This window comes from Amphibalanus amphitrite, unplaced genomic scaffold (genome assembly GCF_019059575.1).
Source record: "Amphibalanus amphitrite isolate SeventyFive unplaced genomic scaffold, NRLGWU_Aamphi_draft 000320F_arrow, whole genome shotgun sequence".
NCBI classification, from domain to species: Eukaryota; Metazoa; Arthropoda; class Thecostraca; order Balanomorpha; family Balanidae; genus Amphibalanus; species Amphibalanus amphitrite.
The window spans coordinates 3,921-247,427 of NW_024881815.1; the positions used below are offsets into that span (position 1 = coordinate 3,921).

Consider the following 243,507-nt stretch of genomic DNA (forward strand, 5'->3'; position numbering starts at 1 on the left):
CCGCCTCTGACAGCTTCGTAACATGCTACGAAGGCACCAAAACTACTTCGTAAAGGTTCAAATGGTTGCTAAATTCGAATTCAGCTCCAAAAACTAGCCTAGAAACATGTACAGCTCGAAAGAGTGAACCGAGGTCACCAAAGGTCAATGACCTGACCTGACCTTCAGGTGACCTTGACATCCGCCCAAATGCATGGGAGCAACATCAAATCTCATGTTTGAGCCATATGCGGCGGAACGGGGAGGACACCAGGGCACCGTGCCCCCCTTTGATTTGGGAGTTTTAACATTAGCCCTATGGGCGTTGCATGGAAAGAATGGGACCAAAAGTCGGCAGTGCCCCCCTTAATTGAAGGTGTTCCGCCACTACTGGTTTGAGCGTTTGAAACCACGAGAAGCTTGCAAACGCGCGGCTAATGCGAGCCGACATACGCCGAATCGCGATTCCGGCCAAACATGGCCTCGAGAAGTAGGTCACAGGTCAAAGGTCACTTGGGTCAGGGTCATGAAATTTTCAGAGTAGGTGTAAAGTTGGTCAACTCGAGGGTAATGAAAGTTTCGTCGCCATCGGCCGCTTTTTGCGCGAGTTATTCGCGGAAAAACCATGGGGGTCCATCCGAACCCCCCCCCCCCCTACACATGCGAGGGTTAACATGAGAATGTGTGTTGTTATACAAGATTCGGCTGGAATGAAAGGCCAGATACGAGTACATCATTTTCAGGTCTCTATCTCCGGCGAATTCCGAGCGCAATTGCGAAAAAATCGTCAGTGGGAGGCACCAACTTCTCATTCACCCGGGAGAGCTGATAAGTCACCTTATGCTTAGGTCCTGGACCTCATTTAGAAAGGTGATATACGGAGAACAGCTGCTTTTCCTTTAGGATAAACTGGGCTATTACAAATAGTTTCCACTTTCCACTTTCCAATCGCATATACAACTAATGCATGTGCTTCAAATAAGCATTTCGGAATGGGAGACAAGGTAGACTGAATCCAACTCCCAAATCTAGTGTCAATCGCAATCGAAATTCGTCAAAAGCCCATACATTAAAAAAATAATTGTATTCCTTTAGTGTTTCGGGACACAACAAGTGGACGAGTCACATGACACACATTGCACGGGACAAACACATATAGAGACGTGGACGAACACATATAGCAGGCTATGATGGCGTTTTAGTGTTCCACACAGTGGCCACAGCCACAGCGCCGGTCAAAATCTGATGAGAGACTACTGTAGATGAATGATTTTCACAAATTTACTCATGATCGTCAACACCACCGATGTGCTCGCGAGTGTGGCTGAAGTCGGGGATGTGGTCACCCTCCGGGTGGAAGCCGTTCTCGTCGGCCGTCCAGTTCACAGTGTAGGTGACGCCCTCCCATTCGTACGAGTAGGTGCCGCTCCTGACGTAGTTACCAGACTCGGGAATGTTGCCGGGGTACGAGATGCCGTCTTCGTCAGACTTGATGCCGTTGGTAGTTTCGTACCTGTAGTGTTGAAAAGGGAGTTAGTCGCAATTGATTTCCGACGTGCCTTAAAACATCTCGGAGAAGAATCGACATTAGCCGTTTTCACGACGGCCATCTGGTGCACATTTGGTGCACATTTGGTGCAGATTAGGTGCAGATTTGGTCAAATTAGGTTCAGTGTGTCTCTTAGTAGCTATCATCTAGGGTTGCACTTTTTGCTTATATGCCTGCTTTGTCATATTATCAGAGAGCATCATCGATTAAAATACTGAAATAAATTCATAGAATAAAGATATTTGCTTTAAAAGCGATTAGGTGCATATTTGGTCAAATTAGGTGCACTCGCCGGATAACCCGTCGTGAAAACGGCTATTCTCTACCGAAATCACATTTCATGTTGAAAACACGGACTCATGATGCATGCATTCATCGCCGGAGAAAAACTACTAAAACGACAATGCATTGTTTTGTTGCCATGAAAACGTATTGCTTACGCAATTCGCATTTCACGTGTCTGTCAAGATGTTGGGAAACGAAAAAAAAAACTGTAACATTTGGAGTAGTAAACGAAAGACACACCAGCATACCTAATTATAAATGAGATAAAACCGACACACTCGTTACAGGCTCACTCACAAATCACAGCTCATCGGCCATTTCTCTTACTTGGCAGCATAGGATCCGTCCTCCTCAATGCCGTACTGGAAGTTGGCGATCCGTGCACTCTGGTCGGCCGCGGCCACAGCCACCAGGCAGAGGAGGAGAATCTGGAAATGACAGCGAAATATTGTGCTTCAATACAGGTAGCAGCATGAGAGTTATTGCCAGCTTTTATGACTTAGGATAACATGTCAGTTAGCAAATTTAAGTAGTCGGTAAGCCGTATTATTGACGGTTAATGAAGGCTGAGAAATTTCATATTGCTTTTCTTAAATGAACTACGAAATTGCCTGTTTTGCAGCAATGTGATGGTCAAGAAAACCAGCTAGCTACAGTGGCCATATCCAGAGAAGAAACCATCACAATTGAAAAGCCTGGCTACAACCTTTGCTGGCGGTTGCAACTATTGGCTTTGAGGCGCATTGCACAAGGTCCATAACTTGTGACCAACTCCAACTACCGATTCTCACTCAGCACTACACTGATAAGCACTGCTGAAGCTGCGCACGTGAACACTGCGGTCCATGTGTTCCACACCACGACAATCTTCACTGGTGATAAGAATATATTCCCTCTGCCCGCCGCAGTTCACAAGGTGGTATGAGAGCTTCTTCCAGAGTAACTTACGGTCTTCATTGTTGAGCTTTTGGTGATCGACTGATGCCTATTGCTGCGATCATACCCCCTTATATACGTCACCAACTGACAGCTATTCAATCAGAAATTTAATCCTGCATTTTTTCGCGACTCTGGTGGGAAGCAGCCTTGCGATTTGTCACGCAGAGTGGCGCGCTTGACGCCAGTAAACGTCACTCTTCCATTGGCTTAGCCAGCAGCTCCCGGCTGCCTTGGGACCATTCACCATCGGAAAATGAGATTTGCCGCTACATTTGGACAAAAATGTGATAAAGCTCTCAGTGATTGTATGTCGCTTTGCCGCTTACATCCATTTGACAAGCACGTTGTGGTTATTCAGATAGGATTTTCTGGGAAACATTAAAGCAGATCTTAAAACGTATCGAAGGTCATACTTTTTCACAACCTTCTGATGTGCCTAATTAGCCAGGCTGAATCGAGGATGCCACCAGCAACGTTTACCGTTAAAGTATTCTTAGGTTAGCAGTTGACTGAAAAAAAAACTAAAATCTGTTGTTTTTTTACGCACGCGTATATGAAGACAGCGGCCATATGCTGTCAGCTCATCCTCCCTAAAACAATGCAAGCTGACGGGACAAAAAGCTCATTGTCGTTCCAGAGTCTGAAGCCCTACTGTTTTGCTGAGCGTCCTACAATGTCGTTTTGTGCTCCACTCATCATGTTTGCTCACGGCCATGTGACGATTTCGATTTTCCTTCCATGAGTCCCCAGTGTCTCCTCCGATGGAGTCTTCCACGGAAGACATCGTAATCAAGCTTGTTATGTGCGTTTCAAAATCAAATGTGTAAGGCCTTTAGCAAATGTGTCAGCATACATTGCTGCTGAATGCTGACCAGACTATGTCACCTTTTAATTTCGTCGTACATTTGACTCGTTTTTAATAGAATATCAACTCCCTACTGGGGCACATTGACTTCCAAAGGCATAGTTCCTTTCAATGTTTACTGATATGATACTGGGAGCTATGACAGATGGTATATCTGAAAGTCAGTTGACAATTTCTGGTTTGGGTTTGGGGAAATCCAACAAATGAATGAACATATTTGCCTTGGAGTTTTATACAAATCCATGTAGGTACTCATGGAGATAGATGATACGACTATTTTGATTGGAGCACCGTGCTAACCACAGCTCTGGCACGGCACTTTGACCTGACCGGTTTCGACCCGACCATTACAGTCGTATTTGACGGTACTCGCAAGATGTTTTAAGTTTTATGTCAAGTATATCGTTATCGTTTATTGACATGCAGATTGGATCACAAAAAGTATTCCACGCAAGCTCTTCATTTACTTTTGCTGTTATTTGTGTTAACTGTAGGATATGTGATGTGATATTTATTTGAGATATGATAATCCCCCTGTCGGAGGTGGCACTGTTAAGCCTCTCATTAGCGCCCAACGCCGGTGTCGCTGCCTCCCATCCCACCCAGCTGTGCTGAGCTGTGGTTTGGCTGACTGGGGGCCACCTGCCACCGCCAGAGTCGTAAGCCGCTGATGACCTCATATTGTGTCACCGTGGTCCGGTAGCTCAACAGCTTGTTAATTACTACCCATTTGTCGGAAACGAAGGCCGTACTGACCCTTTGCACGAGTAACGAATAAATGTCGATTTTTTAAAGCTTTTTTCACTTGTCTGGAGACTGGATATTTTGCTATGAATGGGTTAAATTGTAGCAGTTTTAATCCCGTTGAACGCAAGTACTTAACGGAGAAATTAATCTTTTTTCCTTTTCTCTCTCTGATTAACCACTGATATTGTACGAAACCGATAGACACAGTGAACACTTGCCATTTACTTCATAGTGGTAGGATCAAGGATGCATGATATTCTACTCGTTAGCCGGCTGAAACAGACTCTTCCCGCAGTCAGGAAATCGCATGCGAGAGCCTATTCAAATGCATTAAATCACGCTCGCATCATTCGTACGCACCTCCGGCATACGATTGATGCGGGCGGGATTCTAATGTATTTGAATAGGCTCTTGCATGCGATTTCCTGACTGCGGAAAGAATCTGTTTCAGCCTTTAGTGTTTCTGATCTCGATGCTTTTCAACCGGTCATCATTAATGTGCTTTCAATCATTCCCAATTAAAACACGGACACTATTTGGTGATCATATATGTAACTTGGCATCGAAACAGCATTTGAACATAGGACAAACATATCAATATCACAATCAGGACAACACATATTTCCCCGTTGACATCGGTAAATACTGACTGGACCGTTCCGGTACACTTAATATCGTATGCCACATATTTGCGTGGCCCAAAGAACAGCGGTGGGCACGCACTATTCCACATATTCACTTTTCTACATCTTGAACCTCTCCAATATGCTCCCGGGTGTGACTGAAGTCGGGGAGATGATCTCCGACAGGATGGAAGCCGTTCTCGTCGGCCGTCCAGGTGACCGTGTAGGTGACGCCCTCCCATTCGTACGAGTACGAGCCGCTCCTCACGTAGTTGCCAGACTCGGGGACATTGCCAGGGTAGGAGGTTCCCTCTTCTGATGACTTAATGCCATTGGTTGTCTCGAACCTGAAAATCAAGGAAAGCAACTAAACTGATAGAATAACACTTAAATTCATTTTTGACTATACCACACAAGCTAGGGAAAATCACATCACTGGGAAAGTCACTTTTGCTCTTTCAATATCACTGTGCAGTGGCGCATTTTACGTGAGATGTGGCACTGAGGAGTTGATCGATGTCTTACGTTGATGCGTAGGCGCCGTCCTCCTCAATGCCGTACTGATAGTTGGCGATCCGAGCCAGCCTGTCGGCCGCTGCCGTAGCCACCAGACAGAGGAGCACAAACTGTGGGATAGACACACTAATTCAGTCACAGAAAGGACACAGGAGCACAGACTGTGTGGGAGCAGACACACTAACTCAGCCACAGAAAGGACACAGGAGCACAGACTGTGTGGGAGCAGACACACTAACTCAGCCACAGACACCATAAAGGAGCACAAACTTTCGGAGTAGACACACTAACTCAGCCACCAGAGGAACACGAACTGTAGGAGTAGACGCACTAACTCAGCCGTGGAGACAGTGAAACACGAACTGTGGGAATAGGCACACTAACTCAGCCACAGCCACCAGATAGAGGAGCACAACACTAACTCAGCCACAGAGACACAGGAGCACAAACTGTGTGAGAGTAGAGTTAGAAACTCAGTTACAGCCACGAGACGCAGGAATACCAGTTGTGGGAGGAAGTAGGTCGTTTTTCCTCTTCAGTTACTAGATACGTCTGATACGCTTTAGTCACTAGATACGCTCGTATGGGAGCGCATTTTGACGCATTTTGACAGAACGCGAACTGGGTGATCTGACCGGGTCAAATCCGGTAGGTCACAGTGACGTGACCGAGTTGTGGTTGTGGGCGCGGGCTTATCTTTTGGAGCGATTAAGTGAAGCGTGCTCGCATTTTCCATGTCGGTGATGTAAGTGAAAAATTAGTTTCATATGACTACAGACTGGTTAACACCAATCTCAGTAATCCGAGGATTCGAGCAGGCGCACTACTAGACCAATGGATGCTGAGTAGCACTGTCAGAAGTACCCTCTAAGCTCCTAAAACTTCCATCGCAACTATTCTCGTTTTATCGAATCTTACTATCGCTAAAACAAACATGGCCTATTGAGCGGCCGCGCCTCCCAGCACGGAGTATCCGTTCTATAACACGAGCGCCAGCTGCGGTATCTGCACCCGGCCGGCCGCGCGCTCCCCGGGCTGTTTGTGCCGACCCGTCACCCGCGCCACGGCTGCCGGCGGCTCCCGCTCCGCCGTTTTTGCGCCGCCGCCGGCCCGCAGTCGCACACTCACAGTCTTCATTGTTGGCCGGTGGTGGATTCACTGATGCATCTGGCCCCGTACACACACGCTTAAATACCCCTCACGCACTGTTGCCCGCGGGCTAGAGGCGCGCTGCGCTGCGCCGTCGCCCACAGTTCAGCAGGGCGGGCACCTGCACGACAGGTCAGCATGCTGAGCCGGTGTACCGACATGCCGGACGCACCTGCAGAGGGCCGCATGCTCGCCCGGAGTTTACGGCGATGAATGAGCGGTATTTCGGCGCGGCCGTAATGAGACGTAATCTTTGTTTGTTGTTCGATGCGCCGGAGCGACCACTGCGTGAAGCGATTGGTGAGTCAGAGGCACCTCAGTAGAGATTAATTGGTGACGAAGGAGACGTCAGATGGCGATCTGTCAATGCGAGGCGTGGGGTGGGCTGCCTGTAGGATGCGGTAGGCTGGTTACGGAGGACGTGGTCATGGTCTGGTTACGAGGATATGGTGGTCTGGTACGGAGGACATGGCGGTCTGGTACGGAGGACATGGCGGTCTGGTAACGGAGGTCATGCTGGCCTGGTTACGGAGGACATGGTGGTCTGGTTGCGAAGGACGTGTTCACATAGTCGGCTGGTTATACGGAGAACATCTTTGCCTCATTGTGTTTGAACATTATTTATGCCTCAAAGAAGAGTGCTGCGTTATTCTTTGTACCTATAGCATATCACTGAAATGATTTCTTAACGCGAAGTACTACTTCCACTCTCCTTACCGTTCATTCTCGGTCACCCTGTGTCTGACCAAATAACCGATATCTAACATGTAAAAATGCCATGTTTGCTGATAAAACGTGTTTGTTCAAAGCTGCCGGGATCTCCTTCTTCTTAGTTTCTTTGAACATGTCCGTTTGACCATATCGCGGTGTGGCTTAGTCCGTTCGCGATATCATGTAGTCCGGTATATAAACCAGATATTTTGGAGAAACGGTATCAGTTGAGAAACGGATCCACCCCCGGCCTCGCCATGAAGACAGTAAGTTCCACGACGCGATGGGGCAGAACGAGTGACAATTCTGGTAGCGATAGACGCGAATATTTGTGTGACTGTGTACAATGTACATCTCTAGTGTTTTAAGGACTTACCAGCCGAGGAATTAGGCTATAATGATTTCAAAATTCTTGATTAAAACACTGAAGCATTGAACTGGAAAACCGTAGACATGGTAACATTATGCCCATATTCACGGCCATTCCCACGTTGTACAGCAAGTTCCAGTAAAAACATAATAATAGTCATAAGGGAAGTTTGAACATTGTTGTTTGGCGTTTAAGTATTGAGAATCTGTGTCGTGCAGGTCATCCTCCTGTGCCTTGTTGCTATGGCCGTGGCCGACAAAGGAGCTAAAATCGCTAACTACCAGTACAACATTGAAGAAGATGGATCGTATGATGCCAGGTACGTTGGCCAAGATAACTGGAATTTCCGTAACATTTCATGTAGTAATATTATAGAAAATAATGAGTTATGTCGTATTAATGTCATAGCGAAATGCCATTTAGCTTATTAACATTTACCTATTTAACATTTACCGGGTAAATATTAAATAGGTAAACCTTTCAAAATTTTGGGAAAGTAGAATTTTTTCAGTCTTTTTCCCACGACACTCTTCGCGTAAACAGCATTATGCCGTGTTCTGGTTGTCAAATAATCGACATAAGTATTATATCGTCTGTTAAAATCCACAGGTACAGAACCACCAACGGTATCCGAGCTCAGGAGGACGGCATCTCTTACCCAGGCAGTCTGCCCGACACTGGCAACTACGCGAGGAGCGGCTCCTACTCGTACGATTGGGAGGGCGTCACTTACACGGTCACCTGGACGGCCGACGAGAACGGCTACCACCCCGAGGGAGCTCATCTGCCCGACTTCAGTTTCACAAGGGAGCACATCGGCGAAATAGCTGAGCTCCTGTAAATATCGCATCTTCGCGCCGTTCCAACGAATGTCTTCAAGTGATGCCGTGCCAACGGAAGAACGCTACTGAACCGGCTGTGGCCGGATCACCGTGGTCCGTGATCCTCTAACTGTGACGCTCAGCTGATAAACGTTTGTCATGTGGCGCGTTTCCCGGTTTCTTCGTTGATTTGTCCTTCGATTTGTCCGTGGTCTGAGAGTTTCTTCGTGCAATGTTTTGTCCTGTCCTACGTCTAATGTTTGTGTGATCTGTTTGTCTGTAATAATATTCGTACACGAAGTATGCATTTTTGAAGGATTTTTTTTTTTTTCGAATAAACATGAAAACTCGCAAAGCCGTTAGCTTATTTTCTTTGTAACTACTGAGTTACTAATGACACATCTCAAATCAACATAGCAAATCAAATTCACAACGAAGAATTTATTTTGAACCTAGAAGTTAAACTCATTGGCATTAAGGTAAACTCGTCACCTCAAGCTCAACTTTCTGCGAAGATCAACACTCATTAAAAAAAATAACAAGCCCGAACTTACAATATCAATTTGAGCAATAACCTAATCTTTAAAGAGCAATTTATCGCAACTATTCTTTCGGAAACGAAATCCTTTTTTAGATTAACTACATGGTGCTAATGAAGTATCGAAGAAGTAGCTGGTTACCGAAGACGCAGCCGTTAGACGTTGTTTGTTCAGAATACCCGATTTATCTACATATGTATATTTTGTGATTTGTTTAGTGGCTCGTTTTGTAAGAAATCCAGGGCAGTTGTTGGTGCCAGAGAGTATATGTGGTTATCTACCATCAAATAATCAAGCTGCACACTTGAGACCCTAATTCGAAGAAATGTTTTCCTTCCCGTCTTTGAAGGGTGTGAAAAAACACAAACTCCAGATCATAACCTAAACATTCCAGTTGGAAACACATGGAAAGTGTATTTTTGTAAAACAATGATATGAAGACGTGGGACAAGTATGACACTGATAACGATGGATACTCATTCAGCACAGGGACAACATTGACCGGACAACGGACATGAGCAGACAGTGATAGCAGAGTAGAGACAGGCCTTACAAGTGGTCCTGGATTTCACCAATATGCTCGCGGGTGTGACTGAAGTCGGGCAGATGATCGCCAACAGGGTGATAACCGTTCTCGTCGGCCGTCCAGGTGACCGTGTAGGTGACGCCCTCCCATTCGTACGAGTACGAGCCGCTCCTCACGTAGTTGCCAGACTCGGGGATGTTGCCGGGGTAGGAGATGCCGTCTTCCTGAGCTTCGATGCCATTCGTAGTCCTATACCTGTGTGCAGAGAAGACGTTTATTGTATAAAAATGACTTGCCACTTGAGATTTAATGTAGTTATTATAACCTTCTTTTTTGTAGATGTGAAATGACTGCACTATCATAACAATCAAAACAGCAACAGAGGGACACAAAAGCCATCGAGAACTGCCATTCCGTCGTCTTAGTAAGCAGATTCATGAAGCAGAATTAACCTCAAAACATGCCAAACAGTTCACCGAGAGAACCGATTCCGGCCCGGTAAATGAAAAAGTGATCTTCACGCGTCTTTACCTGGCGTCGTAGGATCCATCCTCTGCGATGGCGTACTGGTAGTTGGCAATTCTGGCCGATTGGTCCGCCACCGTCACACTCACCAGACACAGGAACAGAATCTGTCACAGGAAGATTGTTGAAAATAACTCAGTGTGGTTAGGCTAGAGCATAGCAATTGATATCAAACTGAATGACTTCAAATGAATAGCCTCAGCACCTAATTAGTTGATAGAAGAGGATTGTGCGTTTACTTTGAGCAAATATAACGAAAAATCGTTGTCAGGAACCATCATGTGAACAATACGTGGACTTGAATCGACAAACGAGCTATTTTCTTTAAAAAAGTTGAAGAAGAAAGGTCTTCTCAGGAGGGAGACATTTTTCTATATCTCGCTTTACACCCTTTACTATAAGGTGAAGCTGGGTCAGAAACATATAAACACTATCCACAGACAACCGATGTCTCGGCGGCGACTCACGGTCTTCATGGCGGCTTGGAGCGGGTGTGGGATCCGCGACACTGGCTTCTGTGTGCACTGGTACGTATTTGACACCTCGCTGGGCCTTATATACCCCCAAAACGCACGCGCTGACCACACTGGATTACAGGCCCGAGAATCACATGGGACCGTTTAGCGATCGCTTCAGATTCGCACAGCAGCACATGTCGAACATGAGTTTTGTGTCCTTTTTGCGGTCGCGCAGGAATCGGCGTTGCGCTCTCCGACGTGCTAGCAGCTGGAGCGATTGGAGTCACAGTCAGCATTATTACGGTCAATGGTATGATATTTACGCGTTTCGCCTTATGTTTTGTTCTGTCAGTCACAAACACTTCTTTTCGATGAATGCCATCGGCTTGCTTTCTCTGATATATAAGTACCCATCTTGTCGGGGCTAAGTAATTTATCTAACACCAGAAAGCTCTGAGTCTATAATTTTCTATCTGCTCTGTATCAGTTATTGTTTATCTACATAGAGTTGTGCATCTGACACTAACTTGTGCTTCTTATCGCTCATATCTCATATCATATTCTCAGCTAAAAAATGATGCATGGATGGATGAATAAACATCAATGTACAGCTCTTCTAAACGTTATTTCTGATATAGGTATATTCAGATAACTGTAGTCGACGTCACATAGTGTATTCCTTACTGACAGATCAAGCACGTAAACATTGAGCTAACTTTACATTAACGAGTAAGACGAAGACACAGGTCTCAGGTAGCTAATAGGCATATACAGATATTAATTCCAACAATGCAATCAACTGGCGTCTATTCGTGATCCTCCACGTCTCCGATATGTTCACGGGTGTGGCTGAAGTCGGGCAGGTGGTCACCCTCCGGGTGGAAGCCGTTCTCGTCGGCCGTCCAGGTGACCGTGTAGGTGACGCCCTCCCATTCGTACGAGTACGAGCCGCTCCTCACGTAGTTGCCAGACTCGGGGATGTTGCCGGGGTAGGAGATGCCGTCCTCCTGGGCCCTGATGCCGTTGGTTGTCTCGTACCTGTGTTTTAAGCATTCGTTTTATCAATATCTAAGTGAATTATCGGGCTATTTTTAGGTTATCATATGGTGTTCGGACTGCTCGGTTCGGAGCTAGATTGGTGAAACAAAGCTCATCAAGTTAAGGATAAATTCTAAAATTCTAGTCTGACTTCAAATGAAGAGTTTTGAATAGTATCGTAGTTATCTTGCAGTGCGATTTATAGAGTGCTTGGCTTTGCTCAGAAGACAAAAAGAGCGTATGTCAAGATTTCTGCGGCATCCTACAGCCCAAGATGGATCATGCTAGAATCCTGAGTCTCTTGGCGCTTTCTCTTACAATGGTGCTTTCTCGGCACCTTTTTAACACCAGCGCGTGCCGGCGCATATAAACTTACTGTGCTGCGTACGAGCCGTCCTCTTCAATTCCGGACTGATAATTCACAATCCTGGCATTTTGATCGGCCGCAGACAGGGCAAAGGCAACCAGACACAGAAAAACGACCTGGCGAGTGAGGGAGGTTAGCTTTACCTTGCATAAGTGGGACTAGGAGCTGTTAGTGGGTAGGTACGCGTCACACGGAACTGACACAGTGTGCTGATGCACTTGTTTGGGATTTAGCCATTTGTTTGATTTTCCGTTTGTAAGGGAATAATCGCACCGTCAACAACCATTCTCCGTTAAACCCGAATAGACTATTGATCGGTATTTCACTACATTCTTACCACAATACGAGCATGATCACACTAATCTTCAGGGTTGGCTCAAATGCCAATCACTCACAAATGCACTCTTTTCTAACGCATCTTATGCGGTACCTACAAACACGCGCACCCGAAGCAGGTAAGCTCTGTGCTTCAGTCTGTGGCAGTGGGACGGCTTAATATTTGAACTTTGGAGGACTTACGGTCTTCATGATGGTGTTCGTTGCTGATCGGTAAACGCACTGACTCTGGAACGCGGGCCAATACTCGCTTTTATACACGTGCACAGCTATTGTTGTCAGAAAGGCTGATCAGTGCATTCTTTGCTGAGTGTTCAGATTTCGCACGGATTAGGTTCGCACTTGGTTTTGCATATACATAAAAGTAATCTAGCCATTTGCCAATGATTCATCAATGGCGTGCTGTGCATAATTGATCAGGATTGGCTTGATAGTTTCATTTCTAAACATAGAAAAGCAATCAAAGTGTCCGGTTCGAGCCGCTGATTTTAAAGAGATCAGGGGTATCGTGCAATGGGTCTTTATTTGTTTTGCTTTGCACGAATATTTGTAGATGCCTGTTATTGCCGGCTGCTGACCTTCACTGGGTGTCCTAAACATTTCCTAAAAAAAACACTTAACGAAACGTTTCAGTTTCCCGCATGATGTATAACGAAAAGGTGTGTGTGAGCTTATGGTCGAAACGGCTTACATTTGCCAATAGATAAATATTTACGCGCGTAAACATATTTATTGCCATTTCACCCAAAATAACAGTTGCAACACAGGACCACTGCACAACATTTGAAAAGATGATGAACACATAATTAAATGAATCACAAACATTGATATGAGCATTGAGCATGGCCAATCTCATCGCCCATACTCGGCGGCTATTCAAGGAGCACTACTATCGCAGTATCTAAGGAGGAGATTAGACAGTTTCAGACACAAGAGTCTTCGGCAGTCAATATGATTCGTGATAACCTATACAAAAGTCTCTACAGTCCGCTACTCGTCTACAGATGATCCTCCACTCCACCGATGTGCTCGCGGGTGTGGCTGAAGTCGGGCAGGTGGTCACCCTCCGGGTGGAAGCCGTTCTCGTCGGCCGTCCAGGTGACCGTGTAGGTGACTCCCTCCCATTCGTACGAGTACGAGCCGCTCCTCACGTAGTTGCCAGCTTCAGGGACATTTCCAGGGTAAGAAATGCCGTCCTCCTGGGCCTTGATGCCATTTGTGGTTTCAAATCTGGAAAAAAGTTGGCGCTGAATGTTTCATATATATTTTGTGTAACAAATTTACAAATCTTGTACCATTTGTACCTCTCTCGGAAGCTCATTTTATGTTTGTATCTGCACCTCCTTGAAAAAGTGCAAATATTATTTACGCTACCACCTACCATTAGCTTCACAAGGCGTCTGCTCTGCACTGTTCGATATTGCAGGTAGCGGTATAATTCATAAACCGGTACTTCATATAATAAGCCCAAGAAACTTGAGCTGCTCAGAAAAATGGGTGCACCATTTCCGTAATTTGCATTGTTCATAATAATTTATCACTGGTCCGTGCGTGTAAGAATGTTTGACTGGAACTGGTACTTACTGTGCTGCGTACGAGCCGTCCTCTTCAATTCCGGACTGGTAATTCACAATCCTGGCGCTTTGGTCGGCCGCGGACAGGGCAACAAGACACAGGAAGATAATCTGAAATCGAATGTGTTTTGTAATACCTTAGAAGACGAAATAGTGTAAAATAAATAGGGTAACTCCGGCGAAACGGTTACATGATAACGTACACAAAAAAAATACCCAAGAAAGGTGCCACAACAAACGATGGAGCTTCACCAGCAGTTAATCAGTCATCCGCTAAATCGAGCTCACATATATATTTAGGCAATAACCATCTTTAAAGTTAATCAGTTAAATTTCATGCAGAATATATTCCATCAAAGTCACTACCAGCTGTTCTGGGCTCCGATATCATGTACAGCTAATGCTCCTCATTGGGCAACTCACGGCCTTCATGATGAGATGGATAGGTGGTCCGATACACTGGTGAACTGATACCAATCCTCGATAGCCGAGATCCTTTTATACCTGCCCTTCTCCCGACCAGCGCTGCATTCTTGGTCAATGCAATCATTCCGACACAGATTACCCTCATCAGTTCGATCAACGAACTCAACTAGTTTCTCCCCAGTGCAGCTGCTCTCTCTCTGCATAGCCAAACCATTGGGCACCGCGGTTTGCAGAATTAATAGTACCACAGGGAGCGGGGCACATTCGGAGAATGCGTCTGGCTTAAAGTATTAGTGGCGAAAGAACAAATATCGATTATTTATCGTCAGGACCCATATTATGTAATTTTAACATGTCTGAGTGACCTTGGCTGGGCTACATAACTATGGTTTCAATGAAGAATGATGACGCTGTGCTGTTTTGTTTATAAATGGGTCACAGATCTTCGCTCAATCTCTTTTTTATTCACTGCTCAGTAATTTTATCTGCTCACTCATGCCCTTCCATCGCTACAGGTGATATAAATTTTCGTATTTACAATGTTGGGCGGTGTTCGCTCGATAATCGCATTTAAAACGCGCCAATAAACGTCTAAGAGTTAAATATAATCAGGGAGCTTGTTTTGATCTTAGCTGGATGACGAACTCACTCTCGTGCTGTACCTGCAATTTTTTCACACTGCAATTGGGATGAATTTCATCCCGCCTATAAATAATACGAGAATGAATGAATGAATGAATGAATGAATGATTGAATGAATGAATGAATGAATGAATGAATGAATGAATGAACGGATGAATGAATGAATGGATGAATGTATGCATGAATGAATGAATGAATGAATGAATGAATGAATGAATGAATGAATGAATGAATGAATGAATGAATGAATGAATGAATGAATGAATGAATGAATGAATGAATGAACGAACGAACGAACGAACGAACGAACGAACGAGCGAACAAATTCGAACGAACGAACGAACGAACGAACGAACGAACGAACGAACGAACGAACGAACAAACGAACAAACAAACAAACAAACAAACAAACAAACAAACAAACAAACAAACAAACAAACAAACAAACAAACAAACAAACAAACAAACAAACAAACAAACAAACAAACAAACAAACAAACAAACAAACAAACAAACAAACAAACAAACAAACAAACAAACAAACAAACAAACAAACAAACAAACAAACAAACAAACAAACAAACAAACAAACAAACAAACAAACAAACAAACAAACAAACAAACAAACAAACAAACAAACAAACAAACAAACAAACAAACAAACAAACAAACAAACAAACAAACAAACGAACGAACGAACGAACGAACGAACGAACGAACGAACGAACGAACGAACGAACGAACGAACGAACGAACGAACGAACGAACGAACGAACGAACGAACGAACGAACGAACGAACGAACGAACGAACGAACGAACGAACGAACGAACGAACGAACGAACGAACGAACGAACGAACGAACGAACGAACGAACGAACGAACGAACGAACGAACGAACGAACGAACGAACGAACGAACGAACGAACGAACGAACGAACGAACGAACGAACGAACGAACGAACGAACGAACGAACGAACGAACGAACGAACGAACGAACGAACGAACGAACGAACGAACGAACGAACGAACGAACGAACGAACGAACGAACGAACGAACGAACGAACGAACGAACGAACGAACGAACGAACGAACGAACGAACGAACGAACGAACGAACGAACGAACGAACGAACGAACGAACGAACGAACGAACGAACGAACGAACGAACGAACGAACGAACGAACGAACGAACGAACGAACGAACGAACGAACGAACGAACGAACGAACGAACGAACGAACGAACGAACGAACGAACGAACGAACGAACGAACGAACGAACGAACGAACGAACGAACGAACGAACGAACGAACGAACGAACGAACGAACGAACGAACGAACGAACGAACGAACGAATGAATGGATGAATGAATGAACAACCAAAGAAATAGAGCAAAACGACGAACGAACGATCGCACGACACACGGGCGCACCAACAGACAGGCGGACGGACGGACTGGCGGAGAAACGGACGAATGAACGAATGAGCGAACAAATGAATGAAAACGGTTGCTAACATTTACTTCTACCCTTCTGATTTATGACCGAAAGGTATACAGGTATAAATAAAGGTATACTGAGGTCTATGCCGGGAGTTATAGATCCGATTACCGAAATGTAAAGGTCTGCACACTTATCACAATTATAATCAGTGTTCTAAAGCTGATCTTCTTCCTTTTTCAGCAGCAGTGCGAAGGATCACCGGTTTCTAGTGTGGAGGGCAGCCGGTCAATAACCCTTCCTCTGCTTAGGTGAAGACCTTGATGTTCCTAGAACACTGCACTAGGCACTGGGCAGCTAAATTGTCAAAACGTTGTTCCCTGGATCGGTGACCACATTGGCCTATCTTTTTGGATATGTGCACATGCCACCTCATGCACCTGCGCTGGCCTTTTTGTAAACATTATTCAAATTTTGCATTGTTTTTTAATACGTTCTGAGAAGTTTGGTTAATCAGGCTCTTGAGACAGACTTCATGCCTGTCTCCGCCATTCTATTGGGACCATTCAGTAGCCCCCAGGTGGCCCTGCTCTGGTTTTGCCGGCGACTGATCCACTTTGTATGGAAATACCACACGGATGTGCTTACATAAGAATGGAATCACCTGTAGGTGCTGGGACAGAACGGGACCGAATTTTCCGCCGCTAATCTGACAGCTGCTCCGGGTGACTTGGTGGCTTACACGCACGCCGTGCTACACATAGCCCGATTTGGCTCACCAGAATGCACAAATCCCAATCAGGGGAGTCCGTCTTGGCGCAATCTGAGTTGATTGCGCGAATCTGAGCCCATGTACAAACTATCCAGGTATAAAAGCCGAGCAAGGCTGTCTGCTCACCACCAGTGCTACAACTGAGGCAACGCCATGAAGACCGTGAGTGTGGGCCGAGCAAAGGTCGCCAGAGTTCAGTGCAGTGCTTATTTCGTGGCTGTCACCGACTGGGCCGCGCGGCGTGTCACATCTCGTGGAGCTCTGAGCACGTATTACTCGGTGGAAAGCTCGTGTCATTCCGGGCTCGGAACATGTATGGCGTAGTGGATGGCTCTGAGCGAGTTGTTTGTGGCAGGATTTTGTGATCAGTGGTGTAAATTGCACCTGCTGTGTGGACGGGGATAGACCAGAGTTTTCGTGTTCCTACAGCGATGAGGAAAATTGAGCCATAGCTGTAAACGTACTAAAAGGCAAAGGTAGCAAAAAGAAAGACCGTGGTATTCATTATGAAAATCACAGATTTATGGCCCATTTTCTAACTGAGTAAGAAAGTTTCGTCTCTTGGTTTAGTTCTTTTCTCTAATGAACAGCAGATGTGTTGGTTGAGTCACAGTCTTTGAGTCACAGCACTCACTGTTCCCTGATTACCGCTGCCGGAAGTTTGCTTACATTTGGTCACCACCGTCCTGCAGGTTTTCGTGCTCTGCTTCGTCGCGCTGGCCGCCGCTCGGCCCGACAAGAACGCCCGCATTGTCAACTACCAGGCCGGCATCGCCGAGGATGGATCCTACGACGCCACGTGAGTGCAACGGACGCGTCCTCACTTCCATCGGCAATCATATCTTCAATCTTGGTCATTCGAAACTTGTGTTTTGACAGCAGTTCACTTTATCAGTTCGCTAACGTCTGTTTCGCTGTAGGTACGAGACCACCAACGGCATCAGGTCGACGTCGAGCGGCATCTCCTACCCGGGAGACAAGCTGAACACCGGCAACTACGTGATCGAGGGAGAGTACTCGTACGTCGGCGACGACGGTGTCACCTACACGGTGCGGTGGACAGCCGACGAGAACGGCTTCCACCCGGAGGGCGCCCACCTGCCCGACTTCAGCCACACCCGGGAACATATCGGATTCGTCGACGATCATCTGTAGACAATTGGAGCGTGTGTTGTTGTTAGTTGAGACTCGTTGTGTGTTTCTGTTTGTACTGTGTCGTCTGTTGTCTGATCTCCGTGTACAAGAAGTGTCGTCTCCGTTACCGATCCGTGAATTTGAATGACAATATATTTTGTGTACTCTATTATTAATTTTATCATGGAATGCCAACTATGGGACCGAAAAGAGCTGGCTCTTTCATAAAGAATATTAAATTATTTCAAATTAATGACGTTTATATAATTCATGCGGCTGGATACCTTTAAAAATGGGCTAAAACAATAGCCGGAGATGCACCAAGCAACATTCTTCCACGAACTGCGAACTCGATGCGACCGCCGTCTGCGCCGACGACAGCTCCAATGATGTTGCGAAGAAGCTTAGAGGTTTTACATCTCCAGAGCCTCCCAGGCTGCCAGGATACGAGCCCTTAGCAACTCCATTAGGCTGAGATGACCTGAGAGGTAGCCTTGATCTCATTCTGCATGACACATACACGCCGCAATCGAACGAGCTTAGGTTAGGGGACTGAGGCAGCCACATTTCATGCATCCAGAGGTGATCTTACCCGCCGAGCTCCTCTGTCAGTTTGTCTTTGAGTGCAGCGGCGTTGTTAGTGGGCGCTTTGTCCTCTTGAATTATGAAGTGACCCTCTGGGTAGGTCGAATTAACCTACGGAATGACATGTCTGTCCAAAAGCCCCTCGGAGACAAGCCTGCTGGCGTCGACGAAGATGATGTAAGATTTCTGTCCACTTCTGCCTCCGCAGCTCAGCTGGTAGAGCGTTCGACTCCCGGCAGTGAGAGACTGGGTTCGAGTCCCTCTGGTGCCCGATATATGAGGCTCCCGACGGGAATGCTCTGCGGTTGGCGGAAGCAGCCGCAGCCAGTTAAAGTCAATTGGGTGGGGTGGACCGTTTCCGGCTTCGATGGACACGCTGAACTTTCGCATTTAGATTACCCAGCCTACCCAGCAACTCTGTTTTGCCGTTGGCTCCGGTTATGTCATCCGCTCATTTAAATATTTCAGCTATTTTTATTAGACCCACGTCTTTTCTCGATTACCTTACCGCTGAAATGGCTGTTACATTTTCGGTAGTTCTGGCCGACACCGGCCGTCCCAAAATGAATATATCTTCTAAGGAACCCCCATGTCGGATCCTTGCCTACACCTGCTGTCTCATTCGTCGAGAAACTCCGCATCGTTCTGCTTTTCACGCCAAGCTTAAGCTGCACCCGTCCTTTGCGAGTAGGCAGTCAGCGACAAGGCTCCCCTTCACCTGTTTATCCATGACTGAACACAAAGACAAGCTCATATCTGCACGGACCCCGGGTGACCGTTCGCGATAGGTCATGTCTGCAGTGATTAACTGATCTTCCACCAATCAAAGCGCCCGTTAGGCGACATAAGAGAGGCGGCAGGACTTTTCGGACACCCTGCATAAATGCGTCCATCATTACTGTTACTGTGTCAAATAAAGCAATCGAAGTACGAAGCAATTCGTGTAAGTACGAAGATATTTCAGAAAAGGCAATGATAGAAGTCAGCAACAAGGTATTAATTTATACGATTTGAGAGATACAACAACCCAAAAACAAAAGTTTGTTAGGTCAACACCCACTAATTAAACCAAAATCAGCTTGGATGAAAGGTATATTTTACTGCGCCAGTCAGATACTATGTAGACATTCTAAACAGTAAGTGGACAGCGCATACACATAGGACATTTATGCAAAAACCAAGACAATGGACAGAAGAGCATTGCGCTCAAAACATTGACATTACGAGCAGAGGAACGATGACATCTTTTTTCATGAATGGAAGAAGCATGACGACATAAGTACAAACTACACACAGGACGACAGAACACCGCTATTGCAGTTGCTACGCAGACGTCTATTGCACAAGTTACAGACATTTGAACGGTCCACGATGGTACACAGATGACTACACAATACACATGAACGCTGGGTGTGGAGACATGAAACAAACATTCGAGTTGATTAAAGGAAAATCGGCGAACTGATGAATGGGGCTGATTCTTTGTCTACAGATGATCATCGACGAAGCCGATGTGTTCCCGGGTGTGGCTGAAGTCGGGCAGGTGGTCACCCTCCGGGTGGAAGCCGTTCTCGTCGGCCGTCCAGGTGACCGTGTAGGTCTTCCCCTCCCAGGTATACGAGTAAGTGCCACTCATCACGTAGTTTCCGGTGTTGGGAAGGTTGCCCGGGTAGGAGATGCCGTCTTCCTTGGCCTTGATACCGTTGGTGGTCTCGTACCTGAAAGAAAACATTCCGATCAGTGGCACCATTCCGCACATTTGCAACTGAGCCATTTTGCGACCATAAATGGCATAAAGGTACTTTATATGTGGAGTCACCGATGCACATTCCTATGAATGGATGACTAGCACATGAAATGAGACTATTAAAAGTTCTTACGAGTGACATCAACTCGATTGAATGTCACTGTATGCATGCTGTTGAATTTTTAGTTTTTTTTTCTCATATGAGAAGTTTCCAGGATGATTACTTACTCTGCGTCGTACGACCCATCCTCGTCAATGCCGGACTGATAGTTGACGATCCGGGCGTACTGATCGGCCGCGGCCACAGCCACCAGACAGAGCAGGACAACCTGTACACGGGAACACCTCTGTCAGCGCGAGACTGGTGCATCCACTGGAAGTGGTCCCTAGTATGTGTGGAGCTTATCGGACACAGCCTGACTGTGGATTTCGGGTAGCCATTAATCCATTTTCGGCCTGGTCTGGTGTCCCTGCACCTAGAGGAATACATGAATTTATCGCCAATTCAATACAACTCTACATATTTAGTCAATAGAATATGCAGATAATGAAACACGGACTTCAGGCTTCTTCTTAGCAGTGATTTAAACTAGCAATTGATTTACGTATAACCTACGGAAAGTAAAGAGAAGTCATTGCTAAAGGAAAATAACTAAACAAGTAAGCACTGCACTTCACCCTTTACGTCGTCATGCTGATGCACGTTGCACACTTATGAAAGAGAAACAGATGTGATATGTCCAAGAAAGTTGTCGTACGACTGATGCAAGTGGGTACAACACAGTGACAAGTTTCTTCCATGTAAACAATTCTTCCTTGTGCAACTCGGAAGCGCAGCAGTGCACAATAAACCCTACTCTTGTTTCACAAGACTGGACGCTCTTTTCCAACACTCACGGTCTTCATAGTGTTGGGCCAGTTGCTCCACTGCTGCCCATGTACCGCTGACAGCCTACTTATATAGTTGCGACAATGCGGTTAGCCAGTGGGGTTAAACCAGATCAGTCTCAAGTGCACTATACGTAAAACTCTGAGAAGGCGCAACACGCATGGCTTGATGTGATATATGCAGCATCCTTCCCAGCTACTTACTTTACTGACAAGCCGCTGCGCAGTCGCAGCACTATGTAGGCTGTCAGGCAGTGTCAAATGCACCTTCTTTGTGAATCCCTCCAGTAAAAGAATAATATCTAAGCTCATGTGGCACGGACAGCCGCTGCCGACGCTAGAAAAATAAACACATGTCGGTAATAAGTTGAAGGAGAGCAATCCTCAAAGCTCGGCGTTTTTAATTTAGCTGTTCTTTGTGACAGACGGTTGCATGTCATGTTCATCAAAAGATCGTACAGTCGAGAGAAGTGATCAGCGGCTGGGCAGTGATCATTTCAGCTTCGAATGTGGTAGAGCGGGGTACGACATTGACGGCGATCCCTGTGGGGGCAGCGGCGGCGGCCCGATCGCAGCCATCTGCTCTTGTCGCCGGCGAATACTTCCAGCCTCCTCGACAGCCGAATGCATGGCGGTGGTCGGTTAACTCAGGTGGCAAGGGGGGCATTCCACGTCAAATCGAACAAAAATCGGCTGTTTTGCACCTTACCATCAGCGATTTCATTATAAATTTGTGAGCGAGTTCCTGTGTCGCCCCGAACATTACATTGATGTTTTTTGCACATTCTGACCACAGGTCCTCTAAATATAGGACATCGAATTTTTACAAAATGTTGCATCTTTATATTTTTGAACGACCATAACTTTGGTTGTACTTGTTTGATTTGAATGAAATAAACCTTACTGTTTAGGTAATTTCTTAAGCATTTGTTTAGAATTGCACCTACTTAAATATATGACCTTGAAATTTGCTTAACTCTGTTCTTAAGCACAAAAATTGAAATAGCAAAAAACACGTCACCTTCGATTTGGCTAATTTTCATATATTTTATTGCCTACCATATTCTTAACAACCTGTGAAAAAATTAGAGTGGGCCATTCATAAGTTTTGAAGAAAATGGCACATATGCAAACGTATGTTAGCACGCGCAGTGGAGGGGGAAGAGTGAATTTCGCCCCACCCCTCCTGTTTTCGCCAATATCTCATAGTAAATTAATGCGAAATTAATTATAGCTTCTTGTCCAAAATTGAATTGCACATCTCATCGTGCAAGCAAGAAGAAAATCGGTTCACAACTGGTCTAGTAATAGCGGTGTAAAGTGAACATCCTGTCGCCGCGGCGACGCGGCGACTCGGCAGCCGGCGCCGACCGCTAGCCGCCGCCTGAATTGTAGACTGTGCCGGGACGGAACGGAACGGTTCCGTCTTTACATCGCGCTCCTTACCGCTGATTACATTCGATTCGCGTCAAATTTTGTGAGAAGACTAAGAAATGTACAGGCAATCTTATGGTGTAAGAATTTTGAAAATCGGTTGGTAAACAATTGAAATATGAACGTGTAAACACAGCATTGTGGTTGCTGCGTTTCCCGCGTCGGCCGATCCCGCCTCAGCCGGCGACATGTTACTCTTAGCAGGTCTCTAACTGCCATATTTATTATTGGATTGACTAGAAATTCCCCATACATACTCAAAAATGTATATTCTTTCGTATAGTGAAGATAAAAAGACGTGAAGATATCGTTGCGTGATAATGTTTTTGTTTTCGTTGAATTTTTGGCTTCATGATGCATTTCCACACGGCTCAAAATTCATCGCAAAATACCGTTTGCCTGGGACACTTTTACTATGGAACTTGAATGCTTGACTACGATGACTATGTATTTCCATTCTCGCAGAGTTTGGGATATCACTAATCAGCAATCATTAATTTCAGAAAGTGTACACAAGCAAGCATGTCTTGACTCTGTCTTTCAAGGTCACGCGCGGTTGCGTGATGTTGATGCATGAAAACGGCGTTTGCCGTGAGAGTTATGAATGGCCCACTCCAATTTTTTTCACAGATGGTTAGGAACATTGTGACGGACATAATATGTAAAAATTACCCGAATCGAAGGTGACGTGTTTTTTGCTATTTAAATTTTTCTGTTTTAATTCAAGGTCAAATGCATTTCAAGGTCACTTCAATTTAATTTTATAATTAAAAATCAAAGCCTTATCAATTGCCTACAAGACCCTGTTAATATCATTTTGATACCAGAAAAGGAACCAGAGTTAAGAACATTTAAAAAATTGATGTGTGGCATTTTTGGCTATATTCGATGACCTATATCTCAGCGATACTTTATCAAATTTCGAAAATATTATACGTAACTCAGTTTTGAACCATGCCCAGTCTGCCTACAAATTTTCAGAAAAATCGAAGGGGATGACGGATTTCGGTGTTTGATTTGACGTGGAATGCCCCAAGGGTTTGCTCAGGGCTGGGCGTCGCGTCATCCTATAATAGGTGACCGCCAAAGAGCAGCGCTGAAACAGCCACTCCGTCTCCCTCTGCTCGCCGGCGACAGACGCCAGTCGGGCACCCAGTTCGCTGGTCCATTGACAGGTCGTTGGGCCACATGATCCACTGACTTCGAGCTCCTCCGGTTCACACCGATAGTGAAGGCTGATGTGGGTGTATTTACAGTGCATCACATCATTGACCTTTCTATCAGCACCTCCCGTTATCTTAAATTTAGCAGCCTAGCGTCGCTTTTATGATTTGATTCAGGCTACGTTCTATACCAGCCTTTTCCCACCGGAAATACGAAGTCATCCCCTGTTGCAACAGCTCACGGCACGATAGCACTGGAGACTGCAACAGCTCACGGTACAATAACACTGGAAACCGTAACGGCTCACTACACACCAACATTGGGGACTGCAACAGCTCACAGCATACTAACACTGGAACCTGCAACGGCTCAAAGAAGTTAAATTAGCCTGTAATAGTGTACTGCTCATTAGCATCGGTAATTGCAACGACTCACAACGTAGGTACTAGCATTAACCCTATTAGTGGCAGGCTCCTGGCTACCCCTATTAGTGGCAGGGGGGGGGGGGCTGTTTACGACCCCCCCCCCTGATATCTCGAGATCTAACGGGCCGATTTTCAAAATTCAAACGGCATTCGATTTCGCTCAACGTGATCTACATTTCTAAAAAATAAGAATTAAAAATGTCAATAGGGGGTAGAGGGGGGTAAAAACGGGCAAATTGCAGATACATTTTAGACTGTTTATCACGGCCAGGTTTCTGAACAAATCTTAACGCAACTTTTGCCGATCGATAGAGAATGAACCAGGAATTCACATGGATCCTAAAAATATGCATTTTCAAAAATCATAGGCGGATACAGATCATTGAGATTGGGGGTACACAAAAAGTATAGTAAATCAGGTTTTTGTTGGTACTGTTTCCAAAAAGGGTGGTAATGGTCTTGTTTATGTTACAATTTTCTTATGAGAGAGCGACTACAATTGTATTGGTCATGCATAGGCGGTGTCAGGGCACCTATGTTGGGAGGTAAAACATAACCCCCCTTTTTGGACGCCTGGATCCGCCTATTGTAGCAAAAACGTGTCAAAAGAGGATGCACAATAACTTTGTATAATTATATGTTATCACATGATACCTTTCATTCACTGTTCGTAAAACTGGTGCATACAGTTATACTAGATGCCGGCAGCGCTCGTGCGTTGCCTTGGGCCAGAATTGGAGGATCCATAGCCCAATGACTTCATTAAAAAGAAAGCGTTTTGCTTTTTTCTAATGACCTACAGTAAGATATGAATTAACTGCACGTGCATAGTTCATGTCCCAGGCACCCCAGTGCAGTCATTTTCATAACATCATGTAGCGTGTGTCTAGTTCTATCAGTGTACCGACTTTTGTGTCGCTAGATCGACGTTTCCCGGGATCAGAGGATCCCTCGTCAAAACCGTTATCCGCCCCCCGCACGCGCAGCTTGCACCCCTCGGATATTATTTCGCCGGAATGTCGTGATCAAATGTATTCTTCTTATGACCTGCAAGTTTTGAACCAGTTAGAGCTGCCGTTTACCCTGCAGGCGTGGCAACGTACGAAGGGGTGCAATCGGCTTGCACGTGCATAGCTCATGCACCACAGAGTTTAGCTCAACCAAATGTGCATTATTTTGGAGGCCTTGCCTGGGACTACCATTGAACCGATTTTGAGGTTGATAGCTTAAAATTTCTTTGAGCCAGAGGACCTCACGTCAAAACGGTTTTCCGACCCCAGCACGTGCAGCCTGCACCCCTCGCAGACGGTGACCCCCCTGGAAACTGGTTCAAGGTGTTACCGATGTGTCCCGCCAGTATGGCTTTGCCCGTGACCTCGGGTTGACCTGTAGCCTTGACAAAAAATTTCGTGTCACCGAAACTTTGAAGCGGAATAGCATGTGCCACGAAGCACCGAGCGAACCGAGGCCAGCACCAAAAGTTTACCTCGCCGGAGACGAATCAAACGGTCCCACTTTCGTCCCGATCGGTCCACCCATTTTGACTCCAGGTCCAAAAAAGCTTGGACAAACTCACTCACATACTCACTCACTGACAAACAGGTTCAGCCAGCCGAACTTTTTTTCAGCGACCCACCAATGGGAATTTCCGGATGCAAAAGCATGCTATCGCATGCTTTTGATCCTCCAATTCTGGATAACCATCATCCGGCCATTTCCATAACGCAGCCGTCCGCGGGGAGGCCTATATAGGGCCTTGGGTGGGGGATGTGCTTGGTGGTGTTAATGCGCCCCGTGACATTTCGCTTCTGTGGCTTTTAGATGCATAACAACAACAAAAGTTATGAAAACCAGACAACCCGAAAACAAGCTCAGGGGTGAATTTCTTTTCTGGACTTACACCTAATGAAAGTTGTTCAAGGTATTGGTGTTATCCAGAATTGGAGGATCAAAAGCATGCGATAGCATGCTTTTGCATCCGGAAATTCCCATTGGTGGGTCGCTGAAAAAAAGTTCGGCTGAACCTGTTTGTCAGTGAGTGAGTATGTGAGTATGTGAGTGAGTTTGTCCAAGCTTTTTTGGACCTGGAGTCAAAATGGGTGGACCGATCGGGACGAAAGTGGGACCGTTTGATTCGTCTCCGGCGAGGTAAACTTTTGGTGCTGGCCTCGGTTCGCTCGGTGCTTCGTGGCACATGCTATTCCGCTTCAAAGTTTCGGTGACACGAAATTTTTTGTCAAGGCTACAGGTCAACCCGAGGTCACGGGCAAAGCCATACTGGCGGGACACATCGGTAACACCTTGAACCAGTTTCCAGGGGGGTCACCGTCTGCGAGGGGTGCAGGCTGCACGTGCTGGGGTCGGAAAACCGTTTTGACGTGAGGTCCTCTGGCTCAAAGAAATTTTAAGCTATCAACCTCAAAATCGGTTCAATGGTAGTCCCAGGCAAGGCCTCCAAAATAATGCACATTTGGTTGAGCTAAACTCTGTGGTGCATGAGCTATGCACGTGCAAGCCGATTGCACCCCTTCGTACGTTGCCACGCCTGCAGGGTAAACGGCAGCTCTAACTGGTTCAAAACTTGCAGGTCATAAGAAGAATACATTTGATCACGACATTCCGGCGAAATAATATCCGAGGGGTGCAAGCTGCGCGTGCGGGGGGCGGATAACGGTTTTAACGAGGGATCCTCTGATCCCGGGAAACGTCGATCTAGCGACACAAAAGTCGGTACACTGATAGAACTAGACACACGCTACATGCTGTTATGAAAATGACTGCACTGGGGTGCCTGGGACATGAACTATGCACGTGCAGTTAATTCATATCTTACTGTAGGTCATTAGAAAAAAGCAAAACGCTTTCTTTTTAATGAAGTCATTGGGCTATGGATCCTCCAATTCTGGCCCAAGGCAACGCACGAGCGCTGCCGGCATCTAGTTAGAATACGCAAGCGTGCAGGTGAAGTGTTACTGCCAACCGGCGACTGTAACGCCCGTGCTGATAACTAACTAGATGCCGGCAGCGCTCGTGCGTTGCCTTGGGCCAGAATTGGAGGATCCATAGCCCAATGACTTCATTAAAAAGAAAGCGTTTTGCTTTTTTCTAATGACCTACAGTAAGATATGGATTAACTGCACGTGCATAGTTCATGTCCCAGGCACCCCAGTGCAGTCATTTTCATAACATCATGTAGCGTGTGTCTAGTTCTATCAGTGTACCGACTTTTGTGTCGCTAGATCGACGTTTCCCGGGATCAGAGGATCCCTCGTCAAAACCGTTATCCGCCCCCCGCACGCGCAGCTTGCACCCCTCGGATATTATCTCGCCGGAATGTCGTGATCAAATGTATTCTTCTTATGACCTGCAAGTTTTGAACCAGTTAGAGCTGCCGTTTACCCTGCAGGCGTGGCAACGTACGAAGGGGTGCAATCGGCTTGCACGTGCATAGCTCATGCACCACAGAGTTTAGCTCAACCAAATGTGCATTATTTTGGAGGCCTTGCCTGGGACTACCATTGAACCGATTTTGAGGTTGATAGCTTAAAATTTCTTTGAGCCAGAGGACCTCACGTCAAAACGGTTTTCCGACCCCAGCACGTGCAGCCTGCACCCCTCGCAGACGGTGACCCCCCTGGAAACTGGTTCAAGGTGTTACCGATGTGTCCCGCCAGTATGGCTTTGCCCGTGACCTCGGATTGACCTGTAGCCTTGACAAAAAATTTCGTGTCACCGAAACTTTGAAGCGGAATAGCATGTGCCACGAAGCACCGAGCGAACCGAGGCAGGGTTGTATACGACTCAATCAATAGCAATCAATTCAATCACGACAAATTTGGGAAACCAATCAAATCAATCAAGTCAGAGCAGTTTTCGGGAATTGATTCAATCGACTCAAACGCGACAATGAAAGGAATCAATCAACTCAATCAAACGACTCAAACCAACACATACATTAGGTTTTTTGCCCCACCAACTTGGAAAAGTGTCCATAGCAGTCTGGTGTACCTACCTACCTACCTTCCTACCTACCCACAGAAGAAACATAAAAATATTGTCATTTAAAATTATAAATTGCCATGCCATTCAAAGTTTCTATGTAATAAGGATGGATACCTAGTGATGGACAGGTGGATCATGATATTGAGGTTCAATGGGTAGAATTGGAGCAGAAGTTTCATTTAATGGGTGCAAAATAACCCAGTAGTTGACTCGCCCCTTAACCCAAACCACCACCTTTCACCTAAAGGTTGTCAATTTAATTTTGGCCATATTCCAACTCCATTTACACTAAATATCAGATATTTCGGTTGAAAGTTGGCTGCTCGGATTTTGGCAGTGTTCGTGATTTGGACAATTTACCCTACACCACGTCTATTTTAATGGATAATATGCATCAATAACATATTAACCATAGGGAAATAGAAATAAATATCTTACCTGCATGTGACGGTTTCAGTTAGACAGAGACTGACGGGCAGCCTGAAAAATCTTTCCACACAATGTGCATTTGAGGCGTGGGATGTTGTCAGATTGGGAAGGAAGAGATTTGAAGTATTTAGCGGTCCACGACTCTGGACGTGGCATGTCAATGTTAGGTACCTATGTGAAGAATTCAAAACATTTAATTGCAATACAATTTGTAACTGTTAGGACTGGGGGATAAGGATGAGGATTAAAAATATATAAATATATTTAAAAGGAAATGGAGAGGACAGGGACTCTGGAACCACAGGATAAGATAAGGACAAAGGAAGTAGGAACAAATAAAATTAAAACGCGAAAACGGCACGGTGCGACTGTGAATAAAAGAAAACGTTTTGCCAATAAGTATGCTAAGCTTTTATAAATCCTTATTCTACGTGTTTTGATTTTTTTGTAAGATTACGTCATTGATTATCATGTACTATGGTAGATCATCATAAAATAAATCGGTTGTACAACACCAATTTCGTTTTAATTATTATTTCATTTGAAATAAAACCACTTAATAATATACGGTAAAATATTTTAAGAAAAATGAAATATATTAAATATGTTATGCTTAGGCTCTCTCAGGAGAAAAGGATCAACAAACGTTCTGCTGCAATTTAAACAATGCAGCAAATTAGCTATTAATTGGCATACGTAAACGTAATTAGCGAGACGAAAACGGCGCTTTTGTTTCAGTTATTTTTGTAGGGGTTTCAGATATTTATAGAGTTCGGTGGGTTGTTTCTGAGGAGATGTGGAGATGTGAATTATTAATTAATCACACTTTATTAGTATATAGGGCCTTGCACTTTATCATCTGGATTAAAAAACAAACGTTTCCTGCTGAGTGCAGAAAGGTAGGTAGGTGCATCGCCAGGCTCTATCACCAGGATTGGAGCAGTTATGAGTTATTGCAGTTGAAAGTCAAAGTTGGCTGTTCATGTTTAGGCCCTGTTCTTTATTTTGCCATCTACCCCATATTGCACTTGTGATGACAATTGACAAGCAGTTTTCAGTGTAGTTTTGTGATCTTTGATGTCATCAGTTGGTGTCATTATTTTTCATCAACTAAAACTTATTTGAACTTTCCATTCAATCGACTCAATCATACGAGTCACTCTAATTTTCGGGAATCAAATCAGTCAACCAGTCGCTAAAGTCAAACGAGTCAGTCAACCAGTCATCTCGAAAAGTCAATCGACTCAATCCAATCAACTCAAAATATGCGTTGAAACAAATCAATCAATTCAATCGACTTGATTGGTATACAACCCTGAACCGAGGCCAGCACCAAAAGTTTACCTCGCCGGAGACGAATCAAACGGTCCCACTTTCGTCCCGATCGGTCCACCCATTTTAACTCCAGGTCCAAAAAAGCTTGGACAAACTCACTCACATACTCACTCACTGACAAACAGGTTCAGCCGAACTTTTTTTCAGCGACCCACCAATGGGAATTTCCGGATGCAAAAGCATGCTATCGCATGCTTTTGATCCTCCAATTCTGGATAAGCAGTGTGTTGGTCGCCGTGCTCCTGCGAGCCGGGTGGCCGCCGCCCTGTGCCGCATTACACCGGTGTAAGGCGGCACAGTCTACCGGGCCAGTGGGCGGGCGGAAACCAGAGCACCGCGCCCGCTCCGAAAAACGACCCGCCCGGCACGCTCCGGACTGAGTGCCCGGCGTGCTGATTTGTTCCGTATTTTTAGTTTTATACACATACTATCTTTAGATCATTTCAAATAATGTGAAAATGGAGTGGCTGAACCGGCGGCCGATGCCAGCCGATAATGCTGCTTTCCGGATGACTTAAAATTCAAAATTAACCCTACCAGTAGCGGCGGAACACCTTCAATTAAGGGGGGGGGGGACACTGCCGACTTTTGGTCCCATTCTTTCCATGCAACACCCATAGGGCTAATGTTAAAATGCCAAAATCAAAGGGGGGCACGGTGCCCCGGTGCCCTCCCCGTTCCGCCGCCTATGAACCCTACTGCCCGTTCGGTTCTCTGATTCATGCAGTATGTGCCTACTCTAACCAGCGGAAACAGAACATCCTCTCCGCCATCGAAGGGCGACTCGAACCAGATATTGCCTCTGGGAACCCGGTGTGCCAGCATCCGATCTACATGACTTGCTCGGGCCTTCATAATGCCTTGTCGGCCATCAACATCTCGTCACGAAAGAAAACACCGTTTCCAACCTAAGACTTTGACGTATATTTTCCATTACGATACACCCACCATCCGTTTCGCACAACACAGACAGCGGCCGGCACACTCGACTCGATATATTGGCCGCTCCTCTCCAACTGGGGTCCGTTTCCCACACCAGCGCAGTCAGAGCAGAGGTCAGGTCAGATCCGACTCCTCTCCGCCCCTCACAACAATCAACCAGCGGCGGGGACCAACGATAAGCAGTCGCGTCACGTTATATTTGAGCATATCAAACACGCGTCTAGAGCTATAGCGGTCAGTGGGCGCTGGCCTCGACTGTGGCGGCCGTGCTGTGCGGAGCGGCACGGTAACGCGACACGGACTGACAGCGGCCGCCGGCACAGAGCGGCTCGGACGGCGGCGGCGGCGGCGGCACCGCGCAACAAGGACTGGTGGGCGCGTCAGACGGCCGAGGGGCGGCGCGCAGCGCGCGGCCAGTACCATTCACGGACAGAAGAGGCATGTTACACGAGCCCGCGGCGACACATACACTGACTGCGCGGCCCCCGTCCATACATACAAGCTGGGAAACGCGGTGTCCACTAGGCGATAATTTGAGGACTAACATGAAAGACACACATGCCACGGTGACCAGCGGCGGCGGCGGCGGCGGCGGCGGCGGCGGTGCGAGCAGCGGACGTGGCGGCGGCGGCGTCTGCGGCTGCCGGAGGTCAGTCGACCAGCGGCGCCGTCAGCAGACACGGCAGGGACTTTCTGAGCGCCTGCTGCGGCTGCGGCGCCGGCGGCGCGCGGCCGTGCACCAGCAGCAGCTCCGAGGAGCGCGCCCGCGGCGCCCCCGCCTTCCCAGGCACGCGGCGCTCGACGCCGGCCTCCACCGGCGGCAGGTCGGCCGCCGCCGCCGCTGAGGACACGGTGGCCACGTGCGGGGCGGCCAGCTCGGCGCGCACGGCGGCCGCCCGGGAGCGCCGGGGGCGCCGGCCGGCCGGCCACCGGGCCCCGCCGGCCGTCGGCGGCGGCGGCCCCTCGTCGATCCAGCGCACCGACAGCTCGTCGTCGCCGCGCGCGCTGCTGCGGGTCGAGGCCGTGTCGTCGGCGCAGCTGCCCTGTGGAGCAGGGAAGGTGGGACAGAGTCAGTACTCACTACTCACATCACCGGGATAAGACGGGGGACAGGACTGCGAGCCGACCTGCTCCTCGTTCTTCGCCGGTAACTGGACCGAGTAGGTGGCGCCGAGGAAAGCAGGGACAGCGACAAGGAGGCGGTACACGTCTGTCTAAAAGTCAGCCTGAAAATGCGGTTAGAAATGGAAGCATGGTGTACTACGCTGATATAGCTGATTTGTAACTATTTCGGCTCTGTTGACGCAGACGAAATAAAACGAGACTGCATATGCTGAGTTTCAACATAATGACGACGATGGTTTAGTATATGCTAATATGCTGATCAAGTAAAGAATTTGATATAAGCATGTCGCATGCGATGCTGGACTATCGTTTACGAAATATCGTTATATAACCTGATCATCTGCCAGTACTCGATCTGATCAGAGTCCCTTTACTCTGCCACATCTAAGTAGCATATGCCGATCGGGGTATGGGAATGGAATGTTGTTTATATGTTGAACACATACACATGCCTGACCTAAATCTCTGGCAGTTTTTCTCGCTAAATTCTGTATTTCCTTCCATTTTTCATGTTAAACATCGACATGTCTCTCAAACAATTTGGTTAGCCAAACCATAAAGCACAATACGGCCGTTTTTACCTAATGGAGACCTCAAGATACAGCCGATCGGATCTCCTTGGGGAGGGATCGAATGTCATTATGTGCCATCTGTTCGACCACGCTGCCTAATGAGTGGCATTGTTTGCATCCCTCGAAATCCTCCGTGGCCACATCCCGCCGAGCTGATGACATTAGAAAACGCCATTAGCGGCAGAACCCCTACGCAAGTAGCATGGCAAACAGACGTCGCCCGTCAAAATACCGTCAGGGGGCATGTTTTGTGCCGGGGATTAAGGCCGGCCATGGCGGGGACTTTGTGAATCCAGCCACCCGTCACGCTGCCAAGACATCTGAAAAGGCCAGTCGCTGCGCTGAAGAACCGTCAAACACAATTTATGCGACATTGAAGTCAGTTATGTCAGATAAAAACGTATGTCCATTGGTAAGAATTACATAACTACTGATCACATAATCCACGAAGCGTATGCCACAGCCGCTCATCTCAACAATTCCAACAGCAATCTGTGTTTCCTCCTTCCTTTGCCAACGTACTCGATATGTGTAGCCTGCTCTCAACAATCTTATTCAAGCCGATAAATCATATGAACCAGGGTTTTCAGGACGTCCAGGCTATACGCGAACTCTGACGAAGCCCGTGTGCAAGCGCTCACGATGATAACCACTGCAAAATGAAATGATCACCCTGCCAGCTATTCCACTTAATCCATTAACCTCTGAGCACTCGACTTCCCAACGGTAGTTGCACGTTCCGCGTGCCAATCCGTCATCGCTATGCGTCTCGTTCGCCTAGTTCCAAATTCTCATTCGAGCGTCGCGGCCGGCGCGTCCGGCCCGCGCGGCCGCTGAGGGCTCGGCAGACGTCGTTCCGGGCCGTCACTGTGGGACACTCGCTAACACCAGGCTACCGCGTTACCCGCCACAGGGTCCACCGCCGGCGGAACACTCAGTGAGGGGAGGAGGTGAGGCCGCAGACGGTGATCCGTTCCAACCTCGGAATTCCAGCCCCGACCCTGACCCTCCCAGGAAGCCATCTTCCTCGATCATCAGTTCCAGGAGATATGCGATATCGACTCGAGGAGCGGATACGCCGATCGACTCGACTAGAACACTCGTCGCCAAATAGCCCGTCGTCATTATTTGCATACCAGAAAAGTGCGGAGTCCCAGGGACCGAGGAGCGCGGCGGTCAGATGGGAGCGGGTGCACAGGTAGAGCGACGGGGGTCGTAACGGGCGGACTGCCAGAGGACGGGAGGTGCTAACGGGTTCTCCGTCACCCGCGGGGAGACCGGAGAGCACGGAGGGGTGCAGATTGACCAGACTGGCCGTATCTCATCAGTAACGGTGCCGCCGCCGGGGACCGGTCAGCTCTGAGAGCCCCCCCCCCCCCCCTCCCGCCCCCTCTGCGGTCACCGCCGCGGCCAAGGTCAGACACGACGTCCAGGTTCCACCGTCCGCCGCCAGGTGGCCACCCTCCGGAGCGGGGGTGGACGGGGAGGGAGGGGCGTCACTTTCACTGCAGTTCGGCCGGCCGGCGTTTGAAGCACGTCCGTCGCTAGTCTCGGCGGCTGCTCTGCCGCTGCCGTACCGGGAACACACGCTGTTTATCGGCATATTCGCCTACCCACAGCGGGTACCCACACAGGGAGCGAGGCAGTTCGTACCAGGCCCGGCGGACCCCCGGGGTCAAGGGCAGTCGGCACGGGGCGGACCTGCACCACACACCACCACCGCCCCCACAAACACCTGCTGTGTGGGTATCCACAGCGGCAGTAGAGCTCAGCTCAGACGAGCATGTTTCTAGCAACTGACCAGCAGCATCCGTCAGTAGGCGGCGATACTCTCAGTGACCTATGTAGCAGCGGTCAGCTCTGTAGAACAGCTGAACAGGGGGTTTTGCCCGGCATCAGGAGCGACGCAGTGGAAACGGGAAAAGAGCAGACACCGATACAAATGGTATTATTTAAAAGACCTGTCGTCATTCTTGTGAAGCTGTCAACATTGGCAAACCATCAACGACTTGCTAGTGTTTCAGGTAAACGATTACACTTATGGCAAGTTGTCACGCCTTGTTCGTCCGGTCTTAGAGACGTTACCCAATTTTTGGAAAGAAATCGTCCTTGGATGCCCTCTAAATATTCAGTAACTCAGTTACATGACGGTCCGAAGTACAACGTTACATAGGAGCTAATCGGGCACCGTCAATAGGTAAAAAAAAAAAAAAAAAAAATGAGAGTCCAATTTATCGATCAGAATTATTAGCAAGCATCACATCGTGCATTTTTGATGCACTTTTACATACCGTTGCTTTATCGGTATAGGAAAAACTATGCACCATACCCGGGCATCACGTTAGCGACGACTATCTGGGACATCGCTCATGATTCTAAGCATCTGAAATAACGAAGCCGTCCCAAAAACGAATTTTGCGGTTTGTGGCTAGGACGTCTTAACGTTACGCGGCTTAACTCGCTGCAAGGACATCGACTAGCTCTGAGGCTGGCAGCTTTGAGGCTGGTAACTCTGAGGCTGGTATAAAGCGTAGTCACCCCTCAAACCACGGCCAAGAAGTAAATACGTATCCTTACAGAAATTCCGCCATACGTTGAAGTTGACGCATTGGAGTGTGAAGCGAACCATCATATAACATAAATGTCATTCTTGGTGTCAATTCACGCGCGAGGGAATTAGCTCGATCGAATGTAATATCACTCACATGCGCTTAGAAAGCACTACACAAAGAATGCACACACTACAAGTGTGCATTCCTATTACAGTATCGAGGACCACACACAGATGCTTCAAACGCGCGCTAATCCGAGATGAATAGAACTGAAATGCCGTTGGAATGGAACTAATACGAGCGAACACGTAGGTACTTATCTGGATAAAAGGAAGGTAAAAAGTCGTTAATACACCCCGCTTGTCACCAAAAAGTTACCTTAACCACAGTAAAACAAATTCCTTACTAATTACTCGACTCCTTCGATATGTATGTACACTATTGTTTAGATGTAAGAAAATACAGTGAATTTTGCCGACCATAGCACACAGCCGCTAACCGGGTTCAGAAGTGGCCAATACCCTAAATTTCGACAAATTTTAAAGCGTGATTTTCTCACATTTTCTGGTCGTAAATTGATCAGACTGTATAAAATATCATCCAGAAAAAATATTACTCATTCTGGCACAGATTGATGGGCTCCCAAAGTACACCGTTTTGTTTTGCTCCGTGAGACCGAACTTGTGCTGCGATTTTCATGTAAATGTTGACGAGTCTCCTGTCATATTCTTTGCTTGAAAATGCGTAAGTAAGATATCAGCTGAAAGGGGAAAATGTGCGGAATCCATTGGTAACAAAAGTGCGTCTAAAAAACTTCCCACTCAGTTATTGTAAGCTAATTGTTGCACACTTGCACAAAGTAGAAGGACTTGAGGATTTCAATATTTACATAGGCCTACCAAAAAACGCACAGCGTGCTTCACATCGAGACAACGTCCATAACATATACCGTACAATTGTGATTCATTTGCTGAAAAAATTAGGTCGGCATCACACTGCCGGCAAAAGTTATTGCAGTTCTAGTGACGCTAGGTCGCCGCCCGGCCGACCCCGGTCAGGTCGGCCGGGCCAAGGCCGGGCGGCGGCCGTGCAGCTGACGTCCGTGCGGTTCGGCAGCTGACCAATCAGCATCAGCTGCGAGAGAGGAGCGCGGTCCGTCTTTGGTCCGTCTAATCGCCCCCGGCAGTTGCTTGTGCGGGGGGGGGGGGTGCTCGACGCTCGTGTCGATTGCATTTGTTGGTTGTCGATTGTTGATTGACTTGTGGGTATACTTTCTGGTGGCCAATAAATGTACGTCGTCTTAACTAAATGTAGTCTGATCAAATTCAAGAAAGCAAAAAGACATCCAGCCAACAGAACATCGTAAGAATGTCCGATATGGTTGATAACATTCAGTGGCGGATCTAGGGGGGGGGGGGGCAAAATGGGCATTTGCCCCCCCCCCAAACGGCATAATTTTAACAATACGCCTATGGACGAGGCATGGAAAGAATCGATAAATTGTTATGGTTTGCCCCCCCCAAAAAAAAAAACTCTGATCTGGATCCGCCTCTGATAACATTCAGAGTTTTGGGGAGCAGCCATCGACCAGAATGAACCTTATTGGCTTTTGTATGTAACATTTGCATTGCTTTTGGAAAGTTTCAGTCAGATATCTTCAGAAATGGCAATGTTATCGGCTTTTGCATTTTACCGTAGTCGGTTAATCACAATTTTCGATATTGCAAAGGCAATTTCAGTACGTTCTTGACATCGAAAACCAAAACGAATAGCATCATCGTGTTCCAGAGCTCAAATTGCATCCGATACACATCTTTTTTGTTGAGAATGTTCAACTTCAAAATTTGACCTCTTTGACCTCGCCGTGACCTGACCTTCATTTTTCGAATGGAAATAGTATTTATATACACTGTGGGAAATAGTTTCGAATCGGACGACCCAGATGACATCATTTTTAGATGCTTTTGTCGAAATGAACCATTAAAGATGTGTCGCATGACCTTAAAAATGTATACATTTCCTTCCATGACCTTTTCCATGACCTTTTGTGACCCATGACCTTTCCATGACCTTTTGTGACAAAGTTAGGTTTCGTTTGTCAGTTATTCCTATCAGAAGCCGTTTGAACTTTTAGTATTGAACGAGTAGTTTCGAAGACAGCAGGGAAGCTATGCAGAATCCCCTCCCGAGTCACCCACGTTATGGGATATACCTGTCATCCGCGGATAGCAAGCAAAAATATTTTTTTTACGGCAATAATGTATCAGCATGGATGCTCATACGTTCCCATATGTGACCTTACGGTTGACTTCACATACAATAAAAATTCCTTGTCAAAATGTCAACTGGTTAACGAGTTATCGCATTTTGGCCACTTCCGAACTCAAATAGCGGCTGTGTGCGCCCGGACGCCGCGCGGCGGCACCCACCCGCCCACTGCGGCACCCGACCGCCCGGACAAAAACCTCTGTAGCGCCGGTCAGCCCTGTGCTAGCGCCTTAATTCTTTCACGATGCGACTCAGAAATGATTAGGGAAGGCTATGGTATGGTGGACTAACGGGCACACACTGTGTTAAGTGCTGTAGGTGAAACGAAAGCATTTTTTTTCTTAGTAAAAAACTGCGATTGCAACATGATGATAAATAGTCAGATTACCGCCAAAGCGAATGAGATACGGCTTTTTGTGACCCGGCATTAGAAGCAGAAGGTTTTGGGGATCATTCTCATGCATTTTTTTTCAATTTGTACGAAATGAACGCAAACCAGCGGCGTTTGAACTTGCGAGTGTCTGACCGTCATTTTACGACCTAGAAAATGTCACGACTTCTGACGATTATACACGAGGCCGGTTTTGACAAAAACATGAAAACCATGTGATTTCAGATGCCCCAAACATTTGTCTACTCGGCCATATCGCAATTAACTCGATTTGGTAAACTTGACTTTTGGGTATTTATGGCCACTCGTGAACCCCATTTGCATCACTGTGCATAGCAACGATGGTTTACGACTCACATTTTTCAAGCAGGAGAAAAAACTAGTCGATTTTCATTGTTACGAAGGCACCGTAGAGAATGTCTAGCGATTCATGATAATGAGCTTGAAGATTAAAACAGCAATCTCATGAGTTTCAAGAAGCCAATATCAGACGTGGCGCCCCGCCGATCACACCCTAATACAGCTCCATCACAGACGTGGCGCCCCGCCGATCACACCCTGATACAGCTCCATCACAGACGTGGCGCCCCGCCGATCACACCCTGATACAGCTCCATCACAGACGTGGCGCCCCGCCGATCACACCCTGATACAGCTCCATCACAGACGTGGAGCCCCGCCGATCACACCCTGATACAGCTCCATCACAGACGTGGCGCCCCACCGATCACACCCTGATACAGCTCCATCACAGACGTGGCGCCCCGCCGATCACACCCTGATACAGCTCCATCACAGACGTGGCGCACCGCCGATCACATCCTGATACAGCTCCATCACAGACGTGGCGCCCCGCCGATCACACCCTGATACAGCTCCATCACAGACGTGGCGCCCCGCCGATCACACCCTGATACAGCTCCATCACAGACGTGGCGCCCCGCCGATCACACCCTGATACAGCTCCATCACAGACGTGGCGCCCCGCCGATCACACCCTAATACAGCTCCATCACAGACGTGGCGCCCCGCCGATCACACCCTGATACAGCTCCATCACAGACGTGGCGCCCCGCCGATCACACCCTGATACAGCTCCATCACAGACGTGGCGCCCCGCCGATCACACCCTGATACAGCTCCATCACAGACGTGGCGCCCCGCCGATCACATCCTGATACAGCTCCATCACAGACGTGGCGCCCCGCCTATCACATCCTGATACAGCTCCAGCCTAGTGCTAACAGACATGACACCCGTCAATCACGGCGTCAGCGGCGCCGTCGAGGCGTCAGTGGCTCGACCACCCGGCCGGGCCCGCTGCGCCGACCGGTCCGGCCGCATTCAGGGCACACTTCGCGCACCTCCGGCCACAAACAACGCTTTAGTGGCGCGCCAGCGTGAAATACCAGCGATCACACGCCGAATAGCGATGCCAATCAACTTATCTCGAGGTGAAGATGGATGCTATGCTAAAGATGATTGCACATCAAAATAGAATAAGATTCCGATTGTTCAAAACACTCGTTTGCGCCTTGATAGCGCAAGTCAAATCATCTGTGTTTGAGTGGTCGTCGAGCCAGGGTGGCAGAGTCAGCCGGCGGCGGCAGAATGTACCAGTTGAGGGATGGGGGGGGGGGGGGGGGAGTCAGCCTGCAGCAGCCGGCAGAGGGTAGCTAGTTACTGTCTTGAAATCGCCCAACACTGCGATTGGCTCTTCTAATCTCGAGATCATTTGGACCCTGATCCGACCTGACAAAGCCAAACGGATTATTCTCGGTTCGTTATATAGACATCCCACTAATACGGCCCGACAGGTGTCTGATGATCTTGATGATTTGGAAAATCAGTTGCAGTGCATTATGTCAGTGCATGACTGCCCCATTGTAGTAGCTGGTGATTTAAACATAAACATGCTAGGTACGAGTGTCAGCACTGGCTACCAGAAATTGATGCAGTTGTCACAGTCTTACGATCTACATTTTTGCAACCGGACCTATCCCACATACCGACCTGCCGGCTCATTGTTAGATATCATGATCACAAATCAGAGAGACCTTGTCCAGCGTTGCGGTGTCACTGTTTGTCACTTTAGCCCGCACGATTTCACGAGAGCTCTGCTGAGAGTATCGAAAGACAAAAATCAAATCAAAGTAGTGACATCCCGGTGCCTGAATAAACTCGACTTTGGCAGCTTTGTCCACCTGCTAGCCGGTGCTGACTGGTCCACGGTTTATCTAAGTGCAACTTCATCCGACAAGTGGGACTCGTTCTTGAGGATATATACGACCATCTTAAATGTTGTCGCTCCCGTCCGGCGAATCAAAATACGTAATCAATCCGCCCCACCAGTCTCAGCTGACACTCGTTCACTGATGGCACAACGCCGCGCCGCTTTAGCACGTGGCGAGCGTGATGAGTACAAGGCCCTGAACAGACTGACGCGGGCGGCCATCAGACGAGACTGTCGCGAGCATATCAGAGGGGAAATTGACAAAGCGGGACATTCGGGCATGTGGCGCTGTGTCAAGTCGATAGTTGGCTGTAAAGCTGCCACGTCGGTCACCCCTAACATTCATCCCGATACGTTAAACAACTACTTTGTGAATGTAGGGCCATTGACTGCAGCCAGCGTGCCCAGTCATAGTACCTCTCTTCCAACGAGATTGCCCAGAGTCATGACATGTTCTTTCAAGGTGCATCCTGTGTCGTTGGATGAACTCATGGCAGCCATGGTAGCCATGAATCCGACGACGTCCAGTGGATTAGATGATGTCAGTATTCGGTTATTGCAGAGATCTTTTGGAGGCATTGGCTTCCCATTACTTGACGTCATCAATAGTAGCCTCATGAGTGGGACAGTGCCTAACGCCTGGAAACACGCTCTGGTCACGGCTCTACCAAAGACCGGTGATTTGAACGATCCTTCCAAATTTAGACCCATCTCTGTGGTGCCTGCAATTGCAAAGATAGTTGAAAGAATTGTCCACTCTCAACTTAGTTCATATTTTAGCCAACACGATTTATTCTCACATGCACAGCATGGCTATCGAATGCATTTTTCCACTGAGACAGCGCTCACCGTCATCATAGATAAGATCCTCATGGCCATGGACGCCGGTGATATCGCATTGTTAGTTCTGATCGATTTGTCCAAATGTTTCGATGTTGTTGATCATCAGCTGCTCTTATCCAAACTCAAAATGTATAACGTAGACACCACATGGTTTGAAAGCTATCTTTGTAAACATACACAACAGGTTCAGATTAAGCATCCTTCCGGACACACTGTTCGCTCTCGCAGCCTCCCCAATGAGATGGGCGTTTTCCAGGGCACTGCTCTGGGGCCACTCTTGTTTTCAATTTTTTCGAACGATCTGGCGTTGTATTCAGGGGACGCTATGGTAGTACAATATGCCGATGACACGCAAATCTTAGTGACCGGAAAGAAAAACAAGCTACAGCAACTTGTGACAACCATGGAGAACACCTTATCGGTCGTGCTTGATTGGTTCACTAGCCACTCCATGAAAGTAAACACAGCTAAAACACAACTGATTGTATTCGGTACGAAGGCTATGCTGCGTCATGTGCCTCCTGTTAGCATTAAGTTCGGCTCAGCTGTCATTACTGAGAGTCCCACAGTAAAGAACCTTGGCGTGGTGATGGATAGACACCTTACCTTCGAACCGCACGTCGATCAGCTTGTAGCGAGGTCAACAGGTATACTGATCGCCCTGTCTCATGCCAAACATGTACTTCCCAAAGAGACGTTGGTTCGTATCGTCAGTGCACTTGTGCTCTCCTCTATCAGATATTGCATCGCACTGTATGGCACTTGCGGTGTAACGCAGCTCCACCGAGTGCAAAAGTTGATCAATTTTTGTGCGCGGATTGTGAGCGGAAGGAGGAAGTACGATCACATATCTGATGTCGTAAAGGACCTTTGTTGGCTTAGGGCTGATCAACTGGTCTGCTATCACACTCTCTGCCTGCTGAAGAGAGTCATGTTCACGGGTCAGCCAGGTGATATAGCCGCGATGCTGACTACTGCTGACCATGGCTATGATACGAGACAATCTCACCAGCTAAGGCGCTCACATGCTGTAAGCACCTCAGGAGTCCGCCGATTTAGTTTTAGAGCAGCTGATTTGTACAACCACCTCCCACCCGATGTACGTAATGCCCAGCATATCTATCAGTTCAAGCGCCGTCTTAAAGATTTTCTTCTAGACGATGATATGATGTGAGGCGATGATACGGATGTGTCTGGTTGGCCGATTGACCTCTGACCCTAGTGGTGGTGATGTTGTGTGTGTGTGTGTGTGTGTGTGTGTGTGTGTGTTTTTTCATGTCATCTTTTATATTATCTCGTTTTATGTCCCACCTTTTTATTCACAAGACGTGTAACTTTTAAACAGCCACTGTAAAGTGGAAAGTTGCTAAATACATGAATTGAATTGAATTGAATTGTAGCTTGCAGCAGCCGGAGGGGGGCGGCCTACACTAGCCGGCGAGGTATCCCGTACCAGCCGGCGGGAGCGGGGGCGGAGGCGACTGACTCCGGCCGGCGGGTGCAGCTGACTCCTACTCCGGCCGGCGGGGGCGGCCAACTCCGGCTGGCGGGGGCGGAGGCTGACTCCTCTCGGCGGGGGCGGCCGAGTGGCAGCCGGCGCGCGCGGAGCACGCCCGGCCCCGGTGGCGGCCGCCGTACCAGTCACGGGCGGCGTGGCACGCTCCCAGCCCAGCACCAGCCAATCGGCCGGTCGGCCGGCGCTGACGCAACTGCGGCCACGGCCGGCAGCCATGCATTCATCCGGATTGTCATTTTTCACTGCAGAATCTGGCGAGAAGCCGGCCGGCTCGGCCTTGGCTGCGGCTGATCCGCCGCGCACCAGCTCGCGGCCGCCCTAAGCTCGGAGGCCGGCCGGCCGGGCGGGCGGGCGGTTCGGCAGCACGCTGACGGCCGGCCGCGCGGCGCTATAATCTGACCGGGCCGAGCGACCCGTCCGCGGCCGGCACTCAGCCCAAAGGTCGCGCCACACCGCGCTAATCCGGCCGCGCCGAAAGGGCCGCGAAATTGGCCAAACAGCCGGCTGTGGGGTCGTGATGTCACGGCGGGGTACCGACCGACGGTCACGGCCGTGGACCCCGTGAAAACGGCGGGGTAGGAGCCCCGGCCGGGCGGCCACCGCCGGCACGGCAGGGCATACCAGCTGGCAACATCAACAGAAAGTCCCTCCATTGCGAGTCCATCAACAATACCTCCGACCGCTAACAGTGCCTGCATCTAGAAACAGCGAACACAGATCAGAATCTCACGGAATACGCCTGATGGCAGGAGATTATGACGATCATCCAGTTTCGTGGCGCATCGGCAATTCGAATTATTTTGCACCCATATTGTCTGATGACAACCATGCATTCCCAACAAAGTTTGCTACTTTACTGGCATTGATCTGCAATGCGTCCTCAATCGATACAGAACAACATAATAACGAGCACTTAGGCGACAACGCAAACCCATTTGCGCACCCGTATATTTCCATCTGAGATCAATGCGGGTGCCGTTGTATGCATGCGTGGCTGCTGCGGCCGCTATTCACCACACAGGGCGGACGCGGTAACAGCTGCGGGTTACGACCGAGACAGAATTTACGCTCCAGCTGCACACTGGAGCTAGTTCGCGGCGTGTGCGGCTGTCCACCGAGAGAAAAACAGGCGTCCCGTCAGGCGGTGACGGTGCCTGCCGCCCCGACACGGCCCGCCCCGCGAGGCGCCGCGTGCGCCACAGTGCACCGGCAGCAGCAGCACTTCAAGCTGTGTGACTTTCTTTGAAAAGGCATGTCTCTGATCGTTGCGAAGGGTATTCGGAAAGGGATGTGATTGTTTGAGAAACTCTCTGAAAGTGGTATTGGTCGATGCATGTAAATATTCCTACAGGTATATCGACGGAATGTAAGATGTGCTTGAAAAGTTGCACCCGCTAGGACATCGCGGCGTTCCTGCTATCATGCTGACGTACGCAGTGTTGATGTATTTACGCGAAGTGCTATGCATATCATGCTGAACAAAGGGAAATATACCTCGACCAAATTTGGACTTTTTATCTCCACAAACGCAGTTATTCAAAAATTTCCGAACACCAGACATTCGAGCCGCACCCAGTTCGTTGGGGCCGATCGCTCATCTGCGGGACCAGCGCCGACAATGCCGAGCCGGCCGCGACCGCCCCCGTACCGGCACACCGCGACACTATCGCATTCTCTCACGACTTCCGTCGGAGTCCGCAGTCGCGGTATTTCGGACAAAAAGGACGCTTCACGTCCATCAGAGGCATGCGCCTCAGAGTGGAGCCGCTGCGGGCACAATGGAGAGACAAAGGCATCTCAATGGGACACGGCGCATGGGGCCTGGTGGTCAGGGTATGCCAGATATCAGACGGCTTGAAACTAGTTGGCCTCGGCACTGTTACGGGCGGAAATGCAGATCCGCCGTATTTCCTACATCTCCTTAAGGCCAAGGATCTTCACACTTCGACAGCCTTATGAAAGCAATTCTGGAATAAATCGCAAGAAATGCAAAACTACAATTTACTACATGGCCGGAGCGACTCATCGCACTGAGATCAAGTATGAGCTTTTCTGCCTGATGCCTCATAACGCAGCTGCGAGAACACAAATTTCCGCCGTAAAACATCCGTGGGGAGGCCGACCGGACGCGGGAGATACCAACTGACCATCGAACAGGAGCCGACTACGCAAACACACTGGCTTCAGCCATAGCAAACAGCGGCTAAACGACATTTAACCGCAAAGCTGCAATCGAGGCAGCAGTAAAATCCATCGATTACTCATGTTTTTCGTAAGTAAAACGTCAGTACGTGTCAGCGGTAATGTCGGCAGAAATGCGCCGATAACAGCGGCCGCTGCGTGTAATCGCATTACGCGCACGGACCATCACTCACAGGAAAGACGATGTTTACAATTTCACTTGCTACTTGCTTGAGCAAGATTGGTAGTTTCACTTTTTCTGAGGCCTGTATTGGCGAACCACCAATAGCTGACGTTTTCCAAATCCCATTGCGTGTTTGGCAGGACTGAATGAAAATAACCAGTAGGAGCGTAACATTAAAGCTCGTCAAGTACCGTATAGTCATTGATGGGATGACGACATTTCTCACATATGATCAGTCGAAAACGCTGCAGCATCCAATGCATTTGGACAAACAAAGTCCACGCATGCGCGAAGACCTCCATCGCGTGGCTCTATGGCGACTTCTAAGACGCCAACGCGCTCATTTGGGCAAGAGATCAGGTGTACAAAACTCAAAACCGAGGCACATCTAGTAATAATCAAATAGGATGCAGTGACCCCTTTGGTGTTGTATTGTGGTTCTATCCCGCGATTTCAGGAAACGGGTGCTATCTTCGAAAATCGACATTGCTTTGCAGGTAAATCCGGAGGAAATATGCAGCAGTAAATAGCAGCAAAATTGCTGGAATGAAGGGCAACGTTCACCACAAAGGAGTCTCTGAAGCAGCTCGATTATAACCCAAATCACCATGATAACAGCCCTGTGGAGCTGCAAACCTCCATGAACGGCAGTTCACTCGGACATTGTGTGCATTATACCAATCCGCCATCTGTCTGGTTACCCAGCATTTCAATTCGTAACCTTCATCAATTCAATCCGACTCCAAGTGGCCCGGTTTATTAAATTATCAATTTCACGCCGCCGCTCCCCGCTACTTTGATCCTTCACTTCCCTGTGGCAAAAACGCACGGATGATCCTCTATTTCCCTCTAACAAAAACCTGTGTTTTGAATAACGGCGACTCTGTCAAACCGCGCCTCCCAGCACGTTTCTCAAAGCCACACATTCACAACAACCCCTGCCCGGCATTAATGCCAATATTAGCATTTATTAACCCATCGTCAAGTACTTAAACTGCAGATCATGCGCTGGGATGAGGATAAAAACACCAGGAAATTGTCAAAGGCCATACGTAAGCGCGTCAGTTCCACGGAACATTTAACCAAAGGCTGACTGTGCTGGCCATTCATCAGGAATGCCAGGCATTAGCCCAGCTCCCAGTACACCGGGCTGAGAGGGCCCCGGGGCGGCGGCATATGTAAATGGCCAGTCCCAGCCGGTGCCAGCTCACTAATCTGTGAGGTGCCATGGCCGCGGCGGTAGTTTCCCTTTAAGCGCGCGGAGGATGAAGCCGACTGGGACAGGGTAGGAGCAGCTGGGCTCGAGGACGAAACCTACTGGGGACAGGGTAGGAGCAGCTGGGCTCGAGGACGGGGTCCGGGTCGGGACTCTCCGAGTCTCGTGCCTGACGCCATCACCCACGCCGGTGTCACGATATAGTATCTGTCCGCTGGACGGAGCCGGGGCGGACTTCACTATCCACTAGCCCCATTCCCCTCATGTGTCCGCACAGTCAGCATTTACCACTGACCCCTCCGTTCCCCTTCTCTCTTCCCTCATCCCTGGTCCTCACCACTCGTCACCGGCCGTCCAAAGAACACATTCCGACCATCAAAGAGCATCCCTACCTTCCCTCTGACCGGTCGGGTCAGCTGGCCAGCTGCCCGCGGTCATATCATGATGTCGAGGTGAACCGAATCTCTCGGTTGAAACCTGTACACCACTGCATGAGAAAGATCCAGGGATAATTGGAAAACCCGCTGAGATCGCACCATCCTCCCAGTCGTCCGGCCCCCGCCACCTCGGTCTTATCGCACAGCGATCGCCGGCAGAACAGGCTGGTCCAGCCAGACCACAGGACGCTGAGTGATCTCAGCTCCTCAGTTCCAACCGAACCAAGCCGGTGAAAGAGATAGAGCCCGGCCAAGTCGAGCGAACATAAGCCGAGCCGATCAGTGCCAAATGGAGGCACGCCGCGCGGCCGGGCGTCGAATGGAGCCGCGCCGTACCAGTCGGTCCGTCACCGAGCCGGACGGACGGGCGGAGGAATCTCAGAGGATCATCCTGCGTGCGAGATGGCGCCCGCCCGTCACATACCGAGGGCGGCACAACACGCGCGCACGCGCCGCACCTGGAATGCAGCCGGACCGAGCCGGCCGATCGCAGATTGATCATCGCTGGTCGGCCGCTGCCTCTCACAGAGCGCGCAAATAAGTCCGAGAGGCGGCCGGGTGGCCGGCAGACTGCCACGCCCGTCTGTTTTGACCGGTTCGCCGCATACGTCGCGGTGACATGTCACAAATCACGCGCGTGACGCTGCGCGACTGCAGGACTCGGAGCGACGCCGAGACGGGCGGGTGCAGGGTATGAGGAGCCTCGATCTCCGGCCGTCAGATTACGGGAGCGGCTGAACGCGTCCGTACGGCGCCGCCGAGCAACCGAAAAGAGCGAGAGCCGGCGCCAAGGTCAGCTGACGACCCGGATCGTCCGCTAAAGCCGCCGCGACCTCGGAAGGTAGGGGTCAGGTCCTGAGTGGCCGGCGGACAGCGGTCGGATGGTGCCTGGAGGTCTCAGCTGCGGACAGTGCGCTGATGGGGAAATTATGTGTGTTCGCCAGTGATGATTACTAGGGGGCACTGCGCGTGACTAGAATATTTATCGGTGGCTCTGGTTTGTCTGTGTCAAACGGTTTATGTAAAAAAAAAAAAACTAAAAAAGTAGTGTTTCGCTAAGCAGGTAGACAAAGCCGAGTTATCGAGAAAATAATGTATAACTAGTATGTTCAGCTAGTAACAAATATCGCTTAAAATGCACGAATCCGAGGGATGTCAGTGTCACTGTCTCCCTCACCGAGGCTTGTCTGATGCGTTTTCTGTCAGGGTCAGCTCGAACGTGAAACTGAAAGGAACAACTCAAATCCCCGAGGTCAGTTAAACTGACTTGAACGCATGCCTTGCCATCTGGATCGAGACCATACGTCTAGATCGTCCTTCATCTGGTACACAGCATTATTATCCATGCCTGAGATGCTCTCAGTATCCTTCACCGGAGGCCAGTGAATGCCAACCTTCCACAAATTCTTACGGTCCTGTGCACCGCCCGTTTTGTAAGAGCGCTCATGTCCACCCACGGCTGTGAGCCGGTCGCAGCGGCCTTCTGCAGGCCAAATCCGCCGGTGCCGACCTTGCGGACGGGCGCGCTGCGGTTGGGTGAAAGTACATCACCCCGCGCTGCTGCACCGGGCGCCGACAGACACATGTCGCCGGAGATGAGCCCTGGATGGGAGGGACGGCGGGCCGGAGGGAGCCCTCCCCAGGCTGGGAGGAACGGCGGGCCGGGACTTCTCCCCAGGCTGGGAGGGACGGCGGGCCGGACAACTCCCCAGGCTGGGAGGGACGGCGGGCCGGAGGGAGCCCTCCCTAGGAGCCCTCCCCAGGCTGGGAGGGACGGCGGGCCGGACAACTCCCCAGGCTGGGAGGGCCGGCGGGCCGGAGGGAGCCCTCCCCAGGCTGGGAGAGACGACGGGCGGCCGGAGCCCTCCCCCGTCCACCCCCGTGAGCGATGGACACAGATGCCTGCGGGAGCAGACAGCTCCCTAACGGAGAAAATGGACGGGGTGCAGAAAACGCTACCCAGCGCAAACTGTTCCTAAGTGTGACCATTCAAAACTGCCTACTCCATCCAACTGGGTTTCACACCCAAAACAATCTGCCTTCTCAGGATATCATACAACTGCAAGGCAGTTTTCCAACGGAAAAAATGGCTCAGGTGGCAGCGCTCTCAGTAAAATCAGCGGCCGGTTCTATTCAGTTTTGAGCGGCCCGGTAGGCCGGTCAGATGAGCACGCAGGTCTGCACAGAACGGTACGTAAGCACAATATGATAAATTGAACGTCAGATGCTCAAATTGTTTGATGGCTGTTTTGGCTACATCATTTGGTAAAGAAACAAACAGCGGATAATACATAACTGAATGTGGGATGGGATTCCAGACTCTCTACCGCTTCTGCTCGTTGGTAAAGTCGTAGTAGGAGTTACGCAAGCACAGTGTACTGGTCGATATTGCTGGCACGGATACTGCACGCAGAACATATAATTGACGGCTGCGAATAGAGTAAGAGATGCATTTGTAGATAAACTTGTTTATCCATGTGCCAATTGACCAGGAACGGCACAAATCCAGTGTAACATCCTTACACTCCTGTGTATTTCTTCCGACCTGGATCGACTGCATGGAGTCGCTCAAGGGTCCTTCGCCAAGCGGGAGTCAGGAGGCGGCCCTGATCGCCACTCTTAGCAGACGCTGCCACTCCCTGCGAGAGGAACCCTCTCCTCTCTCTCGCAGTCCTGCCCACCTGTCTGTCGAGGGTGGCGCGCCTCTCCCCGCAAGAGGCCCCCTCTCTCCCTCCCCGTCTGCCTGCCCAGGGTGGAGGGCCTCTCCCCGCGAGAGGAACGTTCTCCTCTCTCTCTCTCTCTCTCTCTCTCTCTCTCTCTCTCTCTCTCTCTCTCTCTCTCTCTCTCTCTCTCTCTCTCTCTCTCTCCCTGTCCTACCCACCTGTCTGTCGAGCGTGGCGCGCCTTCCAAATCGCCGGCCGGCCGCCAGCGCAGCCGTCTCGTCCCCGGAAAAACTCGAGCCGGGCGACACCGAGCGGCCGCCGTGCTCGGCCGTCGACAGCTGCGACAGCGTGTCTGACATCTGGCGGAGAAAACGACAAGCTCAGGTTCGCCGTACGCACACCGCGCGCCAATGTCCGACGGAGCTAGGAGGGTCCGATGGCGTAGTTACCGTTCAGAAATGCGATCATTTACTTTGTTTCGCAAAAGCCAGGTGAAGTAATATGAATTATCCAAATTATACCAAACAATTATATCAGATTTAAACACTGATCCATTTTATATTTATACGAAACTGTTACACAATATAGATAAAAGTTGTTTTACAGGGGTTCATAATAGGGTGTAATCACATTTTCTTCCAGTTGAACCATAACCTGCGATGCGCTGACCTGAAAAACAGAGCAGCAACATTGTCACACGACATGAAAATATAAAAAAGATGTAGGTAGATGCAACAAATCGATCCTCGTAAGCATTGGGTCACACAGTATGTTCAAATGATTATAAATGGACCCACAGCAAATGACTCCCTCTCCCTTTGCCTAATGACTGACCTCTTACTCAGTGACTGCACATCCGTCCCCCCTGCTCCGTCCCTTTTTCCCACCTTGTAGCTGACGATGCTGCCAGCCAGAGCACGCGTGCTGGCGCCGGGCTGGTCGTCCAGCAGGGAAGTGGTGCCCACAGAGCGCTCTGAGCGCGCGTCAGCAGCCAGGGAGCCGGCCTCGCCCAGGGAGCGCTCCGAGCGGGCGTCACTGCAGAAACTGAGCCGCTTCCCGGTGCCGGCCTCCATCCGGCAGGTGCTGAACAACAGAGAGGGCAGAGAACAGTCAGAAGCTCAGCAGCCCACCCCGCCGGCCTCCACCCGGCAGCTGCTGGACACTGGACAGAACGGGTCAGGGAGGGGAGGGCTGATAACACAGAGACTCAGCCGCTTCCCGGTGCCGGCCTCCATCCGAGAATTGAGCGAACAACAGCGGGGAAGAGATGAGATCGGATATAATCCACATTGGTCGGCGGTTCTATCTCAGCCAATATCAGAGTCTGTCCTTTGGCAGACATCGCCTTCTTTCGGTGCTTAATTATCAGCACGCTCAGTAAGTAGCGCAGTAACATAATGTTCAAGCTCAATCCAACAAACACGTGAACCAAACACAACGTACAAGGAGCCCGCAGGAGTGACTGCATCTTACTTATTTTATCCTTCACTCTCAGAATACTACTTACGAGCCTGAGAATCCTTCCCTGTCCTGCTCTTACCTGTTGGCGCCGCCGCTGTAGACTCTCGGCGTCAGACCCCCCCCCCCCCCCTCTCTCTTTGTTCCGCAGCTATCCTCACCTGGTGGCGCCGCCGCTGTAGACGCTCGGCGTCAGGCTGTCGGGCGCCACGGCTGTGACGCTCGCCGACTCGCGGTCACTCTCGCCGGGTCCGGTAATGGCGCGGTCCAGCTGAGAGCTGGACGCCCACAGGCCGAACCCCTCGCCGATGGAGGGGTACGGCGTGCCGGGACGGTGCGAGAGCGTGTCGCTGCTGCCGGCGTCTGCCGGAGGGGGACGGGGCATGAGTGAGGCGGGCAATGGCGGTTCGTAAGGAGGGTAGCCGTAAATGGAACGGCATTAACATCAAATAACGATGCATTCCGCCACGTCATCGTAGCTTTTTTCACCAGCCCGAGGTCGACAACGACCTGCGTGCCTACCGCATTGAATTCGATGGCAGTCTGCATGCATCCACCCCTGGAAACTGCCATCTCCGAATGTAGAAGCCGATATCCCTTGCCCCACATTCAAACTGATATTGCGCGGAAAGTGAAATAAAACTACAACACAATCATCCTGGAAACCTCAACCTACGAAGTCCTCCCCGGCCCCCACACAGGTTCCTCAGCCACCCCATCCTCCCTCTCAACGATCTGTCACACGGCCGCTCCCAGATTCCCACCCTCCCTCAGTCTCCCCGCCCTCCCCTCTCACCGGTCTGTCGCGCGCCGGCGGCCAGGTCCAGCGCGTCGTTCTCGTCGTCGAACTCGAATCGGACGCCCTGCGGCGTGGTGGAGAGTCCGCAGCCGCCGGCGCGGCACAGCGAGAACGGTACGACGCCGTAGATGTAGGCAAGCAGGATGGGCACGCCGATACTGACTGCCATCAGCGACAGCGCCGGCGACGTCAGAGCCTGAGGAAGATCAGAGGGGGCGGGTTAGCGCCTAGGGTGAGATCGGAGGGGTTCAGTGTCCGGGGCAACACATCAGCGGGAAGTGTCAGCTCAGCGCCTGGGGCAGATCGGAGGAGGATGTGTTAGCTCAGCGCCACAGAGGGGGAGGGGGCCGGGGCAGCGCCTGATAGATACACGTAAAGCAGTAGCGTCAGCTCATCCTGCAAGGACACAAAGGAGGTGGTTCAAGTCACGTATCAGTGACATAGGGACAACGGTGGCTCAGCCTCAGCTTGTGGAAGCTGGGCTGAGTTTTCGTTCAGCGTTCGGCGTAGGGACCGCGCGAATGCTTGGAATACTAATGGCGGCGGACAAAAGACCTCCAACCAAAAGGAACGGTGTGCTCTGAAGACTGCTGTAGGCTTTCAGAACTGTCGCGAACTATTGAAGGGCCGAAACCCGACCCAGAACGGCGGCATCACGGGCGTTTTTTTTTCGGGTGCCGCTGGCCCCTCTCAGTACAGCAGCTGATCCGCCAATATCGGCACTCAGCGGCTCTGCGTTCAGTCTAAGCGGCTCTACGTTCAGTCTCAGCGGCTCTACGTTCAGTCTCAGCGGCTCTGCGTTCAGTCTCAGCGGCTCTGCGTTCAGTCTCAGCCGCTCGGCGTTCAGTCTCAGTGGCTCTGCGTTCAGTCTCAGTGGCTCTGCGAATTCAGTCTCAGTGACTCTGCGTTCAGTCTCAGTGGCTCAGCGTTCAGTCTCAGTGGCTCTGCGTTCAGCCTCAGCGGCTCTGCGTTCAGTCTCAGTGGCTCTGCGTTCAGTCTCAGTGGCTTTGCGTTCAGTCTCAGTGGCTCTGCGTGCTGACGTGGATCCCCGACCCCACTCCAGAATAGCCTATTTACTTCGCTGAGTGGCTGTGACATCAGCGTGCGGTCAAATTCCACTGTTAATTAGTACACTAAATGGGATCTGAAAACAGCTGAACACACTTCTAACAGAGAATGCCAATTACTAGCAATGTGCACAGCCACTAGCGTTACTTTTCCAGTCGCACTTCCACAGCCGACACACAACAGGGGTACAGGTTAGACATCGCACAAAGCCGCCATACGTTCAAATGTCTTCATTTTGATAGAAAACATGCTAGCAGACACGTTGGTGTAGAGGAAAATACCTCCAATAAGCTAGCCTATGTTAGCCAAAGGCAGTCGTGATTTGCCGATGATGCACTTCCGAGGAGCGTTCGAGACCAAATGCGAGCCTTTGGCAAAAACGAGCACGGAGAAACGGACATCTGAGCTGCGCTAGTTAGTGTGGATAGCGCGTCCCTCCGAGATGTAACCATTCACCGGTAACATGATACCAGTCATCATCGATTGATATGTCCGGTGGATGATGGATAATGACCGTCAGTATCCCGACGATCGGTGGCCGGTGGATGGTTGGATGTCGGTTTGTGGTGGATGGTCGGTGACACTCGATGGTTGGTGAATAATCGGTCACAGGACGGGCCACCTGCCGTCGTGGTACCGCCATGAGGCGCCATGGCCCCGCTGTGGTCCCTCCTTGGTCTCGTGTGATATTGTGTTCGGCGTGCGTCGCCATGGTCTCTCCGTGGTCCCGCCGTGGTCTCTCTGTGGTCCCTCCGTGGTCCGTCTGAGGTCCTGTTCGGCGTGCGCCGCCGTGGTCCCGGCGTTCCGCAGGTCGATAGCCGGGCCGTGCTCGGCCGCCGTACCTGTCCCCGCCACCGTCTCCGGCGACCGCCGCGCCGACCGACCGACCGACCGACCGACCGAGCGGCGGGACGTCGGCGGAGCAGGCCAGGGAGCGACCCCGGCGCAGGGACCCTCCACCACCGACACAGCACGGGACCGACCTCTGCCAACGGCACTCAGGTGAGACCACGACCGGCACGTTAGCAGCAAATTGCATCGAATACTTTAAAGACCTTAAAGATATATTTCATATTTTCATGTGCGTTGCCTCCCACAGCTAACCCAGGCAAAAGGCTGCCGCGTTGTTGACCACAAAACGTTCATAAGTGTCCGTTAATATTTACTAAACGATGTTAACTAGACTGTAAAGTCATATTTAACCCAGGTACATTAATGATAATAATCGTTTCGCGGACTGACTCTGGGTATAAAGAAGTTATTATTTCCCTGTACTTCGACCTTTATTGACAGGTCTTCAAAGGGGCAATGCGATTCAAAAAACAAGCAATAATCATGCTATACCGCCATCCACGAAATTCTCAAAATGATCGATGCTAAAACACGTGACACAACTTACAGACAGTTCGTACTCCAGTAGGTCTACTTTTTTAAAACACTATCCCATATAGGGCTAAGGGAGAACTTTCCGACACCCTGATTCAGTGATGGGTTGCATAATCGAATCTCGATGGCCTCCCTTACGACACGGCGAGACCATGCTGGCTCGACCGCCAGCGTGCTAGCCTGACCTGGGTCAAATGGTTGGCGACACTGGAGCCAGTGTTCAGCTAAAGGGGATGTATCTGACCTCCCATGCTTTATGGCTGCTACGTGTTCTTTAAGTCGCGTGCTTTTAGGACGCCCGGTCTCGCCAACATACGTGGCACCACAATCACAAGTAGTCTTGTAAATTCGCCCCACCAAATTCGGTTAGGATATAGCTCGAAGCCAACACTCAGGCACAAACTAGTTAAAGCCAAGGACGTACCACCAAAGGATCTGCAAAAAGGTGTCATTTACAAGACTACTTGTGATTGTGGTGCCACGTATGTTGGCGAGACCGGGCGTCCTAAAAGCACGCGACTTAAAGAACACGTAGCAGCCATAAAGCATGGGAGGTCAGATACATCCCCTTTAGCTGAACACTGGCTCCAGTGTCGCCAACCATTTGACCCAGGTCAGGCTAGCACGCTGGCGGTCGAGCCAGCATGGTCTCGCCGTGTCGTAAGGGAGGCCATCGAGATTCGATTATGCAACCCATCACTGAATCAGGGTGTCGGAAAGTTCTCCCTTAGCCCTATATGGGATAGTGTTTTAAAAAAGTAGACCTACTGGAGTACGAACTGTCTGTAAGTTGTGTCACGTGTTTTAGCATCGATCATTTTGAGAATTTCGTGGATGGCGGTATAGCATGATTATTGCTTGTTTTTTGAATCGCATTGCCCCTTTGAAGACCTGTCAATAAAGGTCGAAGTACAGGGAAATAATAACTTCTTTATACCCAGAGTCAGTCCGCGAAACGATTATTATCGATGTTAACTAGCGCTGGAAATTAATCAACAAAATTAGTAAAGCAGATGTCGAGTCAATACCACACAATAAAGAACTCTCACAGATTCTTTTGCAGCCACGGTGATCACAGAAAAGTCGTCAGCGCGTTCGACCATACAGATACTCTATTGGTTTGCGTCCAGCTGAGGCGCTAAGCGAGCAGCCGACAGTCGGCTGTAGTGTTAGGGCGTCAGTACGCTGAGCATTCGGCTCCATCTGTTGTAACTAGACAAATGGTGGTAGCAGAAACATTTCTATTGTGTATCATTTTTCCCGGCTTAAACATAATAACAGATGGAGAGGAAAAACGGCAGAGAAAACGTCGCATCCGCAGTGTGCCTGATGTCTTATCTCGCCCATTTCCGATCGGTGTACGGAGCAGCGCCAGTGACTACTGAGCAACTGAGCGGCTCTTCCAGCACTTTAACTCTCAGTCTTATCCGTCTTACTTTTGACCATACCATCACCTAATTGATCCCGGGGAATAATTAGATCACCACCCATCGCCCTTGCATCTTCCTCAAATAATGTCCTCCCCCCGAAACGCTGTCCGCCGTTTTACCTTCCCCGCTTGCTGTTTCTCCCCACCACGTCGTGTCCGTTGTCTGATCAGACCGGCTGTTGCAGGTCTGACCGTCCCGGGGCGGCTGATGGCCCAGCCTGCCCCGGCGGCGGCGGCGCGGGTCAGGTCGGCCCGGGGCGGTCTCAGCAGCGACCTGTACCGGCGCCAGCTCATCTGGGCTGAGCGGATTGAGCAGGAGGCGCGCGCGAGCCGCCGATGGCAGCACCACTGGGGAGACCTGGTGAGCGGGCCCGCCCTGAGAGCCAAGAGCTGCCCTCCGGCGCGCCAGGAGTCCTCAGAGAGAGCCGGTCGGAAAAACAGGCAGAAGAGGAGTGGTGCCGAGCAGAGCAGGACGACTGGTGACGGACAGAGGAGAACTGATGACGGACAGCGGAAGAGGACTGGTGACGGACGCCGATCAGAGACTAGCCCGTCGCCGTCGCGGCCTCCGCCGGCACCCCGGACCAGCGCCGGCGTCATCGGGTGGAACGTGATGCCCGGACAGCGACTGGAACCGTTCGACAAACGCTACAGGAAGAGACGCGTCATCACCTGACCGGCGAACAATGTACCGAAAACAATCATCAATTGAATTATGGCCTGGTATCCAAGCCAGCGACTGGAGCTGTCCACGATCAGCGCAAGAAGCGACAGTTCAGCACACACTCCGCACAGCTTCAGGCCCGTCTTCATCTATAACGATCTTATGTGATTCTGACTGATTCCGTACCAGAGCTTGCCATTTAATAAAAATCTGTAACAAAACTTCACTGAGTTCAATCTGTCAGCTCCATTCATCGCCCTTATTCCGGATGACCAGTGGCGCGTAAACATAGACAGTCTATCTGATATAGATTGCACGTCCGCGCCGGTCCTCCCCGTCCGGCCAGGTCGGCCTTACCGGGTCTAATTCTGGCCGCGGCACGCGGCGCTGACCACCTCTCGGGCCCGCCGTCTGACACGGCTCCGGCAGTAGATTTAGCGCCGCCGGCCGTGATTTAATTGACATTCACCGGAGCCACGCTCCTGCTGCGCGAGACGACCCCAAGGGGTCGGTAAATTTAGCAGCCGGACTTCGGAGGCATACAGGCGCGCTCCGAAAGGTTAGGGGACTTGGGATAAATGAGATGCAGACCTGCTCTCTAAGGGTTGTCGGTGAAAGGTCGCGGCTAAGCAGCATGAACGTTGAGCAATGTGCTTCGAAATAAAATGCATCGGCGCGGCTGTACGACGGACATTTGAATTTTATTAGGTTAGAATATGAACAGGCGCGAAAGACCGGAGGATGACGAGACTTGGAGTTCGTTTTCGTTGTTTGGCATGAGTGAACCGAAGGCACCATCCCACCCAGCCCAACGTGCGACAGATGACCATCGACCGGTAACCCTTTCATCTTCTCTCCCTCACGCTGCCGAAACTTCGACACGAAGTCGCCACATCCCAAACTCGTAGCCTGCAGCGCACCCATAAACTGTATCGAACCGATACGCTGCAGCATATTTACGTCTGGACAACGAGTTGCGTTGGAGAGGCCGGAAATAGTGGCGATTTCAGGACCGCAATAATGGACCGTCATTGGAATAATTCTTTTTTAAAACGTGCGTTGTTTTTAGCCGAAATTTAGTTCTTACTATAAAATATTTTTTATTAGATTTTGGCCGAGAATGAATACCATCAGAGCTAAGTTTTTACTTTTATTGTATTTTGTCCAGAAGCATATAGTGCTGTTTTATTGCAGTTTTTGCGCGTTTGTTACAAAATATGAAGCAAACCTGCAAAAAAGTTCCAAGGTGAAGATGATGTATATCGCAAAATATCATATTGACCTCAAGTTCATCCGTTCCTTCCATGATTGACTAGACAGATTTACACATTTCAATTTTATCTTGGATCAAAGGTGTTCGTGTGATCAGTGCCAACTGCCAGAGGTTAACTAGAAAGGAAGCTTGAGCTATGATAATTGCTCTTGTCCATGTCCATGTCCCTCCACTAAGAAGAAGAAGTTATTAAATATTTTGCTTTGTGTATTCCAAGAGGAGAGAGAAGTGGGAACTATTTTCTTTGTGCCTTCATGTCGAATTGAAGATGGATCATTAAATTTTCAAGGCGTTGATCAACCAAGCATTTAATCTTTCTCGTACATAAGCAGTGGCTAAGAAGAAAAAGTTAATCATACCTGAAGTTTAGTCATCTTACTTCAACTCAAACTTTGCAGCAAGATCCCCAAGGACAGAGGATATATTGTATACCTATAGTGTAAATCAAAGCATTTTTTGGCTTAAGTTATTTGTTGTGTGCTCGGAGTGAGGCTATGGGCGTTTTGTTGTATGTTTATGCGGAGATTGAATATAACTGTGACCCTGTGATTGTTTGTATATTTACTACAGTCAAACAGCATATTCAAATAACATACTCACCTAGCTCATAGCTGTACCCCCGCAGGATTTGTACTTGTTGATGTCTCAAGCATGAACAAAGCACTAGACTAGCTTAGTTATCATTTCCCACATTTTTCTGAGCATCTAACATGGCATACAGCAGTGCAGAGCAGCTTCAGAGAAGAAACACTTAAAATGCACAGACTCACAACCAGGGCTGCGGAGTCGATGGATTTTCGGCGACTCCGACTCCGACTCCGACTCCGGCTTTCAAAAACCAGCTCCGACTCAGACTCCGACTCCGGGCAGAGTTGTCGACTCCGACCGACTCCAACTCCCGACTCCGACTCCGCAGACCTAGCAGGGCTGCGGAGTCGACAGATTTTCGGTGACTCCGACTCCGACTCCGGCTCGGGTTTCTAAAATCGACTCCGACTCCGACTCCGACTCCGGTCACAACTGTCGACTCCGACCGACTCCGACTCCGCAGCCCTGCTCACAACAGCCACCCATGAGCCAGTTCCTCATTTGGCTGTTTCCCTGGATGTGGTTTGGCAAGGTGAGCTAACTGTTATCAAGTTGAAGGTTAGCAGGTAAGATTGAGTTAGGGTGAGTACCTAGTACCTATAACTGGGTGCTAATGCTATGCAGGTCTTGGGTAAGTTGCAAATAAGTGTGATGATTGAGGTTAGGTCAGGTTAGTCAGGTATGAATTGATCAGGTCACATTTTTATGGACACTTGGCAAATTAAAAAAAACTAACATGACCTAATATTAGCTAACCCAACTAAACCTACATAACTACTAAACTATAGGTACTGAGCACCTACCTACTTGTGCCTACATCTCATACCAAGTCAAAATAAAGTTCCTTTCTGGAAGATTACCCTGGCAGTACTTTTTATCCCAGCCCTGTGAAGAAAACTAATACTTCTCAAGTTCTGAGTCCCTTCTGGCCATCCACAGAAAGAAATGCTGACAGCTTTGCTTTTGTATATTAGACCAATAATCACCATCACGGAACACATGATATGATCACATCGTTGCATGGATTGTAACATTGACAATTTTACTTAAATCCTTTTTCAAGAAATGCAAAGTAATGATGAACATCAAATTAAACATTATAAAGCTGATTTAGTGATCCAAGCTTTCTCTCCCAGTAGCAATAGAATGATCGCATGTTTCATTTGCCAGACACTGAGTTGCACATTACCATCTGGATAGCAAAGTAAAGCTGCCCGGGTTTGTTTATTCTAGATTTTTTCACTTGGCAGTTAGCACTCATTGATCTTGCTGCTGTAGCCTGTAAGTAATATTTCAATATGCATACCAATACATCAATACGCGTTCAACAGCCAACATTTTCTGGCTTGATACTGCGCGTGTTCTTCAGTATTGATCTCCTGCAATATTATAGCTTGTTTTCGGCCAATAAGCTCTTTTAATTTTACTTTTTCTTGCTGATAAGTGAGCCAGATCAACTTGCGTTTATCAACCAACATTTCCTAACTTCAACCTGATATTACTCAGGACTCACAACTCAGGACTCTTAGCCTCCTGTATACATCAACTTGGGATTGTTTTCAGTCAACATGCTTCTTTAGTATGATATAATTCAGTCACAAGAGATTCAAAACTTACAACAAAACGACATACAAGACTCAAGAGTTCGAAAACCACCAGATAAGCTTAAAAAAGGCCTTGGAACGGAGCAGAACGGAGCCAAGTGGCGCTTCATTTGTTTGTTTACAATAATTGTAGTGCTGATGTATTATTTTAGGACTCTAGCGGTCGGCTCATAAAAACTGAAACATTTTCACAAAATCTGTAAGGCAATTAATATTTCTCTGAAAGAACTTAAATATTCAAAAGCCAAACACCATGAAATACAGTAATCAGAACGAAAAAGTAACCCGAAAATCCAGCCTAATAACCGGCTCCTAAAACTGCGGCAAAATCAGCACTTTTCCCCGCAACTCGTTGTCCAGACGTAAATATGCTACGCTGCAACGCCACCGTAACTTGCCGGCAAAGAGTCGTCAAACGACGAGCGCCAGATTTAGCAGCGATCGCCGCCGCTGCGCCGGGATCGCCGCCGGTTTACTACCTTTACTACCGTACCATAATGCGCGCGTCGCGCCGCTGGTGATCAAAGCGTGACGTATGGCGCATAAACGAATTGGGCCAGGCCGTTTGGTCCCGCCTGGCGAAAAGTCGAACCCTCGCGCCAGGCACGTGCCGCTTTTAAACACGTCCTGATTGGCCTTTACTGAGGGAATCGTGAATCTCTGCCGGCGCCATGAACTGTCTGGGGCCACGGCGAGGGACCCGTGGAACTCTGCGGCTCGCTGTGGAGTGGTTACGGGTCAGTCCGAGCTGTAGAGAGCGGCGCTGGACGTGCCGCGAACTGGTGGTTCGCCGTGGAGTGGTCAATAGTCACTGGTCACTGGTTAGCCTTAGTGGCGGATACCGGCGTCGGCCATACCGCAGCCAAGGACATAGACCTGCGGCGGGCCGTGGAGTGACCACTGGTCAGTCAGTCCGAGAGCGGCGCCGGCCGCAGCGCGGTCCGTCGGGAGCCGCGGCCGACGAGATCAATACACGCTGCCGCCGGCAACGACACGGTCACTCGGCGGCCGCCGTGATTGCCAGTCGGCTCCGGAGCGGACGGATTGCGCCGCCGGCCAGCCGCCAGTGGCCGCTGAACGGGCTGTAATCCACCCAGGATCGCCAGATCCACGGCGAACTCGACTCAGCAGATGGCCACTCTAAGAGCGTTTTGATGGGCCAAGTTTGGGGCACTCGACCGTGCATGACTCCTGAAAGATGCAGACGTAAAATATTTAACGGCCTTTCTACGGTTAACGACTCGCTGTCAGGAAGATGACGGCCGTAGAGGGACCGAGCAGTGTCTGGGCGACTTGGCGGCGCCCGAGATACGTCCAACAACTCACCAAAACTTAACACACAATCACCGCGACTTTCCAAGTCGTACTACAAAAACAGAACACCGCCAAACTCCCGCAATCAGAAATCTGCCGCGCGTTTCCCGAACGCTTTCGAAGCGGACTCGGCGATGTGTTGTGGAACGCCTTGGTAACTTCCAAACCGCACAATAGGATTTCGTCGATCCTTTTTGTCTGGGGAAGTTTAGCGAAGCCCGAATAACAGCGATAGAAGCCTCAATTCTGCGCGAGAGCAATGACCGATCCACTTGAAACAATAGTGCGCAACAGGGCACAATAATGTAAATTATGACACTGAAACAATCATACTAGGACAGCTCACAACATCCCAATGTGGCAGTTAACTGTAAAAAGGAATATGTGATGTGTTGTTTCTAAGTTTGCACCAGTTGAGCACAAAGCCATAATGTCGTGAGAACGGATCTACTCAGAACCGATCCTATTACAAGATTCATTCATCCACCATTCATTCGTCCATTCCGTAAATGAAGCGATATGAACATCAAACACACAGTGGTGCCTACGTGAAGGCCCACTCCCGGCCCAGGTTCGAGTAACTCTCGCATCCAGTCCATGAGATTATAAACGACTAAACGAGGATAGTCTGCGGTTGATGGGCACAGCCGCAGCAGCAGCCAGCTCCGTCAATGAGCAAACAGACAGTGATCCGATGAACTATACAATGCTGCAACTGATTGGGATATCCCTACTGGAAAATGGAAATGAGGACTACTCAGAAGCCTCGCTCAGCGCCAGCTCTGTCGTCATCACTTTATGCATTCAAACTGCTCAAAAGTCCACTCATGCTACAAACTGATGGATTGACGGACATCGTTCCGACTTCTGCAACGAGTCAACCCATCACGCCGCAGCTCACAGCTCGCCCACAGCCCGAGACCCCTCGGGCGGACTTCGGACGGAGGGGAGACACGGTGCGGTCACTGCTGTCACCACTGCACGGGTGCCGGTCGGCCGCCGCTGTGTCCGCTCTGCTCCTGACACGGCAGCAGCCGCCGGTCACACACGGCTGCAGCCGGACCGGGGCGGGGGCGGGGGCGGGGGCGGGGCGTCAGTGTGCCAGCCGCGCCCCGGCCTCACACACCCGTCCACCATCGATCCGCCGGCACGGCACTCTGACCAGGTGAGTCCGACTCTGTCCGGAGTAGGTGAGCCTGAGGAGACGCACACCTGTCCCGTTCTGAGGAGATACTCGTACTCTGACTAGGCTTCGTGAGCTCAGGTATATAGGACACAGGTCAGTGATACGTGTAAACGAGACATTCTGGCACTTGGTCTTAAAATTGCAAGGCTTTCCTGATTTGGCGTGATAGCTAAAAAAGAAGGAATGATAAATGTCATATGAATGTTTCAATCCTCCAACTTGTCATCATTGTCCACCCGGTGGTCTCGGTTTGGCGGTGGCCAACGTATCTTGTCTATCAAGGTCACATTGAGCGGTGCAGCACCTATCGGCCGTGACTGCAGATCGGTAGCGTCTGCATATCGGCAGCGGCTGCGGATCGGCAGCGCCGACCGTTCACATCCCGTCGGAGACAGCTGCAGAGCAGATAGCGGACGGACGGCACAGTTCACATTATCCACCCAGAGCAACAGACCCGCAACCCAGAAAAACCTACCGGATCTCGCCACCCGTTCTCTCAGCTTACCTTACCCCAATCTCCCAAAATCCCAGGACCCAAATCTGCAAGCCAGAGCCCGCCATCTCTCATCCCCGGTTCTTCTGGCAGTCAGCTTCCCATCACCCGGTTATCGCGCGTCCTTGACCTTCGCTACCACCAAAAAACCTGGAGCAACCGGGAGCCAGCGGCTGCTCTACCCTGCTGCAGCTCGGCCGGCCAGTCTCTGACGGCCGCGTCCGCTCAGCTCCCTCCGTCTTCATTCATCATCGGGGGCTGACAGCGGAGCATATACGGCGGTGGACAGGATGTGGGCAGAGCAGCAGCGAGGTCAATACGCACTCCCGACCGAACCCCGTCAGAATCCCTGACCGGACCCAAAGCAAACCCGTATAATCACACCGACCCGACAAGCCACAAAATTACCACCAGCCGCAATGAATGGCTATAATAACGACCAGCCACAATGGACTGCCAGAACGTCGGTGACAGCTGGAACTGTCACATACGGCACGGCTGCAAAAAGTCACAAAAACTGTCGGTGGGATGTTGATCCCCGCCGGCTGGAGCCTTGTGGCGTCAATTGGAGGAATGAGTTTCAATTGGTGACTCACAGGGAAGGGACCGTCGAGGGGACCTGGGTCGGGTGACCCGCTCCGAGTCATCCAGTGCTTGCGCCTCGCTCTGGCCCAGCTGTGCACAACTTGAGCGTTACCTCTATGCAGCCCAGTCCGCTCCTGCAGCTCGCCTCCTCCTGTCACCCCAGCCCCGCGCAGCTCGGTCCACCCCCTCTACCCCCGGCCCGGGCCCAGCACGGCGGGCCGGCCGCTCGTGATGAGCTGCGCTCGGCATTAGCCACTTCCGGCGTGCCAGCCGCGCCGGAAGTGGACGTCTTCCGGTCGGCGGCCGGCCGGGCCCGCCAATGCCAGCGCCGGCCTATAGAGCGGCCCCAATAGTGATGGAGATCGTCCAATTCGCCTTACAGGGTTTAGTGCTGTCGGTGGCAGATAGAGAGACATAATTACGAACCATCGATTTTCCGCTAGAAAAGATACTGAGAATACGCGGCTTTTCGCCAAGTGCTGCAACTTTTTAAAGACACAGTTTCGCAGAAAAACACAAGCATCTTGACAATATGGCGAAAAAAAATCGCTGGGAAAGAAAATAATAGCCGTTTTTCATCACCAACAATTTTGGCGGCGTTATCCAAAACATTATCCAAAACAAGCCAAAACAACTCGCATCCGTTCAAGTGCGTGCGATCTATCATTCACAGTGGATGTCATTAGTTTGAAGATGAGACTAACGCTCATACAGTGTTGAAATACCGGTTCAGTTACATAGTTACACTGAAAATGCTTTATTTCTCATCTTATCGATGTAACCAATCCAATATTTAAATTCGCAGCCTCATTCGGTGGCAGGGCATATTTTAACAAATTTTTACTGCGTCCCAAAGTTGAGCAGAGGGCACGTGCTACGACTAAGGGCACAGGGCAAGGAACAGAGTAGGGCACTGAGGAGGGCAGAAAGTAGGGCACAGCAGGTTACAGGGCATGGCACAGGACATTTTAGAGGGAATGAAGGTTACAGGGCATGGCACAGGACATTTTAGAGGGAAGGGTACAGGTCATGGCACACAGCAGGGCACAGGTCAGGGAACCGGACAGGGCACAGGGCAGGGACGCAGCGGGTCAAATCGGCAGGGGCTACGTCCCAAGGTGAGGGGGCTGCGTCCCGGAATGGGACGCAGTAAGTGCCTTAAGATATGCCCTGTTCGGTGGAAACCAAATGCCATGTCATATCCAACTCCATCAAGCTGTTCCCGTTTAGTTGAGCGGCGTCTCTGCAGCCGTGGGGGCGCGGTTGCGGCCACACCGGCCATTGACCGCGTCGCGCGGGGCGTCACGGAGAGGTGCGGCGCGTCACGGTTGGCGGCGGGTGTGACGGCACCGCCCGTGACGCCGGCCGCGACCGGTGAGCGCCCCTGTTCCGTCCGTGATAAGCATGAATACAGAGCTTCTCCCAAGCGGCTCAGACTGGAGGGCACCGGCTCCTACCAGTCAGACACAGAGCGCACGGCCGCCAACCGGCCAGCTCAGGCGACGGGGCGGATAATTCGCCGCCGCGCGGCACCTGGTGTCCCGTTAGCCGGGGACGACACCGGTCGACTGTTGCTCGTCCCCACCCGTCGCCCATTAGCGCTCGTCGAGGAGAGACACCTATTAGTGCCGCCAGTGTGCCGAGCCGAGCGGCGACGCCGGCGGCCGCGCCGAGCCCTCCGGCGGCGGTGCGGGGTCCGCGGCAGTCGGTCCGTCGCCGTCGGAGCAGACGGAGGCAGAGCGTGGTCGGCGGTGAGACGTACACAACACAGTCGGTGATCGACGACAGGAGAGCGGAGAGGCCGAGCACTGAGTGTGTGGGAGTTGCAGTGGCGGAGAGTACTGAAGAAGGGACCAGAGACGTACAGGAAGTGGGGAGTCTGTTCGCCTAAGGACGGGTCTGGGGATCAACTGTCGTAGTCTTCACAGTCCTGCAGTGTAAGTGATGAAGGGTGCTGTAGTTCATTACAATTTACAACGTGTCCCTTTGGAATGTCTATCCATTTCTGACGTAAACACGTTCGTAAAACAACAGCTTTTAAGCTCGAACATAGTCATATCTTCAATTACTTCGCGCTGGGTTTCTGCTGGGCTTGAGTGGCATTACACCAATCCCTTGTTGTTTCCACAGATATTGAGGGGAGCCGCAGCACATCCTCTGGGAGACCCTCGTGCCCAACTGGGACAATACCGACCCAAGTCGCGTCGGTGCCGCCGTCAGTCCCGCACAGATCGGCGCCATGTCCGGCGAGGAGGGCATCACCCAGGCCTGGCTGCAGACGGTGCTGGTCGGCTACCTGCAGAAGGAGCGCGGAGCCGCCGCCGCCAGCGAGGCCGACCCGCCCGACATCGACGACTACGAGATCACCGCGCTGGACGAACGAGACAGCGCGCTCAGCGACCTGCTCGCCATCAAGGTGCGCTTCCACGGCGGCGGCGGCGCCAAGGCCGGCAGCGGCAGCCAGACGGCTCGGCTGGTGGCCAAGCTGCTGCCGCAGGACGCCGTCAGCCGGGCGACCGTGCAGGAGGCCGGCTTCGACCGGCGCGAGATCGGCGTCTACAGCCGCCTGCTGCCAGACGTAACCGCCTTCCAGCGCCGCTGTCTAGGCTCGGCACTGCCCCCGCTGGCCCCTGTCTGCTACCATGCCGAGCACAAGCCGGACTGCGAGAGCATCCTCGTGCTGGAGGACCTGCGGGCCAGCGGCTTCAGCGTCACCGACTTCTCCGCGTGTCTGACAGAGGAGCGCGCGCGGCTGGCGCTGACGCAGGTGGCGCGTCTTCACGCCACCACGTTCGCGATGCGGGTGCGTGACGGCGTGGACCTCCTGACCAAGTACGACTTCCTGTTACGGCCGCAAGAGGCAGCCGCGCTCTACGACCACTTCCTGGGCCGCGGCCTGCCGCACCTTATCGACTTCCTGAAGGGCCTCCAGCGCGCCGACCTCGCCGGCGTCATCGCGCGGCTCAAGACGTACGTCACAGAGAACACGGCGCTCTTCCACAGCCTGGTCACGGCCAAGAGTCACCTCTCGGCCGTGACACACAGCGACTTTTGGTGCAACAACCTGCTGTTCCGCGACGCTCCGTCCGGCGGCGCGGCTGGCGGCGCCGACGCCGGCGCGCAGTGCCGCGTCATCGACTTTCAGCTGGCGCAGGTGAGCACGCCGACCAACGACGTGGCGCTGCTGCTGCTGTCCTCGCTGTCGGCCGAGGTGCGCAGGGAGCGGACCGGCGCGTTACTGCGCCACTACTGGGACCAGCTGACTGCCACTGCGCGACGGTTCGGCGTCTGCCTGGAGACCGAGTACGAGTACTCGCTGGAGCGACTCGAACAGGACTACCGGCGCAGTCGGAAGCTGGCGCTGCTCCTCTGCGCCGGCTCCGTGGACGTGACGCAGAGCTGCCGTCGCCGCGAGGAGCGGCTTGTGGCCCTCCTCACAGACATGTTCGCCGAGGGAGTTTTCTAGCCGCCGCCCGCCCGACGCGTCTGGTGTCATGCTGCTGTGGTTACATGTGTCACATAAAGCTTTTGAGTAGCCTCGGGACCTCCTTCTCAAGAATGACGCTCGTGTTCTCGAACTGACCACACAACCAGTAGTGGCGAACGTTCTCGTCAAACATCCAACAGATTTGTGTACGCCGGTTCTCTTCACGTCTTCGGAAGGCGTGCAATGCGCATGGACGTACCAAATACGTGCGCATACGACCCGCCTCGTGGAACGAAACCATCAGGCTGCGGTGCACGGTCGCTTTGACAAGCTTACCGAGATCAACCAAAGATGCAGTGCTAGTCTGTGTGGAAGTGGGAGTGTGGGGCTTGCTCGCGCCGACGACAATAACAGGCAGAGTCAACAGGTTCACCTTGTTGGCCCATCGAGTCCATGACATCGAGCAAAGACATTCCAGTGATGCTAGCGGAGTCGTTCGGTTATTTATTTTGCTACGCAGCGTAGGCCACATCAAAGCAGAAGTTTGTCCACAAAGACGAGGATTGCCTCCTTCCACTGGCGATATAAAAGATCTATGGGCAACCATAAACTGAATGGGTCGCTAGTGTTGAGCGAAACACGAGTGAAGTCGTAATAAAGCCAGCCCGAGTGGCGGGCCTTCCCACCACACTGAGACGCACAGTATCGCTGTCGGGAGGGACCAGTGATGATTTGATGGAGAGCGGGACCGACAGGACGTTTTCACGGACCAGCGCATCTGTCAGAGCGAGTGACACTGAGATGTGACACGGCACTCGAGGTGTCCGCGGCCGACACGGCGTGACCGGGGAAGCGCCGGAGGGGACGGACGCGCTGGAGCAGAACTGACGGTTATCCGCCGAACCTCGTGAGCGAGCGACGCTAGTCGTGAGCGGGCGGAGTGCCGAGCCGTGAACGGTGATCGAACTCAGCGTGACATAGCGGTGGGGCAGTGTCTTCACCGCAGTGAGGCGATCACATCCGGTCTTCGAAACCAGCTCCAGCGGTTTTCTGGCAAATGGTAGTGTCGTCAGGACATGGACAAGCCCTGACTGGCCACATGTGCTGGCCAGAATCCACGCAGTTTCGTTGGGCCGTGGCAGCGTTGCACTTCATGTCAGGACAATACGTGCACCATATCTATGTTGCTAACAGACCGATAATCTATTACCCGCAGAGTTTGCCCATTTTTATATCGTCCACCGATGAGTGATGATTCCTCTCTGTGTTCAGTGTTCTCATTTTAGATGATTGTATTCTCATTTTGTATTTATTTTATGAAAACGTCTTGCAGGCTTTGTCCATAAATAAAACAAACACCTACAGCGGGTACTCTTCTTTCAATGCGGCTCCTTCAGGGCGTTATCATATAGCCCGCCCACTCTCCAGAGTCGATCGAATGTGTACGCGGTGAGATGCCGTCTAGCGGTCTGCCTCAGAGCCGCCAGCCTCTGAACCAGCTCCCAGGACTCCCTGCGTCCCGAGGAGCCGCGGCAGGCCTCAGAGCCGTCAGCCCATGGACCAGGACTCCCTGCGTTCCGAGGAGCCGCGGCAGGCCTCAGAGCCGCCAGCCTCTGGACTAGGACTCCCTTCGTCCCGAGGAGCCGCGGCAGGCCTCAGAGCCGCCAGCCTCTGGACCAGGACTCCCTGCGTCCCGAGGAGCCGCGGCAGGCCTCAGAGCCGTCAGCCTCTGGACCAGGACTCCCTGCGTCCCGAGGAGCCGCGGCAGGCCTCAGAGCCGTCAGCCCCTGTACCAGGACTCCCTGCGTCCCGAGGAGCCGCGGCAGGCCTCAGAGCCGCCAGCCTCTGGACCAGGCCTCCCTGCGTCCCGAGGAGCCGCGGCAGGCCTCAGAGCCGCCAGCCTCTGGACCAGGACTCTCTGCGTCCCGAGGAGCCGCGATCCGGCAGGCCTCAGAGCCGCCAGCCTCTGGACCAGGACTCCCTGCGTCCCGAGGAGCCGCGGCAGGCCTCAGAGCCGTCAGCCTCTGGACCAGGACTCCCTGCGTCCCGAGGAGCCGCGGCAGGCCTCAGAGCCGTCAGCCCATGGACCAGGACTCCCTGCGTCCCGAGGAGCCACGGTCCGGCAGGTCGACCGGAGCCGGACGCTATATGAACGGTCGACCGTCAACAAAGAGGGATCGCCGTCGGCGGCGGAGGGGAGGGCAGAGACCGTAAGTGCGCTGGGTTGGGAGGATAGTGCGAGACAAAGAGAGAGGCGCGCGGGCCGAAGACGGTGAATAGAAAATTGACGGGGAGACGAAAACGGGTTGGCAAGCATAGCACAGATGCGAGGTAAAACGGCAATGGTTCAAACATAAATTGCCGCGTTCTTCGGAAAGCTCTCGTCACCCGAAGTCCATTGTTTTCGGCATTTCTGAGATACCTACAAACTAATCAGCCTTTAGCTTTAACGACCATCTAATCCGTGCAGAAGTGAAAACCGGAGCGTGCAACAGTTCGGTGGCCACCGGTTGCTGCTGGCGGTTCAGCCGGCCCCCTGAGGGCGATCCTTACCGCTGGAGTTTTCTGCCCACCCGTGCCCCATCTCTGACCTCGACCCGACCGGTCAATCGTTGTCGGCGGCTATTTTAACCTCGACGGCCTCTAGAGGTCGGACCGATATCGAGCCGCCATCCAACTAGGGCGCAACAATACAGACGCCGAGCCCGTGCGGGCCAATATTGAAATATGGATCACCAGGCCAGCCGGCCGGCGACAATTTCAACAAAGCGGTGAGAGCAACAGCAGGAACCTAAATTCAGACCAGAAACGTAGTTATTATGATAAATTGTTAATAACACACAGATCGGATCTACAGCTGCCTTCGGTTAAAATAACGATGTGTTTTTCAGCCGGCACAACCCCGTCACGCAACAGCCGTGGTCACGGATTTTAAGGATGGCGACAGGGTACTCTGGTGTGAAATTCGCATCCGGTGTTTGATTACGTTTGGGTTCTCACTGCCCCGGTCTGCAGCTCATCAGCGTTCACTGCATTTTAGCTTAACAACTAAACAAAACAGGGAACTTATCCTGAACAGCTAGGATATAGTAAAAGCCAAGCCCTAAAAGGACTGTGAAAAGTGAAAACTAGCATCAGTCGTGACGACAGCTAGACCACCACTCCATGGCCCATGCAGTTTCTCGTCCACAGTGCAAACCAGCGCTGTGGACAGCTACCAGCATGCCACCCAGCTCTTGTTTTCTTGTTCAGCTCAGCTCAACACTCACCCCTCTCCTGATATGTCTCTCAGCTATCGCTTCTCTCCCCAATGTGAAGTCCCTTCCCCAAGGCTCGCCTCTCGGCCCTTACGTCCCTATCTCCAGGCCCGCCCGTAGCCCTTTCGTCTGCATCTCTCAGCTCTTCCGTCCCATCCCTCAGGTGGTCACCGAATGACCTCGACCCATCCGCTCAGCGGTCTGTGGGCTATCTGTGGGCCGGCTGGCCGTCTGACGGTCTGCCTGTCGGCCGATCTGACCGGCAGCCCGTCTATCGGCGCGCTCACATCGCGGCCGGATCAATCACCGGTCACTTCCGACCGACCGACCGACCGACCGAGGCCCCATCCGAGCGGCACCCGACCACCACCCACTGCTCGGAGAGCTTCTACAGACAGACCAGTCTCACATCTGAGCTGAGAGGAACGCAGCCCGCAGCTCACACGAGCCGCGCGCGCTGGCAAGAAACCAGTACCGCCAAGCACGTCTGTTAAATCGATGCGTGTCGCCATGACTGGCGGCGGTAGCCGTGGTTATCAGTAACAAGCGGACGCGCCCGTCTGGTTACCACGATCCATCGATTGGTGCCGAAAGGAGACACCGGACAGTACAAACACAAACCCACTGACCAGTCCCAAAAACGGTCCGCTCGACCAACTGACCAGAGAAGACCCAGTGAGCTGACCAAAATACACTGGGCGCAACAAACTCCCTTATCAGTGGATTATCAGTGGATGTCCCTATGACAATGTATGAAATGTACCTAATTTGTGCAGAAAATCGTGTAGCGATTCTTTGGGCAGCCGTAGGTGTGTCGCAATCTGTTCGACTAAGGCTTCAAACCAGCACCGCCACACCTCTGCAAATCAAGCCGACGATCACCACCGTTCAGCTTTGTTTATCATGTCCCGAGTGGGGTAGGGTAGGCAAGAGGCACACCTCCGATAATCGATAGGCCGGCCAGATTAGACGGCCCCGCTCGACCGGGCCGCCTCCGCCCACGGTCACTGTTGGTGCTGTCACCCCGGTCCATCACCATTTGTCACCCTGGGAGGTGCTGGGACTGATTGCGGCCAACAGCATCACTAGTCACCATCACCGCGTCACCAATACAGACCATCACCAGCACTACCTGTCAACATTACCGTGTGTCACCAGTCGTGACCAGTAAGAAGCTATACATTTTGTGCAGAGTCCATTCACCAAGGTTTACAAACATGTGTAACATTATTTGTTCCAGCCAACGAAGCTATAAATAATCCCGTCTTTTTCGTCATTCTTGCAATCAATTGTTCCACTTACAGCCTGACCAGCCCTGGTCGTCAAAGACGACTCAGCCAAGGTAGCTGCCAAAGGTCAAACAAACGCCCGGGTGGAGCAGCTCGCACGTACCGCAGTCGCCGACCTCAACGGACGCCAGTCCACGCACCGTCGCGCAGGAGAGACAGAGACAGAGACACAGCGAAAACGAGAGCGAGAGCGAGAGCGAGAGCGAGAGCGAGAGAGAGAGAGAGAGAGAGAGAGAGAGAGAGAGAGAGAGAGAGAGAGAGAGAGAGAGAGAGAGAGAGAGAGAGAGAGAGAGAGAGAGAGAGAGAGAGAGAGAGAGAGAGAGAGATGACGTAACCCTTGTGCGGCGCAGGACGTCACACAAGCGGCAGTCTCCTGCTCAGCAACCCCCCCCCCCCCCTCCCTCCGACACCTGCCACAGGTATCGTCAGCGGCCGGCCGGCGCGGATTGTACGAGACGCCGCCGGTGGACGACGGGACCGACGGGACCGACGATCGATGGCCGATTCTGCGCCGCGTCGCCCCGTCACCGCCGCCGGCGGCGGCTCGGGGCGGCCGGGTAGTACGCCGCGCCGCTCGGGATCCGTCCCAGGAGAGATCGATGGCACACGGACACACGCGCGCATGGACACGCCGGCCGGCCGGTGGAGATGGACAATCAACGGGCATGGTGACAGAGACGAAGGTGTGCGAGGAGCCGCTAGAAGAAGACTCCGGATTTTGGAGCCCGGAGGTCTGGACGTTTGTCCCGTCCAGTGACCTGTGTCGAAATACTCAACATCACACATGCTTATGATGATTTACAGATCACTTGCTGCCATGATGATAGCCAACAAGCAGGTCTTTCATTCGACGAGACAAATAAGAATAAACATATCCTGGGATCAGTGAGTCTTATCATCAAAACTCTCGTCAGCATTATAACATCTTAACCTTTACCGCAAATAACCATAATGATAGCATCATCCAACTTATACCACGAAACCATCAAACTGAGCTGGAGATTAACGACCCACAGTATACGATGTTCGCTGGCCATAAAGGTCAACAAGCAGGAAACGACTATGCAGGATATATGCTAAAACATAAACTTTCAGGCTTCGAAACGGCCCACAACGTTCGGAGCCTATAGGGCGGCGAAAGAGTAGAGCCAAACATCGGCACGAGATGAGTGTGAGCTTTATAGTACTCTAACGAATCGTGCACGATTGGATCCTTGAATCAGCATGCTTCGAGTTCAAATTCAACATCAAAGCACCAGACCCTGTCCTCGAAATTTGAACTGCATCCGTCTCAGGGAACGTTAACGATACGGCACGTCAATAGTCGATAACGGCTAAGCCGTCTGTTTCGCTTCAGTCAACAATGGGACAGACGGACGTTCTAGCTCGATCGCGTGCCGATTCTGCACCGCCATCCGGTTTATTCCATTCATTTCAAAATGCCACCTGCTTGGTTGCCCGTACAAAATGAATCTAGCAATGCAACTGACTGAAACGGTCCAGCAGAAGTGCACTTAAAATAGCAATACTTAGTTATTCCGACTCCACTCTTTTCATGACCTCCACTAACTTCCTCTAACCCTACCTCATACCACATTGCATTCTACTTCATTCCATTCATCCTAGCCGCGCTGCGAGTACAGTCGATGGAAGCTCCCTTCCCATCGTTTCCGCACCATAGCATCGTCCCGCACTGACAGCACACCAGTCAGTCAGTCCACAAATAGGCCAGCGTGGCGGCGATCAGCTCCGATCATTATCATTGTCGCTCTAAGTACCTTCGGTAGTCAGCAGTATCTCACGCAAGGCGAAGACGCACGCAGCCGGTCAGGACCGGTTCTGAGAGCTGGGTCAGTGCTGGATTAATCTGTTCGGTCGATGTGAGATCCAGTTCAGTCGCCAGTCAGTCCCGCGGGTCAGTTCAGTCGCCAGTCAGTCCCGTGGGTCAGTTCAGTTGCCAGTGCAGTCCGTCGCCATTTAACCCTCGCCCGCACATGGGGGGGGGGGGTGGTTGCCACCCCCCCCCCCCAGGTAGTCTTTCTGCTCTGCACTCAACATTTTTAGAGCTAGAAGGCTGATTTTTCGTATAGCTGCTCCTCTATCCTTTCTTGATGTCCACTGAAAATTTCAAGTTTCTGTGGTTTTTGGTTTCGGAGATATGACCTTGTTTTTCAGGTCATGTCATGACCCAAATGGCCAATTCTCAACATCTTGCGTTGGCTATGGGCCTTGTGAGCTTTCAACACCTTGATTTCGGCCTTTTATGCCAATCCTACCTCCCACCTATTATGAAACATGTTGTTCGACGATGTACAGAGGTCAAGGTCAGGGTCAAGGTCAACCTAGGTCATCTGAGATAATTGCGTTTTAGGCAAGCTGAATTTACTTTTTTTGAAATTTTTTGACTACATTTTTGGTAAAAGCTTCTCAGATCATGATTTCATGTAATATGGACACATAAACAATCGGTGCACACATCAGTATACACACAGACACACACAGACATACAAACACATATTATTGACCTTGACCTAACTTGACCTGAGATGACCTCAGCAGCAAAAACCTGGTCGGGTAGTGTGACAAAGAGGTTCTAGCTGGCTTGGCACCAGAAAACGGCACCGTCATCGGTATATGACAAGCAGCGCGCTTGATATCCAACGGTGACCTAAAACAGCAACATTTTTTAGTTTGACCTGACCTGGAAGGTCAATGACTGACCTGAGAAGGTAAAACTGTGTATCGTTGGATTTGTCTCTTCCCAAAGAACCTTTTTGGTCTTTACCGCTAAGCTCTATCTCCAACAGGAACGAAATGGCGCGGGGGGTGGCAACCACCCCCCCCCCCCATGTGCGTTCTAGGATGGGAAAATGGCATGTGCGGGCGAGGGTTAAACGTCTTGTGAGTGTTGGCTCAGACGGCAATTCATTTAGTGCCGTCAGCCGCAGCGGCCCCACTCTGCTGTAATAGGACGGCTGTCGGTGGCAGCCGAGGTAATACCGGCAGAGCGACGGGGGAGGCTGTCACTGCCGCTGCCGCACCACCGTCCAGTCCAAACGACCTGGGGAGGCTGCCGCTACCACACCACCGTCCATTCTAAACCACCGGGGAAGGCTGCCTCCCTCATCAGTCAGCATACATAGTTTCGCCCAGTCGGAAATAACTGCCGGAGGGCTGCAGCCGAACGCACGGAACACCTGTTGCCTATGGATTTCACCTCCTCTTCGTCCACCGCAGTCCTCTACCAAGCTCGCTGAGGTCTAGAGGTCTGAGGTCTCTGAGGTCTTATCTAGACCTCGGCTGAGGTCTAGATAAGACCAGCCACGCTGTGCCACCATGATAAGTAACACCCCCCTCTCCCCCCACCCGTCACACACACATACTCGCAGTGACCGGAGCCCCTCCGCTGACCCCGGGTCACCCCCGCCAGCCGCGGGCCACACTCACCGCCAGAAGCACGCCACCTCCGATGAACGCGTTACGCCGGTGCTTGTTGCCCGACCGGTAGCGCACGTAGAGCTTCTTTCCGACCCAGACCGGGATGCCTGTGAACGGAGGCGACGGTTAACACCAGACACACTCGCGATTATGCGTGAACGCGCTAGTGTGTGCGACTTTGGGTGTGACCAGATTAGTGCGATTGTGCAGTATTTAACGGTGGAAATGGACCTCACCTGGTAGGTGTATGAAAAAAGCATGAGCGATAAGGTATGATTGTCTAGAAGTGACAGCGTCAGATAACCACAACAAATATTTCTGTTACGGGGACATTGATGTTAAAAAGTACGGGCCAGATACGGTTCCGGTTAAAAGCAATCAACACTTCAAGTTGACATGGTGAGCATTGGGGTTTAATCCCTAGAACGCATTGGTCAGCACTCAGCAGTCACTACATCAGCGTCCACTTATATTCATCAGTGCCAATTAGCTCCACATTTCTAAGCAGCATTCGTGGTACCAACTACCATGCAATCCCAACTTCCACACTTTTTCACCCCAACCGCCCACCGACAAAACATTTCATCGAAACAATTATTTTCCACAGTCGCAGGACCGGCGGGAACAAAGCCTGCAGTACCGACAAAGGCCGGAGTCGGACAAACAAAGACTGCTGCTGGCGGTCGGACTGTCTGTTTGTGTTCGCCGAGCGTGAGTACGGGGTCAGCTGGGCGGCCGGCCGGTCGTGACCTGGGCGACCGGCGGGTCGTGACCCCGGCGACCGGCCGGTCTCCCACAATTACACCACTTAGCGCCGGCGGCGGCCCCGGCACGGCACGACAGCCGACGACGGGACAGGACGAATGGACGGAGGGACAGAATATGGTCAGGGAAGGACAGGCGGACGGAACAGGCGGGGGCCGGATGGATGGACGGATGGACGGACATTGGTCGCGAAGACGGAAGGATTCGGCTCGGTCATATAGGTACAGCCCTCATCGCTTGACTAGCGTGATGTTAGGGATAAGGGAGCTTTAGAGACCCCAAACTTTATCGCTAATCCATACCAAAAGACCGATCAATTACGGTCATCCTCTCCCAAACGCCGTAATGTGTTTCTCTGACGCCGTCTGTTCTTTCAGCCACAGTCTGATAGGCGTTTTGACCCTCAAACAAACGGGTTGTTTGTGTCTTATCCACCCAACGGGCGGCTCAGATCGTCAGCTACTTTTTCGCTCAGGGCTCGACGTCTGTCTGGGCCTCTGGCCGTCAGTCTGAATTTCCTAACGCAACTGCGACCCTCTCCATCCACTAGAAAATCTGACTTTGAAGCAGACTAATCAGCTGAGTGTTATAACTTGTCTATCTTCACCCCTCCCCCAAACATACCACCACCAACGCCCATCAATCACAGCCTTCTCCGATTGCACTTCTTTCCATTCAATTCAACTGCCAGCCAGCTGTCTTAAGTTCTGTCCCTGCTTTCCTCACTATGCCTAGCGAGTGATCCCCTAAATCCCTAGTCAGCCACACTACAAAGCCCCTAACTAATTGGTGTGCGATTGTGTGCGAATATATCAGATTGCGTGCATGCATGCGTCCACATCCCTTCAATGTGAGTCTGTGGGCGAACGCATCCCTGCGTGCGTCCCCACCTACCGATGATCATGGCGGGCACGGCGATCCCGGCCAGCAGAGCGACGCCCACCGGGGCGCCCACCAGCGTGCCCAGCTGCCAGAGGATCTTCTTCTTCCGGCTCCACGGCTTCTTGCCCCAGAACGTGCAGCCGGACGGACTGGCGGGCAGACGGGTCGGCTCCGGTCAGGGTCAGTTCAGGGCGGGGCAGGTCAAGGCAAGTCCCGGCCAGTGAGTCACGGCAGGGGGATGTGTGTGACCGTCCTTGAGACATCAACAGAAAGGTCATTCCACTGCATTGGACATGACAAGCGTCAAAAATCGCTATCATTCGTCCCATGAGAAGTGATGCTATCCCTCCATTGCACCCCCATGACACCTCTGGCTCACTCCCCTCCACCCCATCCTTCCCCTCCCTCCCCTCCCGGGGGCCTGGCGTCACCGGCGCCCACCTGAGGTAGTGCAGGTCCGAGATCTCCTGCATGCAGAGCCAGCAGAACTCCGCGCCGCACAGACCGCACGTCATGTGGTTACACGAACCGTCGTCCATCTTCACAATCACTATCCGACAGCGCGGACAGTTCTTGATGTTGTCGCCTGCCGGACGGCGGGAAGGGACAGTCAGGGCGGGGACAGGCGAAGGGCATGGTGTGCTCAGTGGCATATAAATATAACATCATGACGACTGCCGTAGTCATGAATACTTCACCCACTTCAGGAGCTCTCATTCTAGGTCTTATGACACGCTAATTTGCCTCCTTTTCGGACCGCATCTCCAAAGGCACCCATTACGCCCTGTGGTCTGCCCCGTGCTGTGATCCCGGTCCCTTTCCTTTCCTCTAATCTGTCCTATGATGTGAACGTGGCTCCCACTCGGCCATCTCCCCCGCCTCTGCCCGTCCGTGCCGCTTACCGGGCTGATGGACGGCTGTGCTACCAGCCAGTCCAACCTTTCCCCTCGATATGGCCTGTATGGGTATATGACTCCTCTGCAGCTCGCCTGTGCATTGTGCAAGTCTGTAACTCCAATCCGCACCCCGCCCTCTAAACTCACCCGCATCCGTACCACTCAACTGTGAGCTGATAGGACGCTATTCTCCGGACCAGGGTTGGGTAAAAGCCGGCTTAAATTGAATTTATACCAGCCAGTGGTTTAAACCGGTTTAAACCGGTTAAAACCGGCTTAAACCGGTTTAAACCGGCTTAAATTAATAAAAACCACCTTCAGTCCAAACATCTACTATAACTTATCCTGTGGGTCGGTGTACTCGTTGGTGACTGACTGTACAGGATGCAGGAAGTCAGTACCGTGTAATTTGGTATTATGTCGACATTTTGGCATGTGATTATGTTGATAATCTGGTCAGTAGGTAACTAAGCTAAGAAACAAAGTAAGTATAGGGCATAAGCACATTCTAGTCTTAACATTCGGTTTACCAGTTGAAAGTCTCACTTTATCTTACATGTATGTATTCTGACCAATCGTCTGGGGCCTCGGCCAGTAACACTAGAAAAACACAAAATTATTATTTATCATGGTATCACCCTTTGTATGATTACCTGGATTTTCATTTAAATTGCACAGGAAATAATTGTAACAACTCATCATTTGTAAATCTTTTGGAATGTTCCTATGGTTTGTGTTTTTGTTTCCAGGTAGTGCATGTTGTTTTCTTGGCATAAAGGTGTCCCTAATCACACTTGGTATTGTTTTTTCATGAACTTTGAAGCCTATAATGGTGGCCCAATTCATTTGCTTAGTGTCACTGACTGCTTAAGCAACAGACATCTCCCTCGTAAATAGGTAATGTTCTGTATAAATATTTTATATTTGTGTAAACGGTAGCACATTACAACTTAGCATGTATAATAATTGAAAGGTGTGGATAGAAAATCTGAAGGGAAGAAGCAGTATAACCCAAGTGATGTTACGACAAGTTAACGTAAGTGGCATTTATTATGTTGGTGCACACTGGTTTAAACCAGGGTGGCTTAAATTAGTTTATGCCAGCCGGTTTAATCCATGGATTAAACCGGTTTAAACCGGCTGCTGGCATAAATTTGCCAACCCTGCTCCGGACCCCACTCCCCGCGCTCTGTCCTGTGCGTGTATGTGACCCCTCGACTCTGTCCTGTGTGTGCGAGTCTGTGACCCCGGTCCCTGCTCTCAGCTCCCCGTCTTTACCGCTGAGCGAGCTGGTGGGCGACTGCTGCCCGCCGGCGGCGCTCGGTCGGAACTGCGCCAGCCGCTCGGAACGCGCCGCGTCACACGTCTGGTTCGGGTGCCACTCGGCCTGGCAGTGGTAACAGAACGAGGCGCTGCAGCCAGGCCGGCCGCACTCGAGGCGCGGGCAGCTGGCGCAGCCGGCCGCGATCACCGCGTACCTGCGGCACGGGAGGGTCAGAGCAGGTCAGATGGGATCACAACGGGTCAGAGGGCAGATCGAGTCAGAAGTCAGACGGAGAGTGACACGAAATCTGCAGGAGTCAGGTAGCAAGTATATGAGGTTGTATTGTGCAACAAGTGGTATGAATCAGATGAGGTCTAATAAAGACAGGTAGGGTCACAATGGATTAGTCATGAGATGGGGGCATGGGGATACAAAAAGCCGTCAGCTATGTCGGCTAAGTTAGTAAGAACAATAATGGAAGGAGGGCGCCGTGGTTGGGGGCGGGGTACGTTACGTACCCGCAGTCGGGCGCCGGACACCAGCGGGCGTCGGCGTCCGTGGCCAGCGCCCGGCGCACCATGAACTCGTCGTACTTGTTCATCAGCGCCGGGTCCTCCACAATGTGTTTAATGTCTGTCAAAGGAAGGAGAGGGTAGTTAGTGCGCCGGGTCCATCACAATGTGTTTGATATCTGCCGTGGAGGGGGGGGGGTATAAGCTAAATATCCTATCACGGCTATCACAGTTATCGAATTCGTTAGCACGTATCAATTCAGATCAGAGCTCAGAGTATCAGCGATAAACAAATTCTAGAGATCAATTTGCACTGAATGAAGGAACGATAACAAGTTGGGGATGGACAACAAAGAAGCCACATAAATATATTATCAGCAGAATGATAACTATCTGTCAGTAGCTTGGTCAATATCGCTAGCACAGAAAGCAGCCCACTGCAGTTGAGTGTAACGTGCACCCGATTGGGGTAAATGTATCAACTCAATATCCGCTCAGATTGATGAGACGGGGCTTGGCTGGGACGGCTTTGCAGAAGTCTTCAGGGTGAAAGGCAGCTCTCAGAAAGTTAAACATTAAACGATTTCGGTCGAAAGTCGGCTACAGTCGGGTATTCAGCAACAGCAGCCGAGCAACAAGACTTGCTACGCTGTCGTATACCAGAACTAAATACGAAACTCCACGCAAAATAAACACCAAAACGATATCAACAGAAACAAAACCCCACCACAGTACGCTCTTCAGTCAACCAGTTCTCATTCACGCAAACCCATCATCAATCCATCACCCGGCTCGAGTTTGTACGTCCGAAACTCCGCATCGATTTATCATCAGTGAGTGGCGCAGCCCGACATCTGCGCAGTACGCCCCCTCTCCCCTCCCCTCTCACCGGTGGGGTGCAGAGGCTCGCTGCACTGCGGGCACATGATGCGCACCCGCGACTCCATGATCTCAATGGTCAGGTACTGTTTGAGACAGGCGCGGCAGCTCTTGTGCGAGCAGTAGGTGAGCCGCGGGAAACTGGAGGCCGGCAGGGTGTCCAGACACACCGGGCACTCGATCATGACGTCCTCGCCGATCTGCCGGGGGAGGGAGGGGTCAGAGGGTCAGGAGAGGAGGTCATAGGCACAATAGGCCAGTTCGTGCCCGGACATACCGAAGGACATTACTAAACCTTTCGCAATGAGCTGCCAGGAAGACAGAGACCGTGTAAGAAGTCAACAAACACTTAGAAAGATAACAATAAACTCACCAGTCAACACATCACGTTCACATTGACTAATAACAATCACGAGGGAACAGTTACTCATGACATGTCACGGCCGAGAGTCCGCCGTTGATATACGTTTCTGCAGAGAGCTACATGCTGATGAATTCGTCATACAACCCCACACTGACGGCTGCGGCGCAGTGCACCTGCGACGAATCACGGCCCGCGCTTTTGATGACTACACTATCTATACACCTGTGACGAGAAAAACGCCAGACCGTCGTATTACCGTCGTCAGTCGCGCAATACTCGGCTAGGAACACGGAGAACGGTCGGCTGGAGGCAGGGACCTGTGCAAGCAGGAAAGTCGTTTCCGCGACACGAGCTGTACCGCTTTTGTTATTACGTATGACTCCCAGTAACTGACTATAGATTCACTGGCACCGCTAATAAATTGACGACTTCATCGAGCCCAGGGCGTCCCAGTCATTGGCGCTGGAAACCCCACAATAACTGACCGCTTCCATGGCGCTCAGGTGCGAGGGGCCCGCCACGGCCAGACTCTCCAGGGAGACGACCCGTTCTGGGCCACCTGAGGGCACAGACACACAGTAAACTGTCACAACACGGGGCGACAACGGACAGTTTGGGAAGGGGGGGGGGGGTATAATCGTAGGTCGGGGGCGGTGGCAAAACACACAAAATGGTTTAAAAGCTTGTTTATACGACGAAACACCACGTCCTAGTTTACGCAAAAATATATAACCACAAAGACAATGCAATCGTACGTCAAAACCATACGAGAACTGATTGCTCCACTGAGATAAACAAAAACATGAGAAGACGTACGTTTGTTATAGTCATGTGATGGCTGTAAAACGTAAATAGCAGAAGGCCATCTACCTTCTGAATATCGCCCGGTGAGCTGGGCCACGCGTGATTTTGCAATCGCAATTTGAAAATGAAAACAAATACAATGCTCACCACAGCCCAGTCTCACTGAGTTACAGTGGCCCAGTCTCCCAGCTCACTGTTGCCCAGTCCCACCAGCTGTTACCCAGCACCCTATCTCACTGTTACCCAGTACCAACACGGACCACCGTTTCCCAGTCCCAATAACTCGCCACGACCCGTTCCCAGAGTATCACCTCACCGTTACCGTCCCCCAGCTTACCGTTGCCGCTGGACCTGGACGCCGAGCGGGCAGAGCGGCGCTTCCTCGGAGACCCAAACAGCAGCCGCTGCAGGGAGAACCGCGGCAGGGCGCGCCGCTTGCGGGACGGCGGCTCGCCAGAGCGCGCCATGTCCAGCGGATTGTGCATGCCACCTGCAGACGTGGGACGTAGGGGTGGGGTGAGAGACGAGTGAGAGATCAGCTGGGGCGGGTACAGTGGTGAGAGTCAGGTGGTGAAAGTCAGGTGGTAGGGTGAGAGGTCTAGAGTGAGGTTAGAACTCAGTCCCCAAGACCCAGCTGGACAGGTGAGGCGAAAGTGAGCAGACAGGGTGAGCCCAGTGATTCTTATAACAATCAGGAGGACAATGCAGGGTTGTGCCAGCTTACATGTAGCCTTACTGTATGCTGATTAGTGTTTATGGAGTGCTAGCTCAATTGGGACTTTGCTCCCTGCTCACATCCCACATTTATTGTGAGCCTAAGGAGCAAGCTGAAGACATGTCTTTCCCTAAAAGTCCTGCAGTCAAGTCCAGTCCTTTATTGTTAACACAATTTATTCAGTATTATGAATTTCTAGCAGGGATGCGGAGCCGGAGCCGGAGCCGGAGCCGGAGCCGCCGGAGCCGGCATATTTTGCCCGGAGCCGGAGCCGGAGCCGGAGCCGTGAAACAATATAGCCCGGAGCCGGAGCCGGAGCCGCCAAAAAAAGGGGCGACTCCGGCTCCTTTTCTTAAGAGGAAACAATTATTTACCTAGTTCGGTTTGACAGCAGAAGGCGTAAAACAATGTGGTATTCAAAATAGCCTTGTTATACAAATACAGAAGCAACGTGTACCAATCCCATCGCGTTTTTTCTTCCACCCGTATTTAATTGATCGCATAGGGGATGTACTGAGTAGAAGCCAGAGCCGGAGCCGCCGGAGCCGGAGCCGCCGGAGCCGGATCATTTTACTCGGAGCCGGAGCCGGAGCCGCCATGACATTTCACCCGGAGCCGGAGCCGGAGCCGATTTTTTTCTCCGGAGCCGGAGCCGGAGCCGGACCCGTCTGAAATTTCCACGGCTCCGCATCCCTGATTTCTAGCTATGTGATATACAAAATCAAAGCTAAAACATAGTTGTGTTAGCAGCATGAATTTAAGCTTCTTTAATGAGATAGGGTGTTCATTAACTCCAATAAGATTCAAGCAAGCTACTGAGCAGCACACATTTCCCTATTTTCCATGTTGACTGAGGAACTGGAGCTGAAATGGGCTTTGCATGTTCTGTTGATAACAACAGTAACTAGATGTCATATTCTTGTCTTTGAAATGGCATTTCTTCCTCCATATGTAATTGATGACAGAAATTTGGTGAAATAAATAGATTTACCAGACACGACCTGCACCAGCCACAGACTGCAGACATGGTGACCAGACCAGCACCTATCTAAGTAGTCAGTTAACATCAATCACAAAATAATACTACACTGACCTTGAACAGTGCAGCTGGCCCAATTCCATCAAAACCCTGGCTAGGGGGCAGCATCTAATTAGGTAAGCAAATTTACATTTATTGCATATGATCCTGCAAACAATAACCCCAAACTGCAAAAAGGTCATGAAGGGATAAAGTGAGCAGTGCTGGCTGTCAGCAAAGTCTGAAATATACTGAAACATGAATGATGGATTTGATAAAGCATTTTACTACAAATATGTTCCATCACAGTATGGTCTTCAACAGAATGGGTCAGGGTGGACAAGAATGAGAAAATTGAGCATTAGTAGAGCAGATGTCACATGAAGGTGTTCTAGCCAAGGAGAGGCACTGCCAGTGTGGCTAAATTCATTTTACGTTAGGGGGAGGATGTAGAAAAAAATGGCCGGAAAGGATGTCGTTATTTTCATAAAATTTGACTTCGACCCTTTTTAAGCACTGTTTTATACATGTCACGAGAAAATGATGTAGAAACTGAACATTGAGGGCATTCTGATATTCGGGATGATAAATGAAGTTTTTAAGTCGGGTCATATATTTTATCATTTTGGTTATTCGAATGGTTGTCTTGTCGTGTTGTCAGAGTTTGCGAGGTTTGTGTTTCTCTTGCTCCCAGACGTTTGGGTTCGAGGTTGTTATTATAAGTCGTGACTGCCGTGTGGATGTTTTTATTTATATTTTTAGGATGTCATTATGCTTTTCATTATGGGTGGATTTCCCCGCAACATTACGATTTTGGACACACTGGGCACTGCAGGTTTTAGGTTGTAGGTTTGTGAGGTAGGTTGTAGGTTGGGTATATGTGTAGATGAAATATGGCTGATAAGTTGGCACATTGTAGGTTGGTACCTAGGTTGTAGGTTGAAGATTGGGTAAAAGTATACATTAAGTCCGAGTGACTGTTAAAAGATAAAGTTTTCATATTCTTACATTATTTGACATCCTGAATCCAAAAATGATACTTATATCAGGGTATATTGAATTAGGGGGTAGGACCAAGTTTAGTAGGCATGATCTCAGCAATTATCTTCTTTTATATGGCGGTTTTCATTATCACAATATTATTTTTGATATCATGAAGTTTGTATATCTCGGTTTTACAAAAAATAGTAGAGCAACAAAGATAAATTTCGCGAAAAAATAATTTTAGTTGGAAACATCCATTCTGGTATGCAAAATTCAGTATGAAGCCCAGTATGGTGACCGTCTAGTGTGCTTCCAAGGCTGAGTACCTGATATCAATAGGAGTTGTTTACTATTTTGCCTTACGTTGCTAGGTGGTTGCTAGGGAGCTAAGGATACTCTCTTGCGTGATCATTTGCACTTATTTTTCCTCATTATATTGACATGTTGCTGTTTCTGAGACCTAACTCATGCTAAGAAAAAAAGCAGTTTTCTTAAAATGTGTATTTAAGTGCCGTAGTATTAACACAGCTCTGCAATTCTGCTTAAATATCTGCAAAATCCTGACTTCCCGGAAAGTTGTTGGTGGTGATGGGGATCGAGCCCGTCGATGAAAAGTAAGTCAATATTCAAAGGCTTCAAAACGTTATTTCTTGTTGTTCTGTGAAAAAGCAATGCAAAGACCGATGATAGTGCCAGTGTTGAGCTTTCCAATGAAGCATTGTAGTTAGTAGTAAGGTTATTATCACCTAAAATATCTTCCATCAAATATTAGAATTCTGCCGTTGTCTTGCTGTAGAACAGGGTTACTTTCAGTCTCTTGGGAACACGATTTGCCGGTCTCAGATAAAAAAACACTTCAAAAAGCAGTAATGGACAATGAAATTTCCCACCTAATAGCATCTCGGGTTTTTATATATCCTGTCTTGACTTTTCATAAATCAGACGTAAAAATGGCCAATTTCGTCAGACTCCGAATTTTTGCCATTGGGTCTAATGTAAAGCATGGCTACTTTCAGTCTCTTGGGAACACGATTTCTGTACCTCAGATTGAAAAACACTTCGAAAGTCGCAGATAGTAGACGATTTAATTTACAAGATAGCATCTCGCTTTTTTCTGTATCTGGTCATGTATCTTCATAAAACCCTCTCAAATATAGTCAATTTAGCATTAAAGTCTATGGATTTAGAAGAATTTTCATATCCGACTAGATTTGGGCTACCATGTCTGTTGACCGGGGGCCGACTTATATGTCCTGGAAATAAAAGAAAAACATAATCAAACCGGACCTAACCTTACCTATTTACCTACCAACCTACAACCTACAAACCTACAACCTAACAACCTAAAACCTACAAACCTACCAACCTAAAACCTAAAACCTACAAACCTACAACCTAACCTAAACCTAAAATTCTTGCTGTTACATATTTGTATCAACAGCGTCACAATTGTCCACTCGGACCTAATATATACTAATACCGAACCTAATATATACTAATACCGAAGATTGTAGGTTTTAGGTTGGTAGGTTGAATGTTAGTTATTATTTGCAGGTTGTAGGTTGGTGGGTTCAATGTTGTAGGTCAGAAGGTAGGGTAAGGTCAGGTTTGATTATGTTTTTATCTTCACCGTACAGGTGAGTCCAAGTTTCGCAGATCAAAGTGAGCATTCCAAATAATGCAAATTATTAGAAAGTCGATCCAACTTGATGTGATTATGGCTAAAGCAAAAATCAGAGGACTAAAATTGGACTGCTCCAAAGTAATTTCAAATTTTATTTGATCCAGAAAAAGGCGCATAAATAGAAAAACATGCGAACTCACCACAATGAATTAGAGAATACAAGGCTGGAACGAATATTTCGTAACTTCTATGATTTCCACATATTTCTAGCTATGAAGGAACATTATAGATTAATGTAATTGCCAATATAAAGGCTGTTAAGCCGTTCAAAGTACAAAAACAGCAATCAATTTCCACTTCACGCCCCACACACACACAAAAGACGCAAAAATATAACGCAATCTTTGAGCAAGGTTACACTTTTTCAAGTCTGACTGCTTTGCTCAGCACGTGATACAGGATGACGTCATTGGACCATTTTGCAATCGAGTTCGCGTAGGAGTTCTATAGCCTTGGTCGCGTGCTCCCCACTGTCCTATCTTTTGAAGCGAAATTTTGAATTTTCAGTAACTGCATTACCCTGACCAGGAGCGGATAATAGTGCCGAGTTGGGGTAGCACGAGCTTTCCCAATTCGCACGCCGGCTTGGCTTCGGAGCCGCAACAGACGGCGGAGGTCAAGGTCACCGCGGTTATATGGCCTTGGTCACCGCTAGGGCGGCGGGAGATTTACTGCGCCTGTGCTACCCCAACTCGGCACGTTTGTCCACCCCTGACCCTGACCATGCTGCTTATAGAACCGTGATCGTTTAAAGTGCTCACTTGTCTCCCACACAATCACAATGAATTTTTCCCCACGTGAATAATTTCCCCCGGGCCCGTGCCCCGTTAGGTCATTTTTTTATTTTGACTGCAAATCACTCTTTTTCGCATTGACAAGCTTTTGAATGTCTGTGTTATGCTCAAGATTATTTCCGTAATGAAGGAAATTGTTTCATCCTAGCAGTTTCTGAAACTTGACATAGGACATCATAGTAGGTAGGTTTGGCTACTTTTTGCCACACCGACATCCCGGGAAAACTCCACCCATTTTTGCACATTGCTTACATTATGTTTTCCAGTACTGAGTACATAGCGGTGTGACACAGTGAACATGTTACGCATTCAATGTCTATCCTTACAAGAATACGCATCGCGGGCATCACTGGTTCTACCACCCTCATATTTGATGACGTCATCTCCCCAAAATACAGAGCACAGTGCACCGGTCATCCTGTTTGTATTATAGCATTTGACATACAATCAATTACACTTGGCCGGTGGCTGGGCGGTCCGCAGCTGTGCACGGCCCCACACCCGTCTCAGCTAAGCAGTCTTGGCGGACATACGCGCGCGCCTCGCTCTCACATATCGTACACATCCTCCAGCGCCAGCTGCGGCTTGTCCATGCCGAGCTCCTCCGGGGTCGGGATGCCCAGCTCGTTGAGCGTGGGGCCCACCTCCTGCGGACGGACGGGAGGGCAGTCACGTCAGACCCGGACGGACGGCAGGGCAGTCAGGTCAGACCCGCCGGACGGGAGGGCAGTCAGGTCAGACCCGGCCGGACCGGAGGGCAGTCAGGTCAGACCCGGCCGGCGGAAGTCAGCGACAACAGTCATCGGTTACGTACGGGATACACCAGAGGCTAATAATCGCCTTTGGGAAACTGGGGGTCCAGGACGTAGTCAGCACGGATTATTAGCTGTTGGCGTTTTTAATGAGATTATTTCAGAAGTCGGAACCATTGATGAGCCATTGATAACGGACTGACTTGTTGCGCCTGTCCTGCCCCTATTGCCCAAACGGAAAATTGTGGTTAGACGAATTATGGTTAGAAGACAAAGTTCAGAATCGAGCATTTCATGTGCCCACAGAACTAGACACAGCCTTCCCGGCCTCATCTGACACGGTTGGGTAATCGGTATAGGGGCGACCACTGGCTCTGACCGCAGACGACCAGTGGCGCCACCAGTCGGCTCACGTGACGCGAGCTCACAACGAGCAAAATCGAGATTGGCAAATAAGTCCTAATCTGATGAGTCATCATCGCTGGCGGCCATCCAACGAGTGATGTAACGGACTGACGAGTGCAGCCGGAAAACCAAGACACAGCCAAGGAACAGGTGCGAAATGGTGACGGTGTATACAACTGAAAGGAAAGGGTTGCCTACTTCCTGGCGCGCCGCTGAAAATGCCGACAACGCATACGCACATTTGATAAATAACCCATTCTGGCTACAACAGGTGATTCAAGGTTACCATAAATCGTTGATATAATGAAAGGTTGTCATCCGATCTCTGCTTAAATCATAATATCTGCTTTAACATATCTGCTTCGCATGACAAGACTATATTTGTTGGTTTGGTCATGGTGATGTAATAAATTCTTCGAGATGCCCTGAGCGGAAAACATGCCTGACAAAACGCCTACTTTGCCTGCGTTCGGCATCCGGAAGATATTGCCACTCGGATATTCTCGGCTGGAAAATTGTTGGTGACACCGTATGTTCGGTATGTCTCGTTGAGGGGAGAATCATCCGCGGAACAATATCCCCTCAACTGAGCGTTCGGCATCACGGATGTCATCCCCAGACGGTCACAGCAAATTGACTTACTTTGATTTTCGAGCTTACAAACACCCAGCGTTATTTGTGATATTGTATCATGCACAATCTGTCATCATGTCTCACAATTTACCTTTAAAAATCAAGAGTAAAAACCATTCGATCACCACTATAAAAAATACCGCCCACCATTAACGGGGAAAACATCCAGCCGACCATGGTCTGAGCATGGATGAAGTAGTACCATGGTAGTAGGTAATCCATGGTCTGAGGATTCTCCCCAGCGAGGAATAATCATCGGGGAGAATTTTTTGTTGTCGCGATACCGAACGTGATCCCCGATAATTCTCGCTGATCCCGGATAATTATCCCTGATTATACGGATGCCGAACGCACGCTTTGACATGCGATAGAATATAGGTTTATGAATAATATATCGAATATGCGTATGAAAACGCAAATGACTAAACACAGCTACAAACCGGCAAATCGTTGAACCTGTTGCATCGTCATCAGCTCACCTGCAGCACGTAGGGGTAGATCTCCTTGACCCTATTGCCGCACTTAAAGTGGACAATCTCCATGAAGCGGACGGCCATGGCGATGTCGTTGAGCCGGCGGCACGCGTGCAAACACGCCTTGATGATGTCCGGCTCCGGCACGGCGTCAGTGCCGGCCAGGTCGTTGATGTGCTGCCGGTCAGGTCAGGTCAGGTCAGGTCACCAGATGAGGAGTTATTCACGATACCTTGCAAAGCACGCCATCACAACTCCGCCATTGCAAGTTTGAAGCACATAACCCCGTGGTCCGCTAAGCTGGTTGCCAACGTAATCTTACCTTGCTCAGCCACCAGTGGTCGATGTCCTTGCTCTCGAAGTACTGGACATATCTGGCGGTCAGCTGCTCATCCGACTCCGCCACCTTCGACATGTGACGACATCCCGCAACTGAAACCAAAGCCCTGGTATCAGTCCACGCCACCTTCGACATGTGGCGGCATACCGCAACTGAAACCAACGCAACAACACAACGAACACTTTACGAGGGACAGAACACGTTACTTTCAATAGAGCGTCGACAAGTTCGGTCATCACAAGAGTCACAAAGTCCGCGTCTGATCATCTGCGAGCTGAACTCTGGGAGTCGGGACAGACATGTTCAATTAAATTCACTACTTCACAGGTTCCTGCAACTTGGCATTGTATGTCGGGTTTTATATACTACGTTGTTTATCTCCGTATGAAGATGGACACATTGTTTCCCACAGGTCACCTTAAGTTTATGGTCTGGGTGTGAGCTAATGGACAGGCAGGCACCTGTCGCCTGACTCGGTAATAGAGATCGGGACAGGGAAACAGCAGTCTTATGGCCCGTGTTAGAGGGCCAGCCAAAACCAAGGAGGGCCATGCAGCAGCATACTACTATGCTATGCAGTATGCATCATGCGGGGCTTCCCGAAACTCAATGGGGGGAAGGGGAGTACAGAAAGTGCGCCGGTCATTTTGCGCCCTCGCAGGGTCGAATTGAGACAAGTAAGTCGGATAAGGCATTACTGTGCCCAGAATAAGTTGCAAAATCGAATGCATTTAACACGACCCCCTAGTCCGGCTTCCTGGCCTGATAAAACTTGGTTGATTGATTGGGCAAAACAAAGCTAATTGCATGCACGTGTAAAAAACTCGAGAGAATGCACGAATGAGACAAAGCCTAACGCCTGGAAACACGCCTTGGTCACGACTCTGCAAGGACCGGTGATTTGAATCAGTGGCGCAGCCAGGGGGGGGGGGGGGTCAGAGGGTCAGCTGACCCCCCAACATTTCTGTCAGGGGCCCGCTCTGTGAGAGAGAGAGAGAGAGAGAGAGAGAGAGAGAGAGAGAGAGGAGAGAGAGAGAGAGAGAGAGAGAGAGAGAGAGAGAGAGAGAGAGAGAGAGAGAGAGAGAGAGAGAGAGAGAGAGAGAGAGAGAGAGAGAGAGAGGAGAGAGAGAGAGAGAGAGAGAGAGAGAGAGAGAGAGAGAGAGAGAGAGAGAGAGAGAGAGAGAGAGAGAGAGAGAGAGAGAGAGAGAGAGAGAGAGAGAGAGAGAGAGAGAGAGAGAGAGAGAGAGAGAGAGAGAGAGAGAGAGAGAGAGAGAGAGAGAGAGAGAGAGAGAGAGAGAGAGAGAGAGAGAGAGAGAGAGAGAGAGAGAGAGAGAGAGAGAGAGAGAGAGAGAGAGAGAGAGAGAGAGAGAGAGAGAGAGAGAGAGAGAGAGAGAGAGAGAGAGAGAGAGAGAGAGAGAGAGAGAGAGAGGAGAGAGAGAGAGAGAGAGAGAGAGAGAGAGAGAGAGAGAGAGAGAGAGAGAGAGAGAGAGAGAGAGAGAGAGAGAGAGAGGAGAGAGAGAGAGAGAGAGAGGAGAGAGAGAGAGAGAGAGAGAGAGAGAGAGAGAGAGAGAGAGAGAGAGACCTACTGGGTGCCCGGATAGATGGGGCCCGGGCCCCCGAGTAGATGGAGCCCGGGCCCCCGGGAGAACGGGGCCCGGACGCGAGTTTCCTAAGTGTGGAACTATTCATACCGTCGCCCGTTCGAGTGACGTCATCACTCGGCGCTGGCGGCTAGGTGCATGGATTGGCGGGTCCTTAAGTTGGCGAAGAGGCGGAGCCAGTTATCCTGCGTAAATATTTAGTCAGTCTTAATTTTAGCGAGTTCCCTAGCTAGAGAAAAAGTAACTTGTTCTACGTGAATATATAACCGGTGTTATTTCAGTTATCGTTCGTGCATTCGCCCACCTTGGAAGCATATCTCCTACGAGGTGCTTGAGTTTTGACGGCGTGGTTTGTGCAATGTGCCCTGCGTTTCGCTTCAGCATTGAGCAAATGTCTTCAGTATTACGGCTGGTGATACTGCCTATCGGCGTTGAATGATGTTTGACACCAATAGGACATAAATTAGCAGGTAGTGCGAATTTATTATTAGCAGATTTATTAGCGATCTTATTAGCAGATTTATTAGCGGATTTATTATTTATTTTATTAGCAGGTAGTGCGGAACTATAGTGCGGATAGTGAGTGACGCCATCTGGACCGATGCTGGAGATGGTAGCGCCACCTGCCGCCACTTAACTGCTCGCTACTTGTAACAGTGCCTGGCTGGTGCTTTGTGTTGATTGTTTGAAGTGTACTGCGTAGTGTAGTACCTTATGACACATAATATAAGGTCATTTTGCAAAATGTGAGGAGCATGGACGAATTAATTTGTGAGACATTGACGCCTTAGTAATACATAATTGTTCCCAACACAAGCTATATGTATTAGATTTCAATGTATTGCTCAACTTCCCATAATAACACCAGGGGCGCTAGTGCCGCGCGCCGCTAGCCTATAATCGTGCAGCGATTGGTCGGCCGACTGTGAGCCATGACGTCACAGCCTGTAACGTCATCTCGGCGAAGCTTGCGCCAATCATAGACCTTAGGCATGGGTAGTTCCACACTTAGGAAACTCGCGGCCCGGACCCCGGGTGAACGGAGCCCGGGCCCCCGGGTGGACGGAGCCCGGGCCCCCGGGTGGACGGGGCCCGGGCCCCCGGGTGAATGGGGTACGGGTCCCTGGGAAAACGGGACCCGGGCCCTCGGGTGGACGGGGCCCGGCCCCCTGTGGACGGGCCCCGGAGCCCCGGGTGGACGTGGCCCGGAGCGGAGCCCCGGGTGAACGGAGCCCGGCCCCCGGGTGGATGGAGCCCGCTGGGTGACCCGCTTGCTCCGCAACGCGGATAACGAGCATTTACGATCGGTGGGCGTTTGGTTGGTCCTGTGTCCGTGGGTTATGTATCCATTTCGGTCGATTGCTTTTTGAAGGCTAACATTTTGGTTTGGGAAAAATATTCATCGCATCGAGGTGCACGTGTCAGATAAGCATGCGTTCTACTATAGATTAGAACATGTCAAGTGTATTTCATAACATAGGTTGACGTAGGTTATTGAAAATGAAAGCCATCGATGAATTGCCATGGAGAGGTTTCAAACAATTATATTTTTAAGAATACTGTTGCTCGTCTTGAAAAAGCGATGATTGGATCTTGGACAAAATTGAATGTTCTTTCCAACGATGCAACTTTCAATTGTCAAAAGTATCAGGCTATACAGCAATTAAGCAAGTGGCACATCATGGACAAATACTATTTTCTCCAGCGATTTTTTCCACCTTTTTATCAATTAGCTTTCATATTTTTCCCAAGAGAGACGGTACATTTCTCTTGCCAACAGGTGTTGTTTGAATTCGCCCCGTCTGACAGTGACAGTCACCCAAAAATATGTAGTATAAGGACCAAAATCAGGGTTGTTACGAGCAAAAACCCAACCCGCTGGGTTTTTGGGTTTTTGGGTGGGTAATTGAAAGCAAAAACCCAGGGTGGGTTTTTGCCTTAACTTTGAATTGTTTCGATCACCACAATCACTTCTACATTTCAGTATTTCATGCTTTGGGCCTAATTCAATGTTTAATTTATGCTAGCATCTTATAGTGTGTTACAGAGACGCTGAATCAATGCCTGTTATAAGTAAAAACCCAACCTGGTGGGTTTTTGGGTTTCTAAGCTGCTTTTTATATTTAGAATGGGAACTGAAGCAAGCAACTAATAGGAAACAATAGTAAAATGTTTCGTTGTCCATGTGCACCAGTACGTGGACTGGATGAGGTCGATCACTCCTCTGGATTGGCGGGAATCTGCAATTATGTGGTGTGGTGTCAGCGCTGCTCTCGGCGGAGGCTGCCGGGCGCGCCTCGTGTTATAGACGCCCTGCAACATAAGGCGCGAGATGCAGCGGGCCGCCGGCTAGGCTGGGGCAGGGGGGGGGACAAAGTTTAGTTCATACCAGTCTGGCTGCTCCCGTACCTACGTCGCCAAACCAAGAGAACACCCGAGGGCATTTACGTGCTGAAGATCGGGAACATCCGCGATATTCAAGAACGCCTGTGGCCTGATCTGCGCATAGCTTCGTGGAAATCAAAACTGGACACCGATACATTCATCAATGTCTCCTGTAGCGATTTCCGTGTCCAAAATATGCATAAGTAGTCAAAATTTCGGATGGCAGGGCAAGAAAGGCGACTCTGAAACTCGGTTAACAAGAGCGTTTATACTGTGGTTTCGGCGGCATTATCACTTTTACGCATCCGTGCGCTCCCTCCCAGCGCGGCGAAAGTGCGACCGACGAAGAGGTTGCTAGGCAACGGTATTTGCTTGGGCTGTTCTATGAACTCAGGTTTCTATAGCAACCCCGTAACAAACCAATGAATCTGAACAGGTCTCCATGGCAACCACGGTACAAACATTGATATAGAACACGTCTGGTAAAATTAGTTGCAACTATCTTTAGCCACCGTGGTTGCAACGATCATAGGGCCTAATGAAACATCACAGCTAAAACAACCAAAGTGTGAACAAAAATATCAAAAAGCCTCCAGTAATATCAAAAACCCGCAAAAAAAAACACGAAAACCCACCAAAAACACCAAAAACCCACCAAAAACCCATGAAAACCCCTGGGTTTTTGCAAAAACCCAGGGTTTTTGGGTTTTTCACCAAAAACCCTGGGTTTTTAACAACCCTGACCAAAATCCGTCCGAAACGTCAATTTTTCAAGCAAAAGTGACCTCACGAGTGCGCGTGGCGCGTGCCACTCCCTGCATCGCACATCATTTGATAGCCCGTTCGATTCTCTACACGATACCGTGTTTCACGTGCCGATCAGGCCCACGGTTACCGAGATATTGCATGGGGACCAGACCCGTGTCAGGCAAATTTAGCCATTTTCACCCGATTTTGCAAGCCGACTTATATGTACTTGTAAAGTCTATGACGCGAATTTACACTTAAGAGCACGCGCCACAATGTCCCAAAATTTGTCTATTTGGGTGGGAAACGACATCCAAATGAAATTCATTTTCCACTCTCACCACCATTTTTAAGAACAATTTTCCACTCCCAAGTCCCAACCAAGAAAACATAGATTTTTTACCTATAGAAAGACAGTTGTGTGGATGCCCAGTTAGCATCAAACATTCTACACCCTAGAATAAAATGCATGCTTTTTGTCATTTCTCACTCCTTTTTGATCTAATCGAATCAGCAGTTTTCCACTCTCTCCCCTCTTTTTGGTGGGTAATTTTCCCCTCTGACACCCAAGACAAAACTCAATTTTGGGACACTGACGCGCCATGTGCTCACCATCGCTCGATCGAAGTGATAGATTATGGACACTTCATTATGACAAATTTAAAGCCACCAGGGGCGATAGCCGCATTTGCTTCGTGTTTGGTGCAAATCGGTAAGTCCCAACATATGCACAACATTTTCTATATTTGGGTATGATTACATCACCAGCGTATCCATTTTTGGAAAATACGTACCCATATATGGAAAATCCTTCCAAAATTAGAAGGCTTCCAAAAATGGAGGGCTTCCAAAAATAGAAGATGGAACATAACCACAGTTTCCCCGTCTAGCTCGTTACCCTACTGTACAGCCAGACTGCAAAGTATGGCAATTTCGACGAGATCTCGTCGGTGCGGGCTCGTTCAGCTGGTGCGGATTTTGGAGTGGTGCGGTGCGGATCGACCTGGTGCGGTGCGGATTTGGCTTGGACCTTGGTGTGGTGCGGACTTCGCTTGGTCTTCTTATCCGGCCGGGTTCCCTCGTTGATGTAGGGCGTTCTTTGGAAAGCCCTACAAATGCGTGCCAGCCACGGTGACGCACGGTGACGGACCAAGGTTTTAAATTCACTCTACGAACTAACAATTGCGGCAGAACAAATCCATTCTCACCTCAGGAATTATCATGATGACCAAGGCCATCTATAGAATGATGACGACGTCATTAGAACGAAGACTGGTTGCGGTGGTTGCGAGCAGCTGGTTTGAATTGCCAATCAGCACGCTACTTTGGAATGACGTCATTGGTTTTATTTATATGAAAGTTTGTTGGGGCAATTTGATCAAGGCTCGTGAAATTCACCCGTGACATTTAGCATGTAGAAGGCCCACAGAGGGGGAGAAATTCCGAATGTCACGTGACCCAATATGCCCTCCGGCACCGTTTTCGCCGGCATCCATCTATTTGCTCTATTTCAGTAGGTGGAACTATGGTCATGAGTACCCAAATATAGGAACGTTCCCATTTTTGGGAACGGAGTTCCCAAATATGGGAACGGGCGTTCCCATTTATGAGAACGGAAGGTAATTTTTCGGCCGTTCGCCCACTAAAACTCATTAGTGCATCACGTCTCAAAAAAGTGCACGCTAATTTGAGTATCTACTAAGTCTCTATAAAATTATCTTTAATCTGACCGTTGAACAAGGAAATTGACCGTCGAATGATATTTTTAATGATTTTTTGAAATGACGGAATGGTGAAAACATGGGTTATACTACATTTAACTTGCAATTTTAAGGAAAATGAAGCGTTTTTTACATTTTGAGGTCAAGTATGATAATTTTCGCCTGGTTATGAAGTTTCATACTAGCGACACCAGATGCTGATATATGCAAGCGAACGCGCGAACAGTCCCGGGGTAATATTGTTGACATTTGGTGTCGGGGCGGACGACCGCGAAGAACGTGCGTGATTTTACCGAACTACTGTTGTAAACTCAGTTTCAGTGGTTTAAAATTATTCAGCTGTATTTTATCATCCCGGAAAGACATATTTTATTTGGATGTTAGCTGTTTAGCGTTGTTTTATAAGGAGCGTCATGAGCGTGGTTTTTGTCTTCCGTGTTTCTAAGCATGATCGTTTTGGGGGAATTTCTCTTATATAGGTCGCTCTGTGTGACTTATTTATAATTTTTATGCTGATTTCAATCATTCCTCGTGCCCATCCTACCAGGCCTTTTGCCACTTACACTCATCAAGAAAGGAAAAAACTAGATTTTCATTGGGACTAGGTGTTTTGAGGGTGTAACATATTCAGCGTTCCCATTTTTGGATACTTTCTTGTGCTCGTCAACTATCGGTGATAAACAGACAGGTGCTTGACATGTCTCCACCCTCGGCGCGGACGGTGGATATAGGTATGGAAGACCTTGTTGAACATCGCTGAGCGTTGTGAATTACGTAATCCTGCAGAGGGGGGCGTGCCCGCTGCGAGATCGACGGAAATAAAAGCGCAGAAGACCGGGCGAAACATGCGACGGTCTTGCCGGAAAGGTCATCTGATGATTGTTGCGTTAACAATAATTTGCGGCGTTGGACGTGATGCTTGTTAATGAAAAGAGCCCCTGAAAGGCGTCGGTGAAATCGTTACCAATTTTGGGTACACCGTTCCCATAATAAGGAACGCTTGCAGCGCCAGTGTACGAGAGCGTTCCCAAATTTGGGCTCGCGGCCCGGATGATGGACTGCTTTAGAAATAGGGAAACGATTTGAAACTACGGTGGGCCTTACAATATCAAACTCTTTCCCAACAATATTGAGACAAATATCAGGCGGTTCACAATCATTTTATATTTTTTGGACGTCATTTAACGGTTCTTTTTCTTGTTTTAAATAATGCCTACATGGCGTTCCCATATTTGGGTTTATCGTTCCCAAAAATGGGAACGAAAATGCGTTCCCGAAAATGGGTACGCTCGACCATAGTTCCGCCTACTGATTTCAAACTTCTGGTACAAGTGCGGTACCGATGGTACCTGCGCGGTCCCATGGTGAGTGTTGCTCAAGTGGTTAGTGAAACTGGAAATGGACGGGAAATAATTATGGTGAGATGAATAAAGTCCCTTGCATTATAATTGCCTGTGGGTTCAGTGCGGATTTTTTGGGCGCTTGGCCCGCTTTAGTGCGGATTTTCCGGCTCAGTTTGAAGGGTTGGTGCGGATTTTGAACTTGGGCCGGTGCGCCTCGTCGAGCTGCGTGTCATACTTTGCAGTCTAGCTGTACAGCACTCAGCAGCATCCAGGTTTGCTTGAAGAGCTAGCGCGTCCTTTTGGTCACAGATGGCCTGATAGAGCCACATTTTAATTTATTTATTTTTTAGCACATTTTAATTTATTTATTCTTAGTTTATTCTGGTTGAAAACAGCTATACAAAGCTTTGTTCAGACAAGAATTTGTACTAGAAAGCAGCTTGAGACAAATTCAAAGACGGTGATTTAACTATTTCCACATACCAAGCAGCCTTTAAACGATACGTACCTGATGCACTTTGGGGTGCTACTTGCAAAAAACCTGCCCTTCCGGCGACAAGCGCCCTAGAAAATGCGTTTCTGATCATTTTTTAGCAAAATTTTGACGGAGATAAAACCGGCGAGTTGCTGCGCCGAGAAAGACCCCAAAAAGTGCACAGCGCTGCCGTTTCTTTATAAAATAGTGTGAATTTCATGATCAGTTTCGTTTTGGAAATCTACATGTGCTTCAACAAAGATGGATTTTTGCTATCAATTTTTATTTTTGTTCGAATTTCGGAAATTAATTATAGCAGAAAGTTGCAAATCAACTTGCCAAATCAATGTTATCTAAATAAATAACATTTTAAGCTAATCTACAATTAGCCCAATTAGCCTTCTCGGCATATTTTTCATCTTTGTTTCTGCTGATTCTTTTCAAAATTGCAGAAAAGAAAAGAAAGTCACTCTCAAGCATGTCTCAACATAAAAATATGTTGTTGTTCAAAGACCTTGAAAAATAACCAATCAAAACAGAGGCATGCATGACATCATAATCCCAAATTCGAGTAAGCAAAAACCAGAAACCCTATCCTTAGACATTTCCTTTTGTTATGATTCTATCCATCCCCCTGCCCCCTCCCAGTGTTTTTATATACCTTGCCCCCTCCTTGGCCCCCTCCAACAAAACATACCGTGCAACAAAACAAAAGCTTGTTGATGTCCGTCGCAACTCGCAAGGGATCCGCTGATCCGAATTGTTCGTTGTGCCTATTTGCATGATTGATTCTGATCAGTTGGGCAAACTAGGCGGCGGGAATCAAAATATGGAGGCATCAAAATATTGATTCTAGTGGGCGGAGCTTTGACCATATATGGGCATAGAATCAATATTTTGATTCAATTTGGGACATTCCCACCTTCAGACGACCCGTTACGGCGGAAATAACCCCCATGACGGCGAGATTTTTTGACAAGTCAATACAAAAAACTTCCCCGCTTCAATTTTTCGCTGCATGGCTATCAGCCGTTTGTCGCGCGTACCTTTACGAATGGCATAAAGATTTCGCCGCCATAATTCAACAAAAACGTGCTGTTAAAACTTGCTCTGTTTATCATTAACGACGAGCCTATGTAATTTTTTCATAATTTTGTCTAAAAGAAAATAAAAAATGCGTTATTTAGTTGTATAATTCATTTATAAGAAATATTCTTTTTCTTTGTATCTAGCCACGATTTCCGGTTCCCGCCATTTCGCGCCGGCGTCGTGGGTGTTTAGATGCAACGTAGTGCTCCCGGTTGTATTTTGTTTAAGCGACCTTTTCTGAAGTGTAAGTAACAATGGATCATATTTTAAGATACTTTGAAGTGTGTTTTTCAATTTCAGGCATGTGATCTTAACGTTTCTTACCGAAAACTCGTTTTAAGAGATGGTTTTAGGAACATGGCGCGGTAGCGACGTCAGCGGCGCGGGACGCCTTCTCACTCTTCTATTGTCTTTTTAAGCTATTTTTTTTTGAAAATGATGTCTGAGGTGTAGTATTTCAGTGAAATATGATGTCCTTTAAAAGTTACGGTACAAATTAGTTACAAGAAGCCTAATGTTTTGTCTCACATGATAGAATTGTTGGGTGGACTCAAGGTGGACTCATGAAATGGGGGCAGTGCATGTCCAGTATTTTACATAATTTGGATGTTTTAGCCTCTGATTGTGTCTCACTCACCCAATTGTTGCTACAACTTTAATTTGTAGCATTTTAATTTTTAAGGGCAACTAGGTTATTGACTTGTTCCGAGTTAAGATTGAAAGGTCGTAGTGCATGTTCGTGTTTGCCTTATCTTAATAGTAGGTATGTATGCTTGGCTTGTAATTGCTTCGCCCAATTTTGCTACATATTTAATGATGCTTATTTTAAGTGTAACAAAAGCAAGTTGCTGAATGGTGTAAGCCATATTTACATTATGCGTGATCTTCAAGAAAATTACGTGTAATGTACGTCAGTCCAGGGAATGCTGGATAGTTAATTTTCAGGATTTTCAGGAATTTATATAACTGCATGAGATGACAGTTGTTGGCGCACCTGGTGGCGTTCAGTGGAAATTTAAGTGACATTAAGTATTTAATTTTTTATTGAATATATTCTAAAATTAATAGTTGCTGAACAAGTAGATTAATAACACATATAGTTTCCTAATTTATTGTCCACAAATGTCCTAATTATTGTGTTCTGTTGTTTGCTGCAGGTCAACCAAGGATCAAACACTGGTCATTGCGGGGATCGGCTTCAGAGGGTCAAGGATGGCGTCTTGAATCGCTGTTCAGTCGACAGGCAACTGTATGACAACGCCATCCCTGTCAACCAGAGCGTCGACCGAAGTAGGGCGGCGTTCGCGGACCTGGCCGCACCCGACCAACCGGTGGAGTACCTGACTCGGGCTGGGTGGAGACTACCTACATCACGACCTTTTGAACTTTGATCTCGTGGCGAGAAACAATTTGACGTAAGGAAGTGTGTATGTGGCTGGCGGGGCCGAGTGTGAAATGCGCCACGTGTTTATCCTGCCGGATGACGACAGCGTCACCAACCTGTCAAAGAACGAGCTGGTGCAGCGCGTGATGACTGCTATCTCGTCCCTAGGACCCGAGTAGAAAAACGTGCGCATAGCCCAAATGAAGCGAACCAAAACACAGACAGGACTGATAGCTTTTCGGTCGAGAATGTTCTGAAGATGCTGATCAGTAGACCAATTGGTGACCGTTTTCGGTGGTAATATGGGATCTTGTGGTGTTCCAAAGCGACCTGCTTTGGGTGTGGACATAAGTGGCTCAACCTGACAGGATTGATGTTTTAGGTAGCCGTGCTAATCATAAACCCTATATTGAGTGTATCTGTACCAATTTTGTTTTGATGTATTTGATTCGAAACCGAAAATTGCTCTTTGTAATTAGGCAACATCGAGACGTTGAGGTCATTCTCCAGACGTTTATTTGTTTTTTCTTACCTGTCCACGGTATGTCTTATTGGTTAGGTCTCAGTTTCAAATATTATTAACTGCATGTTTTGCAAATACGTAACCATATTGAATAAGAGACGTGTCCTAAAAGTGAGTATTGCTTTGCATGGGATGTGAGCATCAACGACAGGGCTTTGTGATGGCAAATGTGTGGCAATTGCAGGGATCGTTGTGAAATGTGTTATGAATATCATCATCGTATTATTTGCGAATGCAAATACATCCGTGTATCATATTTTCATTCAAATTGTGCAATTTGTGCAACGGGCTTGAGTATATTGTTCGGCGAAATATCTCTTACTGTAGGTACTCCACAGAAATGGGACGTGATACAGATGCGTAGAAACACATTCATGAACACGTGAAAGACGATAAGTTAACTTTTTTTACTCAAAATCAATGTTACAAAGCAGGGATGTGGAGCCGTGAAAATGTCAGACGGCTTCGGCTCCGGAGGAAAAAATCGGCTCCAGCTCCGGCTCCGGCTCCGAGTAAAATGGTCAGGCTTCGGTTCCGGCTCCGACTCAATACAACCCCTATACGAAGGTCAGCACGGCTCCCTTAACGCATTCCCTCGAAGGCTTGCAGCTTTGAGCAGGGAGCCAGGGTGAGTGCTGAAAATCCCTGGTCTACCGTGGGAATAAGGTCTAGAAAAAAATTACGCGATCCTGTGCTGATAATATCTTCATGAATTTACTGAATTTGCATTATTTGCACACAAGAAACATTCCATAAATCAATTTGAAGAGTGAGGTACGTCTGCAGAAAGTCAGTTCGCAGAATCAATATATTGATAAACCAGCTGATTTCAGAATCAAAATAATGATTAGCCAGCTGTTTGCGGAATCAAACTATTGATTCTCGCCGGGATTAGCCGCCGTGATGAATCAATATCTTGATTATTTTCAAGACGCTTTCCTAAACTAACCAAAGAGGTTAGGGCTATTGTTTCGTGCCTGGCGGGTAGCTTCAACATTGCTCTTCATTTTGTGAAGAAACTATCTTGAAATTGTAGCCGGCTGCTGAAGAATTGACGTTTCTGTGATGGTCTGCACGTATGCCCATATATGGTCAAAGCTCCGCCCACTAGAATCAATATTTTGATGCCTCCATATTTTGATTTCCGCCGCCTAGTTTGCCCAACTGTGATCACAGATTCTGCAAATTCAAGGCAAGGCTTGTAGGATTTTATGCATCGCAATTTTGATTTTGCATCATAATCTGTACTTTGTTGTCTTAACTTTGTTGTCTCTTCATCTCCCAAAGTTTTTCATAAGGTTCCTTACAAATTTGGAAATGGGGAAGAAAATGTATGAATAATTTAGTCTGATTGACTACCGTAAAATGGGGTGTTAAGGGACAGTTTTGAGGTGTTTTGTTATATAACTCAAGAAGGGTTGGAGATAGAAACATCAAATTGTCAGCATTTTATGTGGAATTTGGTGCTTTACGTGCCTGCCACATTAAAGTTTTTAAGATTTATACCTGCATATTATTTTTTATTATTTTTCATCACTGTCCCTTAGCACCCCAATGTGGGGTGTTAAGGGACACCTATATTATTCCAAGAAATGGTCATCAAATGCCCACAATTGGGGTGTGGAAGGGCACACAATTTAATTATTGAAATGTTTTGCATATTCTGTCACAAAACAAGTCAGGTTCATTCACCACTAATGGCCTTTTTAGCTAATTACGTGCAATGCAGTTTACGCTTGTGGAAAATGTGCTAATTATAAGGTAAACAGAACCAAAAAGTAATCTTCTGTCATCAATAAAAACCCATGTTGAAGCTTGTCACTTGTCATTATGTTGCCCTCTTTGTTTTAGCCTTTTTATGATGACATTACATTTACTTACATCAGTCTCCATTGACCCATCATTGTAAAAGAGAGTGTTGAGATGTTTTGTTACATAACTTAAGATGTGTTAGAGATAAAAGCATGAACTTGCCAGCATTTTATGTGGAATTCGGTGTTTTCCATGCCTACTTGATTAAATTATATTTAGATTTTATTTTTTATTTTTTCTTCCTTGTTCCTTAGCACCCCACATCCACCTCAAAATATGCATGTATCCGGAAAAGAGGAAGAGGATGATGAATGAATGGGTGGATTTGCACAAGTTTTTCAGGAAACATGTGCAATACATGTGACAATACACCTATGCATTCATTTTCCCTGTACACCCACTAGTTTATGTGGTACACACAGAGTTTTGGAGATGTTTCAATTTTGTGAAAATGTAGCATGATTTTCAAATCCATTTTTGAACCAAATCACTTGCATGAAAAACCATGCCATTTTCTCCTATGGTCAAGAGCAAAACAGTGTCAACTACCACACTGAAGTTTTTATTGAACCTTCTCAAATTAGGAAGTTAATATGACTCAAAGTTTTTTCCCATGCAACTGTCCCTTAACACCCCACTGTCCCTTAACACCCCATTTTACAGTATATTTGATGTTATTTGTAAATATTGCTTTTGCCTCTTCCAGTTCAGAGAGTAGCAGCGGTTATTACCAGTCGGGGAAACTGTGGTAAAATCTGCCATTTTTAGCAGTCTGCTATTTTTAGCAGAAATCTGCTAAAAATGGGTACGGACCTGCTAAAAATGGGTACGCACGTGACGTCATCGTACCCAAATATAGCAGATTTGGGTACGGACCCATAGAAAAACAGATTTGCGCACTACTTGAAGCAAATGCGCATCAAATGCCTGGCAGATTCATGATGAGAATAGTGCTGAGAGTGTCCTCTTCTATTTTCTATCAGATCCGACTATTTTTTAATAAGATATTGCCATTGGAAGATGAATGCTCTGAAATTTCCTAGAAATTGGTCATTGTTTTAGGTATTTTATGTTTCTTCTATTAAGAATAGACAGAAAATAATGTTGAAAACAAAATCTAGCAAAAAAATACATAAGGTTGAGATTCATTACTAGAACAGGCCATCACTATAACAAACACAATTTGGCATGATTGGTTGACACACATGTTATCAAGGTCATACCATTGAAGGGGTAAATAGCTATGTAGGCATATTTTAATTGTTAATTTAGCCGTTTATGTGGTTTTTTAAGATGACCCTGGCCACAGTGTTTCTTATAATGGTAAATTTGGCACATAGCATTGCCTGGTTTTGTTCAAACAGCAGCTTATACCCTGCTGGATTTTGGCACGACTTTTCAACCTTAATGGTTAGGATGTCATTTTAGTGGTTTAATAATCCATTTTGGTTAAAAATGTTACCTCCATCTTATTCTCCAGACTTTAAAGTGTATGTAATGACCAGCTATTTTGAATGAAGACAATTCTTTTTTGGGAAATGAGTAGAAGTTTGGCACAGCCTAGCAGTCAAACACGTCAGGCTGCAGGCTGGTGGTCAATTATTTACTATTTTTTTCACATGTTTTGTTCCTCAAGATGACTATTATTTTCAAAAATCAACATCAAATTGCCAAACCTTAAAAACATTGGTGTGGGTGTGTGTTTATTTGTTGATCATTATCATTGCATACTGATTGCTTGACCAGATGAATATTGAATGTTGCATGGTGTGAGTCTACCACAGATCTTACAAGGGCCATATGGGTAATCGGGCTTCACGGTTTAAGAACCTGATGTTATTTCTGTATGTGTCCTCCTTCCTTGACCCTTGCCCCGGGTGGACGTGTTTTGGAGAGCTCTGGGTTTGCGTGACATTTTTCAAGCTGAAGCTTCAAGTTTTTGGAAGTGGATTCAAGACTGCTTAAGAAATAATATTTCTGTGTTTACCAATATTAGAAGACAGACAACATCTCTAAATTTTGGTAAATCATATTGAGCTTTTCAAATTACCCGTGAGGTGCGCGGTGCGCGCATGAATCGGCGCGCAGCCATGCCAAGTAGTGGCAAGCCATTACTGTCTCAAGAGCGCCAAAAACAGAGAAGTGGATCTGAAGGAAGTCCAGTGGTGATGCCAAGGCAGCAAAACAAAAGGAATTTGAAATCTAAACCAAAGCTGGGGACAGGTAACGTCCAGGCCGGTAACGTGGCCAACACCCCACCTGCTGCCCCTGGAGCCGAGGTAAGCCAAAATGCTGACTCTGATGCCAGCCAGGGTGTTGTCAACTGTGATGCCACCATAGTTCAGGGAGATAAGGATGGAGTAGGGAGCAAGAAGTTAGACCCCAAGGCGATCACAGCTGGGGAGCCATCAATTTTTGATGATACCTCAGAGAGCGAACCTGAATCCGAGGGCACATCACTCAATGTTCAGCCAAGTAAATTACGCAAGAAGCTCGGAGATGTACACAAGCTTGCAGATGAAGTTTACAGACCCTTTGGTCCTCGTTCTAGGGCAGGGAGCACTGCTGACAGTGATGCTTCTTTCTGCAAGGGGGGCCCTACCAAGGAGTGTGGGGCAGTGGTAGGTGACAGAGAGGAGGCCCTTCAGTGTGACAGGTGTGACCAGTGGTTTCACTGCGCTTGCCAGGGGGTACCATCAGCCACATACAGAGTTGCTGGTTTGCACAAGGCCCTGTCTTGGCTGTGCTCATACTGTAAACCATTAATCCGCAGCCCCTCCAGTTGCTGCAAAACTGTGAAGGAGAAACTGAGGGAACTCGAGACAGCCATCCAAACGCAGCTGGATACACTGATGAACGTGCAGGAGTCTCACACAGAGAGACTGATCCAGGTAGCCAAGGAACACTCCGAAACACTTGAGAAAACACTGCAGCTCCATATGCAGGCACTGAAACAAACAAGCACCAAACAGGTCCAGATCCTGACGGAGCAGACCAACCTGAACAAAGCCATAGTGAGCAATCACAAGCTGCTAACCAAGGAACAAGAAAAACAGAAAGCTACATATGCAGACATTGTCAAAAGTCAGTGCCAGGAAGTCAAGAGGTCGCTTGAAATTACAATGGAGAAGCTCCCAAGCAGCTCTAAGCACAGTGGGCCCTCAGGGGCAACCAAGGAGGTTGCCAGCTTCCTGGATGCATTCATGGACAAGGAGAGGCGCAAGTGCAATATTGTGGTGCACAACCTCAGAGAGGCCGAGGGGGACACTCATGATGACAGGATGGCAGCTGACAGGGCTAGACTGGCAGCTTTGTTTAGAGAAACTCTCAGGCTGAAGGTCAGTATCACTAACTCATTCAGGGCTGGCAAATTCAACCCAGACAGGCCCAGACTTCTTATTGCCACTGTGGACTCTGAAGCGACCAAGTGGGAGATCATCAAGCTGGCGCCACAGCTGAGAAACAGCCCAGGATTTTCCAACATCTATGTAAACCCGGACAGAACAAAGGAAGAAAGGGAGCAGGGGAAAAAACTGCGGCAGGAGCTGGCCACCAGGAGAGCAAATGGTGAAGAAAACCTGGTGATTAGAAGGGGAAAGATCATCCCACTCGCTGGCCACCCTGCAGGTGCCACCCCTAGCCAGGGTCTGGTGGGCCCCGGGTCTCCTCTGCCGGCGGACGTTGGAAACCGGCGCGAGCTGGCGGACGGCGGTGCTGAAAACCGGCATGTACCGGCGGACAACGGTGCTGAAAACCGGCGTGTGCGGCGTGTGCCGGCGGGCGGCGGTGCCGGGAGCCGGCGTGCGCCGGCGGACGACGGTGCTGGAAACCGGCGTGTGCCGGCGGACAGTGATGCTGGCGGCCGGCGTGTGCCGTCGGAGAGCGATGCTGGCAGCCGGCGTGTGCCGGCGGACAGCGATGATGGCGGCCGGCGTGTGCCGGCGGGCGGCGGCGCTGGGGACCGGCCTGTGCCGGCGGACGGCGGCGCTGGGGACCGGCGTGTGCTAGCTGACGGCGAAACCGCTGCCACCGACGGCGATCGGCAAACGCAAGGGATATGACAATCACGTGGGAAACGAGCACTGTCGATCCTGTACACCAACGCCGACCAGTATTTAAACAAGCGTGATGATCTTTGTGCGCGGATAGCTGGGACGGAGCCTGACATCATGCTCATCGCAGAAGTTTTACCCAAAGTCCAGGTCTCCGCGGTGTCTGCTGTACGCCTTGCCATTCCTGGTTACAAAGTTTATTTAAGTTTCATTCCTGATGTTCTATGTTTAAGTACTGTAAGGCCCCGTGGCATCTGCATTTATGTTCGCGACTCCTTGCCCTGTTCCGAAGTTAAGTTTCTTGCCAGTCCTTTCCGCGAACAACTGTGGGTGAACATCCGTCTGGCAGGCAGCGACATTCTGTTGATTGGGTGCATATATAGGAGCCCATCCAGCCCACTGGAATCAACCAGCCAGCTGAGCCATCTGTTGGATCTCGTCGCCGCCTCACGACCTTCACACCTGCTGATTACCGGCGACTTCAACGCTCCCGACATCGACTGGGCGGCTGAGGTATCAAGGGCACCAACTGGGCATTGGTCGCACGAGCTTCTAGAACTCTTTAGGGACCACTACCTCACTCAACACGTGCTGTCCCCAACGAGATACCGCCCCGGACAGACGCCGCACGTCCTGGACCTCGTGCTGACCAACGAGGAAGGCATGGTCCTCGACCTCCGCAGCCATCCGCCACTCGGCAGTAGCGACCACGTCGTCCTGACGTTCACCCTGCGGTGTTACGCTGAAGTCGAGCAAGTGACAACACTGAAACCGGCACTCCACCGCGGCGACTATGGGGCGATGGTCCAAATGGCGCGAGAGGCGACCTGGCCTGTCTCTGATGGCTGCACTGTTGACCAACACTACCGAGCGTTTCAAGAAGTCCTGGACGGCATCTGCGAGCGCGGCATCCCTAGGCAGCACCCAGGTGGCAGGAAGCGAAACCTGTACATGACGCGCGAGGCCCTGACGCTGCAGAACCGTAAGAAGAGAATGTGGAAGAGATACCTACTAACCCAAGATACCCTGGACTACTGCCGATTCTCTCGAACCAGGAACCAGTTGAAGGGACTGGTTAGACGTCTCCGCAGGAATTTTGAGCGGCAACTGGTGGAGAACCTGCCGGAAAACCCGAAGGCATTTTGGCGTTATGTGCACTCCCGCCTGACCACCAGAACAAGAGTGGACGACCTCGTCACTGAGAATGGGGATATGGCGTGCACGGACGCAGCTAAAGCCAGGGCTCTGGCGGAAGCTTACAGCAGTGTGTACTGCTGGGATGAAGACCCGGCTGACGTTCCAGCAATGAATCCCCAGTATGGAGGCCCAACGTTGGAGGAGCTGCGGGTGACGCCGGGGCAAGTGGAGGGTAAACTCCGCGACCTACGCCCGGCAGCATCACCAGGCCCTGACGCAGTCCATCCTAGGGTGTTGCGCGAGCTGGCTGCCCCCCTGTGTGGTCCCTTGACAGACCTCTTCAACCACTCCTTGGCAGACGGAAGAGTCCCAAGAGATTGGAAGCTAGGTCAAGTTGTCCCCATTTACAAAAAGGGACCTCGTAGCGATCCTTCCAATTACCGTCCCGTCAGCCTGACGTCCGTGACGGCGAAAGTGTTGGAGTCGCTCGTGCGTGACGCCCTGTTCGAGCACATGACAGTGACAGGCCAGCTAACTGAATGCCAGCACGGGTTCCGCCCGGGGCGCTCCTGCGCAACGCAGCTTCTCAGCACACTGGAGGAGTGGACTTGGCTGATGGAGGAGGGCGAGCCGGTTGACGTCGCCTACTTGGACTTCCGACGCGCCTTCGATTCAGTGCCTCACCTGCGTCTTCTCCAGAAGCTCCACGACATGGGCGTTAGGGGACGCCTCCTCGAGTGGCTTCGCTCTTTCCTGACAGAGAGAAAGCAAAGGGTCACTGTCAACGGCAGCTTCTCGGACTGGGTCGCAGTCGGCAGCGGCATCCCGCAGGGCACAGTTTTGGGACCAGTGCTCTTCATCGCTTTTGTCAATGACCTACCTGGCTGCGTAGAGAGCGCATGCAAGCTCTTCGCCGATGACACGAAGGTGTACGTCGGAGCGGGCACCGAGATCGGCCGCAGAAGGCTCCAGCAGGATTTGGACGCCCTGGCGGCCTGGTCTCGGAAGTGGAAGCTGCCGTTCAACCCATCCAAGTGCACAGTGCTTCACCTGGGCAGCCAAAACGTGCGGGCGAAGTACACGATCGAAGGTGCTGCATTGAAGACTGTTGACACGGAAAGAGACTTGGGGGTCCAGATGGACAGACTGCTTAAATTCAGGGAGCAGGCGGCGACCGCCATTGGCAAGGCCAACAGAACTCTCGGCCTGATCAAGCACAGCTTCGTCCACATCGATTCCAAGACACTTCCTCTGCTGTATAAGACAATGGTTCGCCCGCACCTAGAGTACTGCAATCAAGTATGGGGCCCGTTCAACACGACCGACGTGAGGCTGGTGGAGCGGGTTCAGCGACGGGCTACGCGCCTTGTCCCTGGACTTCGGCATCTGCCTTACGAAGAACGACTGAAGAGTCTTAAACTTCCCTCCCTCCAGTACCGCCGTCGACGCGGAGATATGATCACGATGTTCAACATCATGCATGGACGCTCCGGCCTGGACAAGGACGACTTCTTCTCGCCCGCCCCAAGTACACGCACCCGCGGCCACCGACTCAAGGTGGCCAAGAAGCCAGCGGTCAGCCGCGTCCGGCGCAACCACTTCGCCACCCGGGTTGTGTCGGACTGGAACGCCCTACCAGAAGAAGTTGTCTGCTCGCCATCGACAAATGTTTTCAAGAACCGGCTGGACAAACACTGGATGAACTATGCCTTCATCGCTCCACAATAGATAAGACTGTTAATGCTACCCGAGCTCTTTACGACGGATCCACCGGGCAATCCTAGTGCCTTCAATGATCCCCAAATATCAGGTATCAGGTATCAGGTATCAGGTGTCTGCATGCTTTTGCCTGTTTGAAATGCATACTGTCTCAGTCTTGCCTGGACGTGCTAGGACTTAGTAAACTTTGATATGTGGGGTTCATGATCAAACGTATTGCAGTAATCAGACTGTTTTCAAGAAGCCTTCCACACTTTTGAATGCTGTAAAAAGCTCTCTCTCCCTCACTCTCTCTCTCTGTCTCTGTCTCTGTCTCTGTCTCTGTCTCTGTCTCTGTCTCTGTCTGTCTCTGTTTCTGTTTCTGTTTCTGTTTCTGTCTCTGTTTCAGCCTGGTCAACTGTGCCATTGCCTTAAGATGGTGCTGCTAGGCAACAGTGTACTGCCTCCTCTGGTGGATGGAGTGGGCGTGGGGTGCCAAAGCTCAGTTATACATGTACATTTCACCATTAATTAATAGATACATAGATATATCTTCTATTTTTAGCAGATGCAGCTGCTAAAAATAGCAGTTTTAATAATATTTGGGGCTTCCTGAATCAGCAAGATTTACAGCATTGTTCCATAAAGTTTTTAGGCAATTGATAGGTTCATTTGAAAATGTGAGAATTGTAGTATAGAAATTGCATGCAAAATAGTGTGTTTCTGAGTGAAAGATGAATGTTTGACCAGTTTTCAAACAGTACTTTTTACCGTACCCATTTTTAGCAGATTCGTACCCATTTTTAGCAGAATTCTGCTAAAAATAGCAGACTGCTAAAAATGGCAGATTTTACCATAGTTTCCCCGACTGTTACAGGCACCAAGAGCCAAAATGATGGAGGAGGTGGGTGGGGAGCCATGTCCTTCCCACCTGGGGCCGTCAGCAGTTGCAGAGGACCATGAGCTCACCGAGCCGACACCATCACTGGCTGACTGCAGCCCGCTCAAGAGCCTGGGGCCGACCCTGCACAGCCTGCTGTTGGCAGACACCCACCTGCCGGCCAAACGGAGTGAGCTGGGCCTAACTGACGTCCATTACCTAGAGCCTCTTCCACTGGCTACTGTTGCTGCCCCGGTGGCTCCCGAGCCTACTGCCCAGCAGGCTCCTGCTGGTTGCTCGGTCATCATGGGCTACCTGAGTAAGCCTGACGAGCCAGGTGGACAGTCGCAGATGTCGGTCTCCACAGACACTGAGGACCCGGACGACCCCGCCGCACTGCCGCCGGCGCTGCCCGACCTCTCGCAGACCTGTCTGGTGTGCGGAGTGACGGCGGAGCGCGGGCGGGCGCGGTGTCTGCGGACGGCCGAGCCGCTGCCGGCCAGCGGCTCGGCCTACCTGTCGTTCGTCGGCGCGCTGCTGTCGGCCGAACTGGAGCCGGGCGCGCTGGACCGTCTGGAGGTGATCTGTCCCGACTGCCATGACCTGCTGGTCACCATCGACGACCTCGAGCAGCGCGTCGCCGCCATGAAGAACAGCGTGCGCAGCCAGTTCCGCGAGTGGTGGCGCGCCGCGGCGGACGACGCTGCCGGCGCCGGCCCGGAGCTGCGCCGCCGCGGCCGGCGCGCCGCCGCCGCCGGAGCCGGCCGCCGCCCGGGGCCGCAGCCGGACGTGAGGGGCACGGTGACGGAGGCCGACCCGGCGGCGGATGACGAGTTCCGACCCAGCAAACGGCGCAAGGTCAGGAACGCGGCATGTAGGGGTCGGGGCTGGAAGAGGGCATGGTGAGCTGCATCAGGGCCACCGCAGCAAGCCCCCAAAATAAATCGTTCAAGTTCCACATAATTGCAAAGCCGGACATGGTCCGTCCCAGTGATTCATAATTTGACTTGAACTACGTGCAGTAGCTCCCACTATCTGCAACTGCATACCATCCGCGGCGGATATTGAGTGCTGGGGAAAGCCAAAACCGATCTCTGACCATCGAGAATGCTGCTACTTGCTCCTTCCTTTGACACAAAGTTTGAAATCGACAAGCTTACCGATTGTAACTGGATCATTAAAAAGTTCATATAAAACAGCTAATTCTATTGTTATTGATTGCATTTCCATTTCCTAGGTACATATCAAACTTGTTATAATATTACGGCCTGAACTCTGAGAAAAACATGAGTGCTTACACTAACCCCTCACCGCAGAACGCTCCCAAGTCCGGTGCGCGGCGCGCCAAGTCCGGTATGGCGAGCGAGAGGAAGATCGCGAAGTCCAAGAACCTGGTGTGCACGCGGTGTCCGTTCTACACGTTCGACCGTGACGCGCTGCGGGCGCACATCGCCTCCGTGCACGCCGGCGAGAAGGTGCACAGCTGCGAGGTCTGTCACAAACGGTTCACCTACGAGGACTCGCTGAAACGGCACATGAACCAACACCAGCACTTCATCAAGGAGTTCCGCTGTCAGGTGAGGCTGCTTGTTTTGAGTTTAACCACGACTAGCCGTTGCTTGGACTATTGTCGGACCGAGACGGTGCATCTGCCAGTTAGTGAGCTGTCCTCGACCTTTGGGATAATAGTCGATAGCTTCGGGAGTCAAGCTTGATGTTTGTGCGGAAAGGGAGGGACGAGGAATTGGACAGTGTCTTCGTTCTGGGTTCGTAACTTGATGTTCGGTTCAAGATTCTTTCAGATGCCTACTAGGTCTGCACCTGTTCTGTTTCGGTCAATGAGGTATCGAGATGTTGTTGCCGTTCTATCGGCGTATTGTGTCAGTTCTTCCCAGCTATTCACAATGGTCAGCCCAGCCAGGAATGAGACTGTTAAGAACCCTGTGGGCTCGCTGACCTCCCAATGCTCGATCAGGCAACATTCTTGTCCGTTTAAATGGCTAACGAGCTGTCCAGCTCTGGCTGATTATTTTCTCCATTCCGTCTCTGGCAGCCGTGCGGTGAGCAGTTTGTGAATCGGTCGGAACTGCTGCTGCACCGTCAGCTGTACCTGCACGGCGCGCAGGGCTCCCCGCCGCCGCCGGAGGAGCCCGCCGCCGCCGAGGCCGACTGCGCGCTCCAGTTCGCCTGTCCCGACTGCGGCCTGGTGCACACGCTGCGTGACTCGGAGCAGCAGCCCCGGCCGCCGGCCTGCCAGTGCGGCCGACAGATGGACATCGCCTCCGTGCTGCGGCTCTTCCCGAACGGCGGCGGCAACGGCGCCTGCCTGGCGTGCCATCAGTCGTGCGACGGCCCCGACGCGATGGAGAGGCACCTGGCGGAGGTGCATGGAGCCGGTGAGTCGCCGCCCGGCCGCCGCGGCGCCACGGGGATGCCAATCGGCTCGCTCACAGTGGGATCAGCACTCAGCAGCGATCGGTGCTTAGGCGATTTTCTTGACCAATAAATCAAGGACTACACGGATAGGGTACCCGATTGGAGGGGTTGTCAGAACCTATGCATTTGCGCTACTCTCTCCGTTAATCACAGGCTTAGTCTCTGTCAAAGTATTAAAACTTAAATTCCTTAAAAAATGCAACAAATGCTGGTGCCCATAGACCACCCAGGAACCATGTCGGTTGTCTCGCCACCTCCATGCGACGCTCATGACGCCCCTCCCCCTCCCCCTTTCCGCCCAGGTGACGTGGTGTGCTCGCTGTGTGGCAGCCGTTTCGCGCACCTGGACCATTTCCAGCTGCACGCGCTGTTCCACTCCACACTGGAGGAGTTTGCGTGCGAGCAGTGCCCGTTCCGCACGTACAGTCCGGCGCGCTTTGCCAGCCACCGGCACGAGCCGGCGCCGGCCGCCGAGCGACCCGTCAGCGACGAGGCGATCGTGGCGGCGGTGCGCAACAACCCGCCGGGCCGGCGCGGCCGACCGCGCAAGGACGCGCCGCCCGAGCCGCCGGCCTTCCACCGGTGCCCGATCTGCAGCAAGGAGCTGTCGTCGCTGACCAACCTCAAGAACCACATGGTGCTCCATTCGGACGTGCACGAGCACAAGTGTCCGGTCTGCGGACGCAGGTGGGTGGGGACTGGAGGGAGGGGGGGGGGGGGGGCACGTGGAGTGAGGGGACCGAATGGGGTAGGTGGGGAGAGGAAGAGGGGAACAATGTCATGTGTTGTGATGTAGGTGTGTTGTGTTGGGTGTGTTGGAGGTTCATGTGTCTTGGGGCTCCTTTAACGGTTGAATTAATAGTTCGACCTTTTAACTAATTCATCAATCACTTATTGGTCAAACAATGCCATCGTTTCCAGATGATGACTTCACTTGGATGACGTTGAATCAGACGTCGTGCAGACTCGACGACATGCTTTTAAAGTCTTTTACCACATGCCGAGATATCCCTTTAACATTAGCACGTGCATTTGGGAAATGGCTTCGGCCCGCCTCGGCTAATGTTGAAGGTATTTGGGAAACGATTCGGCCCTAGGGCTTTTTGATTTTCCCAGACAAAATTTTACTGAATATTCTGAGTGGAAGAACCAATTTCAAAGAAGATATTTACGGATTGTGTGTTCACTAACAGAAACAGCAAAAGTAAGTGACTGCGTGTGTACTTACTTTTGCTGTCAACGGAATTCAACTAAACAAGGTTATCGTTCCAATGCCAATGTATTTATTGCTGCAGAACATGGTCGGAATAATCATTATTTCTACATAATGCACGCAAAAAAACGAACAATTTAAATGCGTGAAGCATCTTAACGTGCCACAATGAAACATTTAATATTAATATAACGAGGCTTGAAATGATCTCACGCATGTCAAAGTGTTTTTATTTTAGGCAAAATAAATATCTAAAACAGTAAAACAAGCTTTCGGCATTACGCCATCATCAAGTTTGAATAAATTAACATGTTTTTGATTTTCAAAAGCTAGAGCACAATCATATTGTTCCAGGCATCCTCATAGCAGCTCACTTTTTTAAACGTATTGCAATACGTTGCAAATAGTGTGGTACATTGCACATGGCAAGTAAATAATGTACAACAATGTATCATTACGTACGCTACAACATGACATGCACACAATATATCATAGGTACAACAAGGTCAATAAATCTCATCTCAACATCAGCCGCATACATCATCAACACCCGGTTGCAGTAAACATTGACATTATAATCATATTGAAAAACATTGCCGCTGTTCTTAGCTCGATTCCAGTCAACCAGTCGTGAGTCGGGCAAGTCAGTTCGGTGCATGTGTACGTGTGCGTGTGCGTGGTAGAGTAAACATGTGAAACAAAGGGTAGAGATAAGTGAGTGAGTGTATAAGTTTGTGAGAGAGTGAGTGAGTGAGAGAGTGAGTGTGTGAGTGAGTGAGGGGTGAGTGAATGAGAGAGAAGTGTGTGTGTGTGTGTGTGTGTGTGTGTGTGTGTGTGTGTGTGTGTGTGTGTGTGCGTGTGTGTGTGTGTGTGTGTGTGTGTGTGGGGGTGTGTGTGTGTGTGTGTGTGTGTGTGTGTGTGTGTGTTTCACACTTTCGGATCTTCGCACACTGCTGAGTCATGTTCTTACTAACAATTTCGTGCGCTTCGGATCTAAAATATTCAAGCAAACGTCAGGGATCGCGATGGGAAACAGGATAGCCCCTCCCGTGGCGATCACCTTTATGCATATACTAGAGACTGGATTTATGTCGAGCTTGGAATTTGCCCCTGTCCTTTACTTACGCTACATTGACGATATTGTCGGGGTCTGGACACATGGGATTGATCGCCTGAACCATTTTTTCAACTGTATTAATGCTTACAACCGATCCATAAGCTTCACAATGGAGTCTACATTCAGCACCGGTCAACTTCCTTTCTTAGATACCCTCATAACAGTATACCCCACCGGTGAGTACACCACGGAATTATACTTTAAACCGATGGCAGCCCCGATCATTCTCCACTTTACGTCCGCCCACCCCATTAGTACCAAGAAGGCCGTTCTCAATTCCCAGATCAAGCGAGCGATAAGGGTGTCATCTGACGACCGAACGAGGGATCGCAGCGTAAAGCGGGTAAAACTTCTGTTTGAGCAGAACGGGTACCCAACAGCCATGTTAGACACGAGCATAAAGAATAACCTTCGCAAGCGTAGTGAACGTAAAACTCGGCGCAACAAAGAAAACGAGATATTCATGCGGCTTCCCTATTTAGACGAAAACGTCGTTAGAAGAGTCAATGGTGTTTTGAGAAGATCTAAAACTAATATCAAAGTAGCCTGGATTAGTGGTCCCACAATAGGAAACAAACTTATCTCTTCCGCCTTCTCTAAACCGCCCTGCCCAGCCGGGACTAAGCACTGTCACACCTGTGAGAGTGGGCTGAAGGGTAAGTGTACTAAGAAAAACATAGTCTATAAAATTACCTGTAGCCTCTGTGAAAGAAACGGACGAACTGAATTTTATATCGGAGAAAGCATCCGCCCTGTACGTTATCGATTCAACGAGCACCTAAGTGACGCTCGCCTGAGAAAACCAGACACCCCACTAGGTGAACATATTGCTGATTCGCACTTTAACGCAAGTAGCACTGAAATCAACTCCGCCTTCACTATTGATATAATCGGTTGGGGACGGGATTCTGCTGAACTAAAAATCACTGAATCCATCAAAATTAGAGACCTAAGGCCCACATTAAACATGATGAAAAGCTCATGGCCCCTCGCTCGTAAACCATAGGTCATAACACACACACACACACACACACACACACACACACACACACACACACACACACACACACACACACACACACACACACACACGCACACACACACACACACACACACACACACACACACACACACACACACACACACACTTCTCTCTCATTCACTCACCCCTCACTCACTCACACACTCACTCTCTCACTCACTCACTCTCTCACAAACTTATACACTCACTCACTTATCTCTACCCTTTGTTTCACATGTTTACTCTACCACGCACACGCACACGTACACATGCACCGAACTGACTTGCCCGACTCACGACTGGTTGACTGGAATCGAGCTAAGAACAGCGGCAATGTTTTTCAATATGATTATAATGTCAATGTTTACTGCAACCGGGTGTTGATGATGTATGCGGCTGATGTTGAGATGAGATTTATTGACCTTGTTGTACCTATGATATATTGTGTGCATGTCATGTTGTAGCGTACGTAATGATACATTGTTGTACATTATTTACTTGCCATGTGCAATGTACCACACTATTTGCAACGTATTGCAATACGTTTAAAAAAGTGAGCTGCTATGAGGATGCCTGGAACAATATGATTGTGCTCTAGCTTTTGAAAATCAAAAACATGTTAATTTATTCAAACTTGATGATGGCGTAATGCCGAAAGCTTGTTTTACTGTTTTAGATATTTATTTTGCCTAAAATAAAAACACTTTGACATGCGTGAGATCATTTCAAGCCTCGTTATATTAATAATAATCATGTCATCCATCCTCGCCCACATAGAAACATTTAATATTGTTCCAGCTGGGATCCAAGACGCGTTTGATTCAGCGTTTCACCCAATTTTTAGTTTTCCTCACGGTTTCCTCACTCCTGCTGGACTCCATATCTTTATTCTAACTTCTGGCGTTTCACCATCTTCATCCTCAGCTTTTTCAAACCCTAAATAAGGGGGAATTAGGAATTTCATCTTTCATACTCAACGGCCAGCGCCACCCAATAATGAAAAACACAAAAAATAATCGCGGTGACTATAAATATGAACATAATATTAATAGAATATTAACACCATATTAAGAATATTGTATATAATACCAAAATGATATGATATTAACTGCTGCGCCGGTACGGCATGTGGTAAATCTCTTCCCAACCTTGGGCTGTGAAAATGCAGTTTTATTCACCTCGGTTTTTTGCTACGGACCTCGTGCCTACCGGCACTCGGTCCTCCGCACAAAAACCTCGGTGAATAAAACGCATTTTCCCAGCCCCGGTCGGGAATATATATTGTCGGTCTCTTGTCAAACTGTCTGAAACATTTTCGTCTGATCAACTTATGTCCAGAATGCCTCTGGATGATCGAGATATTTGCAATGACTCAAACACATTGAAACTGTGTCAAACACACTGAAACAAACACACTGATACTGATTTGTTTCGGGCCTGGTTTTAAAGTTTTGTGCGACGTTTGCTGCAGATCAGCGACTATCATACACTTCAGTTACTGTCAGAAAACTAGAAGCGTTTGTGTTCTTTCTGCAGGTTCAAGCTGCGAAAATACCTCAACACGCACCTGACGCTGCACACTGGCGTGCGGCAGTTCAAATGTACTGTATGTGGAAAAGACTTCAATCAGAAGTGTGAACTCAACCGGCACATGCGCTACCACAACGGTGAGTCGCCGACGAGCGCTAGTTAGGTGGGTGTGCCTCCCGGGTATTGCCGAATCATGCAACTGCGGTGGCCTCACACGGGTGTATTTCAGTTATCCGGCGGGGTTTCCGCTCGGCGGAGTGAGACGGCGCCGGCCGCCACGTGTGGGCCGTATTTTCCATATATCCACCGCGGTGGGCGGCTGCCTGATTGCGCCGGACCGAGAAATCTGCTTTGGTGCGCGTCGGCGTTTCGAGATGGACCCCTGATAGGCGACATTTATATCGAAACTTCTCGTCCCGAGCGGCGTCAAAGATGAACGTTTCGCATTTGCCTGAGTTTGGCGGCGCTTTGTTAAATTACTCAAAGTTCGCTTCTTAAAATCCATCGTAAAGCCTCTTAGTCAAAGTCTGAGGAAATGTTCATCGTCTTAGATCGCCTTAGCTGATTTTACGTCTGGCAATTTGGTGCGGCGTTCTCTAAGCTGGGGCTGTCTGGTGAAGTTAGCAGCGCTGGTCGTCATCTTTGTGGGGTGCCAGGTGCAGTAGCGCGTGGCGCCGGCACTGTGTCCGGGAAGAGCCGTGCCAGACCCGTCCAGTGGGGTCTGGGTTCTGTGCGAGTACCCGAGAGGAGTTTTGAAAGTCGGGCATGTCAGTGTGTTCCTAACCCCAGATACGTGACCTTTGTTCGCCAGGAGACATGACGCACGTCTGTGAGTTCTGCGGCAAAAGGTTCAGGGAGGCCAACGGACTCAAATTCCACCTCCAGGTTAGTGGTCAGTAGTGAAGGTATTGTCATTACTTACCGAATGCTTACCAGTTTTTCTTGATGACTGTGATTAAGCTCTAAATTTGCCATCGATGGATATGTGTCGTGAATTTAGTGTTAGCGCTCCGATTAAAGACGGCACACAACGCACATACTTCAAAACATTTAATGCCACCACTTGCCACTGGCTGAACTTGACTTTCTTCACTGTTCCATGGCGTGCCTGCGTTTTCAGACGCACACCGGGGAGCGACCGTTCTCGTGTGACCAGTGCGGGAAGGCGCTGCGGAGCGCCTCCAAGCTGCGGGTCCACCAGCGCACCCACACTGGCGAGAAACCGTACAAATGTGAGTGGACCGGGCTGCGTCAGACTGACAGAGTAGGACTGACAAACTGAATCACAGACTGACTGAGACTGAGTCAGACTGACACCCACACCGTGCAAATGTGAGTGGACCGGGCCTAGTGTGTCAGACTGACGTGTGAGACTGAGACTGAGTCAGATTGTCAAATTCGCAGACTGACAGACAAGCCTGGACGCCGTGCGGCCGGACAGGGCCACAAGTGACATCCGGGTCGAGTGATTTCCCCACTGATGAACCAGGAATTGATATAGATTCTTATCATTGTGCAAATTCCGCATGATCGGTTTGCGTTCCTAAACGGTGGCTCAAGATGGTCGAATTTCATCTCGCATATAATCGTCTCAGTGACCGTAACCTCCATGATCCGTGTATCTCGAAATCCGGTCTAAATTTACACTGTGATGCGTCTGTCTGTCATGCGGAGCGGTCGTCGCGGTCCGGACCGCCGTCGGTGGACGGGGTCTGGTCCGGCCCGAGCGCCGCTCCGTTACGATGGGAACGGCCGGCCGGTGTGGAGGGCTGGCCGGCCGGCGGACGGGCCTATATGCCGTGCCGGTGACCCGTGTGCCCACTCCGACCGGCCGTGGTGCCGTGTGGACGGTCGGGTGGATAGGGGACTGTGAGCAGACTGAGAGGGAGACGTGTCCACTTTGGACAGTGATGGGGGAGGTGGGATGTGTTTGAAACAAACTCGACGGAGGGCGGAGCTTTGACGCGTCATGACGACATCTAACCGAGCATTTCAAAGCTATCGTAGTCACGACCAGGGTCGTGAATATGCAGCGAATGATGGGCTGATGATGTGCCTCTGATCCGGGTTACCTTTGGTGGGTTACCTGCCGCCCGCCCGCCCGTTGCTCCGCCCTCGCGGCACGAGGTTAAATCGGACCGGGATCGAACGGCGCACGCCCTCGCAGAGTACAGAGACCACCGGTCTGCCACACCACCCGCTCCGGCTCACCGCAACGGGCCCTCTGCCGGCCGGCCGGCGGCCCTGCAACTTTAACGACGCCTATCGACTGACGGGCTGGCCGCCAGGACGCGTACAAGTTACTCGCGGCGCGCCGAGCGGGCCAGATTGGTCGGACTCTGTCGGCGCCCAGAGCTCACGCGGAGACTTAATCTTCGTTAGTCCGAGCTAATAGTGCCGCGGCCGCCGAGTTCACACGGCAGGCGCTGACGTTAGCGGACCGCTGTGTGGGGAAGGATTTTAACGAGTTTGGACGCTTATGGAATGCGCCTCAGCGAAATTATAATGAATAGGAACATATTTCGAGATGGGGTCATGGACATAAGTGTCATCCCGTCATGCGAAGCTAGCGGGCTGCAAATTCCAGATTTATTACTTTGTGGATTTTGTTCTCTTCTCAGGTTAATTGACAAGTCCCTGGTGTTAAACCACGCACGCAGCATGACACTTTGATTCTTTGCTTTGCAATTATGAAAGAGTTACGCGCGGCGCCTCGTACTTAATCGATGTATTCTTCAAACATTAATATCAGATAAGTTTCGTTCCACTGTGTCACCGTTCATCACTACCCCATTGTTTTATTACGCCGGGCCGGGCCTGTACCCTCGGAGTTTGTTTTATTCTCGGCTGGCGCTGCCTAGGGTTCGTTACGACATGCCGGTGGGCGTTTTAATCTGGTTATTGACTCCCGGCTGGAGGGGCCCTGTCCGTCCCAATTGTACGGCCGGAGCGGCAGACAGCGCCGGAGGTGGTCTCCGATATATCTCCGGTCGGGACGGGATAGGTACTGACGTTACGACGGCGCTAACCTGTGACCACTCTAACATCAAACGATTCTATAGTCAGGGCTGACAAAGCGTTGTGCGAAATTCTTGATGCGAATTTGATATGCATCTCGTAGATCCCGTGTGGTTTATCATGATCACACGAGTTACGTGACTTGACTTTTTAAGTGACGATATTTTGCGTCCTGCCGTATCATCCGCATTCCGCATCCCGCAATGTTGTGTCTTTATGTTGTATTGACTATAGTTGTTTTTTTTTTCTAAGCTCGACTCTCTCTGTAAACGTTTCTTTGAACACTGCACGATAATTTTTGTAATGGTAAGAATTGCACGATAATTGCTCGCTGCCTTACTGAGAAAATTGGGTGGCGCACATTAATTTCACAGACGGTCAACTTGTATCAAAATTATTTCTTCCTGGCTCCTACCTCCCACACTAGCTCGTAGTTGCCTATATTTACAACTCCACGGGTATAGACGACTTGTTAAGAATGATGTTTGCAGTGAGGGTCGAGCTTAAAAAACCATCGTTGGTTACCCGATGACCAAACACTTTATCCCGCTTCCAGGTGAATACTGCGGTAAGGATTTCGCCTACAAGTACAACTTTGACTGTCACCTGAGGCTGCACACGGGGGACCGGCGCTTCAGGTGGGTTCCGGTCAGGACGGGTCCGTTTGACCTCACCTGACCCCCCCCCCCCCCCCGGCGTCGGTCGGGGTGCGGTCGGCCGTCTCATTATACCCGCTCGTTTATCGCTGGCGGGGTTGTGCGGCGCCGGGCAGTGTCAGGACTAACGAGGGCCTGACGGACGGCCTCACCGGCGCCGGCGCCCGCTCAGACCGCGGCGGACCCGAGGTGGACGGTTTGTGGGCGCTTTGTGGACACGGGTGGACCGGTGGCGGAAAGCGGTGAATATTGGTGAACCCATGGTGGACCTATTTAAAACTATAACAAACTTCTTGAATTTGCGAGGTGTGACTGTCTTCTGAACGAAGATGAATAGCTAGTATACTCCATTTGCGATTTTATTGAGACTTTTCCATCCCATTTGTAATGTTTATCGCCCTGTAGGTAATTCAGAACTCGCTGTCTTCCTCCTCCCGTTGCCGTTATGGATTGGGGAGGCGGTCGGCGAAAAACTGAGATTTATTCATGCGTTTTTGATATCGGATAGAATCATCCAAACATTTATTTCTGTTGAAAGCAGTTCTGAATAGTTAATTGGATGTCGGCGAACTTTATGATATAGCGGTTTATTTGGGAGTTATTAAGCCGAACTTGTGGTAAATGGACTCCTTGCCATCGAATTAAGCTCCATTTGATTTGGTTCGCCGAGGGAATTCCGCTCCGATATTTTCCAGACTTCTATGGCATTGTGAGCCGCCCACGCGGAATATTTTGATTGGAAGTGGCATCGCACACGCCCCCGCTGAGTGGCACTGCAGTACTGCACGGCCGACTTGTTAGGGCGCTTTGTGCGGAGGTTTATGGCTTTTTGCTTCGTCTTTTTATCCGCTCTTGCTCATTAGAGTTTTCTCATAACTACCGTATTTGTTCTTTCAACGAGGACGGCTCTCTGACCCGTCTATATGTCGTCTTTGAAGATGTTTCGTCTCCGGACGATCAGCCGAGTCTCGCTGCTCCCGGGGCGCATTATCCCTGGCACGCGCCACTGCACCGGCGCCGAATCTCCGGCTCAAATTGTTGGGTATTTCTGCCACTTGTGCCGCCGGGAGCGATCCATCAGCTCGGCTTCAGCCGCTTCACAAACGTGTTCTTTCGGCGGTGAACCGAAGCTTTGGCGAGATTCCGCCATAAATTGGCGGAATCTTTCCGTCTCCAGTGGCTTCTGAGCCATTTTGATGGATGATCGCTTTGTCCCGCGGCGAGTCCCGAGTCGTCCCTCCAGCAGAGAGTTGACAGATATCGATGGATCTCGCTCTGAAGGAGCTTGACCTTTCATCAGCTGAGCTGCCGGCAACTAGTCGCCGGACAGGTCAGCCATCCGTTCACACGGCCGTGACAGCGGCACCCTCGTCCCCGGGATTCTCATGTAATGATCGTACGTTGGCCGCTCATCTGGGCACCGATCAACTGGAGTGAGCCCGTGCACACGCTCCCGCCTCCTCTACACGCTGGTGAGACAGGATGAGCGCCAGGCGAGGGAGAGGCTGAGTGTGGTAGGTGCCGGGAGAGAAAAGGGTTGATTGGGGATCAGAGGGTGGCATGCCGGGCTGGAGAAGAGAGGGGCTGTACCGTGTTCGCTGTGTGGAGCATGGTCCGAGTGCCGAGTGCGACCCTTTCCGCATAGCGGAGAGAGAAAAAGAGATGAAAGATAAGAATCATATCAATGAGAGGAGAGGAGAGAAGGGGAAAGGTAAACGAGACTGGACGTTCGCCGTACTCATGCTGTTATCAAGTACTCGAACTGAGTTTTTGCGATCCTGCAGCGTATCTCCCCCTGGCCCGTTCCCAATAAGTTGCGGCTGTGATGTCCAGACCCCGCTTTTCCACCTATCAGTGGAGTGGCCACTGAGCGTCCTGCCGGCACGCCCGACTGGGGTGACGCGCCTCCGTGCCGCGGGTGGTAGCTAACCGCCCACGTGTTCCGCCAGCCACTATCGGCACGATATGAGGCTCAGTCTCACGGGCACACAGGGCGGCAGCCGCAGCCGACGGGAAACCACCCGAGAGAGAGACCGACCGCCTCACGAAACACAGAACTGCTTCCAGATGATGTTAAAGTATTAACGGGGAGGCTGAAGAGCTTTTCTAGAACTCCATTGCACTTACTTTTGAATCAGGCGTTATGTGAAGTGACGGCCTAAATCTGGTGTTTTCCGTATCATGCTACCCAAATGGCCATTAGTGGTATATTGCTATTGGATACACGGCAACGCTTTTCTTACTTATTTCTAAGTATTGGACGCGGCACACATTTTATTTTTATTCTAAAATTAATGCGATCTTATATTACGAGATGTGATCGTTAAAAAAACTGAAAATACAAACAAATAGATACATTTGATGCTAAGCGTGGTAACAAGGAGACAGCCCGTTTTGACATCACTTATTTCCACACTTTATTTTGTTTTACGTTATTCGTGGTCACGTTGCGGACGGTTTTTAGCCCCGGCCGCTCACCGGCCGTAACCCTCCATAACTTCGCCCCCTGACCCGCCATGTCCTTTGTGGCCCCGCCCCTGACCGGCTGTCCCCGCCCTCGGCGCGCCCTCTGTGGCCCCGGCCCTGACCGGCTGTCCCCGCCCGCGGCGCATGTCTGTCCGCAGGTGTTCGGTATGCCAGACCGGGTTTGAGCGACGCGACAAACTGAAGGCCCACGAGCAGTCGTGCTCGCGGCGAATGGCGGCGGCCGCGGCGGCTGCTGCGGAGGCGGCGGGGGCGGGGGCGGCCGCCCACCCGCCGCCGCCGCCGCCCCCGCCGCCCCCGCCGGCCAGCGAGCCGCACCCGTACCCGTGGTCCATGGAGGCGCTGGAGCCGCACTGACCGGCCGAGCGGGGGTCGTCCTGCGGCGCTGTGTCGGTGCGCTAGCTACCTCTGCGGCGTACTGACTGCCGGCCGGGTCCGACCGTCACTCCCAGAGATCACCTGCGGCATTGTTCGCCGGACAGCACAGGGCTGGGTGACGCCGCTACCCCAAACACATACCGCTCGAAGGAAGGGCTTATGTTTGTGGCAGTTCGGTGATGACTTTATACAGGCCACCGGGCTGGGTGTGATGTGTGTAGTGTGCTACGCTGTTCTCATGACCATATTTCCATATTAGGACTGTCGGTAGTTGAACTGAGTGACATTGAAAGGATTGGGGACTACCTGGGCTGTGAGCTTGCATTCGTAGTGATCATTTGTTGTTACATGGTCAACTGAAGTGCTGAATGCATCGTCTATCTATGGAGCGTATCACAACTAACTAATCGTGTCCGATCAATGATTTTTTCTCTGCATCTCTATCAGGTATTATATTGTCGATGCATATGAGCCGACCGTGATCCATGACTCAGCCATTTATGGCAGCTTTTTCTGTGCATGTACCCATGATTGTATCGTTTCCTGTGGGCTACTTATTCCGTGTGTATCACCGTACCCACGAGACCTCTCAGTATGGCGCATGTTTATCCGTTAGCCTCAGCACGACAGCGGAACACGCCGGGCTCAGGCCTCAGTGTACGTACCGCTGTGAGCCGATCTCGCAGCCTCAGACTGTATTCTATCACATTTCCGTCCGCCAAACCGCCGTCACGGGGCTCATCGGCCCTCGTCTAACCGTACGTTCGTACCTCACGCACGAGTCGGTGGCCGTCGCCAGCCAGCTGCCCCACTGTTGGTCCAACCCGTGTGTGACGCCAGCCCAGCCCAGCCCACGGATACTGACGGGCCAGTGGGGTGCACCGGAAGGCGCTGATTGGTAATCGGATATCACCGGCCCGGCCCGACCGCCTTGTTCGGTATCACCTGTCTGATATTGACGCGCTGTCTATGATACCTGACGTGGTTTGTATGACCGTCTTGTTGGAACGTCGCTGGTCGCTGTGGTGTGTCTGAAGTATCTTTCCGCGGCTTGGCACTGATATCTATGCGTCTAACGGGCGGTGGTGGGTCCATGCTACCTCTCCCTGACCTCATTGGATGTCGTGTGGCGGCGCTGTTACCTGGTGGGAAGAGGGATGGAGACATACGGGGGGCAGAGTGGGAGACATCAGGGGCGGGTGGGTTGGGTTGGGAAGAGAGCTGGTGACCTGGTGAACAGAGTGTTCCGCGCTGTGGTGTGACGGACTGCAGTTAGTGACCGCTGTTGCGACTGGGTTGGAGGTGGAGGGGGGGGGGGGCAGACGGTCTGTGGCTCTCCATAGCGGCGCTCTAGCACCGGGCCATTGGACACTACGAGGGGGGGGGGACGACAAGTGGTCCCATCTGAAGCCCGCTATACAAGAACCGGCCAAGGGCTACTGAGCTAAATTACAGCTGGTCTGTTGATATGGGTCGCGGATGGTGTAGTTGTCCGATTATTCCGTATTTGATCATGTATTGTTGATGGCTACTGCCGATGTGCATGGCTCAATGAATGCAGCCATAAATTGGCCGATGTCCGTGAAGTGAAGTGCTGTCTACACAGTGAGGCGGCGCTCTCCGTCCTGGCCCCCATCCCGTACGCGGTAGGTACTGCCGCCACTGGGGCCACTGAGAGCACTAATGGGCCGGCCGTCGCCACCTGGGCGGCCTACCGGCTGAAAGCAAAGTTTTAATGCGCGCCGAATGCCGGCTGTTGTAATTTGTTCTCCTGTTTGCGGATTGTGCGCTGAAAGTCGGTGAAATGTATTTATATGTGCCCAAAGTTCCTGCCGCGGAGTTGCCGCCACGTTTTGTAATAAACTCATCGGACGGTGTCTGTGTTTTCCAGCGGAGGCTGGGAGCCGGCAGGGCGGACAAGTTGGGATGCTCTGCGGGGCCCGTATTATCCGCGGCCGGCCGCCGCCGTCTGCGCCATTTAGATGTGACATCTGGCCAGCTCTCGGCCATTATCTAAATTGATTTGATTCTTGGGCTTATTTCCGTTTACTGCGTGAAAAGTTGGCTGGTCGAGTGATGAAAAACACCAGAGCGGCGCCGTAATTGAATTGGATATAACTCATTTCTGCTATCTGATAGATTGGAGCATCTCGAGCAGAAAAATGTCGGCTGAGTCGCGCCACCAATCGTCGACGATGCGGCAAAGTTGGCGCCGCAACTACCAACAACCAGCTACCGGAGCTGGTTGGCTGATGGCAGGCGTGTGTGTTGTCTGGCAGTGGCGTGATCTATGGCGTGACATAGACACCAGCGACAGAACTCTGATGCGACTTGAGACGAGAGCCCAGAGATGACGGTGCAGAGTTGGGAAACTTTTGTTTTGGAGAGGATGCTTCAGCATTCTGACACGCTTCCTGCTTTTGACTTCTAGCTGCAAGCTTTTTTATCTTATTTTTTGGCTTTAGTCCGAGCGGACATTCGTGGCTCACGGCCTGAACGTCCGATGGTATGAATGTCACTGAGGTGGTTGACGTATGAATTAATCGGTTCCCCCTGTGTTTGGTTGTTATCACGAGCGATCCACACACAATTCACAGCGCGCTTAACGCTTAACCCCTTGGTGTATAATGCGTTCCCCCGCGGTAGGGTGCACCAATCCGCCATTGTTCCAGCCTGCTCGCCGAGAAGCCTGCTCGCCCTCTCTCTCTCTCTCTCTCTCGAGCCCGGCATTTGGCGCACATTTGCATCTTGTCTCCGGCGCTGGGAACAATGTGTGCACCGGTCCGTGGGCGCCGGGCGCTAATGTTTTCCAGTGGTCGCGCTCGCATGCCGCTTTAACTGGGCGCCTCTGATGGGCGGAGAGCGGTCCGCAGTGACCCGGCCCGTCAGGGGACGCCGCGTAACGCGCTCACCATGCCCGCCATAATATAGACGGGCACGAGCCACGACAGGTCGGCATCGACACCATTAGCAGCTCAACGCGACGGCACTGACAGGCTTACGTGATTTGATTTATTTATTTTTACTTTTTATTTTTCCGATATTTGTATCATGATTTTTTTTTAAAGAAATAGGCGTAGCCAGTTTTTCGCATGGGCGTTTCCCGGGTATAGAACGAAGAACTACGGCCCTTCTATCGCCCGATCGGGAAATTCTGGTCTAATACCAAAATTTAGGTCAGGCATTCAACAGTCAGCACACATGACACAGGGATAAGCCGCACACGGTCCACCCCATCTTAACATTTTATCTCGTTTGCGTCGCGACCGCTGCCAATGATGATGTGATGCGGGACGTCGGCAAAAGAAAGAGCTACATATACCTAAGCAAATTACTGAATGCGCTTGCCTGTTTTCTGCGGCGCTGGAGTTATTTCGTTGAGGCCATTTGCCGAAAATAATTAATAGGTTAAATTTGGCCATCAATAGCCTCTGGTGACTTGCTTTTTGATCTGGCCTGGCTTAAATATGAGTGAGTTAATTTAAGTAATTTAATTTTAGTAATTTTAGATAATTCTCAGTAATGTGTTACGCTCTTTCGAGCGCCGCATTCGCATACGGCGTGTCATGCATCGCCTATAACAAGTCGAATTATACGAGGGGTGTTTAACCCGTCTCCCCCTCCCCGGCCCGGCAAAAGTGCCGCCGAGTGGTTACCGGTCCGGCGCTGTGTAAAAGCCGTTGCAAAAGACATAGGTACAGGTCTCGCAGGTTTTAGCGGTAGATTTTGCACCTAGAAAATTTCAATTTAGTGTACTTCAGGCTATATCTTTGTCGTCTTAAGCTTTTAACCCTCGCCCGCACATGGGAGGGGGGTTGCCACCCCCCCCCCCCAAGTAGTTTTTCTGCTCTGCACTCAACATTTTTAGAGCTAGAAGCCTGATTTTTGTATAGCTGCTCCTCTATTTTTTCTTGATGTCCACTGAAAATTTAAAGCTTCTGTGGTTTTTGGTTTCAGAGATATGACCTTGTTTTTTCAGGTCATGTCATGACCCAAATGACCAATTCTCAACATCTTGCGTTGGCTATGGGCCTTGTGAGCTTTTGCCTTTTGACACCTTGATTTCGGCCTTTTTTTGCCAGTCTTACCTCCCACCTATCATGGAACATGCTGTTTGACGATGTACAGATGTCAAGGTCAGGGTCAAGGTCAACCTAGGTCATCTAAAATAATTGCGTTTTAGGCAATCTGAATGTACTTTTCGGGAAGTTTTTTGACTGCATTTTTGGTAAAAGCTTCTTAGATCATGATTTCATGTAATATGGACACATAAACAATCGGTGCACACATCAGTATACACACAGACACACACAGACATACAAACACATATCATTGACCTTGACCTAACTTGACCTGAAATGACCTCAGCAGCAAAAACCTGGTCGAGTAGTGTGACAAAGAGGCAGACATGTGCATGGATCCGAGAAAATGGATCTGGGATCTGATCCCACGGATCCTGATCTCGGATCCGTCGGGATCATAGATCCAGCTCTGTAATTTATCGAGAGATCCATAAGGATCACAGATCCGCGTCTCATTTTTTGCTTGAGATCCAGCGAGATCATAGATCCTCACTTATTTTTTGTTAACACATATATCCCAAAACAAGCACTTGTTTCAACTCACAAACGTTCTGTTTTAGTGATTTTATGTGATCGCACGTCATAATCCATAGTTTTGTGTCACTTATTGGCATAGAAACCCTTTAAAACATGGTTTCAAATGTGGTGCATGGTGGGATCCACTCAGATCATAGATCCATGTTCTTAATTTATCGTCAGATCATATGAGATCATAGATACAAGATGTATTTTTCACGCCGGATCCGGTGGGATCATAGATCCCAACCTGTACTTTGCTTCGAGATCCACTGAGATCATAGATCCATCACTCGGATCCATGCACATGTCTGCAAAGAGGGTCTAACCGCGGTATATGATAAGCAGCGCACTTGATATCCAACGGTGACCCAAAACAGCAACATTTTTAGTTTGACCTGACCTGGAAGGTCAATGACTGACCTGAGAAGGTAAAACTGGGTATCATTGGATTTGTCTCTTCCCAAAGAATCTTTTTGGTCCTACCGCGAAGCTCTTTCTCCAACAGGAACGAAATGGCGCGGGGGGTGGCAACCCCCCCCCCCATGTGCGTTCTAGGATGGGAAAATGGCATGTGCGGGCGAGGGTTAAGAGTTGAAGATGCGTCATGCGATTGACTTGTTGGTTCACAAGCCAGCCATGATCATGTAAAATGGCTTCATCGTAGATCGATTAGTTTCTGAGATATAACCGGAAATGTAAAAGTGCAAAACCTACCGCTTAATCTCGCGAGAGCGGTACGTATCGGAGTCTGACGTTAGCACCAGGTGCTGAAGCGTTGCCTGTCACATATCATCTTGACCTCATCCGATTAGTAGACCGGTGATTGACTGGGTCCGATTAGACCAGACGCTGCCACTTGCCGGGCTGATATGACCTGATCAGGCAAACCTCACAAGCACCACGCAGTGTTGTTGACTGTTGAGTGGCAAAGTGACACGGTTATGAATGACAGAGTTAACCCGGCAGTTGCTGGGGTATTTCGCCACCCACCGTTTGCTGGGGGGGGGGGGGTTAAACGCCCCCAGCCGATAACTCGAGAACCAATAGGCGCAGCGAAACGCACGAGGCGGCAAACGAAAGAACGCGACGAGACGCTTCAGATGAGTACTTTAAAGTTGAATTTTGAGGTCACAGGTCGGATCAAGGTCAGGTCAAACACCTGAAATCGGGCTTTCAGTAGCATGGACTTCAGGACTTCGCAATGGGCGCCTCTCGTCATAAACTCTGTCAAAACGGTGCACAATCCATCATATAAGACCTACAAGAGTGTCAGCTCCATGTAGGGGTCAGTCAAGCATAGGTCAGGGTCAAGGTCAGGTCAACCGGGTAGGCAAATATCCTCGAAAATCAAAACTGATATTCGCAGCCTGTGACGCATGTTTTATGGGTAATTTGGGGCGTAGAACACGATGGTGACATTCATTTTATCATATATGTACGTGTTTGGCTCAAAAAGTTCAATTTAAGAAATGCATGTATCATGGTCGTGAAGTAGTCACGAGAAATTGCCAAGATTCAGTTCAAGATTTTGGAAAATGCGGAACGATAATCAATAATCGAAGATAGCCATTTGATTGTTCACGGTATTGGCAGTCTAATGGCGTTTACGGCATGTCTGTATGTCTATTCTGTGATTTTATATGATTTTTTGAACATATGCCGTTTTTGGTCGAAAACTCAGAAATCATGACGTCACTAAAACCTCGATATCTCAAAAATTTTCTGACCGATTTTTTTGAAACTTTGTCACAATACACTTCAATCAATTCCCTACAGGTACCCAAAATTTGGCGCGCCTGCGGCGCGCCGTTTTTATGCTATGGCCCGGCGAAAAAAGTGGGGGCGTTTAACGCCCCCCCCCCCCAGCAACTCGCGGGTTAAGTGTTGGCGCGGATATCGCCTATTGGGTAAGTTCGTTATGAAAGTAAAATTCTTGTAGGAGCTCCATTTGATATCGACCTGAACAATTTTTGCGCCTTCCGTCACCTTACGTTGGTTGCAGATATATTTTAGCATAGCTACTAGCATACCTACTACATAAATTCGGCCCGGCCCGGACCCTGGCCGCAGTCCGGGAGGAGCTGCACTGCCCCGTGTGTCTGGAGCTGCTCCGGAGAGCCACCACCCTGGGCTGCGGCCACACCTTCTGCAGTGGCTGTCTGCAGAAACACCGCGATGCTTCCTGCAGCGGGCATGTGTGCCCGCTGTGCCGCAGACTGATCACAGCGGAGGTGATATCAGTCACTATTGAAAACGTCATCCGTAAAATGGATGCCGAGAGAAGCGATATCGAGACTGGTGGATAAACTTTCGTGCAGTGACATTGCTAATACGATACCACCGTTGTAGATAATCAAGTGCTTCCAGTGACCCCAAGTGAATGGATAATCAAATGTCTTGTTGTGCACTATCATGAACACACTCTTATGCCACCCATGGTTTGTTTTAGGATAAAATGCTTGATATAAACCTGGGATTGCGCATTATTTCTGTGATAGAATCTGAATAGTCTTTCAGTGGTGGCATGTCAAGTCTCCCTGGCATGGATGCATTGTTCGATTTGATGGGCGACACTTTCAGGGCAGTGCCAGGGGGCGGAACTCATTGACATAAGAGGGGATGGGATACCGCTTGAGACCGATTTTCACTCGTACATACATCAAGGGAGAGGAATGAATAAAGTCGCTCAGTCGTTTTATCTACTTCTTTCGCTTGGTTAGCTTATATGTGTTCGTTAGTCATTGTTTTATGCTCTCATACCAGATAGAGCGAATTGCACGAACTTATCTCTCGTTTGTATAATTATCCACGTTAGCTTCCAAATTACGGGCGCCCTGTTCAGTCGGCGGCGCTGACTGACCGTGGCTCCGCTGCACAGTGCAGCAGCCCCATTTTCCGGCCAGCCAATGGTCGGAAAAGTCGTGTCCGACCGCGCTGTCATTTCGCGAACATAATTTCTGGGCGACGGCCGTCTCCGTTTGATGCTGATGAGACCTAGACGCGCCAGTCATGAATAGCAAGCAGGCGAACCGAGAGCTCGCCGCGACCGACTGTGTCTCAGTTTCCGCGTCATTACCCGGCGCCAGATTCAATTCGGGATAATTTTTGTCGGACAGCGCTGTCGGTCGTTCGGCGCCCGCTGACTGCGGCCAACCCCCCCCCCCCCTCCCTCCAACTGGAGCCACCCCCTCCCATCGGTCTACAGAGTCCCAGGATGGCTAGTTACCGGCACTGGGATCGCAACTAATCTGACTTTCAGATGGCCCGATGGAAGCGGGCCGACCATGACTTCATTTCGCGCATGGAAATCGGTTCCGATTGTCCGCGATCTGCCGCCAGTGCGCCGGCCAGCCTATAAGTAGGTCGTATTTCGACCGTTGAAGAACTCGCTACGGTTCCACTCGAACTGCCTTAGCGCTGAAAGAGAGCGAATCAGTGCCAATGGCCGTGGCATTGTGGAGCTTGTTGGACTGAGCTGAGATCTGATGTGTCCGGCACTCGCTGCTGCGAGTGACCGACCAACCCAGAGTTGAGCTCTTGGAAAACGGACTGGATGCTGATAGCAAACTGGCTTTTATATGTAGTAACCAGTTACAGAGTATGCACCAATGGAGGTATGGGAAATGGATGAAAAGTGGATTAACAAAGGGAGTCAAAATATCATTCTAGGGTTGGTATGTTCAACGAGACGTTAACGAGGATTCAATGAAAGCTCTTGATGAAAGATTTTCTGAAGGCTATGCAGTATGCAATGAAAGCTGTACCTACAACAATCAGCAATAATTTTTTGAAGAGCACGTTGTTGAGCAGGCTGTTTTGAACTGCTATAGTACTGACCAATGACCATGCTATGGCTTTATTTATTCGCAGTATCGGCTCGATCAGCGTCTCGCTGTTGTGTTGTGCGTGTGTCTTACACTTACGATCCCTGTTCACTTACTTAATACCGAGCTAAGATGTAGTGACTCATCATTAGTCATGTGAGTAGAAGGCTCGCCAAGCGTGTGCACCCAGCTGAGTAGTCACACCGCTCGCCGGCATTGTGCGCGCCGTTTGTCGATCGTTACAGCTCGAGGGACTGCCGGAAGAGGCGGTCCTCCTTCCACCCCGTCCATTTCCGGCGGGCTCTGATGACTTCCTGTGGCGGCAGACCACCCGTCCGTGAGAGCACCTTGGTGACGGGCCAGTGGCGGCGCCTCCCCACCCCACCCCCGGTCCTCCGGGGACAGTTCCGCTATCAGTCCGGACCGGCCACTTGCCACGCCGCAATCGGGCCAATCTGCTGACGTCGCTTCAAACAGCTCGGCGGCGCTCAGTTCTCCGCTCCTCGCCGTCTGAGTCCATCACCTTTTATCGCCCGCGGCCTTTTATCGGAGCCCTCACCGCCGACGCGCTGCGGCGGCCTTTTGACGGGGTGGCGGCGGAGGCGATGGTCTCGCTCGCGCTGACTGGCCGATGGGGGTGACAGAGTGGCGACACTTGTCGACTGGAGTGACGCCGTGTCACACCCCGTCGGTCGACTGTCCCGGGACTCGGCACTGCGCCACCGAATGACGGGAGGGTGAGCGGGATGAGGAAATCCGACTCTGGGTGTCACCAACCTAAAGGATGATGTTGATGGGAATGCACGATGGCGATTGTCAGACTCAGGAAGTTATAATGTTGTTTGTTATTCTGGTAACTTTGCTGAACTTCTGCTTTTATTTGAGTTGCCTTGTCATATATTTTTGTACGGTGATGTGTAATAGCATGTACATACATAAATGGTAAGGCTATAGGATGAGTGATTTATCGTCAATCACAGCGAAGAGGAACACAATCTGTTGTTTGTCCGCTGATGGGTGATTGAGTTATTGCACCGACTGGTTACATCCGGGAATCAATCGCCATCGGGGCCTGACTCAATAATCAGTACAGTGTGCCACTGCGCCAGTAACTCGATCCGGACCAGCGCGGTGGAAGTCGGCAGACGGGCAGTCATTGGCCCGTCATAAGCCGGAGTGGTGGCAGGCGCCCTGATCAGTAGTCACGCATAGACCTGTCAGATGAGCCCGCACACGCCAGTCCAGTGCCACCGACCCGCTGACACGCTGCCGGCGGTCGTCAGGTCCTCCCGCGGCGCCGTCTCGCCGCCGCCCGGATCGGTCGCCCGTCCCGCAGGCACCGATCAGTTTAGCCGCGCGCCGTGCTTCTGGCCTCGTTGTTGCTGCCGGGTCGCCTCGTTCGCTCGTTATTGTGTTACAATATGGCGGCGGCCGGGTCCTGATTTGATTGCCTGAGGGCCGCGCGTGCCGCATACCGAGCTGTCTCGGCTCCTTCCCGGACAGCGCGGCAGTGTGGCGCCCCTCTCCGACTGGGGGGAGGAGGAGGGCAGGTGGGGCCGGCGGGCCATTCCGACCTCAGGTGGAGGTAACTCGGTAACACAGAGCTGGGCTCAGTCTGGTGACGGTGAGGGTAGATACAGGGCAACCAAGGACAATCAAACTGTTCACGCGTCAGATTGGCATGATTATATGAGAGCGACTGATAAGTGTTACACCCTAAAATCAATGATAAGGGATATGAGGCTGCACGATAGCGCCTAGCGGATTGTTCGTATTTAGTGCACAAAAAGACGATGCATGTCTTGCAATGATCATTGTAAGCACTGTTCTGTACATACCTGAGCATGCTATGCATATGCCGCATTGCTCAAACTAACCAAATAATTTCATGTTTTATGAACTAAATTGCTGTAAAGAAAATGATTAAAAATAGCTAACTTTTCAATATCCTAATATGCAGCTTATCATTCATATTGTGCATGCATTTTTGATGAAATATTAGGCAGAGGCGACAAATAAGCTAAACCTCTCGTCTCTGATACTCGATCTCCCGACTCTCTGCAATGATGAACTTCAACTGCCGAGATGCTGAATGTCATTCTCCCAAGCAGCGCCTGAGGCGTCTTCTGGAAACGGAATATGCCTTCGTAACTCTGTTTTATTGCACGACAATTTCATTTCCACCATTACTCTGGGGCCATATTCGCGACGGCTCAAATCTAAGGAGCGGCATCTCTCCATCTCTCCCCCCTCTCTCTCTCCCTCTCTTTCTCTCTCTCTCTCTCTCTCTCTCTCTCTCTCTCTCTCTCTCTCTCTCTCTCTCCCCTCTGTCTGTCTGTCTGTCTGTCTGTCTGTCTGTCTCTCTCTCTCTCTCTCTCTCTCTCTCTCTCTCTCTCTCTCCCCTCTGTCTGTCTGTCTGTCTCTCTCTCTCTCCTCTCCTCTCCTCCTCCTCTCTCTCTCTCTCTCTCTCTCTCTCTCTCTCTCTCTCTCTCTCTCTCTCTCTCTCTCCCTCGGGCTGGGTTTCCGCGCGGACGGTGGAGGTCTGACCGGTCACCTCCGTCCGCCAAACCGGCAGTCCATCTCCGGTGCAGTGAGAATAATTAAGGTGAGATAGTTCACAGGTCAGGGCCAACGATTTGTCCTGGAGTCGGCCGGATGGCAGCAGTATGGCGACTCGCATGTCCATTATTAATCATTAGAATATAAGATCTGTAGGTACCTACTGCTGTTTATCTACATAAAGAAGACAAGAGCCACCACATGCCCTCACGAATGGCTGAGAAGGCATCAGTGGCCATGCAAGCATCGATATTACTCACCTCGCGGCACATTATCATATCCAGCGATTTAGTTTTATTTATTGATTTCATTACATGGTTTCGGCAGCCGATGTCCATAATACGCTGCAGAGCGTGTCGTGAGAAATTTCAGCGATTAGCCCACGGCCGTCGTGGCTCAGTGTGTGCCGGCGGCGGAGTCGGCCCTAGTGCACGGTACACCGCCCGCCAGTTATTGGCCGGGGAGTAGCGGCGGCGCGGCCCTCACACTCCACTGAGTCCCTGTCAATAGTGTTTTATTTTCCGGCCCCACCGCCGCGAAATTCACTTGGAACCAATTGTTGCGGTGTTTTGAATGTTTCACTAGCCTACAAAAGGGCGAATCTCACCACACTTGATGTTGAGGCGTAAATCAATTGTCCCGAACATTCAATGTACGCTTAAACGCGCCACGAAACCCATAATCACGGTTGCGATTAAATATGGTGGCACCTAACTATGGCATGCCATTGAAAATCGATTTTCATTGTTATGAAAAATGATATTACAAATAATAAGGAGATAGTGAAGATCGAGAGCATAAGGGAGTGAGAGGCAGAAAGAGAGAGAGAGAGAGAGAGAGAGAGAGAGAGAGAGAGAGAGGGGGGAGAGGGAGAGAGAGGGAGAGGGAGAGAGAGAGAGGGAGAAAGAGAGGGTGGGAGACAGACCGGTGGAAGCTCTGTCAAGCACTCGACGGGCGTCCTCTCGGCGTAAGGTAGTAGGTACTGCCCGGAGGACACCTGTCGCCCGGCAGTCCCGTCTCCAGTCCCGCGCAGCCCTCGTCCCAGGAGGCGCCGGCTCGGCTGGACAGGCGTGTGCGCCGTAATTGCATCTGGTGGTAATGTGTCGCCCAGGGCGGCAGTGTCTCCCCGCCGGCATCTCCCCGCCGCTCTCCGACCGCTCCCCGACCGCTCCCTGCCAGTCTCCGACCGCTCCCTGCCGACCTCCTCTACTGGCGTCATGCGGGGCGCAGCGGACGGGCGGAGACGCCGAGGAGTGACTCTTCTTCTGGGTCACTGAGAGAGTGGGCTGACAGATAAGGGACTATGTCAGCCAGCAGCAGGGCCAGAGAATGTTGCTTGCATATGGTTGGTAATAACAGCCCAAAAACATACAACTAAATAAAAGATTGCTGCACGACTCAAGGTTGTACTTTTTGCATAACAGAGAAACATTTTATGGGAATAACAATTGATTAATTTTAGCAATGCATGTATGCGATCCCTGGTTTTATTCGGCTGTCTAATACCTTGCTGTGGCTCCCACTGGGCTGCTATTTACAGCATTGTGTGCAGTGGCACACATGAAGCCAAGCTCCATACAGTCGCCTTCGTATTGCCTGGGACAATAATGCAGCAGTTAAAGCTGCCGTCTTTGGGCCGCGTGTGACCGCGGGTGACCATTGTGTCGCCACTGGACACAGGCACAATGTCGGCCTCATTATCGGAGTGTGCACCTCGCGCCGACACAGAGGCGGCGCCTCCTGAGGCTGGCAGCGGCGTGAGATGTCTGGCAGCGCCGCGCAGTGGCGTCACGACTTTAGATGGTGTCAAGGACGGGACCTGTGACGGGCTGTAATGAGGCCAGACAGTGACAGGCTGTACAATGTCAATATAAGTAAGCCTAACAGGGAAATTGATCAAGATCAACGTCACATGTTTATGAAGACTATTTGGGTACTTTTCCTTTCAGTTAGTTATTTCGTATAGGTTCACAGCTGACTGCACCAGGTAAGTATTTTAAAATCCTAATTTTTGTTTTGCTGCTCAGTGCTCACATTAGCTATTAATCTCGTCAATGACGGGTGTAAAGCCGACAAGTTTGTTGAAAAGGCCGCTAGAAACGTTCCTTATTTGCCCGTGCGGTCAGCTTTATCCGACAGAGACCACCCCACCTGAACGGGGACAGGGGCGGTAACAGATAGGAGTACACCAACCGTGCCGCAATTAGGCGTTGGACGTTACGCTGCCGTAATATCCGGCATTCGCCCAACTGTGGTTGTTATTAGGCGGCCGCGATGCGTGCGTTATTAAATTGTGAGCTTCCCAGAAGCATGGAAAATGGATGGGGCGCTTCGGCTTATTCTCGGCTGTATGCAGAGGCCGGGGCCAGCTGACGGGCGGCGCGGCGGCCAGCCCGCGCCGGATCGCTGCCACGGACGACACGGCGGCTGGCAACAAAGGGATATAGCTGATAGGAGGGAGCTCCAGTCGGCATACCGAGGGTGACGCTGTATTTCAATATCATTTGTCTCTGCGGAAGCGTCTTTGTCTTTTGGCGTGGTAATATTTTCTGCCTATGTCCAGATCCTGCATTGACTGCCGCACAGTAACGTGGATGTCGCAACCGCAGCAATCAGTAACACTAATATCATGTCTCGCAGTCACCGCAGTCACCGCAGCTGACCTATCGCGGCTCGCTCTTTAATCAGAACTGTCAGCGCACCTTGGTTTCCTGGGTCTGTCGGCCCGGCCCTTCCCCGTGCTGCACCTGGGATAGGTCATTAGACTGGGGCCTAATCTGGCTAACCGGAGGCCGCAACTCTGATTTCTCATTAGGGTCATTAGGGCCGGAAGGCGGTCTCAAAGTAGCTCCACGTAGTTTGAGAAGTCACGCAGTTGGGGTTTCGAACAACATCGAGACAGGAACGAGAAGCTGGGTTCATCGTTGCAACGCTGATAGATGGTAAGCGATGGGGTAGGGAAGTGAAAAGTCAAGCATTTTTTAAGATTCTATACAATGGACACAAAACAAAGGTCTAAAACTTAAATCATGGCTTTTTATGAATTTAGTCCGAATCTTTTGAATGGAGAGATTACCAAGGACAGAACCCCGCTGAGCAGAGCTTGTTGCGTTGGCCCTGTCCTCTACCTTCCGATCGCGCAATTCCAGTTATATGGCAGAATTTAAGTAGAGTCCATAGTTTAACGTGCGCACATAGTCGCGCACGGCCGGTCCTCTCACTGACTCACTGTCTAAATTATGGCTTTATATATATATTGAAGGTGTCGTCTTTGGATCTCAAGCAGCCCACCGAACTTTCGAGGATAGGCATAATAGCATTTTATTTTGATAAGGCGCAATAACTTGAGCAGTATTTACAGAGTATTGATGTGAGTCCCTCTTCGTACAGCTATGTAGACGAATTTATAGTTTCCTGCCGCAGCGCATCACATAAGGCCCGTGATGCGTCCATCCTTCCCCCGCGCCACCCTCGCCCCTTCCACGCCACTAGCGCCGCGATCCGTCAGCGGCATTCGCGCCGCGCGCCACTTCTCATCTGCTGGTTCATTTGAGCGGCCGTGTCAACAGAATGGTGGGCGGCGGCGGCTCCCGTCGGCCATCAGACACCCTCTCAGACACGTAATTTGTGTACCCTGACCGCGCACAGACTCTTGCTGCACCACTGCCGGATGATACTGAGTCTGACTCCACGGTGAGTCACATTGACCGTGACGCGCCGCATTCGTCTCCACGGCGCCTCCGTCATTTGTCCAGACGCTGCGCTGCATACGTCGTCACTCCGTCGCTCCTTTGTTTGATGGACGCAACTGCTAAGCCGTGTGCGGGATTAGCGAGGCTGTGCTGAGGGGTAAGGTAAAGTCGGGGGCGCCTTACTGTCACAGACTGATGGCTAGCGCTGCAGAACTTGGTCCCGCTGCCTTCACTCGCGGTCTATGGTGGCTGATTAAGCTGTGAATCGGTCGACAAACTCGATCATAAAGCTGTAGACATATTTGCGAGCAAGCAGCTGAAAGTGTATTATTACCTAAATACCTACGCTTTTTTCAAAGATCGTCCTTTGGCTCGGTATTCTTATAAATTGAGAATCATCAAGTATTCAGCTAAGTAACTTTCCTGCTCAATTTTACCAAGAACATTTACTCGCTTTCAAATATTTGAAAAATGACGTGTTTATAATAAGTTTCTTCTCTTCGGCTTTCCAAAGGTTATGCCCTAATATTTGTGCACTAAGATAAAGAAAGCGTTCATCCAGAGGTGCTCAGATTTAAAACTGACAGGGATCAGTTTTTTCCGAGAGGTGCATGTTTTTATCCAGGTGAGGCAGCCACACGACCCTAATTTCCTTACACAACTCAGCGAACATGCCAGCCGGCTCACTCCCAGCTCTGCGGCGCAGTATGGTTTCAGGCGCTCAACACCAACGCCATCTAGGTGACGGAGCAGAACTATCGGCCAGGCTCAAACGATACGACCATATACCTGCTGTGTTATCGCAGACTAAGTCAAAACCATACCGGTCGCGATGTTTTCGCGTGGTTCACTAATAGTGTTATAGGTCAAGAATATCGGAATGCTTGCTTTTCTTCATTAATGCACTTAAATTTTAATGAACAGCACGATACCACAGCATACATTTTAAAATGACCGCTTTTTCCCAGTTATAACTATTGCCGTGAATGCTAAAAATTATGAAATTTAAATTGGCTATTTTCTCTGGGCTATGCATACCTAAGTAGTCGTTGTATTTGTGCTGAGTTTTCTATTCGATTACGTTTTTCTCCTGTTTGTTTACTTTTTCTATAAAGCTAAGTTTTTTCAGGTATTTTTAGATACCATCATTCATTTTACTTTATCTAAAAATACATACACCTTTGTTTGTGAGACAAAACATCATTTACTTTCCCAATTTCGAGCACTTCAGACTAAATGTCTTTCGAGGCACACAGTACGATGAATAAGCGATTCAGCTGACAGGCAGCATACAGCTACACACCATAACTTTGATGCCAAGCATCACAAAGAAGCAAAACAAAATCGCCAAACAGCGAACATTTATGTTGAGTTTAAGAAACGTCGTAGGTTCCTATTCTGGCATGGAAGAATAACGTGTTCGTTTCTTTATGTAAGTATGATTTTATGCAGCAAAACATTTCGCAAATACAAACTATATTTATTATTTACACATGTTTTTCATACATTAGAAGCATATTTTGGTTACATTGACGGCCAAATTAGAATCCATACAGCCAAACAGTGAACGTGTTTCCAGAAACCAACCAGCCTATTCGGTGATGCTTGATGCTGAAAGAGCGTTCAGTATGCCTCAGCCCTCCACTGGACGCCGTCGCTGACATTTTGTTTGAGTCCGCCTTCGCAGCTAGAACAAATGATCCAGCAACAGCGGGAAACCGGATATGTTGACAGAACCAGAAAACAAACTGAGAGAAACTCATTGTCGTAGAAACGTGTTCCAAGGCAGCATACAACTTCGAAATGGGATATCAGCGACCGTTTCTTTAGCTGTACTGACTGGAGAACAATTCTAAAAAAAAAAGAAAATGCAAGAGGTGGTGATGTTTGCATAGCATTCAGAAGTAGGTATACACTGCTTACCGTGCACTTTAAAAACAACCATTTGAAGCCTTTGAAGCAAAATGAAACTCCATTTACAGAAAGTACCCCAGGCCTTGCCGTTAAATTACAGAACACATTTAATGCTTGTAGTAAATGAGAATAATTTGGTACAATGTTTCAGTGCTCACTCACAAAACTAGCAATCAGTCAAGTTTTGTCACAGACGATTACCTGCATCGCTATATGCATAAACATGTTGCCGAGTCGGCAGTTTCCATCCCTCGGGCTCCCTCACCCGGTGATTGCAAACCGGCAGTATCGGAGCCCACAGTCCTCCCTCTCAGCTATCGGATCATCACGGGGAGAGGAGAGAGAGTGAAGAGAGAGGGAGAGAGAGAGAGAGAGAGAGAGAGAGGGAAAGAGAGAGAGAGAGAGAGAGAGAGAGAGAGAGAGAAAGAAAGAGAGAGAGAGAGAGAGAGAAAGAGAGAGAGAGAGAGAGAGAGAGAGAGAGAGAGGAGGGGGAGAGAGGAGGAGCGATGGACGCCAGCTCCGCCAGCCGGCGGCAAGTTGCGCGCCGTTCCCCGACCACACCATCAATCATAAATTCCCCTCCAACTAACCAGATCTGCTGAATATTGGATCGGACTGTGCGTGTGCAGATAAACAAACTCATCCTTCCGTCCGTGGCCACCCGACCGACCGGGCTCGTCCGATCGGGCGGCGGCGAGACGGGGCATTACTGGGACTCAGTACACTGACAGGACAGTAGGGATTAGATGGGAGATACATAGGACCAGTGATTCTGAACGACATGTTAGATCATATAGTGATTAGGACAGGATCAGTTGTGGTAAGAGGAAGTACAAAAGGCGTATATGACATTTATTTACGCTCGTCAGCGTCATACCACACTTACCATTGGAACAAGCACATACTAGCAAGTGCATGCATGTAATTCAGTTTAGACGGTGCGTGTCAAACCCATCATCAATCAACCCGTATGTAACAGCAAAGCTAAACACACCCTCCTAGCTATTAGAGTGCTTGTTAAGATAAGCAGGTTTGCGCCATGTTTCTTTTGAAGAATTCATCTCAAACTATGTCTATGTATTCCGGACAGTGACGCTGAAGCCACGTGCCGCAGCGCATCCCGGCCACAGCGTCCGGCCAGCACTGCTCGGCGAGAACGGCCCGCAGCGGCGGTGGTAACTTCTGCCAGCCGGCCGTCCAATCCGTCACAACTTGTTGTCAGCCTGCATGAAACATGATCCAACGTCTTACCACTCCCCAAACAAATTATGATTGTAATCAGGAGAAGACTTTCGACAGCGGTGCATAAGTTCGCAGCAGCAGGAAGCTGCTTGAGTGACGGCGCCGCAGTAGACTCGTCAATATTCGAGCCCCGAATTGGAGTTATTACCTGCTGTCGGCCTGCACCGCCAAATGTCAAACTCTGTAGCAGCTCGTGTGAATCTGTAGTGACGTTTGGATCGAACGTTCTGGGGTGTCACACCTTTTTATTTCTACATATAGACAATGACCGTCGTTCTTTCGGTTCGTGATTGAAATGCATGCAACACATGTCGTGCCACATTGTTTTGCATAAGACATTTAAGCAATTAGGCAACAATATCGGTAACTATTTCATCTCGTCCGTCATAAATTAAAGATTACTTTATTACACCTACCAACTCCTAAGCACAAGTAATCTTTAAGACTTCTTGAATCCGCTTAAACTTTACCGTCTTGCTTTAAATAACATGACCACTTTTGGCGGCTGATCGTCGTATTTTTTTTTCCAGCAGCGCAGAGGAAGGGTTGCAGGGTAGGTCAGCTGGGGGGGGGGGGGGGGGTGTCAGCCGAGGGGGGGCACACATGACGTACGGGGCCGGCAGCGTGTCGGCCTCCGAAACGACGGCAGACCTATCAGACGCGAGCAAACAGATCTATTTGTTAGAGAAACGGCTGGCAAATATCGGATCGAGCCGATGCGGCGATTCCGGCGCGCGCCCTCCGATCGCGGCGAATCCGGCGTGTGCTCCCCGACCTCGGCCAATCCGAGACGGGGAGTCGGAGTGGACCACGGACGGCGAGAAACACGCGCCTCCGCCTGAGCTGACCGGCGTCGAAAGGAGCGGCTTAAACTGTGCAGAACGAGGCGCTTGAACATAAGTCACAATGGCGGTAAATAAAAAATAAAAAATAAACCTGTGGCTCATCTTTGGGTAGGGTTAGCTCACGAAATGTAAAGTTAGACGCTCAGCTAATAATCCCGTTTTGATAGCACCACCAGTTTGGTGTGCTACGTATCTTTCTCTTTTGACAGTGATCTCACTTTTTCTACCGATGTGAGGCTGGCAGTCGGCTGAACGGTTAGGATACGTAGGACGAGATTCGATAGCCGTGGTCACGTCTGTAGGAAGCCGTGGGGAGCCAGACCAATTTCGGCTCCGAGACGAAGAGCTGGGACACTGGGGACCAATTGATACAAAGACAGGAATCTGGCCACGTATCGACCACACTTCGATTCCAAAATTACGTGTTTGACGCGTGGGTAAGAGTTGAACGTGCGAATGCTTCAGGCTGATAAACTCACTGAAGTGAATTGGAAGGTGGCCCTTCTTGTGGACGAATGGCGTCACAGGAAAATTTAACGTTGTTAAACACATCTCTCTTGGCAATTCAATAAATACGACAATAAACTTCGTGACCTTTTGTCAACGCCGGCTCGAATAAATTGAGCTCCTGTCTCGGCGACGGATGAGGCGCTCCAGCTCCGTTTATCACGGTTCATAGGCCCGGGAAACGTGGAAATGAACGGGTGAGGCGCGCGGACTAAGCTGACGAGTATCTGCCGTCTCCATAGACGGCGCGACGACGTCCGTGTCACCCTCTGACACGCATAGTCCAGATGACACGGCCCTATGCAATGAGCGGAATGGGCGCTCAGCGCTGCGAGCCGTCTCTGCTGCACTTCAAAAATAGCCACTTCGAACGGAGCAGCGTCTTCTCAGATGGGATTGAATCAACTGCACCGGCAAAGCGAAGCGCGATGAAAGAATGAAAACAGGGGAAGAGAGAAAGAGAGAGAGAGAGAGAGAGAGAGAGAGAGAGAGAGAGAGAGAGAGAGAGAGAGAGAGAGAGAGGGAGAGAGAGACGATGGAAAGAGTAAGAAAATGTCTGAGCAAGAGCAGGAAACGGTCGTCTTATCAAAACAATATTGTAAATGTTGATGCGAAATCAAACGGATCGAGAATGCAGTTTGATTTGCAGAATCACATCTCTCATACCACGGACTGATTTCGATGAATATGCATTGCTGAAAATCATTGTTGCTTTGCAAGTCAAATGCGAGAGACTCCACCGCTTACGATTACCAATGAGCCCGATTGAAATTTCCAATACTTAAGAAATGTTGGAAATTGCACGTAGTAGGTACTGAGAAGCGCAATCGTATTCCGAAATGCATTTGGAAAAGGTTTGGGCGTAATAACTCAATCAGCCTACATACACCAGTCAATAAGTCATTCTTCTTTAAAATCAGTGCATTAGCCTAGTGTTCAAATCTATCAATGTGCTTAATGCTTTCATCCTAAAAATATCTTTGATTTTCTAATTGAGCGACTTAATTGTTATTTTTTATTGTTTAGACGCTTTAGAAAATCCGACGCATGTCTCAGTTCCTACAGTTAATTCTTTACTGGCTTCCAATTAACTAAATCCTTACCTCGTTAGAGTTTTATTGTGCGGCCAGAGCACAGCTGCACTAGCATCTCCATCTACTGATCTATCTGATTGGTCATAAGTCATAACATCTGAAAGTCCGTGCTGATCGGAATGTGACAAATCAAATTTATTGCTAACAGTAACGTGTCAGTCAAATATGATGACATTCAGCTTCGGGGCTTCATTATTTGATTCTCCAAATCGAGGCCATTTTCATGTCATTTAATCATATAGAGACAGACGGATTTCAGCAGAAGCGCCGGTCGCAGGTTCGTCCAAGTGCCGGACCTATCCAAAACGGTCGCTTCATCAGTTCAGTCGTAGCCGAAATCGTGTGGTCACAGATGCAGATAATGGACAAGCTAGCTCTGTGATCGCCCAGATATGCCGTCAATCTGAATTCTACCTTCGCCGGCAGCGGGGCGTTTCTGATTGAAGCAAGTTATAAACTGACTCAGCGAGGCTTCTGAGGCTTAAAGTTCCTCACTTTATGGATGTCCTTTGTGAGCTCTACCTCACAATGGCCAGCTCTAATCTGAAACGGACCATCATTTCCACTCCTCTCCACCCCCGTCTCTCTCTCTCTCTCTCAACCTATTCGCTCTCTCCTGTTACCTCTGGCCTCCCTCTCCAATATCTCCTCCCTCGGTCTCCCCTCCCCCACTCCCTCCCTCCCTCTGTCCGTGTGACAGCCGTCAGATCAGGCCGTCGTGTTGGTCGCCCGGTTGGCAGCACCAATCAGCAGCGGTATGAGTGCCGCTGTCAGTCCGTGACAGCTCGAGGGGCGCCGGAGAGTCCGTCAGTCGCCGGCAGGGCCGCGCAGTCGGCTCCCGACCGGCCACGTGCCCAGATTAATGTCACTTTGCGACGACTAATTCAACGGCATATGGCAGCGACGTCGCCGAGCGCCGGCCGATCGGTGATGGAGCGAGGCAATTAGAGGCCGGACAGCGTCGCAAAGGTGGCGGCGGGGGCGACGGGGTGCCGAGCTGGCCCTGATCGAGGGATGGAGACAGACTGTGGGGTGAAGGAACGGCACGATAAGTCTATCAGAAGTCAAGAGTAGCACTTGAAAATGATTCGCAAAAAAAACGAAGCATTGCCTTTTTAGAAACCATGCTGCCGGCGAAAATAGTAAAGGCTTGAATAAAGTCAATGACATGTGTCATGGATGTAGGAGTTAGAACAAAAGTGGAAGTCGCTAACTGACGGCAGTTCCATAACTGGTCGCGGCACCTCCTCTGAAAAGACAGGGGTGCTGACTGGCTCAGTTGGCAAGGTGACGACGGAGTGCCGAGTGAGGGACGCGGAAGAGTTCCCTGGCATCTGAGATTGACAACCTGGGAAGGCAGATCAGGAGAGAGCGGCCTCGCCCCGCATCGAACGAGAAAGTTGGAATGGTATCAGCGGATTAAATGTGGAGTGGGGAACGCCGAACCATCTGAGGGCTCGATGTATAAGAGCGAGTCTGTCTTAAATTTATTGGGTGCTTCTTTGCTTTGCTAAAAATGGTGCATTTTTTGTTTGTGATTAAAACGATGAGGTTAACACCCTAATTACAAGTTGGAATTGGATAAAGAAGAGGCTTATTGGCCTCAGCATTGCTTATTTGAGCGCGCAATTTAACGTCGCTTATGCATATATTCAATGAATAGTGCAAAGCCCGGTTGAGAACCAGTGAAATGCCTGTTTGTTTAGGTAAACATTGAGCGTATAATAGCTGTTAAGTGACCCATTCAGACATGTGCAGTGTGCACATGTTGCCGGTTTTCCGTCGCAGGCCTTACATTACAAAGGAGCTAGGCTACTCATATGTAAGTACTACTTACGAGAAGGTACATGTGCTATATGCGTAGAATATTGCTAGGGTTTGGGATATGGAACAACTTTCATCAGAAAAAGATAATTTCAAATATCGCGCTTCAAAAAGTTCAAGAGTGTAAGCTGCACCAGGGTAATGCCCGTGTGCCGTGGTCAAACTGACTCCAGTCCGAGTGAACACGTCGCCGGCAATGGACAGCTGAGTTGATGTTTTCTTTGTGTGTTAGTCGGTACCACCAGCAGCTGATTTTGTAGGCGGGTTTGTGGCTTGCCGGAAATATATTGTCCAATTTAAAGTCAAGCCCCCAAGTTAACGCATTATTTCAATGGGTTGTTTTTATCCCGTTGTCCAATTCTTGGGTCTAAAGCAAGCAATAAATTGAAACAGACATTTTCGGGTTGAGACGAAGAAACATAAATCTGTCAACCGCGACACCAAGCATTAAGCAAACAGATTGTCGCTTAGATCGAACGCATATAAAATCCTACTTAGCCGTGATGAGTACACACGCAGTGAGAAAGCAGCTCTCAACTCTTGCCTGGCTGCACACAGTGCACAGCTCAATTTTTTTCCAATGCCTCTGAGTGGGATATAGTTGGTACACCTCGCCTAGATTTGCAACATCGGCGTTATACTTGCAACAGCTGTTCGGCCCGCCGTGACTTATTTTGTAACTTTACATAATTCGTTAATTTCTCGGAAGGCATAATGTAATCAAGCAATTGCTTTTTATATCCGTTCGAAAATATTAAAGCATAGCAACCGCAACAAAACACGAAGCTGCATCAATAATTTCCCACAAACGTCTCCTCTGGTTTGCAGACCATGACCGGTGGTCTGACTGTGCTCTTCAGTCTACGTCACCTCCTATCTGAAAGTCCGGCCTTTGACCGTCACACACCCACTGCCCTCCGTGTCGGTGTAATCAGGACCTCTGACCCGCTGACCATTGGGGCAGTGCAGCCACCGGCCGCGTATGGCTGCCTTCCCGGGCCTCGGAGCAGCCTGTTTACCATCGGCCGCCGTCGGGCCGGCCGCACTCCAAAGGCCCGATGAGCCGCGGCGGGCCGGGGACGCGCCACTGCCGACTTCATTCGGGTCTCATTTCGCCGGGAGCCGGTACAAGAGGCATGTCAGCAGTAATCACCTGGCTAGCGGCAGCTAAATCCGGCGCTCCGGGGGCGAATTACGGGCTGGCGCGGCGCCGGGAGAGCGGGGAGCAGCTCTCTTATCAGGACGGCTTTCACCTCCATCCACACACTGTAAGTAATCAGACCTTCATTAATCTCGGGCGCAAATTAAACTTCTTTAATTGAAACATTTCCCTCGTTAATCTTCAAGCTCCGTCACCGATTTATGAGATTCAGCTTTATAGCGCTCGGGAATTGGACAAGAATATTTTTGCACCCAAAGATTTAGACCAACTGCTTAAATGGAAATCCACACATTTTGACAGGTTTTAGGGAGATTATGCCTAAGCAGACTTGGTGGCGCTTTCAGTTCCGCGAGTGTTTTCGTAACTCAATTTAGATACCAGGGAAGGACATCATGTTGTTCGCAGCGCGCTAATAGTGGCCGCATTGTTCCGTCTGCCGTCCTTTCAGCCGTCATCTTCCGAGCCCCCTCGGCGTCCTCTCACGGCCCCGGTCCGCCTTCGGAGCCGCTCGCCGCCGGCGTGTGTATCTTGTTTGTACTGCTGTCGTGCCCAGCGCGCGGCTTTCACCGGCCATCGGGCGGCAGCGGCCCTCTCCGCTGAGGGGCGCCGACCGAACTGCAGTCGAGAGCGGCCGGCGCGGCGGTGGCGCGGCGCGGCCGCCGGCCCCTGCTCGAATTACTCCGCACGAGCGGCCTCCCCGCCCCCTCCCCCCCGCACCGAGCGACAGCAGACAACACGGCCACCGGTTTGACGATTAGGGCAGCTGCGGGCGAAAATAGCGGCCGCCGCGGGCCCATCGGTCGCAAACAAGCAACTTCCGAGTCCGGCCGAGCGGAGGCTGCTTAGCAGGGATAGCACGGTACGCATTTGGAGCGAATCTGGACAATCGCGATGCGGGCGCTTTAAAAAAGAAAACACACACGGCTGGTGACTGGACACGATTCGGGTTGTAACACGTTACTATAATATGATGCACAAACTAATGTACAAAAGCTGTGTTGGATGAAAACAGATCTAGTTCTGCTCACCATACACTTTTTTTGTATTGCTCTGCTGGTAGAAAAGACCATTGCTTGTGAAGTTGTGACCATTGCTTTTTCAGTTTCAGCTTTAGCAGCGGGCAGCGTTTTTGAAATATGGCTCGTCCTCGCGTCTATCACATTGTTTTGCCTCTGTCTGCGTCCCAAGTTTAACTTATCGTGGCTTTTGATCGCAATTCGTCCAGCCGGACGCTGTTTTTGTGGGGCCTTTCGAGTTTCGAGTCTTTGATCCGGGGACAGATTTTGCCCGTAGATAATTGACCCTTAATTGAACTGTCGAGCTTTTTCAGTGGCTTCACCGGAGCAAAAGATCGCGATCCTCTTGCAGCAAATACGATATTGTAGTGAGGCCGAGGGAAACGTGATCCAGGTGCTTTGATACCCATGTCGAATAAAGGCATGCGGAAATACACAGAATATCACAGAAAGTGGTTCATTATTTCAAACTGTCACTACAAGCAAAGTTATGCATGTTCCACTAATTACGTGTGCTTCGTTTAGTTGAGTGTGGGACTGTGAACTGACCATAATCGTGATCATTCAATAGCTACATATATTATTGTTGTTGTTAACTCGCACAGGCAATTTACATTTGATTGCTTGATTGAAACAGCCACGGGTATCTTTATCGGAAAGTGAACATCACAGGCCATTGTCAAAAGATCGGCGACGGAAAATTCAGAAAGCGTTGTGGAAGGGCCACTGACCCGCACACAGAGAAACAAATCTGACGACCGCCTCTGACTGCATAAACGCTCGCCCTCCTGCTTTGCTCTCGTAGCTGCATTGGTTAGCAGGACGAAATGAGACAAAATTCAATAAAGAAGACACAATTTTCTGAAGCGGATCCCAGTATTTCATTGGAATTGCTCCTGAATGTGATTTCAGTGCGACAACTCCGCCACCAAATGGCCGGTTTAGCCGCCAGCTGCCTGCCTTAGCAGGGAGCAGCCCACGCAGAGACACCGAGCGAGTTAGGAAACACGACACATAGTCCTGTTTGTTCCAACTAAACTCCACATACCTCAGCAGGGCCGCTGAGTTTTTACATCTGCTATGAATAGCAAAGGTTGCGTATGAATTCAATATTTATGATTGGCTCCGACTTACATATTTTTAAATAATCGTTACCTGAACAGTTGGGTCTCAAACTTTCCATTCATTAGCTTGTTTTCCCCTTTCTTTTTTTCTGACAAAAAAAACACACCCGATAAGTTCTGTCAACCTATGATTTAAACTTCTGCAATTTCTATGGAATCTGGGCTGCTGCCTACCAGTATAGAGAGGAGGCAACTTGCAAAATAGCGATGTTCACATGGTGTTTCTTTCTGGGTTGACGACCCTTTCCGACCGACTGTGAGATAGACTATCGCAGTGCCTTCTGAGCGCCGGCGTGTGGCAGACTGAACCGCAGTGCTCCTATAGCGCCTGGGTGATAGACTGTACCGCAGTACTCCAATAGCGCCTGTATGTTAGACTGTACCGCAATGCGCCTACAACCAATGTATGACAGACTGCTACACTGGGCGCCTGTGCAATAGACTGTACTGCAATTCTCCTCTCAGTGCTATACTGAGAGCTTGTGTGATTATTCGTGACAGGAAAGACGATAAAAAGTAGAGACGTGTACACGACACTAACAACGACGAAAGCAAGCGATAAAGGCTCATGCAGCTGTTAGTGCACTGCTTGTCACATTCACTGTTATGTTGACCTTTTAAATGCTCATGTTGAAGTGAACCATTCGTCAACAGTAAATGTGACTGAGGCTTTGACGAGGGCACCCTGTGACTGAAGTGTCTGGCATTTTAGAATTAATCTATCGCAACGTTTGCTCGGACACGTTAACCCATCTGCTAGCATTCCAATGGAATTGGAATCCATTCCCAATCGTTTACAGTATAAATTTATCCATTCACGAGTCTATTAGCTCCTATAAGCGCATTTCACTAAATATTATGTTCTTATCCTGCGCAATGCATATTACTTGCTCATATGAGTGTAAAACAATGCTCACTTCCCGGTACTGTTCATTTGTATTGCGTGCTTGATCACACCATATTATTTTGTCGAGCTGTTATCATCACTGACCAGTCACTCCCAGCTCTGTCGGCGGCCTGGGAGCGTATTCACACATACATGACTGCCCTATTGATCTGCCGGCCTCCTCGCACACAGAGAGGGGATCTCAGGCCGCGCTACCCCTCTCGGCCGCTCTCCTCCCGCGGCAGTGCGGGGATCATAGCTGCCCCTCCCGAGATGGGGTGGAGCTGCACCGATCCGCCCGTCGCCGAGGGCTAGTCCGGCGGCCTCTCAGACATCGGTACTGAGTCGCCCGCACCGGTGACCGTGCTAGGGACGGTAGGTCTGAGACGGTCAACGGTCTGCCGACGAAGTTCCGGGAATGCAGCGGGATTTTTCAGCGAAATGTGGCGGGATTTTTCAGCGACAGGAAGTTTGGTATGTGTTGCGGGCATGTGTGATAAAGTTCGCCAGGTCGTTTGACATGGCGGCTCTCGGCGCGAGGTGCCGCCGCACTGGCACTGGATACAGCGGCGCAATGACGCCCATGCTGCAATAATACCAAGCAGACAGATGACAGAACTGTTGACTGAAGTCCGCGGTGTCTCGGATAAATTTCTCCAAGGTCATGTCAGAAAGGATCACGAGCAACGAAATGACAGTGAATATGAAGGACAGGATTTGAAGTTTTTGAATCGAATATCAATTGCATGTTCGGTAAATACAGAAAAGCCTAACAAATGGCCTTTGAAATGTGAAATGATGTGTTTGAAAATAGTTTCAAAGAAATATGTAATATGTTGCACTGTGTTCAAAAGAAAGGCTTTGTATGCTCTTCGTTTGATCTCACTGTAAGGCCAGTTGAAAAATTATGTATGCTGTTTAATAACAGCACGGAATTTCGCTACAGCATTCCTTTTACACGATAGCTATTCAGGTATGTACCTACGTTTACAGAAGTACCGATAGAGACTTTTTAATTTTTAGAAGTGCTCTGACCCTGTTGACCTTTCGTGCAGCAATAATGATTAGAGATTGCTCCTAAATTGATACAAAACTGAGGAGCGTTTTTGTCGCAGTTCTGAGACGCGTGCTTTTCTCATAAGCGGAGGACTGCATCAATCAAATCGACCGGTCCAGCCTGGAGCTCGCTCCACCTGCCAGATAAGAGGCATCGATGTGGGGCTTAAAGCGGCGCCGGGGACTTTGCCGGCGGCCGCGGATCAGAAGTCGATGCTTTGCCAGTGTGCTCGATACAATACCGGTGGCACGGACGGCCTGCTGGACGACGGAGCATTAGGCGAGATGCGAGGGAGGCTTAGTCTGAGAGTGCTGACTGCCCCAGGGGGCGAGCAGATGATACGCTACTGCGACAAGGAATTGAGACGGCAGTAAAAACTAATGTATCTGGATGAGCGAGTGAATATGTGCAGCAAACCATCCCGTATTTATATTCATTGTGTGTACCCAAAGACGATGTATTAGATGATATTATTGAGTAATATTGGTACAGGTTTAGGTACGAGTATAGGCCTAAACCGTATAGGTATAGTTATCTACATTTGATAGCTTCGTGTCCCAATGCTATGTTAATTTCGGAGCTATTGAGCAGCACAATGCATATCGTCCTCCAACCTCGTTTTTTTTTTGTTGAGTAGTTGTTTTTTAGATCACGTCTGACCGCGGTGCCGGTGGTATGTGCGCTGACCGGTGTCCTGTCCTCTCATCCCCCGCGGCCGGCCGCTGATGGATGACGACCATTGTAAGGCGACCGTCGGGCGGGGACGGTCGGCCGGCCGGCCCGGCGGCCCGCCACGGTGACATACAGTATTCAGCAGCGGCCCTCCTCCGGCGCCGCCCGGCAATCACCAACACTTTGCATGAGAGACAGCCATCGGGCGGGCCCGCAGCGACCGGAGAGGAAGGCGGAGGGAGGGAGGATAGCAGAGATTTGCAGAGACGCCGGGTCACTGATGTGGCGGCGGGGCAGTGACTAGCTGCGGGAATCGAGGAATAGCGAGAAGCGTAGAGAAGCAGGGATGATATAAATCATTGTGGGACATCAGGAACCACTTGATTTTTTTTTGCATATAGTCTACAGGAAATCCCGATCAATAAACAAAGTCAGATAATTAATGACAAAGTCAGACACATTCATCTTCCGATTCCTCCACTAATAGCCAGCCTTGCAAAGATTGAACTTATCTTGCCAAACTGAGCTTTCGCACCTCTTCTTTCTCTCCGTTACACACCATCTAATTTGCTATCTTTTTAACGGCATACTCTCCGAACCATCGTGCAGCCGAGGTCGGCTCCGCAGACAAATTGTCCGAAGGCCGCGCGGAAGCCGAGCAGAGCCGACGCTCGCTCGTCGTGGCACACCCGACTGCCGCCGTCACTCGACGAGAAATGATTGAGTTTTGAAGGTCAGTCGAGTGAAATATGATCAAAAACGATAAAGGAGAGCATTGAAAGCCAGATTGCCGTGAAATATGTGTACCTATGGTATTCGCACCTTTTGATGGATGACTGTTAAATTATGCTGGAGCACAGTTTCTCTGAGAGACAATCGTTTGACGCTGTAGTGGCCCTCGCATTGTGTCATATCCGTAGTATTCTATATAGGTGCAAAACTGAACACTACAACAACTAGCAACAACGCGGCCGTCAAGTTAAAAAAGCAACAAACCTTTTACCAGCGCAGTGTCTGTCTTGGTCGCTTGTCGATGCACGTACAAAAAGTTATCTCACTCAATCAGCACGACTCCAGCGATTATCGGACGACTTCCAACCATTTCCGAAGCACCACAAGAAAATGCCCACCAATCAAGATCCCCCATGATTGGACCAATCGATCATCGAGGCCAATAGGATATCTGACGTGCATTTACTGCCTGAGGGAGGAGGTGAGATAATTCTCACTGAAGGGGTGCTTTGCGTAGCTGGGAGCGGGGAGTGGTTGTTCGCACCAGCGGACCGCGGAACTGTTGACGCCCTCGCCGCTTTTCTCGGCTGGTGCCTTGGGACTGCAGCGACTGCAGCATAGGCAGCGGATTTGGCATCCGGACAGAAATGAGGTCTCAGATGGTTGCTCTGTCCTGGAAGATTTGATAGATTCAATGCTGGGAATAAAATGGTAAATTCCATCTGAAATTTGATGTGCATTATTATATGTAGTTGCCCTTCGCTGGGAGATTCGTGATTCCCCGCCAGTAAAAGGCATTATTTTTGCATGCTAAACTATGATAATCTGTCCTCAGTTATGAGCATGACCAATTTGCTTAAATCATTTAGGCAGCTCTTTCTGATGTAAAAGAAGCATTATGTTCAGTTTCACCTGAAATATATCGCATTCCTCAGCCGCGGCTATCCATTTAATTTATCTCGCGCTATTTCCTTTACGAGTAATTACCTATCCGAAGCCAATCTCATCCTTGCCGCTGACCCTGGCCGTCTAAATGAGAAACAGATAGAATTTCCTCCATCCAACACCAATGCTGATATGAAACTAAACTGCCCTCGCTATCCCCGTGTTTTAAAACGGTAGCGTTTCACCAATATTACAGCCTGATCGGACCTTCCTTATATCTGGGCGATAACTGTGGACAGTTCACCCCGTTGCAAGCGGAAATTGGCAGTAAAAGGCCTAGCATACGCCCGCACGGTTCGGAATGTTATTCATGTGCGTACATTCTGAAACAGGGTGACATTTAAGTCGAAAACCCGGGTACTTTGGCCCTAATAATTGCTTTCAGTGGGTGTACCTACACTGTGAAGCCTCTTCTTGATATTAAAACGGTGAAATTGCTTATGAGGTTATGTTACGTAGCCTTTTATTCTGCTTTAACAATTTTCGATACTTGCAAATTCTAAAAATGTTTTGATGTGAGCTGAAGAGATTTACGTGACTCGCAACCATTTCACAAGTGTTTTACATCTTATAGTCTAAATTACTAACTCTTACCTTTGATCTGAGAACTCATTTTTTTCTGAGTAGGTACTATATAGTTTTGCCTAATGCTGAAGAATGGAAGATCATACGCTTAATTATGCTCGACGTCACCAAAAATGTTATTTGTCTTGTTTTTCAAGTTGTCAGTATTCATTCTGCATTACGCAGGCGAAACGTTTTTTTTTTCTTTGAATAGTCAATTCCTTGCGTGCTTTCTGCGATATTGCATATTTTTTATCCTATTCCAAGTAACAACCAAATACATGCATGTAAATAATTACTAGAAAATGCAGGAACTGCTCAAATTACGTGGGCAGAGTTATATGTCATTTTTTCCTAAAGAATTGTTGACCAGTTAACATGTCTATTTGCTCTTATAATTAAAATGTAAAGTACGTATAAATAACACGAGGCGTAGGTATATAGATTTCCACATGTAACGGCGACAGCGCAATAGCTCCAAAACACCCACACTCTGTCCGCACTGGGACATCAAGCACGGCCCGTCTCCCGTCTGTGGTCGTCGCCGGCGGTCCCTGCTGCAGGTGGGAGCCGGTATTACGATAAGACCCCACACACCTGTCCCGGGAGCCCGTAATGGACCCGGCCGGCGGCAGCACGCACCGCGCCCGGACACATCGGCGCGGCACGACACCAAGGTAAATATATGGACATCTATAATACACACACCCTGCGTGGGAAATGAGGGTAGAAAAGTGAGTGTCAGCCGTCGAGAGTTCAACACAAACAGGTGACTTTACATTGAATACGGAAGGCGTGAAATGTCATGTTATAGTTTGCAAATGTCAACATCCATAGGTCAAGAATGTAACATCCACTACCAGCAATCGGGCTGAACTGTTGCTATCAAGGCCATGTTGCTACATTTTACTGAAGGGTTGGAATTTCACCGCATTTACCCCATGTCTGCCATCTGTTATTCAAATATCTAATATTTTGTCTTTCTTGAAAATGATCTTGCATCATCAGTCAGTTGCACTTGTGCTCCGGGTTTAAATAACCGTAATCCAATACCAGACACTTGTTTCACAATCTGCATCAATCCACGCATAGCTATATTCTTGCATACAGTAGCTGCGAAATGCAGATATTTTCATCACGAGTGGAGTTCCCTCCTGTACTCACCCATCCAGCCTCCCGCACTGAAATCCGGCGTCTGACATCTGACGTCCAAATCCCGTCCTCGAGCTTCGGTGGTTCATTGACCGGCTCTGTGTCAGAAAATCACGTCTCAGCTCAGCAGAGCAGCCCCCTCCCTCCCCTCCCCTCTCCACCGGGGCGCGTATCATCCCTCATCTAATCATGCCCTGTATCTCCGCAATTAAAGTGCGCTGCGCCGCTGCCGGCCGGGTCGCCGCCGCCGTCCGGAACCGCTCGGCGCGGGCGCAGCGTCGGGCCGGCGATGTTCCGGGGAACGTCGGGTCCGACGGGCGTCCGTCGGTGTCGGCAGTCGTCGCGGCGCCGCGACCGAGAAGACCGGGACGAGCGGAACGGTCGGGAGCACCGGGAGAGACGCAGCAGGGACGAAACAGGTGAGGAGGAAGAACGGTGGGAGAGTGGAGAGCGAGGGAAGTAGGGGTCAGTTTGATTATTAGAAAAGGCGCGAGCCGTCGGTCTCGGACTGAGAGGTAAACATAGTGACTGATGAAATGAGATGCTGGGTGCATGCATCGGATAGCGCCGAGTGAGTTGTTGCTTTGATGTGTCTCTCGTTTGATGTGAAATGAAAGGACAGGTCGCTGGGTGACGCTTTGGTCGCTGCTTTGATACATTCTGGATGTACAACAATGCAGAAGTACAAATAAATAAAGATGAGCTGAGGCGCAGCTTCCTTGCATATCACAGGATAAAGTACTAACGTCAGGTTATTTGTGCGCAATGATAAAGAGAAAAATAATTTGCATGCCTGGTCTTCGCAAGCTTTAATATGCACGAGCCATTGTGAGTTGTAAAATAGCTAGTCCGCTCAAAGCGTTTCACCATTTATGCGCACAGAAAATGTTCTGTGACGGCAGTACAAATGGTCTAAGTTGTCTTTTTGTGTGTAGTTGCAGCCTGCAGCGAAGCCCTCAGCAACAGCTTCCAATACTGCTGTGAAAGGCATTGCAGAGGCGTCGTTTGGTCAACTCGTGTTTTGTGCGAGGCCGATGCCTTTATGATAGGGCCTACAAAGAAAACTGCGGCTAAATTTATCGAAGCTCTTTGGATCAATCGAGATGTTCGCTGGCAGATATAGTTGCTAAGGTGAATAAACCTGTAATATCGTTATTCGCCACAGCTCAGTCGACTATCCGTGACCGTATCCCCGGGGCCATCGCTGACTACCGCTGCCTTAAATCAGTAGAGACGTGAGAAGCGACTGAGTTAACAACTCAAAAACTTCCTTTTGGTGAACAATGCTTGTTCAGTCCGATGTTTGGAGTTTAATTGAGATTATGACAAGTCAGGTTTCTGTGAATGGGTATTGGGTGTTGGCCGGCGTTGACGGCGCGAAATACCGCAGCGAACGGTCGCTGGGTGGTGTAAATTGTCCCGGGACGGTGGACGGGCACTAAGTGTGAATTAGTGCCAGTGGGTGGCACGGCTTTCCGATACTGTTCGATGGAGGGCTGCAGGTGCAGGTGCGCAGCAGTCACTGAGTCTCTGTAGCGGCCCTGTCCCGTCTCGCCCCTCCCCGGCCGGTGATCGGTGATCAATGGTCTCGCATGGTCCCGCCAAACACGGCACAGTTCACGGCGGTCCGACCGTGTGAGCAGGTCTGGTGGGCTTGTGTTCTATCACAAAGTGTTGTGTCTTTTAGCAGTAAAAAATACGTTTACATTTATATTGAAAAAACTGATGAGCAATAAATACAAAAGCTGAACATACATACTCAAAATGAAAACCACAGTGGACCACTATAACCACCAATGCATAAAATCATGATCATCCAATTGCTTTACTATCCACAATACAAACTCCACCTCGCTGACGCAGAACTTCCTCTGCCAGCCATACTGAAACGCATTTAGTGGACAGGTATCAGCGAGATTAAAAGCAGTTCCCATGTAAAGACTTCCCAGGCTCTAATTTGGGCCACTAAAAGCTGTCACTGAGAAAGTCGCCCAGCATACCTGCACCCCTATGATAGCGAGCCACGAGACTTATGCGACGAGTTGGAATAGTCGAATATGTGGATTTTCGAGCAAAAGGTTTTGTTCGTTCGATATTTGGCTGATACATTATGAAGTACTTATGCTTCGTTAAACTATAATGCGGTCAAAAATGAGTCAAACATCAAAGAAATATGCCCGGATAGGATAATGTCTGCATGGTAAGGCGGCACAGACCGGCGCTGTCACAGGACCTGAGCAGGTGACAGGATGGCGTGTGATTTTGTGTCACATCCGTGACATCCCTTAGTCATAGTACACGGCAGAATGTGGACACTCAACAGTCGCACCCCCAACTTCAAAAACCGGCGTCACTCGTCATGTTCTAGCCATCGGACAGCGCGGTCAAATTGAGAGGCCAGTGACCACCCTCGGCCCTTGTCTGGGTTCCCCTGTCACCTATTCACATTTCACCCGTCATAAGATATTCACCTGTTACGAGACGCACACGCCACGACTGATGCAATGACCGCGGTTCCTCGCAGTCCAGAAGTGGACGGTCGGTCACTTTTCGAGCCGGATTCATTCCAGCTCCTTTGAAACGCCCTTCTCTGAAGTGACCTGGCAGTCTGCGGGCTACAATGCTTCATAGAAACGATTTGTGACGTGACACAAAAGCTGGACAAGCGACGGCGAGCGGAAGGTTTCAGTTTCAGTTCATGAAATGAACGTTGGTAAGCCTAGTCTCATGCATGTCTGCATGTTTCAGGAGGGTTTGGTATTACATGTATTGTGTTTTGTGTACCCTTACAGAGAGCAGATTCATTAATAAATTGTCGGCAGTGTACTGCAACTCCGAAATTAGATGAATGAGTTTGCAAACCAAGGTTAAAAGAGCAGAAGGCAGACAATGCTCAGTTTCTATCTCTTCTTATGCTTCCTTTCAGTCGTTGAATGACCTGACAAGTGTTGACATGAAAATGCAGAGTTCCTTTCATCCATGGTTCCGTGTTACAAATTATCGCCGGTGTGCGCAATTTAATGCTCATTTGCCGGAATAGTCTAAAGTCGGGCTGAATTACAGCGGGGATCGATGAACTTCTCATGAAGTTGGCCGTTGGATGACGCGCTGGACTCCAAGTAGGATCAGATTAATGTCCTTCCAAGACGGCCCAAATGATTCTCATCACTTATTTAGCTCACATACCACATACTGCGCATTTGTTGTGCGGTGCTCTGAGCTCTCACCGGTTGTAGTTATAAATGGACAAGTATTGTATCGAGAGTACATGAACCTCCAGGCTCCACGAATCAAACTATTAAAACAGTTACATTATATCAAACTATAATGTAACTGTTTTAATAGTTTGATTCGTGGAGCCTGGAGGTTTATGTACTCTCGATACAACTCTCACCGGTTGTATTATGCGTAATACATGCCAGGATATTTCTTGATTATTTACACAATGATGCGAACGGAATCTAACTTTTGGAATTTTTAGACGTAAGAATAAAAAAGAAGCACACCGTGTGATTTTATCGTGCCAAAAGGACATGGGTCGCGTCGTATTTCCACATGATTCTAGTCGTGGTTCAAGGCCAGCAACTCAAAGATTAAAGGGACCCTCCCACCTTCAAAAAAGTTAATGAACTGGCACGAAAGTGATGTCGCTCGGTTCAGAAAGAGCGAAAACGAATATCTACCAAATTTCATCGAAAAATATTCACCGGTTTTCAAGATATTAGACTTTTACTTTTGTTTACTTTTTGGGATCTCCGCTGTTCCTAGCGACTTTATTTGAAAGTGCGGCATTTGTTGCGCGCAAAGCAGCATATACCACCGCGTGCTACCAAACGTTTTAGTAAAAGATTTAAAAATCGTTAGATCTCCGCTGACGTCACAAATTCTAAGGGGGCATACCAATGCACTAGCCCCTTAGAATCCGAAAACTGCAAGTTTGAAATTCCATATCTCCGAATTAAAGCATTTGCCGATATTGTGAGTGCCCAAACCGGTAGGGGAAGTTGGGGGAACGCCGAAGACTTTTTTTCTGACGCCCGTAGCACGCAAGGTAGACAACATACGCTATTCTTGTTGGCGTCATTCGAGAGGCCAGTCTTTTGCCTTTCAAACATACCAGGCGCATTTGATGAATTCGCATACCGTTAAGCGCACAAACTAAAAATATCAAAGAAGTGACTTTTTCGGCGTTGCCCCGGACTGCGGGGAAAGCCGAAAATGGGAGAAATGATCTACGGGGAATGCCGACATTGATGTTTTGCCATTTTATCTCAAACTTTATCCAGAATTCATCAAAGCTGACACACGTTTCAAGAGCTTGAGGACGCGGTGCACACTGGAAGCTATAATTGTGTGATATAATAAGAAAATGCCAGGTAAATCATTCCTTATAGGTAACAGGCCGTTGTGTCTGTTGAAAGTGTAATTTGTGTGACTAAAAATACGCGTTGCTATTCTACAGCAGTAAAGTCCACGTAGCGTGCTTTTAACACGTGCGTAGTCGCACGTTTTCGGCATTACCCCAGCCAGCCATACTTTCATTTGCAGGCCCATAACTTTTCAACGTGCTGTATAAATTTCAAATAGGCAGCACACTTATGCAAAGACATGCTAAAGATTACTTGACCGAATTGGCCAGACAAACGGTAGCATAATGAGTAAAAAATGCAGCTTCAAAGGCGCATGTAGTACAAGGGAAACGTACCTTGAAAACGCTCTTGGCGCCCTCACAGTCGAAGTATTCCGAATGACGACTCGTAACAAACATGCGATAATTGTAGTCACTTAAGCCTCAGAGCATCACTGACAGGTGGCATCCATGTCTTACGGTTTTCGAAATGTCTCGAATTTCGGCTTTGCCCCAACTCCGGCATTGCCCCAACTTCCCCTATTTGCAGGCCATGGCCACCAATTTGGCTATCTCAACTCAAAACTAATGTTAAGGTGGGAGTGTCCCTTTAACATAACAGGGTGAGACACACCGAAAGAAAGTTATATCGTTGAAATTTTGTGAAGTGGCGATTATACTCCTCAGACGGCTTTCTGTTCAAATAACTTCTGCCTTATTCAGGTAGTCCAGCCTGGTCTAATGATCTGGGTATGGCGGTGCCCAGCAAGGAAGAGGCGTGAATCTCTACATATATACCCTGCGTGAATCAGGGTCAGCATATGGTGGGCTCTAGGCTCTAGCACAATTTCCTTATGATCGGTTTGACACGTGGACCTGCTACAGTTTATCCCGCCCACCTAGCTGTATGGTGATGAGGGCGACATGGTGTTTGTCTTCATCTGTTTGAAGACATTGGAAGACAGCTCGAGGCTGGCAACTAGCGGACATTTTGCTGGAATAGTTAGGATAGGTCAGCTGTAACTCACCTGAAATATGTTGGGTTTTATCTTCGAATTCTTTTGCGAACCTGGGGCGACGGGAAGTCAGATGGTGATTGGTGACCCTGTGATGCCACTCAAGAACCGCACTTAGCGTATAAGCGTATATCAAAGCCATGACTACCCATCCACATTTAGGACCGTTTTATCTGGAGTTTCGGTCTGTTTCTGTGATACAATATTTCAATTAATGGCGCAATGCAATGACGTTATATGTAGTATCAGCCATCAATCAGTAGCAGACAAGTTTTCGAATTCGCCACTGCAGCCTGACCTGTATGGGGGTGCGCGCTGCCGCTCTGTCGCTGCTGAGCCAGCCAATCACGGCTCTCCGTCCGGTCACCGCCTGGGGCAGTGAGTGACCTTGAGCCACGCCGGCGGGCTGCTGTGCCGCAGGGCAAGCGTCAAGCTGACTTCCGAGGCCCAAACACGCTTGGCCCTGTTGATTTCAGTTTTGATCGAAGGAGTGGAATTGAGGTGAGCGGGAAATCCGTTGCCTGTCAACAGTCGGACGACGAATGGAAACCAGCTTCGACGAAGCGTAGAACTCTAAGCTTTATGCTTTATGCAGCAAAGTAAAATCACTCAGCTCTGTGCATCATGCTTGAAAATGAAATACAATTGAAAACAAGCATTCATATCTATTCTCCCTCTTGTGCCGACAGCTTTGTGGCCCTTATCAGCGTGGTTTATGCCCGGCGCGTCGCTCGTGGCGGTGTATTTGCAGAGCCCCCGCCCCGCCGGAGCAGTTGTCGGCTGTCGGCAGCGACTCGGTGGCGTGTCGCCGACCCGGTGCCACCAACTGATTAGCCTCATTATGAAATTATGCCGCCAGAATTAGTTGGAATGAACCTGTGTTGACACGGAGCAGCTGTTCGGCCTCGCTGAGCAGAGCGGCGACACAGACCGCCACTCGCCGGCAATTGAATTTGGTCGGGTTGGCCACCCCTGGCCCTGCTCGGGTCTGCCACCCCTGCCTCGGCCGGGCTGGGTGGGCCTCTCACACAGATGGTGCTCCACACGGCTCCCCAGAGCCTGAGGCACCGCCGAACGCGGCCCGCGACTCGCACGAGCCAAAGGTCATAGCGGTTTCCAATGTGAGCTGCCGATTCCAATCAGACATAGGTTTGCACGCCGTAATGGTTTGTATCTTGCATTTATAGGGCGTATTTGCTGTTTTTACTTGATTCGCCTGACTAATGGGGAGATGCTGGTCACGTTTTATTGATAACCTGACATGCTGGAGGGTAGCCCATAAGTAGAAAATAACGAGGTTTTATTTAGGTCTGCTCTTTGGCATATGGCTTCGCAACAGTCTTGTTATAACAGTCCTGTATTAGAAATGAAAGAATGTGTTAACTGGAACAGAACTGCTTGAAACAGATTGAATGGTGTGAAACGTTTTTTTTAGCATGATTATGATTATAATGGAAACATATTATGATGCTAGAAATTGACCTTATGATACTTTTTGGACTTATTTTAATGTCATTTCATTGTATCATGAGAATAAGGTCATTTCCTAACATCATAATATTCATAATTATGCTCAAACTAGCCGTAGCTCACCTTCAAATAATGAAAATCAGATGGAATAGTAATCTTTTGCTCATAACTAAAGTAAGCTAAAAACAAATCCAAAATATTTTTTTCGGTGCTGGACCTTCTTCAGTGGAATGTGGAATTCCACTGAAGAAGGAAAAGTGGAATTCCACTGAAGAAGGTCCAGCACCGAAAATATATTTTGGATTTGTTTTTAGCTTACTTTAGTTATGAGTTAAAGGTTACCAATCAATCTGATTTCCATTGCTTGAAACAGATTGAAATTTCAGCCTTTTTATCTAAAACATGTTTCGCTGCAGCTGATCTCTACATATGATAACATTTCAATAAGATTTTCATCAATATTCTGTCACGAATAAGATGCTATGAATTAATCACCGAATTACTATTTTCAAGAACACAAACTAATTAAAAATAAAAACAATATGGACTTGTGTTTGGCTGGCGCTCATTGTCTTTGGAAATGGTTTTCTGTGACGGGGAGCCGGGCTGGGTACGGGGGGCGTCATCTGCAATCTGGCCGACCGCCAGGTGTGCGATCCGCAGCCCAGGTGTGACAGTGAGACATCGATCACTCAGATACAGCTCCGATAGCACCCGATCCATACCAGAACTGTAGAGCTGGTCAGTGGTCAGGCGAGACGCGCGATAGGTGGAACAGAAACGGCGACCGAGGGGATGATAGATGGAGGCTGCTCTGGAAAATTAACTTAACCCGCGCGGGGCTGGGGTCTCCAGCCGAACGCGCGGGGCTGGGGGGGGGGGGTAAATTTTACCCCCCTGTTATCTCCCGAACTAATGGTCCGATTTGGAAAATTCAAACGCCAATCGAAAGCTCTCATCACGAACTACTAAAAACATGTACTTAATTTAAAGTTTGAGGTCAAGGTCAAGGTCAGGTCAAGGGTACAAATTGGGGCATTCCACGTCAAATCGAACAAAAATCGGCTGTTTTGCACCTTACCATCAGCGATTTCATTATAAATTTGTGAGCGAGTTCCTGTGTCGCCCCGAACATTACATTGATGTTTTTTGCACATTCTGACCACAGGTCTTCTAAATGTTTTAGAGTGGGCTATTCATAAGTTTTGAAGAAAATGGCACATATGCAAACGTATGTTAGCACGCGCAGTGGAGGGGGAAGAGTGAATTTCGCCCCACCCCTCCTGTTTTTCGCCAATATCTCATAGTATTAATGCGAAATTAATTATAGCTACCTGTCCAAAATTGAATTGCACGTCTCATCGTGCAAGCAAGAAGAAAATCGGTTCACAACTGGTCTAGTAATAGCGGTGTAAAGTGAACATCCTGTCGCCGCGGCGACGCGGCGACTCGGCAGCCGGCGCCGACCGCTAGCCGCCGCCTGAATTGTAGACTGTGCCGGGACGGAACGGAACGGTTCCGTCTTTACATCGCGCTCCTTACCGCTGATTACGTTCGATTCGCGTCAAATTTTGTGAGAAGACTAAGAAATATACAGCCAATCTTATGGTGTAAGAATTTTGAAAATCGGTTGGTAAACAATTGAAATATGAACGTGTAAACACAAAATTGTGATTGCTGCGTTTCCCGCGTCGGCCGATCCCTCCTCAGCCGGCGACATGTTACTCTTAGCAGGTCTCTAACTGCCATATTTATTATTGGATTAACTAGAAATTCCCCATACATACTCAAAAATGTATATTCTTTCGTATAGTGAAGATAAAAAGACGTGAAGATATCGTTGCGTGATAATGTTTTCGTTGAATTTTTGGCTTCATGATGCATTTCCACACGGCTCAAAATTCACCGCAAAATACCGTTTGCCTGAGACACTTTTACTATGGAACTTGAATACTTGACTACGATGACTATGTATTTCCATTCTCGCAGAGTTTGGGATATCACTAATCAGCAATCATTCATTTCAGAAAGTGTACACAAGCAAGCATGTCTTGACTCTGTCTTTCAAGGTCACGCGCGTTTGCGTGATGTTGATGCATGAAAACGGCGTTTGCCGCGAGAGTTATGAATGGCCCACTCCAATTTTTTCACAGATGGTTAGGAACATTGTGACGGACATAATATGTAAAAATTACCCGAATCGAAGGTGACGTGTTTTTTGCTATTTAAATTTTTCTGTTTTAATTCAAGGTCAAATGCATTTCAAGGTCACTTCAATTTAACTTTATAATTAAAAATCAAAGCCTTATCAATTGCATACAAGACCCTGTTAATATCATTTTGATAACAGAAAATTAACCAGAGTTATAGACCTTTAAAAAATTGATGTGTGGCATTTTTGGCTATATTCGATGACCTATATCTCAGCGATACTTTATCAAATTTCGAAAATATTATACGTAACTCAGTTTTGAACCATGCCCAGTCTGCCTACAAATTTTCAGAAAAATCGAAGGGGATGACGGATTTCGGTGTTTGATTTGACGTGGAATGCCCCAATTGCAAGTTTCTACAGTATCGGCCTTGCACCGTAGTTGCCGAAGAATGGAGTCATGGACTGAGACTAATCGCCCAAAACGTGTTCTTAGGCTACCAAGGCAATATTCGTTGCATACAATATCATTCAGAGGTCAAGGTCAAGGTCAGGTCAGGTCAGGTCAGGTCACCAAAAAACAAAATATAGAAAAGGGCATGTGCGACACATGTTTTATGGGTCATTTTACTCATAGAATTCAATAGGCACACTCAATAAGTGATATGGACCACCTCTGGATGAATTTCAGGTCGAGGTCAGGTCAAAGTCAGGTCAAGTGAGGTCAAATTTTGAAGTTGGTTGTTAAGGCCTAAAAAGGTATCTATCTGATGCAGTTTTTCACGGCGAATCGAATGGTGCTATTTTTGTTTCCGTACGAGGTCTAGAACTTCCAAAAAAGTCATTTTTCAAAAAAATTGTGTGTCGTGACGTCATAAAATTTTGAATAACTCCCACATTTTTGAACCGATTCTTCTAAAATTTGGTATGTAGGTGCACATAGACCACTTCTCTGACATATATTCCGGTTTTTTCGATAGACTCAAAATTTTGGATTTTATAATGATTTTCCAAAAAAAGTCAGTTTTTTGAAAAAAATTAGGCCAAAATTCAAAATTTTCAAAAAACCGAGATAGCCATTTGATAGACAAAGTAAAATTACGTATAACATTTTTGTTACGTCTTGATTCCTTTAAAAATGAAGATGTTAGCGGCGTTTGAACTTTTGCCGTTTTTGAGGCGAAAATGGCGAACATGACGTCACTAAAACGTCAATTTCTCAAAAATTTTCCGACGGATTTCGCCCAGATTTTCAGGAAACGTGTCAAATTGATGCAAGAAAAGGTACTGAAAGTTTGGCGGCGCTGCGCGCCGCCGTTTTTTGGATATCGCAAAAATTCGCGAGGGGGGGTAAAATTTACCCCCCCCCCAGCCCCGCGCGGGTTAATGGCCGTAATTCTATTAGGGTGCTGATATCAGTCAATGGTAGTCCAAAAGCCAATATTAAAGAAATTTATAAGAACAGCCGTTTCAATTATTTGCCATTCTATGAAGGAAGTTTCAAGATATTGCAAATAAGCCTGCCGTGCCATTTCGTGCTACACCTACGCTCACTGTTCGTTAGGTCATATCGCGCCGCGGACTTCCACATGGTCAATTTAGTTGATAAGAGCCAATGCCATTCAAGGAAATATTTCAGCGTTAATCGTTGCATTAATGCTGCCAATTGAACTCCAAAATTAGCGCCATGTGTCATTAGATTAGCAATGACGGAGCTCATTGCTGGCTCCTTTAGATCTCGGCTCGCAAGGAAACGGAATGTATTGCTTCGTCATTCGTGCATGTGAGAAATAAATAATTCTCATCTTTTGATTTGAAAATATGTAGGTACCTAGGTACTGATTCGCTCTGAAAGCAGGTACCTAATAGCAAAACTTTCACATCTTTCCAACTGATATACACAGCTGCATGACTAACTGGAATGATTTTTCTGACAAAATCCTTATTCTACTCCTTTTCTCTCATTGTCCTTCCTCATCCTCCTTATTTCCCTCTCCTTCTCCTCATATAGGGGAAATTCAAGAATCATCAGCAACACTCAACATGCCCACATGGCCGACGCGCCCTGCGCCTCACTCCTTGCCACATATCATGGTGACCTCAGCCACACTGTCGGGTGACATCTCAGCCCAAATGACGTACGCGGAAGGTCAGGACCGCCGCCGGCGAGCGGCCACCGCGTCCATTTGGGACACGAATCTGGCCATGATCCGTGGCCGTCCTCGGCGACAGAATGTCAATCGCCGCCGGGCCGGGCTGCTGATGGATCCGCGGCCCGCACGTGCAGCGGCTCATTGCAGCGGGCGCGGCCGGCGGCGGCGGCACCAATCTTCCGACACGAGCACATCTCTCCGTGGGATGATGTGATGAGTGCGGAGTCTCTGTCCGACCTGCCAGTAGCTCATGGAGACGGCTCTGACGTGCTGATAGAGCCGCCGGGAGGCAGCCAGCGGGGTGGCGTGGGGAGCCGACTGGGGCGAATAATATGTATGGTATACTGCATACTGCATAGGATGAAACAAGTAGGTATGTTGCTGCTTCCCTCGTCCATTTGGAGGAAAGCCTTGACGTGTGGCATCGAGCTGTGCCGAACGCCCATCTCGCCACCTCTATCCATGATTTACTTACTTTTATTAATAATTCCCAATTTCAGTGTAGGAAGGGGCTGGTGACGACTTACAACCATCAGACAACGTCGTAGTGTGCTTAAAATGGTGTCGACAATGACACAACAAAGACAGTGGCGTCCGTTCTTTTTATGAAATGGGAAAAGTTGTTAAGTTGCAGAAGATATGAGTCGAAGTTGTGTTGACTTTTGTATCTGTTTATGAGATCAAGAATCATATCAGCTACACTATGATATGAGAGATTGAGACCTAGTAGCGACAGCGGCAGTACCGTCCACGGCTCTGAGTCTGGAGAGCCGGTATCGGAGTCGACTGAGTCTGGATCGTTATTGCCCCGGAGGAGTCGGGTCCCGATTTATTGAGCCGCGCCGCGGGTCTCTGGCCCGTCTCCCTCCGTCACGTGCAGCGGCCGGCGTCGTAAAACGGTCCCATACCACCCGTGTGACGCTCCGTATTCCCTTTGTTGCAGATCCAGGCGGACTGTTAAGACCGGAGGAAGTCAGAACACCGACCGCCGGACTGCGACCGAGGCGAGGCGCGTAACGCAGCACCGTCGGCGATGGAGTCGGACGGGCGGCGAAAAACGGCGTCGCCTGCGCCGCGCCGGGCGGCCGACTGACGGAGCGGCCGCAGGCACGTCGGGCCCGTTTTTCGTGGCGATGTCGGCCGGGTCATTAGGGGCCGAGTCGGCGCCGACTGCGGATCGGCCCGCCGGCTAGCCGACGAGAGGTGACGTCATGGTTCGGCGGTGGAGGCCGCTGCTGGCGGCGCTGCTCGTGGCGGTGGTGGGGGCGGGAACTGAGCGGGCTGACAATGCCACCGGCTGTGTCTGGACGGCCCGGCCGCCGGCCGTCACCTGCCACTGGCGGCACGTGGCCGGTGAGGACGCCGTGGTCCCCGAGGAGGGACACCGGCTGGCCGGCCAGGTGTCCTCTGTGACCGTCTCCTGCAGTCGGCGGCACTTCTTCCACAGCCAGCTCGGAGCGGGCGCGTTCGCCGGGCTGGAGGGCGTGCGGCACCTGAAGGTGCTCCACTGCAAGCTAGATGAGCTGGCCAGAGAGCCTCTGGCGCCGCTGTCCGACCTCCGAGAGCTCACCGTCAGAACGGGCAACTCCGACTGGGGATCACGACAGCTGCGGGTGCCTCCGCGGGCCCTCGCCGGCCTGCGGCAGCTGCGCAAACTCGACCTCAGCTTCAACGGCATGCAGAAACTGGAAGTGGACTCGCTGTGTGGCGCTCCGAATCTTCATCGCGTCATCCTGGCGCATAATTCGCTGGAAGTGTGTCAGATCGGGCTGTCAGGCTGCCCCAGCAAAGTCCACCACCTCGATCTATCGCACAATCAGCTCGGCGACATCCCCTCGGGCTGCCTCTCCGGGCTGCGTCACCTGCGCTCCCTGCGACTCAGCCACAACCGGATCCGGGCTCTGGGAGCTGCGGCGTTCGAGGCGCTGCCGCAGCTGCGGGCCGCCATGATCGAGTCGAACCAGGTGAGGCACGTCGCCGAGACCGCCTTCTCACAGAACACTGAGCTGCGCCGACTCGAGCTGCAGGACAACGAGATCGAGCGGCTCGGCGCGACCACGCTGCGCAGCCTGCGGCACCTGACGCTGCTCAACATGTCGCATAACGCTCTCGGCACGGACAACGGCTCGGTGTCTCTGCGTGGCGCGCTGCGGCTCACCGTCCTCGACTTATCCCACAACTCCCTACCCGAGCTCCCGGAGCTGGATGGACTCTTCAGTCTGCAGGCCCTCAACCTCTCCAACAACCGGATCTCCTCCGTCAGCGGCGAGCAACTCGAGCAGCTGGTCAACCTCGGCACACTGGATCTGAGCGCCAACTGGGTGCAGCGTCTGCCGACGCTGGCGCTCCGAGGACTGGCGCAGCTCACACTCGCACAGAATCAGATCCAGACGGTGGCTCCGGCGGCGCTTGTGGGCTGCGCGGCGCTGCGCAGTCTGGACCTGACCGACAACCTGCTGCAGACCATGCCGTCCACGGTGTATCAGCTGAGGTATCTGGAGGAGCTGAAAATTGCCGGTAACAGGCTGGAGAGAATCATTCCGCGGTACGAAGCAAGGGGCAGGGGTGGACTAACGCGGCTCCTTACGTTGGATCTATCCAGAAACAACATAACCACGATACAAAGCACCGACCTACTGCCCATGTGGAACGTTCGCTGGCTCGATCTCGGAGACAACAACATCTCTAGCGTTGCAGTGGGAACTTTCCAGAAACTAGGTGCGATCTCGATGCTGCGGTTAGCAGGAAATCACATCAGAGAGGTCGGCCAGCTGTTCATGGCGATGAAAACGCTACATCATCTGGATCTATCTCGTAATCAAATCACTTACTTTGACCTCGGAATGATTCCTCGAACTTTGCGTTACCTTGATTTAGGTTTCAATAATCTGCCAACGCTGAATAACACCTTCAACGTTGAAAATATTATCGAGTTAGAAGTTCTGAACCTGACAAACAACGCCATAAACGAACTAGCAGCTGGTGTCGTGCCGGCCCGCCTAGAACGGCTAATACTCAGTCACAATAACATTTCAAAGATAGCCAGCGACGTTTTCAACAATCGGACCGGCCTGAAGTTGGTAGACCTCAGCTGGAACAAACTCCGTGCTCTGAATGACTTCCCGTTCAAGAACCGGTCCCTGAAACTGGGTGGAAATCCCCTGATGTGCGACTGCACGATGGAATGGCTACTGACCGGTTCAACGAACATCATCGATCGCCATCAGATCACCTGTGAAGTAGCCGACAGCCGGTGGCGGGGTCCCCGTTCGCTGGCCGCCATGTCCCGGTCCATGTTCTTGTGTCAGTACGAGACGCATTGCTTTGCGCTGTGCTTCTGCTGCGAGTTTGACGCGTGCGACTGCGAGATGGCGTGTCCCGAGGGCTGCTCCTGCTTCAATGACCACCTCTGGAGTGTCAACAGAGTCGACTGCTCCCACCAGAACCACTCTCAGATCCCGCAGCCGATGCCGATGGACGCCACGGATGTCTTTTTGGACGGTAATGCCATTGCCTCGCTGGGAAACCACGTTCTAATCGGACGCAAATTCATGCAGAGGCTGTACCTGAACAACTCAGACATCGACGCTGTCGACAACAAAACCTTCAACGGACTAACTGGACTGCAGGAGCTGCATCTACAGCACAACCGCATCCACACGCTGGTCGGGTACGAGTTTGAAGACCTCTCTAGTCTGCGTCTCCTCTACCTGCACCACAACCAAATCGCCTGGCTCAACGCCAGCGTGTTCCAGCCTCTTCAGCAGCTTCAGGAGCTGACCCTGCACCACAATCAGCTGACTGAGCTCGATCACTGGCCGTTCCTGTCCAACCAGGCGCTGTCGCTGCTCACGCTCTCTGAGAACCCCTGGAGCTGCGGCTGCAGTCATCTGCGCCAGCTGGGAGACTGGCTACGCGCGGCTGCCGACCGGGTCCCCGACGCGACTGCGGTGACCTGCTATGACCCAGTGGTGTCCGCGGTCGGTCCTCCGCTCCTGGAGGGGCCCCAGGAAGACTGCCGCCGCCTGCCGACGGCGGTGCTCTCCCAGCGCAGAGACGTGTACGTGTCTCTTTCCCTGTTTGCCGTCCTCTCCGCCAGCGCGCTCCTCCTGTTGGCGGCGTGTGTGTTCCTGTTCAGACGTCAGATTCGGTACCTCCTGTTCACCGAGCTGAACGTGCGGCTCGGCGAGGCCGACGACGGCGAGGGCAGCATGTTCGATGTGTTCGTCAGTCACGGCAGCAAGGACACGCAGCTGGCCAGTCAGCTGGTGGCCGAGTTGGAGACGGGCCACCCGCCGTACCGCTGCTGCGTGCTGCACCGGGATGTGCCACCGCAGCCGGCCGCCATTCGGCGCGCGGCCGCCGCCAGCCGCCGCGTGCTGCTCGTCGTCACACAGAACTTCCTCGACAACGAGTGGTGCCACTTCGCCTTCAAGTCGGCGCACACGGAGGCGGCGGTGAGCGGCCGGCGGAGGCTGGTGGTCGTGTGTGACGGTGGTCTGCCGGACGCCGACACCGACCAGGAGATGACCCTGCTGCTGCGCACACACCCGGTGGTCAGGTGGGGCGAGAAGCGCTTCTGGCAGGCGCTGCGCTACCGCCTGCCCCGGCCTCGCGGCGCCCCGCCTGCCGAGCCGTGGTGGCGCCGGTGGCGGCTGTCGCGGGCCGGAGCCGACTCCAGTCTGACACGGTCTGTCAGCTCGTCAGTGCTCTGCGAGCCCGTGGAGGGCGTCGAGACACTCGATCACCCCGAGAAGGGCTCCGCCGCCGAGACGAGCGCTCTCGTCCCCGCCAAAACGCCCGTCTCCAGCCAGGTACCGAGTCTGTACGTGGAAAAGTACGATAACTCGCGCGTCTACTACACAATAGACTTCCACGAGCGCTCGTCAGGGGACGAATCCGTCCCGCCGGCCGCGCGACATGCCACGCTGCACACCTATCAGAACAGTGACGGGGGCGGCTCGCCGCGAGCTTTCGATGCCTCGCCGCGGCAGTGTCTGTCCGGCGGCGGTGGGCCGCTCGTGTGGCTGGATAGGCCGGACGATGGCCGCGTCCCAGAGGCAGTGTACGATGATGTGGCGGGCGAGGGGGCGCGACCCGAGCCGGACGCGCCCGGGTACGTGCCGGCCAGCTGGGTGTTTTACTCTGTCCGCCGACCGTCCGGCAGCCGCAGAAACAGGCACTCCGGCCAGACGTATCTCGTCTAGAGGGTGGCACTACCCACATACCTGGTGTTTCGTCCATGCGTCCAGTTATTGAGGAATGCGCTCGTGTATGTATTGATGCCAATATGGTCGGTCGCGTCCACGTGTTATTTGCTGTGTAAATGCTACGTGACGATCTCATGATGATCTCAGCTGTCCCGAGTATTACAATTTATTTCTAGTTTGTGTAGATAATAAATACATTTTTATGATATGAATACGTGCATTCATGGGGGTTTTATCTATCTAGCGGTGGCGATTGCAATCACATTATTTGATAGCGTCACGCAATATGAGGGACATTCGAGGCACACTTGCACCTAACAGCTAACAGCAACGTAAATAGGCACCAATCTGGTCACAGTCAGGTATCAGATAAGTGACTGACGCGCCTGCATTCCCACATTTCTCAGCAACTGCCCACTGCCCAGTGCATCTCCCAGCCGTGGAGCCCGATCTCCCGTCTCACAACTGAACTGGTATGCTGCACCGCAGGACACAGAACCCTGCGTCGGTATACTGTGCCGCATTACAAGCGCTCGCCCGGCAGACATCAGCTGCGTCGCATCGCGTCGTAGCGACGACCAGCCACCAAGCAGTTGCCATTATCTGTCAGGTACGCTGAATGGTCAAAAAGACATAGGTATGTACTCTCCAAAGATTGAAACCAAATACGATATATCATTTAGCGCGGAAGTTGACAGCGTCTCGCAAATGACAATATGAAGTCAACGTAAAATAATTAGTAAGTTAACTATGTCTCCTCTCATCTCTTTCTTCCCTTAGGCTTCTCTCTCCCTCTCCGTCTCTTTCTCTCGCGATCTCTTTCTCTCCATCTCTATTTCCCTCTTTTTTTCTCTCTCTCTCTCACTCTCATCCTCTCTCTCCCTCACTCTCCTTATCGTGCGATGCTATCGTTGGCGTGTGAGGCACCCGCCCTTCCCAGTTCTATTTCTTCTCTCCCCTTATTCGCTCCTCTTTCCCACCTACACATCCTCCTTCCCTTGCGTGCCTTTCTGGCTACCCCAACTTGACACGTGGCTGACTATTTGCTCGGAGAAAACACACCCTCCTGTGCCATCTAGAAGCACTCATCATTATGTGTCGGCACAAAGGGAGGCATCGACCATCGGTCCAGTTAGCACAGGCACGCGCGGGGCCCTCTCGGCTGGCATGCACGCTCCGAGTGCCTCATGAATAGAGCAATCTGGGGAGTCGATGGTTTACCAAACAGCCCGCGCAGAGACTGTCTGAGAAGGCAGCGGCAGCGGCGGCGGTCCGGCGGCGGCCGTCGTTTCGCGCGACACGCACGAGCTAGCAGACATTGGCAGGCCCGCCGGATTAGGGACCATTCCGGCGATATTGACAATCGCGCCACACCGAGCGGAAAATTTCTAATGGAAGTTAGCTGGCAAGAGGCGCATTCTAGAAAAGGTTGGGAATTTGAGCGGGCCTGTTGAACGCACGGTACGGCGGCTCACTACTGAAATTGCTGATGGCTGCGGAACGCCAGCGGCTGACTTTTATGGCTGCCGGGAAATCCTATTTGGAGCCGACGCTCCTGGACTGGAACACTTAATGACGGATTTACGATATCGAAACATGTGCTCGAGAGAATTATGGGTCCTAATTGACAAACTCTCCTTATGGCTAAGTGTTTCTAGCCGAATTGCTGTCTGCCTGAATTCCGAACAATATGCAATTACCAATCAAATTTTGTGGTGCGCTTGTAAATTAGTCTTGCTGAATGCAGAATAAGAATACCAATGCTGCCTTGAATTTGAGGAGCGTTTTATACACCTCGTTAAAAACACTGAACAGAGCTCGCTGCATTTATCATAAGTTTGTCATAATAAGAAATGTTTTATTTACTTCACCCACCGTTATTTACCTGACCTGTCAGCCTTCGACAGTGATACTCCGATGGTCTGTCACAGTCGGTGGTCCGTTATCCGTGCACCTGACGACGTGGTCCATCCCGCAGATCAAACGGAGGGCCCATATAGCCATATCGCGCATCAAACGGCCACAGTATCACCGAACAGTACATCAGCCGATAGTGTTCAGAAGATAACGGCCATTTGCCTGATGGGTATCTGCAGCAACATCTATCATAGCGCCACACCACTCAAATCAATATTTATCACCGCATAACCGCGCCCCTTTAACCGACAGAGCCTGTTTAGGTTCCCGGAAATGTCAGTTTGATAAACTGCCAGTCACGGAATACCTCCATTCTACAAATATGATGACTTCGTGAACTGTGACTATTGAGAAGTCCCCAGGCCGTGACCGGCCGGACCTGACCTGGCACCGGTGACCTAGACGGAGGGTCCCCACCCGGGACACCCTGGGAGGGCCGGGTAGCCGGTCGGGTGGATCACAAACAAAGCAGGTCCATCCGGCCCCTGCCTGACAGTGGTCCAGAGCCGGCGCTTGGCCACCGGGACGGGTCCATGGGTCTGGGACCGGAGAGACATCCATGGCGGTGGGAGAGATGGGTGGCGCCGCGCTGGTGGGTTTCCGCTTCCGAGTTATGGTGTTTGAAGGTTCTTAGAGGACTGATTTCATGAATGACACCGCCGCGAGTACGTGCATTTCCTATTCCACATTTGACTAGCTGGAAAACTAAATAACTCGTAAATTAAAACTTTTAGGATCAACTTCAAGCTCATTGTTCACGCGTAAGAATGAGCAAATAATGGTGTCGAGCAATTCTCATGTAAACGAGATAGGTATTTATTCTCTAGATCGCCACGACCCAAGTACTCTGTTGAAACTAACTGAATAGGCTAATTCGAAATTAACATCTCTTGTAAGCGAAATACAACTACCATGATTAATAGAAGGATGAAGTGGATGAAGTTTGCTGGACAGAAAACGTTTACATTCTAGTCGGAGGAAAAAGCTCTAATGCAAATACAAAGTTCCTGAGTGTCTAAGCAGAATTATGCAGGTGCTATTTTAATTCAAATTGGATCCGTTTGTAGCTAAGTGAGAAGTTTTAAGATACGGTCGAGAGAGCTGAGTGTTAACAACGAGATTTTTTGCAAGTGTTGATTAAGCCAACATCCACGGCGAGAATAAATCGCACCAAAGTTTGAACGCATAGGTATTCTCACCATAGGTGGAAGAACAGGGGGGAGGGCCATAACATTTTTCCAGTCATTTTTTAAACAGTAAAATCTTTATTTTGGATTTCAATACAAAACTAAGAGCAGGAAATGGTTCAGCAAGGTGAGGTGAGCACAAAACTGCAACGAATTCCTTCATGGGGTTATTAGTGCTCCCACAAAGTGACATTGAAGCTCTACGCCTATGATTCTTACTGTTGTAGAATAAGGAAGCAAAATGGGTTAAGGTGGGGAATAGATCGATGAAGCTCATTTTATTGTATCGCCCGCACCGTATATGAATTGAATTATGACTTAATTTTATTTATTTATTTATTTATTTTTCTTTTCATCGGACAATCACAAAAATGTGGGCATTACGACGGAAACCAAGAGACCGAGAGAGAGAAAGAGAGAGAGAGAGAGAGAGAGAGAGAGAGAGAGAGAGAGAGAGAGAGAGAGAGAGAGAGAAAGAGAGAGAGAGAGAGAGAAAGAGAGAGAGAGAGAGAGAAAGAGAGAGAGAGAGCGGGAGAGAGAGAGAGAGAGAGTGAGAGAGAGAGAGAGAGAGTGAGAGAGAGAGAGAGAGAGAGAGAGAGAGAGAGAGAGAGAGAGAGAGAGAGAGAGAGAGAGAGAGAGAGAGAGAGAGAGAGAGAGAGAGAGAGAGAGAGAGAGAGAGAGAAAAGACACAGCTGCTCACAACTGGCACAGGTAATTCCACAACATTAACATATGCAATCCACACTTAACCACGATTTCTTCATATCCTGCCACATAGCTACTTATGAACGGTAATTATATTACTTAAAGCTCGTAACATGCCATGTGAGCCAAATCTCCATGTCACCTGTATTCCACATTTCGAATTCCAATCAGCGTCTTCATGATTTTTAAGACGGCATGGAGTTTCTGGACAGCCGATACAAAGTCACTACCGACTAACTTAAACATCTCAAGAGGTCAACTGCTCACGGCCCTCGGAGCATCTCTCGCGCTGTCTCTGAGATAATCCATCTCTCGGGGGCTTATTTTCGGTTTGGGCCGATAGCGCTGGGCGTCGGTGACAGCTCCAGGAGATTTACCGAGCTGGGTGCGCTGGCAGCGACCGGCCGGCAGACACTCCGCTCCGTGGCCCGAGCTGGTGCCGAGCCAGCTCCCTCCGGTAAATCATACACACCCTCTTATCCGACGGCTGCCGAATAGGCCCTCATATGCCGACGGCAGCCGACCAGCGCGTAAAAACCAGCTTATATCAAGCGAGAGAAGTATGCGGAATTAGGGAAGCTCAAACAGCTCCCCGCGTGTCGAAAGGCTGCGCGAGAGAAAAGCTCGAGGTGAAAAATGAGTGCAGCTTCCTTTGAAGTCGCGGATGGCTCTAGAATCGTATTTTGTTCTGTTTCAGCGCGAATTTCTCGGAGCTTTATGCTAGCTCGCTTTTGAAGTGAGAGATGTTATGCTGTGGAGGGGAAAATCCGACAAGATAGCATTTCCGGCCTGCTTAGTTAAGCGGGGTTTGTCGAAGTGTCACTTGCTGCAGACTAATGTGTTTTGTAAATACCTTTTCTTGTAAATGATCATCATGGAACAGTCTAACAAGACGCCCACCTATATACATTATTTAGCCTGTTCCATGCAACCTTGCTCCAGTCCAGCCTTTGCGACTGCGCCCTGTACTTGTTCTCCCGGGCAGGGTCACATGGTCTTCACGCCAAATGCCCCGGGGCGAAACGATCGGTCTCACTGCTCGCCCAGCCAAGCGAAAATGGCCCGATGGCTTAGACCAGATCCAACAGAAACATTTCACAGTTGTGTGCAATTACAAAGTGACTACCCTATCGTCTTTTTTACAACATAAAAACAACACCTGAGTCCTGAAATGAATGCAAACTACCACATTTTCAACTGAATTTGCTGTTAGGAATTGTTGATTGTTGCTGCCTTCCTTGAAGAGAAGAGAAAAATAAATGCCTAAAAAGTAATAATAATGCTTTCTCGTAAAATGTTTAGCTTAAATTGCAACGCTTTGGCTTTTGATCCAGTGACGTAGCAAATCACACATGTATCTGCATTCTGAAAGAAGTGGAATTTAGTGCCTCTTTACCGCTACTGAACAGGACAAAACTTCTTCGCCGACAAAAGAAACGTTTGATCCCGGAATACAATTGCACTGGAAAAAGAAGTTTTAGTGTAAAACAACCCTCTTTTGAACTGAAAACAATTTTCCTTTAGATAATTTGTTTATTTGGTTAACTATTTTTATACAATTGGAGCACTTTTCAGTCTCGAAGTGTTACCAGCTGCTTATATTCATTGGTATATACTTATTATTATCATTACACCTATTATTACTTGCCGTAATGTCGCAAAACAGGTCTTATATGCTCTCGATATCATTTTTTCTTCTTTTCAGGTGCCACTATAACATCACGTAGAGAAGCATTGGCGTGGTTGCTTACGACGTTGACATCAAAAGAGCATTATATCATTGCCACCTTCTGATGTGCAGTGATACCCAGCGCTGCTGTTCCAAACCACACCTTCCCGCACCCCTCAGCGCTACCACGGCATAACGAGGTGTGTCGACTTCCCGACCGGCCCCGTCCCCTTCGACATCATTTGTATGCCGGACACAACCCACGGAAGAATGGCAAGCAAGAGACAGTCGCTAGCGTTACACTGCCATCCCCCGGCACTCTGCGGTACCGCGAAGGGCGCCCCTGTTTGGGGAGAGATGATCGTCCCCGCTGCCGGGCGCGACTGATCGGATTTATCACACGGGTCTCATTTGCTCCCCGCGTGACTCCGACTCCAGTGAATAATCACTCGGTAACGGAGGCTCGGAACGGTTAGTGGGGTGGGACACGGGAAGAGGTAGCCCAGGCTAGTTGGTTTGTTTGGAGGTTTGAATGTCAGTTTGTAAGGAGAGAAAAAAGCATACCTAACGAAATTGACAGATGACACCGGTATATACGAATATGACAGATAACACCGGTAAATCAATAAGTGCTGCATATTTTCATAATCGTGTATAGTGTATACTGTTGTGTATAGCACGAATGATTTAAATAAATTCTCCGTTTCCTAATCAAATTGAACGGTTTTGCAATGCTCCATCAAATGGGCTGCCTATAATGCTACTTGTCTGCTCTATACATGGTATGTATGTACTATAGCCCTCGCATGTGTAGGGGGGGGGGTCGGATGGACCCCCCCCATGGTTTTTCGCGAATAACTCGCGTAAAAAGCGGCCGATCGCAACGAAACTTTCAGTACCCTCGCATTGATCAATTTTACACCTACCCTGAAAATTTCATGACCCTGACCCAAATGACCTTTGACCTGTGACCTCTTTTCCGAGACCATGTTTGGCCGGAATCGCGATTTCGCGTATGTCGGCTCGCACTAGCCGCGTGTTTGCAAGCTTTTCGTGGTTTCAAACGTTCAAACATGTGATTTGATGTTACTCCCGTGTGTGTCAAGGTCACCTGAAGGTCAGGTCAGGTCATTGACCTTTGGTGACCTCGGATGACCTCGGGTCACTTTTTCGAGTTTTACATGTTTCTAGGCTAGTTTTTGGAGCTGAATTCGAATTTAGCAACCATTTGAACATTTACGAAGTAGTTTTGGTGACTTCGTAACATGTTACGAAGCTGTCAGAGGCGGTTGCCACGTACTACGAATACCCGTCACGACGCCTACTGGTTGACCTGACCTGACCTGACCCGACCTGGTCTAAATGCTTTAAGACATCATCTGTGATCAAAACTAACACGATATTCGTGATCAGCACCCCGAAAAACCGCTTAGCAGCCACACTTTACGACTTTCTAACAGGTCCCGATTTTCCCGACTTTGGGTCATTGACCTGACCTGGAAGGTCAACCAATGACCTAGGACCTTAAAATTGGGTATCATCGGCTTCCTCTCGTCACGGGCAACACGCTCGTTTTTTCCGCGAAGCTCTAGCTCGATCAGGGGCCAAACGGCAAGGGGGGGTCCAACCGACCCCCCCCCCCTACACATTAGAAGCTGGCAAACGCCGCACACATGCGAGGGTTAATATTATCCAATTCAATACTGGTACGTTGGTTTCATTTTTCACGGTTATCAGATCAGCTATGCGCTGCGATGTCAGCCCAAGTATAACATGTCACGTTTCCTGTGTTATGGGTCATTAGACGGGCATTATCAGATAGTAAAATTCCATTATGAATTGTTGACCATAGGTTGAGGTTGTTATTAGGAATTAAGAAGCTGTGTTGAAAAACTGAGCTGACAATACAGAGGCATTTTGCCAGAGTAAATTACCTTGTACGAAAGGATAATAGATGATAATGAGGACTGTAACTTAGCTTAAGCACGTTGGAATCGGTTGCATGCATGGTCTACCTTCACATGTTTTCAAAGGTCTTCTCAGGATATCGCGCGGCTGGTATTTTCGTATTTGGCATAAACATGCCGGAAGCTGTAAAATAATTAAAATTTCTAGATAAGCATGCACTGAAAACAATTTAACCCAAGGCTGGCGAGTAAACCGGTGTTTTACGGGTCCCCTATCCGCAACCATTTTTAACCACCCTCCCACGAGTAGTGCTAGGTCCCATTGCGGTGTAGTCGTACTTGCTCTGAGCGAATATAACCGCTCTCAGCGAACAAGTCCGCTGAGAGCAGGGACGACTACACTGCAATGGGACCTTACTGTACTCCTGGGAGGGTGGTTAAAAATGGTTGCGGATAGGGGTACCCGCAAAACACCGGTTTACTCGCGGGCCTTGGGTTAAATTGTTTTCAGTGTGCTTTGTTTGAGTGCAGGAATGTGTGTTATCAATGGCTTTTACTCATAACCTAAAGTGGGCAAATGCCAATATGCATTATGCATTGGGGATCCCGTTGAAATAAACCTATGAAGAATTTTACCTCAGGATCTATGATTAAAAAAAAACTGTCACAGCGAAATTTGCTCGCTTCATCTCCCTCACAGACACTGCGTGATAGCTCCGCGGCGCCACTCTGCATTCTTCACGGCGCGGCCCATGCGTCAGACACAGTCATCATTTGGCCAGAGCCGACACCGACCCCGGCCGGCCGTCATCCTGCCGAGATTAACAGCCCTCAGCTTGTCACGCCGCGAATACAAGTAAATAACGATACCACGGCCCTGCCTCTCCCGCTCCCTATAGAACCCACTTCCCCTCATCTGCTTTGCACCCCATTTGTGATACATACACCCGCCTGGCTTTTGTCACTCTTGCCTTTCCCTCGGAGCTCCCTCCTGACTCCAGTCTCATGCACTGCTAGCGGTCACCCCCCTGCGTTCCGTCCCCCGGTGGAGTTCCCGGCCCTGCAGAACACCCCACCGGTCTGATGACGTCGAGCTGGATCGTCCGCGGGCCAGACAGGGGCGGGCCGACGGCAGCGTCGTACCGTCGCCGGCTATCGGGCATAATTAATGAGCGGTCCGCGCCGGTGGCCACCGCCGCAGCGACTCCTGTCCGCGGCGAGGAGCGGTCGCCGATCATCCATCCCACTCCGGATGAGCGGCCGGAGCCATTTGCCTCGCCTGAGGCCAGTTGTAAGTTATGATACCGCAAGTGGACTGGAAAATCCCACAGTGCGTGTGCTCGCGTCGAGCGGTGGCACAGAGCCGATGTTTGGGGTCTTACATGACTCATGGCCTGAGTTCGGCCTAAGAGCGCGGTAACAATAAACCAGACAGACCCTGACGTCCCAGTATGTGAATTAGACGGGCCCTAAAACCCCAATATGCGAGTCAGACGCACCCTAATACTGTGTGTGATTCCGACGGTCCTATATCCGGTAATGTGCGGGAGCAGGCCCCAGGTCAGACTCCACTACGCTGTTCTGGACGCGGCAGCGATGTCAGCTTCCGTGGACCTCCGGAGATCGGCCGGAGCTGCTCCGGTTATGGAGCGGCCGGTATTACACGGCGGCAGACCCCTGTAATCGGAGCGGTTTGACCCGATACCGGGCCGACCGCGGCATCGCATGGCCATAACAGCTGCGGCCCGGCCGTCCAAGAACATGAATCACCCAGAGCGGTGCTGAACGAGGGCCGCCGAATAAATTTCTGACGGTAGAAACCTGGTCTTCCGGTGTTTCTTTTTTAATCGTAGTGGTGCGCAGGGGCTATGATTCAAAGAAAAAGACTGAAACTGAAGATGAAACAGCACAAATCTAACTATTGTAATTATAGTCATGCTTTGAAGAGAGTTAGATAAAGGTGATTCATATATCGCTCGCAGAGAGGAATTTATGTGGTTACGCAAGAGGATATTAGTTTTTTTTTTGTTAAGACACGACACGAGTACTTTATTTGAGAAGTATTTAACAATTTGCTTACGATTCGAGTTATATGCTATCAAAGAATAACAGCCTACAACACTAGTAATCGTATAGCCGACTTCCCCCGACAATCTTTCCTTCTGTGATTACTTCTTCATGTTCCCTGTTTTCAGTTCCTTTGTGTCCAGATATCACTTTATGTCTGTGGAACTATACGAGCACATGCATATATATTTCCGTATAGGTTCCGTATAGTTTATTTCCCCAACCCACCCCAACTCCCATCTGTCTCCTTGACATGTTGTCATTCACCCTCCCATAAACCCCCACGCCACCCCAGCTCACCCACACCACCCGCGGCCCCATCCGCCCCGCGTCGCTCGCTCACACACGCAATCGGCAATAATCGCATTCAATGACACGAAGGTGTACGCAACCGCGGCACGGGAGTGACAGAGGCCGACACCGCCGGAAGCGACAGCAATCGATGCTATCGGCACCCGTCGCACAGGGGTGCACCGACCCGGCGAACGGAGCCCCGTCGGCACCGTCGCTAGTCGCTACACCGCCGTCGCCGCCGTCGTCGCCGCAGCAGCCGCGGGCCGTAGCCCGTGCCGGAGTGTCCCCGGAAGTTCCCTCCCATGTCTGCGAGCTGCGACACGGCCCGCCTGGCAGCCGGCCAGGACGTCCCTGGTCCCCGGGCCATCCATGGAAGGGCAGCCGTGCGCATCATTTCCCAATGACGATCAGAAGGAAGCTCTCGTCATGAATTGAGAGTCAGAGTCAATTGAGTCAATTGAGAGTGAGAGAGTGCACAATACACATACGCATGTTTTAGTGTGGTGGTGGTTCCTACGCCTATAAGGAGTTGTGCATTTCATGTTTCCTTGGTATTGTCGGTCATGAAATAAAGCAATTAAGCTGTAATTATCAAAAACTCTTCAAAACACAAATAGAGCTCTCACTCTACCGAAAAACAAAGGGCACCTTCGGAGTTGGCGGTGTCTTTGTGTTTTGGTGCGGCGCTTCTCACAGCCCTCCTGGGACAGCAACCGGTGCCAATGGGCTTCGAGCTCATCATCGGATCCCCTCGGACCCCGAGACAACAAAGGCAGTAAACATCGCCAAGAACCGCCACTTGAAGCCATTTCTGCCCGTTCCCATTGCCGCGCTTGATATAAAATCAGGAGAGTCAGCTGCTCGACTGCAGAAAACAAACAAAAAGGTGGCTGATCACAGCCGCTGAAGATGGGTCTGCGTCTATTATTATTCGAAACACACACAGACTGCCAATAAAACCAATAGTGAGGTGATTATCAACAAGTTATCCAAGTGCGCAATCGTCTTTGTGTCAATGCCAGTTTGATGTCTGCAATTTCATATTGCTGATATCTTTCCTTGCTCTTTGCTGATGTCTTGCTGAACAAGCGCTTGATATTGTTTCAAATATACCGTTTGTCTTCACAAGTTTTATGAAACATTGTTTTTGGTAAATATTGATGATGTCTGAGGGCGATAAGGGATAAAAATAGCAGAACAAAGATGTTCCCAGGCAACAATGCTTTTAGAAACTTCTGAGTTTGCATGGCTGCGATCCGATAGCCCGATAATGCTTGTTGATGGTCCACAAAGTTCAAAGCGCGTGAGAAGAACTTACAAATCGGATGTTTTGCGCAGCATCAACCATGCTGGATTAAAACCGCACCTCATTTCGATTCCGATCTCAGGAGAAACCGTGTAAAAACCATTCCATTTGTTACACATTTATATGCTTAATATATTGGTATAAATATAAACATGAATGCCAATTGCTTAATATTGGTATAAATATGGCATTAGGTCTTGAAGAACAGCTGTCAGGTAGCTTTTGAAGTTAGGTATCTGACTGCAGCGTACGATTTCCACCTTAGGAACGAATAGATATATGTAAGAACCTATCCATGATGACCTACCCATGAATGATCCGTCACAGACAATTACTCTATTAACTCATTCATAGCTTCTCATATCTGGTGCGATAAACTTTTAGTCCATGTAAACTCAAACCTTTTATGGTCCTGAGTCACTGCAGTTTAAAAGAGCAGCAACCGTCGCGACAGCCACTCCTCGCTGTATTTTCTGTGGGTTTAACCGCTCCCGTGAGAGCCGCGCTCTCAAGAAACAATGGAGTTAAAGTATTGTGCCAGAGTGCGGCGGGCGGCCAAATTTCGGCCTCTTACTGCCCGACCCGAGTCCAATTTCTCGCGTCCAGTGCCCATTGTATGTCGGTTTTAGTCGGGGCTTTGGCGCGCCAAATTAGGTTACACCGGGTCGGAGGAAGGCGCGCGTAATCCGCGCTTTAATCGGCCATCTCTCAGCCGGCCAGAAGGGAACATGACAGGCCACTTGACACAGAGCCAGACGGACGCGGAACGGCGGCCCGGGGGAGGGGGACGGGTCAGTGGGGAGGGAGGGGCGGGTCGGGTCAGACGGGGGAGCGGGGCAGCGGGGAGGGAGGGGCGGGTCAGGTCACCGGGAACGAGTAAGTGCAGAGGGAGGGGATGGATAGGTAACGGGAAATGGGTCAGTGGGGAGGGAGGGGAGGGTCAGTGGGCTGGGTAGGTAGGGACACGAGAGGGTGGCGTAGCCCAAAAGGACGGTGGGGCACGGAGGGTCGTGCCGGCTTCCAAGTCAGAGGAAAGGCGTGACGGGGAGATTAAGTGCTTCAAATACATCTCCCCGTATTTTGCAAATGATGGGTAAGCGTTTATCGTAAAACTTTAATAAAAATGGTTCTTGATGTCGTTTACCAGCAGATCGTGTCACGCTACGACAAAACCAATGTCGGAATTTCTTCGGCGTAATGTCTCTAAATCAATTGTATTGTTCAAGTATTATAGGTGTCCATAGGCCGGAGTCTCCGTCTGGCTCCTATATCAGTGATACGGGGCTCACTGCAGTGGCTCATCCGCTGCTGCCCCCGGCCGCCGCTCGGCCTGGCGTGTGACGGGACGCGCCGTCTCTGTCCTCTGAGTGGCACATCCAATACCGGAGCTGACACGGCATCACACCCATGGTCCGGCGGCGGCCGTGTGGGCCCATGGAGGGCCGGTCACCTGACCACCCTCGGCCGGACGTCTGTCACCCCCCCCCCCCCCATCCCTCCAGCCCTCCGGCCGACACCCGGGGGCGGTATAACGCCCGGCCGACAGTCGCCGGCGGCGCGGCGCGGGCGGCCCGCCGCGCCGGCGCGGCGGTCTCGCTCCACTCAGCTCCATTGACACGGTGGGTGGCGACCGCCCGTCGCCTTCCTACAACCGCCGACCGGTCAGGAAGGGACGGGCTCACCGCTGTCCAAGTTGCACTGGCTCGATGGATGGCGGCCTGTGTCCGGTTCGGTGGCAGCGCCGCACGACGGATGGCTCGACCCGTCTATTTACGAGTCGGCCGGGGGTGGTAACACGACGGGGCGCCGCCCAGAGCTATTCATCGCCGCTGAAAGTCTATTTTCGTGGCCTCGATGGAGTACGGAGTCAAGCATAGTTGTTTTTCCTATCGCTTTGGCTTTGCCGACAATGAATAATTATCAATGCCGTCGCCGATAGCCTTTTAAATTATCCGTGGCTCTTGTAACCTCGGAAGTCTGTTCAGATGACCGGCGCGATATTCCTCCCGACACGTTTACATTTCCCGGGGCTGCCCATCTGGGTCGAGCCGTACCTAAATCGAGGCGTGTCGGCCCGTATTCAGAGGCGAGCTGTGCGGCGGCGCGCGAGCGGACAGGGGGCTCTCCTGTCCGTCCGAGCGGCGGCTCCGGCTGCAGATCGCACGGCACGAGCACCGCCAGGACGTGAGCTGTGTACTCGAGTGTGATTGGATCCCCGAGTCGGGGCGCCCAGATTCGAGGGCCGTTCAGTCGCCATTGGCCGGCACCCGATTGCGATGGCTATTCCCGGACACTTTCATCACTGGAAGTGCATTCCGTCCTGTAATCTTTCGTGCACTCGCTCTCGGCATGAAGGAATGAAGGATCGACAAATTCTGTTCTCCACAAATTCATACATATTTAACATTCACAGAAATAAGTAGTATCGTGGTGTTCGTGAATCAAGATACGACCATAGACAAAAGCTAGAGCTAGAGCTTTTTGAAAGCTAGAGTATAGATGTTTAATGAGAAGCACACTTATGATTATCTGAGGTGAGCAATTCACATCACCACATCATGAGCACCACACTTTCGAATTTCCTGAGCCTTCCACAGACTTCCGGTGCACTTTATCCCACCAGCGGCCCAGTGGAGGCCGGTTTCTCGACAGCGGAGTCGCGTGCCTCGGCCCCACCTCTTCCAGTCGCCGAGCGCGCCCCCGGAGTGGAATGGCGTCTTCACCGTACCGCCGGGTCCCCTCTGGTGTGATTGGTGACACCGGAACGGCATAAAGGCCGCCCTAACCGCATCGGCTGGATCCGCAGGGGGGCAGCTGACGTGTTTGGCTGCCCGCCTGCGGGTCACAAACGACACATTTGACTAGCATTTCGGCTTAGAGAGCGGTCTTGTGGTCGCCAGTGGGCGGATGAATGAACGACGCGCTAAAAGGAATGGAGAATAAAGGCATGTGCCTGGAATGGAGCGCTGCCCGACAAAGGAAACTCAAAGGGTTCCGAAATAATCCATGAGGATGGCGAGGAACAGTTCAAAATACATGTAGGTGCGTAAAAGAATGTTTCTAAGACCTTTTTATTTAACGCAGTCCACCGCTCTTCAATAGAATTGTGGATTGGCCACGTAATATAAGAAATAGCTTCAATCACCAGTATATGAAATGAAATAGAATATGAAATAGCTTCAATCACACTTACACGATTTACTGTAAGTTACTGATTTTCATTCACAGTTTTACTGCCATTGAGATGGTGAGACGTTTATGAAAGTTTCATTATATTGGCACGTTGAGCTTTTCCCGAAAATCTCACATCTCAACTACCGCAGATACCTATAAACCACCTTGAAAGACGTCAGGGGAACGGCTCGACTGTCAAACAAAGTGCTTGCCGAGACCTAAATTCAAGCCCGCTTTCTTTTATCCGCAGTGGTTCCGACTTGGTTCTTGCCTCGCTCCTCCGTTTTCCTCCCCGAAGGTCACCAACTAGCGGAGGCGCCGAGTGCCGTAATCCTCGCCCAGTCAGTTTGAGCAAACATGGTGACATCTTCATGACGGACACGTGAAAACACAGCAGTTTCACCTTACTTTGCACTTCCACGGCTCCCGAACAAAGTCAATTCAGGCAGCGGCTGATAAATCGATACGTTTAACCGTAACGTTTGATCACTTGTCTGGTTTTTAAGATAACATCTAACATTGTATATTGTTCATTTTGACAAATATTCACTTTAATGAAGAACAATATCAAATTCTTATCTGTATTCAATGTAAACGCGTTTCGATTACTTCCTTTATCAATACATTGATACAATACAAATATAACCAGTATAACGCCTTTTGGGGCGACTAACGGAGCGAGCGAGAGGGTGGGCCTTGCACGTGCGAAATTTCGAGGGGGTACCTCCAACTGACTTGTGCACTGCACCCTACTAACCGGTCTCTAGCGATGTGCCAAATTTGAGCACAATCGGCCCAGCCGTTCTCGAGATCTGGAAGCGGCACCCTGCACGTGCGCACGTGCAGAAAGGGTCCCAACTGACTTTTGCACGGCACCCTACTAACTGGTCCCTAACCGCGTACCAAATTTGAGCGCAATCGGTCCAGCCGTTCTCGAGATCTGGAATCGACCCCTGCACGTGCGCACGTGCAGCAGCACCCCAACTCTGGCACATGGATATGCAGTGCCTAGTGGGTGCCTACCTACATGCCAACTTTCAGCGCAATCGGCCAAGTAGTTACCGAGATATTGCAACAATTAGAAAAGTGACACCTCTTCGTTTTGCACGTGGCACGTGCATAAGGGGTCACCCACATGCATCGGGAATAGTCCAATACTTGGTAGAAGGAATGAAGCTACCCTACAAAAATTACCGCGTGTAAATCGGTCAAGTGGTTGCTGAGATATAAGCCTCGCAAAAGCGTCCGCACGGCCGGCCGGCCGGCCGGCCGGCCGGTCGGCCGGCCGGCCGCTCATACTCAGAAATTTCCGTTATTCTACGTAAGACTCCGCTCGCTTCGCTCGCTCCGTAATGATTATGAACACACACGATTCATTGAATCGTGTGTGTTCATAATCATTATATCTGTATTGTATCGATGTATTGATAAGGGAAATAATCGAAACGCGTTTACATTGAATACAGATAAGAATTTGATATTGGTTTTCATTAAAGGTAGTGTGCCACCTTTGAAAGATTTCCCGTTTTATTTTTCCTAGGATAAGAAGCTTCTGTTTTTACCTAATATCGCAAAAAAAATCAAAAATGGGCCTGGAATAGTGCCTTTTTCGCCTAAAAGTTTATCGGTTTTTAGATATGTATAACAACTGTAGTGGGCTCACCTGCAAACAGGCGCCGGGCAACAATCGCGAATGCGGCGCACTTGTGACAATAAGCAAAGGTCATTATAGTGTTACGACCATACGACGTACGGGAGTGAGTTATCAGCTGTCTAATCGTAGACAACACAATGTCGAGCCTTAAACTGTAAGCCTGTATTGGTATTGTTTCTTAAATTTGGCTGTCGAACATTAATTTGTGGTTTGAAATATGATTTTATGTAAAATAATTGATATGAAACAGCCGTCTCTTAAGTTATGACCCCATTACACCACACGCAAGTGGCAGAAATGACAATGATCAGCTGACGCATTTTTCTTGGCCGAAGTCAGAGCGCGCGGCCCGACGCACCACGCGTATTTGGAAATTCCGACCTCGACGAGCATCAGAAGCCACCTAACAGGCGTGTTCGAAACCGCAGGAGATGATGATGAACGGGTTTATCGAAACTTGATTGGATGAGCCTATCGGTAATAGCGATTTTAGTGTGTGCATTTATTGTTCATAGTGGTGTGAAATGTGGTTGGGGTACGACCGACAACCCGTCGGGGCGAATTTCGCACTGGGGTACTCAAAATTTGAAGAATTTAAGACGTTTCCATAAGTTTTGAAGGTATGGATAAGTTCTAAAAATCCGGTTCTCCTTATCCGGGTCATTAACTCCATATGGTCCAAGAAAGCTGGCACACTACCTTTAAAGGTAACATCTAACAATATAGGAACCCGCGACACCTTAGTTCCTGCTGTTTCCAGGCCCCTTGCCTACCCCAACCAAACTGTCGCCACTGAGAGCCGACTTTTACCTCTGCATAGTCCACCAGTGTTATTTCCATAGAAGACCGCCTTCAAGAGGTCTCAGTTCTGATCTCTGCCTGCAGCCCTCCCACTCGGCCCTACTGGACCCCAGACTGGCCCTCCCGGCGTCACGGCCCATCCCGTCGCTCCATCCCTGTGTCCCAGCCGTCCCATGGTGGCTCCATCCCGGTCCAGCCGTGCCATGGTCGCTCCATCCCAGTGTCCCGGCCGTCCCATGGTCGCTCCATCGGGCCCGGCTCCGGTGCTTGTCGCTTCCGGCGGGTCGGGTCGGCGGCGGCCGAGCCGCTGATGACTTCCTGTGGCCGCCGCGTCGGCAGCGACGGGGCCGCCGCGTCGGCAGCGACGGGGCCGTCTCGTCGGCAGCGACGGGGCCGTCTCGACGGCCCGGAACGGCGCCACAAACTGGCTGCTGATGGTGATCACCGGGGCGGCGGTCAGCGCGCCACCGCCGAGCGATCGGTGACGGCCCAACGGCCAGCGGAGAGCGATAGGGGTGGACTATACTAGCTAGTCAATGTTTTAACTTTTCAATGCCAAACTTAGGCGAAGCAGCAAAATTTCATGCGAATTAAATACACATTTTTGAGACACTGCGCACAAGCAATTCCGGACCATGTTTGCTGTTCCTTGCCACTTCGAGCTCTGTGCTTCTCTTCTGACGAGTGGAGGAGCCGCCCGCACTCAGCGGCACTATTCCCCACCTGTCAATACCGCCAAAGATCCCGTCTAGAGACGTAGACGGCACAACCACGAGTAGGGGATCAATGTTTAGCTATTGAGTGATTGCCCAACAAATTTCAGTCGGTGGCAACTGTTGTGACCTAGTTTGATGATGTGTAATCGTAAATGATGACGCTGCACTGTGCATTGATAGAGGCCATACATTAGAACGCATGTATTGTGCAGAACATTTCAGGTCATTGTCCGCTTATGCTTGGGTGGCGATCAGATGCGCACTTATTTAATCCGAGCGATTCATTAATCTACTCCGTGTTTTATCTGTGGTGATCCGTTTTGTCCGGGCCGCTGATCAAAGTGATGGTATTTACCACGAGAAAATTAGGAATATTTAATGTATCGCTGCCAGACAATGGAAGTAATCTTCCTTTATCCTTTGTAGCATCGGGGGATGAAAGAACTTCACACAAGGAATTACCTCAAGCGCAAAAATCGCTTCTTTGTCTGAATACTAGCATGTCTCTGGTCTCTGTGTGTGTGTTCGCTAATGCAGAACAGAGAGACAGCCATTTTTTAATTCGCATTTGCTTTAAATTATCGACTGGCCGCTGAATCAGAAACCTGCACCTGAATTACACAGGCCTTTTTATGAAACCTTAGGAAGCATATATTTAATTTTACGTTGTGAATTTATTTGCTCACCGAAGTTACGGAAGGATTTATTATGAATTCAAAACGTTCCGATAATCTAATTCTATGTAGAATGTATGCGATACAAATATCATATCCTCCCTCGCTGTCATATCCTCCCCTATCACATCCCCCCGCTGTCACGTCCTCCCCCGGCAGACGTCGCTCACATTACCTGACCTCGGCTCGCATGTGCTGCGTGATTACCGCACCTGACGAGCGGCTGGCAGCGCGGCGCGCTCCCGGCGCGGATCCCCGCACGGTGACATATCTGACGCACGCGCAGCCAGCCCTAATGAGCGGCCAAAGACGGCATCGCATGCCGGCGCCAAGACCCCAGCTGGCTGACGATCGGTGGGCCTGATCCATTTACGTTATAGACTGAGGCCATGTGAGACCGGCACCGCTAGCTGGGGAGGGAGGGGAGCGGTGCCTAACGTCTGAACACCCACCGACTGACGTGGGACGCACCCAAGAACGGTGGACGTCGCACGCACTGTGATGGCGCTGCCGCTCAGACCATCCACGTGCTGACTGCAGGTCTTGTAGTCTCTTGACCGGGCACCACACTTTAACCCTCGCCCGTAAACGGCGATCTGCCACCTTCGCCCATGCAGGGGGGGGGGGGTTGGTGCGACCCCCCCTTGGCGTTTGAAAACGGAGCGTCGTAGAGCTTAGCGGAAAAGACCAACGGATTGCTCTCGCCGAGATCTCGCGATTGGTGGTATATTTTTTGGTCCTAGGTCAACATTTGACCTACTTTTGACCGGTCAAAGGTCAAATTTTCGGAAAAATAGACTTTTTCAAATTTTCCGCGGCGATTGCGGCAAAACGGTGGGAGATATCGACTTGAAACCTTCCCTATCGTGTTCCTTGATCAATTCTCTATCGTTTGGTATGTATTTCGTTTCCCTAGCTCTAAAAATGGCGCGTTGGGAGCGCCGGAAGTCGGCAAGGTCACAGTCGGCGGCAGAAATTCGAAAAATCAAAATTTAAATTTTTGAAATCTGATTGTATTTTTGGATTTGGGATGTCCATTTGCTCCCTATAGAAGCTAATATTGCTGCATATTCCCATTGAGGTGACAAGAATTAGCAAAATAGTGGTTCGGGCGCTTTTCAAAAATAGTACCGGACGCTGTTCCTCTTGTGACGTCATAGCTCCGTGACCTGACCTGACCCGGTCAAGTTTCTTATACCATATGATAGCCAATACTTGCCCCAATATGCATGGGAAGTTTCATCACGATCCATCAACCGATGTCCGTACCACCGGCAGGAAACCTCGGGCGTTGGCACTCAGTTTGTGAAAATCAGGCCGGAGGCTGTTCCCTTTGTGACGTCATAACTCCGTGACCTGACATGACCCGGTCAAATTTTTTTTATCAAAAGATGCGCAAGGTCTGCCCCATAAGGTACCCAAAATTTGGCGGCGCTGCGCGCCGCCGTTTTTGCACTATTTCCGAAAAACCTCAGGGGGGGTTGCACCAACCCCCCCTACATGGGCGAGGGTTAAAGTTTTCAGTGGGGCGTGATTACGTGACCTTTGGGTCCCAATCGAGGGTCATTCAGCTGGATTTCAAAAATGGGCCACAACTTGTCGTCCAGTGAACAAATGCCAAAACTATATTATTGTCAGATGGAACTAAGAAGCAATCAGTGCATCTGAGGGCTGAGCATTTATAAAATCGTTTTGGGTTTAAGAATTCTATTGACCATGATTATATTGTGATTTCCATCAGGCAAATAGCATGTGATCCCGTATAGCTCCGCGGCTAGCAGCTCTCTGGAGGTAGTTCAGATTGGTTCAGAACTGCCGGCTTAGTAAGATCGACAAAGTGGGATTACAATGGGCGAGTAGTGGGTTCAGCGATCTGGGCAAGCATAACATACCGTGTCATTGCCGCTATATAGCCGGTATAAATTTCACATCATGGACACTGCGGCGCTAAAACTGAACAAATGGTGAGTAAAAAGCTATAATGTCAAAATGAACGTCTATGAGGCGAAGAGATATCAGTTTCATGCTAATGCTGACAATAAAAGTGCATAGCAGCCGCCTTCTCCGAATAAAGGCTGCCTCGGATAGCGCTTAGCAGTTACACAAGAGAAACGATTTATTCTTGGATGAATTTTAGTGCTTTATATTTTACCGATGCAGCACTCTGCGCTCCATTTGAATACAATTATATCAATATTTACAGAAAACATTCTAAATGAGCACGCAAACAACCTGGGCTCTCCCACTCAGTTCGCTGTTCAACACTGCCAAATAAACATAATTGCAACACCGAGCGCACCATCAGCGGTGCGTGCGATTGGTTCTCGTCTGCCTATTCGCGTCGTCTATAAATGTGCCATTTGTGCTGTTTCCGATTTAGGTTGAAATTTATTTTCAAATTAGAGCACGTCCATTAGTTGTTTCGACACCGCCGTGCGCTGGGTTTCGAATGTGGCAACCCGAAACGAAGGCATCGATTTTCACTCATCGGTCGCCGTGAAATGCGTTTCTGGTGGTTGCTTCCAAACAAGCATTGTTGGGCGCGAAATTAGATGAGATGTGACATATGAGGTACCGAATTTCCGCTGTTTGTGCAGCTAAAGCCAAACATATTTCCTCTAAATGACTAAAACCGATTGTGGTTTATTTTCCTATGGTTTCAATAGCAGCCTCATAGTGGCTAAAAAAGAGTTGATACGACTGCCAAGTGCCGAAGTTATATTACGAAAATATTTATCTGCTGACCATATATACCGATCGTTCGATTTGTCCTTCATATCGTAATGGTTTCCACAGCACTTACTCTTTTCATGACAACCCAGAAAATTGAACACTGCCTCGGTGACAGAGCATATTTTATCGGGTTCGTCTCAAAAGACTGTCGAAATGGAGTCCAAAGTCCTGTCGCGCATGCTCTGCTATAAAGTTTCCAGATCAGTTGGCAGCAAGAGTGGTCCGAGGATAGGGCCAATTTACAGACTTGTTTTATGGGTCTCGTGAGTCTATGAATCAGCCATTCTTGTCCTTCGCAAATCGGCGATCTTCAAGGAACTCTCTGAAATGCTGGCTTACCTATAGCTAAAGGCACTCCAGATACCGGAATACATGCACATTGCACATATAACTATGACTTAAAGATGAAATGCAAAGACCTAGCACAAATAAAATATAATACAAAAATACAACCTTATAGTAAAGCGTAAAATACAAGCGACACATCCTCTAATTTTACAAACGCTTGCAACTCGTTCCCTGATGTGAGGGCTCAGACATCATAATCCAATTACCGCCGTTTTTTACAAACGGCCACTGCTGCTGAGCTGTCCCGCCGCAGTCCGTGCCAGTGTCTCGGAAATCGCTGCGTTTTTTATCGCTGTTTATCGTCAAGCCTGTAGTTTGCAGGATCCATTCATGCTTTAGCTTGATCAGCACAAATGTAAATGAGACTGGACAACGCATTAGACATGTTGAGAATCAATTAACAAGTATATATTGTGAGACGGATGGTACAGACGAATGTGTTACATTATCCGTCACACAATACGCATTAGACAATAGACATATCTGCACATCGATCGGACGAAATGAAACGAAATGATAGGCGCATGTTTGTAAGAACAAAATTATCAGAAGAGCTGGGCAAAATAATTCCCTACAGACAATGCGCTATATATTGTAGCTGGAGTATGTATTTCGCCAAAAGAAGACGCTTTCACTACTACCGCCACGCTGAATTACGGTCACACTGAATATATAGTACATATCCAACATTCGTATTGCTGGCAGATCGTTAAGTTATGTTGTTGCAAGTCGTAACTGATATCGCAACTCTACCTGTTGTGAACTGAAGCACACATCTACATATATACATGTTGTTCTGAATAAATGGTTGTTGTTGTTGTTGTTGCATCTGAATTTCAGAGGAGCCTCGCTACATTCTGTGAATTGTGATGCATATCCACGTGCGTCACATGGCCGGGCGCTGACCACCGACCACCGCCTCTGCTCGGCCGCTGTGCCCTGGCCGGCTCGGACGGCGCGGCGGTCCGACGCGGTGCGTCTGCCGGGCTCCGCGTCCCTCGGGAGCCGCCAGCCTCCGGATGCCACCGCCAGTTCAGGAGACATTCATCATCCCGGGTGCACAGCGCTGTCAGCGCGCTCAGCTCGGCAGCGGGGGCGGTATACCGACACGGAGAACAGCGGCAGTAGCAGCAGCCGTCGGTGTCAATACTGATGTCAGCCACAATACCGATAGCACGGTGAAAACTAAAGCTGACAGCGAATGGTAAATTAGCAGGGATGAAATCCGGATGCGGATATTTTCCATTGCAAAACTCAATCACGGAGAATGTCTATTTTGAGATAGATATGTGGGCAGCTGATAGCGGAACTCCCGGCGTGTCAATCCAAGTAGGTATTAAGAAGAAATGAGGGAGAAGTTGCCTCTAAATTTATCGAGAACATTGCTGAACCGAAATACGCGCGATATGCCACTGCGGCATTTTTGTTATTTTTGTTTAAAATTTTCTTATTTCGATTATTGCAACATGATCATGCAAATAGTGGCCCAACATGTCTCAATTGAAAACAGCTAGTCTTTTGTAAATATGTTGAATCAAAGTATCTTGGTTAAATAGTCTCATCTCAATGGAGGAGCGCAGCCTGCGCGCCTGAAGGAGCGCAGCCCAGCCCTCATTGAAAGCAGTATGCGACTTTTTTCATTCGTTATTCGAGACTTGCATGTGTCACTCACCTAATCCGAGACACTATCCTTTCCCAGACCTCACCTGTGCTCATGGGTGTAACTTTGTATACTTTCGAGGTCCCATGTGGGACCCCAATGCGAACATTTGGGACCCCAATTGTCATTTTGGGACCCCAATAGTGGAGGCCCCCGAGACGCATCAGCTTCTTTGCAAACGGAGGTCCGATATTCATATAAAAGGTTCTCTGTTTAAATAGGAGGCCCCTTGGACAAATCGGAGGCCCTGTTGGACAAATAGGAGGCCCCCTGAACAAGTAGGAGGCCCCCTGAACAAGTAGGAGGCCCCCTGAACAAGTAGGAGGCCCCCTGAACAAGTAGGAGGCCCCCTGAACAAGTAGGAGGCCCCCGGAAAACAGGAAGTCCCCTGGAGAAATAGGAGGCTCTCTGGACAAGTAGGAGGCCTCCTGGACAAATAGGAAGCCCTAGACAAATAAGAGGCCCCTAGACAAATAGTAAGCCCCATGGACAAGTAGGAGGCCCTCTGTACAAATAGGAGGCCCCCCTGCAAAAATAGGAGGCCCCCTGGACAAATAGGAGGTCCTAGACCTAGACAAACAGGAGGCCCCTTTCACAAAAGGAGGCCCCTGGACAAATAGGAGGCCCCATGGACAAGTAGGAGGCCCTCTGTACAAATAGGAGGCCCCTGCAAAAATAGGAGGCCCCCTGGACAAATAGAAGGTCCTAGACCTAGACAAAAAGGAGGCCCCTTTCACAAAAGGAGGCCCCCTGGACAAATAGGAGGCCCCTTTCACAAAAGGAGGCCCCTGGACAATTAAGAGGCCCCCTGAACAAGGAGGCCCCCTGGATAAAGTGGAAGCCCCCTAAAAATAGGAGCCCTCTGGATAAATAGGAGGCCGCTTGGAAAATAAGAGGCTACTTTAACCAATAGGAGGCCCCTTGGACAAATAGGAGGCCCCCTGAACATGTAGGAGGCACGCTGGACAAATAGGAGGCCTCTTGGGCAAAGAGGCCCCCTAGAAAAATAACAGGTCCCTTGGACAAATAGAGGCCCCCTGGACAAATAGGGGACCTCTTGAACAAATAGGAGGCTCCATGGACAAGTAGGAGCTAGAGGCTCTCTGTACGAATAGGAGGCCCCCTGGACAAATAGAAGGCTCCCTTAACAAAAAGGAGTCCCTTCAAAAAAAAGGAGGCCCCGGGACAAGTAGGAGACCCTTGGACAAATAGGAGGCCCCTGCACAAATATGAGACTCCTAGTCGAATAAAAGACCCCTGGATAAATAGGAGGCCCCTGGACAAATAGGAGGCCCCTGAACACGTAGGAGGCCCCCTAGATAAAGAGGAGGCCCCCTGGAAAATACAAGCCCCCTGGATAAATAGGGGACCTTCTGGAGAAACAGGAGGCCTCCTGGACAAATAGGAGGTCCCATAGACGAATAGGAGGCCGCTTGGACAAATAGGAGGCGCCGTTAACCAATAGGAGGCCCCCTAGACAAACAGGAGGCCCTCTGTAACAGTAGGAGGCTCTCTGTACGTACAAGAGACCGGCGCTCGACCTGTAGAAGCTTAGCCGTATGTACGCTAGGAGGCTCTCTGTGCAAGTAGTCGAAGTAGGAGGCTCTCTGTACTGTACCTACAATTACAAATAAGAGGCCCCCTGGGTAACTTAGATGCAACACAAATCGGAGGTCACCTATAAAAAAGCGGGACTCTGTTGGAATACCTGATTTAATAAATTATTTCCTTATATTCAAATTACTTAGGTAATCCTCGTCCGCACATGGGGGGGGGGGGGGCAGTGGTTGCCACACCCCCACCCCGACCTAGGTAGTTTTTTTCTGCTCTGCACTAAACATTTTGATTGCTAGAAGTCGGATATTCCGTATAGCTGCTGCTCTATCCTTTTTTAGCGTCCACTGAAAATTTCAAGTTTCTGTGGTTTTTGGTTTCGGAGATATGACCTTATTCTTCAGGTAATGTCATAACCCAAATGACAAATACCCAATATCTTGCGTTGGCGTTGGGTCTTGTGAGCTTTTGACACCTTGATTTCGGCCTTTTTTGTCAGTCTTACCTCCCACCTATCATGGAACATGTTGTTCAATGATGTAGAGATGCCAGGGTCAGGGTCAAGGTCAACCTAGGTCGTCTAAAAATATTGCGTTTTAGGCAAGCTGAATTTACTTTCGTGAAGTTTCTTTGACTGTATTTTTGGCAAAAGCTTCTCAGTTCATGATCTCATGTAATATGGACACATTCACAGTCGGTGCACACATCAGTATACTCGTACACACAGACACACACAGACATACAAACACATGTCATTGACCTTGAGCTAACTTGACCTGAAATGACCACAGCCAGCAAAAACCTAGTCGGATAGTGTGACAAAGAGGTTCTAGCTGGCTTGGCACCACAATACGGCAGCGTCATCGGTACATGATGAGCAGCGCACGTGATATTCCAACGGGCAACGGTGACCCCAAACAGCAACATTCTTTAGTTTGACCTGACCTGGAAGGTCAATGACTGACCTGATGAGGTAAAATTGGTATCATTGGATTCGTCACTTCCCAAAGAATCTGTTGCTCTTGACCGCAAGGCTTAAAATCTTGTAAGAAAAAATTGTGGTGATGTCGAATAAGATACCTACACAAGCAGCGGGCCAACCCATCATATACCGATGACGCTGCCGTATTAGTGCCAAGCGAGCTAGAACAGCTCTTTGTCACACTATCCGACTAATTTGCTGGCTGTGGTCATTTCACGTCAAGTTAGGTCAAGGTCAATGATATGTGTTTGTATGTCTGTGTATGTCTGTGTATGTACTGATGTGTGCACAGATCGGTTTGTGTGTCCCTATTACACTTGATCATGAAGTGAGAAGCTTTTACTAAACATACAGTCAAAGAAACTTCACGAAAAGTAAATTCAGCTTGCCTAAAGCGCAATAATTTTAGATGACCTAGGTTGACCTTGACCCTGACTCTGACATCTGTACATCGCAGAACAACATGTTCAATGATAGGTGGGAGGTAAGACTGGCAAAAAAAAGCCGAAATCAGCGTGTCAAAAGCTCACAAGGCCCATAGCCATCGCAAGATATTGGGTATTCGTCATTTAGGACATGACATGACCTGAAGAACAAGGTCATATCTCCAAACCCAAATGCCGCAGAAGCTTGAAATTTTCAATGGACGCTGAGAAAAGATAGAAAAGCAGCTATACAAAGAAAATCAGGTTTCTAGCTTTAAAAATGTTAAGTGTAGAGCAGAAAAACTAACTTGGGGGTGGCGACCCTCCCCCCAGGTGCCGGCGAAGGTTAACCCTCACACTTTCTGGGGTCGGCTTACGGCTAGATTCCTTGCGCAATGCTGTGCCGTTAATTTTTTTCTATTATAAAGGCATTGTGTTTTATTGTCAAAAGTGAAAAAGCCAGAAATTTTCGTCGATTTCGGATGCCGCGGGGGATATTTACATACAATGTCACCCTGCTGGCCTGGATCCACCAGTAGGGTCAGGTGACCTACCATTTCTTTATCGATATTAAAAAAAAAAATCATGGCATCAGAGCTGTGACGAAAAATAAGTGGCCTAAATCCGATGAGAAAACTGGATTTGGGGGTACCCCATGTTTGGCTTCTGAGCCTCTGGTCCCCCAATGAAAATTTCTTAGAGGAGGCCCTGGCGTGGCTCGTAAATTACCGCTTCCGCAATTGGAGGCCCCTAATTGCTTGGAGGCCCCCACTAAATGGAGGCCCCCTTGGACGTTTGGGACCCCAATGGTGATGTCAAAGTTTCACCCATGCCTGTGCTTCCTGGGTGCCTGGGGTCGGATTCTGTCCCTGTCGGAGGGAGCGACAGCTGGCGGTCAGTTCTCTAACCGGCCGCCGATGGCGCCACCTGACGGACGCTACCAGACGTGTGGGCCTGTCCCGCCGTTCATAGCATTTCTGACCGTCTCGTGGACGTTTTTTGGCCTTTGCAGTCTTGCAGCATTGGTTATTTCAATAGATATGAGAAATGGAGAAAACATTCGATAAAAAACAGAGCTCTGTGCTAAATGACTTAGAGATAAGAAAGATGGTGGGCAAGAACGCCGATTTAGTGAACATGGCCTCAAAACAGCAAAGAAGCGAACATACGAGGAATCAAATCAAAAGCATGATTAATCAAAAGCATCTTGAGTAGTGAAGATCAATCAAGATTCGTTTAGAATAATAAATGAGGAATTCGTAAAATCTTATAAGCATTAGGCATTGTCGTATAGCTAATAGGCTATAAGGTAGGTAAAGTAGGTACCTAGGTACCTACCTAGGTCCTACAGGTAGGAATTTTCAAATTTATTTTCATGAATTATGTTCCCAACAGATTCATGTTCTAACTTGACATAGTTACACAAATGCACGCCCATGGTATAAAAATTCAGAAAGCAAGTTGCCATAGCCAGATCAAAGCCCTACCTACAGACCAGGCGATGGCCAATGGCGATGGACAATTAAAACCACGACGCTAGATGTCACTAGTAGTAAGTGCCTGAAAGCATGCTGCACCGCACGACTTTAAGCTCTCCGCACGGCAACTGTAGCGTATGATACCGTGGTCACACACAAAGTAGCGAGAATTTACGGCTGGCAACTGAACTGAACCGTAGCTTTATCTGAGTATTTTCAGATTCCATTTGGAATGGACACCAAGCCAGGTCAGCGCGGTGGCCGGTGGACCAGCCATTCAGCCGTGGACCCGGGCGGTTCATCGGCGCCCGCCGGCCCCCATCGGCCGGCCGGCCGTCCATTCGCCGGTCAAACATCTCTTCAGCCCCGAGATTGGCACCCGGGGCGCCAGCGTCTTATGCAAATGTCGGCCCGCCCGAGGCGGCGTGGCCTCCTTCGGCGCGCCATTTACACGGCTGACAGAATGCTCTCCGGAAAACTGTCAGAAATTGCCTCCAAATTACAATTACAAAGATGTTGCCTCTAGAGGAATAAAAAAGTGCGATGTAAAAGAGATATGCTGATTCGAGCTCGAGAGCAGGCCCTAGAAGTGCAATTAAGTTAGGAGGCAGCGCTACGCCCGGAACACAGCAGGAATTTGATTTAAGAAAGAACAATTAGATACTGGAGTTGCAGAAAGCAGGTCTGTAAAAAACATCGTTTTAAAAATTCATAATTTTTCTTCACGAAGAAATGATTTATATAACATCACAGTAATGTTTATTGAGAATGCAACACGCAATGGGCAACGGCTATTCGTTATCTTAGCCCTGTTCTAGGTCACGTTGGGCTGCAAACAATTTGCTGCCGGTTCACGCTGATGCTGAGTAGCCGAGCGGAACACATCTGGTGCTGGTCGGACGGATTCCGGGACTTCCAATACGGCAGTGAACCTCGGCCCGGCCTCGACTCGGGCCTCAGCTCCGGCCGTGAAGCACCTCGGAGGCACAATTGGGCTACCGGGCCGGTCAGCGATCACCAAACGATTCCAGCGAACTTCATCAGCACTCGGCGGCACTCGACGGGGAAGTTGGCGTCATATTTGCACTGGCAGCGACCAGAGATTGGCGATATGGCGGCAAGTTTCGGCTACTTCTCAGCTCACAATTCAGCTGGTCTGGAGAGATCAGAGAAGTTAAACCACGCTAGCTTCGTTATTGTTAGAATTACTTTAACACGCTCATCTGGCTCACTAACACCACGAGCATACGGCACGATTCATTTGAATTTTTAAATATGGTCTTAATTTAGGTGCGTTGAAAAATCGCTAGCTAGTGAGCATGTGACTGCATGTTCATAGAGCGATCTTCTACGCACCCTGCATAGTGCCTGCCTTGGCTAAACCCAAGGTTACTAATACAGCTCAAGCTCACTTCCTGCCTTTTTTCTGCTACACACTGCTACCCTGGTCTCGCAGAATCGTCCCATCATGGAAAGACGAATGCCTGCATTCTCTCCAGCAGTCTCCATTCCACCAGCAGCATTTTAATGCCACAAGAGCCCTCGGCTGCGGTATAGGATTCCTCAAAGGCCGTGCTCGGTGTGCGGGGTCGGCGCAGAGCCGTAAATAAAATCCATTCAGACCTCTGTCCCCAGCAATTTGCCACCGGTCCTCCAGGTTCCACTTCTTTGAGAATGCAGACAAAGCCGCCGCGTGTCAGGCCTGTATTTCTCCGACTTCAAAGCTACCACCAAATCGATAGAATAAGCTCTTGAGCTGTGTTGTGACATACATTTTCGTACATTGATGTTTTGTTTAGAATGTTTTTGGAATACCGTAAGATGCCGCTGAGAAAATAATTTAGCAATATTTAGTGATACTCCTTTTTAATCAATATAATTGATTAAAAATGTTTTGGTGACTTATAGAAAATGATACACTGAGCGCAGAGGTGGCGCAATGTGCAGTGAACACGGGCCGGCTCCGTGCAGTGGACGGAGGTGTGATCTGCTCTGAGCAGTGGACGGCCTGCGACTCCGGGCACCTCTGAATGCGGCGGGCGACTCCTGAAGGCGGCGGCGGCGGGTCGCGGCGGGTCGATCGGCCCACCGAGCTGCCACTCTCCGATCACAGGTCGGCCGTGTTGTTACCATGTCACCCTGAAGGGCAGACGGCGCCGACGGCGGCTGACCAGCACACGCCGACCAGCAGCCAGCAATGCCGACGCGCCCCGCGGTGCTGGCGGCCGTCGCCCTGTGGCTGGCGATCCCGCCGGCTACCGGAGCGAGGAGAGGTGAGTGGGACAGCTACCGGAGCGAGGAGAGGTGAGTGGGACAGCTACCGGAGCGAGGAGAGGTGAGTGGGACAGCTACCGGAGCGAGCAGAGGTGAGTGGGACAGCTACCGGAGCGAGGTGAGGTGAGTGGGACAGCTACCGGAGCAAGGAGAGGTGAGTGGGACAGCTACCGGAGCAAGGAGAGGTGAGTGGGACAGCTACGGGAGCAAGGAGAGATGAGTGGGACAGCTACCGGAGCAAGGAGAGGTGAGTGGGACAGCTACCGGAGCAAGGAGAGGTGAGTGGGACAGCTACCGGAGCAAGGAGAGGTGAGTGGGACAGCTACGGGAGCAAGGAGAGATGAGTGGGACAGCTACCGGAGCAAGGAGAGGTGAGTGGGACAGCTACCGGAGCCAGGAGAGGTGAGTGGGACAGCTGCCGGAGCGAGGAGAGGTGAGTGGGACAGCTATCGGAGCGAGGTGAGGTGAGTGGGACAGCTACCGGAGCAAGGAGAGGTGAGTGGGACAGCTACCGGAGCAAGGAGAGGTGAGTGGGACAGCTACGGGAGCAAGGAGAGATGAGTGGGACAGCTACCGGAGCAAGGAGAGGTGAGCGGGACAGCTACCGGAGCAAGGAGAGGTGAGTGGGACAGCTACCGGAGCGAGGAGAGGTGAGTGGGACAGCTACCGGAGCAAGGAGAGGTGAGTGGGACAGCTACCGGAGCGAGGAGAGGTGAGTGGGACAGCTACCGGAGCGGGGAGAGGTGAGTGGGACACTAACCGAGGCTTGAGGGGAGGAAAGTGAGTGGGATACCAGCGTACGCCGACCGAAGGGGGAGTTAAGTGCAGGGCACCAGTGGGCATTGGACACCGTTGGCTATACGTGTCCTGCCGGCTTTACGTTATTACTTCGGCATGACTAAATCTTTTCTCATGATTTTGCATTAATAGTCTTTAGATATTGATTATACGTAGAGCTGAGTTCAGCAAAAGACTTTCCATTACCTACATGTGTTTATGCACTAACAAGACATCGCTTTTTTTGCGAACGTTTATGAACAGCTAATAACGGCCCTTTGTTATTTCAGCTGAGTTCGACTTGGTCGTTGCACTTTCTGGAGCCAAGGAACAATACTGTAAGTATGTGAACAGTCCCGTCGTGCCGCCTCACTCGGTGCTGTGACCTTCGCCGTGAGATTTGGCCTCCGACTTCGATCAGTCGGCCACAGTGCACGTGACTCAAGGCCCGTCACTCAAGTAGCCGGAGCAGAGAAACGGCAGTGAACTCCTTCTCGCGCTATAGAGCGGCTCAGTGGCCGCCTAAAAATAGGCTATAGGAGAGCAGTGGGTGGTGGAAAGAATGCAATCATAAACACTGCTTTTCTGGGTGACGGTCGAACGTAACAGAAACGTGCTGTTGTGCCCTGTAAACGCCTACTTTTGAATAGCCCTGAGTTTCGTGCCCAGCAGGACGAAATGTGACAGCTTAGGAAGTTGAATGTAGCAATCACCTCCGATGCATCGATCATGTTTCTCCATGCGCCCATCCTGTGACCCGCCTCCGCGGCCCCACAGCCGAGGACACGCCGTGTTTCGTGACGTCTGGGACGCGTCACCCGCTCTCCGGCCTGGCCAATGTGACCTCCGGCGGGGGCGGAGGGGACCGGACCAGCCTGAATGGCTGCTCGTGCCGCTGTGTGGCCGACAGCCGCCGCCACCGGTTCGCCGTGTTCGTCATCCATCGCAGGTAACGGGGCAGCGTGAGCTTAGAGGAACGTTGGAATGACGGATGTAAATGAGCTAATCGATTTCATAACTAGTGGATTTTAGGATGACTAATGGCATCAAATTCATCTATAATATAGATGTTTGCAATGAAATAGGTAGGGTAATGTAGAACTTTTTTGAGAAGTTACGGCTATATTTTGAAAATCGCCCACGTATTTCAATGATATCTCTGATTATATTTTATAATAAATGTTGATGTTTGAAAGACGTGGTTATTCTTCTTGTTTAACCCTCGCCCTGGCAGGGCATTTTTCATAACACGGCCTGGCAGGGGGGGGGGGGTCGATGCGACCCCCCCCCCCCTCGCGATTGGCTCCTATGGCACCTAGAAACACCAAATTTGGTAGGTAGGTGGGCCCCCCGGAGTTCTCGCCCCTGTGCAAATTTGGTTGCTCTAGGTCAATATTTAGGGGGGTTTTGGGGGGTATAAATGTAAAAATTTCGCTAAAAACAGGTCAAAAGTTTTTCGCTTATAACTTTTGATCTAATTAAGATAGAGCAAAAAGAAAAGCACCAGTGAACTCAGCACGTCAAGGCGCGTCGAATGATATACTTTTTAGCTTGCTTAAGTGTACTTAAAGTTTTTCTTAAATTTTAAGTAAACTTAAATTAATAAATTAAGTACAAGTTAACCAAATTGCATCATATCGCATATCATTTGATTCGGCTGATCACCAGGAACACAATGATACCATTTTTTAAGCTCTAGCGTCATTATGTGCCAAGTTATTGGCAAAAACGTCATTTGACCTCAGTTGACCTCATTTGACCTGACCCATGGATAAGTACACCAAACAAAGAAGCACCAAGTGACCTGCTGTTAAGTACCGTGGTTTCAAAGCACAAAAAAGGTCAAACGAAGCGGATATCTCCAGTATTTTCCGAATTTAGTATTTTCCCAAAGGCTTAACATTACGACGTAATGACCTCTAACTGACCTCAGGTCAGTGACCTCAAAAAAACCGGAATATATGTTATACAACTCGGTGAACTTAGCACATCCTGAAAGTTTGAAGGAAATCAGTCGAAAACTGTGAGCTGGACAGGTGCAAAAAGAAAAATGAAATTTGACCATGACCTTGTACCGGTTTTTCTGACCTGGTGACCTGACCCAAGGTCACCCGGACCTGAAATTTTCAGGTCATATGTAAAAAGGTTGCCCCATAGGCTGTGCGAAATTTGGCGGCGCTGCGCGCCGCCGTTTTTACGCTATCTTCGAAAAACCTTAGGGGGGGGGTCGCATCGACCCCCCCCCTGCCAGGGCGAGGGTTAATTCATAACTATCTTTAAAGTTACCATCTTAATAAAAACGTCTTGAAAACACCACGAAACTAATTAAATATCGTTTTATTATCGCTAATGAGAAGCCTACAAATATCGTTGATACACTTCTTTTTCTGTCGCTCCACACAGCGGCGCCGGCTGTTTCTGCACCAACTCCATCAAGAAGGTGGGTTTCGCCGCTCCCAACGGAGAGGCCTGCCGTGACACTTCTCTGAGCGTCAGATTTGTGACCGACGTCAGCAACCAGACCCTGGAGTCTCTCGGCTGCTCCTCGGGTGAGTGCAGAGTGCACACCCTCTGTCCTGCTCAGTTTTGGTCAAAGTGCAGGGTTACAACGTACCGTTGATGGCGATGCCCATTGGTAGCATGTTGTATGTTGTATGCACAATCAACTAAAATCGGAAGTAAAATGACCGACGCGATCTAAAACAAGTAAGAGGAAATCCTCCAAAGCTGCTTCTCTTACGTAAGCCCCCGATATTACAGCTGATTCTTAGCTCTGAAAGGGCTGGCAAAATGCTGTATCTATCCCAGCGACTTCCGTCTTGTTCCAGAGCTGCCGGCTCGTCGCACTGTGAGGGTGAACCTACCACTGCTGCTGCGGAAGAGGACGGTGTCCGTGAGCCGACCGGGCACCAGCACGGCGTCGGTCGGAGCCGAGGTCTCAGTTCGTGGTGAAGGACAGGCCACTGTGCGGGGAGCTGCAAAGGCAGCCGTCAACGGGAGCGCCGCAGCCACCAGCCTAATCCGTCAGACTCAGGTCGCGAACGGAACACAGAGAACGGCCACGAGTTCCTCAAGACGAAATCCCACAAACGTCAATGGAAGACGGCCGTTTAATGTCACTACCGTCAAAGTAACACGGCCAGCTAGCCTCAACATCACTGCTACTGCATCAAACACCCTAACAAACGCCACAACATCTGCAGAAAACATCACGGAACACAGCACAGCCGGCACGGCCACGCGACCGGTTCTATCCGTCACCGTAACAGTTCCGTCAAACTCCTCAAAAACTGTAAATGAATCAGCAAGATCGAACTCACCTCCGCAGTTAGCTTCCACAGTTAACTCTGCGAGTAACAGCAAATCTGCAGTACTGACATCTTCAGCTAGGCAGCCAGAGGGTGCGAAAATCGCTATCGCACAGATAACGAAGGCCACTAAGGCTATCAAGGCTGCTCGATTGCGACAAAAACCGTCTCCCGAAGAGGAAGGCGATAATCAAAGGATCGGGGCACAGTCCGCGCAGGAGGCAGCGCGCGATCGGCTGGAGGCAATAAGTCGTGGCCAAAACGCTACAGTACAGGCCGCTGTTACAAAAAGAGTCTTAGAAGCGGGGAGAAAGCGGGAATCGAATTCGGAAACAAAAGGTGCTACTTCCCCGGCTGTAACAAGAGCTTTGACCAAGCTGAAAGAAAGGAAGACAGCTAAGACTCACGAGGTCTTGCAAACAAAGGAACCGTCTTCACGAGTTGCAAGTTCGGCTACCCGTGTACTACAAAGGGCTGCCGCTGAGGTCCAAAAGGCTAACACCCAAACAGCTGCAGTTCAACGTCTGCAGTCGTCAGCCGGAAAGGAGCAGCAGAAGATCGAAAACAACACTGTTAGAGTTCGTCAGCAAGCGGCTACGCTAGTGACGAAATCGGGAACTGATATCCAGAGACGGACTGCGGGAACCACCAAGACACTGCCAGTTGTCAGAGCCGAGAGCATATCGCAATCGGGCAACGCAACTTCAGTCATAACCCAGCCAAACTCCAATACAACGAATCGGCCAGGAACAGCTACAGAGACAGCTTCATCAACGCAACCAAATCAACCACCGAAATCAGGCGCTACGGTCAACCGAGCACAGACAAGAGCCACAAACAAAACAATCACCGCAACACCGTCAGATGATAAAGCTAAATCGATCACTGCGATAAATAAAGTGCAGCCCAATGGAACAAGCAAGGCACGGCCAAGCGCCGGGAACAACGTCCAGTCGGTCAACACAGCACGTCCCATGGACATAAAACCACCGCTAAACGATACAAAACAGACGAATGTTACTATTGACACATCACGTTCAGAGGCTGCGGCAAACAAAATGACACCACTCACGACTACAAACAAAACAACCGTGCACAAACCAGTTAGGGCCGAAGCTCTATCAAACGCACTCAGTCAATCGAACACCACAACGAACACGAATCCTGCGAGCACCATTAATGCTACATCGCCGTCAAACGTTATTAACAATGTAGCACAGGGCAGCACAGTTGGGGCCACACAGACACAATTAAACGTTACAGTGCAGCCGAGTACCACGAGCAGCGCACCACCGCCCAAACCAGTGGCTACCAAAGCACCACAACGCACCGCCCCGGCAGTAACGAGCACCACCAACATCACAAAACATTCAAGCGATGCAAATGTTACCGAGGAACAGCCCAGAACAACTTCTGAATCGCTGGCGAACACCATAGCACAGTCGGAAAAGGAATCCGTTTTACATTCCGACAAAACATCAGTTGAACCGAATGCCACAAATGCACTAAAATCCAACGGAACAAACACGACACAAACAGATGCAGGCACTCCAGCAGAGGTAACTAGCAAGACCAAAATGCTACAGCCAAGTAAAGCAAACATCAACGCGAAGCACGACACAATAAACACCTTTCTTTCTACAAACACCGTGGAACAAACAAACAATATCACAACAACACGGTCAGAACCACAACCGGACGTCAAAAATACGACGGAACAGCAAAGGCTGACAGAGCCTAGCGCAACGACTTCTGAAAGTCGAGCGAGCCTGAGAAACACGACGCAGCCGACTATCATAACAAACATAACACAACCAACAGTCACAAGAAACGTCAAAACACAACCGGACGTCAACAGCACGAATCACAATGCGCCAGCCAACGCTACAGCCCAGAATACCTCCCCGACAAACCTCACCAGACAGTCAGATAGTACAACTAACAGCACAACACTACCGAGCACACTGCGACCGACTGGCACGACAGGCAGGACGGCTGCTGTACCGGCTCCCACGAGACGTCCCGAACGAATACAGCCTGACGTCCCTGCCGATGGCGGAAAGGTTACCAAGAATGTTTCAAAAATGATAAAAAAGTCGATGCAGGACAGAACAAGAGGAAAGCAAAAGAAGGTTGCAAGAGGCACTTCCGAAAAACTAGTGTCGCATTCGAGAAATGGCCCATCCTCAAACAAGGCAAAAGATCCTCCAAACGCCAGCAGAGCAGAACAAAGCCGGCATGAAAACCATGAAAAGCCTCACAACGGAACTGAGCCAGCCCGGTCCGGGAAGGCCGGGTCTGCCACGGTCCCGTCTCGGATCGTGCAGCTGCTGGGTCTGCGGCTGGCGGGCAGCTCGCTGGGCCCGGCGCCGCCGGCTGCTGCCGTCTCCCCCCGCCAGAGGATGCACCGCCGAGTGCGTGCCGAGGTAGCGGGATCCCGACTGCCGACCGCCTTCACAGTGTCGCCGCTGGGCCGGCTGAGCGCCTTCCGACGCAAGAGAGCGAGTCTTCTGAACAAAAAGGATTAGGACGAGCCTGCTGAACAGATAGGAGTAGGACGAGGTGGTATTGGCATTGAAGGCATGGTGCTACGTCCTCCGGGATATAAATTGTCATAATGAAAGCCAACATTTTCAAATGGTGTCGTTTCTGGATAGAAGTCCACATTGCTCTTGACGCGTTTCAATCCATGTTTTGCCTCTTCAATGCATGTGCAATGCAAGTAGGTAAGAAGCAAAAAGGAAACGGTACCGAACTCGAAATTTCGTCCAAAAAACCGCATGTCAACGTCTTCGTAGCAGAGCGGGAACTTTAAATAAAACGGAATAAAACGAAGTTAGCGTGTGTGTAACGACTGCCATATAATGATTGGGCCGGTGATGAGCGAAACGTGATCACGCATAGTGACCATATTTGACGAAAAGTCTGTAAGCCATCACGTCTGTTCAACTCTCCCGTCCGAGGGAAAGTGTTCTGTACCAACGCCGATAGTTTTATCTTTTTAGAAATTTAGTTCGAATGGAGAAATAGGTGTGCGGTTTTTGACACACTACCCGTAACACGTCCTTGCCTGCAAGAGGTTCACCGGCCGATTATTTTAATCGAAAGTTTAACCCTCGCCGGACCTATTGGTTTTCTACATACGCGCCGGCCGAGGGGGGGGGGCGGGTACGACCCCCCCCCTCGCCGTTTCGCCCCTGGTGGAGCTAGCGCGTCGCGGAAAAAACGAGCGTGTGCGCCGTTACGAGACGCAGAGATTGGTACCCGATTTTAAGGTCCTAGATCAACCGGTGACCTCTGAGGTCAGGTCAAGTGCCCCAAGGTACGGTTCAGTTTTTGGCGAATAACTTCGCAAAAAACGACCGCAGAGCGCCGATTTTGGCAGCATCGTGTTCGTCTCGCTCAGGCGCGTCGAATGATATACTTTTTGTCCGGGTCAGGTCAACTTGGGGTGTTGACCTCAGGTCAAGGTCAGGTCAGCACCCCCAGGTCACGAAGTTGGTCGAAAGAGGTCATGTCGCATATCATTCGATTCGGCAGGTCTTCCTGAGTCCATTGGTGGCTTTCCCGACTCGCTAGCTCAATTTGATCAAGAGTTATTGACGAAAAACTAATATGACCTTGATGACGTCATAAATGACGTCACGCAAGTTCAACATTGCAAAAGTGACGCATCTAACCTTGCAAGGAGTGCATCAAATCACGATTCTGTGTGCTTGAGATAGTTGGAGATTGTTCCCGGCGCCAGAATAGCAGTTTGAATTTTTCCCCATTGACTTATAATGGTGAGGTCACGAAAATGACCTGACCTCATATGACCTTTAGGAAAAATCCGAGATATACAAGTTGTGGGACTCATAATGGATACTAGATCCTGCAAGTTTCATTTCCCTGTGACATCTCCTCTGGCAGTGAGGGCGTTGCGAAGTTGCGACATCTGAAGACCGTGCAGAGGTTCACTTATGACGTCATAGGTCAGTGACCTGACCTGACCCAAAAATGCGGTTGGTGTCAAAAGATCCGGCTTGGATCAAAGGTCAGGTATGCCAAGTTTCAGCTCTCTATCGCCAGTGTGTTCGGAGCTATCGCGAAAAAAACCCTATGCGGGGGGGGGGGGCGGCACCCGCCACCCCCCCCCCCCCCCTCGGCCGGCGAGGGTTAACGTACTTATCGCAGGAAAATGGCATTATTCAGCCCTCCAGGGCCTAGCGTAGCCCTACCTCACCAGTTGCCAGCTCGCCGAATGTATAAAACACGGGTCAACCGTCAAACGACGTGGAGCTATCCGGCGCCGACCCTGCTGCCACCGTGTAATGAGACAGACGCCCTTCCTGAGCCCGTAAGCCACACAATAACACAGTCCACAGACATGTGCCTTGGGCGGCAGACCTTGGCCTTGGCATAGAGACCTTGGCAGCTTTGACATGACCTTGACCCGAGGTCGACAGCCTAATTGTTTGATCATTTGACGCGGCTGACTCAGCTCACTCAGCTGAGAATGAAATTCATGATCATTCCTAAATTGTAACACTGATACTTTTGTTTGCAATGTTTTCTGCTAGCCTTGGCTACTACCATGATATGCCTTACTCAAGATATTCGTCCTGAGACCCAGGGGCCCGGGAACGATTTTCAAGTTGGGGGGGCGAGCCTAAAATGCCTGACATGATGCATATGAAACAGTGGCGTAGTTAGGGGTCTAAGGGGACACGTACCCTCCCCCATCGGGATAAAAGGGACCCTCGGGTCCGAGGGGCCCTGCGGCGCCATTTGACCGCTGAGGGTTAACGATGGCCATATTTCTACTCAGCAGGGCCCAATGGGGCTCATTAGAGCACCTCATGGGCCCTAACTAGCCACACTAAGATCTCCATAACGGCCCCACGCCGGCTTCTGAGGGCCTCTTGCGGCTTTTAAGGGCACCTTGGTGGTCTCCAAAGGCCCGTTACTGGCCTCTGAGAGGTCTTACCGGCCTATGAGGGACCAGTTCTAGGGGCATTTCCCGCATGTGATGGTCCCACACTTATTTTTCTGAGGGCCCCATAACGGCAACTGTGAGACCCTCGTCGGCGCCTTTGAGGACACCGGTGTCTCTGAGGGTTTCACACCCCCAACTCTGAGTGCCTACACCAGCGCCTATTAAAGCCCTATATTGGCGGCTCTGAGGACCCAACCAACACCTGTGCATCTAAAGGCTACCCACTGGTGACTTTTGAGGGCCCCACACCGGTGACTGGGGGCCCCACCGGCGTCTGACAGTACCATGCCGGTCTCTAAGGACCCCACAGGACTTCTCCTGCCGGCCTAAGGACCCCTTTTTCATTCATTCATTCCAGTGTATTTTAGTAAACAAGGATCAAATAAATGTACAGAGCAAATAAGGGATCGGCGCAAAAGCATCGCTTAAATTAAAGCGCCTCTCCGAAGAAGAACATAAAATTGACAATGTTAACCTAACCAATACCTGAGGCCAGACGACGCTAGCCCCGCCAGCAACCCTCCGAGCAACAAACGAACCGGGTCAAGGCGCCCGGGCCCGAGCGACAGCAGCTAGGCCAGCGTGCTTGGGTGTGAGTGGGTTACCTAGTGTTGGGTGTTAAACCGGCGTGAGTGTGCGATGTATGAGTGAATATGGAGAGCAACAAGTGTGCCCTGGGTTTCAGAAAGGTCGTTTCCATATAGAAGAATGTTAAGCTTCTGTCTACTTGGTAAGTTGTCAAAATTTGGAACGATTGGTCGAACGGCGTTAAAGAGTATTTGCCTGTGGTTTGTGTAAAGGGGGCACCAGAGCAAGTAGTGTGCTGTGTCTTCGTGTTTGTACTTTGTAGCCACAGGAACACGCTGGAGTTGGAGTTAGTTGGAGTGTGAAGAGATGTGCGCTTGGTGCCAAATGAGTGAAGTGCTGGTGGCTCTGGTGCCCCATATCGCTGCCAGACTTGACGAGAGAAATCGCGGGGAGATCGGGTGTCTCGAAGCGATTCGGGAAGAAGGTTCCATTGTCGGATGGTGGCAGGGATGTAGGATCTGCGGAAAGAGGTTAGACGGGTGGGCGGGAGCGATAGGAGTCGTGCGTTGCGCAGTCGAAGTCCTGTGGCGTCTTGTCTTGTGTCTGTCAGAATATTTGTGAGGTATGAGGGAAGAGGGGGGTAGTTGTAGTAAAGACGATGAAAGAATAGTAACTTGTGAATTTGTCTCCTCGTCTCTAGTCGTTCCCACCCCAAGTCTTTGAGAAGTGCGTCAGTCGGTGTTCGAAATAAGGCCCCGGTCACAAGTCTTGCACATCGATTTTGTAATATCTGGAGTCGCATTATGTCGTGTGAGGTGATGTTGCCGTCAAACACAATGTCACAATAATCAAAATGTGGTCTAATGTACATGGTATATATTTCGTTGAGATCTTTTCTCGCTGCCTCAAAGTTGAGGGGGCGCCGCCCCCTCGGCTCCCAAGTTGGCTGCCCCCCCCCCCCCTGTTCCCGGGTCTATGCTGAGACCTGACCTCAGCCGTGAATGTTCGGGCCAGAAGTCATATCTCTGTAATCTGTTGTTTACCCCCCTCATGACTATTTTTCAGTAAATGTACACGTTTTGAGGTATGAGCAACTCTAGTCTTTTCTAACAAAACATAAAATTTTGTGTTGCTGCGTGTTAAGTCAAAACTTGCAGTGGTTTAGAGAAAGATAGCAGTCGACGAATAGTACGCAGATAAACAATTCGATTCGCCGCCTTTCGTAGCTGTGTTATGTGTGAAAGGGATGTAGGAGATGTATGGATGTTATCACACAATTGGGGTTTGATTTGCGAGTAATTTTCTGACCTTGGAATACTTGCAATATAAGGTAAGTTTCAAATGTTAGTTTACTATTTATGATGGCATCCCAATACCGGCGGTTCCTGGCTGGGACGAGTATCTTCTGTAGGTATTTCGGTATTTCTTTGTTGTGCTCGTTGAATCAGAATCAGAATCACGCAGGAGCGCGGGAACTTCTTTCAGACTGGGGGCACACCATAACTATAATAGCAATAGAGATCAGCCTAGGGTACCCCCAATAGTTTTCTCACCAGTTTTAGGCCACTTATTTTTCATCCCTTTTTGCTTTTTCAACAAAATATAAAACTTTGGCAAAAAAGGTGCAGTATTCTGGGTACCTACCTATTGCTTTTGGGATGCAATAAGTACTTAAGGTAAATATAAATCTGAATACATATCATGTTGACTGTTGTGTTCAAGGGTTAATTAGTTTTTCATTGTATTTCTTTTGCATTATGATATTTATTCAATGTTGTTTTTTGCTATCTTTTGGCTTTCAGGCAACAAGATATGATTTGTTTTGTGTTCATATTTTAACATGTGCAAATTTTAGTAAATTCCTGAAAATAACTGATAAGACCCAACAGCATCGGCAACTGCAGCTACTGCAATTGCCACTGAGTGCACTACCTATGCAATGTTGATGTGTTGTGACATGCTTATTTCTATTTTTATGAGAATTTGCTGCATGATTAATTTATCCAATAAAAATGGAGTGCGACTGAAATTTGATTTTTGCCACCAGGTGAAATAAAATGTGTGGATGGTGGGATAAGCACATCTCTTTTAAATGGTTTTTCATAGTTGTTTGAATAATTTCCATCTATCGTATATTCAGGAGTGAAGTGAGGACATGAACATTAAAAAAAATAGAAAAATATAAAATATACCATTAGATTTTGGTTCCTACCTATGCTTTGAGTCTGTGTGTGTGTATTAATTGAATTTCATTGCATTTTCTGCATGTTTGCATTAGGACACAAAGCATTTTAAAGCTATTGTAGAGATATTACAACATGTAACAGCTTTATAGAATTGATATAATTATTTGTGTTCACATTCCTTTATTGTAATGAAGTGGCTATTGTTAATGAAGAATGAATCAAATGCTTTAACAGCATACAACATTTTAAAATTGTGATAAGATGAATTTGAAGAGTTTCATTTGTGTTGGTGCAATATTTGCTGGTGTCAATGTTACAATGTTTTTTTTTTGTGAGAGTCACAACTCACAAAGACAATAAATGTACCTACCTAATGGCAATGAAGAACTGATTGAGCTGGCTGTAATTGATCTCTTCTTGGATCAGAAACTTAATAAGCTATCTTTACATAAGTACCACAATTACTATTTTAATTAAATAGTGAATATGTATCACATTTACATGTATAAACATAAACAAAGTCATTGATGACTGTATGAGGGATTACATTCACAATCATTGATGATACTGTGGATGCACCATATGTCTTTAGAGCCCAAACTATTTGTGAGGTTTATCATTAGCCTAAAAGAGTCTGTTTTATCTTGCTTATTAATTTTTTGAAAGGGTATCAGAGTGATTGCACCCGTTTTTGTTTCAGCAAAGCCGGATTCTAGCATGGGTGATCCGATCGTCAACTATCAGTTACGCGTCATCCTCATAGGTGACACCACCGTCGGCAAGACGTGTATGCTGCGTTACTTCACCGACGGACACTCGCCCGATGACGCTAAGGTGGGGAGACTCGGCAGTCGGCGACTCTGAAAGATGAACTTTTAACATAGCACTTATGTATGTGATATATTAAGTGAATATAGATAGTGTCTTTGCTGGTTCGCACGCCTGTTCTATTTTCGGACGGTGTCGCTGTGCTGGGGAGCCTGTTCGCGTGCGGGTCCAGTTTTTACGCAGCGGCCACTTGATCCGCCGGCCGCGGCTGAGTGCAGTACGCTGTCCGGACTGTCGCTCCCGCTGGGTCCGATTACGACCGGTGTGTGGGTGACACCCCTCCCCTCCCCGCTGCCACCAGATATACGATCCGACAGTGGGCGTGGACTTTTTCTCTCGGTTCGTCACGCTGGAGGACCAGACGCGGCTAAAGTTACAGATCTGGGACACAGCTGGCCAGGAGCGGTTCAGGTCAGCTCACCGGACCAGACCAGACCAGACCAGACCAGACCGGACCAGACCGGATCAGACCAGACCAGACCAGACCAGACCAGACCAGACCAGACCGGCCGCTCGTGGTCCCAGGGTGGAAGGAGAGCGGGCGGGGCAATGAAAACGAGCAGCGAGTTTTGAACTCATGCTCGGTCTTGAATCAGCCTGTGTAGACATAAGTTTTCCCCATTTCTCATTTGTATACGTTTGTGGCGAGCGGAGCAAATCAAACCAAAATTAATTGGGCATAACTGACTAAGCATAGATGTATTTACCTATATTACCGGACACAGACCAGCTGCGTCCAGGATATGTTTGCAGTTCCAACTTAACCAGCCGGTCGCCGGTATCGATATCAGATATCCAGTGTAACCCCGCTCCCATTTGCAGCTATACTATACGCCCGATCTTCGATTTGACCGTTTCCCGTGTTAACCCTATGGCGCACGCGAGCGCGTGCTGACGGCGCACCCCTGGTCCGATCACGCCCAAATTTTAATACAAAGGCCGCCCACGCCCACAGATTTGGCATGCCAATGTTTGCAGTTCCAGTTATGTTGGAACAGTTTGCAGTTGCAGTTATGTTTGCAGTTCCAACTTAACCAGCCAACTTAACCTTAACCACTTACTTAAACTTAAACTTAACAACTTAAACTTAACGACGTGAGCTAACTTAAACTTAACAACTTAAACTTAACCAGCCAACTTAACCAGTTCCAACTTAACCAGTTTCCAGTTTGCAGTTGCAGTTATGTTTGCAGTTCCAACTTAACCAGCCGGTCGCCGGTATCGATATCAGATATCCAGTGTAACCCCGCTCCCATTTGCAGCTATACTATACGCCCGATCTTCGATTTGACCGTTTCCCGTGTTAACCCTATGGCGCACGCGAGCGCGTGCTGACGGCGCACCCCTGGTCCGATCACGCCCAAATTTTAATACAAAGGCCGCCCAATACAAAGGCCGTTAATACAAAGGCCGTTTATAGTATTTGTTAACCCTATGGCGTTAGCTCACGGCGTTTGTGTTTTCTGCAGGTCCATCACACAGTCGTACTACCGTAACTCGGTGGGCGTCGTGCTGGTGTTTGACCTCTGCCAGCGCACCTCGTTCGAGCACATCCCCACGTGGATGATGGAGGCGCGGCGCAGCATCGAGCCGCGCGCGCCCACCTTCGTACTGGTGGGCAGCAAGGCCGACCAGGAGACGCGCAGGGAGGTCAGTCCTCTGCTGATAATTCAAATTTCAATGTCTGAAATGGTGTTAACCTGTTTCGTTTTTAGTATTTGAAGGATTGATTAAATGAAAATTTGTTGTTGACGCTCCAAATTTCCTTCCTTGGACATGTCTTCCTGGGACTCTCAGTTGATCAGTTGATTTCGATTTATCAATACTTTTAAATGCATTTTTCACCATCTTGTGTACTACAAGACAGAAAGTCTATGTATCAGGAGCCTGGCCGTAGCTCCCACTCGACTTTGACCCATACCTCTCCCAGCATGCACTAACGTCTCCCCTCCCCCTCCTGTCTAACCGACAGGTGATGACGGACGAGGCGCAGCGGTTCGCCGATCTGTACGACATGCCGTACGTGGAGTGCTCGGCCGTCAGCGGACACAACGTCTCGCTGGTGTTCGAGGTGCTGGCGGCGCGCGTCCGTGACCGGATCGTGGCCGGCCAGTACGACCCGGACGACAGCTGGGAGGGCGTGCGGCGCGGCTACAGCGCCGCCGACCAGGCGCCGCTGCGCGAGCCGCCGGCGGCCCGGCGGCGCGCCTGCTGCTAGCGCCGACACGCTCCGCCGGCGCCGCACGGGACGCCGGGGCGCTGCTCACCGGCCGCTGGAGCGGTGACTACTGCCTGGCGGATAGAGCGCTGCCCACCGACCGCTGACCGGCTGTTACTGATTGCTGAACGGTGGCTGACTGACCAGCCAGCTGACTGGAGGCTGGCCGACTGTAAGCCGACTGGCGACTGATACTGGCAATGTTGGAGTGCTGCTGTCAGCGGATGATGCAGGAGCGTAGCTCTGGCGACAACTGCCGAATACGGCCAGTACCGTGCGTACGAAGGAAGCGGTGCTGTTAATTCTGCCCGGCCGAGGCGCGGCCGCCGCTCGACGCGGCTCTGTGGCCAGCCGAGCGGCGGCGCTGCTGTCGGCTCTGTACCTGACTGACTGCCGGAGCGCGGCACCGCGGTCTGACCGCTCGAGCCGAGGGAGCCGCGCCGCGCGTACCGGCGGGGTGCTTGGTGGGGGTTTGTGGTTAATGGGAATCGAAAGACACTAGTTTTTGATCGTATTGTGATGGATTCTTGCCTGGGTACAGTAACTGATCCCCCTGTAATTATGCGCCAGTATATTGAGCCGATTAAGATGGTGCTAACTTGATACATGTCAGCTTCTTTTGCCGCAGTTTTGCGCAGATATATTTAATGTTATGCAGATCGATATACAAGCGTACCATGAACAGATCGCGCCTTATTACGCAATATTTGTGATTTTTGCTGAGTCATCCCATATATAGAGCTGTTTTTATTGTTACTCTGATATCTCTGTATGGTGGCTTTAATTGTCGGCATGAGGCTAGTCCTTTTGACGCTCGTGTCTGTCGTCCGCGATGTAACGTTTCGGGTTTGATTTCGGGTTGCCGTCGACTGCCGGGCCGCTCGCTGTTTCTCGCGCTGCCCACTAAGAGTGCTCAGGTCCCGGTGCTGCAGTTCCCGTTCCCCTGCGTTGGCTGCAGCGCCGGGCGGGCTGTGCTGTGCCCACCGCCGCGCGCAATAAGGATCGGTTGTTGGAGCTCGCTGAACGGCCGGGCGCTCGGGGTTGCCCGATCGTCACTCTAGTCCGTAGGACGCGCGGTAGTGCCTAGACGAGCTGCGCGGCGCCGCCGGCGCGATGGCAGCTGCCGTACCGACCCGACCCGCCGCAGTAGGAGTGTAGCCGTCCCCGAACCCACAGTGATAAATACAGTACGACCTCGAGACCGTGTCTGTCGGCGCTGTCGTCCCGCGAAGGCCGCCGGTGACTGACGCCGGCCTCTCGGCACGGGGCCGGAACGCAGGGCTGGGATATGAGAGAGACAGACTGGCGGGGGGGGGGGGGGGATGTCGTGAGCCGAGGGCCGTCGGCCTTTCCTCAGAACAACCAAACGTTCAACCTGCACAGTCGTCGGATGCCTGTGGGCTGAAAATATCTACAACGGACATCCGCTGCGCCACATCCGCTGCTCTACGATAGCGCGCTCCACAACCACGATCAGCCAGTGACGTCACCCGCACGTACGACGCTCGGCGGGCCACGCCAGAGCGGCCGGGGAAGCCCCGCCCCCCAGGACCGCGTCGGTCGGCACTCAGAAGCCGCGGCCGGCGACCCTCGACCTCAGTGTTTGGCGCGCAGCCGACGGAGCAGGTCACACCTCCGCAGCGGACGCAACTCGGTCCCGACTCCGGCCGTTGGTGCAGAGCTGCTGTTCAGACTCGGACACAATCCCTGTGAGAAGTGCCCACCCAGGCCATCAGACAGTGCACCAGGCCGACCGGTCGCTCCTCCCAGGTCCCCGAACAGTGCGTGCGCCGGCCGGTGTTAGCGCCCTGCGGAGACTGCAGTCCAGCGTGCACGGCGGCACAGCCTACCCAGCCGGCGGCGTGTGCAGCGGCACAGTCTACCCCGCCGTCCGCAGGCGGCTGCCGCTGACTGATTTCACGGCGGCGTTCGGGGAATGCGATCGGCTTATTGAAGCGGGAGGAGCAAACCGGCAACAACGATGGTAAGTTGGATAATATTGCAGTCGATTTTGGCTGGTGCCAGCTAGGGCAGATTGATACGGCTTTCCTCTTTGTATGGGCGAGATTACCAGTCCCAGAGCCTGCCAGCTAGGTAAACGTAAACAATTTGGTACCTATAAAGGAAGTAGGTATACATGACTTATAATTAACAAACGTCACCGTTTTCAAGCTGCCTTGCAGCCTCTGTCATTGGTTGGGATAAATGAGGCTTAGTTTCTCGAACCAAGAATTAATCCTGGATGTCGATTATTTCTATTCTTGAGAGTTGGATTGATCTCTTGGTCTTGGCCAGATAAACTGCTGGCACAGAGCCGATGTCCCCGACGTGAAATATTGACCCAGGCAGGCTCAGCTGGAACATGGTCTACGACCTAAGCAACCTAAGCTTTTGTGGACTTGCATCTGGTCATGTAGGCACTAGACAAAGCGTTAACTATGTAATTTGTCGATTTTCAGTATTTACCTAAGTGTTGTTGGGCTTCTCGCCATTGCCTGAAGTTTGAACATTGCAAAAGAAGTGCCGAGTCAACTTCCTGTTATTTCTTCAAAAGAAGTGTCGAGTAACAAAGTGTTAATGTTTGAAGCTATATGTCACCCAGCGGGTATAATCAGGCAGCGTTTAAATTGTTGCGAAGTAAATGAGATGGGATCAGATATATTTAATGACTGTCATACACAGAATGTGTTATTAAGAGCGAGCGCGAACCGCAAAACTAGTCATTTTTAATTGTAACGGCCAACGGGAAACCCTCACTGAGCGACCCGGCCCTATAACGGTTTTGAGGGGCTAATGTCTCAGCAACCGCCGCGCTGGCCCGATTAAGCTGTGGCCTTTTTATTGGGTACCTACCCATCCCTTCTACCCCGTACCTATTTAACTACTCTCGATGCATCTAGGTGATCATCATGGCACGTTGACGTGGACGTGGTACACGTTGACGTTGTACCACGTGAAAAGTCAAGGTGGTCCAAGTTGTTCTGCTGAAGTAGCGCTTTTGAGAGGCCTGTATCTCAGCAACCGCTGTGCTGTTGACTTGCGGTATTTTTGTAGCGGCTGCATCCCTATATCAAGCATCGGACCACTCTCGACATGCAAGGCACATGGGTGACCTCCACTGGACGTGACTCACGTGCCATATGTATGCAAAATGAAAACAAAGTTTGTTCCCATTACAATAAGTTGGTACCTAATTACTGGGGCCTTTGATCCAGCTTGCACGTGCGCACGTGCAGGAGGCCGCTTCCACGTCTCGAAAACAGCTGGGCTGGGCCGATAGCTCTCAAATTAGGTACGCTGCTAGACGTCGGTTAGAAGGGTGCCGACTGCCGTGCACAAGTCAGCTGGAAGTCCTCTTAGCACTTCCGCACGTGCGGGGCTCACTCTCGCGCTCCCTCGTTTGTCGCCCAAAAAGGTGTTTAATTGGTGGTTAGATTGTTTAGTCTTACCTGCACCGCGTACCATTGTTTTCACTTGTAAAATGCAGGCACCATACCGCAACGTATCGTTGGCCCAGTCGCCGCCCGTTCTTCCCTCCCCCGCTGACGGTCCGCCCGGTGTCCTGCACTCACAGAGCCGGCAGCGGCCCGCCTCGTCATTGGTGCGCGCCGATGACGTCTTCTACGAGCTGACCGAAATCAACGACTACATCGTGCTGGGCGGCGCGCCGGCCGTCACCGTCGACCGGATCCGCGCGCTGGGCGTCACGTGCGTCATCAACGTCACGCCGCTGCCCAACCTGCCCATCAGCGGCGTCGACTACCTGCGCATCCCCGTGGAGGACGTGCCGACGGCGCCGCTGGCCGCCCACTTCGACACGGCCGCCGACACGATGGAGCGGCACCGGCGGCGCGGCGGCCGCACGCTGGTCCACTGTGTGGCCGGTGTCAGTCGCAGCGCCTCGCTGGTGCTCGCCCATCAGGTCAAACACGCCGGCCTGTCGCTGCGCGAGGCGTTCGCGCGGGTGCGCGCGCGCCGCCGGGTGGTGCGGCCCAACGCCGGCTTTTTCGCGGCGCTGGTGGAGTATGAGCGCCGGGTGCGCGGCGCCGCGTCCGTGCGCATGGTGCCGCACCCGGCCGGTGGCGCCGAGCTCATCCCCGACGTCTACGAGGTCGAGTACCGGCGCCTGATCGGCTGGGCCGACTGGCTGCGCTCCAAGGGCCTCGGTGAGCGCTGGGGCTGGGACTGGATCCTCCGGTGGCGAGACAGGGCACGGGCACGCATCCTAGAGGCTAACACTCAGAAAGAGAAGTAGTTAAAGGTGCGTTTTAAGACAAAAATGTGATGATTTGTAGACAATATCCTAGATTTTTCGACACAAGGTTGCTGTTCGACTCGCTTCACGAATAGGACCCCCAATTCCCAGTGCTCTAGAGCCGCCCCTGGTAAAGTTATGAACTTGAAATTTTCAGGGAATGTGCCCAATTTAGTTTTAGGAATAGTCAGAAAATTTCAGCATCGTAGCTTCAGCGGTTTCGGAGATATTCCCGAAAGTCCTGAGGGGTGGATAAAAACAACCCCCCCCCCCTTTCACTAATAGGGTTAACATCCTTATAAATCCTAAGTCCGCCCCAATAGCTCATTTGGTCTTGGGAATGTTTGTCTCCAGAACCGATTAATCCGCTTCGGCGCTTGCTTATATATTCTGGACAATGTCATAAATCGCTTAATTAAATTATCGATGACATTTGTGAGTAAGAATACGGATGTCCAGTCATGCGAAATGATTGATTAATTTCTTATTGCGAATATGACCATCTTTGAAATTTTACACGCTGTGTTTTGTAAGACGATGAATCACTTACCAGGGTTACATGAGAAAGTAAATGCGTATCGGGAACGGATTTTCCTATTCACTCACCATTGTAGTCCTTTGTGATACGCCTTTACTCTGCTCACCCCGGTAACTGTCACCATCCCGTTGGAATTGGCATCGCATATCAGAAAGTACCTATCATGTAAGACAGCAACTGACATTTAGTAACTCATCTAAGTGGACCTTATCAAAAGGTGTTGAGTACAATGCAGTCCCGTTAATCGTTGGCTAATGCAGCTTGAAACAGACTGTTATTGCACCCATCGGCGCGCCTGCGGAACTCCTCCGCGTGTGTTCGCCTTGTCAAACACGCGTAGCGATCACCGCCGGACTGTGTTTGGCACCGGGTGATTAGCGTTGCGCAGATACGGGAGAGGGCATTCCGCGGCAGCGCTTTGCTTGGCTCGGCGGCCCGTGTCACGTCTCTTTGGCGGGCGCAGCTAACAATGGCTGACGCGAGCGACGGCCCGTGCCAGCTGACCTTCGAGACCAGAGTGCGCCGCGCCTGAGGTATCGACCTCGGGTCGAGCCGGCCGTATCGATCCTAACCCCCCCCCCCCTCCCCCACGGCCGTCGCGCGCTCGGTGCGGTCCGACGCCCTCCCCTCCCCTCCCCTATCTACACCGTAGGAGAAGGTGGGGTAAGACGGACCAGCTAAGGTTTGAGGCCGCATATCTTTCTACACTGCTCTCGTAACTCATATTGTTTATAGTCTTCTGAATGCTCAATCCTTCCTCTTTTGATGTGTGCAAAGACTGAATTTCAAAATAAAGACATCTAGGTGGTGGATGCTCTTAAAGGGGGACATGTCGAAAACTCAGACAAGAAAAAACGCGGGTTAAGACGGACCACCCAGAAGTGCCTGCTATCCATTCATGCTTGGTACAGTTCTAATCTGTACTCGAGTAAGTAGAGTGGTAAAATAACAAAATGAACCTTTATTCTATGCTCATATGTTATGGAAGTGCAACTAAAAGCTGGGAACATGTGTGTTGATTGTCGTTTGGCATGAATGCATGCTAGCTAGCATTTGCAATGGTCCATGTGCAACAAAGACTCCTTCCTGAAAAATTGGCTTACTTAAACTTGTGTCAATGCTTTAGAAAAGAATTTTCCATATGATGGGTACAATGGACCACCGCAGGGTAAGATGGACCACAGTGGTCCGTCTTGCCCCATATCTAAATTCTGTCATTATCATGACGTGTATGTCAAATAGCCCAACATTGCGAAACCTTGCCTGTTCTAAAGTGTGACTATAACCAAGTTTATAATTTTGTTCTTCACCGTTAAGTGCAAAATAGAAACTAATCATGCAATAAAGGCGCCGAAATTGAATCACCCGTAGACCTCTTATATTAGATCGGTTTGACGAAAAACAACATTTTTCTCAATAACTCAAAAGCTATGCATCCTAGCCTCATGAGCTCAAGGTGGCCATTGTTACGAAGGGAAACAAAGGTAGTGAGTGCATAAAGCAGTAGATAACAGCAGCGGTTCAGCCGGGAGGGCTGGTGGTCCGTCTTGCCCCGCTGGGCCGTCTTACCCCACCTTCCCCTACCCCTACAAACGACAGCGGAAGAGAGCTGTGTGGAAGAGATGTTCACCGTCTAACCTTTTGTGAGACGTGCTGTTTTCACTGTCGATTTTTCTACATTTATTGCTAAATACATGTTTTGTGAGTAACTGGTTTGTGTCACCATGATAACATTCTCCATATGCAGTATGCATGGTGGTCCCATATTTCTCCTTCAATATCCTACCAAATTTACTGCATTTGTCCCCCCCTGAGGTTTTTTTCGAAGTGCACGCTAAACGGCTTGTCGTAGCGGGCTGAAATTTTCAATACCCTCTGGGGCAGCCTTTGCGCATCTTTTGCCGAAAAAAAATTGATCGGGTCATGTCAGGTCACGGAGTTATGACGTCATAAGAGGTACAGCCTCCGGCCGACAGTTACCAAACGTGTGCGCCGAATCCCTAGGTTTTCTGCCGGTGATACCCACATTGTTTGATGGATCATGATGAAACTTCCCATGCATGTTGGGGCAAGCATTGGCTATCGTGTGGTGCAAGAAAATTGACCGGGTCAGGTCAGGTCACGGAGCTATGACGTCACAAGAGGAACAGCGTCCGGTACTATTTTTGAAAAGCGCCCGAACCACTATTTTGCTAATTCTTGTCACCTCAATGGGAATGTGCAGCAATATTAGCTTCTATAGGGAGCAAATGGACCTCCCAAATCCAAAAATACAATCAGATTTCAAAAATTTAAATTTTGATTTTTCGAATTTCTGCCGCCGACTGTGACCTTGCCGACTTCCGTCGCTTCCAACGCGCCATTTTTAGAGCTAGGGAAACGAAATACATACCAAACGATAGAGAATTGATCAAGGAACACGATAGTGAAGGTTTCAAGTCGAAATCTCCCACCGTTTTGCCGCAATCGCCGCGGAAAGTTGAAAAAGTTTGATTTTTTTTTTAGGCTAGTAGGCGTTCTCAATGCCCAAAGGAACACCTTTTGGCTGGCTACCTATACTACAATAAGCAATCTGATTGGCTGGCTCCTGCAGATGAAGTTTCGGATAAGATTGCCGTCGACGACAGATGTACATAATTAGCTTTTTATGACCAAAGACGGATCTGATTGGTTATCTGAATACGACCGGCGCCATTCAGCGAGACGGATTCCGTTCAAATGTCTCAGTCAGACATTTGGACAAGGATAGGTATAAGGTCCCGAGATGCCCATGGCTCACAACAAAGGCTAGGTAAGAGGCCAAGGTAGGCCAGAACCGCCATGGAAATATGACGTTTATACCAAACCAATAGGTGAAATTTCAACCAGCGCCATTTCTGGTCTAATTCACCGCCTTAGTTCCGCTCACGGCGCCCCTGGTCGCCGGCGGTCGGCTCTGGTCACGCCGTGCCCGTCTGGCGGCCGCTGTTGGTGGTCGGACGTCGGTGATCACCCCCAGGAGCACGTGGAGCTGCCGCCGAGCTGGCCGCTCTCCCGCGCCTCCTGGCACGCCGCTCCGGGTCGACATTCCGCCCGGGCCGCGCTGCGTCTCGTCGGCACCCAGTCAGACGTTCAGACCCCCTTCCGGCCGGCGCGAGCGGGACCGGGAGCCAAACCGACCGGAGAGACTAGTCAGTGAGTAATGACACGTGTGGGACGGATCGACGGAAAGGGGTTCGCTAGACGGTTATAAACGGAAACGGAAAACGCTAGCAGTGCCACAGTTGTGGAATGCTGATAATGAATGGATGAAATGGATGAAAACGTGGAAAACGATGTTCAACCAGCTACTGGTTAGATAACTTAAGAGCAACAAAAAGACTGCATTACGGATCTCACCCATGCAGGCGGCAGTCGCCCGCTCGTCCAGGCGCTTTTGGCATTTCCGCGACCTGAGCGTCATCTATGCCGTGAGCGTCTGCCAGAAGGGGGCGGCACCGCGACAGTCACCGTTCCAGCGGACCGGCGCCGGAACGGCTCGTCAGAGCGGCACCGCACTGCGGCCGTGACCTTTGCCCACCCGGAGAAATAATTTTACTTTATACCGGCGCCAATGGTCGGCACGTGCTCGGGTCAATGAGACGCCACCGGAGCGAGGACCGGGAGTGGGCGGCTGTTGTCTCTGGAAGCGTGCCGCGCGCGTCCCTCCTGCCAGCGCCGCACGCAGTCGGCTGTAGAGTTCTGCACGGCTGCAATTTTCCACAGCCTAGCCGCCCCGCAGCCGTGGCTCCACAGCCACAGCCGCCCACAGCCGTGGCAAACTGTGGGCAGCCAGCCGTCAGCCGGCCGTGGATACTTTCAATGAAATGCAACCAAATAGTATATCATAAGTTGTTTTAGTTGAAACATATAGCCAAAAGCACATTGCAAAAAATAGATTCTCAAGCTCATAAAGCATCATAGGTTAAGTGGTTGTGTATCTGGCTTTAGGCAGAAGGCCTGAAGCCTGATGCGCATCGCATGCCTACACAAGCCCTTGCAAGGGGTTAAGAAAGATGGGTAGGACTAGGTAGGTACCTATATCAACAGAAAACATAAACAAGGAACCAGAATAGAAGCACTAGCAGTGTAGACATCTAATGCCAAATCCTGAAGCATGGTTGTGGGACAGAACAACAGACCCTGATGCTTTTCATTATCAATGTTAGTTATGGAAAATGAAACTGAAGTTGATGGACTGTCAAACAGTGATTGTCTAGTCAAAACTCTTGCTTCTTTCTTACCTTGCATATTTTCTGGGGTGTGATATGCCAGGCTTGAAGCAGCCTTCTGAGCAAGTCTCAAACTAATTTGATATGCAAGGCATCAAAACACTAGTGAGCACTGAGCATCCAAGAAAGAAAAACATTCATCTATTTTGATATTGGGCCTGTTCCAGCGCCTCCAGAAGAAATTCTTGACTGGAGGCTCTACCAGAGGTTTTACTGGAGGCGCTGGAACGCAATCTGGAGATTTCTGGAGATTAGCGTCATAGATACCAAAAGAATGATGATTGTTCTCTCTTGAAACGCAAAATTTGTTTTCAATTTTAGTTAAAAAGATAAATAAAATGATAGCATTGTAATTTTCTTTACATTCAAGTTGTAAAATAATAAGTCAAATGTCCTTTGTTTACATTCGTGATTGTCACATGTGCACCATAATTGTAGACCAGAGCCTCCAGAGAAATTTGGACCTCTCAACTCTCTGGAGGCTACTGGAGGTTTCTGGAGCTTTGGCGAGAGCTTTCTGGAGCTTTCTGGAGGCGCTGGAACGCTCTCTGGAGGATTCTAGAGCTTTCTGGAGCTTTCTGGAGGTTTCTGGAGGCGCTGGAACAGGCCCAATGATCTTCGCTCAAATCCCCAAAGACGGCGAGCCACAATTGCCTCTTTTAATGAAAAATTTTACTTGAGTTTTTAATGACGTCAATAGCAAAGAAGTGGCAAAAAATTGTTTTATGTCACTATAAACAGCCATAAAAAAATTAAAAATAATAAATAATAATGCTATACAGTTAAAAACTTGTTCTCAAACAAAGATTAGGTATAAAAAAATTTACATTTTCAGTAGCAGACGTCATTTTATTAGTAAAGTCAACAGCTCGCGTAAGAAATATTGTGTTCAGGGTTTTCACCGTCATGTGAATTACGTGTTCAGGGTTTTCACCATCATGTGAATTAACCGTAAGTAAGGTTCATGCTCACTTATAATCTAATTCCATTGGCTTCGTTGATCAGCATTTTCTGTTAGCGGTCACTTACACACCAGTTAGAACATAAAGCGCCAGTTTTATATTATGTAATTGGACTTGCCGAAAATCCAGAAATACATCGAAGAGTTATTTTAGGTAATATTTTATGAAGCCTTTACCTGGCTTTACCTAGGCGTGATTTCTTTTTCTATTACCTCAAAGAATTATTGAACGCTCGTCTTCAATAGCTGTAAGGTGCTCTCCTAATGACCATGAGGTGAGATTGATTTGAGAGGGATGTGACAATGCAACATCAAACATGTTGCATTTTCTTAAACTGTCAAGCTCTTGATGATGAAGGAACAATTGGTACCTATAATTAGTATTCTGTACCAGAGTGCAAACTCCCCTACAGCAAGTGGTAAAACCATTACAGGTTTTCAAAGGCTTCACCACTTTCAATGTTGCTGGGCATCCTTTGCATGATTTTTACAGGCTAGACTGCTTATCAGAATGTAAGATTAAGGATTTAAAATTTTATATTTGAGTACTTAAGATTGAGCTTGAAATCTCACAGCCGTGGCCACAGCCGTAGCCGTGTTCTTGGAGATATTTGCAGCCGCCCCGGCCCACAGCCGTGGGGCTGCAGCCAGCCGCGGCTGCAGCCGGCCGGTGCAGACCTCTAGTCGGCTGCCATCAGACCCCGAGCCCGGCGCTTGTCGCCCACACGGAGCGCGGAAATACTCGAGCCGGCGCTGCTGTTGGAGCCGGCGCTCTCCATCAGGCGTCATATCACGGACAGGCGGCTGGCGGCCAGCCGACGGGCCGGGCTGTGGTCCCCGCTGACCGACACGCCTCCGCTAGACGGTCGGACCAGCGTGGTAATGAGGAGAGTTACGAGCGGTGGCCACTCCGCCAGAATGCACCGCTTAACACCGGACAGCCGTAGCGTCTCGGTCCGAGCTGCTCCAGGGGCAGGTCCCGGGACGACGTCCACAGGGACAATTGTTTACAAATGAGCGGCTTCGGAGGACGACAGCCGGGCGACGGTGACGGCAGGGCGACATTTGGCAGCCGCCCCTGCCGGTATCCCGCTGGTAACGGGAGAGCGCTGAGCCGCTCAGCTTTGCAGGCTTCATCACGCTGGTTCAGCCGCCAATTTCTAGGCAGGCAGGCTACTAATTTTGTTAAGTCATTTAAGTTGAGGTAGGTTAGCGCGTCTGATAATTAATAGAGGAAAAACTTTCCTTGGATTGAAACGAAGCAAAAATCGATAATAAATTGACTCAAAACCAATGCTAACATCACCAAAATAGCATTTTCATTGTCTAGGAACAAATCTCCTGTGTTTCACCACCCCTTTAACACTTGCGTCTCCTCTGTTTCACTGTCCGTCTTACAATGAATTTTCCCTGTTTCAGCCCACCGGGTGAACATTTTCCGGACGGGTCGGAAGGCGACTGAGGCCGACTGTCCTCCGCTGGAGAGCGCCGCGGGCAGTCGGGCCGACCTGAGCCCGGCCCCCATCGACACCCCGGCCGTCTCGTAGCGACTGTCAGCGGTCTCATCTTCTCTCAGAGCCGTCACTCACACACGCACCTCACCGCTGGTGGTGGGACACGCACAGAGCCGCCACAGAGGCGCACACGGGCGGGGCGAACCGGGGAGTGACGCCTCGCCGGGTCGGGTATCTGGTGCTGTGTCACGCAGTGCCAGGTATGGGGTATCATATACGGCAGGTCGGACCCGTTGAGCTTGGAAGGGGCGGACAGTGTGACAGGTGCCGTGTTCGGACGCACCGACAGGTGGGATCCGGTGACCGAACCGGTGTGATTCGGTGTCTGAACTGAAGGGATCCGGTGTTGGACAGTGCGGATCCGGTCTCCAAACCGGTGATATCCGGTGTTGGAGTGTTCGCGCTCGTGCCAGCGACCCGACTACTGCTGTCACGCGCCCTGTTGGCTCTTGTCACTCTCGTCTTTCATTTCCGCGCCCGGTCGTGTTGGTTTCGTCCGGCGTCGTGCACAAGCTCTATGCTACTCGGGGCGCGCGGGGGAGGGCCCGTATTCTGTTTCTAGAACGGCTACTGATGGTAGAATAGAGCGATGTGGGGCCAGCCGAGGTCGGCCAAATGGTATCGATGACGCTTTGCATGATCGATGTCTCAACATTGTTTCACCAGCTCGACAAGACCTTGTCATGTGTGTGCGCAACACAATGTCGTTGGTCATATGGGCATTTCCACTTATTTCGAAGCTCCAGTCTTATAGCTCAAGGCTGAATTGAATTTCCCCATTTTATGAAATTCTGTCCGGTCCGCAAAGAAGTATACAAAATTGACTTCTGTCTGTCTTTTCTGAACGATTGGATCATCGATATCAACTTTTATTTTGCACCGGTAAAACCAATTCTTTCAAATTCAAGTAGTAAGAAGTCCAAAATGTCCTACTAACTGCAATGTCTAACAAATCATGCATGCCAATGATTGACATCTGCTAATCCTGTGAGCCAAAACTCGTGTACTTTCGAGGCCCACAGTGCCTCATAAAAGCGGCTAACGTCGCCCATTTGCCTCCAGATTCGAGGCTTTGGTTGACCCACGATGTTTTTGTTTCCTTCGTGTACAAGAGTCGCACAACAATAAATATATTCACCAAGGGTACACGGCTTTTCATAAAGAACTGTTGTTGAATTGTGTACGAAGAAGACAATCGGCATCAGCCACTGTTTTTTTTTTTTTGCAAAGGTTCACGTACGTCGCTCTTTGTGCTTTAAAAAGGAGCACTTTTCTTTAAACGGTGCACGGTAAAATGCACAAACGATTCTACCTAAATAAAGATAAAAACAGGCGACTGCGAATCCTGAAATCTGTCTTCTAAAGCACAAAATGCATTGTTATTTATTCTGAAGGCATTGCGCCAGTTTGAAACGATAATATGCTGGAGGCCTTGCTCATTGACACATAAAGTTCAATGGGCAAGACACCACCTCATCCCTAACCGATGTAAGGGATGTTTCAATTTTCTACGGTAGCCTTAGCAATTTTCTAGGTGCCCGAAACCATCACCGTGCGGTCCACACGGCGTGTGAACACCGACGCTCTCAGTCTCGACCTTCTACAAGCCGACTGGTCCCAGCTGTACGGGGCTGACTCCACCACCAACATGTGGAACAGCTTCCTCGCCACGTGGAACCCCATCATCGACCGTCACATGCCGATGCGGACCATCCGAGTGAGGAACAGGCTGGGTCCATGGCTCGATGACGACACTGTGCGCGAAGCTATGGCTGCTCGAGACCAGGCTCGCGCCGACAGGGACCACACACCCTGTGACGTCACCGAAAGGGAGTTTCGGGAGAGCCGCAACGCAGTGAAGATGGCCATCAACCGAGCCAGCGCCGCCTTCTACGCCTCCTCATTCAGACACTCCCGCCCAAGGACCTGGAAGAGCGTCAGACAGTTCCTGATCTCGTCCCAGAAGACGCAGCACAGGGCTGTCGGCGATGCACCGGCGGACCCCGACTGGCCAGACCGTCTGAATCGGTTCTTTACTTCGGTCGGCTCCGATGTGGCTGGCGCGCTGGCGGAGTCCGATTCTGGTGCCCCCTTGCCGCCACGACCGCCGCGCGTGTGCGCCGGAGCGTTCTCGCCGGGTCCTGCCACACTGCCGGAGCTCAGTGCGGCGCTCCAGCGCATGAGCTCATCGAGGGCCTGCGGCTCAGATGGGATAACCGTACACATGCTGCGCTGTACCTTCCCAGTAGTTGGTCCGCACCTATTAAAGATTGTGAACCATTGTATCACTCGCTGCGACTTACCTGATCAGTGGAAGTCAGCCACTGTCACAGCACTGCATAAGAAAGGTGACACGTCGGACCCAAACAACTATCGGCCGATATCTGTGATCTCTGTCGTGGTCAAGTTATGTGAGCGGGTAGTCTGTACGCAGCTGGTGGCATACTTGACATCTCATCATGTACTCTGTCCTCAACAGTACGGTTTCCGGCAAGGACAGTCTACTGGGGCGGCGCTGCTCGACGCTGTCACTTTCGCGACTGACAACATCGATCGAGGCATGATGACGTCACTTGTGACAGCTGACACGTCTAAGGCATTCGATAGTGTCGAGCATGGCCGCCTCTTAGACAAGATGGAGTGGTACGGTGTGCGGCGCGAGTGGTTCGCAGCCTGGCTGCGGGGGCGTACGCAGACTGTGCGGGGCGGGTCGTGCTCGCTGGATGTTACGCATGGAGTGGTCCAGGGATCCATTTTGGGCCCCGTGCTGTTCATCCTCTTCACGAACGACCTGCCACAACACATACCCCATGGTAGGATCGTGATGTATGCTGACGACACCCAATTCCTTGACGCTGACATCCCATCTAACCTTGAAGCACTTAAAACGCGCATTGAAAGCTCTCTCGCTATTTCACTCAAATGGTTCACACAAAATCGGCTTAAAATCAACCCGACTAAGACAGAGATGACCATTTTAAGATCTTCCCGTCAGACAGTCCGTTCGGACTTTGCCGTTCACTTCGGCGGCGATGAAATTCTTCCCAAAGATAGTGTCAAAGTCCTGGGTGTCGTCATTGACCAACACTTGTCTTGGAGCTGTCACATTAGCTCAGTCGTCCAACGGTGCTACTGCGTGCTAGTGAGTCTTGCGCGTAATAGGCACAAACTACCAAAATGTGTCAGGCAACTTCTGATAGAGTGTCTCGTTTTCCCCCACATTCGTTATTGTTTAACAGTGTGGGGAGGGTGTAATGCAACCCAAAGGCAGCGCTTGCGAAAGGCCATCAACTTCGGTGTCCGCATTGTGACCGGCCTCGGCAGACGTGAACACGTCACGCCATCGCTGCGCGATCTAGGGTGGCTGAGTATCGAGGAGATGATAGCTGAACGTGATATTGCCACCATGCGCCGTCTCATCACCTGCCCCGACGCTCCTGAGATGCTGCGCCGCCGAGTGTTGGCGCGGTCCGATGTGTCCTCTCGCCGCACACGCGCCAGTGAGAGCGGGCAGGCTGAACTACCTCGAGTACGGACTGAGTTTGCCAAGCGCCGTTTCCTCTACCGTGCGTTGAAGGCTCTGAATGCTACGATGTAGCTGGAGCTCACCTAGATTGGGTGCGATTTTATAGCAACGGCCGTCTTTTACTGTCTCATTTATCGCCTTTTATCACACGAAGTGTATTGTATTGATGTGTTTTAACCATCACTTTTGTACTGACGTAGACGCTATATAATCCATGTCATGGAAGGTCTTAATACATTATCTATCTAGCCTTGCCTCAAGATACCAATCCATCGGTTAGCAACTTTGGCACCCACCCAAGCTTATTCTTGTATTTTAGTCTACTGAATCAACGCAAAGACATGTCATCTGCCATCCTACCAAGAGCTTTTGCCAAAAGTTTTTTCGGTTCATGTGACCTCCTTTTTCATAAACTTTTTGTGCTGTGTCCTTTTTAGTTTTTATGGACTGCTTCTGGCTTCTAGCCATCTACAGACAAAGGCCAAACAGCAATTTTTAGCGAGAGATCTCTCCATGGTTCGGAATGCACTGCTCGCCAGCACCGACTCCACCACGAAAACACTAAACTGAAAGTTTCATTAACGAGCAGAACCTTCACGGATGCGTCGGTCATGCACATCCTGCTATGTTGATCCAGCTTACACCAGATGCTTTAATGGAAACTGAAAGAAAATATTTTGTTCCCATGCATCTAAACGTAGCAAACTATAGCTGTGTACGTTGGGCTAGTTAAAGTGGTCCTAAAAAGAAGAAACAGCTCATGCCAAGTGCGATGCAAGATTTGCTGGACCTCAAATTTATGCGCTTTTCTGTTTCCTTCATTATTGCGCTGATGGGTCAAACCATTCATACGTTGTGGACTGAAAGATTTTAGAGGGATTGTGACAAACATTAATTGTTTTAAGCGTAGGCACCCCTATGTGCGCTTGCATTGTTGTTGATGTACGAAGTCGTGTAGGCATACTATATTAATGCACGTAGGTGCTATCAATATGCATATAGGCATGAAGGCATACCTGTGTAACTTTCCGAAGATCTCACAATTCATGAGCTCTTCAAACCTGTTGTCGAACCACCGATGAACCCTACTCCCCAAATCAATCATCCGGACTATTTCACATAGCTCAAACCTCGGCAATTTACAGAAACGCCACACGATAAAACAACATCGTAAATCAGCGGGGCCGTCCCGAAATGATCCGTGCAAAGGTCGACAGTCGAAAGGGACGGCGACCTTTCACAACTCACTCCAGTTGCCAGCTTGTATCTTCATAATGGAGATTAACAGCCAACGAGAACGGAGCGCATGCCAAGTCAGAGATACACCCCGTATCTAATTCTGAAATATAAAGATTCTAACGCGCCGCCGTCTCTAAAAGCCGTCACGGATACAGGCGAACTTGACCCACATGTGACAGATTTGGCGCCTGCGGCGGCACGATGGCGGGAGCCGTGGTGGAAGAGTGCCGCCGGGGTGATACCCCTCCGCCGAGGGAAGGTCACAGCCCCGTCCACGACATTCCTCGACGGCTGCCAGACGCAGGCGGCGGCTATTTTGGCCGTGTCGGACAGAAGGACGGCGGCGGAAGGACAGAGCGCGTGCGCCGACACTGGCCCACCGCCAGGCGGAGAGGCTAGACACCTTACTGGCGGCGACACACGCAGACTGTCCGGCCGGACCGCAGCGCCGGCCTGACCTACGCAACACCGCCGGCCGGCGCGCAGGTCAGCGCGGCACCGGCCGCTGAGCCAGTCAGTGGTCACCGCGAGGGGCTCTAACTCCGGTCCGGAGCATCAAATACGAGCGAGAACGGAACGTGAAAAATGAGTGCACAACATAGTTCATCCTTCGGAGGTTGTTAGCAGCATTAGCACGCTGTGCTGTCCACCGCGAATTTCTTACGGCAGAGATTCGACAACACACAAGTGTTTCTGACTTAACCCGCGCCCTGCTGGGGGGGGGTGTTTGAACACCCCCCCCCCTTGTGGTTTTTCGCGAATATCTCAAAAACGGCGGCGCGGAGCGCCGCCGTTTTTGGTACACCTTATCATACATCAATTCTACACATGTTGTGAAAATTTCAAAGAGCAATAGCATGTACAAAATGTATATCTCAGAATTTTCATATCGATTTTGCGACCTCCCCATTATAAGTCAATGGGAGAAAATTGAAATGCGCCTCTTTTGGATGAAAGACGTTATAAACACTACCAAACACCGAATTACAAGTGGTTTAGACACACTGAACTTGAAAATGGTGTCCGTGACCCTTGTTTATGCCCTGAGGTCATCTTAGGTCACGAATGGTATCTAACAGTTTTTCGCAAATAACTTTTGATAGAGGCATGCTAGAGCGATGAAAACGCCTTAGATGTGTTCAGCTCGACGATACGGATCGACTGATATGCAACATGACCCTTTCCGGTCAGGTCATGACATTGACCTGAGGTCAAATTTTTAAGTTGACCTTTCAAGGTCAAGTCATAGTTCATTCGATGCGTCTTGACGAGAGGAACACGATGCCGGTAAAAGTAAGCTCGTACAAGGCTTGGGTCAAAAGTTATTGCAGAAAAACTGTTTTCGAAAAAATCGGCTATTTTTGTATGTATGTATGTATGTATTACGTCAACAGACACTCCACACTTGGTTGTGGCTATTCTGTGCCTTAAGTAAGAAAGATAAAACAAAATGTCAATGAAGTGTGAGGGATGACAGGCAGCAAACAATGATGTACACAGCACACACACACGCAAACGCCCACACACTAGAGGTCTGCACCGGCCGGCTGCAGCCGCGGCTGGCTGCAGCCCCACGGCTGTGGGCCGGGGCGGCTGCAAATATCTCCAAGAACACGGCTACGGCTGTGGCCACGGCTGTGAGATTTCAAGCTCAATCTTAAGTACTCAAATATCAAATTTTAAATCCTTAATCTTACATTCTGATAAGCAGTCTAGCCTGTAAAAATCATGCAAATGATGCCCAGCAACATTGAAAGTGGTGAAGCCTTTGAAAACCTGTAATGGTTTTACCATTGCTGTAGGGGAGTTTGCACTCTGGTACAGAGTACTAATTATAGGTACCAATTGTTCCTTCATCATCAAGAGCTTGACAGTTTCAGAAAATGCAACATGTTGCATTGTCACATCCCTCTCAAATCAATCTCACCTGGTCATGGAGAGCACCTTACAGCTATTGAAGACGAGCGTTCAATAATTCTTTCAGGTAATAGAAAAAGAAATCACGCCTAGGTAAAGGTAGGTAAAGGCTTAATAAAATATCTAAAATAACTCTTAGATGTATTTCTGGATTTTCGGCAAGTCCAATTACATAATATAAAACTGGCGCTTTATGTTCTAACTGGTGTGTGAGTGACGGCTAACAGAAAATGCTGATCAACAAAGCCAATGGAATTAGATTGTAAGTGAGCATGAACCTTACTTACGGTTAATTCACATGATGGCGAAAGCCCTGAACACGTAATTCACATGACGGTGAAAACCTTGAACACAATATTTCTTACGCGAGCTGTTGACTTTACTTATAAAATGACGTCTTCTTCTGTAAATGTAAAAATTTGATACTCAATCTTTGTTTGAGAACAAGTTTTTAATTGTATAGTATTATTTTTTTATTAATAATATTTTTTATGGCTGTTTATAGTGAAACAAAACAATTTATTGTCACTTCTTTGCTATTGACGTCATTAAAAACTCAAGTAAAATTTTTTATTGAAAGAGGCAATTGTGGCTCGCACGTCCTTGGGGATTTGAGCGAAGATCATTATTTGGAAAAATCAAAATAGATGAATGTTTTTCTTTTGGATGCTCAATAGTGTTTTGATGCCTTGCATATCAAATTAGTTTGAGACTTGCTCAGAAGGCTGCTTCAAGCCTGGCATATCACACCCCAGAAAATATGCAAGGTAGGAAAGAAGCAAGAGTTTTGACTAGACAATCACTGTTTGACAGTCCATCAACTTCACTTTCAGTTTCATTTTCCATACCAATACCTAACATTGATAATGAAAAGCATCAGGGTCTGGTGTTCTGTCCCACAACCATGCTTCAGGATTTGGCATTAGATGTCTACACTGCTAGTACTTCTGTTCTGGTTCGTTGTTTATGTTTTCTGTTGATGTAGGTACCTACCTACCCATCTTTCTTAACCCCTTGCAAGGGCTTGTGTAGGCATGCGTTGCGCATCAGGCTTCAGGCCTTCGGCCTAAAGCCAGATACACAACCACTTAACCTATGATGCTTCATGAGCTTGAGAATCTATAGCCCATTGCAATGTGCTTTTGGCTATATGTTTCAACTAAAAACAACTTATTATATACTACATATTTGGCTGCATTTCATTGAAAGTATTCACGGCCGGCTGACGGCTGGCTGCCCACAGTTTGCCACGGCTGTGGGCGGCTGTGGCTGTGGAGCCACGGCTGCGGGGCGGCTAGGCTGTGGAAAATTGCAGCCGTGCAGAACTCTACCACACACACTCAGACATGCACGGGCGTAAAAACTACCGTATTACCAGCGACTTGGCAGCGCGCTTAAAAGCAGACGGGCCCAGAGCTCGGGTCTCGATTGGTAGGCGGTTGAGAAGCGTCACAGCTCGGTAACTAAAAGATCGCTGTCCGGTCACGGTTCGGAAAGCCGGCGGCCGAAGATGCCCGTCCTGTCTAGTCGGCCGGTCACAATTGCGCGCGTCAGAAAAGCACTGGAAGAGTGAGGCCAGTTCGGACGGCTCTCCACTGACAAGTATCTTGTGGGAAGCAATCAAGGTATACAAATCACACATTTGCCGCGGCACCATAAAACCCAACTGATTTCGCGCACGAGAGATTTTTATTTTTGCAGTTTTTGCCCCCTGCAGGCAAAACCGTTGACGTTAGGTCAAATCTGAGAGAATTACTCAGAAAGGGCGTTAATAGGGCTATCGAATGCACTTTTCCGCGGCGCTGTAGCTCTATTGGTTCCCGAGTTATGCGTTGGCTTCTTGGAAATTTTCGACATTCGACCTGGAAATCGGCGAAATTTTGCCTTCAATGACCTCTGGTGACCTGACCTTTGACCTGACCAAAAAATTGACCGAAGTGATTTCGTCATTATTTTTTACGCTCTTTCGAACGCCGCCTTCCGCGTATCGCTACGTGGCCCAGGAGCCGAGTTACAAGGGGGGGTGTTCAAACACCCCCCCCAGCAGGGCGTGGAAATCCAGGACCCCCAGCAGGGCGCGGGTTAACCCTCGCCGGCACAGGCCATTTTGCGTCCTTCGACGGCACAAGGGGGGGGGGGGTTGGTACGACCCCCCCCCCTCGCGTTTGGCCCCTGATCGAGCTAGAGCTTCGCGGAAAAAACGAGCGTGTTGTCCGTCGCGAGACGAAGCCGATGATACCCAATTTTAAGGTCCTAGGTCATCGGGTGACCTTCCAGGTCAGGTCAATGACCCGAAAACCGGGAAAATCGGGACCTTTTAGAAAGTCGTAAAGTGTGGCTGCTGTGTGGTTTTCCGGGGTGCTGATCACGAATATCGTGTTAGTTTTGATCAGAGATGATGTTTTTAAGCATTTAGACCAGGTCGGGTCAGGTCAGGTCAGGTCAACCGGTAGGGGTTGTGACGGGTATTCGTAATACGTGTCAACCGCCTCTGGCAGCTTCGTAACATGTTACGAAGGCACCAAAACTATTTCGTAAATGTTCAAATGGTTGCGAAATTCGAATTCAGCTCCAAAAACTAGACTAGAAACATGTAAAACTCGAAAAAGTGAACCGAGGTCACCCGAGGTCACCAAAGGTCAATGACCTGACCTGACCTTCAGGTGACCTTGACACTTACCCTAATGTATGGGAGCAACATCAAATCACATGTTTGAACGTTTGAAACCACGAAAAGCTTGCAAACGCGCGGCTAATGTGAGCCGACATACGCCGAATCGCGATTTCGGCCAAACATGGTCACGGAAAAGAGGTCACAGGTCAAAGGTCATTGGGGTCAGGGTCATGAAATTTTCAGGGAACGTGTAAAATTGATCAATGCGAGGGTACTGAAAGTTTCGTCGCGATCGGCCGCTTTTTACGCGAGTTATTCGCGAAAAACCTTAGGGGGGTTGCATCAACCCCCCTGTGCTGGCGAGGGTTAAATTGAAAAATTGTCACTTTTAGTCTCGGAAAGACTTGCAACTCACAATATGCACGAGTTGACGACGGTCAACACCAAGAATCAATAAGTTCGCATACTAAACAAGACACCATATTCTTGTTCACCTTCATCAGAGCCTCATATTCTTATCATAGAGTGTCAGCCATCAACGTCCAGCGATGAATTATACCGCCCTTACTCAGCCTGTCCGGTGGAATGACAACACTGTCCGCTCCCCAGCCGTTACTGATGGTCCTCTCAGACACCCGGCCAGCCCCCGACTCGCCGAGTATGACTCAACAGCTCGTGACTCATGACACACCGTGGTCTGATTGATCCCCCGCGACTCTGGCCAACGGCGCCGAGTGGCCATCACTCAGCGTCCGCGACTCTCGCCCGAGACGCAGTTCGCCTGTTTACTAACTGGCCGCCACACTGGGAAGGCATGCGTCGTTCAGAGGCGGCACGTGCTACAAAGAGGCCCGGAACGTGCCTTCGTCCAAAAACAGCACGGGAATCCACTCAAAACGGCATCGGTCTAAATAGTGCAACAGTGAGAGCCCCACTTCAGCATCAACGCTTGTCAACATTGGACAGTGCGGCTTGTAATGGAGCTCGGTAAACTGTATGGGGAAACAGATAATAGCTTAAAAAACACGCACAGCTCTGAGAACCATAGCCACCTCGACCTCGGCGACCACTTCGACCTCGGCGACCACTTCAACTCCGGCCCCGCCCGGATGTCCTCGCCCCCAGACCTCGACTGAGGCAACCCCTCGACCACCCGGTGATCTTGGGAGGCCGCTGCCTCACTTTCTGCTCATGAGCTCAACCGATCAGGATGAGTCTGGCCAGCCCATGCCGCTCAAACTCAATCCGTTTCAAAGAGAGCAGGCACTCTCGCCTCACTGTCAGCCTCAGCGTGTAACCCAACGCCCAGACGGGACCCTGGAAATCCACCTGACGAACCAAACTGAGATCCGGAATATGCTTGCCCTCAAAGAAATATCATTCAAGGCACGAGATAAGCAGGTCCGCAAAATAGAGGTCAAAGTTGAGCCACATCCGTTCAAAAATTCAGTGCGGGGAGTGATCACATGCCCGGACCTCCGCGGCGTGGCGGACGACGAAGTCGTGGACGGAATGGAAGGGCAAGGTGTCACCCATGCCCGCCGCATCCGCCGTAAGGTGAAAGGATCTCTTATGAACACCGACTCAATCGTTTTAACTCTGAACCGCCCCACCCTCCCGCGGGAGGTCAAGGTTGGCTATCTTGTGGTTCCCATTCGTGCCTTTCTTCCGGATCCAGTCCGGTGTTTCAAATGCCAAGCCTTCGGGCACGTCTCCTCGAAGTGCCGGGGAACACAGCGCTGTGGGGTCTGCTCAGCTGAGGGGCATGGCTCTGACGCTTGCCAATCGGACAGTGTCAAATGTGCCAACTGCGGTGGCCAGCACCGGGCATGGCACCGCAAATGCCCTAAGTTTGTGTTCGAGGCTGAGGTGCGCGCATTGATGACGAAGGAGAACGTCTCCTTTCGCGAGGCGCGGGACAGGGTGCGACAGCGCACTCCCGCACCTTCGCTTTCATACCGAGATGTGGCCGCTCGGCCACCCCAACCTGCTGCAAGCCGGGTCGCCCTCGGACCCGGGGTGAGTGGTGCCCTCAGGAAGGCCGGCAATCTTCGCCAGCTTTCTGTAGCAGAGCTGATCCAGCTCCTCTCGGGGCTCATTGAGGATGACACTCCGCCGGCACCCGCAGCCGATTCTGTGCCAGCAGCGCCTGCTGCTGATGCACGTCGCCGGGCAGAATCTGAGGATGACTGGACCGTTGTTCACCCACGGCGCCGCCCGTCGAGGCGCCAGTCTCCAACAGCCACTGTACCACCATCTCCGGGATCTGACAGGGCGATCAGCCCAGCAGTGCTGGAAACCCTGAAGCGGGGAGAGGAGGAGCGACGGGCGAGGGACGCCAAACGTGCCAGACTGGCCGAGAAGGCCAAGGAGGGGAGGCCGTCCCCAGTGGTGAACGCCCCGGCCGGCTCTCCGGCCATGCCCCCTCCCCCTCCCCCGCCTCTCCCGAGGCGGCCCCCTCCGCCGTCCCTTGGGGCGGCATCCGGTACCCTCAGCGTGCCGGATCCTGCACCCAGCCCCCCAGGCTCGGTGCTGGCCGAACGCAGGCGTTCGGCCAAGCGTGGTCCCCCGTCGCCGCCAGAGCAGGGCCCTGGCCGGGTGCGGTTTGGCAACCGAACCGTTTCAGGCCCTGTGGGACCTCGGTCCCAGTCTGCCGACGGCCGACAGAGAACTAGCCACGCGAGGATTCAATACGAATCCTCTGGGGAGGTGATTTTCTAGTCGTTTTTCTACTCAATCTTTTAAACAGTCTTATCGCCTTCTTGGGCTGTTTTACGTCTGGACGGGCTTTTAAAGCGCTTCTGCGCCTCTTTTACTGTCTTCTCCATGCAGAGTTTCTTACAGTGGAACTGTAGAGGACTCCGCAGTAGCCTTGTTGATTTACAGACGTTGATCCGTCGCGACTGTCCTCTCCTGGTCTGTCTACAGGAGACGAAGCTCAAGCCAGAGCATCACCTACATTTCAAAGGGTATTCTATTTTCAGGAAGGACCTGGATACCGACTCAGTTGCTCACGGTGGTGTTCTCGTGGCTGTCAGCCATAGAGTTTCGACGAGACCAATCCCGGTCAGATCCCCGCTTCAAGCGGTCGCTGTTCGGGTGGCTCTCGGTCACCGGGAGCTAACCTGTTGTTCACTGTACTGCCCACCAGGGGAGTCTCTCCCTGTGCAGGATCTTCGTATGTTACTGGCAGAGCTACCTCAGCCAGTTTTGATTCTAGGCGATTTTAACTCTCACCACTCTGCATGGGGATGTCAGACAGTTTGCACCCGTGGTCGGCTTTTAGCATCTTTTATCGGCGATGAGGACTTATGCGTCCTTAACTCCGGTGCTCCAACTCATTTTACTCTACCTTCTGGTCAGACATCAGTGCTAGATCTCAGTCTTAGCAGTCCGCAGCTCGTTCCTCTTTTCACGTGGCGCGTTGCTGCGCACCCAATGGGCAGCGACCATTTTCCGATATGGCTGGACCTCCGGGAGCATGGCTCAGTTGGCTGTCGGCCACCCAGGTGGAACTTAACGAAGGCAGACTGGACCGAATTCGAGGCGAGACTGACAGAGTCATTCTCAGATGTTCCAACATACAGTTTGTCGGTCGATGATTTCACGTCCAAACTCGTCGAGGCTGCCGAAGCCTGCATACCCCGCAGTTCCGGTATGCCCCGACGACCACCAGTTCCGTGGTGGAGTGATGCTTGTTCTGACGCAATTCGTGCCCGAAAGCGTGCCTACCGTGCCTTTCAGCGGAATAGTTCCACGGCCAACATGATAGCTTTTAAGAGAGCCAGAGCGGTTGCCAAGCGCACTATCAAAGAGGCCAAGATCTTATCTTGGAAGCGTTATGTCAGCACTCTTAATCGTTTTACTCCAATCGGCGAAGTATGGTCGCGCATAAAGCGCATCTCGGGCCGGCACTCCTCTGTACCCTTACCCGTGCTGAAGGTGGATGGAAGGGACATCATGGAGCCAAACGCCGTTGCTTCGGAGATAGGCCGCGCCCTCTATCGGCGGTGTGGTGATGAGTCCCTCGACGAATCCTTTGTCAGGCACCGCTCATCTTGTGAAGCTTCTGGGGTCAATTTTAGCACCTCCGACGTTTTGAGCTACAACGATACTTTTACAATGGTTGAGCTCAAGTCAGCTATAAGCTGTCTTAAATGTGTCGCAGAAGGCCCGGATTCTGTCCACAATGAGATGCTTCGCCATCTCCCTCCGGTTGCTCTGGATGCTCTCCTTCAGCTGCTCAACCTCCTATGGATGACGGGTGTTTACCCAAACTCCTGGCGGGAGGCAGTTGTCATCCCTGTTCTGAAAGCAGGGAAGAGCGGTTTGGACCCTCTGCACTACCGCCCAATTGCGCTCACATCCGCCCTTGGAAAGCTGTTGGAAAAGCTGGTGAATATCCGACTTACCTGGCATCTGGAGCGGCACGGACTTCTTGCCAATTCTCAGTGTGGTTTTAGAAAGCACCGGAGTACTGTCGACCACGTTCTTACTCTTGACTCAGTTGTCCGCTCGAATTTTAAACAAGGCCGTCAAGTAGGCGCCTTGTTCTTCGACATTGAAGCAGCGTATGATACCACTTGGCGTTTCGGTATCTTACAGAAGCTGCATAAGCTAGGCATTCGAGGCACGATGGGTCATTTTCTAAGCAGTTTTCTTGGTGATCGTTTCTTCCGTGTTCGAGTGGGCAACCAGTTATCTGAACGGTTCGCCCAGATTAATGGAGTCCCACAAGGCGGTGTGCTCAGCGTGACGCTTTTTGGTGTCATGATCAACGACATCGAAAGAGCCCTTTCGCCAGCCATCGGCCGCGCTCTTTACGTTGACGATTTCGCTATTTGGTGCAGTGCGGCGTCGACCCGGTCAATGGAGCGACAGCTGCAGATTGCAGTCTTTCGAGTGGAGGCATGGGGCAAGGAGAACGGCTTCCGGTTCTCCTCTGCAAAGACGGTGGGCATGCAGTTTTCCCGTAAGCGTCGCCCCACTGCACCCATGGTGGTGAGGCTCTACCGTGAAGCCATACCAGTGGTTGCGGAGGCCAAGTTCCTTGGCATGACTCTTGACTGCCGACTCACATACCGAAGTCACATAAAGTGTCTCCGTGACAGATGTTTTAAAGCTCTTGACATTCTGAAGTGTGTTGCTCGCACGTCCTACGGCGCTGACCGTAGCACGCTACTCTTTTTGTATCGGTCTTTGGTGCGGTCCCGTCTGGACTATGGATCTTTTATCTATGACAACGCTGCATCCTCATCCAAGCTTATCCTTGACACTGTCCACCACGCAGCGATTCGCATTGCGACTGGTGCTTTCCGAACCACTCCTGTCGTCAGCTTGCTAGCTGAGGCGAACGAACCCCCTCTGGCCTTACGAAGGCTGATGTTGGGCATGCGATACGCCATCAAACTTCGTCAGTTTCCTTCCCATCCTGCTCACGGACCGGCTTTCTCCAGGTCGCTCTTAGCAGTCTTCGATGGCGACGAGAGGAGCCGCTCTCGAGTTTTCTGCACCCGAACGGCCGATCTCCTCCGAGATTGTGGTCTAAACACTCGGGACATCATGCGAGTTGTTATCCTCCCTGAACCGCCTTGGAGGTTATCTGTCCCCTCTGTGGACCTAACCCTATCAGGCACACGGAAAGACGAAATTCTGCCTCTGGCCTTCAAGGCGAAGGCATTGGAACATATTGAATCATATTCAGGCCATGCCGTGGCATACACCGATGGGTCCAAGTCGGACCTCGGTGCTGGCTGTGCCTTCGTCTGCGGCGACGCTGTGCGATGTTTTACTTTACCTAAACATGCATCTGTTTTTACCTGCGAATTGGTCGCCGTCCTCAAACTTTTGTGTTTTATCCAGATTCATCCCGCTCGGTCATATCTTGTCCTCTCCGACTCTTTGAGCGGACTCCAGTCCTTGACACAATTCTATCCACTTGACCCCCTCGTACAGGAGATTCTTCTCCGTTTGACGGCTCTCGACCGAGAGGGTACCTCAGTGACTTTTTGCTGGATTCCTAGCCATGTTGGTATAGCTGGCAATGAGCGGGCGGACCGTGCTGCGAACCATGCGGCGCGGCAGCCCTGCTCCCGCCGGTTCCCTCTACCGGCCAGGGACTTTTTCCCTGCGGTGAGCTCATTCTTCCGCGGAAAGTGGCAGGAGGATTGGAGCAAATGTCAGACAAACAAGCTGCTACGCATCAAACCGGGTTTGGCAACCTGGTTGTCTGCGTCGCGCAAGTCGCGTCGAGAGGAGGTTATCCTCTGTCGGCTTCGCACAGGGCACACTTTCGGTACCCATGGACACCTTATTGGCGTCGGCCCAAGACCTGTTTGTGCGAGATGTGGCGACAGACTTTCCGTCCGACACGTTTTTCTGGAGTGTCCGAGACTGGAAGCTGAGCGGCTGAAGTTTCTGGGCCTGCGCGGAGCCCAGCTTTCTTTGAGAGCAGTCTTAGGTGACGAGTCCTCTTTGCTAGACTCTTCTCGTCTCTTTTCGTTTATTGCGGCCTCCGGCCTTCAGGTGATTTTTAATGCCCGACACTGAGGAAGTCAAATAAGAAATGGGCGCGATATAGCCTTGCAGCTGGTGCGCCCTGTCTCTCCAAATCATCATCTGAGAACCATAGCTTGAAATATACTGAATATTATGGAGAAACATCCATTTGTTCAGAATCCTGAATACATCCACGGTGCCCAGAGGCCAGAAGCATACAGAGACGTTCACAAACGAGCGAGCCGGTCCAGCCGCGCTGCGCTCGGGCTGTCTCCGCCCCGCCGCACAGTGATGCAAATGGGGTTCACGAGTGGCCATAAATACGAAAAAGGCCCAAAATTCAAGTTAACTTAATCGAATAAATCGTAATATGGTCAGTCAGACAAATGTTTGGGGTGTCTGAAAAAGTATGATTTTAATGTTTTTGTCAAAACCGGCCTCGTGTAGGATTGTCAGAAGTCGAGACATTTTCGATGTCGTAAAATGACTGTCAGGTAC

General features: G+C 50.0%; 15 protein-coding genes across 17 annotated transcripts; 8 read left to right on the forward strand and 7 right to left on the reverse strand.

Moving 5' to 3' along the window:
* Positions 1 to 1,047: 1,047 nt before the first annotated feature.
* Positions 1,048 to 2,816, reverse strand: LOC122388404 (cuticle protein CP14.6-like). Its single transcript, XM_043379456.1, has 3 exons — positions 2,762 to 2,816; positions 2,141 to 2,241; positions 1,048 to 1,492 (listed from the first exon to the last, which is right to left on the reverse strand). The coding sequence occupies exons 1-3, from the start codon at positions 2,768 to 2,770 to the stop codon at positions 1,261 to 1,263; spliced, it is 342 nt and encodes a 113-aa protein (XP_043235391.1). The 5' UTR covers positions 2,771 to 2,816; the 3' UTR covers positions 1,048 to 1,260.
* A 2,080-nt stretch (positions 2,817 to 4,896) lies between these two features.
* LOC122388377 (cuticle protein CP14.6-like) lies at positions 4,897 to 6,680 on the reverse strand. The gene is made up of 3 exons (XM_043379409.1): positions 6,632 to 6,680; positions 5,513 to 5,613; positions 4,897 to 5,334 (listed from the first exon to the last, which is right to left on the reverse strand). Exons 1-3 carry the CDS (start codon positions 6,638 to 6,640, stop codon positions 5,100 to 5,102), a joined length of 345 nt encoding a protein of 114 aa, XP_043235344.1. The 5' UTR covers positions 6,641 to 6,680; the 3' UTR covers positions 4,897 to 5,099.
* An 892-nt stretch (positions 6,681 to 7,572) lies between these two features.
* On the forward strand, positions 7,573 to 8,848 carry LOC122388378 (cuticle protein CP14.6-like). Its single transcript, XM_043379410.1, has 3 exons — positions 7,573 to 7,629; positions 7,952 to 8,052; positions 8,343 to 8,848. The coding sequence occupies exons 1-3, from the start codon at positions 7,621 to 7,623 to the stop codon at positions 8,572 to 8,574; spliced, it is 342 nt and encodes a 113-aa protein (XP_043235345.1). The 5' UTR covers positions 7,573 to 7,620; the 3' UTR covers positions 8,575 to 8,848.
* A 640-nt stretch (positions 8,849 to 9,488) lies between these two features.
* LOC122388380 (pupal cuticle protein Edg-78E-like) lies at positions 9,489 to 11,138 on the reverse strand. The gene is made up of 3 exons (XM_043379412.1): positions 10,612 to 11,138; positions 10,151 to 10,251; positions 9,489 to 9,874 (listed from the first exon to the last, which is right to left on the reverse strand). The coding sequence occupies exons 1-3, from the start codon at positions 10,618 to 10,620 to the stop codon at positions 9,643 to 9,645; spliced, it is 342 nt and encodes a 113-aa protein (XP_043235347.1). The 5' UTR covers positions 10,621 to 11,138; the 3' UTR covers positions 9,489 to 9,642.
* A 90-nt stretch (positions 11,139 to 11,228) lies between these two features.
* Positions 11,229 to 12,566, reverse strand: LOC122388376 (cuticle protein CP14.6-like). The gene is made up of 3 exons (XM_043379408.1): positions 12,527 to 12,566; positions 12,017 to 12,123; positions 11,229 to 11,640 (listed from the first exon to the last, which is right to left on the reverse strand). Exons 1-3 carry the CDS (start codon positions 12,533 to 12,535, stop codon positions 11,409 to 11,411), a joined length of 348 nt encoding a protein of 115 aa, XP_043235343.1. The 5' UTR covers positions 12,536 to 12,566; the 3' UTR covers positions 11,229 to 11,408.
* A 497-nt stretch (positions 12,567 to 13,063) lies between these two features.
* LOC122388379 (cuticle protein CP14.6-like) lies at positions 13,064 to 14,374 on the reverse strand. The gene is made up of 3 exons (XM_043379411.1): positions 14,341 to 14,374; positions 13,928 to 14,028; positions 13,064 to 13,573 (listed from the first exon to the last, which is right to left on the reverse strand). The coding sequence occupies exons 1-3, from the start codon at positions 14,347 to 14,349 to the stop codon at positions 13,342 to 13,344; spliced, it is 342 nt and encodes a 113-aa protein (XP_043235346.1). The 5' UTR covers positions 14,350 to 14,374; the 3' UTR covers positions 13,064 to 13,341.
* Positions 14,375 to 17,307: 2,933 nt separating this feature from the next.
* Positions 17,308 to 18,503, forward strand: LOC122388372 (cuticle protein CP14.6-like). The gene is made up of 3 exons (XM_043379405.1): positions 17,308 to 17,362; positions 17,893 to 17,999; positions 18,121 to 18,503. Exons 1-3 carry the CDS (start codon positions 17,354 to 17,356, stop codon positions 18,353 to 18,355), a joined length of 351 nt encoding a protein of 116 aa, XP_043235340.1. The 5' UTR covers positions 17,308 to 17,353; the 3' UTR covers positions 18,356 to 18,503.
* Positions 18,504 to 31,243: 12,740 nt separating this feature from the next.
* LOC122388388 (E3 ubiquitin-protein ligase RNF19A-like) lies at positions 31,244 to 85,805 on the reverse strand. Of its 2 annotated transcripts, none has more exons than XM_043379428.1 (14): positions 85,632 to 85,805; positions 81,428 to 81,580; positions 80,772 to 80,845; positions 79,933 to 80,122; positions 79,050 to 79,164; positions 78,546 to 78,745; positions 76,813 to 76,957; positions 76,384 to 76,520; positions 74,734 to 74,831; positions 51,721 to 51,919; positions 51,086 to 51,287; positions 50,354 to 50,546; positions 49,685 to 49,825; positions 31,244 to 32,328 (listed from the first exon to the last, which is right to left on the reverse strand). In XM_043379428.1, the coding sequence occupies exons 2-14, from the start codon at positions 81,573 to 81,575 to the stop codon at positions 31,936 to 31,938; spliced, it is 2,235 nt and encodes a 744-aa protein (XP_043235363.1). In that variant the 5' UTR covers positions 81,576 to 81,580; positions 85,632 to 85,805; the 3' UTR covers positions 31,244 to 31,935. The 2 variants fall into 2 exon arrangements, with proteins under 2 accessions (XP_043235363.1, XP_043235362.1); XM_043379427.1 differs by having other exon boundaries at positions 50,354 to 50,549.
* On the forward strand, positions 62,150 to 68,107 carry LOC122388389. 2 transcript variants are annotated; one of them, XM_043379430.1, is made up of 2 exons: positions 62,150 to 62,214; positions 65,444 to 68,107. In XM_043379430.1, the coding sequence occupies exon 2, from the start codon at positions 65,553 to 65,555 to the stop codon at positions 66,777 to 66,779; it is 1,227 nt and encodes a 408-aa protein (XP_043235365.1). In that variant the 5' UTR covers positions 62,150 to 62,214; positions 65,444 to 65,552; the 3' UTR covers positions 66,780 to 68,107. The 2 variants fall into 2 exon arrangements, with proteins under 2 accessions (XP_043235365.1, XP_043235364.1); XM_043379429.1 differs by lacking the exon at positions 62,150 to 62,214 and adding an exon at positions 65,038 to 65,250.
* Positions 85,806 to 86,693: 888 nt separating the features above from the next.
* Positions 86,694 to 97,404, reverse strand: LOC122388390 (cytochrome c oxidase subunit 5A, mitochondrial-like). The gene is made up of 4 exons (XM_043379431.1): positions 97,194 to 97,404; positions 88,871 to 88,980; positions 88,555 to 88,725; positions 86,694 to 86,932 (listed from the first exon to the last, which is right to left on the reverse strand). Exons 1-4 carry the CDS (start codon positions 97,270 to 97,272, stop codon positions 86,834 to 86,836), a joined length of 459 nt encoding a protein of 152 aa, XP_043235366.1. The 5' UTR covers positions 97,273 to 97,404; the 3' UTR covers positions 86,694 to 86,833.
* A 566-nt stretch (positions 97,405 to 97,970) lies between these two features.
* Positions 97,971 to 125,463, forward strand: LOC122388392 (zinc finger protein 564-like). Its single transcript, XM_043379432.1, has 11 exons — positions 97,971 to 98,493; positions 109,733 to 110,593; positions 111,052 to 111,312; positions 111,789 to 112,131; positions 112,474 to 112,858; positions 117,059 to 117,189; positions 117,864 to 117,937; positions 118,173 to 118,284; positions 120,627 to 120,708; positions 123,351 to 123,413; positions 123,498 to 125,463. Exons 2-11 carry the CDS (start codon positions 109,748 to 109,750, stop codon positions 123,565 to 123,567), a joined length of 2,367 nt encoding a protein of 788 aa, XP_043235367.1. The 5' UTR covers positions 97,971 to 98,493; positions 109,733 to 109,747; the 3' UTR covers positions 123,568 to 125,463.
* A 29,821-nt stretch (positions 125,464 to 155,284) lies between these two features.
* LOC122388405 (toll-like receptor 7) lies at positions 155,285 to 171,561 on the forward strand. The gene is made up of 2 exons (XM_043379457.1): positions 155,285 to 155,419; positions 167,083 to 171,561. The coding sequence occupies exon 2, from the start codon at positions 167,351 to 167,353 to the stop codon at positions 171,344 to 171,346; it is 3,996 nt and encodes a 1,331-aa protein (XP_043235392.1). The 5' UTR covers positions 155,285 to 155,419; positions 167,083 to 167,350; the 3' UTR covers positions 171,347 to 171,561.
* A 32,499-nt stretch (positions 171,562 to 204,060) lies between these two features.
* LOC122388403 (mucin-5B-like) lies at positions 204,061 to 207,722 on the forward strand. Its single transcript, XM_043379455.1, has 2 exons — positions 204,061 to 204,200; positions 204,480 to 207,722. Exon 2 carries the CDS (start codon positions 205,934 to 205,936, stop codon positions 207,485 to 207,487), a length of 1,554 nt encoding a protein of 517 aa, XP_043235390.1. The 5' UTR covers positions 204,061 to 204,200; positions 204,480 to 205,933; the 3' UTR covers positions 207,488 to 207,722.
* A 3,958-nt stretch (positions 207,723 to 211,680) lies between these two features.
* Positions 211,681 to 216,896, forward strand: LOC122388397 (ras-related protein Rab-39B-like). The gene is made up of 5 exons (XM_043379438.1): positions 211,681 to 211,795; positions 213,352 to 213,485; positions 213,781 to 213,890; positions 214,949 to 215,129; positions 215,452 to 216,896. Exons 2-5 carry the CDS (start codon positions 213,369 to 213,371, stop codon positions 215,695 to 215,697), a joined length of 654 nt encoding a protein of 217 aa, XP_043235373.1. The 5' UTR covers positions 211,681 to 211,795; positions 213,352 to 213,368; the 3' UTR covers positions 215,698 to 216,896.
* A 377-nt stretch (positions 216,897 to 217,273) lies between these two features.
* Positions 217,274 to 228,358, forward strand: LOC122388398 (dual specificity protein phosphatase 14-like). Its single transcript, XM_043379439.1, has 3 exons — positions 217,274 to 217,681; positions 219,272 to 219,863; positions 227,121 to 228,358. The coding sequence occupies exons 1-3, from the start codon at positions 217,679 to 217,681 to the stop codon at positions 227,246 to 227,248; spliced, it is 723 nt and encodes a 240-aa protein (XP_043235374.1). The 5' UTR covers positions 217,274 to 217,678; the 3' UTR covers positions 227,249 to 228,358.
* Positions 228,359 to 243,507: the final 15,149 nt, after the last annotated feature.

Bases quoted from the DNA above. Each gene is read 5' to 3' on its own strand.
- LOC122388398 (XM_043379439.1), top strand. The intron at 219,864-227,120 runs GTGAGCGCTGGG...TCCCTGTTTCAG, and splicing joins GCTGCGCTCCAAGGGCCTCG to CCCACCGGGTGAACATTTTC.
- LOC122388405 (XM_043379457.1), top strand. From the start codon at position 167,351: ATGGTTCGGCGGTGGAGGCCGCTGCTGGCGGCGCTGCTCGTGGCGGTG.
- LOC122388372 (XM_043379405.1), top strand. The intron at 18,000-18,120 runs GTGAGTGCAACG...GTTTCGCTGTAG, and splicing joins GATGGATCCTACGACGCCAC to GTACGAGACCACCAACGGCA.
- LOC122388390 (XM_043379431.1), bottom strand. From the start codon at position 97,272: ATGATCAGAAACGCATTTTCTAGGGCGCTTGTCGCCGGAAGGGCAGGT. The intron at 88,981-97,193 runs GTACGTATCGTT...CTTTGGTTTCAG, and splicing joins AGCACCCCAAAGTGCATCAG to TTGCGGGATGTCGTCACATG. The intron at 86,933-88,554 runs GTGAGCTGATGA...GTCCGTCCGCAG, and splicing joins TCTACCCCTACGTGCTGCAG to GAGGTGGGCCCCACGCTCAA.
- LOC122388378 (XM_043379410.1), top strand. The intron at 8,053-8,342 runs GTACGTTGGCCA...TAAAATCCACAG, and splicing joins GATGGATCGTATGATGCCAG to GTACAGAACCACCAACGGTA.
- LOC122388380 (XM_043379412.1), bottom strand. The intron at 9,875-10,150 runs GTAAAGACGCGT...CTCTGCACACAG, and splicing joins GATGGATCCTACGACGCCAG to GTATAGGACTACGAATGGCA.
- LOC122388388 (XM_043379427.1), bottom strand. From the start codon at position 81,575: ATGCACAATCCGCTGGACATGGCGCGCTCTGGCGAGCCGCCGTCCCGC. The intron at 74,832-76,383 runs GTAGGTGGGGAC...CTCCGTTCACAG, and splicing joins CGTGCCCGCCATGATCATCG to GCATCCCGGTCTGGGTCGGA. The intron at 49,826-50,353 runs GTGGGAAAAAGG...TTTCTCCGCCAG, and splicing joins GCAGCATCGTCAGCTACAAG to ATGTCAGACACGCTGTCGCA.
- LOC122388392 (XM_043379432.1), top strand. From the start codon at position 109,748: ATGATGGAGGAGGTGGGTGGGGAGCCATGTCCTTCCCACCTGGGGCCG. The intron at 112,859-117,058 runs GTGGGTGGGGAC...TTCTTTCTGCAG, and splicing joins TGTCCGGTCTGCGGACGCAG to GTTCAAGCTGCGAAAATACC. The intron at 118,285-120,626 runs GTGAGTGGACCG...TCCCGCTTCCAG, and splicing joins TGGCGAGAAACCGTACAAAT to GTGAATACTGCGGTAAGGAT.
- LOC122388377 (XM_043379409.1), bottom strand. The intron at 5,335-5,512 runs GTAAGACATCGA...CTTGATTTTCAG, and splicing joins GACGGCGCCTACGCATCAAC to GTTCGAGACAACCAATGGCA.
- LOC122388404 (XM_043379456.1), bottom strand. The intron at 1,493-2,140 runs GTAAGAGAAATG...TCAACACTACAG, and splicing joins GACGGATCCTATGCTGCCAA to GTACGAAACTACCAACGGCA.
- LOC122388397 (XM_043379438.1), top strand. From the start codon at position 213,369: ATGGGTGATCCGATCGTCAACTATCAGTTACGCGTCATCCTCATAGGT. The intron at 213,486-213,780 runs GTGGGGAGACTC...CGCTGCCACCAG, and splicing joins ACTCGCCCGATGACGCTAAG to ATATACGATCCGACAGTGGG. The intron at 215,130-215,451 runs GTCAGTCCTCTG...TCTAACCGACAG, and splicing joins ACCAGGAGACGCGCAGGGAG to GTGATGACGGACGAGGCGCA.
- LOC122388379 (XM_043379411.1), bottom strand. The intron at 13,574-13,927 runs GTAAGTACCAGT...ACTTTTTTCCAG, and splicing joins GACGGCTCGTACGCAGCACA to ATTTGAAACCACAAATGGCA.
- LOC122388376 (XM_043379408.1), bottom strand. The intron at 11,641-12,016 runs GTAAGTTTATAT...CTTAAAACACAG, and splicing joins GACGGCTCGTACGCAGCACA to GTACGAGACAACCAACGGCA.
- LOC122388389 (XM_043379430.1), top strand. From the start codon at position 65,553: ATGTCCGGCGAGGAGGGCATCACCCAGGCCTGGCTGCAGACGGTGCTG.
- LOC122388403 (XM_043379455.1), top strand. From the start codon at position 205,934: ATGGACATAAAACCACCGCTAAACGATACAAAACAGACGAATGTTACT.